Source organism: Pecten maximus, chromosome 6 (assembly GCF_902652985.1).
Source record: "Pecten maximus chromosome 6, xPecMax1.1, whole genome shotgun sequence".
NCBI classification, from domain to species: domain Eukaryota; kingdom Metazoa; phylum Mollusca; class Bivalvia; order Pectinida; family Pectinidae; genus Pecten; species Pecten maximus.
The window spans coordinates 27,410,005-27,656,628 of record NC_047020.1 but is presented as its reverse complement, the minus strand read 5'-3'; the positions used below and the strand labels follow the sequence as shown (position 1 = coordinate 27,656,628).

At 36.3% G+C, this 246,624-nt stretch overlaps 6 protein-coding genes, 4 long non-coding RNA genes and 1 other non-coding gene across 17 annotated transcripts; 3 read left to right on the top strand and 8 right to left on the bottom strand.

Annotated features, from left to right (window-relative positions):
• The first annotated feature begins 16,531 nt into the window (after positions 1-16,531).
• Positions 16,532-71,532, top strand: LOC117329431 (sodium- and chloride-dependent glycine transporter 1-like). The gene is made up of 14 exons (XM_033887372.1): positions 16,532-16,731; positions 30,075-30,258; positions 30,915-31,046; positions 32,050-32,401; positions 32,671-32,803; positions 41,102-41,236; positions 44,780-44,883; positions 46,625-46,749; positions 49,060-49,172; positions 57,289-57,420; positions 69,746-69,845; positions 70,212-70,312; positions 70,637-70,804; positions 71,258-71,532. The coding sequence occupies exons 1-14, from the start codon at positions 16,666-16,668 to the stop codon at positions 71,441-71,443; spliced, it is 2,031 nt and encodes a 676-aa protein (XP_033743263.1). The 5' UTR covers positions 16,532-16,665; the 3' UTR covers positions 71,444-71,532.
• A 5-nt stretch (positions 71,533-71,537) lies between these two features.
• LOC117329432 lies at positions 71,538-82,107 on the top strand. 5 transcript variants are annotated; one of them, XR_004533195.1, is made up of 3 exons: positions 71,538-74,043; positions 74,107-75,998; positions 76,114-82,107. It is a non-coding gene; the product is annotated as an uncharacterized LOC117329432 (long non-coding RNA). The 5 variants fall into 5 exon arrangements; XR_004533193.1 differs by having other exon boundaries at positions 71,538-75,998; positions 76,114-77,472; positions 77,513-82,107; XR_004533196.1 differs by having other exon boundaries at positions 71,538-75,998; positions 76,114-78,671; positions 78,712-82,107.
• Positions 79,521-84,510, bottom strand: LOC117329433. The gene is made up of 2 exons (XR_004533197.1): positions 82,438-84,510; positions 79,521-82,385 (listed from the first exon to the last, which is right to left on the bottom strand). It is a non-coding gene; the product is annotated as an uncharacterized LOC117329433 (long non-coding RNA).
• Positions 84,511-98,850: 14,340 nt separating this feature from the next.
• On the bottom strand, positions 98,851-150,966 carry LOC117329427 (sodium- and chloride-dependent GABA transporter 1-like). The gene is made up of 14 exons (XM_033887371.1): positions 150,767-150,966; positions 146,800-146,983; positions 146,513-146,644; positions 139,186-139,498; positions 135,338-135,470; positions 125,004-125,138; positions 119,517-119,620; positions 114,890-115,014; positions 114,282-114,394; positions 109,771-109,902; positions 108,311-108,410; positions 103,311-103,411; positions 101,532-101,699; positions 98,851-99,705 (listed from the first exon to the last, which is right to left on the bottom strand). The coding sequence occupies exons 1-14, from the start codon at positions 150,827-150,829 to the stop codon at positions 99,529-99,531; spliced, it is 1,980 nt and encodes a 659-aa protein (XP_033743262.1). The 5' UTR covers positions 150,830-150,966; the 3' UTR covers positions 98,851-99,528.
• On the bottom strand, positions 105,518-107,723 carry LOC117329430. Its single transcript, XR_004533190.1, has 2 exons — positions 107,498-107,723; positions 105,518-105,609 (listed from the first exon to the last, which is right to left on the bottom strand). It is a non-coding gene; the product is annotated as an uncharacterized LOC117329430 (long non-coding RNA).
• LOC117329428 lies at positions 115,293-119,501 on the bottom strand. 3 transcript variants are annotated; one of them, XR_004533188.1, is made up of 4 exons: positions 116,386-119,501; positions 116,289-116,326; positions 116,105-116,180; positions 115,293-115,952 (listed from the first exon to the last, which is right to left on the bottom strand). It is a non-coding gene; the product is annotated as an uncharacterized LOC117329428 (long non-coding RNA). The 3 variants fall into 3 exon arrangements; XR_004533189.1 differs by lacking the exon at positions 115,293-115,952 and having other exon boundaries at positions 116,028-116,180; positions 116,386-116,803; positions 116,842-119,501; XR_004533187.1 differs by lacking the exon at positions 115,293-115,952 and having other exon boundaries at positions 115,993-116,180.
• LOC117329426 (zinc finger BED domain-containing protein 1-like) lies at positions 129,249-132,667 on the bottom strand. Its single transcript, XM_033887370.1, has 3 exons — positions 131,610-132,667; positions 131,224-131,359; positions 129,249-130,910 (listed from the first exon to the last, which is right to left on the bottom strand). The coding sequence occupies exons 1-3, from the start codon at positions 132,186-132,188 to the stop codon at positions 129,577-129,579; spliced, it is 2,049 nt and encodes a 682-aa protein (XP_033743261.1). The 5' UTR covers positions 132,189-132,667; the 3' UTR covers positions 129,249-129,576.
• Positions 150,967-157,212: 6,246 nt separating the features above from the next.
• LOC117329425 (kelch-like protein 26) lies at positions 157,213-185,673 on the bottom strand. The gene is made up of 10 exons (XM_033887369.1): positions 185,567-185,673; positions 184,253-184,389; positions 182,826-183,885; positions 181,881-182,026; positions 181,094-181,193; positions 178,282-178,470; positions 176,264-176,392; positions 162,165-162,243; positions 161,049-161,155; positions 157,213-159,208 (listed from the first exon to the last, which is right to left on the bottom strand). Exons 1-9 carry the CDS (start codon positions 185,574-185,576, stop codon positions 161,068-161,070), a joined length of 1,938 nt encoding a protein of 645 aa, XP_033743260.1. The 5' UTR covers positions 185,577-185,673; the 3' UTR covers positions 157,213-159,208; positions 161,049-161,067.
• A 36-nt stretch (positions 185,674-185,709) lies between these two features.
• On the top strand, positions 185,710-200,519 carry LOC117329424. Its single transcript, XM_033887368.1, has 8 exons — positions 185,710-185,798; positions 188,060-188,590; positions 189,203-189,331; positions 192,350-192,494; positions 194,415-194,583; positions 195,258-195,411; positions 196,468-196,596; positions 197,599-200,519. The coding sequence occupies exons 2-8, from the start codon at positions 188,149-188,151 to the stop codon at positions 197,787-197,789; spliced, it is 1,359 nt and encodes a 452-aa protein (XP_033743259.1). The 5' UTR covers positions 185,710-185,798; positions 188,060-188,148; the 3' UTR covers positions 197,790-200,519.
• A 9,292-nt stretch (positions 200,520-209,811) lies between these two features.
• Positions 209,812-215,804, bottom strand: LOC117329423 (heat shock 70 kDa protein 12B-like). The gene is made up of 5 exons (XM_033887367.1): positions 215,720-215,804; positions 213,427-213,732; positions 212,829-213,050; positions 212,000-212,162; positions 209,812-211,260 (listed from the first exon to the last, which is right to left on the bottom strand). The coding sequence occupies exons 2-5, from the start codon at positions 213,724-213,726 to the stop codon at positions 210,209-210,211; spliced, it is 1,737 nt and encodes a 578-aa protein (XP_033743258.1). The 5' UTR covers positions 213,727-213,732; positions 215,720-215,804; the 3' UTR covers positions 209,812-210,208.
• Positions 215,805-239,959: 24,155 nt separating this feature from the next.
• Trnai-aau lies at positions 239,960-240,031 on the bottom strand. Its single transcript has one exon. It is a non-coding gene; the product is annotated as a tRNA-Ile (tRNA).
• Positions 240,032-246,624: the final 6,593 nt, after the last annotated feature.

Genomic DNA, 246,624 nt, shown 5'->3' with positions numbered 1-246,624 from the left:
CGCTTGGCGCACTGTCGCTCTCCGCATGCCGCATTGTCGTTCTGACACCTGTAAACTGTAGGTAACAACACATCACAGACACCTGTAAACTGTATGTAACAACACATCACAGACACCTGTAAACTGTAGGTAACAACACATTACAGACACCTGTAAACTGTAGGTAACAACACATCACAGACACCTGTAAACTGTATGTAACAACACATTACAGACACCTGTAAACTGTAGGTAACAACACATCACAGACACCTGTAAACTGTATGTAACAACACATCACAGACACCTGTAAACTGTATGTAACAACACATCACAGACACCTGTAAACTGTAGGTAACAACACATCACAGACACCTGTAAACTGTACGTAACAACACATCACAGACACCTGTAAACTGTACGTAACAACACATCACAGACACCTGTAAACTGTACGTAACAACACATCACAGACACCTGTAAACTGTACGTAACAACACATCACAGACACCTGTAAACTGTACGTAACAACATATCACAGACACCTGTAAACTGTACGTAACAACACATCACAGACACCTGTAAACTGTACGTAACAACACATCACAGACACCTGTAAACTGTATGTAACAACACATCACAGACACCTGTAAACTGTACGTAACAACACATCACAGACACCTGTAAACTGTAGGTAACAACACATCACAGACACCTGTAAACTGTACGTAACAACATATCACAGACACCTGTAAACTGTAGGTAACAACACATCACAGACACCTGTAAACTGTAGGTAACAACACATTACAGACACCTGTAAACTGTAGGTAACAACACATCACAGACACCTGTAAACTGTACGTAACAACACATCACAGACACCTGTAAACTGTAGGTAACAACACATTACAGACACCTGTTAACTGTACGTAACAACACATTACAGACACCTGTAAACTGTACGTAACAACACATTACAGACACCTGTTAACTGTACGTAACAACACATCACAGGCACCTGTAAACTGTACGTAACAACATATCACAGACACCTGTAAACTGTACGTAACAACACATCACAGACACCTGTAAACTGTACGTAACAACACATCACAGACACCTGTAAACTGTACGTAACAACACATCACAGACACCTGTAAACTGTCGGTAACAACACATTACAGACACCTGTAATCTGTAGGTAACAACACATCACAGACACCTGTAAACTGTACGTAACAACACATCACAGACACCTGTAAACTGTAGGTAACAACACATTACAGACACCTGTAAACTGTAGGTAACAACACATCACAGACACCTGTTAATTGTAGGTAACAACAAATTACAGACACCTGTAAACTGTACGTAACAACATATTACAGACACCTGTAAACTGTAGGTAACAACACATCACAGACACCTGTAAACTGTACGTAACAACACATCACAGACACCTGTAAACTGTAGGTAACAACATATTACAGACACCTGTAAACTGTAGGTAACAACACATCACAGACACCTGTAAACTGTACGTAACAACACATCACAGACACCTGTAAACTGTACGTAACAACACATCACAGACACCTGTAAACTGTACGTAACAACATATTACAGACACCTGTAAACTGTAGAGGTAACAACACATCACAGACACCTGTAAACTGTACGTAACAACACATTACAGACTGTAAACTGTACGTAACAACACATCACAGACACCTGTAAACTGTACGTAACAACATATCACAGACACCTGTAAACTGTATGTAACAACATATCACAGACACCTGTAAACTGTACGTAACAACATATCACAGACACCTGTAAACTGTACGTAACAACACATCACAGACACCTGTAAACTGTACGTAACAACACATTACAGACACCTGTAAACTGTACGTAACAACACATTACAGACACCTCTTAACTGTACGTAACAACACATCACAGACACCTGTAAACTGTAGGTAACAACACATCACAGACACCTGTAAACTGTAGGTAACAACACATCACAGACACCTGTAAACTGTAGGTAACAACACATTACAGACACCTGTAAACTGTACGTAACAACACATCACAGACACCTGTAAACTGTAGGTAACAACACATCACAAACGCCTGTAAACTGTAGGTAACAACACATCACAGACACCTGTAAACTGTAGGTAACAACACATCACAGACACCTGTAAACTGTAGGTAACAACACATCACAGACACCTGTAAACTGTACGTAACAACACATCACAGACACCTGTAAACTGTACGTAACAACACATCACAGACACCTGTAAACTGTACGTAACAACACTTCACAAACACCTGTAAACTATAGGTAACAACACATCACAGACACCTGTAAACTGTACGTAACAACACATCACAGACACCTGTAAACTGTCGGTAACAACACATTACAGACACCTGTAAACTGTAGGTAACAACACATCACAGACACCTGTAAACTGTACGTAACAACACATTACAGACACCTGTAAACTGTACGTAACAACACATCACAGACACATGTAAACTGTAGGTAACAACACATCACAGACACCTGTAAACTGTAGGTAACAACACATCACAGACACCTGTAAACTGTAGGTAACAACACATCACAGACACCTGTAAACTGTAGGTAACAACACATCACAGACACCTGCAAACTGTAGGTAACAACACATCACAGACACCTGTAAACTGTACGTAACAACACATCACAGACACCTGTAAACTGTATGTAACAACACATTACAGACACCTGTAAACTGTAGGTAACAACACATCACAGACACCTGCAAACTGTAGGTAACAACACATCACAGACACCTGTAAACTGTACGTAACAACATATTACAGACACCTGTAATCTGTACGTAACAACACATTACAGACACCTGTAAACTGTAAATAACAACACATCACAGACACCTGTAAACTGTAGGTAGCAACATATTACAGACACCTGTAAACTGTACGTAACAACACATCACAAACACCTGTAAACTGTACGTAACAACACATTACAGACACCTGTAATCTGTACGTAACAACACATTACAGACACCTGTAATCTGTACGTAACAACACATCACATACACCTGTAAACTGTAGGTAACAACACATCACAGACACCTGTAAACTGTCGGTAACAACACATTACAGACACCTGTAAACTGTACGTAACAACACATCACAGACTGTAAACTGTAGGTAACAACATATTACAGACACCTGTAAACTGTACGTAACAACACATCACAGACACCTGTAAACTGTACGTAACAACACATCACAGACACCTGTAAACTGTACGTAACAACATATTACAGACACCTGTAAACTGTACGTAACAACATATTACAGACACCTGTAAACTGTATGTAACAACACATCACAGACACCTGTAAACTGTACGTAACAACACATCACAGACACCTGTAAACTGTACGTAACAACACATTGCAGACACCTGTAAACTGTACGTAACAACACATTACAGACACCTGTAAACTGTACGTAACACTCCTAGAATGTACTGGACACCAAAGACAGATCCATACACATTTCGACCCTTGAATCAGTCTTACAGACATTTTGGGACCTTAATAATTAAGGCAAAACAAGTACAAGTGTATACATGTATCAAAAACTCGAAAATCAGACGGAAACCATGTCATCGTTCCTGATCCAAAAGGATGGGTCGTTCATTTCACATGATATATGTTGTATCTTAACGCCCACACTGACAGAGCAATCGATATGCTCTGTAACCGCTTAGAGTTCGATCCTGACAACACAGCCTCCGGATACAAGACGCCGTGGTTCGCCTACAATTCGTACTGACAATATCAGGAACGCTACGTCAGAGCTATGGGCAGCCCTGTCTTCGTGACTTATTATAGCAACTGCACTTTTATAGTAAAAGCCGAGATTGTGGGAAAGATACGTTGGTGACTTATTAGAAGTGGTTTAGTTAGTAATCAGATGGGGACTTGCCTTTCTATATCAACACCGTATGTATCGCAAATAGCGTAAAATTCAAGTGTGGCTAAGAATTGAATGGTCTTCCTTGGCATGTGAAGAAAGACGCTTTCAAAGTACATGGTTTCATTCTATAGAGAAAACTTTCAGTTTCACCTCGTCTTTAATTTTGGCGTAGTCATTGATTGATAGGTACGACCACATATAGCGGTTCAGTGTCCTCCATCCACAGTTAACAATATAGATATTAACTGGCACGTGAAGAATTAGAAGCTGTTTGATTGAAGACATGGCCAATTATGTTTGGATAAGAAAATGCGGATCGTAATGGGAAAAAAACTGTTAGGAATTCATGGCATTAAAATGTTACAAGGCCAGGACTAAGAGAAATACATTAAGATGTTCCCAGTGCGGACTGCCAAAAAGAAAAAAACGAACACATTATATATGTCATAAATGCATTACAGAATGTTGTGTGTTTTGTTCTTTAACCCCATAAGGCTTGCTATCATTGACTTTTTGAATTTTGTAATTTTCATTTACTATAGATACCTGGACAGGTGCGACCACATCGTCAACCACATCGTCGACCACATCATCGGATGGATACCTGGTTCGTCGTTTCGTTTGTGTGCTAAGTACCCGTCTTGCCTACCTGGGTATATGGTAATCATAAAAACGTATGTCTAATTTGATCTTTATACATGTATAAGACTCTAATTTATATACATTTGTTCAAAATCATGAATGCATCAGAAAGCGTTGAGTTTTGTTTTACTCTAACGGCTACAGAAGACAGCTTGTTATAACAGATTACACCATTCGTCCATAACAGTTACGTTTTCGATAAGTTTTCTTTCGAACGCAGTTCTTGGGATTTTGACGATACGAACTTCCTTGTTAGAAATGAAATGTGTATTCGGTACACAGTGTATAAATGAGGCGTGTTCTATATTGACATTTTAAATGTCTTTTTTTTAAAATCAATATATCTTAGTCAAAATGGTAGTTTGAAATGCAGTTGATTTAAACAGATAGTACCGCATAAATTATTTGGTTAAGGCCGGATCTCCTTGTAGCAGTTGGCGACCACCTCACTGGAGTGGACATCAAGCAGGAGACATGTCGCTTACCACCCAGAAAAAATAGGGTAACGTGTCCTACCCAAGGACACAACTTCCACAGCACAGACCGATTGAGCTATCACTGTCTTTTATATGTGATTTTAATAAATTAAATTAAATCTGATAAACGGATTTCTCATAAAACAACAAAGAATACCGAAGCAATTACCTCACCATAAGTCTACCTCAAAATCAATCACACATGCGCAAAACATGAATAGAAATATAGATTTTCATGGAGACATCTGAAAATGTACAAGAATAAGACCATGTGGTCTGGAAGGGTAAGCGTCTTCTGCTTCATCAACGACAACCGCCATACACATTCAGGTTATATCCTGGATAAGTCACATTTTCAAATTAGAGTTGGTGTTGAGAACGAAACCACGAGACATATCAACAATCAAATTTCTCCGTCACTATAAGTAGTCGCCATCTGTCATGGAAATCATGACAATAGGAACAATCCCTTCATACCCCAGGAACTAGGACATGTAAACACTATAGGGCCTTTGTACATGTAATGTAGTAGGCTTCCACATGTAAATTGCAAAGGTCCTGACAACCATGTAATTTCATGAATTGAGAATTAACATCATAATCTATAAGTAATGTGTATATTTGGTGGAAAATGATTTGGCATAACAACTGTATTTATTTGTTTTGTTGTTGTTGTTGTTGTTTGTTTTGTTTTTTGTTTCTATAATAACATTTCATAAGCGTAGAAAATATAAGACCACAATGCATACAAGTTTCATTTAGCCGATCAAGGTATTCGGTCAAATTGCTTTGTAATGCTATTGCCATGTCTAGCTCTATACAGCTCTATATAGAGCTATTATTCCGGAATTGAAAACTTCAAATAGAAGTTAGTTCATAGTGTATTTGGAGATTGAAATAAAATCGCTCCTAATCGCTCTTTCCGAACGGCAGCTATGAGAAAAGTTGTTCATAAATTAAAAAAAATCTATTGATGCATGATTTCAGAATACAATAATACATGCATACATATGTATGTCAAGCACTGTTTAAATTCCTACAATGTGTTCTGTACTGAAGACTTGAACAAAGAAACCAAAGACATTATCCCCTTTCTGTACAAAACGAGTGAGATTCTATACACTTCCCTACTTGTAGGACTCTCCCGTGTAGTCAAGGACCTAGGGGACGACAGATGTGACTCAAAATATGTCGGCGAAATGTTAAAATCTCAATGAGGAGGTACAAACGCCCAGTGCTTCAACAGACTGCATAATTTTTGATTGATTTATTGGATTTAAAAAAAAAAGTAAAGTTCATGTTATTATCTTAACCGTGTAACTATTCAAACCAATTGAAACGCGATATAATGCAGCAGGTTACCGTAGACTTATAGAATACTGATAATTGTGTGACCGACAAAACATAAACATAAGACATAATAACATCGTTCATTATCTGCTATTTTTATAAGATAATAAGCTACAATGCATTATCATTTCAATGTCCCAAGGACGCAAGTTTGAAATATTTCTTTGAATGCTTTGGGGGATTTTTTTAAATTGTGCTAGTGGCATTATTGTCGTCTTTGACATTAAGTAATTAAGTTCTTTCAGCAACGTTTACATTTAACAAGAATTCTGAACTGGTTTCAATAATCAAAACACGTCAGAGAATTATTGTCAGTGGGTGTGCAAAATACTGAAATGATTGATCTGTTGTCAAGGTCGGTAACCCTGTAATAGTCTGTCAACGACTTACACAATCTGAAATGCATTTACATCATCGATATATCTGCATTTAGAAATCACCGATTATTTTAACTGAGGTGAACGATGAAAATAGTCTGTAACAGTATACTTTGTTGATAGTTTTTAACACAAGGCCGTTATAATAAGACTTCGACCAAAGTTTAGCTACTCCAATTACATCACCAATTATGTAATTATTCGCAACAAAAACGGTATCCAACATCGGCGCTATTTTTGAACAACTATACTGGAGTAGATAATATGTCTTAACGACAAATTGACAACACTATATATATAAATATATATATATATTTCTCTCGGTACAACTACGACAGGAAATTCAAATCTATATCTTCGGATCACCAACACATAGTGTACTATGCACTCAAGTCGGAGTAGAACAAAATTAAGTACAGCCACAGGCACTGGCGGATTTAAAGGTGGGTGGGGGGTGGGGCGTGGGAGCGCTTCCCCCCCCCCCCCCCCCCCCCCCTCTTAAATTGTACGAATCTATTGTGAAATACACTAGAATGCAGGATTTTGCATTTACCTGCTAAACTTTTTCGGACTCAGACCCCCATAATTTGTCCCCCCCCCCCCCCCCCCCCCCTAGCCGACCTTGACAGGCGTCTGCGTCTGCTTAGTATTCATAGAAAAAATATTAGCCCCTGCTCTTGAGATGAGAAAATGGGCCAAACGCGGTTATGTTAGCCGACTACCGCCGGTATGTAGCGACTGTAAAACGGAAGTACGATATCTTTTAGACAGACAGTCTGAGTGGTCGAAAATTAAGGTTAGTAGCTATATCGACCAATCAGATTGCCCGTTGAGCTTACTTCCGTTCCACAGTCAATGCATAGTCGGCTAACACAACCGCGTCTTGGTCCATTTTCTCATCTTTAAATTTCTGTCACACGACAAAAAATAACAAGCGTTTTTATATCTAAGGATTCTTAACGAGGTACATTACTGAAGTTTGTACGCATTTGATATTTTAGTCGGATTGAACTTAGATTAATAGTGACTCGAAGTCCATCTCCCACTTCCGACTCTGTGTGTTACACGTTGATCTAGTAGGAGTAGGCCAATTATATTATTTTTTATATAGTATGAGTAGGGGCTAATATTTGTGTCTATAGGCCTAAATATTAACTAGATCCAGACGCATGTGATCTCACATACACAAATTTTGATAATAGAGAAGGAAAATGATACAATTTAAAGTTTAATTCTATTTTTTTCAGCACAGAAACCAAGATTTTTTTTTATATCTGAGGCGCTATCACTGTTATGAGTTTTTATGTCATAGATAAAGTATGTTTGTTTTCGAAAAGTTTTTTTTTTCCTCAGTGATTTCCTTATTAATCTCTATACGACTACTACCCAAGATAGATATGTAGTTTAATCATAGTATTGTAGATTTCCGTATCGAATTCCTACAGCACCTACCCTAGTCACCTGATTACTACCTGTAATTCCTACAGCACCCACCATAGTCACCTGATTACTACCTGTAATTCCTACAGCACACACCCTAGTCACCTGATTACTACCTGTAATTCCTAAAGCACACACCCTAGTCACCTGATTACTACCTGTAATTCCTACAGCACACGCCCTAGTCACCTGATTACTACCTGTAATTCCTACAGCACACACCCTAGTCACCTGATTACTACCTGTAATTCCTACAGCACACGCCCTAGTCACCTGATTACTACCTGTAATTCCTACAGCACCTACCCTAGTCACCTGATTACTACCTGTAATTCCTACAGCACACACCCTAGTCACCTGATTACTACCTGTAATTCCTACAGCACACACCCTAGTCACCTGATTACTACCTGTAATTCCTACAGCACACACCCTAGTCACCTGATTACTACCTGTAATTTCTACAGCACCTACCCTAGTCACCTGATTACTACCTGTAATTCCTACAGCACACACCCTAGTCACCTGATTACTACCTGTAATTCCTACAGCACACACCCTAGTCACCTGATTACTACCTGTAATTCCTACAGCACCTACCCTAGTCACCTGATTACTACCTGTAATTCCTACAGCACCCACCATAGTCACCTGATTACTACCTGTAATTCCTACAGCACCTACCCTAGTCACCTGATTACTACCTGTAATTCCTACAGCACACACCCTAGTCACCTGATTACTACCTGTAATTCCTACAGCACACACCCTAATCACCTGATTACTACCTGTAATTCCTACAGCACACACCATAGTCACCTGATTACTACCTGTATTCATACTTCTGTAGCGGAACTGGACAGGGCTGAACGCCCGTGGCCAGGTAGCTCAAATGGGTAAAGCGTCCGTCTAGAGTTGGGAGGTTCCGGGTTCGAGTCCCGGTCAGGTTGTTGCGGTGTTCCTCTCCTACATTTAACTCCTGGAGGAGAATAGGGTCTCGTGTGTGTGTTAGAAAACAATGTTAAAGGAGGGAGGAATACAGGCTAATGGAGATGACCGCAATGTATCGTTGGAGAGATTGATGGAGTTGGGGTACACATTAGTCGCGCGCTTTTTACGACGACCGCTGATGTACTCCGCAGGCACATCGACCCTGCACAGATTGAATCTAAGCCTGATAAACTTGACAACGGTCGGTGATTCGGACAGAAAATTGTTTTACTGAACGGTCATTGTGTTTAGTTTCAATTTTTGATTTGCATAATTGCTCAGAATATTATTTTCATGTTTCTCTATGACCTAAAGAGTCCATATTTTCATATGAATTTTCATGATATGGTCCAGTAATCTCTTACAATGTATACTGACCAAGTTCTATGATGACACGCCCCAATATTAAGTAAAATATCCCTTTTTGGTATAACAATTCGAATTATCATTTTCATTACATTTTCTTTTATCCAAATTGAAATGAAATGTTTATTTTCCAGTATTATTACTAGTGTATTAATTATACACGGTCATTGGCGTTAAAGCGATGTTGTTGTAACCTATAAGACTCACTGTAAGTGATACTCAGACTAAGATGTAGACTTCCACCAGATTCTAAACTTTGTTTGTTAAGAATTGCCAAGCTAAATTCTAATAATATATTATCAGACATATCCTAGGGACCAAAATCATTAAGGTCAATTTTATTTGTAGTTTTAATATTCTATAGACAGGGGGGGGGGGGTCTAACTAAGATGTCATGAATATAATTTGACATTGTCGCCTCTGGTACAGTATTTTGGACAAACATAACACATTTACCGTGTTAACGCATTCGTGGTATCTTTCCTCCATTCAATCTAGACAGATGTTCGTATTGTTGAATTTGCCCGCTCGGGATGACAATGGCTGTTTACGGGGCGATAAACACAGCTCGTCGTTGAAGGCATTTCTTTATTTCTCTTTAGTTTTTACTTCTGAATGTCACCTGTATGTTAAAGAGCTTCGCACGGTCGACTGCCGCCAGAAGCGATTCACAAACACGACTTTAAACCAGCTGAATCCATTAGTGGAAATCAGTACAATTATTATGTATTTAATGTGATCAAAACGACTGCTATATAGAAGACGACGATATTATCAAAGATTAGATGTGTAACACCTACAAACCAAACCGGATATTGTTACCCTCGAACATTCCATGTGTGAGACTTACACATCACACCGGATGTTATCCCTCTTTAACCATTTGGTTGGTGAGAATTACAAATCATAGCGAATGTTGCTATCCATTAGTATTTGGTTTGTGAGAATAACTATTCAAACCGGAAGTGGTTATCCATAAATATTTCATGTGTGAGAATTACGTAGTCATACCGGATGCTATCACAAAGCATTTGACGTGAGAATTAAAAGAAAAGCGAATGTTGATATCTCCATGTATTTTATGTATGATGATTACAAACCATACCGGATATTGTTACACTCGAACATTTTATGTGCGAGACTTACAAACTACACCAGGTGATATTTCTAATTACAAATCATACCGAAATTGAATGTTGCTATCCATAATTATATAAGTATTTGGTGTGTGAGTAACAATTCATACCGGAATTGGTTTTCCATAAATACGCAATGTGTGAGAATTACATTAACATACCAGATGTCAACGGTTATCATCAAACATGGTACGTAAGAAATACAAAGCAAATCATGTTGCTATTACAAAGCAAACCGGAAGTCGCTGTCCCCCTGCATTGTGTGTGAGAATTACAATCATAACGGATGTTGTTATTCCAAAACGTTTTGTGTGTTAAGAGTCGAATATGTTAGCGTGCGAGATGTACAAATTATACCGGAAGTGGTTATCCATAAATATTCTATGTGTGAGAAGAACAACTCATTTTTGATGTGAGAAGTACAAAAGTCACCTGGTGAGAGTGTATTCTCAAATACAGCGTGAAGGGAGATTGATTTGCTGTTAATTACAGCACAAATCATAGCGGGAATACTACTGTACAAATCACAACAGGGAATATTACCCTAAAATAGTTTAAGTGGGAGCACTTTGAACATTGATGTTGAAATTCCTCCCTTTAGTCATTAGATATTTATTCAGTAAGTAATGTGACCTGTCGTTTACATATATTGAACATGAAAATATTTATAAATCAAAACTAAATTTTGCGCAGATTTATTGATTAACTCACGATAAAAAAAAACCAGAAAACGCTATTGATGAAAAGGTTATCCTTTTTGATATTTGAATGTTTTGGTTTACATTCTTATTTCAATTTAAGTGGTACACAGACCAGATACATCTGCACGTGTATTTGGTATTGGGTGAACCCATTTCACTTAAATAACCATGCACGTGTAGTGCAGTGATTTATAATTGGCACTGCATGGTGCATGTTTACGTCATCGTTTGTGGTGTAGACTTAGTACGCCGAGTATGTCGCCGCGAGTCCTGGACGTTAGGTTTACGATGGATATAAACAAGTTTAATTATATCAGTCAGTATGTATAGTTCTTTGAAATTTAACCATGAACTATATGCCCTACTACATACTTTAATGCTATCATTACATATATATATCTAGTATGGTTGGGTTTGGTATTGTTTTACGTACTCAACAACTATGGTAATTTAGGACGGCTTTCCATGAGCGAGATGAGTGTGAATGTTTTAGAAGAATTTGGTATGCTCGTGCCTGTCTCCTTCTGATAGCGCGGAACTGATCCCAACTTTATGGTGTCCCCTCGATGAAGCAAACTGACGAAAACACCCAACAGGACATACCACCTGGTCACATTATACTGAACCAGTCATTCCTCCACAAAAATACTGAATGTTAGATAGGAGTGAAAAATTAACATTGTTATAGAATCTGGTGTATCTCGGGGGACGGGGCCAAATGCCTTCCTCACAGGAGCAAACCCGAATTAGTTACGGGAACATCGGGGTAGTGTCAAGGGGACATTAGGAAGAAGAAAGCTGTTCAGAAAGAAATATCCCCAACGTTGTCATTTACGACATCATACAAAGGGGGCAGCAGATTAAAGTCTTACATCTTTTTTCTCCACAAAAACCACAGAACACCAATTTCGAAGGTTTTTTTCTGTCTAGGGGGCCGCGGTGGCCGAGTGGTTAAGGTGTCCCGACACCTCGGGATACCTTATCACTAGTCCTCCACCTCTGGGTCGAGAGTTCGAAACCTACGTGGGGCTGATGCTAGGTACTTACCGTTAACCGGTGGTTTTTCTCCGGGTACTCCGGCTTTCCCCCACCTCCAAAACCTGGCACGTCCTTAAATGACCTTGTCTGTTAATAGGACGTTACACAAAAACAAACAAACAAACAAACAAACTGTCAAGAGAACACTATACTATATCTATCTTTGACAAAATATCGCAGACGCCACAAAAGCAAGAGGCACAGTGTAGTCAGGACAGGGAAGAGAGAGATATAATCCAAAATGCTGTAATGAGGGACAACGGATAAAGTATATTTTAGTCACTCTCATGTTCACAAAAACAAAGCTCCAATTCATGTGTTGAGTAACAGAAGGTAAACTTACTCATTTCCTGGGGGAGGGGTTATATCAAAATCAACGAAATACAATACTCTTAACTGTAAAATAAACCTATCTTTCAGTTAAGAGATATTACGTAACGATCATCATTCGATCTCCTCCGCTTTATCGATCAGACCTGGTGGGGACACTACAATCGGAACACCTCGCCTCCGTCTGCGAACGTAGCAATCGGAACACCTCGCTTCCGTCTGCGAACGTAAGCTAGTTCGGAGAAAATGACGAGGGGTTCCGATAGGGGGACACTAGTTTTACTACAAATCGAAGGTTCTATTGAATTAGTCGTAAGACATGTACAATGGACTGGTGAGCTCCTCTATACACGACACGTATATACATAGAAGAACAGTGGTAAAATGGTTACTAAGATCTTTTTATATTATCATTCCCGGGCCAATGATTCCACTAACCACAAGCCTTCATTTTTCTACCCCGGGTCAATGTGTTTCACTTTATACCGAAAACCGTGCATGGTTCCGAAGGTGTGGTAATGGCAGAGACCTATAATATAGTATATAGGTCTCTGGTAATGGAAAGCCGTCGGTAGACAAAACACAATACACATAGGTCTATCAAATAAAGGAAAGTTTGTGTAAATTGATTTCAAATGACAGCTTTCTTAGGTATTGGTTAAGATAGTTGTTTTGTTATGTTAATATTCTATCCGTTGACGCCTGTACGCGCGGACAAAAAATGTACCCGGCAGTAGTCGAGAGGCAAATTCAGGTAAAACAAGAACTATCTTTAAAAAAGATAAACGGCATAGTTTTAATGCTGGTGGTTAATGTAAAACTGCTGGTGAAATAAATTAACGAACTAATGCGTTTCATCACGGATAACAAAATCATATCAGTTTGAATCATTTTTGGTGAATCATTTTTGGTGATAATAAGACTGCATTTGAATCAGGATTATTATTTTATTAGTTTGTCATTTGAATAGATACATCCACTTTTGTTTCGTCTTTAACTGCATATCTGCATTTTGCATTTACCGCTACATTGACTAATCACATACTTCATCTTGACCGGTAACGCCACCTGTCGCGTCATATCCGGGGCCAAAAGAAAATTATACGGCTATGCCGAAAAAGATAAACGGCATAGCTTTAATACTGGTGGTTAATGTAAAACTGCTGGTGAAATAAATTAACGAACTAATGCGTTTCATCACGGATAACAAAATCATATCAGTTTGAATCATTTTTGGTGATAATAAGACTGCATTTGAATTGGGAAAATAATTATATTAAAGTGTCAATTGAAAAGATACATCCACTTATTCAGCTTGCATTCAATTTTAACATTGTTTCGTTTTTAACTGCATATCTGCATTTTGCATTTACCGCTACATTGACCAATCACATACTTCATTTTGACCAGTAACGCCACCTGTAGCGTCATATCCGGGGCCAAAAGAATATTATACGGCTATGCCGAAAAAGAGCACGTCAACCTGATATGTTATGGCATCTTACGTACTTAACATGGTTAGGAAGGAAAAAATTGGTGAATACAATAGAAACCTGACGGAAAACCAATTAAAGTTTGCCTTTGTGTTGGTGACAATAGTTGTTTTGTTATATTGTTAACGTGTGTATTTTTTACCGATGTCGATATGTTCCGTTATTGTTTTACATCCGTTTCCCCAATACAATATTTGAGTTTCTGTATTGTTTAACGTTGCATCCTGTCTCTTATTATATAAATCATATATTATTGATAAAAGGGACACTCACTCCGATCAATATCATTGTCGCTTTGTGATTGACGTAAAATGCCTTTCTGATCTAATAACCTGGTGGCATGTGCCCTCTCAGTGACTACATATAACAGAGGCGAACAAGTCCGGAACCCGTAGAATTACGCTAAAAGTGGGTTTTAAACTTCTACACGGCGATTTCTTGCAGGGGCCAAGCATGATCAAAGAAAAAGGAAAGTGATCAATTTGCTTTGTTTCTGCTTCAAAGCACCATTTAAGAGTAAAAATTCGACGTTTAACGGCATACCTGTATGTATGAAGGGCGTGATAATTGTACTTAAATCTCTATTGTATTTAATTCCTAAGAGGTGAGTAAATTTAGGTTCTTCTCTTTTTTGTTTCTTATTTCTCCTTTGACCTTTGACCCTGCCTTCAGCTGAGTATTCATTCCGTTGGGAAAGATTAATGTGGGGCTCTGGCAACCGGCAGAGACAAAAAAAAGTGTACATGTCAATGTGACAAGGCGACAAAACGAAATAGAAAAACTGCCCCATGGAGCTGAAATGCTCCATCGAAGCTTTGGTAAATGTCATCGACATTGTTCCTGTAAAACGTTTATTATTACAGTATCTTACCTGGCACGGAGGGAAAAGTGAGCCGATATCTTGGTCCGGCGTCCGTCGTCTGTTGTCTGTCAGGCGTCAACTTTTCCCTTTTTACGAAAGACCTTTTCTCACAACCCAAATGGCATATATAATCGCGGTGTTTCGTAGGTTTCCTGGACGGAGTCCCACAAAGCTTACCATAATAAATGACATTGACCCATATTCACGGTCAACTTAAAAAACCCACAAGACCGACTGGTATATATGTAGGCTCCTGAAGCGGAGCCCCACAATGTTTGCGAATAGAAACCTTGACCTCTTTTCAAGATTTTCTGGTGAGCGATCGATGCATGTCCACTGGAGCCCCTGTGCACTGGACCTCTTCTTTAAATGTCCTAATCATGGAAGTTCGAGCCGAAGTACATATTTAAGTAACTCCCAATCCTGGCCCATTAAAATGTGTTCAACACGCTCATATATAAGTATGATCGATTGTGACACAATATTTATATGTATAGAAATATTGTTTATGTATTAATCGATCTTTGACTAATGAGCGTGCTGTATATTTGACACATGACCTTGGTAAAGGAGTTGTCCGGATTTGCTCTCTTATTTGATTTGCTATAGTGACATCTTCATCAGTAAATGAGGATGTAGTTGTTCCGTCCGCTGTCTGGCCTCTTCACTGATTTCCATCCTCCAATCTATATATTGTCTGATTACAGGGGCATGCCTGGTCTTATATGATAAAATTAGCCAGAAATACCTATATATCTAGGTATGTCTGGCTAATTTTATCATCATAGACTAGACATATGTCCCGTCTGATCCTGGTTGACTGACAGCTACGGTATGAGAAATGGGCAATCTGGTTCTACGTAGAATAGGTTATTTTGATTTTAGGTTGAAGTCAACTTTGAATTATTAGAATTCCACGTTATTAAGATATTTCACTTCTGGACCACTATCGCCACGAGCTCCGCGTACCTGTAACAAAACATAAATAACGAAATAGCATGAAGGGTCTTGTTTCAATTAGATACATGTAAGTAAAATGTATTTGCTCATATATTGGTGCTAATTGTTTGTCTATATAGTCTCTGGTCAATATCACCTGTGGAATATAAATGATTCTTGCAGACCTGACAATGGACGGCTGAAGAAATATCATTAGATACACGATGCGTCAGACGAAGCATACATGTACGTGCTGTATACATAACGAAGACAAATTTCACTGTGACTGTGTTACTCGTCAGTTTAATACGTGTAGCGGCATATCCCTGATAGTGGTCACAGGCTTCACGACCACGTTTTGCTGCATGCGCATGCGTTGTTATATTTATCTCTTTTGGAGATTGGCGTTCTATACATTGAGCGCAGACGATCCTTGGCGAAAATCGATATAAATTAAATAGGGGACACCTTTATTCACAACAAAAGGAGACTTTGTTCATTTGTATATTTTAACCAGGTATTAAGAAGTATGAGTGCATCAATGGATTTAAACGACAAGAACACCGCAACATCAGCTTTTCTTTCCGAAAAAGAGGTACGTACAGAATCTATTTTGACGTGATGCTTTCTATTTCATGAGACCCCCATCCCCCATCTAAAGCCTTTGTCTGGTGTTGGCGACATGTAGCCATTGATGCCTGACGTTTTTGAAAGTCATTATATGAAAATGCCGACAATAATATAATAAATTTAATTTTAAGTGGATAATGTATGTATGATGAACGTACGCAAAATATTATTAACGAGTAAGGACCTATTAGTCTACAGTAGGCTTGAGTTTTAACATTTTATTTTTTTCATTAAAATCTGTATACTGGCTACATGAGTCTAACCAATGTTGGGATGTGTCGAATTTTGACAGAATCCACACCAATGGGGCTAGTAATGCTATGTCTGATTTTTTTAAAAACGGTTTTTCAATCTCCTCAAACGCTGGATGTAAATCAAAATCGGCAAAGTCCTTTTATTTTTTGTCCTGATAAAATGACATGCTTCCTGGTTTACAGCAGAAAATGAAAGTGATATTCAATTCTGTTTGTGTTAATTATGTGAAAAATTATGCAAGGTGACAAATGTTGAATCACCATATGTAGACTTACACAAGCCCGTGTGTATTTTAACATCAGTATTATAATTGTATGGTTGTCTCAGTACATCTATGACCAAATACCATGGCACCTGATCCTCATGTTTTACCTGGGTAATGTATACATGTTTATTATACATGTATTGATTGTGATTATGTAAACAGAATAAATGTAATCATACAGGTAAAACAGATCTGGTATGACTCAATCGTCATAGCAACTGATTGAGTAACCAGGGCACATGGATTTTTTTCTGGCATAAAACCCTGCTTAAATTTTCAGGTATAAAGTATATTATGGGAAAATGTACAGGGTTGAGTTGAGTATTGTATAAACAATTTCAGAATAATTGAGGTCCCCTTTGTTTAATTTAAATGGAATTTGAACATAAGCTGGGTCATTTTTATTTTCTATGCTATAAAAGGCTGAAGGGATAGCCTCAATGAAATTAAAACTTCCACATTTTGTTACCTTATCCCTGTTAAACATATTAATAGTCAAGGCATCATCTTTCATCTTCCTACAAGCAGATAAAAATGTGCACTTGTTTATGATTTTGAACTTGTTTGTTTAATTTTCTGTCTATATTTCTTTTCATCTGACACATCAGACATGATCAATTTTGGCTTTAAAGCGGAATTTTGCTTTTTGTAATATTTCTTTGTTCACTTCTGCCCTTGTGACCCCACTGGGAGAGGTCTCCCGGAGACCCCCTTTCATTCAGCTTTTTAAAAATTTTATTTTCATTGTGAAGTTTTAAATTATATAACCTGCAATACATTTATTTTCAAATAATAACAATTTTGTCATGACAAATGTGGTACATTCCACTTCAATTTTTTTTTAAATTTCACTTTTGAAACAATGGAAATTTAACCGCAACCACAAACACATGCACAGGAAAGATATGAGGGCCTCCAGATTTCTAGATTGTTACATACTCAGACGTGTGTCACACTGAGGAAGGTAGGTATCGGTGATGACAAAGGAAATAAGATGGACAAGATTGATGAATAAATACATACAAATACGTAATAGTAAATAGTATAGTTATATATAAATGGTGTTCATTATATAGCAGTACATAGATTTGAGTGCTGAAATGTAAAGACTTCAGAGAATGCATGGTGACGGCAGATATTTATTTATACATATATGTATATAGTTTAAATATGTAATGATAAATAACAACACAAAACGAAGGTTAGTCATGTATATTGATGTTTATTTAAGTGTCACCATGGAAATAAATTTGCGTGTTTATCACATTTCATTAAAACACTTTTTATTTATTGATCTATTTTTATATATATGTATGTTATGGCCCTGTCACACTGTTGCGTATCGTACTAGCGTATGCCAGCATATGAAAAATTATCACTCATACGCTGGTATATGCTGACATACGCTAGGGGTACGTTAGGCATAGGTTGTATAATACGTTTCAAACACGCTGGGATACGCTGGCATACGCTGAGGCAGAAATAAATTTTTGAGCATGTTCAAAATTTTGTGCGTATGCGGATGTATGGTTAATACACTAAGCATAGGCTAGGCATACGCTGAATACGCTAGAGGTACGATATAGGTAATTTACTCATAGGTTGAGTACGCTGGACATAAGTTGCCATAGGTTGGCGGAAGGTGTATCGTGCAACGTATATAGACATCTTGGTGTATGCCTGACGATTGAGTAACATATTTAACGTACAACTAGCATATTATTGGCGTATGGCCAGCGTATTCTCAGTGTATTGCCAGCGTTTTGATATATATAGGCTCCCATTTCTAGCTCATCTTCAGTTCTTCGTACGCTGGGCGTACACAGTTCATACACTGCTCATACGCTGGCCATACACTGTTCATACGCTGACATACGCTGGTCATATGCTGACATTCGCTGTCAATACGCTTTCAATACGCTGGCCATACGCTACTCATACGCTACTCATAGGTTCAATACGGTAAGTATACGCACAATACTGTATTTTCAAGGGCTTTTTGTGCGTATGAAAATTATATTATGAATTTTCATACGCAACTCATACGTTTCTCTCATATGCAAAAGTGTGACAGGGCCACTAGAAATTATGTATACATGTACATGTACTTATTCAAATGAAAATTAACAAGTCTCAGAAAAAAAAAAAAATAATAATATAAATATGTATACCTGGTATTCAGCAGCCCTTTCAATTCAAAACAATTAGAAGCTGACTTTGCAAAATGTATTGTAGGGGATTAAGGAGATTTCTATGTATTGAAAGAGGAATGTATACATACAAGTACAAGTCTCCGCTGTCAAACACACCGGTTGTATAGTATCATACATACATATATATTTACATGTAAACATGCATGTATATCGGTCATCATATGACTGTCAGTTACTAGTGCTGCATGGTTAGTGTAGTTACAATTTATTTTGAATATAAACAGGATGGAGAGGCATATCTATGTGGTATCTCCTAGTTAGGTAATACTTCCTTCTACAATTTATGATGTAGTTTATGATGATTTGATACAGTGGCAAAGGTTGTATTTCAGCAGTGTGGAAAGTTTTGAGAACATTTTCTACAATAACAAAGACCTATAAATAGAAACAATTTCTACTTATTATGTAACATGCACATGTCTACACAAGATTTTAAGCTAGGTACACTGTTAGCTGTTCAGTACTTTTACTAATAGTCTGCAGTGGCAGAATGTGAGGGGTTTCTGAAGATTAAATCAACCTTCTCTAATAAATAATTAAAGATGCATGCTGCTGAGTGAGTCAATTTATGTTCAAAACTTGCATTTCCTAAATCAACTTTCAATTTAAGCCTGAATGGCATATTCCATCCGCTAGGCTGGAGTTCTGTTATAAAAAAATATGGTTTATAAATTATGTATTTGGTATTTTAAAAAATGACTCAGATTGCACTCATGTGGCACCTTTAGATGATACAATTTAGCCACATGCAATATCCAAGATAATGTTCCCTTGGTGATTAAGATTTAACATCAATAATGGGTCAAGGTCACTGTTTGAAGTCAAATTTGAAATCTGGACAAACACCTTGTCTTATGCTTAAATTTCTTCATTGTTGCAGACATCAGAATGAAAATTTTCATTAGCATGTGTAATAACATCACTCCTTTATTTCGTGGCTGAAGATAAAGTTTGAAGGTCAAATGTATTTCATGGTCGAAGGTCAAGGTCAAAATCAGTCTGACTGAATAACATTTTGTTTCAAGTTTTTTTCTTATCCTCATTAGTAATAATATCTCTCTGAAACTTCACACATTTGTGTCGCCTCTGAGTGGCATATATTTCAAAATAATAGCCTAGAATGGATCCTTTCCTTGCTATTTAAAATGAGCAGAGGCATCTGTGATATTGCTTTGAAATATTCGAAAAGTTATGTTTTCAATTATCTAATGGATTAAATTCTTTTGTTCTTGTATTGCAGTTTAGAATGGATCAGCTATATACTGCAGGTGTCATATTGTACTGGCAACTTCAGAGGGAAAATGCTGCAACCATATGCCACAATGCACATTCATCTTCCTGAACTGGTTGCTACATTTTCCCTTTGTAACCAATACAATAAATCTTAATATCCATTTTAGCAGTACAATATATAACTTGTTAAACAGCACAGCCATGTTCTGACTTCAAAGGTTATCAACCTATAGAATGCAGACAAAGTTGTAGAGAAAATGGAAAGCAAAGCAGTTTGAGAAGAACTTAATTGTTAGCTCACCAAACATCAGGAGTTGGGCTGTTCTCTGTCTGGTCTGTTGTTAATCCATCCTTCAACAACTACAGTTCTGCAGCCTTGCAATTTACAGTAATTATACAGGATGCCAATTTGGGCCATTCTGTGGCCCTTCAGTGATAAGCATATTTTTCTGCAGGAAGATACTTCAAAGGTCAGTTGCATATGATATGCTATTCAAAACATAAGATTTTTTGAGGGCTCAGAATGTTGTGGGGGTCACATATCAGAGGATGAAAAAAAACATTTTCATTGTTTAAGTTCATTTTCATTCATTATTGGTGTGAAAATACTTGTTTGGCAATTTCTGCAAGGGAATTATCAGATTGAAAAAAAAAAAGAAGAAAGTAGGTCACAGTGACCTAGTTTTCCATCTGTCTATTTTCATATTAAAAACTTTGAAAAAAAAACCTACCAAAAACCTCCATTAATCAACCTGATGATGATAATTTGGAATTGGCACTAATCACTCTATGAGGATTGTGATCTAACCCCCTGGGCCCTTGTGGCTTATTACTGAGGGGTCCGAAGATCACTTAATGGCCAAAATTGCATGTTCCCCTTTGTCCCTATTGAAATGAGCCGATATCTAATTCACCCCTCCCCACACACACACACTTACTCAATTTTACGTTAACACATACCATCAAAACATCAGGTTCTATACCTGATACCTGATTAAATTTAGTGATCATCAATCAAGGCCAAAGGTCAAAAGTCAAACGATGCCATTGTGGTTGAGGGTAAGATGAGTGACAGACACTGGGTGTTTCAATATTATTTATAGGACAGACATTGGGTGTTTCAATATTATTTATAGGACAGACATAAAATGTTTCAATATTATTTAAAGGGCCGACATTGGATGTTTCAATATTATTTATAGGACAGACATAAAATGTTTCAATATTATTTAAAGGTCAGAAACTGGATGTTTCAATATTATTCATAAGACAGGTGACATCAGGTGTTTCAATATTATTTAAAGGACCGACATTGTGTGTTTCAATATTATTTATAGGACAGACATTGGATGTTTCAATATTATTTATAGGACAGACATTGGATGTTTCAGTATTATTTAAAGGACAGACATTAAATGTGTCAATATTATGTATAGGAAAGAAACTGAATGTTTCAATTTATAGGCAGGCAAGCAGGCACTGGATTTGAAATCTAGTCAGCCCAATGGCAGGCTGACCAAAAGACCATAATATCTTGGATGTGTTTACAAACATTACAACTGGCCAGCAGATGTTATCACCATACAGCTATTATGGCGTGGGTAGTACCACCACTAGGCTGTAGTGGGTTGGCCTCCTGTTGGGTCAATCTACAGCTCTGGAGAATATTGGTACTGACAGAAGATCTCTAGAGTATTAGCTTACAACAGACCCAGAACTTTGTGTGAAGGTCAAGGAAATATTGGGTTGTTTGTGCAAGATAAAGGTCAATGTTCTCCAGCTCCTTGGATGTTTTTATGCCGATACACTTCTGTGAGATATATGGCTCGATACACTTCTGTGAGATATATAGCTCGGACACTTGTCATGTCCCCTTTTTATATCCTCATGGTACCAGGATACACTATTCATTGGTACACAAAGTAAAATAACTAAACCCTCTTGTATACCCTGATATACTTACCAAAATATAAACTCAAAGGTATGAAAATCACACTTTTGGGAGCTGTTTACATAATATTATGGGTGAAGATATTGCATTAGTATGTATTTGTGCCAATGCTTTGTGGCTAAAAAAGCCATATTTGGTACAGATGACTCTTTAATTAACCTTAAATTGACCCTGGTAATCATTTAATGGGAGTTTTTATCTTGTAGAATATCTGTTATTCTCATTACAAGTATGGGGAAGCAGAGCAAGGAACTTAGTAGTTTCCAACTAAACCTCTAGATATTCCACTAGTTTCCAACTAAACCTCTAGATATTCCACTAGCTAACATATGCCTAGCAGTGCTCAATTTCTACATGTGAACATTAGGTTGATAGCTTCTGGTTACATTCGTACATAATACCGTTTGGTTCATGACCTGTATATGATATTGAAAAGTTTGTCCAGTTTGACTTTCTGAGCTAGGTTTTATGTGGACTGTGGGTGGGTGACGGATTAAGTCCCTGTGGTAAGTGGGGAGGGGTATTATTTGAGAATTATTGATTATTAGGAGTTAATGAATGTTCATTCTGCTATGTATCATTCTGATATATATTGAAAGTGACATTGATATATATCTGAGTATGAATGACATTTGATGTACATGTAGACATTTATCTTATAAGTAGTTTGCATTTTTAAGTGCTTATTTATAAAGTGCTTGCACTAGTTGCCACTTCGAGGGGTCATTACTGAAATTGGCAAGGACCAAATCATTTGGAACTCCTGGGGAAATCAATTAACTGTTGCTTATTTCTATGATAAATCTGGATAAGATCTGGTGGGACCAGTAATTTCTTCACAAAAAAAGAGAGCAAAATATCACAATCTCTCCTTCCGCGAAGTATTTGTAATTTTGTAAAATGTTTCATGCTTTGAAATATGTGGTTGAAGAGGCCAGTTTGAGATAAATGAGTCATAGAAAAACATAAAAAATTAAAAATCATAGACAATTCAGCCTGCTTTCATCATTGCATTGAGTACTCTGAACTATTTTCTACACAAACTATTAGGCTTACTGCCTGGTTTATTTCAGGGGATGTAACTTGTACATGCTCTTGTTAATGCACCGTTTATTGCGACATTGTAAAGTCATCTCATGGGTTGATAAAATGGCCACCTATTGGATACTGTTTTCAGACTTGCATTTTATAGTCCGCAATCAGGAAGCGAAATTTTTCATTATTTCTAAGCTTGATATATGTAAAATGAAAGTAGAATACTTGGCATCATTTCCAAGATGTACAAAAATGGCCGTGCTGGTTGAGCTTGCCAAAGTGATTATGAGGTGAGACCTAGCTAGTTTCTGTAAGAGAGATTCTGATAGCAACAAGGAGGTTGTTTAGTTTAAAGCAGTTGATAGTGAAATGCTGCATGTATATATGTAACATGAATGTACGATTCAATAAATCACATAACAGACAAGGTAGGTATAATTCATATAACAATCATTTTCTGAGATGAGTTTCTACTAACAAAAGTTACCAAAGGCCAGATATCTAATCATGATCAGGATCAATTGATATATTGAAAACAAGAAAATTAAGTCAATTGAATGAATGACTTTAAAAATGTAGAAACAAAAATATGTGGGAGAGTAATTTACGGGAATCTTGCTGGGAAATAATCATGATGTGGTTTATCAAGAAATGTGATGGACATTTGAAACATCAATATCAACCAATCGAAGAATTAATTAAGCTTGATCATAGTATGTCAATTCAAGTGAATTATTAAAAAAGGAATCCTGCATTCTTTAGCAGAACATATGCAACCAAAGCCTTTTCAAAGTCAATCAAATTCCTGAAAATGAAATGATCATAATCGGTAACTATCCAGATAATGTTGTGTTCATATGATAGTAAGCAATTGGAATATGTGAGGACAGTATGTTTTATAATCAGAGATATTCAAAGAAAGGAACAAACGGATTGATGTCAGATAATTAAAAGAGATAGAATGGAATAAGAACAGGGTGCTATTATGATATAATGTATGATGTTAAAGAAAGGCAGGAAGCTGAATGAAAGAAGAAGGGAGATTGGCATCATTAAGTATAACTGAGGGTATGGGTTAGCCTGGGAAACTCTGGACAGAGTAGTGGACAATGGACCACCTAATAGCTGTCCATCTCAGGAAGATAAACCCTCATATATCATGTAGTTGACCATTAGAAACCATTAGTTACCATGGGATGTAGGTCTGTGCTCTGGGAGAGACCAATCGGATGTAGGTCTGTGCTCTGGGAGAGATGAATCGGATGTAGGTCTGTGCTCTGAAAGAGAGATGCTGGAGATTGGAGGTGTGAGAAAATTTATTGTTGTCCAATATTAACAGAAGACCAAATAAAAGCTGGAACTGGAAAGGTGACTTGAGTTAAAATTCCCTTGACCGAACAGACACCCAACAAAAACGTAGATCGTCCATTCCGTCCAGTCATATTCCCATAATTTCCTGCTATTTTATATTAATTGCACAGCACCTATGGGTGGCCTATAGGCACATTGATTGTGTTCCATCACTGTTTCAATAGCTTGAAAAAGCTTTAATCAGTCTAGACAAATTAAAAATCCACTGTAGTATTAATGTTATTGAAAACTTTTAAATTTTGTGCTAAAAAGGGAACCTATTTTGGATTAATTTGCATGTATCTAAGTATTCCCAATAAATGCTCTCAGTTCCATTTCACTTCCCAAACTAATGACAAAATCTGATGCCATTGGTAGAACACGGACAAATGACCTTACCAGTAATCAATTAATAGACCTTACCAGTAATCAATTAATAGAGAAGAAAGGTCAAAATAAAATAGCTGGGTTTCGTTTTACATCATCAGAACCCTCCTATCAGGACCCCCAACACATACAAGATTATTAAAATCTGTTTTCCATTAAAAGTGATTAATGTTTTTGCATTTTGTTTTGGATCTAGTTTTTATTACTGTGGGTCATTTCTGGCCATGATGTCCAATGACATCATTACAGCTCTCATGAGGGATCCATATCATCTGTACTGTGTCAGTGGTGTAGACCTGCGCTCAAACCAGGGACCTCCGATTCGGATGCTCTACCGATTGAGCTACCTGGTCGCTGATGATCGACCCGGTCGCCGATGATCGACCCGGTCCAGTTCCGCTACACTGGTATAGAAAGTAGTGAAGCAGGTCAGCAGTGTATAGCTCTTTGAGTGAGATGAATGAGTGAGATCAACATTGGAATAGAGGATATCCCTTAATGAAGAAGTTATTTCCCTTAACGAAGAAGTGATATCCCTTAATGAATAAGTGATATCCCTTAATGAAGAAGTGATATCCCTTAATGAAGAAGTGATATCCCTTCATGAAGAAGTGATATCCCTTAACGAAGAAGTGATATAAAAAATATATCCCTCAATGGATAAGTGATATCCCTTATTGAATAAGTGATATCCCTTATTGAATAAATTATATTCCTAAATGAATAAGTGATATCACTTCATGAATAAGTGATATCCCTCAATGAATAAGTGATATCCCTTCATGAAGAAGTGATTTCCCTTAATGAATAAGTGATTTCCCATAATGAATAAGTGATTTCCCTTATTGAATAAATGATATTCCTAAATGAATAAGTGATATCACTTCATGAATAAGTGATATCCCTCAATGAATAAGTGATTTCCCTTAATGAATAAGTGATATCCCTTATTGAATAAATGGTATTCCTAAATGAATAAGTGATATCCCTTACTGAATAAGTGATATCCCTTACTGAATAAGTGATATCCCTTAATGAATAAATGATATCCCTTAATGAAGAAGTGACACCCCTTCATGAAGAAGTGATATCACCTGAAACTTATTCTTTGTATTGAATATACATAGTGTTAAATATGGTCTAGTGCTGCACACATCATTAAATATATTTAGAGCTGGAGGTTATCACGCTGGAGACCTGGGTTCGACTCCTATTGGAGCACCCACCTGAAAATATGCTTTTGTATTTTATTAATCAACAAATATTCCCATTATAACTTGGTTATTGGTAAAAGGTTGATCTTTCTATAAGCATATATTTACTCTTTTATAATCAATGTTGTACGGGGTAATTGTAGGCCAACATTGGGCTCCACACTATAGCCTCGCCGCTGCCAGGAATCTGCTCCGGCTGTCAGAATGTCCAGACTAGAACGAATATTCATACCTTGCCTACAATGCTCTCCGGCAGGGTATGAAGTCCCTCCCATTGCCGATAGTGTAGCAAGCCCCGATGTGATTCACAGTATTAATCTATGATTATAGTTTTCTCTGATGAAAAACACATGAAAATTGATTATTCTGGTATCTATTATCAATATTCAATCCACAAACCTGCACATCACGTCATTTCTTTGACAATAAATAGTAAAATCCAAAACGAGCACGACACACATAGAAATCAGTTCAAACATACCGCCATCTTTGATACAAGTGTAAAGGACATTTCCTTTTAAGGAAATCAAAACAAATTGATGCTTATCAGATTTCCCGCGAGATTTCAACAGATAAATCGATTAGGAGTTATATACCTTGATAAGCATGGTCAAACATTCTTAAATTGAATAATTACACAAAGAAAGGTGCGCTTTCTTCACAAGAGTTACAAAAAACTGGTTAAATATCTCTGATTATGTATTTAGTTTATCGTAGTAGCTTCATCCATATATGGACACGGGTACCATATTTGTGTCAGCATCCTCGCGAGAGTTCTTCGAGAAGTATCATGGCGGATCACGGAGACAACTCCGAGCAGTATAATATCAGAATAGGCGAATTAAAGATTTCTAGATTAGACGGTATGCTAATACATTGCAAAATTGTATTAGAAATGTTTAATCATACTAACTATTACTCCATAGTTACACGATATCGACTATTTGTAGCATTTTCGAGGTTCACTGTTTTGCAACACTACCGTCAATGGAAGAGAATCGTAGCTCTGACGACGACCATCTGTCAGAAATTGTCCGTCCCTCGTCCAGAGCTACGTTATCACAGCTATGTCCAGACCAGCAGCCCTGTGGGCTACCTAAGTCATTTCCAGCAAAATATAGAATGTTTACCTGAAGTTTACTTCAATAATTTTATTTTTTCCATAGCATTTTTAGAAGTCCTGTAAAACCCCATGGTGTAAGATCTAGTGTTTTGTGCTCAGAATGAACCAGAATGCAGGAAAGTGCATCTGGAAATCATTTTTTTTGCCCCAGGGTTGGGGTTGGGGTTTAGAGGGACATGCCCCCAGATCTAATTAGAGGGGCTTAAATTTTGTCTGGATACATATAAATAACGCAGCCCCCAGGCTGCCTCATTTCAAAATTTGGCAGCCCCATGGTCTGTCAAACGACAAAGTTAGTGTGAACCCCTGAACATTAACATTCCTATTATAACTTACAATGACTAGTATAAAATGTCAGCAACCAATTGTTAGAGTGAGAACATAAATATTTATTTAGGTATGCAAGTTTTTATACCACATTTGTACATACCGTACATGAATATGGGTGATCATCGCACCAATGGTATGACCTTTGTCCAATTTCAAGGCCATTGGTGCCAAATATTTCAATAATCTATGAGATTTGAAGAGTATACATGTACATGTTTTGTAAAATGATAATGATCATGTATTTTGGAAAGTGTCGCAATGTGCATAGCTTTGATGTGTATCAAACATAGCCCAGTTGATAGGCCATGCAGAGATGTCTGTATTTCTTGTCAGAGAAAATTATCTCTTACTACGAAGTGTATATCCAGCCTGCTCAGAACATTAGTGCTAGTGCATGCTGGTCCAAACGCTACACATGTAAACAACATGTCTCATTTGCTAATGTAGAATGTGAGAAGTCATAGGGTCACAAAAAAAAAACAATAACTTGTTTGATGTTGGAGATACAGTAACTCAGATCATGATGGGGACAACAAATTTGTTTTGACATTATTATTTCTGGCACTGGTAATGTTAAAAAAAATCATCTTTATCACTGATGGTGGCCATCAAGCACATGTGTTTGTCTGTTTATTTGGTTGATTAAAGCCTTATGGGGTTCACTAGACTTGGAGATCATAACAGTATCATGTTTAACTGTTAATTAAGAATCATCAAACTGTTAAGAATCATCAAAAGGGGCCAGCACTAGAATCTCAGATTATCACAGTATCACACTGAATCATATTTAACAGATTAGAATCAAAATTGGCCCACTAGACTTGGGTATTATTACAAAATTATGTTAAACTGTAAAGAATCAAAATTGACCTACTAAACTCGGGTATTATCACAAAATCATATTTGATAGTCAAAAATCAAAAAGGGCCCACTAGTCTCGGAGATTATTACAAAATCATATTTGATAGTTAAAAATAAAAAAGGGGCCCACTAGACTCGGGTATTATTACAAAATCATATTTGATAGTTAAGAATCAAAAGAGACCGCTAGACTCGGAGATTGTTACAAAATCATGTTTAACAGTTAGGAATCAAAAAGGGTCCACTAGACTGCAGTATTATTGCAAAATCATGTTTAAAAGGGCCCACTAGACTCAGGTATTATTACAAAATCATGTCTAAGTGTTAAAAATCTAGAAGGGCTCACTTGATTCAGAGATAATTACAGAATCATGTTTAACAGCTAAGTATCCTAAGGAACCCACTATAGATTGGAGATTATTAAAAAATCATATTTAACAGATTAGGATCTCCTGCTCAGGAAGATATTTCCCTTTCCTAATCTATAATTCTGCCAGGATTGTTCAGAGTTTGAAAACCAATTAAAAAACATAATAGATCTCACTTTCTATAGACCTAGCTAAGTTGCATGAATGGTTTAATGTTTCAATTACATGTAATTTCAGTGGCTTGTAGTTACATAGAAGATCATTATGTAGGGAAAACCAATCTGATAATGGAGGTGTTTTATTCTGATGGAATTAAAATTACACTTAATAAATTCTAGTGTTAATTCTTAGGTCATTCAATGAATTGATAGCAATTGCAGTGATCAAATATCTTTTTTTTGCTTTCAAAATCAGGGCTGAAACTAAAAGTCCAAGTGAAAAGGCATAATTATTTTCATGATTTGAATTATAATGTGTTTGGGTAGAAATTTGGTTTGACTAAGTACAAGTCTTTGATTTAACTTACAGAATGGATTTCTGCCCTAACACATTTTATATTACTTGTAGGCTTTTTGTTCTGTACTCAAATCTTTGATTTGACTTATAAAATTTATTCTTGCCCAGCTCACACTTTTGATTTGACCTATAGAATGTATTTACACCTTTGATTTGAATTATAGGATGCGTTCTGTACTCAGGCTTTTGGTCATTTTATTTTTACAGAAAGCGCTTGATGTTGCCTCGTCCAATGACACCAGCAGTTGTTCTGATTCCATGGAGACTGGGGATGAGACATCCCGTGGGAACTGGTCTGGACGATTGGATTTCTTCCTGTCCTGTGTTGGATATGCTGTTGGCCTGGGAAATATATGGAGGTTTCCGTATCTGTGCTACAAAAGTGGTGGAGGTTTGCAGATTTTTACTCCTAGTTTAAATAATTAGGCAAGATAAAGTAAAATTAAGCCAGGTTAAGATATTTCAATGAATGTGCCTGTTACAAAACAACTTGCTACCTAGTTACTTTTTAGCTGACATGACAAGTACCTTGCTAACGAGAACATTAATGGTCCACACAGCTGCGACATCCCTCTTCATACTCCTGCTTATCCACATCTGCTTGATTCTCTATGTGATGAAGCATGTTATCTATCTTAATTCCTTCAGCATCTGTCAACATTTGGCCATTTAGTTAATTGGATGGAGTGCTTTAAATGAATAACAATGTCTTTTTAACTTTCATGGTCAAAAGGCTCAAATACTTCACAAAAATTAAAATTATTTTAATATCTACTAAAGTTCTAGAAAGATGATACTTGGGTATGTTATGTAGACCAAGAGTATTTTTCTTGCATATTGTGTTTACTGTAAATATTCATATATAGTGTGCACTTATTTCAAAATTTGACAAGTGATAAAATCCATATCGCACTATATACACAGGTACAAGTCTTTGCTGGTCATATGCATGGATGTCATCGCAATACCAAGTTATTTAATTGACAGTGATTTGATTACCTGGATTGGGCTTGCATGACTTCAATACAACATTTGGTTTTTCAACAGGTGCTTTCATGATACCCTATGTAATATTCCTGATCCTGTGTGGAATTCCTATGGTCTTCTTAGAAGTCTCATTTGGCCAGTTCGCTAGTCTAAGTCCAGTGACAATATGGAGGATCTGCCCATTGTTTAAAGGTAAGGTGTAATGAACTGTTAGGGTGACACCAACTTACAATTACAGGTGTGTTTATAACACTTACAGGTGTGTTTATAACACTTACAGGTGTGTTTATAACACATGATATAAAGAAAGGGCTATAACACTCTCTAGTAATAATAGGGTAGTTATATGATAATGTGTGTTATGATATGGATAAAGGGATAGTTATATATGGGTGTTATGTCACTGATAACAGGTCAGTTATGTAATGGGTGTTATGGCACTGATAACATGGTAGTTATGTAATGGTTGTTATGTCACTGATAACAGTGTAGTTATGTAATGAGTGTTATGACACTGATAACAGGGTAGTTATATATGGTTGTTATGGCACTGATAACAGGTCAGTTATGTAATGGATGTTATGGCACTGATAACAGGGTAGTTATGTAATGGGTGACATGACACTGATAACAGTGTTGCTATGTAATGGGTGTTATGACACTGATAACAGTGTAGTTATGTAATGGTTGTTATGACACTGATAACAGTGTAGTTATGTAATGGTTGTTATGACACTGATAACAGTTATGTAATGGTTGTTATGGCACTGATAACAGTGTAGTTATGTAATGGTTGTTATGACACTGATAACAGCATTGCTATGTAATGGGTGTTATGTCACTGATAACAGGGTAGTTATGTAATGGTTGTTATGACACTGATAACAGTGTAGTTATGTAATGGGTGTTATGACACTGATAACATGTTAGTTATGTAATGGTTGTTATGACACTATATGGTAGTTATGTAATGGTTGTTATGACACTGATAACAGTGTAGTTATGTAATGGGTGTTATATCACTGATAACAGGGTAGTTATGTAATGGTTGTTATGACACTATATGGTAGTTATGTAATGGTTGTTATGACACTGATAACATTGTAGTTATGTAATGGTTGTTATGACACTGATAACAGGGTATTAATGTTATGATCATTATGTTGGGTTAGACTAATTCCTGACTTTGTTGTAGGTGTAGGCTATGGGATGGTGATTGTATCTGGTATTGTCTGTGTATACTACAACATCATCATTACCTGGACCCTATATTACCTGTACCACTCGCTCCGTTTGGTCCTGCCCTGGAGTTTATGCAATAACTGGTGGAATACAGAACATTGTTATCTACGAACGAATACCAACAACACCATCTCTGATGACAGACTTCTCAATGGTTCATCGATGTATAACTTCACTATGGCAACAGAACTTCTCAACGGTTCATCAACTTACAACCTAACTAATGTCGAAGAATCTTTATCAACAGCTCCCGCAGGAAACATGTCCAATGTATTGAAAAAAACTGCAAGTGAAGAATTTTGGCAGTAAGTTGTTTAATATCCCTTTCTCAAACTCATCAGATTATCTGTTACTATGAAAAGAAGTTTTATCGATTTGTGTTGGAATCACATTTTCGTTTGCATGTCAGTATTTTCTGTTGTTCTTATGTTTAGGGATTAGAGGGTAAACTATTTATAGCTATCTATTTTTGGGGAAATTTTTATTTTTTTTTGTCATAAACTGTATAGAAAGTATCTTATACCCAATTAAGGTATGGTTTACAATGATAATGCTAACTGTATTTTTGGTACAGGCGTGGAGTTCTACAGCTGTCTCCCGGTATAGAGGATATGGGAGATCTCCGATGGGATCTCCTCATCTGTCTCTTTATTGCCTGGGTTGTCGTCTTCCTTTGCTTATGTAAAGGCATCAAGACATCTGGAAAAGTAAGTAAACTTTCAGCCAATTAGTAGGTGTATATCGATAATTGTATGCTTTGGAAATCTTCAGTTGGAATACCAGATGTTTTATTTGTGCCTAATCTGAGATTTTCATCTGCCTCTGATCATTAGCTGTAAATGTGCCCAGTTTTGGAATTTTCATCTGTTGCACCAGTTGTACATTGGTCATCAGGGTTCCCCATGATGCTGTTTTCAAGAACCCTGATAGGGATTTAGGGTGACAGATTGTGGTGATTGACCTTTTGAATAGATAATTGGGTCAAGTGGGTGGGAGGTTTTAGGCATCCTATGGACAGGACTGTAAATGTGTCTATAATATTTATTTGTTCTACTGGCATATCAGAAGTTTAGAATACAGCTCAACAGTTTGTAGCTTTCATTTGTTTTCATGATATATTTTAGGTATATAGATATCGAAAGTGATAAAGCTGTTGGTGTTGACATGCAATTTATTAGTTATTCACTCTTAATTAAAAAGATATAAAGAGGAACTTAAACTTTTGTGAAAGTGTACTAGTGTAAAATTTATAAAATGTTAATTTTGGTATAATATAATGACCTGTACATAACACTTGATTGAATAAAATCAAGAAATCATGGCTGTAGCTGAAATGTTGGGATATAGACAATAGCGCTGTTTAATTCTAATGAACGTACTGCTTACATCTCATAGATCAAACCAAACCAGGCAGGGTATAGTTATTTTGTCAGTCTTTCGGCCCTACAATATATAGAAACATCATGAGACATGTCACCTTGAATTATACATTTTTTTCCCTTCTACTACAAAAAATCACAAAAATACCCTAAAATCAATTAAAATTTTTCGATTTTTTAATTTTTTTTATATGCATATAAGCAGGAGTCGGTGTTTTAGTCGATTCAAATACACGGGATTAAAATACAAAGATAAAGAAGAAGAAAATCGGGACCTGAGAATTTTATGCAAATAAGCGGGTTATTCAAATAAGCGATATGCAAATAAGTGGGCTCCTCTGTACTAGACAACCAGGGTATCACAGTAGAATTTGCAAACACACCATCTCATGTTGATATCACAGCGGTGGGCGAGTGGTTAAGGTGTCCTGACACATTAACACTAGCCCTTTACCTCTAGGTTGCGAGTTCGAAACCGATGTGAGGCAGTTGCCTGATACTGACCATAGGTCGGTGGTTTTTCTTCAGATACTCCGGCTTTCCTCCACCTCCAAAACCAGACTCGTCCATAAATGACCCTGGCTGTTAATAGGACGTTAAACAAAATAAACTATATAAACCAAAGTTGATATCCCAGTTAACGAAACAGCCAATAAATTAGCTATCAAATCCTTAGAACATATGGCATAACTGACATTGATGTTCAACTTACCAAAACATAAGCCTACTCAGGACAGAAAGACAAAGGCTCGCCCCATTTGTCTTTCTATATAGCTAACCCTTGCCAAGATACAACTAACATTTTAAAACACTGACCATGTATTCTCTACATTTTACCACTGTGATGATATTAGCAGTGATACCATAAGTTTTCATCAAGCTGATCATTTTAGATATTTCACTGGTAAAAAATATGTTTTAAAAGATAAACAACAGCCTATTTTTTTTAATTGATCAAAATTACTGGACAACCTTTTAGGACAAATGTATATAAAAAAATTGTAAATGTGTCCAACTTTTGAATTTCTTATTTTCTGTAGCTTCAGGGAACATTGTTATAAGGTGATTCCATTAATGTGATTTTCCTTACAATTTACATAGCATCAAATATTTTTGCATGTGATTTTGTGTTTCCATAATGAAAAGAAAATTGCTTTTTCTCTGTAATCTCCATATCATTGGCGGCAATGCAACTCTCAACACATGAAGTAGGGCGGTGCCTCTGTTGTGTGGTTTAGTGGTAATGAAATTGAAAGCCTTACTATCAACATGAATGATATATCTTGTTTATGTTGATTAGGGTGTTGGAAACATGCCTGGAAACTTTACCTGTTTATGACAGTGTATGTATGTAAACAGCACAATGATGCATCTCGGGTTATTGTTTAAGTAGATAGCATCCCATTTTGATTATTTTGTATATGTTGTATACTGGTTACTCTCCAATCTCCTTGAAAAGTAAAATACAAACACGTGATCAAAACAAAATTGTTTACTCTATCATAAAGACAACATCAGACTGATTTCTTATTAGCTCTCCTGGTTTGAAGGACCAATATGAGCCATACCTTGACCGTTGTCGGATACCCATGGTTGATTGCACTATGTTACACTACACTAATCACCTGCTGGTCAACTCAGTGAAAAATCCTTGTTTCAATGACGTCACCGTGCAAATAGAAACCAATCAACATTCATGATAAGAACTCTTCAGTTTAGAGTTTAAAAAGTACATGTAGCAATATGGCTGTGCCTATGAAGGCGTGCAGATTCTATGATGAACATATAGCGGGCAAGAAGTCCTACATGTTTTTAGTGTTTTAAACCAGGGATTTTCCTACTATTGAAACAGGGTCCGTTAAAAGGACCCAATATATCCCCTAAAAAAATCTTCCCTATTTGCCACTAAAATTACCCAATTTTGAAGTCACTTTTGAATGATTAAGTATGCTTTATATACAAAAACCTATACTAAGGCAATTTTGATAAATAAAAAACAGCTACAGATAGCAAAATGAAATCAAAAATAATATAAAGGCAATATTCATCAAAGAAAAACTGAAATTTGTAAGAATTTCACTATTTTTTGTTTTTCCCAATGTCACATTTTGTCATATAGAAATTCCCAATTCAATGGACCTTTTTTGTAGGGAAATCCCTGTAAACTAGTACAATCAATATGACAATGCTTTTGGGATTTTAGGAACAGCCCAGGTGTATGTACCATACAATTGGTGTGTCAAATTGAACAATGACTTGGCATTGTTTCACATAGGCTGAAATTCCTGATAACCAGCTTTTCTATTACCTAGATCTGCTTTAATTGATATTTCTTCATTTCAGACAAAATGGTATCAAAAATATTCTGCTAAAATGGTTTAAATCTGTTTATGTTAAATTTCTGAGACACGTTTTTGAGATTACTCGCTGCTACTGTTGTTGATTATAATGTAGCTTCTATAAAGCATATGTTACCATCAATCTGATTGGCTGAAATTCCAGTAAGAAAATGTGATCGAGCCAATCAAACAGCCTCTATTGAAATGAGGTAGTGTAGCATAGCATATTGCAATTAACCCTTGATACCCGAAAATGTACCTTGTTGTGTGTTGTCATCCGTACATCAACAATTTCTCCAAACAACTTCTTTTTAACCACAGATTGGAATTAATGTAATTTGATTGGAAGCATCTCTATGCGGTGAGAACTTGACATCCTCCCATGGGGGCTTCACCTTCGTTCAAATAGTGGAGCTGGCCCCCAGGGGACTGAGGGCAGGGCCAAAAGTGGGCAATTTGGCTTTATTAGGGCACCTGAGACGAAGTCTCAGTTGACCTATTGCGATTGCCTTTTGTCTGGTGTCGTGCATCGTAAACAATTTACATTTTCAACTTCTTCTCAATTACCAACAGGCCCAGAGACCTGATATTGGGTATGTAGCATGCTGGGATGAACGGCTACCAAGTTTGTTCAAATGGATGACCTTGACCTTCATTCAAGGTCACAGGGGTCAAATTTGCCAAAATCTTTAAACAACTTCTTCTTGATAACCAAAATGCACAGAGACCCAATATTAAGACTGTAGCATGCAAGGATGAAGGGCTACCAAGTTTGTTCAAATTGATGACCTTGACCTTCATTCAAGGTCACAGGGGTCAAATATGCTAAAATCTTTAAGCAACTTCTTGATAACCAAAAGGCCCAGAGATCCAATATTAGGTCTGTAGCAAGCTGTGATAAAGGGCTACAAAGTTTGTTCAAATGGATGACTTTGACCTTCATTCAAGGTCACAATATATATTAAAACTCAGGTGACCGTTAAGGCCCATGGGCCTCTTGTTGCTATAAATCACTTCATCTCAGGAGATTAGCAAAGAATATTGCTCATATTTGACTTGTATATCCTCCTTTGGTAGTGGAATTTCAAAATTGTAAAATGATGGGGTCCTAAGGTAGAGGGATTAAGGTCCAATTCTTTGAGATCCTTCTTCTATAGGAATAATAGGATTTGGTTCAAGCATCCTTGGGTGGAGGGAAACAAACTTTGTTTAAAGGATGGGTCTGACCCCTAGGGGGATGAGGGGCGAGGCCAAAATGAAATATTGGAGATACCCTGGGCCTAATGAAGAAAGACAAAATTGGTTATTAGGTCACCTAATACAAAGTTTCAAATGACCTTTTGCAATCGTCTTTTGTCTGCCTGTAAAGAGTTTGCATTTTTTACTTCTTCTCAATAACCAAGAGGTCCAGGTTTATGATATTTGTTCGATAGTATGCTGGGATGCAGGGCTGCCAAGTTTGTTATAATGAATGACCTTAACATACTGTCAAGGTCACAGGGGTCAAATGTCTTAACTATTGGTTGAAAAACAAAATATCATCTACCAGTGTACATATCTGAATTCAGATGACTGATAAGGCCCCTGAACCTCTTGTAAATGTTTAATATTTTTCAACTTAATTTGCTTTATTTAATCTTCTTTGTAACCAGAAAGCTAAATATCAATTAAAAAGGAAAGTATTGACTGCAATGCATGAATTGCAGATCACAAACTGGGAAAAGTATTTGTAAGATAACTTAAATGGGAGTGTTTTGACATAATTTAATCACTTATGATATAATCCAGTTGAGCGATCCAGGCCCTCTCGGCCTCTTGTTCAAATTTGGAAATATAAAAAAGATGCAATGAAACATATAACGTATATTATTGATTTATCAAGGCTACTATTATTTGATAATAACTTGTGCCAAGTGTATTATCAATAAGAGTGTTTTATATTATGGCATTCCCATGTAAATAGAGTTGATAATGTGATACACCAAAACTTGACATTTAAATGGAAAGCTATATTGTTTGAGAAAATATGTATTCAAGTCATGGTGAAATTATATTTAAAAATAACCAACATTTGCACCAGATTTGAGCTGGTGATTTATAGAGTAGTCGTAACTCAGGGGCCTGGGATTTGTAGTTCTAAGCCTTAATAGTCAGTTATCACTAAATTACATCAACTGTAATTTATTACAAATGTAAAGCGCATGTGCTATGATTGTTTATGCAATGCCAGACACCAAAACTAATATGCAAAACAAAAAAAATATTAAAAAGTAAATTAACTGTGTTGAGATTGCATGTGACTCACTGGGCAAACTTCCTCCTCGTGTGCAATCTCGGAGATCCGTAATGTGCATGATCTGCCACATTCACATGCAATTTATCAATAGACTCATGCACATGTAAATTGTTCAGGTAGGAGAATCCTTTGATAAAAATTTGAATCTTAGACAAATAGGATTGTGTCTAATCAATAAAACACAGATGGATTGGAACCTGGCTCGACATGAAAACCGAGTTACGTGAGTGAGTGTGTATTACGTACAGTCTGGTGGTGAACGTCATCACAGCAGCTAGGGTTATAAATGTAATGAGTGTATAAATTATATTACTGTAACATAACATTAATCAAACTATTAAACCATAGCTGTTACATATGACGCAACATGTCTGAACATTTTATTATGTATTACGTCCAATTTGATTAATGCATTGTTTGATATCATAACATGTCTGATATCCTTGACAATATTTCATGTTATATAATCAACACTGTTTATCAACACATGGTGTCTGTCAATATACATAAATAATAACTCGTACCATAACGTAAAGATGGCTGTCAAATATACTTGACTACAAGTAATTATAAGCCCCAACCCTGTAAAAATGATAGAGAAAAATCTCGGTGACGTAGGAGTCGACCATTAAGCTTGGGTAATTATGTCAATTAAACGTGCTGGGGTCAACTATTTAGCTTGGGTAACTATTGTCAAATGAATGTGATGGAGGTCAACTATATAGCTTGGGTAATTATGCCAGTTAAACATGATAGGGGTCAACCATTGAGCTTAGGTAATTATGCCAGTTAAACATGATAGGGGTCAACCATTGAGCTTGGGTAATATGTCAATTAAATGTGACAGGGGTCAACCATTTAGCTTGGGTAATATGTCAATTAAACATACCAGGGGTCAAGCATTTAGCTTGGGTAATATGGCATTTAAATGTGATAGGGGTCAACCATTGAGCTTGGGTAATTATGCCAGTTAAACATGATAGGGGTCAACCATTGAGCTTGGGTAATATGTCAATTAAACATACCAGGGGTCAAGCATTTAGCTTGGGTAATATGGCAATTAAATGTGATAGGGGTCAACCATTGAGCTTGGGTAATTATGCCAGTTAAACATGATAGGGGTCAACCATTGAGCTAGGGTACATGTAATATGTCAATTAAATGTGATAGGGGTCAGCCAATTAGCTTGGGTAATTATACTAGTTAAATGTGATTCGGGTCAATCATTGAGCTTGGGTAATATGTCAATTAAACATACCAGGGGTCAAGCATTTAGTTTGGGTAATTATGCTAGTTAAATGTGATAGGGGTCAACCATTTAGCTAGTATAAAGCTGTGTCTGTTCACTTCTGCTTGTCTGGACAATGACTTTGTAGATATTAAAAAAAAAATTGCCATTTGAAAGTACTGAATGGATCTCTCAATCTCACAGCTGATTTGTAGTTTCTTCTATGTATCTGGTTATGGCTGTTCAGTTTTGAGACTGATCTTGAAAAAAATAACCAATAGATGACCTTTTAGTTTGACAGTAAATAACAGTTTTTTTCACATTTCTTAAGTATGATGCTGGAAGGCTATAACTTAAACCTGATATGTAGATTCCCTTCAGTTCCTCATAATGCCTGTTCATTTTCAAAACAGCCAAACAAAATGGCCAGCAGGTTGCCATCTTGAGTTTGGACAGTTTCTGTGTTGTATGGATCATATGATTTCATAATTAGTAATAGGTTTTGCTGTACATTATCACGTTTTAAAATGACAGAATAAACAAATTTGCAGACAGGTAACCATCATGGATTTGAGAGTTGAATTTCGCTTTGGCCATTTCTCTAGGGATCCTCTTTGTCTCTTAATTGTCCTGACTGAAAATTTATTTGGTAGTCCTAATAGCTAGAATCTGGATGAGGGAGCGCTGCATAAGTAGATGGTGTCTCTCTAACCCTATGAGTTACTGCCCTTTTGTGTTTGAAACATTATACAATTATTGACTTTGTTTAGGTTGATACAAGAAATGGTTAACTGCATATTGATAATATCTCAAGTTCAAGTAGACTATAATCATGCTCAAACTACACTTTCCCGTATCTGTTTTAGATAGTATATGTGACGGCCACTTTCCCGTATCTGTTTTAGGTAGTATATGTGACGGCCACTTTCCCGTATCTGTTTTAGGTAGTATATGTGACGGCCACTTTCCCGTATCAGTTTTAGGTAGTATATGTGACGACCACTTTCCCGTATCTGTTTTAGGTAGTATAAGTGACGGCCACTTTCCTGTATCTGTTTTAGGTAGTATACGTGACGGCCACTTTCCCGTATCTGTTTTAGGTAGTATATGTGACGACCACTTTCCCGTATCTGTTTTAGGTAGTATAAGTGACGGCCACTTTCCTGTATCTGTTTTAGGTTGTATATGTGACGGCCACTTTCCTGTATCTGTTTTAGGTTGTATATGTGACGGCCACTTTCCCGTATCTGTTTTAGGTTGTATATGTGACGGCCACTTTCCCGTATCTGTTTTAGGTTGTATACGTGACGGCCACTTTCCCATATCTGTTTTAGGTAGTATACGTGATGGCCACTTTCCCATATCTGTTTTAGGTAGTATACGTGATGGCCACTTTCCCGTATCTGTTTTAGGTAGTATACGTGATGGCCACTTTCCCGTATCTGTTTTAGGTTGTATACGTGACGGCCACTTTCCCGTATCTGTTTTAGGTTGTATATGTGACGACCACTTTCCCGTATCTGTTTTAGGTAGTATACGTGATGGCCACTTTCCCGTATCTGTTTTAGGTTGTATACGTGACGGCCACTTTCCCGTATCTGTTTTAGGTTGTATATGTGACGGCCACTTTCCCGTATCTGTTTTAGGTAGTATATGTGACGGCCACTTTCCCGTATCTGTTTTAGGTAGTATATGTGACGGCCACTTTCCCGTATCTGTTTTAGGTTGTATATGTGACGGCCACTTTCCCGTATCTGTTTTAGGTTGTATATGTGACGGCCACTTTCCCGTATCTTGTGTTGCTGATTCTACTCATACGAGGAGTGACATTGCCAGGAGCAGGCGCTGGAATTGCATTTTACCTGGTACCAGACTGGAACAAGCTAACCACATTTCAGGTAAAGTCTTTGGAAATTGAATATAATTCAAAACCAGAAAATGTAACATGTGGTATCAACCAAGTCCAGTGTGTTTCTGCATGTAAACAAATTCTAACTACTGGGGCAGGTATTGGGGTGGTGGTAGGGTTGGGGGTGAGAGTGAGGGTGGGGTTACTATTGAAAGAGAGAAGACACACATTGATGAATAGTTTAGTATTGTTTAACGGTCTATCAACAGCTAAAGTCATTTAAAGAACTGCCTCCCCTGTGTGTGAAATGCATATTCTGGGAGGCTGCAGTTTGTTTGTGATTGTCTCCTTGTGATAGAACATTAACTGATGCTAGCTTAATAGTGCTACCTCACTGAAGCATACTACCTAAGACAACCAGCAGAACACCCCATTTGGTGGTCACATTATACTGACAACGGGAGAACCAGTCACCCCACTCCCAAAATGCTGAACACTAAGGATTAGCAACTACTTAATGCCATAATGACATAATTTCTACTCAGTAATCTCTCGGCAAGAGGCCAGAACCCAGAGCCTTGCTCAGAAGGGCGTCGACTCAGTTAAAGGCCAAAAGTGTTTCAGTGTCAAGGGAGACATTAAGAAGAATAAAGTTGCTAGGAGAAAAGAGAAAAGATAAGATCCCAATTAATTAGTCGCCTCTTAACATCATGCGATTGGGGTGGCATGTGCTATTCTTACGCTGTACCTGCAGGGCAGACTTATGAATAAGGTTGTATTAACTTTGTATTAAAGGTTTAGGATAACATGATCAGTAAGTTGTGATGTCTTAAAGGTTTAGGGTAACATGATCAGTAAGTTGTGATGTCTTAAAGGTTTGGGGTAGTAACATGATCAGTAAGTTGTGATGTCTTAAAGGTTTAGGGTAACATGATCAGTAAGTTGTGATGTATTAAAGGTTTGGGGTAGTAACATGATCAGTAAGTTGTGATGTATTAAAGGTTTGGGGTAGTAACATGATCAGTAAGTTGTGATGTATTAAAGGTTTGGGGTAGTAACATGGTCAGTAAGTTGTGATGTATTAAAGGTTTGGGGTAGTTCAGTAAGTTGTGATGTATTAAAGGTTTGGGGTAGTAAGATGATCAGTAAGTTGTGATGTATTAAAGGTTTGGGGTAGTAAGATGATCAGTAAGTTGTGATGTATTAAAGGTTTGGGGTAGTAAGATGATCAGTAAGTTGTGATGTATTAAAGGTTTGGGGTAGTAAGATGATCAGTAAGTTGTGATGTATTAAAGGTTTGGGGTAGTAACATGATCAGTAAGTTGTGATGTATTAAGAGTTTGGAGTAGTAACATGATCAGTAAGTTGTGATGTAACATGATCAGTAAGTTGTGATGTATTAAGAGTTTGGAGTAGTAACATGATCAGTAAGTTGTGATGTAACATGATCAGTAAGTTGTGATGTATTAAGAGTTTGGAGTAGTAACATGATCAGTAAGTTGTGATGTAACATGATCAGTAAGTTGTGATGTATTAAGAGTTTGGAGTAGTAACATGATCAGTAAGTTGTGATGTAACATGATCAGTAAGTTGTGATGTATTAAAGGTTTGGGGTAGTAACATGATCAGTAAGTTGTGATGTAACATGATCAGTAAGTTGTGATGTATTAAGAGTTTGGAGTAGTAACATGATCAGTAAGTTGTGATGTATTAAAGGTTTGGGGTAGTAACATGATCAGTAAGTTGTGATTTATTAAAGGTTTGGGGTAGTAACATGATCAGTAAGTTGTGATGTATTAAGAGTTTGGAGTAGTAACATGATCAATAAGTTGTGATGTATTAAAGGTTTGGGGTAGTAACATGATCAGTAAGTTGTGATGTATTAAAGGTTTGGGGTAGTAAGATGATCAGTAAGTTGTGATGTATTAAGAGTTTGGGGTAGTAACATGATCAGTAAGTTGTGATGTAACATGATCAGTAAGTTGTGATGTATTAAGAGTTTGGAGTAGTAACATGATCAGTAAGTTGTGATGTATTAAGAGTTTGGGGTAGTAACATGATCAGTAAGTTGTGATGTATTAAAGGTTTGGGGTAGTAAGATGATCAGTAAGTTGTGATGTATTAAGAGTTTGGGGTAGTAACATGATCAGTAAGTTGTGATGTATTAAAGGTTTGGGGTAGTAACATGATCAGTAAGTTGTGATGTATTAAAGGTTTGGGGTAGTAACATGATCAGTAAGTTGTGATGTATTAAAGGTTTGGGGTAGTAACATGATCAGTAAGTTGTGATGTTTTAAAGGTTTGGGGTAGTAACATGATCAGTAAGTTGTGATGTATTAAAGGTTTGGGGTAGTAACATGATCAGTAAGTTGTGATGTATTAAAGGTTTGGGGTAGTAACATGATCAGTAAGTTGTGATGTATTAAAGGTTTGGAGTAGTAAGATGATCAGTAAGTTGTGATGTATTAAGAGTTTGGAGTAGTAACATGACCAGTAAGTTGTGATTAAAGGTTTGGGGTAATAACATGATCAGTAAGTTGTGATGTATTAAGAGTTTGGAGTAGTAACATGATCAGTAAGTTGTGATGTATTAAGAGTTTGGAGTAGTAACATGATCAGTAAGTTGTGATGTATTAAGAGTTTGGAGTAGTAACATGACCAGTAAGTTGTGATTAAAGGTTTGGGGTAATAACATGATCAGTAAGTTGTGATGTATTAAGAGTTTGGAGTAGTAACATGGTCAGTAAGTTGTGATGTATTAAGAGTTTGGAGTAGTAACATGATCAGTAAGTTGTGATGTATTAAGAGTTTGGAGTAGTAACATGATCAGTAAGTTGTGATGTATTAAGAGTTTGGGGTAGTAACATGATCAGTAAGTTGTGATGTATTAAAGGTTTGGGGTAGTAAGATGATCAGTAAGTTGTGATGTATTAAAGGTTTGGGGTAGTTCAGTAAGTTGTGATGTATTAAAGGTTTGGAGTAGTAACATGATCAGTAAGTTGTGATGTATTAAAGGTTTGGGGTAGTAACATGATCAGTAAGTTGTGATGTATTAAGAGTTTGGGGTAGTAACATGGTCAGTAAGTTGTGATGTATTAAGAGTTTGGAGTAGTAACATGATCAGTAAGTTGTGATGTATTAAGAGTTTGGAGTAGTAACATGATCAGTAAGTTGTGATGTATTAAGAGTTTGGGGTAGTAAGATGATCAGTAAGTTGTGATGTATTAAAGGTTTGGAGTAGTAACATGATCAGTAAGTTGTGATGTATTAAGAGTTTGGGGTAGTAAGATGATCAGTAAGTTGTGATGTATTAAGAGTTTGGAGTAGTAACATGATCAGTAAGTTGTGATGTATTAAGAGTTTGGGGTAGTAAGATGATCAGTAAGTTGTGATGTATTAAGAGTTTGGGGTAGTAAGATGATCAGTAAGTTGTGATGTATTAAGAGTTTGGAGTAGTAACATGATCAGTAAGTTGTGATGTATTAAGAGTTTGGAGTAGTAACATGATCAGTAAGTTGTGATGTATTAAGAGTTTGGAGTAGTAACATGATCAGTAAGTTGTGATATCGTAACTTTAAACTTTGTATTTAAGGTTTGGGGAGACGCAGCTGTCCAGATATTTTACTCCGTGGGTATGGCATGGGGAGGTCTCATCACCATGGCGAGTTACAACAAGTTCCACAACAACGTGTACAGGTAACACCCCCTACTAGTGTATCACTGTTAAATCAATTATTCATTCTGACTGCCAATGGTCTAACAACGACAGTAAATTATGGGTCTTATTGTGGATTAACCAATACTTATTGTATTACGATGACAATGACATAATCAATGATAACAATGACACACTCAACCCGAAGTTCTCAACCATCGTACTCTACATAACCACAATAAGGCCCTAGTACTAGTTATTAAGTCCTGTTTAGTAATAATTCAATGACCGAGATTTTCACAGCGTTTATTTTCTGCTGAGTTTTGATCGTTTGTTGAAAATCAATTTCAATGCATGAAGAGAATTGATCTAGGGGTTTAATCCATCAACACAAACCTTTTCTCCTGCTGAGATAGATGTTCTGTCCAAACACATTTAATAGACCATATGACTTAGTTATGATTTGTGCAAAATTTGAAAGCATATCACTTGATTCTCTGCGCTGGGAATTTCAAATTTCTTAATTTACCCCATAATATTACGGACTCATTCAATGACTAGGAGTCCTATCTCTAAGAAATTTATTCTTTTATGGATTTATATGATGTGAATGTATGAGCTCAATTTTATCTAAAGTTGGTCAAGTGGTTTTTAGAAAAGGAAGATATTGTAAATATTCAACAAGTTGAAGAGGAATGATTTCCTTAATTGTTTTAAGACCAAGTAACAGGAACTGAATCATGTAGCAGGAAACAGGAAGGTTAGTGAAGTCTCTGTCATCCGATATATTGGTTATCTTTTAGATCTCTGGGTGTTGTGGTGTTACATGTAGTTACTTACCATTCAGGATGATTGACTCCTCTATTTTCATTTTACTTATACAAATAGAATTACCTGCTACTTGGCATTTTAAATCAAATTGTCTAATTATGATATATCTTTTGACTACTGGGTACTGTACCAAAACAGTGTCAATTATTGAGTCATATGTCAAACAGCCTTAAGAAGAGGGCACTTATCATTTTCTCATGATAGAGTTGGTAGAGTCGATATTTTAATACAATATTTACATGTGTGGGAGACAGCTACCGGAGTATTGTAATCTCTCATTTGTTTACTCTCCATGTTTACACAGTTGGGTAGAATGATTATTCAAGGAAGTTGAACCAGAAATATTTCCTTTTCCCTGGAGGGAATAGTGTTACTCGATGTCTGTCCCGTCCTGTCCCGTTTCGTCCCAATGCAATGTAACAAACTAATCTCAGGAACTGCTGATGTGATCCTCACCAAACTGTGTTTTGGGGTGTCAAGTGGCAGCGGGGTTCATGTCATACAGACATTTTCTAGTTATAATAAAATATCAAAAATTTACATATCAATTGTTACATGATTTTTGGACAATGTTATTTCTGTGTTTACCATCTCTTTCTACACTTAGTTGTAGGTTATAGGATCGTAATGGACCAAACTTTAAGGTTCAAGGGACGCTTGCTCGGTTATTATGATGCTAGTTGTTAAATTTCATGAGACTAATATTTCACAGTTAACACAGTCAGATCTAGTTTGCGGGTATTATCATTTCAGATAATCACACCTTATAAAAATTCACCAGTAATTATATGTACTGTACTTCTATTTATATACAATTGTTTGTATAAATTATTCTCGATGGGTATTTATTTTTGTGCTATATATTTGATAATCGCAAATATAGCAAACTTATTTTCCCTGCAAATATTGCCAACTAAACAGTACCTATAACAACAATTTTTTTTATTACAGAGATGCCATGGTTGTACCCCTGATCAACTGTGGTACAAGTGTATTTGCTGGTCTCGTTATTTTCTCGGTGTTGGGATTCATGGCGCACGAAACTGGAGTGGACATCAAAAATGTTGTTACTCAAGGTGGGTTTCTGTTCACCAAGCCTAAAAGGAGACTTGAGGCCTAGACAGACAGTTCTACAAATTGTATTATCAGCGTGCATCAAATTGAGACCAAACTCTAAACAGACAGTCCAACAAATTGTAATTTGAGGGTTTAATTTAAACTGAAATTTAAACTGCCGGTCATGGAATTAAACGTTTTGATACTTTAACACTAAAAAATACTTTTTTTTGCTATAGCAATCTGAGAGATATTCAAATGATGGTAATTTTCACCTCAGCTTTTTAGCCGACCATCATCAGATGTTGGCCATCTTATATATTGAGATTTTGTTATCGCTGTTTCTTGAAAAGTACTGGAAGGATATTCTTCAAACTTCATGCATAGATACCCCTTGGTACCTTGTTGTGCTAATTAAAGTTTGAGATTTTCACCAGGAAAAGAAAATGGCAGACAAGCGGCCATCTTGGATTTTGATAAAGATTGTTATCTATATTTCTTGAAAAGTTACTAGAGGGATGTTTCTCAGACTTCATGTGTAGGTTCCACTTGTTCTTGTAGACAGAAGATCAGTCTGACATAGACATTCAATGGTGGATACTAAGATCCCTCTGGAATCTCTTGTTATTTTTAGGTCACCTGAGACGAAGTCTCAAGTGACCTATTCTAATCGCCTTTTGTCCCTCGTCGTCCGTCGTCCGTCGTGCGTCGTGCGTCCGTAAACTTTTTACATTTTCGACTTCTTCTCCAAAACCACTGAACAAAATTCAATGAAATTTGGCAGAAAGTTACTATGGCTGAAGGTCAACCAAAATTGTGAATTATATGGTCCCCACCCCCCAGGGGCCTGAGGGGCGGGGCCAAAAAGGGTCAAATTTACTAAAACTTCAAAAATCTACTTCTCTACTCTCAGATATGGTGGAGTCAAACACTCTTTATAGATGAAAGGGTCTTGTGGTGCTTTACCAAAATTGTGAATTGCATGACCCTGGGGAGGGGGTAAACTTTACTATAGTTTATATAGAGAAATCACATTTTTGACTATTATTTATTGGATTTGTATTGGAATTTATTCAAACCTGGTTAATATTATCAGTGTTGGATAACTGTTTGATAGTATGCATATGTTGGCCCTGACTGACCCCCAGGAGCTGATGGGCGGTGCTAAAAAGGGTCAAATTGACTGAAATTTCAAAAATCTTCTTCTCTACTCTCATATTTGGTAGAATCAAAAACTCTCCATAGATGGAAGGGTCTTATGGTGCTTTACCAAAATTGTGAATTTAATGACACTGGGGTTTCACGTTTTGCCCATGGGGTGGGGGTAAACTTTACTATAGTTTATATAGGGAAATCACTTTTTTGGCTATTATTTATTGGATTTGTATTGGAATTTTTTCAAACCTGGTTAACATTATCAGCGTTGGATAACAGTTTGATAGTTCACATATGTTGGCCCTGACTGACCCCCAGGGGCTGATGGGCGGGGCTAAAAAGGGTCAAATTGACTGAAACTTCAAAAATCTTCTTCTCTACTCTCATATTTGGTAGAATCAAAAACTCTCCATAGATGGAAGGTTCTTATGGTGGTTTACCAAAATTGTGAATTTAATGACACTGGTGTCTTGCGTTTTGCCCCTGGGGAGGGGATAAACTTTACTATAGTTTATATAGGGAAATCACATTTTTGGCTATTATTTATTGGATTTGTATTGGAATTTATTCATACCTGGTAAACATTATCAGCGTTGGATAACAGTTTGATAGTACGCATATGTTGGCCCTGACTGACCCCCAGGGGCTGATGGGCGGGGCTAAAAGGGTCAAATTGACTGAAATTTCAAAATCTTATTCTCAATACCTATATAAAATAGGATCAAAAACTTTTCATAGAAGGAATGGTTTCATGGTGTTTTACATAAATTGTGACTTTCATGACCCTGGGGTTTCACATTTGCCCCTTGGAAGAGGGTAAACTTTGCAATAGTTTATATAGGGAATTCATATTTTTGATAATCATTTGTTTTATGTCTATTGGAATTCATTTTAACTTTCTTAAAATTATCAGCAAGGGATGACAGCTTAATATGCACATGTTGGCCCTGACTGACCTCATTAGGACTGATGGGTGGGGCCAAAAAGGGTCAATTAAATTAACTGAAATATTTCAAATCTCAGGTGACCGTTAAGGCCCTTTGGGCCTCTTGCTATCACTAGCTACACGCAAGAAAATAATATTTTCAATGTATTGGTATTTTTATTTCGTTGGCTATGATATGCGTTAAACAATCCATAATTGATAAATATCAAAATTCTCTGATTTTCCACAGGACCGGGACTTGCATTTGTAGCCTATCCAGAGGCGATAGCCAAGTTACCGATATCTCCGCTGTGGTCTGTCCTGTTCTTCTTGATGTTGTTCAGCGTGGGATTAGACACCCAGGTAAAGGTTGCCGGTAGAGTCTGGTGTTTGTGACGATTTTATCTGCCCAACTACTAAATACACTGTACTCTAGCCTTGATATTAACTTAAGCTTTGTCTACAAACAAAGAGGTATTAGTAAAAACTTGTCTTCATATAAAATATTATACAAAGTATGGGAATATACTACAGGGTTCCTAATTGTCAGTTTTTGGACTCGGAAGTTACTTATACCTTCTTAAGCAATTCTTATGAAACTTTTGGCACGAATAATCTCTACTTTATTTATAAGTTTGAGATTTATTTGACATTTTGCGGAATGTGTTCGAGCTTTTGTCCCTTTGGTAATACTTTCATGTAAGTTTTGTCTGAAATCATCCTTCCATTTCTACATTCTTTGGTAATAAATTTAAATACACTTTGTACATGTACACAATATCATCACCTTGGTAGTAGACCCTAAATTGGACAGCCCATGCATGTGGCACAGCTACAGACACCATGCATGTTAATCATTACCACCCCTAATATTCCTACTGTCATCGATGACCCGTTTCCATGCCAATAACCTACAGACCTATTGCCCTATTTGGCATGGTTCAGGTATTGTTTTGATATTAAGTTTTCTTAGAGGTTTGGGTACTGTTAACGTACATGTTTTAGCGATAATCTTAGAGGTTTGGGTACTGTTAACGTACATGTTTTAGCGATAATCTTAGAGGTTTGGGTACTGTTAACGTACATGTTTTAGCGATAATCTTAGAGGTTTGGGTACTGTTAACGTACATGTTTTAGCGATAATCTTATTTTAGTGCTTTTCGTACCAGAGGTATTACGCTAAATCATGATAGCGATAATTACACTTTCTATATACTGTTTCTGTATAAATGATTTTATTGGCCAATTGATTAATGTGCTTATTTGTTAAAATTTGGAATTGTGCTATAAGTTGAGTGATGTTTACAGTATGTTGCACGCTTGCGAAGATTGAGGTGAAATATGCTACTACCATTATTGTAGTATTTTACTAGGGTGACATATCTATGATGTCACTACAGATGTGTCAGCTGACCATTTGGCAGTGACACACTGAATTACCTTTCACCTTTAGGCATGCAAGGTTTATTCCCCCCTGAACAGAGGTATAATGTGGCCGACCATGTGGGTTTTATCCAGGTACTTTGGTTTGGTTTGGTTTATTTTGTTTAACGTCCTATTAACAGCTGAGGTAATTTAAGGACGGCCTCCCGTGCGTGTGACATGCATGCGTGTGGTGAGTGCGTAAGTGTGTTTTGGAAGGCTGCGGTATGTTCGTGTTAAGTCTCCTTGTGATAGGCCGGAACTTTTGCCAATTTACAGTGCTACCTCACTGAAGCATACTGCCGGAGACACCCAGCAGCACACCCCACCCGGTCACATTATACTGACAACGGGCGAACCAGTCGTTCCACTCCAAATATGCTGAGTGCTAAGCAGGAGTAGCAACTACCATTTTTTTAAAAGACTCCGGTATGTCTCGGCCAGGGGGCAGAACCCAAAGCCTTCCTCACAGGGGCGAACGCTCAACTAAACGCCAAAAGTGAGGCATTGTCAAGGGAGACATTAGGAAGAAGAAAGTTGTTCAGAAAGAAGAGAAAACATAAGATCCCAAATTTAGTCGCCTTTTACGATCATGCAATGGGGGCAGCAGGTACAATTCTTACGCCCTACCTGTAGGGCAGTTATCCAGGTACACTGGCTTCCTCCCACAGGAAGACCCCTGTACATTTCTATCCGGGCCAACAAGAATCCATTAATACAAGTTGGTATAACTCGTACAGACCCTGTTTTCTGATCATCTGCTGAATATGTACATGTGAAATCATTCAACAACAAGTCTGATTTTTCCAACACGTTGGTGACATAGCCTGGTCTCAATACTACAACAATAAAAAATGTTGACATTCAGTAAATTCACTGATTTCCTGCCAATGACTTGCAATATTTGCCAGAAAGAACATCTTCTACAAAGGTTGAGTATATAATAGTGACAATAAGTATCTTCATGTTTAAAAAAAAAACTCGCACAAGATCATCAAAGTTACATCATACATGGGCATGTCAATTCATAAAAAAAAAAAAAACACAAATATCCATTTGGCTACCATATTATTAGCAAAGATAAACCCTCATTTGATAATTTGATTGGTTATTTGATTAAATTCATATTTTGGTGTGGGTACATTTTTATGTTGGATTAGCCCTGTTTTTTTCTTTATCAGTAAATGCTTTGTGGGTATTCATAGTTTTTTCAATGGAAGTGAAAGTTATATACAATATCATAAAAATATAATGTATATTGTCATCACCATTTTATGTCCACGTAAGTAACAGTGAACAAGGTTACAGTACAGTGTATTTATAAAGGGGTAAGGATTCATAAGATTCTGGATGCAATATAAATGTTTATTTTAGACTTGGTTTTCATATTTTTTTATTGAAAATTTGTATGATTTAGTAGAGAAATGTATATCATCAGACTTAGCCTACCCTATAGATGATGACTTGGTTAGCAGTGTGACATGTTATGCAACCGTAAATAAATAATTCAGGCAAATTTATTTGTATCATTTAATAATGTTTTATTCTTTCAGTTAAAAAAAATACATCCAAAGAAATTCATTAAAAAGCATTGAAATCATGTAAAATTAGAGAGAAGGGAATCATTCAAATGGAAATGCCTGGTACTTCAAAATCATTGAAATTCAGATAAAGACAGGGAAATTATTAAAACAATTATTAAAAAAATCATATCCAAGGGAAGTAATTGAAGACCATGGAAGTTAACGTAAATTTATTGACGGTAATATTATTAAAACTAATGATGGAATTTAGACAAAATTTATATCCAAGGGAAGTAATTGAGAATATTTCATAGACAGATTTTTCAATTAAAAAAAACAACATTTTTACAAATTTATACCCAGGTGGAAGAAATTAAAAAATGTGAAAATCAAAACAGATTTATACACAGGGGAAATAATTAAGACAAGTTTTAGATGATACTTACTAGAAGTCAAAAAGGGATGAGAACATTTTGAATAACATGTCACTATGGTAACAGAAGTCTGCTGGGTTACCTTTTCTAACATGCATCCATAATACATATGATGATTCTACCTTTGTTTTAATGCTACATATATTAAGTCATCAGAAAATTGTCATCTTTTTAATTTGTTTTAAACTGAGTATTCATAATGTATTTGACCCAATAAGCGACCATACTCCTTATAATCTGCCTTTGTATGCTTCAACTGGGTCATTTCTCCAGCATAATGTTTATAGAACTAGTTGAAAAAGTGCATTTTATGGCATTTGTTCTAGTTTTGAAGGTTTTGCAATCTTTCTAGTTTCCCAAATTGCAAGGTGCAGGGCTACAATATGCTTATCAGGTTGAATACATAAAAAGGAAGTTCATAGTTCACATTTCCCCACCAAGATCTGCAAACTTATGTACAAAATACAGATGACATTTTTCTGATAACAGAAATAGCAAGTGCATTTAATTTACTTTGTATGATATTTCCTGTCAAAAGTGCTGACTGTCAGAATATTTCTTTCGTATTACTTTTTGGAAAATATTGATGTGGCGGCATTTTTTTATTATAAGTTTTGCAACAGATAATTATATATAAGCTTTCAGAAGTTTTACGTTTGAAAATAATGTACATGATTTTAAAGAATTTCTCAAAAGGTAAACATTAAAGTAATCAATTTTGAATCTTTTTTTTTTATTTCGCCTATTTTGTTTATTAGCTTTTAAAAACTAAATAACTGTGCCTTCTCGTTGACATAGACTTTTGACATTTAATGTGTATGGATTTATTGGATGCAAATGTTTTTATATAAAATTTATTAACGTGGAATGTATATTTTCTCTCCATAAATACAGCAGTGTGTACCTGGGTATGTGGCAGCTGGTCGCAGGTAAAATGTATTAGAAAGGGCGTGCAAGTTTGTGAGATTAACAAAACCTAATTACAAAAATGTCAACTCTTAAAGATACATTGTTTACTTTTTAGTGCTGACTTGAGCAGTTTGTTTATTTGAATATTGGTTTAAGATTGATCTCCTGTGAATGTTAATATGTTGTGATCAAGATTCACCGTGTTTGGCTACTTTCCTTTTGAAGGTAGCTCTGTGATGAGATTTTTGTGTTGGGTTTGGATTTAGATCATAACACATTACCATTCATTTGAGATGTTGTTTCTTCCATAAATTCAAAAAAAATCAGGAAAAAAATATTTAGATAAATCACTTTATTCGCTTATATTTATCAAGTTCAAGAAGCAAAAGTTATGGAAGAAACATTTGTCATTTTGGAAAGTTTATAATTTTTTACACACGTGTAAATTTATGTATGATATGAGTCTTGTGAGCGTACCACCCACACATATCCACTGGATTTGTTTTAACAAAGAATACATTCACACCTCAGTAATTAAGACATCAATAGATAAAGCTGTAGCTTGTATTTGACATTAACATGGTGCCAAAGTAAATTCTATAAGGTTTGAGATTTCAGCAAGGAAAAACTATGGCAAGTTTTATAAATGAATACAGATACATAAAAAGAGAAAATTAATGTTCTGGACACTTTCATCTGTGACCTTTTTTTGGAACCTCAAATGTAGATTTTATACCTGGTATCTATGTAGTCAGCTGTTTAATTGTAACGGTAGATTTAAGTTCCTTACTGTCGGACAAATGTTCCTATATAGGCACCTCAGTGGTAAGAAATGTATGTAGCCTTTACAGAATGGGCACCTCACTTCAAAAGTCTAAATACAGATTAGGTATGGTAGTTATTTACTTCAAAAATTTATCAGATGTGCAGGTTTAGGCTCCTCACCTTTAAAGTATAGATTCAGCAACCTGACTTCAATAATTGGCCAGAGGTGTAGATTTGATTGAATAGGCAGCTCATTTCAAAATTCAGTCCAACTTACACATTTTTGGGCACCTCAACGGATGACAAAAACATTAATCAATACAGTTATAAATTGTGGCTGTAACATCTTTGTCCAACATCTACCTACATTAGATATCTAAACCAGAATTTGATGACTAGAATCTCACAGAGACTTACGTACGATATCACTTGAGCTCTGAAGACAATTGCTGGCCATATATCTACATCTGGCTGATAAACATTAAAAATTTATACAACAGTACAAATTTAATCATGTTTGGGATGATTGAATTACAAGCCATGTCGTGAAATCGATTGAACATGTTCGTGTTATTGTCATACTCTTAGTAAACACCAAGATAATATGTTTTATTTTACATTTTTTTCCTCAAGGCCTGTGATTGCCGGAGTGATGAGTGCACCTTTCCCAGGGCCACCTGTGATTCCTCGACTGTATATAACAGTCAGCCATAAATAGATCTATAATTCTTGTTACCTAGGAAACCAAACACAAATACGTTCATTAACATCTGCCTAGCTCTCCTGGTATGTCAGCTTAGCATTCATTTTCAATGTTTCTAGGAATTAGTGTACATTATTTAGGAGAATTAAGAAAACAATTATAAGTTTATATCCAAAGGCTGATCTGGGGGATTTCCTTATAAAATTATAGAGGGATTGGAATTTCGGTGGTACCATCCAATATCTGGCAACAAATAACTGATGCACAATATATTGCAGTTTTAGAAAAAAAGTCTAAATACTAGTTGTTTTAGAAAAAAGAAATAAATGTTTCAAGTCTTAACAAAAAATCTTGCATATTTTACTTTGAGCTTGGTCTGACAGAAGAAAAAAACTAATTATTGGAAAAATCAGAATTTTTATGTTGTTATTTCTGACACATATACTGTACCATTAAAGTCAACAGGCCAGGAGACAACATCACTTTCAGGAACAATATCAAACACTGCAGTATGAAGTTTTGATCAAAAGTTAAAGCATATTGATTTACTGTCAATAAGATTATCTCTAAAATTGATCACTATATCCAGAAGAGAAAGATTAAACATGCTGAGGACTATTGAAAATATTATCATGGCTTCAAGATCTCTCTGAGACCATAATTAAAGTGTAGAGAAACCAGGGTTTTTTCTCACTGGTTTGGGAAAGGGCCTTTTTGTCTCATTTTGGGAAGAAAGTTGGTGAATTGGGAAAGATATTTTCAGGAGTAGAGTGCAAATTTTGGGAATTTGGCTTAAATATGAAATAATTTCAATTGGGAATGGGGCCCATTAATGGTCCCAAAAAGCCCCCAGAAAAAGCCCTGAAAACTGGACTTGGCTGAACACTGCATGGTGCCCAGGTAGCTCAAATGGTTAGATCGTCCATCTAGAGTTCAGAAGTCCTTGGATCAATATCCAGTCTGGTCATCGCAGTTTTCCTTCTTCCTTCCGGCGCATGACAAAACATACCCAAAGAATGTGGTTTAGGTTTTTTTTGTATCTTCTGGGTCAAAGACATTGTTGAAGGAAGGAAGAATGAGTGAAACTGTACTAGCATTCAGTCAGTGGCCAGGTAGCCAAAATATTTAGAGCGCCCATCTAGAGTTCAGGGGTTGTGGGTTCAAGGCCTGGTCAGGTCATTGCATTCTTTCCTGTTACAGTAGTATAGGATGTACCTAAGTCAGTGTAAAACAGGACAGCACCAATAATGTTTTATAATGAAAATTTGCTGAGATCAACATCCTTAATCAAAAGGACCAACAGGCCTTTATTGTTTAATTGTTTCTTTTATTATCTGAAATAGGCAAGACAAGAGGTTGAACAGTTTCTGCTAACTACATACATGATGAGCATCCCAAATTAAGAATACTTGGTAAGGTCAGAGACAGAACTTGTCATGAAATGGCTTTTGTGTAACTTTTAAATCCCCTTAAATAGGGATAATCCATCCCAAATCAGGGCAAATTCCATGCATCCATACCCTAATTCCCCGTTTGGGTCCTGCCCCTCCACTCCCTAGAAACCTCCTGAATCTGACTACATGGATTTCAGTAAGACCTGCATGTGACTGACATGTGAAGTGGGTAGGACTGGTTTTCAATATCTTGAAGGTTATCTTCTAAGTGAGAGTACTTTTTATCACAAAAGAATATTCACACAAAAGAAGTTGCATTTGGTTTAATGATAGCATTATTTTTTTTTCTTATACAGGAATTACATAAATGTTCACAAGTTTCATTACGATTGTCTATCATAGAATTACAAAATTGATCTCTTAATATAAATATTATACTAAAAGGAATAATTTGAAATTAATTTTCATACCAAATCTGAGGTTTTACTATGTAAGATTTTTTTTCATTTTCAAAACAGTCTTAATTTTCTTAAAACTTGTGAACAAACAATAATAGTCATTAAAACTTAACTTGCAATAACATTAAATTGTTAAAAAAAAATAATGAGTAAAAATACTAAATTTAAGATATGAACTATTTTAAAGGCAATTATGAAATTGATTTAATCCGTGATCAACTAGCCTTTGCTTCTATATTGCTTTATAGAAAATCAAAGCGTTTTATTGCAAGTTGATCAAGAAATATCAAGAAAACTCTGTATTTCGAAAAGAAAAAAAAATCATTCTTAACGATACAGTTTTCATGTGTAAAATCAGAGCCAGAGAGATGTAATCTGTATGATTCTAATTTGATATGTAAAATTTTAATTTCAATGGTTTTGACATTATTTTGTGTTGGGCTATGACAGATCAGCAGAAAAACTTACTTTGTTGCACTCTTACCAATACTTATCATTTTAAATATTTATTTCAGACTGGAGATAATTTGACCTGAATTAATTATCTCCCTTTATTTATTGTAAAATAGAATATACAAGTACTTGGTAAACCTTTCAGTATGACAAACTAATTGTTTATCATGCAAAGTCTTCATAACGCCAACAAAATCAAAAAGTTTAATGATTTACTTTCAATTATCTTTCTTTCTTTTATTGAGAAAAACTACAGATTATGTGTCTTTTGGTAATTAAAGCAAAATTCTCCATAATGGCATAAAAACATTCCTAGAGAGGTTTTCTTGGTATTTCATTATTTAATCTCACATTTTCCCATTAACAGCATTTGTGTCTTGATGAAGATTTTTACGAATTTACTTTTGTAATATTTTAGTTTGGAATGTTTGAAACCATGAGCAGTGCTTTCATAGACGAGTTTCCAGATCTGTTGAAAAATAAGAAGGCGCTCTTCACTGCATTCATGTGTTTTGTGGAGTTCTTGCTTGGGATCCCCTGTGTCATGCAGGTGGGTGTGTCCATAAAACTGTCTGATATCAGATTTGTTACACTTACCGTATTTGACCTAATAAGGGCACCGTATTTGACCTAATAAGGGCGCCTGCCCTAATAAGAAATAAATCATTGACTGAGAGTCAAAATGGTGTTCAAAAGTAATAATTCATGTGAAATGTTTTGCTACTTTATGTGTTCAATTTTCTTCAGCAAATTAAGTAACTGGAACACAGTTTTTGCCACATTTTGTCTATTCCTACAGATGACATGTGAGTGCAAAGAGCACCCGAAACTAAACACACATACAAATAATAACTTACCATCTTTATTTGATGATAAAGTAAAAGACTTCATTCTTGTTGATAAGTAACTTTTGTTCAGAACAGAAAGCTAGTAAAAAAACATTGTAAATCAATTATTAGGTCAAAGAAAACGACGTCTGATATGATCTGGGAAATCACCTGTGTCTATAAATAGAACACAAAAGAGTTCCATTTGAACATAAATGGTGGAACACACGTTCTCTGGTCTAAAGATCAGCTGGCATGGTTTACAGGAATATTTCAAGTGATGTTTAAGCTTAATATATGATAATGAATAGATATCTTCATCTGGAATATTTTTATGACTGAATATTTTACCGTTTCCACAGCCTTGGGTATTCTGCTATAAGGTATAGTCTGTTCATAAAACTTCAGAATAACTAATCTTAATAAGGGCGCCCCCACTGTCAATTACCCGTGCCCTGCACCCTTATTAGGTCAAATACGGTATATAGCAGTACCAATGATAATACTAAAAATGTGTATGTATTATAAAGACTTGTATGTACTATAAAGACTTGTATGTCGACTTGTATATACTATAAAGACTTGTATGTACTATAAAGACTTGTATGTACTATAAAGTCATATATGTACTATAACTATAAAGTCTTGTATGTACTATAAAGACTTGTATGTACTGTAAAGACTTGTATGTACTGTAAAGACTTGTATGTACTATAAAGAGTTGTATGTCGACTTGTATGTACTATAAAGACTTGTATGTACTGTAAAGACTTGTATGTACTATAAAGACTTGTATGTACTATAAAGACTTGTGTGTACTATAAAGACTTGTGTGTACTATAAAGACTTGTATGTACTATACAGTCTTGTATGTACTATAAAGACTTGTATGTACTATAAAGACTTGTTTGTATTTTAAAGACTTGTTAGCCCACCATCATCAGATGGTGGGCTATTCAAATCGCCCTGCGTCCGTGGTCCGTCGTCCGTCCGTCCGTCCGTCCGTCCCTCCGTCCGTCCGTCCCTCCGTCCGTAAACAATTCCTGTTATCGCTATTTCTCAGAAAGTACTGAAGGGATCTTTCTCAAGTTTCATATAAAGGTTCCCCTTGGTTCCTAGTTATGCATATTGCATTTTGAGAGCAATCGGAAAACAACATGGCCGACAGGCAGCCATCTTGGATTTTGACAATTGAAGTTTGTTATCGCTATTTCTCAGAAAGTGCTGAAGGGATCTTTCTCAAATTTCAGATGTAGGGTCCCCTTGGTATCTAGTTATGCATATTGCATTTTGAGACTAATCAGAAAACAACATGGCCGACAGGCAGCCATCTTGAATTTTGACAATTGAAGTTTGTTATCGCTATTTCTCAGAAAGTGCTGAAGGGATCTTTCTCAAATTTCATATGTAGGTTCCCCTTGGTGCCTAGTTATGCATATTGCATTTTGAGGCCAATCGGAAAACAACATGGCCGACAGGTAGCCATCTTGGATTTTGACAATTGAAGTTTGTTATTGCTATTTCTCAGAAAGTACTGAAAGGATCTTTTTCAAATTTCATATGTAGGTTCCCCTCAGTGCCTCGTTATGCATATTGCATTTTGGGACCTATCGGAAAACAACATGGCTGACCGGCAGCCATCTTGGATTTTGACAATTGAAGTTTGTTATCGCTATTTCTCAGAAAGTACTGAAGGGATCTTTCTCAAATTTCATATGTAGGTTCCCCTCGGTATCTAGTTATGCATATTGCATTTTGAGACTAATCAGAAAACAACATGGCCGATAGGCAGCCATCTTGAATTTTGACAATTGAAGTTTGTTATCATTATTTCTCCGAAAATGCTGAAGGTATCTTTCTCAAATTTCATAGATAGGTTCACCTCGGTGCCTAGTTATGCATATTGCATTTTGAGACCAATCGGAAAACAACATGGCCGAAAGGCAGCCATCTTGGATTTTGACAATTGAAGTTTGTTATTGCTATTTTACAGAAGGTACTGAAAGGATCTTTCTCAAATTTCATATGTAGGTTCCCCTTGGTCCCTGGTATTGCATTTTTGGGACCGATCCGAAAACAACATGGCCGACAGACAGCCATTATCGCTAAATCTTAAATTTTATATATAGGTTCCCCTTGTTTGAATAGTACTAGAGGGCTGTTTCTGAATTTACACAGATTAGTAACACTTAGAGGAAGAGAAAAGTAGAGAAAAGATCAATCTGACATAGAACCAATAAAGATCATTCAATGGTGGGCGCCAAGATCCCTCTGGGATCTCTTGTATGTACTGTAAAGACTTGTATGTACTAAGAATGGACTGTTATAAAACTGATATCAGATGTGTTACACTAACATAGCAATACCTATTATAATACTAAAGACTTGTTTGTATTAAGTTTAATTGTTGATTATATGTTAGACTCTATTGTCTACAAATAAGATCTGTTGAAAAGAAGTAGATAAATGTTTATGACCTGGTTTGTACATTGTATATCAACTTGACATTGTAGGGAGATATGACATCTGTGAGACCTTGACATTGTAGATAGGTGTTTATATCATTACCTATTCTTGACATTGTATTGAAACAAAGGGCCTCTGTATTGCCTATAATGACATTGTAGGGAGCTTTATAATCTTGACATTGTAGGGATGTGTATGACCTCTTTATAATCTTGACATTGTAGGGAGGTGTATGACCTCTTTATAATCTCGACATTGTAGGGAGGTGTATGACCTCTTTATAATCTTGACAGTATGTAGGGAGGTGTATGACCTCTTTATAATGTTGACATTGTAGGGGGTTGTATGACCTCTTTATAATCTTGACATATTGTAGGGAGGTGTATGACCTCTTTATAACCTTGACATATTGTAGGGAGGTGTATGACCTCTTTATAATATTGACATTGTAGGGAGGTGTATGACCTCTTTATAATCTTGACATTGTAGGGAGGTGTATGACCTCTTTATAATCTTGACATTGTAGGGAGGTGTATGACCTCTTTATAATCTTGACATTGTAGGGAGGTGTATGACCTCTTTATAATATTGACATTGTAGGGAGGTGTATGACCTCTTTATAATATTGACATTGTAGGGAGGTTATGACTTCTTTATAATGTTGACATTGTAGGGAGGTGTATGACCTCTTTATAATAATGACATTGTAGGGAGGTGTATGACCTCTTTATAACCTTGACATATTTTAGGGAGGTGTATGACCTCTTTATAATCTTGACATTGTAGGGAGGTGTAGGAACTCTTTATAATAATGACATTGTAGGGAGGTGTATGACCTCTTTATAACCTTGACATATTTTAGGGAGGTGTATGACCTCTTTATAATCTTGACATTGTAGGGAGGTGTAGGAACTCTTTATAATCTCGACATTGTAGTGAGGTGTATGACCTCTTTATAATCTTGACATAGTAGGGAGGTGTATGACTTTATAATATTGACATTGTAGGGAGGTGTATGACCTCTTTATAATCTTGACATTGTAGGGAGGTGTATGACCTCTTTATAATCTTGACATTGTAGGGGGTTGTATGACCTCTTTATAATCTTGACATTGTAGGGAGGTGTATGACCTCTTTATAATCTTGACATTGTAGGGTGGTGTATGACCTCTTTATAATCTTGACATTGTAGGGAGGTGTATGACCTCTTTATAATAATGACATTGTAGGGAGGTGTATGACCTCTTTATAATCTTGACATTGTAGGGGGTTGTATGACTTCTTTATAATCTTGACATTGTAGGGAGGTGTAAGACCTCTTTATAATATTGACATTGTAGGGAGGTGTATGACCTCTTTATAATCTTGACATTGTAGGGAGGTGTATGACCTCTTTATAATCTCGACATTGTAGCGAGGTGTATGACCTCTTTATAATATTGACATTGTAGGGAGGTGTATGACCTCTTTATAATATTGACATTGTAGGGAGGTGTATGACCTCTTTATAGTCTTGACATTGTAGGGAGGTGTATGACCTCTTTATAATATTGACATTGTAGGGAGGTGTATGACCTCTTTATAGTCTTGACATTGTAGGGAGGTGTATGACCTCTTTATAGTCTTGACATTGTAGGGAGGTGTATGACCTCTTTATAATCTTGACATTGTAGGGAGGAGCATGACCTCTTTATAGTCTTGACATTGTAGGGAGGTGTATGACCTCTTTATAATGTTGACATTGTAGGGAGGTGTATGACCTCTTTATAATGTTGACATTGTAGGGAGGTGTATGACTTTATAATATTGACATTGTAGGGAGGTGTATGACCTCTTTATAATCTTGACATTGTAGGGAGGTGTATGACCTCTTTATAATCTTGACATTGTAGGGAGGTGTATGACCTCTTTATAATCTTGACATTGTAGGGTGGTGTATGACCTCTTTATAATCTTGACATTGTAGGGAGGTGTATGACCTCTTTATAATAATGACATTGTAGGGAGGTGTATGACCTCTTTATAATCTTGACATTGTAGGGGGTTGTATGACTTCTTTATAATCTTGACATTGTAGGGAGGTGTATGACCTCTTTATAATATTGATATTGTAGGGAGGTGTATGACCTCTTTATAATATTGACATTGTAGGGAGGTGTATGACCTCTTTATAATCTTGACATTGTAGGGAGGTGTATGACTTCTTTATGATATTGACATTGTAGGGAGGTGTATGACCTCTTTATAATATTGACATTGTAGGGAGGTGTATGACCTCTTAATAATGTTGACATTGTAGGGAGGTGTATGACCTCTTTATAATGTTGACATTGTGGGGAAGTGCTTGACTTCTTTATGACCTCTTTATAATGTTGACATTGTGGGGAAGTGCTTGACTTCTTTATAATATTGACATTGTAGGGAGGTGTATGACCTCTTTATAATGTTGACATTGTAGAGAGGTGTATGACCTCTTTATAATGTTGACATTGTAGGGAGGTGTATGACTTCTTTATAATCTTGACATTGTAGAGAGGTGTATGACCTCTTTATAATGTTGACATTGTAGGGAGGTGTATGACTTCTTTATAATCTTGACAGTGTAGGGAGGTGTATGACCTCTTTATAATCTTGACATTGTAGGGAGGTGTATGACCTCTTTATAATCTTGACATTGTAGGGAGGTGTATGACCTCTTTATAATCTTGACATTGTAGGGAGGTGTATGACCTCTTTATAATCTTGACATTGTAGGGAGGTGTATGACCTCTTTATAACCTTGACATATTTTAGGGAGGTGTATGACCTCTTTATGATCTTGACATTGTAGGGAGGTGTATGACCTCTTTATAACCTTGACATATTTTAGGGAGGTGTATGACCTCTTTATGATCTTGACATTGTAGGGAGGTGTATGACCTCTTTATGATCTTGACATTTTAGGGAGGTGTATGATCTCTTTATAATCTTGACATTGTAGGGAGGTGTATGACCTCTTTATGATCTTGACATTTTAGGGAGGTGTATGACCTCTTTATGATCTTGACATTGTAGGGAGGTGTATGACCTCTTTATGATCTTGACATTTTAGGGAGGTGTATGATCTCTTTATAATCTTGACATTGTAGGGAGGTGTATGACCTCTTTATGATCTTGACATTTTAGGGAGGAGTATGACCTCTTTATAATATTGACATTGTAGGGAGGTGTATGACTTCTTTATAATATTGACAATGTAGGGAGGTGTATGACCTCTTTATAATGTTGACATTGTAGGGAGGTGTATGACCTCTTTATAATATTGACATTGTAGGGAGGAGTATGACCTCTTTATAATATTGACATTGTAGGGAGGTGTATGACCTCTTTATAATCTTGACATTGTAGGGAGGTGTATGACTTCTTTATAATATTGATATTGTAGGGAGGTGTATGACCTCTTTATAATATTGACATTGTAGGGAGGTGTATGACTTCTTTATAATATTGACATTGTAGGGAGGTGTATGACCTCTTTATAATATTGATATTGTAGGGAGGTGTATGACTTCTTTATAATATTGATATTGTAGGGAGGTGTATGACCTCTTTATAATATTGACATTGTAGGGAGGTGTATGACTTCTTTATAATATTGATATTGTAGGGAGGAGTATGACCTCTTTATAATATTGACATTGTAGGGAGGTGTAAGACCTCTTTATAATATTGACATTGTAGGGAGGTGTATGACCTCTTTATAATCTTGACATTGTAGGGAGGTGTATGACCTCTTTATAATCTCGACATTGTAGCGAGGTGTATGACCTCTTTATAATATTGACATTGTAGGGAGGTGTATGACCTCTTTATAATATTGACATTGTAGGGAGGTGTATGACCTCTTTATAGTCTTGACATTGTAGGGAGGTGTATGACCTCTTTATAATATTGACATTGTAGGGAGGTGTATGACCTCTTTATAGTCTTGACATTGTAGGGAGGTGTATGACCTCTTTATAGTCTTGACATTGTAGGGAGGTGTATGACCTCTTTATAATCTTGACATTGTAGGGAGGAGCATGACCTCTTTATAGTCTTGACATTGTAGGGAGGTGTATGACCTCTTTATAATGTTGACATTGTAGGGAGGTGTATGACCTCTTTATAATGTTGACATTGTAGGGAGGTGTATGACTTTATAATATTGACATTGTAGGGAGGTGTATGACCTCTTTATAATCTTGACATTGTAGGGAGGTGTATGACCTCTTTATAATCTTGACATTGTAGGGAGGTGTATGACCTCTTTATAATCTTGACATTGTAGGGTGGTGTATGACCTCTTTATAATCTTGACATTGTAGGGAGGTGTATGACCTCTTTATAATAATGACATTGTAGGGAGGTGTATGACCTCTTTATAATCTTGACATTGTAGGGGGTTGTATGACTTCTTTATAATCTTGACATTGTAGGGAGGTGTATGACCTCTTTATAATATTGATATTGTAGGGAGGTGTATGACCTCTTTATAATATTGACATTGTAGGGAGGTGTATGACCTCTTTATAATCTTGACATTGTAGGGAGGTGTATGACTTCTTTATGATATTGACATTGTAGGGAGGTGTATGACCTCTTTATAATATTGACATTGTAGGGAGGTGTATGACCTCTTAATAATGTTGACATTGTAGGGAGGTGTATGACCTCTTTATAATGTTGACATTGTGGGGAAGTGCTTGACTTCTTTATGACCTCTTTATAATGTTGACATTGTGGGGAAGTGCTTGACTTCTTTATAATATTGACATTGTAGGGAGGTGTATGACCTCTTTATAATGTTGACATTGTAGAGAGGTGTATGACCTCTTTATAATGTTGACATTGTAGGGAGGTGTATGACTTCTTTATAATCTTGACATTGTAGAGAGGTGTATGACCTCTTTATAATGTTGACATTGTAGGGAGGTGTATGACTTCTTTATAATCTTGACATTGTAGGGAGGTGTATGACCTCTTTATAATCTTGACATTGTAGGGAGGTGTATGACCTCTTTATAATCTTGACATTGTAGGGAGGTGTATGACCTCTTTATAATCTTGACATTGTAGGGAGGTGTATGACCTCTTTATAATCTTGACATTGTAGGGAGGTGTATGACCTCTTTATAACCTTGACATATTTTAGGGAGGTGTATGACCTCTTTATGATCTTGACATTGTAGGGAGGTGTATGACCTCTTTATAACCTTGACATATTTTAGGGAGGTGTATGACCTCTTTATGATCTTGACATTGTAGGGAGGTGTATGACCTCTTTATGATCTTGACATTTTAGGGAGGTGTATGATCTCTTTATAATCTTGACATTGTAGGGAGGTGTATGACCTCTTTATGATCTTGACATTTTAGGGAGGTGTATGACCTCTTTATGATCTTGACATTGTAGGGAGGTGTATGACCTCTTTATGATCTTGACATTTTAGGGAGGTGTATGATCTCTTTATAATCTTGACATTGTAGGGAGGTGTATGACCTCTTTATGATCTTGACATTTTAGGGAGGAGTATGACCTCTTTATAATATTGACATTGTAGGGAGGTGTATGACTTCTTTATAATATTGACAATGTAGGGAGGTGTATGACCTCTTTATAATGTTGACATTGTAGGGAGGTGTATGACCTCTTTATAATATTGACATTGTAGGGAGGAGTATGACCTCTTTATAATATTGACATTGTAGGGAGGTGTATGACCTCTTTATAATCTTGACATTGTAGGGAGGTGTATGACTTCTTTATAATATTGATATTGTAGGGAGGTGTATGACCTCTTTATAATATTGACATTGTAGGGAGGTGTATGACTTCTTTATAATATTGACATTGTAGGGAGGTGTATGACCTCTTTATAATATTGATATTGTAGGGAGGTGTATGACTTCTTTATAATATTGATATTGTAGGGAGGTGTATGACCTCTTTATAATATTGACATTGTAGGGAGGTGTATGACTTCTTTATAATATTGATATTGTAGGGAGGAGTATGACCTCTTTATAATATTGACATTGTAGGGAGGTGTATGACTTCTTTATAATGTTGACATTGTAGGGAGGTGTATGACCTCTTTATAATGTTGATATTGTAGGGAGGAGTATGACCTCTTTATAATATTGACATTGTAGGGAGGTGTATGACCTCTTTATAATATTGACATTGTAGGGAGGTGTATGACCTCTTTATAATATTGACATTGTAGGGAGGTGTATGACCTCTTTATAATATTGACATTGTAGGGAGGTGTATGACTTCTTTATAATATTGATATTGTAGGGAGGAGTATGACCTCTTTATAATATTGACATTGTAGGGATGTGTATGACCTCTTTATAGTCTTGACTGTAGGGAGGTGTATGACCTCTTTATAATGTTGATATTGTAGGGAGGAGAATGACCTCTTTATAATATTGACATTGTAGGGAGGTGTATGACCTCTTTATAATATTGACATTGTAGGGAGGTGTATGACCTCTTTATAATATTGATATTGTAGGGAGGTGTATGACCTCTTTATAATCTTGACATTGTAGGGTGGTGTATGACTTCTTTATAGTCTTGACATTGTAGGGAGGTGTATGACCTCTTTAAAATGTTGACATTGTAGGGAGGTGTATGACTTCTTTATGATATTGACATTGTAGGGAGGAGCATGACCTCTTTATAATCTTGACATCGTAGGGAGGAGCATGACCTCTTTATAGTCTTGACATTGTAGGGAGGTGTATGACCTCTTTATAATGTTGACATTGTAGGGAGGTGTATGACCTCTTTATAATCTTGACATTGGTGGGAGGTGTATGACTTCTTTATAATATTGACATTGTAGGGGGTTGTATGACCTCTTTATAATCTTGACATTGGTGGGAGGTGTATGACTTCTTTATAATATTGACATTGTAGGGGGTTGTATGACCTCTTTATAATGTTGACATTGTAGGGAGGAGCATGACCTCTTTATAGTCTTGACATTGTAGGGAGGTGTATGACCTCTTTATAATGTTGACATTGTAGGGAGGTGTATGACTTCTTTATAATCTTGACAGTGTAGGGAGGTGTATGACCTCTTTATAATCTTGACATTGTAGGGAGGTATAAGACCTCTTTATAATATTGACATTGTAGGGAGGTGTATGACCTCTTTATAATCTTGACATTGTAGAGAGGTGTATGACCTCTTTATAATCTTGACATTGTAGGGAGGTGTATGACTTCTTTATAATCTTGACATTGTAGGGAGGTATAAGACCTCTTTATAATGTTGACATTGTAGGGAGGTGTATGACTTCTTTATAATCTTGACAGTATAGGGAGGTGTATGACCTCTTTATAATCTTGACATTGTAGGGTGGTGTATGACCTCTTTATAATGTTGACATTGTAGGGAGGTGTATGACCTCTTTATAATCTTGACATTGTAGAGAGGTGTATGACCTCTTTATAATATTGACATTGTAGGGAGGTGTATGACCTCTTTATAATGTTGACATTGTAGGGAGGTGTATGACTTCTTTATAATCTTGACAGTGTAGGGAGGTGTATGACCTCTTTATAATCTTGACATTGTAGGGAGGTGTATGACCTCTTTATAATGTTGACATTGTAGGGAGGTGTATGACCTCATTATAATCTCGACATTGTAGGGAGGTGTATGACTTCTTTATAATGTTGACATTGTAGGAAGGTGTATGATCTCTTTATAATCTTGACATTGTAGGGAGGTGTATGACTTCTTTATTAACTTGACATTGTAGGGAGGTGTATGACCTCTTTATAATCTTGACATTGTAGGGAGGTGTATGACCTCTTTATAATCTTGGCATTGTAGGGAGGTGTATGACTTCTTTATAATCTTGACATAGTAGGGAGGTGTATGACTTCTTTATAATCTCGACATTGTAGGGAGGTGTACATGTATGACCTCTTTATAATCTTGACATTGGTGGGAGGTGTATGACTTCTTTATAATATTGACATTGTAGGGGGTTGTATGACCTCTTTATAATATTGACATTGTAGGGAGGTGTATGACCTCTTTATAATCTTGACATTGTAGAGAGGTGTATGACCTCTTTATAATCTTGACATTGTAGGGAGGTGTATGACTTCTTTATAATCTTGACATTGTAGGGAGGTATAAGACCTCTTTATAATGTTGACATTGTAGGGAGGTGTATGACTTCTTTATAATCTTGACAGTATAGGGAGGTGTATGACCTCTTTATAATCTTGACATTGTAGGGTGGTGTATGACCTCTTTATAATGTTGACATTGTAGGGAGGTGTATGACCTCTTTATAATCTTGACATTGTAGAGAGGTGTATGACCTCTTTATAATATTGACATTGTAGGGAGGTGTATGACCTCTTTATAATGTTGACATTGTAGGGAGGTGTATGACTTCTTTATAATCTTGACAGTGTAGGGAGGTGTATGACCTCTTTATAATCTTGACATTGTAGGGAGGTGTATGACCTCTTTATAATGTTGACATTGTAGGGAGGTGTATGACCTCATTATAATCTCGACATTGTAGGGAGGTGTATGACTTCTTTATAATGTTGACATTGTAGGAAGGTGTATGATCTCTTTATAATCTTGACATTGTAGGGAGGTGTATGACTTCTTTATTAACTTGACATTGTAGGGAGGTGTATGACCTCTTTATAATCTTGACATTGTAGGGAGGTGTATGACCTCTTTATAATCTTGGCATTGTAGGGAGGTGTATGACTTCTTTATAATCTTGACATAGTAGGGAGGTGTATGACTTCTTTATAATCTCGACATTGTAGGGAGGTGTACATGTATGACCTCTTTATAATCTTGACATTGGTGGGAGGTGTATGACTTCTTTATAATATTGACATTGTAGGGGGTTGTATGACCTCTTTATAATGTTGACATTGTAGGGAGGTGTATGACCTCTTTATAATGTTGACATTGGTGGGAGGTGTATGACTTCTTTATAATATTGACATTGTAGGGGGTTGTATGACTTCTTTATAATATTGACATTGTAGGGAGGTGTAAGACCTCTTTATAATCTTGACATTGTAGGGAGGTGTATGACCTCTTTATAATCTTGACATTGTAGGGAGGTGTATGACCTCTTTATAATATTGACATTGTAGGGGGTTGTATGACCTCTTTATAATCTTGACATTGTAGGGAGGTGTATGACTTTATTATCTTGACATTGTAGGGTGGTGTATGACCTCTTTATAATGTTGACATTGTAGGGAGGTGTATGACCTCATTATAACCTTGACAGTATATGGAGGTGTATGACTTCTTTATTATCTTGACATTATAGGGAGGTGTATGACCTCTTTATAATCTTGACATTGTAGGGTGTAGACCTATTTAGCCTTGACATTATAGGGAGGTGTATACAACAACATACTTTGACATTGCAAGGGAGTGGTCAACCTACCTTCTATATATTCTTGACATTGTGGGGAGTTGTATAACCTTATATAACGTTGACATTATAGGGAAGTGTTTGACCTTCATATAACCTTGACTTTTGTAGGGAGGTGTGTATGTACTACAGATCATGGATTGGTATTGCTCCACATTTTCCCTGATGATCCTCTCCCTCACAGAGTGTATAGTCATTGGCTGGATTTATGGTAATATTTTATGAAAATGAGATTATTATTTGGTTGCTATTAGTCAAGGTTAAAGGGTCAAAAATCACACCTAACCACTTACAAAATAAAAAAGCTTATGTACTATATATCTTATGAACAACTTGCCAGATAAATATCAAACTAGGACCATAGTATCATAACTACAAATTCTACACCAAATTAGATTTTGGTGGCCTTCAGTCAAGGTTAAAAGGTCAAAGATCATAATTTAGCACTTTTGAAATAAAGGTTTATGTCAAAGATATCTTATGAACCCCTTACCTGATTATAATTAATATTTACACCATAACATCTTAAAACATCTTAATATCAGCTTCTACTACAATTGTAATATGTTTCTTTCAGGTGTTGATCGTTTCTACAAAGACTTGGAAATGATGATTGGTTATCAGCCGTGCGTCTGGTGGAAGATCTGCTGGTGTTTTATCACCCCAACACTGATTCTGGTATATTTCTTGTGAACTAGGATGACTGTCAAATAAATGAAAGACTGCCAACGTGGAAATTTAAGCTTATTACATCGAGTTATTTCTATTGTGAGCACTGGCATGATTGATCTGTATGTTAATCTAACATTTGAGTCATTCAGTAATTTGGTATGGTTGCTGTTAAGGATTTCATTCAGTTCGTAATTGAAACCCAATGGCACAGTTCTTCCAATCAAAGTGGCACCTTCCTTTTACATAATGTCAATATTAAAGAGGAGAAATTTTGCCAACATTTTGTAAATGTTCAGTGCCTCACTAGTGTTACAATTGGTCTGGTTTCAGTTTATATGGCTGTTCAGCGTGACCCAGCTGAGCCCCGTGACGTACGGAGACTACCACTACCCCCAGTGGGCTATCATTCTTGGCTGGTTCCTTGGAATGATGTCCCTTGTTCCTATCCCGGTGTGTGCGATCATAGCAATTCTACAGGAGAAGGGACCGTTAATATTGGTAAGGAATGCTTTTTTGAACTGACCTGGTAAAGTTTGATTATCTGTTAAACAGTTATTAGTCCCCTACCAGTGAAACCGGGGAGACGATAGGTTTCATCAACGTCCGTCCGTTTATCAGTCCGTCTACTCAGTTTTCCACACTTTTCTCAGCCATGCTTTGAGATATGTTAGTGAAAAAAGTTATGTAATTTCAGTATGAGTATATCTACAGATCAAATTAGTTTCAGGGTTTTTGGGTCAAGGTCAAGGTCATTTAATTTTTTTGCGGGGGCTGGTAGGTGACATGTTATGCTTCAGCAATACTCAGTACACTTGTTTATCAAATCAATGACCTTGACCCATTTCTAATTTTATAAAGATAAAATATTTTATTCTGATATTGATTAAAATCAAATGTTAAGAGGTAGGCTATTTGTCTGTAAGTAAATATTTGATGTATTTCATTATCCAGAGACTGAAGAAGCTAATTAAACCTGCTGATAACTTTGGCCCTGCAATGCTGAAATACCAAGAAAAATATCTGGAATCACTGGAGAAGAGGGAGTCCATATTACCTACCCTTGATGTTAGGTGCAGGCTGAAGAAAAAATCAAAAGGAATTGAAGCCTCTTCAGAACCTTTAAATTATATCAGTTGATCAAAGATATTAGCAAACTGGAACATAAGATTTATAGCTTATATTCTGTTACAGAAAGTTTCATGTAAAGTATAATGGTTCTAGTATCAACAATATTCCCTGTTTCAGATAAGTAAATTGATTACCATTGACGAAAATTGAGGTTGTAGAATGACAAGATACAAATGTACAGATTGATCCTGTAAAAAGCTCATGCCTGGTAATAAGGATGTCATGTGTATTGCAGGACAGTAAAAATGCTATTTCAAGGTTTATTTTATTGTCCTGCAATAAGCCCATGTCAAAATTCATGTGTTAGTCCCCTATAGGCTTATTACATAATAAATTAGGTATGTGTACAGTATCCAGTTAAGATGGCTTTACTGTTTATTATTTAATTAATTAGTGCTTATTAAGTGAAGTACTTATAACTGGTATCCACAAACAACAGTTTCAATGAAAACAACATGTTTATTTTTGGTATCATGGATCATGACAATATTGTAACTGGTGTATCTATGTCAGATGATCCGTTCTAATACAGAATAGGATTACTACGTCCTATTTACATGTTTATGCATTCCAGTTCAGTAGAACTTGTTAAATTTGAATTTTCTGTTAATTTGGAAAACTCACAAGCCAGACCTTCAATTTTCTGATTTCCACAAAAGTAATTGGTTTCCTGGTAACATAAGATTTTTGTTCCAGGTCCAAATTCCAGTCACCAAATTTACAGCAGTGTAAATTTGTGATCACATATAGTCACATTATATATGACTCAAGTTTGTCTCCAGAAACTGCTGATCAATGCTTGTGTCTGACTTGATGGAACTGATATTTTCTCTAAAACTGAAGATATAAAAATTAAGCTTGTTAGTAGATTTTATTTTTCCAGAAAATTTCTCTTGAGCCAAAATATCTATTTTGATAAGGTTCAGCTGTCAAAATATTGTGTTGAAAATGAACAAAATTGAGATTCACTTCTGCACCTAAATGTATAAACTGGCCACAAAGTGTTACCGACTTGCAGTGGTCAAATTTCTGGCCATAGTTGGTCAGAATGATTAGAGAAAGGTCGTATTGAAGTGTAACAAACAAAACAGACATCTACAGGTATTATATGATATATTATGCTATCTTTTAACATAATTATTTAATTTTTGATGAATTTTGATCAAAATGAATGAAATATTACATGATTCCAGTATTGATCACAATTTGACCAGGTAATAACATAGCCAATATTAAGTCACCTGACAAGATCAGATAAATTGAACTAGCACTGCCATCAATCCAAACAGACTCCCGCTGCATGAAAACTGACTTTAAATCAAGATGGCTCACAAGCATTTCTAATCTAGTCAATAGTCATTATCAAATCCTTCAGAAAATCAAAAACATTGTTATTATTTTTATATGTATTTATAAACACTTATTCCACCCATACAAATATCTTATATATGTAGATTGTAAGACAAAATATTCTATACCTAACATTCATACTGGTCAAAGATTTTACTTTAAAGATGCTATGTCGGCGACTAGGAGAAGTTATGATTGATTTAAAGCAAGAAAGGGCTGTTGTATATATTTCTATACATTTCCAAAAGTAACATACTTAAATTACACTATTACCACCCTCCAAAAAATTAAGCTTTTCTTTTTATATCCTTTTATTTATAATTTAAGAATTAATCAATTTAATCCTGAAGAAATTCTATAATACTTTGCCTCAAAAACAGTCTTATAAACAAACCTTTTAGAACACTTAAAATTTTTCCTATGTTGATGTTAGATATATTTCTATACTGTGGGACTGTCATTTGACGACAGGCGGTGTACACTGTGGGTGTCATTTGACGACAGGCAGTGTACACTGTGGGTGTCATTTGACGACAGGCAGTGTACACTGTGGGTGTAATTTGATGACAGGCGGTGTACACTGTGGGTGTAATTTGACAACAGCCAGTGTACATTGTGGGTGTCATTTGATGACAGGCGGTGTACACTGTGGGTGTAATTTGACAACAGCCAGTGTACACTGTGGGTGTAATTCGACAACAGCCAGTGTACATTGTGGGTGTCATTTGATGACAGGCAGTGTACATTATGGTTGTAATTTGATGACAGGAGGTGTACACTGAATGTCATTTGACGACAGGCGATGTACACTGTGGGTGTAATTTGACAACAGCCAGTGTACACTGTGGGTGTCATTTGACGACAGGCGGTGTACACTGTGGGTGTCATTTGACGACAGGCGGTGTACACTGTGGGTGTCATTTGACGACAGGCGGTGTACACTGTGGGTGTCATTTGACGACAGGCGATGTACACTGTGGGTGTCATTTGACGACAGGCGATGTACACTGTGGGTGTCATTTGATGACAGGCGGTGTACCCTGTGGGTGTCATTTGACGACAGGCGGTGTACACTGTGGGTGTCATTTGACGACAGGCGGTGTACACTGTGGGAGTCATTTGACGACAGGCGGTGTACACTGTGGGTGTCATTTGACGACAGGCGGTGTACACTGTGGGTGTCATTTGATGACAGGCGGTGTACACTGTGGGTGTCATTTGACGACAGGTGGTGTACACTGGGTGTCATTTGACGACAGGTGTACCCTGTGGGTGTCATTTGATGACAGGTGGTGTACACTGTGGGTGTCATTTGACGACAGGCGGTGTACACTTGGGTGTCATTTGACAACAGGCGGTGTACACTGTGGGTGTCATTTGATGACAGGTGGTGTACACTAGGTGTCATTTGACGACAGGCGGTGTACACTTGGGTGTCATTTGACGACAGGCGGTGTACACTTGGGTGTCATTTGACGACAGGTGGTGTACACTGGGTGTCATTTGACGACAGGCGGTGTACACTGTGGGTGTCATTTGATGGCAGGTGGTGTACACTAGGTGTCATTTGACGACAGGCGGTGTACACTTGGGTGTCATTTGACAACAGGGGGTGTACACTGTGGGTGTCATTTGATGACAGGTGGTGTACACTTGGGTGTCATTTGACGACAGGCGGTGTACACTGTGGGTGTCATTTGATGACAGGCGGTGTACACTGTGGGTGTCATTTGATGACAGGCGGTGTACACTGTGGGTGTCATTTGATGACAGGCGGTGTACACTGTGGGTGTCATTTGACGACAGGCGGTGTACACTGTGCTTTAGAGTTACATACTGGTATACAATCATGCAATGATGATTTGTGAAATGTACTTCACAATTGTCTAGGTCAGGATGAAAATGCCAATTTTTTTTTTTTAAAATCATTATTTTTTCCAATTTATTTCACATGTATTGTTTCACATATGTTGCATAGAAATGTTAGCACTGTGATTTATTTTAAAATCTGCAGTGGTTATACAGCTAATCAGCCTGCAGTCACAAAACAAATTTAGACCTGTTAAGTCTAAACTTTAGAAATGTTGACAACAGAATCAATTCTTGCAGAAGTCAAAATGATAAAATAGTAGATAGTACATGTAATTCTTTATGTACAATTAAAAGATTTATTATGTGAATTCACATACTGGTATCAAATTCCAAAATTCTATAACGTCCAAATTCAGACCTAAGTCTGAATTCTTCCCCAACACTGAGATCAGTTACACTACCAAAAAGAGAGAGAAAAACAAAAAAACAAAAAGATCTGAAAGAAAGCATTTTGCAAACTTTTGGCACATGCATGACCTGAATTTGTACACCCGCCATTTGACATGGATCATGCCAGTAGGCTGTATTAAATATGTACATCCAATGTTATATTGATCAAGTGAAGTAGTGTATCATTACTTCTATATATACTTATATATTAGGATGACTGTATATTACTATTGTTGTGTGCCATTGTATTCTAATGATATATGTTGTGTAGCAACAATTCTATTTTTGATGTCTTTTTTTTTTCATTCTGAAGTATCAAAATACAACCTATCACCAAATTGCAGAGGTACTGGTATAGGTTAGATGTATGTAGGTCTCCATATTACAGAGGTATTTAGGTTGGATGTATGTAGGTCTCCATATTACAGAGGTATAGGTTGGATGTATGCAGGTCTCCATATTACAGAGGTACTTAGGTTGGATGTATGTAGGTCTCCATATTACAGAGGTATTTAGGTTGGATGTATGTAGGTCTCCATATTACAGAGGTATTTGGTTGGATGTATGTAGGTCTCCATATTACAGAGGTATTTGGTTGGATGTATGTAGGTCTCCATATTACAGAGGTATTTAGGTTGGATGTATGCAGGTCTCCATATTACAGAGGTATTAAGGTTGGATGTATGCAGGTCTCCATATTACAGAGGTATTTAGGTTGGATGTATGCAGGTCTCCATATTACAGAGGTATAGGTTGGATGTATGCAGGTCTCCATATTACAGAGGTATTTAGGTTGGATGTATGCAGGTCTCCATATTACAGAGGTATTTAGGTTGGATGTATGTAGGTCTCCATATTACAGAGGTACTTAGGTTTGATGTATGTAGGTCTCCATATTACAGAGGTACTTAGGTTGGATGTATGCAGGTCTCCATATTACAGAGGTACTTAGGTTGGATTATGTAGGTCTCCATATTACAGAGGTATAGGTTGGATGTATACAGGTCTCCATATTACAGAGGTACTTAGGTTGGATGTATACAGGTCTCCATATTACAGAGGTAAAGGTTGGATGTATGTAGGTCTCCATATTACAGAGGTACTTAGGTTGGATGTATGTACGTCTCCATATTACAGAGGTACTTATGTTAGATGTATGTAGGTCTCCATATTACAGAGGTATAGGTTGGATGTATGCAGGTCTCCATATTACAGAGGTACTTAGGTTGGATGTATGTAGGTCTCCATATTACAGAGGTACTTAGGTTGGATGTATGTAGGTCTCCATATTACAGAGGTACTTAGGTTGGATGTATGTAGGTCTCCATATTACAGAGGTACTTAGGTTGGATGTATGCAGGTCTCCATATTACAGAGGTATTTAGGTTGGATGTATGCAGGTCTCCATATTACAGAGGTATTTAGGTTGGATGTATGTAGGTCTCCATATTACAGAGGTATTTAGGTTGGATGTATGCAGGTCTCCATATTACAGAGGTACTTAGGTTGGATGTATGCAGGTCTCCATATTACAGAGGTAAAGGTTGGATGTATACAGGTCTCCATATTACAGAGGTACTTAGGTTGGATGTATGCAGGTCTCCATATTACAGAGGTATAGGTTGGATGTATGTAGGTCTCCATATTACAGAGGTACTTAGATTGGATGTATGTAGGTCTCCATATTACAGAGGTACTTAGGTTGGATGTATACAGGTCTCCATATTACAGAGGTACTTAGGTTGGATGTATGTAGGTCTCCATATTACAGAGGTATTTAGGTTGGATGTATGCAGGTCTCCATATTACAGAGGTATTTAGGTTGGATGTATGCAGGTCTCCATATTACAGAGGTAAAGGTTGGATGTATGTAGGTCTCCATATTACAGAGGTATTTAGGTTGGATGTACGCAGGTCTCCATATTACAGAGGTACTTAGGTTGGATGTATGTAGGTCTCCATATTACAGAGGTATAGGTTGGATGTATGCAGGTCTCCATATTACAGAGGTATTTAGGTTGGATGTATGTAGGTATCCATATTACAGAGGTACTTAGGTTGGATGTATGTAGGTCTCCATATTACAGAGGTATTAAGGTTGGATGTATGCAGGTCTCCATATTACAGAGGTATAGGTTGGATGTATGCAGGTCTCCATATTACAGAGGTATTTAGGTTGGATGTATGTAGGTCTCCATATTACAGAGGTACTTAGGTTGGATGTATGTAGGTCTCCATATTACAGAGGTACTTAGGTTGGATGTATGCAGGTCTCCATATTACAGAGGTACTTAGGTTGGATGTATGTAGGTCTCCATATTACACAGGTAAAGGTTGGATGTATGCAGGTCTCCATATTACAGAGGTACTTAGGTTGGATGTATGTAGGTCTCCATATTACAGAGGTATAGGTTGGATGTATGTAGGTATCCATATTACAGAGGTACTTTGGTTGGATGTATACAGGTCTCCATATTACAGAGGTACTTAGGTTGGATGTATGTAGGTCTCCATATTACAGAGGTACTTAGGTTGGATGTATGCAGGTCTCCATATTACAGAGGTATTTAGGTTGGATGTATGCAGGTCTCCATATTACAGAGGTACTTATGTTGGATGTATGCAGGTCTCCATATTACAGAGGTATAGGTTGGATGTATGTAGGTCTCCATATTACAGAGGTATTTAGGTTGGATGTATGCAGGTCTCCATATTACAGAGGTATAGGTTGGATGTATGTAGGTCTCCATATTACAGAGGTATAGGTTGGATGTATGCAGGTCTCCATATTACAGAGGTATAGGTTAGATGTATGTAGGTCTCCATATTACAGAGGTACTTAGGTTGGATGTATGCAGGTCTCCATATTACAGAGGAACTTAGGTTAGATGTATGTAGGTCTCCATATTACAGAGGTACTTAGGTTGGATGTATGCAGGTCTCCATATTACAGAGGTACTTAGGTTTGATGTATGTAGGTCTCCATATTACAGAGGTACTTAGGTTTGATGTATGCAGGGCTCCATATTACAGAGGTATAGGTTGGATGTATGTAGGTCTCCATATTACAGAGGTACTTAGGTTGGATGTATGCATGTCTCCATATTACAGAGGTATAGGTTGGATGTATGCAGGTCTCCATATTACAGAGGTATTTAGGTTGGATGTATGCAGGTCTCCATATTACAGAGGTACTTAGGTTGGATGTATGTAGGTCTCCATATTACAGAGGTATAGGTTGGATGTATGTAGGTCTCCATATTACAGAGGTACTTAGGTTGGATGTATGTAGGTCTCCATATTACAGAGGTATTTATGTTGGATGTATGTAGGTCTCCATATTACAGAGGTATAAGTTGGATGTATGTAGGTATCCATATTACAGAGGTATTTAGGTTGGATGTATGTAGGTCTCCATATTACAGAGGTATTTAGGTTGGATGTATGTAGGTCTCCATATTACAGAGGTATTTAGGTTGGATGTATGCAGGTCTCCATATTACAGAGGTAAAGGTTGGATGTATGCAGGTCTCCATATTACAGAGGTATTTAGGTTGGATGTATGTAGGTCTCCATATTACAGAGGTATTTAGGTTGGATGTATGCAGGTCTCCATATTACAGAGGTATTTAGGTTGGATGTATGTAGGTCTCCATATTACAGAGGTACTTAGGTTGACAAGCAAACTGATTAAAACTACCCTGTATACTCTGACATTTCTTGATTATGTTGTAATATATAAATTTAGAATAGCCAAAAGTGAAGTATTTCTTGTGTTTTAGCAAGAAGCATGGCATAAGTTTGGACGGAAGCATGGGTAATGAGTGTCTGTGGTACTATACCAAATAATGCTAAAAGATCTTAACAATGATTTTTTGGAGTTAAATTGAATGAAGCACTAAGTCGGACGATGGAGTATACGTCCCTAGTTAATACTTATCTAGTAGGTTGTTTTAACACCTGTACAGGAAAAACAGTTGAAACTCTAACGGTAACTATTCAAATTTTTTTCTGTAGGGGTTTGTTGGTGAGAATATTATCAACAACTTTTAGAATTACTAGAAGCTATTGAATGTAAATATAACTCTTAATGAAATTTCATTTCTATTGATATGTATTAAGTGTTTGTGTGAACTATTTTATGGAAATCATGGTACCGAAATCATTTCTTTATACCATATATGTCCTAATAAAATGACCAGTCAACTTATAAATGTATCATTTCTTTATACTGTATTGTCCTAATGAAATAACTACAACATTTGTTAACTTATAATATTTTTTTTAAATATCAAATTGTTAATATAATTTTCTTTTTCTTGTCAAAATATGTATTAGAGTATCCAGGAAAATCACTTTACCTACAGGTGTATATATGCTGCAAAGACTATTTTCTGATGGTTTTGATTTTTGTGGTCTTAACTAAAGTTCAAAGCATACATTGTAAAGATGTATTTTTTGCAGAAATTTTGAAACGTTACTTTGTACTGTCAATATGTCTATTTTTCCAGAATTTATTATATCCTCTAAAAAAAGAAGAAAAATAATTAACCCAAAATGGTCTTTACAGTTGCAGATGTTGTTTCTACCAAGATTGACATTTTTAATTATCAATAAATTTAACATTCATTACGCCATAAAAAGTCAAATTTATTTTTAAATACTTTACATCAGCCAAAATACTGACAATGTGATAACGTTTCTTGAAGGCTTGTTTGCATACATATCATGGAAAAGTGCCTTAGGACACTCCCTTGACCAATCAAATGCCTGTCTTATTTATTAGGACATATATTGGGATTTATGTAACAGCATTGTATTCATCTTGCATTTTTTTCAAAGGAAAATCTCAACGACTTGATTATACATGTATTAATAATTTGGATATTGAAAGGACAGTTAAAACTACCATGATACTAATATCCTACGTTTACATTGTAGTAGCGCTCCTTTAAGTCATCATGTTTATCATAATTTTATCAAAGTTTTTAGTCAATCAACCAACTTAATTAACCTAACAATATCAATTACTGTTATTAATGCATGTGTAAACAGAGGAAAAATTTTCAGCATGATCTATTATATGTCCAGTTTCACTTGATGTTGGTAAAGTTTTCAAAACTTATATTGTTATTATGGAATTATATTTGAATTTACATTACATTATAGGTACCTGGTATTTGTATTTTATTTGGATATAGTCTTATATACCAGTATTTAATTCCATTTTCCATATAAACAACGAAAGTTTATTATCGTAACTATTTTCTTGATCATTCAACAAGATTTTGTCATTAAAGTAGAACTTTTTGCAGTATAATATGTTATTATTAGTATTATGATGTGACTAACCTGTTCTCTTATACACATGTTTACCCATGCCATGAACATTGTACGGCAAACATGTAATAAAGCTATTGTCATAAATTTAATCAAATTAATGATGTAACACGATTGTCTTGATGGTGAAAATATACCACTCGCATCAAAATTTGCTTGTCTTATTAGAAAATGAATCAATGAATTGGTTTTCTCTTAATTTCTTGTGAGTTTTGTGATAAATAGAATCTTCCACTCCTATGTCCATATATTCACAGTGTACCACAATCATTTGATAATTTCTGTACCACATAGGCCCAAGTTTCATATTCTTTATATGTAAATTGTACATGTATATGTAATTTTAACATGTCCTTGTCAAAATCGGTGTCAAACACAACTTAATCTAGAAACTGTCTTTGTGTAATGTTAAAGCCAAACAAAGCCAGAGGACTTTCCACCCAAATAATAATTCTTCAGAGTGGATTTATCCACGGCACTTGATTTAATGATCTAGATTTGTGAAACCATGATAACATTCCTCGTCAATACAAAAAATTTGTCCAGATATCAAATGCATATTGTTACGCTGTTTGTCAAGTTTTGACACCAATATCATTTCTTTGCATGAAGGCTTTTTGTCATTCTTCATATTTTCAAAATCATTTATGAATGACCAGTTTTATTTCAATATGAATTTGTTAAGCAGAAAATCTCAAAGTTGGTTTTTGCAAGGAAATGCATAAGAAATAACACAAAAATACTTTAGTTTTAACTTGAAAAGTCTATATGAACATGGAATCAATCCATCAAGTCTACCTAGAAATGTTATTGAAATGTGCTGGCACATGTATATTGTTGTCAGAAGATTTTTATTTGCATTTTTTGTGAAAAGTTTTTCAAGATACTTAGGTACATACATGTCTAGTCTGGTTTACATACCATGGATATTTTTATTCATTTAATTTGATGAAATATTTTAGTCTTGTAAACATGAATTACAATGATCCCCCCCCCAGCAAATTGACTGCCAGGGTTGAGGAGCCCTGGGGTCAGCCCCAAGTGCAATAGGGGCTAAGAGGAGGGCTAGTGAGTCTCTCATTCAAAAACTGATGTTTTCGCTTGTCATTTAATCTTCAGTATTTTAATGGTATTTACAATGGTAAAATTGTCATGTACATGTACATGTATATTGTTTTGTCAAATTTTATTTATTGAAGTATTTTGATCATATTTACAGAAGTGAAGTTGTAATGATGATAACAGTCACATCTCCCAGTATTCCTACACCTGATATACTGGTGTAGTATGCCTGCCAAATTACGTCAGATCAGTATCGAAGCTGGAGTACATTTCTGTCTTCCTGGTGTTCTGGTGACTTGTCTGACATCCCAATCACATGTATATGTATGTAAGATTGGAGTCGGTCACCTACAACATGATACACTATACAGCTGTCAGCAATAGAAGTTAGAATTGTTTTGTCGATCAGATTAGAATATAGACTCGGTTATAAAATACCATTGGTGATGAAATACACATGATATATATGTAAAATGCAAACATACCGGTTATTATAGTTTTTCAGCCATCATGTCAAATCCTACCATCAAGTATTCTGGTTGGGGGGTATCTGATCTGCTAAATAACATTTCTGCTAAGCAAGATTAGTTCAACTTATTGAATGATATTCTGTTGTGATTATATGTGTTGGCAAGTGTGTAATAAAGATGTTGGCCTTTTTAAGTATTTACAGAGTTATTGCCCTTTGTTAGATGCAAACTTGTATATACAAAGTATAGTCAGTTGTTTTGCATCAGCAGTATGGTGTATTGTTGTCATACCTGTCAAGGATCAAATGTTGACAAACTGGAGATCTCCAGTTTGAGGACTTTCCTCAAACTGGAGATTGCGCGTGACAACATTTTTACTAAACATATTGTATTTATCAACAACAAAAAAACACAAACTAACAAACTAATTGATTAAAAGTATTCAAAACAGTTAATGACACAATAACCTACAAACAGTTAATGACACAATGACCTACAAACAGATAATGACACAATGACCTACAAACAGTTAATGACACAATGACCTACAAACAGTTAATGACACAATAACCTACAAACAGTTAATGACACAATAACCTACAAACAGTTAATGACACAAAAACCTACAAACAGATAAGGGATCAGAAATCTACAGAACAGTTAAGGAATCGGAAACCTACAGAACAGTTAAGGAATCGGAAACCTACAGAACAGTTAAGGAATCGGAAACCTACAGAAAGCTAGAAACTTGAAATTCTAGAGACAGTTAGTGACTCAGAAACTTTCAGACAGTTAGTGACTTGGAAAACCGACAGTTATTGACTCGAATAGTTAAAAAATTACGAATATGAGCGTCTTGGAAACCTACAGAAAGTTAGCAACATGTAAACATACAGACAGTAAGTATCTTGGAAACCTATAGACAGTTAGTGACTCAGAAACCTATAGACAGTTAGTGACTGGGAAACCTATAGACAGTTAGTGACTGGGAAACCTATAGACAGTTAGTGACTCTGAAATCTATAGACAGTTAGTGACTGGGAAACCTATAGACAGTTAGTGACTGGGAAACCTATAGACAGTTAGTGACTGGGAAACCTAAAGACAGTTAGTGACCCAGAAACCTATAGACAGTTAATGACTGGGAAACCTATAGACAGTTAATGACTGGGAAACCTATAGACAGTTAGTGACTGGGAAACCTATAGACAGTTAGTGACTGGGAAACCTATAGACAGTTAGTGACTGGGAAACCTATAGACAGTTAGTGACTCTGAAATCTATAGACAGTTAGTGACTGGGAAACCTATAGACAGTTACTGACTGGGAAACCTATAGACAGTTAGTGACTCGGAAACCTATAGACAGTTAGTGACTGGGAAACCTATAGACAGTTAGTGACTGGGAAACCTATAGACAGTTAGTGACTCGGAAACCTTTAGACAGTTAGTGACTCGGAAACCTATAGACAGTTAGTGACTCGGAAACCTATAGACAGTTAGTGACTCGGAAACCTATAGACAGTTAGTGACTGGGAAACCTATAGACAGTTAGTGACTCGGAAACCTATAGACAGTTAGTGACTCGGAAACCTATAGACAGTTAGTGACTCGGAAACCTATAGACAGTTAGTGACTGGGAAACCTATAGACAGTTAGTGACTGGGAAACCTATAGACAGTTAGTGACTCGGAAACCTATAGACAGTTAGTGACTCGGAAACCTATAGACAGTTAGTGACTGGGAAACCTATAGACAGTTAGTGACTCGGAAACCTATAGACAGTTAGTGACTGGGAAACCTATAGACAGTTAGTGACTGGGAAACCTATAGACAGTTAGTGACTGGGAAACCTATAGACAGTTAATGACTGGGAAACCTATAGACAGTTAGTGACTGGGAAACCTATAGACAGTTAGTGACTGGGAAACCTATAGACAGTTAGTGACTCGGAAACCTATAGACAGTTAGTGACTCGGAAACCTATAGACAGTTAGTGACTGGGAAACCTATAGACAGTTAGTGACTGGGAAACCTATAGACAGTTAGTGACTGGGAAACCTATAGACAGTTAGTGACTGGGAAACCTATAGACAGTTAGTCAGACTGGGAAACCTATAGACAGTTAGTGACTGGGAAACCTATAGACAGTTAGTGACTGGGAAACCTATAGACAGTTAGTGACTGGGAAACCTATAGACAGTTAGTGACTCGGAAACCTATAGACAGTTAGTGACTCGGAAACCTATAGACAGTTAGTGACTGGGAAACCTATAGACAGTTAGTGACTGGGAAACCTATAGACAGTTAGTGACTGGGAAACCTATAGACAGTTAGTGACAGGGAAACCTATAGACAGTTAGTCAGACTGGGAAACCTATAGACAGTTAGTGACTGGGAAACCTATAGACAGTTAGTGACTGGGAAACCTATAGACAGTTAGTGACTGGGAAACCTATAGACAGTTAGTGACTGAGAACCTATAGACAGTTAGTGACTGGGAAACCTATAGACAGTTAGTGACTGGGAAACCTATAGACAGTTAGTGACCCAGAAACCTATAGACAGTTAATGACTGGGAAACCTATAGACAGTTAGTCAGACTGGGAAACCTATAGACAGTTAGTGACTGGGAAACCTATAAACAGTTAGTGACCCAGAAACCTATAGACAGTTAGTGACTGGGAAACCTATAGACAGTTAGTGACTCGGAAACCTATAGACAGTTAGTGACTGGGAAACCTATAGACAGTTAGTCAGACTGGGAAACCTATAGACAGTTAGTGACTGGGAAACCTATAGACAGTTAGTGACTGGGAAACCTATAGACAGTTAGTGACTGGGAAACCTATAAACAGTTAGTGACTGGGAAACCTATAGACAGTTAGTGACTGGGAAACCTATAAACAGTTAGTGACCCAGAAACCTATAGACAGTTAATGACTGGGAAACCTATAAACAGTTAGTGACCCAGAAACCTATAGACAGTTAGTGACTGGGAAACCTATAGACAGTTAGTGACCCAGAAACCTATAAACAGTTAGTGACTGAGAACCTATAGACAGTTAGTGACTCAGAAACCTATAGACAGTTAGTGACCCAGAAACCTATAGACAGTTAGTCAGACTGGGAAACCTATAGACAGTTAGTGACCCAGAAACCTATAGACAGTTAATGACTGGGAAACCTATAGACAGTTAGTGACTGGGAAACCTATAGACAGTTAGTGACTGGGAAACCTATAGACAGTTAGTGACTCAGAAACCTATAGACAGTTAGTGACTGGGAAACCTATAGACAGTTAGTGACTCAGAAACCTATAGACAGTTAGTGACTTGGAAACCTATAGACAGTTGGTGACTTGGAAACCAATTTACAGTTCACGACTCGGAAATAAACCTATAGACAGTTAATGACTGGGAAACCTTACGCTAGTTGAGGACTCTTAACAGAGAGAGAGAGAAAGATTCAACATAACGGGGGAATGAATAAAATGAATCATTATTAGTCATTTATTGTTACATATGCAAAAGAAATGTCCTCATTCCTAAATTTTAAACATGTTTACAAGAGACATATATTGCCATGGTATAAAATTAGACTGGTTTAATCAATGCAAACAATTTGCCGTATTCACGTACCTGTTTAATCAGGCTTAAAAACCTGGTTTTTGTGTATATATAATTGTTATACAATTATTATTATCTTCTCGTACCTGTTTCACTTTATGATTAATAACATCATTGATGTTTGAGATTTTCTTGTTTATTTACAAGTTGCACTGTGGTTTTGATTTTGTTAAATCTTACTCTATGTTTGTGTTACTTAGTGTGTGTTTCATTTGAAATACAATTTACATCCAAACAACCAGTGTCTTGTTCTCTCTCCATAATCGAATAGTACATTCACTTCTGGGGATCCACAGGGCGTTTTTAACCATCTGAAATGTACTGGAATATCATCATAGCTACTTTTGACCAAGTTTCTACAGTCTTTGGAGGAGAAACAGTTTCTGTATTCTCGGAAGGAGAGAATGTTTATAAATCTCAGCTGGAGAAATTATTATACAATCTCAGCAGGAGAAAGACTTCATACAATCTCTAGTTGAGAAATAGTTTATTCAATATCTGGTGGCGAAATAGTTTATAAAATACCTGGTGGAGAAATAATTTGTGAAATAGCTGGTGGAGAAATAGTTTTTACAATCGCTGGAGAAATAGTTTACTCAATATCTGGTGGCGAAATAGTTTATAAAATAGCTGGTGGAGAAATAATTTATAAAATAGCTGGTTGAGAAATAATTGATAAAATATCTGGTGGCGAAATAGTTTATAAAATACCTGGTGGAGAAATAATTTGTGAAATAGCTGGTGGAGAAATAGTTTTTACAATCGCTGGAGAAATAGTTTACTCAATATTTGGTGGCGAAATAGTTTATAAAATAGCTGGTGGAGAAATAATTTGTGAAATAGCTGGTGGAGAAATAGTTTTTAGCTCACCTGGCCCGAAGGGCCGGTGAGCTTATGGCATGGCGCAGCGTCCGTCGTCCGTCGTCCGTCCGTCAACTTTTCCTTTAAATCGCTACTAGTCCTAAACTACTCAGTGGATTTTGACCAAATTTGGTCTGAAGCATCCTTGGGTGAAGGGGAACCAATTTTGTATAAACGGTGGGTCTGGCCCCCCAGGGGCCTTAGGGGCGGGGCCCAAAAAGGGAAATATAGCAAATTCTTTAAAATCATTCTTCTTCTGTAGAAATGAAGGGATTTGATTCATATTTGGTCTGAAGCATCCTTGGGTGAAGGGAAACCAATTTTGTATAAACAGTGGGTCTGGCCCCCCAGGGGCCTTAGGGGCGGGGCCCAATAGGGGAAATATAGCAAATTCTTCAAAATCCTTCTTCTTCTGTAGAAATGAAGGGATTTGATTCATATTTGGTCTGAAGCATCCTTGGGTGAAGGGGAACCAATTTTGTATAAACGGTGGGTCTGGCCCCCTAGGGGTCTTAGGGGCGGGGCCCAATAGGGGAAATATAGCATATTCTTTAAAATCCTTCTTCTTCTGTAGAAATGAAGGGATTTGATTCATATTTGGTCTGAAGCATCCTTGGGTGAAGGGGAACCAATTTTGTATAAACGGTAGGTCTGGCCCCCCAGGGGCCTTAGGGGCGGGGCCCAATAGGGGAAATATAGCAAATTCTTCAAAATCCTTCTTCTTCTGTAGAAATGAAGGGATTTGATTCATATTTGGTTTGAAGCATCCTTGGGTGAAGGGGAACCAATTTTGTATAAACGGTGGGTCTGGCCCCCCAGGGGCCTGGGGGGGGGGGTGGGGCCCAATAGGGGAATATTGCATATTCTTTAAAATCCTTCTTCTTCTGCAGGAATAAAGGGATTTGATCCATGTTTGGTCTGAAGCATCCTTGGGTGAAGGGGGAACCAATTTTGTATAAACGGTGGGTCTGGCCTCCTAGGGGCCTGAGGGGCGGGGCCCAATAGGGGAAATATAGCAAATTCTTTGAAATCCTTCTTCTTCTGTAGGAATGAAGGGATTTGATCCATATTTGGTCTGAAACATCCTTGGGTGAAGGGGAACCAATTTTGTATAAACGGTGGGTCTGGCCCCCCAGGGGCCGTAGGGGTGGGGCCAAATAGGGGAAATATAGCAAATTCTTTAAAATCCTTCTTCTTCTGTAGAAATGAAGGGATTTTATTCATATTTGGTCTGAAGCATCCTTGGGTGAAGGGGAACCAATTTTGTATAAACGGTGGGTCTGGCCTCCCAGGGGCCTGGGGGGTGGGGCCCAATAGGGGAATATTGCATATTCTTTAAAATCCTTCTTCTTCTGCAGGAATAAAGGGATTTGATCCATGTTTGGTCTGAAGCATCCTTGGGTGAAGGGGAACCAATTTTGTATAAACGGTGGGTCGGCCTCCCAGGGGCCTTAGGGGCGGGGCCCAATAGGGGAAATATAGCAAATTCTTTGAAATCCTTCTTTTTCTGTAGGAATAAAGGGATTTGATCCATATTTGGTCTGAAACATCCTTGGGTGAAGGGAAACCAATTTTGTATAAACGGTTGGTCTGGCCCCCAGGGGCCTGAGGGGCCGAGCCAAATAGGGGAAATAGGGTTAATCCTTTAAATCGCTACTAGTCATAAAGTTATAAATGAATTTGAACCAAATTTGGTCAGTAACATTCTTGGGAGAAGGGGAACAGAGTTTGTATACATTTTTACTCTGAACCCCCAGGGGCCTAAGGGGCGGAGCCAAATAGGGGAAATAGATATTAGTCTTTAAATCGCTACTAGTCATAAAGTTTTTAATGGATTTTAACTAGATTTGGTCAGGAACATCCTTGGGGGAAGGTGAACAGAGTTTGTATTAATTTTTACTCTGAACTCCCAGGGGCCTGAGGGGCCGGGCCAAATAGGGGAAATAGGGTTAATCTTATAAATCACTGCTAGTCATAAAGTTATGAATGAATTAGAACCAAATTTGGTCAGGAACATCCTTGGGAGAAGGGGAACAGAGTTTGTATACATTTTTACTCTGAACCCCCAGGGGCCTGAGGGGCGGAGCCAAATATGGGAAATAGAGATTAGTCTTTAAATCGCTACTGGTCATAAAAATTTTCATGGATTTTAATTAGATTTGGTCAGGAACATCCTTGGGGGAAAGGGAACCGAGTTTGTATAAATTTTTACTCTGAACCCTCAGGGGCCTGAGGGGCGGGGCCAAATAGGGGAAATAGGGTTAATCCTTTAAATCGCTACTAGTCATAAAGTTATGAATGAATTAGAACCAAATTTGGTCAGGAACATCCTTGGGAGAAGGGGAACAGAGTTTGTATACATTTTTACTCTGAACCCCCAGGGGCCTGAGGGGCGGAGCCAAATATGAGAAATAGAGATTAGTCTTTAAATCGCTACTGGTCATAAAAATTTTCATGGATTTTAATTAGATTTGGTCAGGAACATCCTTGGGGGAAAGGGAACCGAGTTTGTATAAATTTTTACTCTGAACCCTCAGGGGCCTGAGGGGCGGGGCCAAATAGGGGAAATAGGGTTAATCCTTTAAATCGCTACTAGTCATTAAGTTATGAATGAATTTGAACCAAATTTGGTCAGGAACATCATTGGGAGAAGGGGAACAGAGTTTGTATAAATTTTTACTCTGAATCCCCAGGGGCCTGAGGGGCGGGGCCAAATAGAGGAAATAGGGTTAATCATTTAAATCGCTACTAGTCATAAAGTTATGGATGAATTTGAACAGGAAAATCCTTGGGAGAAGGGGGAACAGAGTTTGTATAAATTTTTACTCTGAACCTCCAGGGGCCTGAGGGGCGGGGCCAAATAGGGGAATAGAGATTAGTCTTTAAATTGCTACAAGTCATAAAGTTATGAATGAATTAGAACCATATTTGGTCAGGAACATCCTTGGGGGGAGGGGAACAAAGTTTGTATAAATTTTACTCTGAACACCCAGGGGCCTGAGGGGCGGAGTCTAACAGGCCCAAGGGTCTTTCCCCACCCTAAGGGACTTAGTTTCTTCAAACACAATTAGGTTGTAAAAATAATCCATAGGGTCTTTCAGTCCCTTAGAGAGTAAGTATGAATAAATTGAACATGAACATTATTTTGACATTTGGTCAAATCCAACCAGGTGAGCGATACAGGCCCCATGGGCCTCTTGTTACAATCGCTGGAGAAATAGTTTACTCAATATCTGGTGGTGAAATAGTTTATAAAATAGCTGGTGGAGAAATAGTTTATAAATAGCTGGTGGGGAAATAGTTTATAAAATAGCTGGTGGAGAAATAATTTATAAAATAGCTGGTTGAGAAATAGTTTATAAAATAGCTGGTGGAGAAATAGTTTTTACAATCTCTAGAGAAATAATTAAGCCCCTGTATCTGTCTGTCTGTCCGTCTGTCCACAAAATCTGTTCCCAGCTTATAACTAGTAATTATTGACCGATTTACGTGAAATTTGGTCAAGATGTTCAGTTCATAAAAATACACACTGATCGAGTATAACAATCAATGTCAAAGGTCGAAGTCATTAGTACGAGGGCTGATTGATATGTTGTGAGCCTCATATTGAAGGATTTGAATTTTGCCGGACATTGTATTATTTTTCAGCATAATCCCCTTCAGTATCAATACACTTTTACCAGCGGGTGTTTAAGGGCCTCAATGCCACTTTTATAGAACTCCTTTTCTTGGATGTTCAGCAAGTCATCCACTGCATGTATGACGTTGTCATCGGACTGAAAGTGGGTACCTGAAATAGCTGTTTTCAGTTTTGAAAATAGATGAAAGTTTGATGGAGCGAGATGAGGTGAATAGGGTGGATGCTGAATCAATTTAAAGCCACAATCGTGAATGGCAGCCATGGTGGCAATGACAGGCTTGTGAACAGGAGCATTGTCCTCGTGGAATAATACACCTTTAGTGAGCTTTCCGCGGCAATATTTTTCTCGTAACTGCTTCAGAAGTGAAGCATAGTATGTGATATTGATTGTTTGTCCATTTTGGAGATAATCTATCAGCAGAATACAATATGCATCCCAGAAAACCAAAGCCATAACCTTCCCAGCTGATGGAAGTCTTTGCCTTCTTTGGCATGGGTGAGCCAGGGTGATTCCATTGTTTCAATTGTTGTTTGGCCTCTGGGGTAAAATGATGGACCCATGTTTCATCCATAGTGACAGGATCTTCCTAAAAAAGCTTAAGATTAACACCTGATAATGTGGGTCTGGTGTGGTGCTGATCAACTGTCAGAGGTCTTGGTACCCATTGGGCCGAAAGCTTTCTCATTGCAAGATCCTCGATCAAAATGGAATGTACTCTTTCTTGTAAAATGCCAACTCTACTGGCTATATATCTTTATGTGACTCGTGTGTCAGCTGTAACAATATCATAAACTTTTCTGGGGTTTCAACATTGACAGGCCTTCCAGGACGGGGGTTATCCTCAATGCTCTGTCGGCCATGCTTAACTTCTGCCACCCACCTTTTCACTGTAGCATATGAAGGGGAATCTTTCCCTAGTGTTGCTACCATATCATTATGGATATCCTTAGGCGTTGAACCTTTTTTATGCAAACATTGGATCACTGCTCTTTCACCGATTTTGTCCATTTTGCAAAAGCCACTCGTCTTCACTTGTTTATTTAGAGTGCTACCTCGTTGATTTATCTAACCAAATTAGACCAGTCCTTTGGTACACGGCCCTATATAGTCGGAGAATAGTAGGACTTAAAAAGAACATCCTTGAGTACCTCCTTCAATACCAGGCTCACAACATATCAATCATCCCTCGTAGGTTCAAAGGTCATTGTCAAATTTAGAATTTTTCAGTGATGAACATTTTTTTATGGGGTGATTAGCAGAGTAAGCCAGAATTGAACTAGTAGTCAACTGATCAAATGTCAAGGTCACTGGGTCACATGTGTTAGGACCCTTGGTCAAAGGTCAATGTCAAAATTTGTGTATCTTTACTGATGAACATTTGTAATGACATGATGAAGTAAAGTTGGTCAAAATTGATCAAGGAGTCAATTGATTAAATGTCAAGGTCAGATATAGTATATCTTTCTGCTGATTATTACTTTGTTCTTACCTGATGAAGCAAAGTTTGTCAGAATTGAGCAAGGAGCAAAGGTTAGATCATTGGATTAAAGGCCAAGATCAAATTGTATATCTTTGGTAAACTGACCAAATGTCAAGGTCACAAGTTCAGAGGTTAATGTGATAGGACCACTTGGTAAACTGACCAAATGTCAAGGTCACCAGTTCAGAGGTTAATGTGATAGGGTCAGTGGTCATGACCACGGATGAATATTTTGTTATGACCTGATCAATGAAAGTTGGTCAAGGTCACTGGATTGGAATTCTTGGTAAGTGAGTCAAAGATCAAATCCAAATTGTTTACACTGACAAAAATTTAGTGGTGACATTTTGAATCAAACGGAGTTAGCTGACGGAATATCAAGATCCCTGGGTCAAAGTTAAGGTTAGATTCCGTAACTTTTTACTGATGAATATTTTCTTGACATATTCTGAGTTGAACAAGGAGTCAACTAAACAAATGATAGTCACTGGGCCATAGGTCAAGGTCAAATTTTGTATCTTTTTCACAAATGAATGTTATTGCATGATGAATCAAAGATGGCCAGAATTAAACATGGAATCAACTGTCCAAAGTCAAGGTTGCTGGGTCAAATTTTGTATCTTTACTGATGAACATTTATATTGCACAGAGTTTGATATTTATAGAGGAGTTAGTTATAGACAGGTGGTAATTAAAGAGGAGGTAGTTATAGACAGGTGGTTATTATAGACAGATGGTGAATATAGAGGTAGTTATAGACAGGTGGTAATTATAGACAGATGGTAGTTATAGACAGGTGGTAATTAAAGAGGAGGTAGTTATAGACAGGTGGTAATTATAGACAGATGGTAGTTATAGACAGGTGGTAATTAAAGAGGAGGTAGTTATAGACAGGTGGTAATTAAAGAGGAGGTAGTTATAGACAGGTGGTAATTATAGACAGATGGTAGTTATAGACAGGTGGTAATTAAAGAGGAGGTAGTTATAGACAGGTGGTAATTATAGAGGAGGTAGTTATAGACAGGTGGTAATTATAGAGGAGGTAGTTATAGACAGGTGGTAATTAAAGAGGAGGTAGTTATAGACAGGTGGTAATTAAAGAGGAGGTAGTTATAGACAGGTGGTAATTATAGACAGATGGTAGTTATAGACAGGTGGTAATTAAAGAGGAGGTAGTTATAGACAGGTGGTAATTATAGAGGAGGTAGTTATAGACAGGTGGTAATTAAAGAGGAGGTAGTTATAGACAGGTGGTAATTATAGAGGAGGTAGTTATAGACAGGTGGTAATTATAGAGGAGGTAGTTATAGACAGGTGGTAATTATAGAGGAGGTAGTTATAGACAGGTGATAATTATAGAGGAGGTAGTTATAGACAGGTGGTAATTATAGAGGAGGTAGTTATAGACAGGTGGTAATTATAGAGGAGGTAGTTATAGACAGGTGATAATTATAGAGGAGGTAGTTACATAAACGTGGTAATTATAGAGGAGGTAGTTATAGACAGGTGGTAATTATAGAGGAGGTAGTTATAGACAGGTGGTAATTATAGAGGAGGTAGTTATAGACAGGTGGTAATTGAGAAATAGCAAATACAAAAGAGCTTTTTCTCAAAACAAGAGATGTCATTTTGTTGCCACAGTTGCAAATGATGGGTAGGAGGTGTATTAATTAGCGTTAGTCATTGGCTTACAGTTCTAGTCATAGAAATGTGGTATTTATAGACAAGTCAGTTATAAACATGGTCGTTCACTAGGTTTATCGCTCAATGAACAGTCTGGGCCATTTTGAGGTGTCCTTATAGAAGCTGGTGGCTACAACACAACATCAATATCACATCGGGCTTATTTTAACTATCCAGATAAAACAGAACACAGGACAAAACATCAACCAGCTCAAGTATTGATCTCCAATAGAATGGTGTACCTACTTAACATGGAGCTAGAAGCACTTCAAACATTACAAAAATCTTGAAAAAGTTTTGAGGTGGGCTGTGGAAACCTACACCAGATGAACAGCAGTAATGAAGATCAACAGTTATCAGTCAATAAAAACAAAAACAGTAGCTTTATCAAAGTCATTTATTGAACATAGAAATAAAAACAAAACCTAGACAAGCATTCACTGTTTGTGTAGAAATTCAATACTTTTTCTGTTACCTATAATGCAAACATATTTTGATGAACACAACTTTGAATGATTTTTTGTCTGCATTTTAAAATGTACAGATAAATCAGCTGAAGCAAATATATTCATATGTGAGTCACTCTCATACCAATTAGGGGGAATGCGAGTCACCCTCATACCAATTAGGGGGAACGTGAGTCACCCCCATACCAATTAAGGGGAACGTGATTCACCCTCATACCAATTAGGGGGAACGCCAGTCACTCTCATACCAATTAGGGGGAAGTGAGTCACCCTCATACCAATTAAGGGGAACATGAGTCACCCTCATACCAATTCGGGGGAACGCGAGTCACCCTGCTACCAATTAGGGGGAACGTGAGTCACCCTCATACCAATTAGGGGGAACGCGAGTCACTCTCATACCAATTAGGGGGAACGCGAGTCACCCTCATACCAATTAAGGGGAACATGAGTCACCCTCATACCAATTAAGGGGAACATGAGTCACCCTGCTACCAATTCGGGGGAACGCGAGTCACCCTGCTACCAATTAGGGGGAACGTGAGTCACCCTCATACCAATTAGGGGGAACGCGAGTCACCATCATACCTTTAGGGGAATGCGAGTCACCCCATACCAATTAGAGGGAACGCGAGTCACCCTCATACCAATTAGGGGGAACGTGAGTCACTCTCATACCAATTAGGAGGACGCGAGTCACTCTCATACCAATTAGGGGGACGTGAGTCACCCCCATACCAATTACGGGGAATGCGAGTCACCCTCATATCAATTAAGGGGAACGTGAGTCACTCTCATACCAATTAGGGGGACGTGAGTCACTCTCATACCAATTAGGGGGACGTGAGTCACGCTCATACCAATTAGGGGAACGCGAGTCACCATCATACCAATTAGGGGGACGTGAGTCACCATCATACCAATTAGGGGGACGCGAGTCACGCTCATACCAATTAGGGGAACGCGAGTCACCATCATACCAATTAGGGGGATGTGAGTCACGCTCATACCAATTAGGGGGACGTGAGTCACGCTCATACCAATTAGGGGGACGTGAGTCACTCTCATACCAATTAGGGGGAACATATTAGCATGAAGTTATTATACATTGTACATCAATATATCTGTCTGCTACTGGCTGAAAACTTAATTGATTTTTTTATCAAACGAAACAACTAGATTGTATTTAATTGCTTATGATTTTGGTATTTGGTATATATGGGGTTGTCCATTATGACATGGCCCCATGTATCTTCTATCTGATGTACTAGTTAAGTTAACAAGGCACCGCAGACGATACCAATCCCCCTACACAATGAATAGGCCCAATGAAAATCATTTTGATTAACAGAAATGTCCACCATATACAACATTAACAGAATATATCTATTATTTCATATCACATATCCTGCAATACCCGACTGAGGGAATGAATGAATTCTTATTGGAAATCAAGGATGATGAAATACGAATTTTGACAATGGATGATTTAAACGTGAATTGATAGAAGAGATGACGGTTATGAGTATATAAGTTACTTACATATTGGGACAATTGAATAATTAATGAATTTGGTAGATTAAAGACATCAAAGCCATATTTATAGTAACAGTGACGTCAGTTTTGACCCAAGGTGATTGAAGCACAAAGCCATACAATAGATGATCGATGGTTGGGAGTAAATGAAGTTTCAAGACAATAGAACATTCAATGAATGTGGTAGAGCAATAATGTTACATGCTGATCCAAGTATCACCCCTCTAATAATTTACATATACTCTAAACTCTATTTGTATAGTTTTATTGAAAGAATCAGTTCCCTGTAATTTTTAATCTATTTATTTATTCAATTTTTTGTTAAAGTGTTTTAATTCAAGTTAGCATACTTATTACAAAAAAAAAAAAAAAAAAAATCCTAATGTTAATGCTTGCATGTATATAATGATGTTGATGATGATTGATAAAAATAACTTCGTTTCATCATGAAATCATAACAGAAGTTGAATACCAAGAGTATATTCCCCAAATCATATCCTGAGAATATATGAACACAAGATATTTTAGACATATGCACATGACTTATCAACAAAATTGAACTGTACCATTTAATTAACATCAAATCCGTTTGACATTGACAACTTAAACTTGATATGACTTGAAAAAAGTTACTGACAAAGAAAAAGGCTATGCATCCCTTAATTTGTCTTTAAAACTAATATTCAAGAGTGTTAAGAAATTAATAAAAAAAATGTTACATGCATTTAAAACAGATTGTCAAAGGTTTTTAGAGTGTAAAAATACATAAACACTGATAAATACAACATTCTCAAAACAAATCTTTGGTTTCAGTAAAATACACTTCTGTAACAATTGATATGGATTTAACACTGGTAAACAATTACATATATGTGACTAATTAACACAGGACAGTGTGATTAATTATCACACGAAAACTGTGTTAAAATTGATAAAGGAACAAGTTGATTGGAAGGTTCATGTATAAATCAGTCATTTAATTTCTAATTTAATTCAAAATTTTAAAATGAACATGTGAATGGTTTTAATATTACTTAAATGCTGTGCTGTATCTGTTTTATAAGAGTACCATATATAATAATGACCGAACAATGACTAAACAATGACACACTACCAAACAAGGACTAATTCACTGTAAAAATGTGGCTACTAACTCATGATTCCGCAATAAAATAAGCTAGGTATTGCTAAAGCAATACATATCCCCTACCAGCCCCAAATATAAATAGTAAAGTGACTTTGAAGTTGATCAAAACTCCCTGAAACTAGAATTATCTGAGATGTTATGGTTTTTTATCATTGTGTGAAGTTTGATCAAAATTAAGAAATAAGCCGCTAAAGTGCCGACAAACTTTGGCATTATATACATATACATTTGTACATTGGCATCAGTGACTGATTGTCTCACTTCCAAGTAAGATGTGAGATGGTCATTGTCTCACTTCCAAGTAAGATGTGAGATGGTCATTGTCTCACTTCCAAGTAAGATGTGAGATGGTCATTGTCTCACTTCCAAGTAAGATGTGAGATGGTCATTGTCTCACTTCCAAGTAGGATGAGAGACGGCCATTGTCTCACTTCAAAGTAGGATGAGAGACGGCCATTGTCTCACTTCAAAGTAGGATGAGAGACGGTCATTGTCTCACTTCAAAGTAGGATGAGAGACGGCCATTGTCTCACTTCAAAGTAGGATGAGAGATGGCCATTGTCTCACTTCAAAGTAGGATGAGAGACGGTCATTGTCTCACTTCAAAGTAGGATGAGAGATGGCCATTGTCTCACTTCCAAGTAAGATGTGAGACGGCCATTGTCTCACTTCAAAGTAGGATGAGAGACGGTCATTGTCTCACTTCAAAGTAGGATGAGAGACGGTCATTGTCTCACTTCAAAGTAGGATGAGAGATGGCCATTGTCTCACTTCCAAGTAAGATGTGAGACGGCCATTGTCTCACTTCAAAGTAGGATGAGAGACGGTCATTGTCTCACTTCCAAGTAAGATGTGAGATGGTCATTGTCTCACTTTCACTTTAACTTTGTTTTTATTTCAATTAAAAAAAAAATGTATAGCAAACAGATGCATAATACACCCATCTGAGCCTATGCGATGATGTAGAATACACCTGAACATATCCAATGATATATAATTATAATACGCTTGTCTGAACCTATGTGATGATGGATAATACGCCTGTCTGAACCTTTCCGATGATTTTTTGTTTGCACCAAAACTTAAACTGAGACAAGGACCCAATGGGCCCGAATCGCTCACCTGCAATGCAGTGATCTTTTCATCTATGGATCCTGCAGTTATTTGAAAGCATGCTACAGGACCAATATAATGTCTCTCTGCACTTTGGCTTTTCACTAAAAGTCATTTAAAGATTTAAGCATACTTGATCGATGTGACCTTGAATGTGAGTCAAGGTCATTCATTTGAACAAACTTGGTAGCCCTTTACCGCAGCATGCTACAGACCCAATATCAACTCCCTGGGACTCTTGGTTATTGAGAAGAAGTCGTTTAAAGATTTTAGCCTTTTTGACTCCTGTGACCTTGAATGAAGGTCAAGGTCATTCATTTGAACAAACTTGGGAGCCCTTCACCCCAGCATGCTACAGGCCAAATATTAGGTCTCTGGGACTCTTGGTTATTGAGAAGAAGTCGTTTAAAGATTTTAGCCTTTTTGACTCCTGTGACCTTGAATGAAGGTCAAGGTCATTCATTTGAACAAACTTGGTAGCCCTTTACCCCAGCATGCTACAGACCCAATATCAACTCCCTGGGACTCTTGGTTATTGAGAAGAAGTCGTTTAAAGATTTAAGCCTTTTTGACCCCTGTGACCTTGAATGAAAGTCAAGGTCATTCATTTGAACAAACTTGGTAGCCCTTCACCCCAGCATGCTACAGACCCAATATCAACTCCCTGGGACTCTTGGTTATTGAGAAGAAGTCGTTTAAAGATTTAAGCCTTTTTGACTCCTGTGACCTTGAATGAAGGTCAAGGTCATTCATTTGAACAAACTTGGTAGCCCTTCACCCCAGCATGCTACAGACCCAATATAAAGTCCCTGGGACTCTTGGTTATTGAGAAGAAGTCGTTTAAAGATTTTAGCCTTTTTGACTCCTGTGACCTTGAATGAAGGTCAAGGTCATTCATTTGAACAAACTTGGTAGCCCTTCACCCCAGCATGCTACAGACCGAATATCAAGTCCCTGGGTCTTTTGGCTATTTAGAAGAAGTCGTCTATTTTTTTTTTAGCATATTTGACCCCTGTGACCTTGAATGAAAGTCAAGGTCATTCATTTGAACAAACTTGGTAGCCCTTTACCCCAGCATGCTACAGACCCAATATCAACTCCCTGGGACTCTTGGTTATTGAGAAGAAGTTGTTTAAAGATTTTAGCCTTTTTGACCCCTGTGACCTTGAATGAAGGTCAACGTTATTCATTTGAACAAACTTGGTAGCCCTTCACCCCAGCATGCTACAGGCCCAATATTAGGTCTCTGGGCCTTTTGGTTATTGAGAAGAAGTTGCTCGAATGGAAAGTTGACGCCGGACGGACGGCCGGACGGCCGACGGACGCCGCGCCACGGCATAAGCTCACTTGCCCTTCGGGCAGGTGAGCTAAAAATGCCAGAGAAATTTAAAGCCCCAAAATTAATTCCATATTGTCAATGTTAGACCCCACGAGAACATCCCCACCAAAAAATGAGGACCATAACACATGATCTGTCTGTTGACCACTGAAGAAACCTAAACATTTAACTAGACAGATGGCCAGACGGACGCGGAAGCTCTGCCTTAATTCCATGTATGCCTGCTGAAACTTGACGAGTGTATATTAATGTAAACAAAAGTGGTTTACACTGTTTATACACATAAGATACAAGTATGACATGATGCTTTTATGGTTTATAAATGAATTTTCAAAATTGAAAAAAAAAAAAATAATAAAAAAATAAGCACCATCACAAAGCCGGACACTGACATTGTCTGAAATAGCAACCGATTATATACTTAATTCAAAACATGCATTTTTTTTATTGCAATGAGGTTAAAATTATAAGGATTTTAAATCACTATGATTGTTTCTTTATCACATATTTCAAGTAAAAAATATCAAAACATTTAACTATCTAGTTTAAAATGGTAATCAATAAAGTTTATACATACACTAAAACCAAATGAAAGATTTGGAAAACAAGTACCGTTTCTTTTAAAAATGACTTTAAAAAAAGGTTATTTACTATACTTCTAAATTGTATTGACATCTATTAAAACACACCTATTGATAATTATCTAGATCTTCCATCAGCTGAGGAAGTTTTGAGCCTCTCGGGTCTCAGTAATTTCTGACGTATGTCGACACCTCAGATCGATAGTAGGGAAATATGACCGACGTTTTTCTACTGTCTCAAGATACTCTTCTCTATATTTAGGTACTGCAGGTCCAAAATTCTCGGAAGGCTTCAACAGTTTCTTCACTCTCTGAAAATTGGAGGAAAATTTGAATGAAATGAGGCGTTTTTGCTTCCTGTATCGTCTTTAGCAGAATAATTCTCATGGTAATATACCCATATCAAAAAGGTTTTTCAATAGTCAATCATTTATATCCATATCATCAAGGTCATTGAATGATTGGCATTTATACCCATATCAACAAAATCCTTCAATGGTCGACCATTTATACCCATACCAACAAAATCTTTCTATGGTTCACCATTTATACCCATACCAACAAAATCTTTCTATGGTCGACCATTTATACCCATATCAACAAAATCTTTCTATGGTCGACCATTTATACCCATACCAACAAAATCTTGCTATGGTCGACCATTTATACCCATATCAACAAAATCTTTTTATGGTCGACCATTTATACCCATACCAACAAAATCTTGCTATGGTCGACCATTTATACCCATACCAACAAAATCTTTCTATGGTCGACCATTTATACCCATACCAACAAAATCTTTCTATGGTCGACCATTTATACCCATATCAACAAAATCTTTCTATGGTCCACCATTTATACCCATACCAACAACATTTTTCTATGGTCGACCATTTATACCCATACCAACAAAATCTTTCTATGGTCGACCATTTATACCCATACCAACAAAATCTTTCTATGGTCGACCATTTATACCCATATCAACAAAATCTTTCTATGGTCGACCATTTATACCCATACCAACAAAATCTTTCTATGGTCGACCATTTATACCCATACCAACAAAATCTTTCTATGGTTCACCATTTATACCCATACCAACAAAATCTTTCTATGGTCGACCATTTATACCCATACCAACAAAATCTTTCTATGGTCGACCATTTATACCCATACCAACAAAATCTTTCTATGGTCGACCATTTATACCCATATCAACAAAATCCTTCAATGGTCGACCATTTATACCCATATCAACAAAATCCTTCAATGGTCGACCATTTATACCCATATCAACAAAATCTTTCTATGGTTGACCATTTATACCCATACCAACAAAATTTTTCTATGGTCGACCATTTATACCCATACCAACAAAATCTTTCTATGGTCGACCATTTATACCCATACCAACAAAATCTTTCTATGGTCGACCATTTATACCCATATCAACAAAATCTTTCTATGGTCGACCATTTATACCCATACCAACAAAATCTTTCTATGGTCGACCATTTATACCCATACCAACAAAATCTTTCTATGGTTGACCATTTATACCCATATCAACAAAATCTTTCTATGGTTGACCATTTATACCCATATCAACAAAATCCTTCAATGGTCGACCATTTATACCCATACCAACAAAATCTTTCTATGGTCGACCATTTATACCCATATCAACAAAATCTTTCAATGGTCGACCATTTATACCCATATCAACAAAATCTTTCTATGGTTGACCATTTATACCCATATCAACAAAATCTTTCAATGGTCCACCATTTATACCCATACCAACAAAATCCTTCTATGATTGACCATCTATACCCATATCAACAAAATCTTTCAATGGTCGACCATTTATACCCATTACCAACAAAATCTTTCTATGGTTGACCATTTATACCCATATCAACTAAATCCTTCTATGATTGACCATCTATACCCGTATCAACTAAATCTTTCAATGGTCCACCATTTATACCCATACCAACAAAATTTATCAATGGTTGCATGACCATAAACATCTGTTTTGCGTTCATTAATGGTATATCACTTACTTATCTACCACTGTTTCTGGTATAACATATTACATTGTATCATTAAGTTACAAAATTACTCTTACCAATACAATAGGTCCAGTCTCCTTATAAATAGCTATAATAGCGCATATAGGAACTGGTACAAGGGAGATAAGTCCGAGGAACCAACCAAGGTTAATGGCCCACTGGGGGTAGTGGTAGTCTCCGTAGGTCACAGGTCTCAGCTGGGTCACGCTGAACAGCCATATAAACTGGGGACAGAAAAGTTTAATCTCAAACATTATGTATTGTATCTCAAACATTATATATTGTTTTTATGTGTCCACTTTTCTACTGTTTAAAGGTCAACTGACCTCTCGTAAGGTTATTTTCCAGTTAAAAAATGATATCTTCTATAATTATGGCTAAGTTTCATTTAAAAGATAATCATATTAAATATATTTGTGTACATTATATATATCAAGAGGATAAAGATAAATCAAATTATCATTACAAACATATACAATATGTATGTCCACTAAACCTATTACAAACATATACAATATGTATGTCCACTAAACCTATTATAAACATATACAATATGTATGTCCACTAAACCTATTACAAACATATACAATATGTATGTCCACTAAACCTATTACAAACACATACAATATGTATGTCCACTAAACCTATTACAAACATATACAATATGTATGTCCACTAAACCTATTACAAACACATACAATATGTATGTCCACTAAACCTATTACAAACACATACAATATGTATGTCCACTAAACCTATTACAAACACATACAATATGTATGTCCACTAAACCTATTACAAACATATACAATATGTCCACTAAACCTATTACAAACATATACAATATGTATGTCCACTAAACCTATTCAAACATATACAATATGTATGTCCACTAAACCTATTACAAACATATACAATATGTATGTCCACTAAACCTATTATAAACATATACAATATGTATGTCCACTAAACCTATTACAAACATATACACTATGTATGTCCACTAAACCAGTGTCCAAGAGGCCCTTATATGTGTACAGTTTTATATGTACAGTACAGTGACTTGAGATAGAATTGAATAGATTTTGACTAAGTATGTTACTGAAATGACCATCAAGCTGTTACGTAAGGGACTACAGTGATCAAGGATTCTGTAGCTACAGCAGTAATTCACTCACAGGGACTTGTGACTAAGGTTTGTCACGTATGTATTTTACCAGTCGGTCATTGTCGCTATTGTCCATACTGTAGGTCAATTAGTATAACGGTAGTCACTCATATGTTTGTATACTATAGCAATACTGTCCTACTATGCTAAGCGTTTGTATGACCATGATCGACGTATAATAAAGTGACTTGTACCAGGAATACGGTGTGGTGGTATGATAAGGTTTCCATAGCTACAGAAGCAATCCACACACAGGAACATTACTAAAGGTTTCTATGACTAGAAAATAGCAATTACAAACAGGGGCAAGTCCCTAAGGTTTCCATAGCTACAGTATGAATTTATACACAGGGACCTGTGACTAATGTTTCCATAGCTACAGTATGAATTTATACACAGGGACCTGTGACTAATGTTTCCATACCTACAGTATGAATTTATACACAGGGACCTGTGACTAATTTGTCCATAGCCACAGTATGAAGTTATATACAGGGACCTGTGACTAATGTTTCCATAGCTACAGTAGCAGTTACACACAGTCTTATGACTAGTGTTTCCGTAGTTACAGTAGCAGTTACACAGTCTTATGACTAGTGTTTCCATAGTTACAGTAGGAGTTTTGTGATTAAGGACTTGAGATCCAATGACAGTAATGTCAGCTTACCAGAATGAGGACGGGAGTGATATAACACCAGCAGATTTTCCACCAGGCACTCGGCTGATACCCAATCATTAACTCAATGTCTCTGTAGAAACGGTCAGCACCTGTAATACACTCACATCTGTCAACATAGGCCTTTTATTTACGTTTTACATATTTTCATTTGTTTTTCCTCATTTCCCACAGTATTACTCTAAACAGAGACCTATATACTAGGGATTCGCAGCAACCGCTTTTCTCGCAGAGTCACGACCTCACCTATTGTTCTCATAACCGGAGGTATATTTAGCACGAGATCTAGCGAGACCAAGCGCTGCGGCTGCGCAATAGGTGGATATCGGAGTTGTTTATGTTAGTGACATGTGCCGTGCCAAGAGATGGCGACGACTGTCTGTGCACATGTGTCACCGCGTTTGGCCGAGATAACTTCACACTGGCGATAGTTATACCTATGCACTGTAATGTATATCGGCAGATGTGAACAACGATATTTAAGTAGTGTCTAACCGAAAAAAGCACCATTTTTCCGTTAAAGATTCATATAGAAACATATGGAAAATGTCGTCCGATTTTCTGCCATTAGACGATGATCTAAATTTAGATGTATAGAGAAATTTACTGACGACGATTCTTATATTTTCGATAGCGATACTGACTTCAGTCAGTGCTTCCCTAATTATACCGGACTCTTACAAGGGGAAATATAATCACCTGTGTTATTTTCTTTGTATCTAAATACACTTTATTAATGACAACTGTCCAAGTATTGAATTACAGATGCTTGATCTTTTCTTGCTAATGTATACCGACGACATGGCTTTATTTGTTAACTGCCCAGAAGATTTACAAATTATGTTGGATTCTTTATATGCATATACCATAAAATGGAATCTGGAGGTCAATGTTGATATAACTAAAATCATGGTGTTTAGAAATTGTGGACAAATAAGAAATAATGAGCCATGGAAATATAATAATGAATAATAATGACAATATAGAAATTGTTGACAGTTTTCAATACTTGGTTATGCTGTTCAACTACAATGGGAAGTTTTACAAAACACAAAAACTCTCTTAGAAATCATTGCTTGAATGTAGAAACTTATTGTTCTATTTTTGATTCGTATGTAAATAGTATTTTATGTTATGCATCAGAAATATGGGGATTTCATAAAGCACCGGATGTCGAAAGCGTACATTAGAAATTCTGTAAAAAAAAAAGTACTTAACTTAATAAGGTGCCTAAATCAACTTGCAATGACTTCGTTTACTGTGAATTGGGTAGATTACCATTAACTATTATGAGAAAATTAAGAGTGTTCAAATATTGGTGAAACAGTCGGATAATCTGGTATTGAAAACATGTCTTGATGAAATGGTAAATGAGAATGACGTGTGGATATGTGACATTAAGAATGAATTAGCCACTTTAGGTATTGAGTACATGTTTTTTTCTAATTCACCAGTAGACTATGCTTTTAAAAGCATTGAGCAGAGATTGACCGATGTTACAAAACAAAACATGTTAACAGATATCTAGTTCGTCGAAAGGTAGATTATATATCGATATCTGATAGATAGCCACTGTGTACAGTTTTAAACCTATAGAAACTAAATATAAATGTATGTGGAGCATCCTCACACAAATTAAATATAGAAATAGGTAGACATAATAATATTACCCAAAGAAATAGAACCTGTAACAATTGTGATTTGTGTGACATCGAGGATGAGTTTCATTTTATTTTGATATGTCCATTATATACAGGTCTGAGGGTAAAATGTATAAAACAATATTACTACAAAAGGCATTCTGTTTTTAAATTAATCCAACTATTATCTGTTAATAATGTTAGAGAGTTGTCAAATTTAGGTTAATATCTATACTTGGCTTGCAAAAGACAAAATTTATTAGTGTAGATAATTTTATATTGAACAGTTTTCATGTACATGTATGTAACACTCTCCTGTACACATCTGTAGTTGTTTAATGTTATATATCTTATATACCTATAGGCCTTAGAGCTCATCTGCACCCACCACTAGACCAGTGATTCGTTGATTTATTTCACCAGCAGTTTTACAGTATAAAAACCAGCATTAAAACTATGCCTTTATGTTTTTTTGGAGATATTTCTTGTTTATTAGACAAATGCTATAGCAAAAGTCTTAAGTAAAATGAAAAAAAAACAAAAAAAAACACTGTCATGTTTGATGATTGATAATATTTATTATTTAGTATTGAAAACTTTGATAGTGCGTAGGTCATGTACCAATGGTAGATCTTTTCTTCTTTGGCTTTCTGAAAAAAAAAATCAAGTTTAATAAGTATTGATACATTATGGTATAGAATAGGCAGAGAAGCTTCTATAAGATTTAAATTTGAAACATTCAAATTTCAAATACCCTGCAGTAAATTCATATACCCCAAATGTTGATTAAACAGATTCGTAAATTCAAAATTAACCTAAAAACATATATATCTAAATATGAATGGATCCATTTAAGTTTAATTAGGGAATGAGGACACACCTGAGGGATTTTTGTCTTCCAGAGTACAGGTAAATATTTAGATTGTATACTGCACAGCATGCCTTTAGTGAACTCTAGTATTTTGGGGAGATGGACATGGCCAGCCTCAGGACAGGTGTTGACAATGAGACACACCTGTTGATTCATGTATATCTCAAAGGTAATAAAGGTGTGGTCAATGTCCCTATGGTTTGGATGGAGTGGGGGAGCCCAGGTGATCACCATGACAATATTTTTTTTTCTGTAGACCCAGAAGTACAGGTACATACAGGTATATACTCTACATATATTCTGAATGGACCCCCCTTTGAGTGGGGAGGGGGGGGGGGGGGGGGGGGGGGGGGGGGGGGGTGTATATATATCGGTCATAATGGGGAAAAAATATATATACAACCTTTTGATTTTATTAATTTCCCACACAATACAATAAAATATATACCGCAGTATTTAATGTTTTGCTATGTGCAAAAGATATCATAGCTATTATATTCCAACACACTCATTCCTCGATCAATCCCTGCAATTCTGTATCAAATATCTGTTTTGAAACACTAAATAATTTACAAAAAGTATAATATTTAATTTAATTTACATTAGACTGATTAATGCTTTTTTCAATTAGTTTCAATTAATGCATTTCTTTCAATAATGGCTTTATTATTCATGAGATCAATGTTAACAGAAGTCATGCTTATACTATATAAAATTCTACAGATTATAGCTATCAAATCACTAATCTAATTATAAATATGATATTAAAGACAATGAATTACACAACAAATTTGACTAAACGCGATACGGTAACTATCGAGCAACAATTATTTGAAAACCATTTTGAAATTGGTCAATAAATAAAAAAAGGAGTTAAACTGAAACCATGTAGCACTGTCCCTAACACCAGCCATTCACAGTATAACCATAATTTGTTTTGTTTACTTATTTTCACTTGGCAATAACTAAATTTTCACAATGAATTACACAACAAATTTGACTAAACGTGATACAGTAACTATCGAGCAACAATTATTTGAAAACCATTTTGAAATTGGTCAAAAAATAAAAAAGGAGTTAATAATATAAACTGAAACCATGTAGCACTGTCCTTAACACCAGCCATTCACAGTATAACCATAATTTGTTTTGTTTACTTATTTTCACTGGGCAATAACTAAATATTCACAATGAATTACACAACAAATTTGACTAAACGCGATACAGTAACTACCGAGCAACAATTATTTGAAAACCATTTTGAAATTGGTCAATAAATAAAAAAGGAGTTAATAATATAAACTGAAACCATGTAGCACTGTCCTTAACACCAGCCATTCACAGTATAACCATAATTTGTTTTGTTTACTTATTTTCACTGGGCAATAACTAAATATTCACAATGAATTACACAACAAATTTGACTAAACGCGATACAGTAACTACCGAGCAACAATTATTTGAAAACCATTTTGAAATTGGTCAATAAATAAAAAAGGAGTTAATAATATAAACTGAAACCATGTAGCACTGTCCTTAACACCAGACATAAGCTAACCAGCGTGGTAATCGCCGTGAAAAGAACGGTCACATGTGCAGTCTTCCGAACATAAAGTACGACGGAATACGTTTGAAACACCAGTTTACATAAAAATAATTGCACTTACGTTTGATTCCCGTGATTTGTTATCGGACAATAGTCTTCTATGAGCTGTCATAAAGCTGACCGTGTTTCAGGCGTACCTTCAATATGGCGTCTAAACAGTAGGAGCAGCAATGCACTATGGGATAAATTACCCGAACTTCCGCTCGGCGGTGACGTTTGGTAAGCCAAAGAGCTTGTTGCGAATCCCTAGTATATAGGTCTCTGCTCTAAACCTGACCTAGACAATATCACCATAGGCTATCATCAAGAAAATGAACATCACTACATACAGCTGTTATACATTACTGTACAAACATTGATTTATAAAAATACGTATCAATCACATGTTATGATGACCTGGAATTAAACACAATTTAGGTCCAAGTTAGGAACAAAATTATGTCCATTAGCGACACAAATTCAGTAGATAGCATGATAAAATTCTGGTGTAACATTAACCACACAGCTCTGATATTCTCTCATCTATACATCTATGGCGCGGGAAGGATGTCATAATTAAATATTTTTGCCTAGGCAAAAATAAAATATTGCCTAGGCAAAAATTGAATATTGCTTAGGCAAAAATATTTCAGCCTAGGCAATATTCGATTATGCTTAGGCAAAATTATTTCTGCCTAGGCAAAAATCGAATTTTGCCTAGGCAGAAATCGAATTTTAAATTATTTTTGCTTAGGCAGAAATAGTTTTGCCTAGGCAAAAATCGATTTCTGCCTAGGCAAAAATATTTAATTATGACATCCTTCCCGCGCCATATACATCACTATATTGCAGCGTAACCCAATGAAAACAACACTAAAACATGTTAATATCTTACCATAAATCCAGCCAATCACTATACACTCTGTGAGGGAGAGGATCATCAGGGAAAATGTGGAGCAATACCAATCCATGATCTGTAGTACGTACATGCCTCCCTACAAAAGTCAAGGTTATATGAAGGTCATACACCTCCTGACAATGTCAAGGCTATACTTGAACATATAGGTCATATTATAAACTCTCTACAATGTTAACTCTTTCTGTACTTTGCATTTTTTCCAGATTCCGTACCAGAGGTAGTTATTAGGCTCGCCCCCAGAAGTTTAAACAAAATGGCAGACTGCATGTGCATTTTTGGTGTGTTGTTTTATCATATAGAAACACAAAGGTTAGTGTTATCTTTGTACATTATTGAGAAATATTTAACTTAATTAGATCTAGAAGTCGCATTGAACACTATGAAATGTCCTAATACAGATATCTAAAATGAAAACGTAGCAAGCCACTATACAGTAACAACTTATTGAGAAAATATCACCTATTACTCTAACGGGAAAAAAAATGTAACATTAAGGAAACAAGGATGGATATTGCAACAGCAATACAAAGTCCCCTGCCTGAGCTAGAAGTGCACCTATTCATTTCCCATTTTTTTTTTTTTTGAAGAATGGTTTTTCGAAAAAAACAAATGTGGGATGCACAACTACATGTTATACTGATCATGTATACCAAGTTTCGTTAAGATCAGAGTAGTACTTTCGAAGGAGTTGTCCAGACAACTGTTGCGTGACAGACAGACAGACGGACGTCCATGTAAAGTCCCCCCCGTTTTTCAAACGGCAGGGGACTAATAAACACAAATTTATCAACAAAGATGTTTGTTTCATAAGTCTTGAACACCTTTATTTGTCAATGTCTTGGACAATTGTGTGTGTCGGAAGCTGTATTCAACAAATCAACACTTACATAATGTCAGCGTAGCCTGTTGACTGTAGTAGACAGTGGGGAAAAGGGAGCTTGGAATTATGTCGTTATAGGGGTCATTTTGACAAAAGTGACTTTTTTCAAAGTATGATGTCATTCAATTTCATGATAATGCATGACTGATACAGCAGTTACTTCTATGACCATATATGGCTTGTATTACACTTAAAGTTCATGGCCATATATGGCCAATAAAAGTTACTTCCATGGCCAATATTGTCATCATAATTCACAATGACCCAATATTGTCATCATAATTCACAATGACCCGATATTGTCTTCATAATTCACAATGACCCAATATTTTCATGTAGGTTATGTACGTCCCTATAATGTCATGATTATATAGAGGTCACATACTTTCTCCATGGTCATACTGAGCTAAAATTTGTGCATCATTCTAAAATTTCAATGATGCACAGAAGACTCCCTTAAACACTATCAGGAGTATGTTTATGTTCAATGAATTGACCAAAGCATGTTTAAAAAAAAAAAATTATTCATCAAACCTAATTCTTTCAATATACTGACCTGCATAACACAGGGAATGCCTATTAAGAACTCCACAAAACACATAAAGGCAGTGAAAAGCTCCTTCCTGTTTTTCAGTAGGTCTGGAAACTCGTCTACGAATGCACTAGTCATGGTTTCAAACATTCCAAACTAAAAGAAAGGAAGGGACATATTAAAACAGCTGTTGTATCAAGGGGATGCTGTGTGGAGAGACGGGGGACAGAAATAACAGGCAAACATGGTGTCAGGAGAATACTTCAGCTTCTTATATTAAGGATATTACTGTATACACTTTGTGATGGATTTGATTACACCAAGACATTAGACTATAAATATGGTTTAATAAATTACTATTTCAATATGCAAAGTCCAGATTAAATTTACAATATCAAAATTAAACATTGTTGATTTTTTTTTTAGTATATATTACTTCATTTCAACCATTGCTTCCTGCTATTTCCACATTTTCACTTGCAATAATTTCAAAACATTCAAAATGAATTGAGCTTCAGGTTTTAAATCATTCAGCTCCTATTAATGTTTAATCATTAATTTGCTTTCTCAAACATAAAACTTTTGAATTAACTTTGGAAAAAATGTGTTCAACATGTTTTTCCTATTATTGCAAGCTTTAATGAAATGAAATTTGTTCACAAGTTCAAAAATATATTGAAAGGGCATATATATACATCTTGTATCAGAAATGGATTTCCTTATATCAGAGCAATAACACTAAGTTGAAAAGACTTTTATCCTATAATGATATTTCAGAAACCTTTCAGTGAGAACTTATTATAAATTAAAAAAAACAAAAAAAAAGGCTTAGAGAGAAAAACAATATAAGAGAACTTGTGAACGTGAATGTTTTTCCTGTGTATGAAAAATTAAAAGAAAATTAATGCTCTGAAAACAGTTAAGAATTTTTTACATTTTCTCCAAATACCAATGTTGTTATTTTATTGTACATTAGAAAAGAAAAAAAAAGTGACTTTTTTCAAAGTATGATGTCATTAAAAAATGGATGACTGATACAGCAGTTACTTCTATGACCATTACATTACATTGCATTACAATTAAAGTTCATGGCCATATATGGCCAATAAAAGTTACTTCCATGGCCAATATTGTCATCATACTTCACAATGACCCAATATTGTCATCATAATTTACAATAACCCAATATTGTCATCATAATTCACATTGACCCAACACTGCAATTAAATTAGTTACCTAATGCATGACTTATCACTTTCAATGAATGTGTATGGATAAGAAAGTGTGCTATTTCTTATGACAGCTTTGTTAACAATCAGACAGGGCCTTGGCTTTATAGAGGAAAATAAGATATATAGTTAAGAAATCTGTGTAACAGTAGTGTTAAGACCAAAGTATTAAATATCTGGTTCCACTAGAGCATGTATTGAACAAACCTACTAGGAAATGTGTTTATATAGTTTAGTAAAAAATATGATGACAATAAGCTGCATGTTCAAAGATGAAATAGGTCTTTAAGATTATAGTTATCAAATACTGAGCCCTTTTTTATCCATACAAGTCATTAAAAGTACCCGGAATCGGAAAGTTGAACAGATAAAATAACAGCTGGATATGTGGAGAAAATGTTTGGCCAATTGACCATGTTGCACCCTCCGCTGGACCACATGGTGCCCATTAAAGGAACGTATGGTGCTTCTGAGGAACCATTTGGTGCCAGCGGTGGGATTATTGTGTTGTAGACTTATGATATTTGTGAGGCATACTGTGTAGGTCAACCTGGCAAAGTCACACTGGGACTGATGGACATTCCCCGCTGGACACAGTACTGACCGAGGGCCTTGAGAGAAACAAAAGTCAAGAAAACAAAGTTACCTTACTAATCTCAGACAAAAATATCAACTCATACCCTCTCATACCCTTAGTGAATCCATCCCCATATTTCTTAGCTAAACAACAACACATGGTCTCCATGTAGCTTGACTCATCTAGCCTGATATGGTTCAAGTTTACAGAAGATGGTGTCTTATAATTACAATCATTTCAAATAAGATATGCAATGATAATGGAGGTTGTAAATAAAAAGTCCCATTTATCTAATAATTAGAGCTCTCTAGAGTTTGGAGGTTGAAATACAAATGTATATATATGTAGTATTGCCCATTAATGTAACCAAACATGATGAGCTCTCTTGATCATGTAGATATGTAAAAGAAACCCCTATGTGTACACTACTAAATCAGTGAACTCTCTAGAGTTTGGAGGTCATAATAGTGTTGCCTAAAACATCACCAAAATAGTGTGATCCTTCAAGAATGAAGATTTTAAAAGAAATCTCCATGTACATTACTGTAATTAATTACCAAATAAGTGAGCTGTGTAGAGCAATGCCCATGTTTATTCTATTACTTTAAGAAATGATTACAACCCAAAAACTGCAATTTCTTAAGATGATAATCTGCAAACATGTAGAACTCCAGAATTTCTGAGTGAAAATTATAATCCCTGTACACAACTCTTGCTCAAAAACTTACACACTATCTAAGATTACCTGGTTGTGGCTTCCATTAAGAGGAAAGATGCTGTACTCACAGAAAAGCAATATTTCATATTAACATGACAATAACATTCATCTTCAATGTGTCAAAAGTTCTTCCAGGATAAGACTATTCATTCAAAATTTTCAAAGAAAATAAAAATTAAAAAATTCTCCCAGAAAATAATCAAGACTTATCATTCGAAGATATTTGTTTTTGATAATGATGTTGTTATTTTCATAGCTTATGTAAAAATCATTTTTTAAATAATCAATACGAACATTTTGACACACAGCACCATAAAAATACTAGATTTTTGTCATCAGAAAATAGCTATACACTGGGCTGTACTAAGTATGTTATTCAGTGTGCTCAATACAGAAGGATAACTTTATCAACACACCAATTAAGATTTATTTATCTAAAACTGAAATTATCTTATCATTATTCAACAAACATTAAAAAATAGTACACTATTTGTTTGAGGTAATGGTTTCCAATATACTGACGATTAGAATAGTCTGGATTTTATGATGACAAATTTGAGTTAAGGATTAGTAAAACCATGAACAGAGGGCATGTATTGACATAAGTGTATCCTGGATGCAAGATGATTACTGTAGCATGTTGAAGTCTTATGAAAATATGTTATGTTTCTTCATTAAGACATTCTTTATATACAATATACATGTATATATATATATGGTAATGTTATTTTTCAAAATGGCGGTTAACAAACAAACAAAATATGAAAAAGGTGGTTAACAAACAAACAAAATATGAAAAGAAAATATTTCTAATAATTTTGTTTCAAATGTTCAGCAGTAAAATGTATACAGATACTTTAATCTAGGAAGACAATGTTATTTTAACAATTTAACAATGGCCAATAATCTTTATAAGGGTTTGGTTTGGTTTGGTTTATTTTGTTTAACGTCCTATTAACATCTAAGGTCATTTAAGGACGGCCTCCCGTGCGTACGACATGCATGCGTGTGGTGAGTGCGTATGTGTGTTTTGGGAGGCTGCGGTATGTTCATGTTAAGTCTCCTTGTGATAGGCCGGAACTTTTGCCGATTTATAGTGCTACCTCACTGAAGCATACTGCCGAAGACACCCAGCAGCACACCCCACCCGGTCACATTATACTGACAACGGGTGAACCTTTATAAGGGAAAACATCTGTTACTAGATATGTCCTTTGTAAATTTTGTCTATGAATTACAAGTTCCTCTGTACAGTACATGGAGCATCCAGGATATTATTGGAGACGGGACATAGCGATGCCATATTACATAGCAAACTGTATTGTAGCCTCATAGGTTTCTTCAACATGGCATCATTGTCATTAATTAAATATTGAAAAAAATTAACCTCAACACCTGAAATCCCCTCACTACTAATAAAGCTGACTTAATGATAGAAATACTGTTATGTAGGAAAATCTGGTGACAAGTATGACTAAAGTTACAGAAAATTTCCTAAGGCAGCTATAGTATTTAATTATTTTTAAAAAGCTTATTGGTAATATCCAAGACTTTTTCTGCAATGTTCTTTCACTCTCGTTACCTTGACATAAACAGGTTTTAATTTGTCTCAAATGTTTCGAGCCTTAAAAATATTTATCAATGTAGGTCTGAGTCCGATTATTATAGGATGAGATAGCACAATTAGGCAAAGTAGATATGTTTTATACTCAAAGTTTTAACATTCAAACGTTTGGAAACCGGGGTTTATATGGCTTGCTCTCGCTCCATAAAATACAGAGGGATGAAATGTTTCCTTGACAACATTATCTAAAATCATGTACATTTCTTGTCAGTTACTGAATAATGAAACAATTCCTCCATAACCATTCTACTTTACTACACATTTGAATCATTGGTATTTCTATAGAATGCATGTTACAGAATACCACATCGAAGGCTACAACACAGTGTCCTCATTAAAGGTAGAAAGTTCAGTGCAAAAACTGTTAATAAAGGCTGAAAACTTTACCTGGCTATCCAAACCAATCGTAAACAACATCAGGAAGAAAAGCACCGCCCACAATGGTGAGATCGGTAGCTTAGCGACAGCCTCTGGGTAAGCCACAAACGTTAGTCCTGGTCCTGTAAAATATCCATTCACTTATCAATATCAACATTGGTCCTGTAAAATATCCATACACTTATCAATATCAACATTTCAAAATTTTCAAAATCAAGTGGAGATAAGCTGCAGTTTTAACTGCATTTTTTTTTCCCATAAGAACGCGTTACAGAAATTACATGGAAATTTTCTAACAAAGTTTTTTTCTTTAAATCCAATTAAGCTTTCTCTAGAAAAATTTTAAGTTATGAAATTTCCCAAGTTACTTAAAGGTACATTGATGAAACCCTGGCAGGAACATCTGGGTTTATAAGCTACAAGACTTTTTTACTAATATATCAATTACTCAATTCCAAATCTATGATTACCATTTAAATATCTTTATATATATTTATACATATTATAATGTATTTTATTTGTCAATAATGATCATCCAATGGAGAGAACAAATACTCAATTCACAGGTGGCTTTAATAGACGATAGATAAAAATAGTCACTGAATTTGAATACAGACCTTGCGTAACAACTTTTTCAATGTCCACTCCAGTTTCGTGTGCCATAAATCCCAACACCGAGAAAATAACGAGACCAGCAAATACACTTGTACCACAGTTGATCAGGGGAACTATCATGGCATCTCTGTAGTAAACAATGCATTTTTATCATTTATGAACAATCCATCAACAGGGATACTTGTGACCACTCCATTAACTGGGATACTTGTGACCACTCGATTAACTGAGATACTTGTGACCACTCGATTAACTGGGAACCTACACACTGCAGCAGGCGGCCGTGTAGATGTGGGAACCTACACACTGTAACAGGCGGCCGTGTAGATGTGGGAACCTACACACTGTAACAGGTGGCCGTGTAGATGTGGGAACCTACACGCTGTAACAGGTGGCAGTGTAGATGTGGGAACCTACACACTGCAGCAGGCGGCCGTGTAGATGTGGGAACCTACACACTGTAACAGGCGGCCGTGTAGATGTGGAACCTACACACTGTAACAGGTGGCCGTGTAGATGTGGGAACCTACACACTGTAACAGGTGGCCGTGTAGATGTGGGAACCTACACACTGTAACAGGCGGCCGTGTAGATGTGCGAACCTTATATATACACACTGTAACAGGTGGCCGTGTAGATGTGGGAACCTACACACTGTAACAGGTGGCCATGTAGATGTGGGAACCTACACACTGTAACAGGTGGCCGTGTAGATGTGGGAACCTACACACTGTAACAGGTGGCCGTGTAGATGTGGGAACCTACACACTGTAACAGGCGGCCGTGTAGATGTGGGAACCTACACACTGTAACAGGTGGCCATGTAGATGTGGGAACCTACACACTGTAACAGGCGGCCGTGTAGATGTGGGAACCTACACACTGTAACAGGTGGCCGTGTAGATGTGGGAACCTACACACTGTAACAGGTGGCCGTGTAGATGTGGGAACCTACACACTGTAACAGGCGGCCATGTAGATGTGGGAACCTACACACTGTAACAGGTGGCCGTGTAGATGTGGGAACCTACACACTGTAACAGGTGGCCATGTAGATGTGGGAACCTACACGCTGTAACAGGTGGCCGTGTAGATGTGGGAACCTACACGCTGTAACAGGTGGCCGTGTAGATGTGGGAACCTACACACTGCAGCAGGCGGCCGTGTAGATGTGGGAACATACACACTGTAACAGGCGGCAGTGTAGATGTGGGAACCTACACACTGTAACAGGTGGCCGTGTAGATGTGGGAACCTACACACTGTAACAGGTGGCCGTGTAGATGTGGGAACCTACACACTGTAACAGGTGGCCGTATAGATGTGGGAACCTACACACAGGTGGCCGTGTAGATGTGGGAACCTACATACTGTAACAGGCGGCCGTGTAGATGTGGGAACCTACACACTGTAACAGGTGGCCGTGTAGATGTGGGAACCTACACACTGTAACAGGCGGCCGTGTAGATGTGGGAACCTACACACTAGATGTGGGAACCTACACACTGTAACAGGTGGCCGTGTAGATGTGGGAACCTACACACTGTAACAGGTGGCCGTGTAGATGTGGGAACCTACACACTGTAACAGGTGGCCGTGTAGATGTGGGAACCTACACACTGTAACAGATGGCCGTGTAGATGTGGGAACCTACACACTGTAACAGGTGGCCGTGTAGATGTGGGAACATACACACTGTAACAGATGGCCGTGTAGATGTGGGAACCTACACACTGTAACAGGTGGCCGTGTAGACGTTGTAACCTACACACTGTAACAGGTGGCCGTGTAGATGTGGGAACATACACACTGTAACAGGTGGCCATGTAGATGTGGGAACCTACACAGTGTAACACGTGGCCGTGTAGATGTGGGAACCTACACACTGTAACAGGTGGCCGTGTAGATGTGGGAACCTACACACTGTAACAGGTGGCCGTGTAGACGTTGTAACCTACACACTGTAACATAGGTAATGAGGAATCCCATGAGACTGGGGTGATTGCAAACATCCTTTATTGTTATTAATTATTTTCATTTTGTGAGTTTTGATAATTAAGTATAAAAAGTATATATCTAAATATATCTACATACAAACCAAGTGTTGCTATGTATTCCGTTTTGATAGGTGTCACATTGTATTTCCTATCAGTTTAAGATATAATTTTACACAGTATAGAACATTCTTTGCTTCACAGTTTTGGAGAAAAAATACAAAGGCATTCACAAGGACTTAAACATCTGGTAAAATTTTAGGGTAACAAGTCCTTTGAATTTTTATTCATGAATACTAGTGTGTGACATGAATTACCCCATATAAATTTTCTTTTTCCTCTATTTCTTTTGTCAATATGTATTTGTTCTGTTAACAATCCCCCTCTTTAATCCATTGCCTACAGTTGTGAAGTCAGTGATGTAAGGTAGGGCATCTTACAATGACGTAGAACATGAACACACCAGTACTGTATGGTATTCCCACCTATACACTAACACAAGCATTTTAAATATGATTGGTTAGCTTGCACCAAAACCAGATTACTAACAAGTGATACAAGGTCACTTTAGCCAATCAAGTGAAACCTAATTATGTATGCACACAAAATCATATGTGCATATAAAATGCTGATAAATTTGTCAACTACTTATTTACGTCAGTCAGTTCCAAACTTAAGTGTTAAGTACGTCACTGGCGAAGTCACTGATTAAGCATCTGTGAAGTTTTTATCAAGCTCAGTCTGGAGGTCACAAACACTTGAGATTTATTGTGAGAGCACTTGTTGTCCGGTCGAAAAATATTTAGATGCAGGACACAGCAAACGAAGAGGAACCACGATTTTAAATTGATCAGAATGTGACCAAACATCCTGTTCACTCTTTGTTTAGTTCTGTGTAACAACACTAGTATTTACTGCTGACTGTACAAATATTTACATATCAAACAAACTAGAGTACTACATTGACTGTACTAGCCATGTACGATTTTACTCTCTCACTTTTTGCAAAGAATTAACGAGAATACCTAACACCTGTATACTGTAAACTGGGATATTTTGGTGTTAGTAATTAAATTTTGGTGTTTTTGTCAAAAATTTTCATTTGTTGTGTCCAAACATAGCTTTTCAATGAACCCTTTATCAGATATTGTTGGTAGTTAAGGTTTTTTATTGCTGTTTATTAACATCGTTCAGATGCTTCATCATCAATTATTTCTTTTCCTTGAAAACTCTTTTCATTTATTTGGATTTAGAATTCCTCACAATCATGGCTTTAGCATTTATCGTTATTGTGAGTTATTGTTTTAACTGTAAATATTCATACATAGAATAGAATAGCACTGGCAGCTTTCAGATTAAAATATGGTAATTACATTGGAAGTCCTGGCAGTTCATAGCCCTCAAGATTTAATGAGACTCACAAAATGGCCAACAATCCTGTATACAATACAAACAAGTACAAATTAACGAATTACTACACGATACCATAATCAAGTACAAATGAATTAATGACCTTATTAGCAAACCTTTAATTTTGTTTCAGCTGTTGAACAAGCACGGAAAAAATTATGACCACCAATCTTATAAATAGTAACTTTACTGAAAAATAACACGACACATTTTATGCAAATATACTGATAGGACTGCCTGTTGTTTACAAAGCTAAGAAATAATGTTATTTTAATACCAGCTATATTATGATTTGGTGCGTTAAATATCGACGTTTTTATACCAGGCACCAAAACAATAAAATTATACACGGCAAAAATTTCCCAATTTACAGTACTGTGGGTCAATGGCAATGACAGCTCTAAAAAGCTTATGTATCATCTTCAAATGATTGTCAAACAAAAAAAATCTATATGCATAACAGATGTTATAAAATTTTGTGGGCAATTCCCCGAAACAGTGTGTAGTTCTTACGGCTGTGACTAAGTATACTTATTTGGTGGGGATACAATATATCGGGGGAAACAACGAAGTCAGAGGCCATATTTGGTTACAAAAACAGGAAGTAGTAAAGGACAGGCAATTAAATATGATAACTTCATGAACTCAGAAGGGATAGAATACTTCTAGTGACATTCCTAGAATAAGGAAAAACAAGAGGTCCAAAGGGCCTGAATCACTCCTATAGCCAGCTAGGGAATAATGGCAAAATGACTATTTCCAATGCATTGGTGAATCATAATGTAGGGTTCTGCATAGATACATCGTCCTAGTCAATTAATGGCGGGTACTGAAATCTGCTCAGAGAGTGCTTTTGTAGAATTAAACATAGCATGATGTCAAGCATAGTGTGCTCAGGAGTGTAGTATTATGCATTGCATACTAGCTTGGTCACATAGAGTACGTGTAATTCATATTTCCCCATAGTGACCTTGAAAATAGGCCAAGGTCACTTTTATGCTGAATCTTTATAAGACATTGTCCCTTGTTACCTGTTTAGCATTCCATAACAGGTACCTGCTGGCCAAAGATGAGCACCCTGCATCTTTTAGAGCATGTGAAAAAGATTCAAAAACTTTTAACTAGTTGGGCCCTGTGATACAATCAGTATATATAATTCTAACATGAATCCAAATTTTTAAGCCTTGGAATCCATCAAACAATACTCCATTGTGTGAGCTCTTACCTGTACACGTTGTTGTGGAACTTGTTGTAACTCGCCATGGTGATGAGACCTCCCCATGCCATACCCACGGAGTAAAATATCTGGACAGCTGCGTCTCCCCAAACCTTAAATACAAAGTTTAAAGTTACGATATCACAACTTACTGATCATGTTACTACCCCAAACTCTTAATACATCACAACTTACTGATCATGTTACTACCCCAAACCTTTAATACATCACAACTTACTGATCATGTTACTACTCCAAACTCTTAATACATCACAACTTACTGATCATGTTACTACTCCAAACTCTTAATACATCACAACTTACTGATCATGTTACTACTCCAAACTCTTAATACATCACAACTTACTGATCATGTTACTACCCCAAACCTTTAATACATCACAACTTACTGATCATGTTACTACTCCAAACTCTTAATACATCACAACTTACTGATCATGTTACTACTCCAAACTCTTAATACATCACAACTTACTGATCATGTTACTACTCCAAACTCTTAATACATCACAACTTACTGACCATGTTACTACCCCAAACTCTTAATACATCACAACTTACTGATCATGTTACTACCCCAAACCTTTAATACATCACAACTTACTGAACTACCCCAAACCTTTAATACATCACAACTTACTGATCATGTTACTACTCCAAACCTTTAATACATCACAACTTACTGATCATGTTACTACCCCAAACTCTTAATACATCACAACTTACTGATCATGTTACTACTCCAAACCTTTAATACATCACAACTTACTGATCATGTTACTACTCCAAACTCTTAATACATCACAACTTACTGATCATGTTACTACTCCAAACTCTTAATACATCACAACTTACTGATCATGTTACTACTCCAAACCTTTAATACATCACAACTTACTGAACTACCCCAAACCTTTAATACATCACAACTTACTGAACTACCCCAAACCTTTGATACATCACAACTTACTGAACTACCCCAAACCTTTAATACATCACAACTTACTGAACTACCCCAAACCTTTAATACATCACAACTTACTGAACTACCCCAAACCTTTAATACATCACAACTTACTGAACTACCCCAAACTCTTAATACATCACAACTTACTGATCATGTTACTACTCCAAACCTTTAATACATCACAACTTACTGATCATGTTACATCACAACTTACTGATCATGTTACTACTCCAAACTCTTAATACATCACAACTTACTGATCATGTTACTACTCCAAACCTTTAATACATCACAACTTACTGAACTACCCCAAACCTTTAATACATCACAACTTACTGATCATCTTACTACTCCAAACTCTTAATACATCACAACTTACTGATCATCTTACTACCCCAAACCTTTAATACATCACAACTTACTGATCATGTTACTACCCCAAACCTTTAATACATCACAACTTACTGATCATGTTACTACCCCAAACCTTTAATACATCACAACTTACTGAACTACCCCAAACCTTTAATACATCACAACTTACTGACCATGTTACTACCCCAAACCTTTAATACATCACAACTTACTGAACTACCCCAAACCTTTAATACATCACAACTTACTGATCATGTTACTACCCCAAACCTTTAATACATCACAACTTACTGATCATGTTACTACCCCAAACCTTTAATACATCACAACTTACTGATCATATTACTACCCCAAACCTTTAATACATCACAACTTACTGATCATGTTACATCACAACTTACTGATCATGTTACTACCCCAAACCTTTAATACATCACAACTTACTGATCATGTTACATCACAACTTACTGATCATGTTACATCACAACTTACTGATCATGTTACTACTCCAAACCTTTAATACATCACAACTTACTGATCATGTTACATCACAACTTACTGATCATGTTACTACCCCAAACCTTTAATACATCACAACTTACTGATCATGTTACTACCCCAAACCTTTAATACATCACAACTTACTGATCATGTTACTATCCCAAACCTTTAATACATCACAACTTACTGAACTACCCCAAACCTTTAATACATCACAACTTACTGATCATGTTACTACCCCAAACCTTTAATACATCACAACTTACTGATCATGTTACTACCCCAAACCTTTAATACATCACAACTTACTGATCATGTTACTACCCCAAACCATTAATACATCACAACTTACTGAACTACCCCAAACCTTTAATACATCACAACTTACTGAACTACCCCAAACCTTTAATACATCACAACTTACTGACCATGTCACTACCCCAAACCTTTAATACATCACAACTTACTGACCATGTTACTACCCCAAACCTTTAATACATCACAACTTACTGACCATGTTACTACCCCAAACCTTTAATACATCACAACTTACTGATCATGTTACCCTAAACCTTTAAGACATCACAACTTACTGATCATGTCACTACCCCAAACCTTTAATACATCACAACTTACTGATCATGTTACCCCAAACCTTTAATACATCACAACTTACTGACCATGTTACTACCCCAAACCATTAATACATCACAACTTACTGATCATGTTACTACCCCAAACCTTTAATACATCGCAACCAGGGTTGCCAACTCACTCACGTGAGACAAAAAACTCACGTAAAAACGTCCCTAAAATGTCCCTTCTCACGTTGAAGCAATCCTCACGTAACGTGAGGTACAAATCTCACACATCGATTAAGTTTTCTCAAGTCGCCTCACGCGAAGCCATGAAATCGACAACTTTAGCTTGGGACTGTTCAAAGGGGAATAACTCTTACAGTTTTTGTAAAGATTACACCAGGCGTCGCGCTTCACATCCGGTCGGTAGCGACGGAAGCACGTTCGGAGAGCTGACTTCTAAACGCGATAACTAAGCTTAGGCCTACAAAAATAGTGAGTAATATTCACATTCTCAGTTTATAACTAAACAATCCCTTTGATATTTCGTGAAATATGCCGTCGCCTAAAAGGAAAAAGATCGATATCTGGTCCACTAAGGCTAAGCTCGCCAAGTTCAAAGAATCGCCATGGGGAAAAAATCACGATTGGTTTTCTAAACGTGTTTTCGTAAAGTAAAGTAGCATGCCTATTGCAAGTTGTTAAAAGCCAAGTTTTCGATCAGATCAAGCGCAGTATGTGATATAAAATTCCACATTTTGTCACTTGGCATTGAGTTTGTTTTCAGGTAAAGGTTTATATAATTACCACAGCTAAAAATTAAACTCTAAAAAGATGATAATTTATAAGTAATCGCATTTTATTTTTACTTTTGCAAGACAGTCGGGGAATTCTATATGGCAGTGACGGACAAGATGATTGCAAAGTTCCCCCTGCATGATCCTTCTTTGACATGGATTTTTTGGTACCTAGCCATAGAGCTATATACTTTATATTATCTACTAGAAATTAAATCCAAAAATCTCAAACGCCTACATGATATAAATAGAACAGTTATCCATTGCTTCAAAACATTTTATAATCTTAACCCTAAAACTATTGAATAAAACTGTTAATAATCAACTTACAAAAACTATTGGAAACTTAAGTTCTTTAAGTTCTATAACTGGCAGCTAGATTACATATAATGTCACCAAGGATAGAAGGATTCACTTGAGGAGGAAATTATTGACTATCAGCTTGCTCCAAAGGAGGAGATTTCAAAGCAAGAAGATATATTAAATAAATGGCTTAAATATCTGTTAATGTCTGATATTTTTTCTACAACATTTAATCAAATAATAAAACGCTGTGATGCCGTGACGTCGTAAAAAAGTCTCACACATTGCAAGAGCCCAATGTGGGAGATCTCCCACATTGGGCTACTTACAGGTTGGCAACCCTGCACAACTTACTGAACTACCCGAAACCTTTAATACATCACAACTTACTGACCATGTTACTACCCCAAACCTTTAATACATCACAACTTACTGATCATGTTACCCTAAACCTTTAAGACATCACAACTTACTGACCATGTTACCCTAAACCTTTAAGACATCACAACTTACTGATCATGTTACCCTAAACCTTTAAGACATCACAACTTACTGATCATCTTACTACCCCAAACCTTTAATACATCACAACTTACTGATCATGTTACCCTAAACCTTTAAGACATCACAACTTACTGATCATGTTACCCTAAACCTTTAAGACATCACAACTTACTGATCATCTTACTACCCCAAACCTTTAATACATTACAACTTACTGAACTACCCCAAACCTTTAATACATCACAACTTACTGACCATGTTACTACCCCAAACCTTTAATACATTACAACTTACTGATCATGTTACTACCCCAAACCTTTAATACATCACAACTTACTGAACTACCCCAAACCTTTAATACATCACAACTTACTGAACTACCCCAAACCTTTAATACATCACAATTTACTGATCATGTTACTACCCCAAACCTTTAATACATCACAACTTACTGAACTACCCCAAACCTTTAATACATCACAACTTACTGAACTACCCCAAACCTTTAATACATCACAACTTACTGATCTTGTTACTACCCCAAACCTTTAATACATCACAACTTACTGATCATGTTACCCTAAACCTTTAATACATCACAACTTACTGAACTACCCCAAACCTTTAATACATCACAACTTACTGATCTTGTTACTACCCCAAACCTTTAATACATCACAACTTACTGAACTACCCCAAACCTTTAATACATCACAACTTACTGGTCTACCCCAAACCTTTAATACATCACAACTTACTGAACTACCCCAAACCTTTAATACATCACAACTTACTGGTCATGTTACTACCCCAAACCTTTAATACATCACAACTTACTGATCATGTTACTACCCTAAACCTTTAATACATCACAACTTACTGACCATGTTACTACCCCAAACCTTTAATACATCACAACTTACTGAACTACCCCAAACTTTTAATACATCACAACTTACTGAACTACCCCAAACCTTTAATACATCATAACTTACTGATCATGTTACTACCACAAACCTTTAATACATCACAACTTACTGGCCATGTTACTACCCCAAACCTTTAATACATCACAACTTACTGAACTACCCCAAACCTTTAATACATCACAACTTACTGATCATGTTACTACCCCAAACCTTTAATACATCACAACTTACTGAACTACCCCAAACCTTTAATACATCACAACTTACTGATCATGTTACTACCCCCAACCTTTAATACAAAGTTATCACAACTTAACTTAATTATCATAATTTTACCCATACAAAGCTAGGGTATCATGTCAAACTTTGGTCATGTCTTTTCTAATCTTCAATGCTAAGTTTATGTTACAATATAACACCCAGATTTATGGTCTTGTTACACAATTCTTCATGTAAACAAAATATTTACAGGTAACTAAAATCAAGGGAAATGTTGAAATCCATTTTGGCATTAACTTTACCTGAAATGTAGCTAGTTTATTCCAGTCAGGTACAAGGTAGAAACGGATTCCATCTCCTGCTCCTGGCAATGTCACTCCTCGTATAAGTAGAATCAGCAACACAAGATACGGGAAAGTGGGCGTCACATATACAACCTAAAACAGATACGGGAAAGTGGCCGTCACATATACTACCTAAAACAGATACGGAAAAGTGGCCGTCACATATACAACCTAAAACAGATACGGAAAAGTGGTCGTCACATATACAACCTAAAACAGATACGGAAAAGTGGCCGTCACATATACTACCTAAAACAGATACGGGAAAGTGGCCGTCACATATACAACCTAAAACAGATACGGAAAAGTGGTCGTCACATATACAACCTAAAACAGATACGGGAAAGTGGCCGTCACGTATACAACCTGAAACAGATACGGGAAAGTGGCCGTCACATATACTACCTAAAACAGATACGGGAAAGTGGCCGTCACATATACAACCTAAAACAGATACGGGAAAGTGGTCTTCACATATACAACCTAAAACAGATACGGGAAAGTGGTCTTCACATATACAACCTAAAACAGATACGGGAAAGTGGCCGTCATGTATACAACCTAAAACAGATACAGGAAAGTGGTCGTCACATATACAACCTAAAACAGATACGGGAAAGTGGCCGTCACATATACTACCTAAAACAGATACGGGAAAGTGGTCGTCACATATACAACCTAAAACAGATACGGGAAAGTGGCCGTCACGTATACTACCTAAAACAGATACGGGAAAGTGGTCGTCACATATACAACCTAAAACAGATACCGGAAAGTGGTCGTCACATATACAACCTAAAACGGATACGGGAAAGTGGCTGTCACTTATACAACCTAAAACAGATACGGGAAAGTGGCCGTCACATATACAACCTAAAACAGATATGGGACAGTGGCCGTCACATATACTACCTAAAACAGATACGGGAAAGTGGTCGTCACATATACAACCTAAAACAGATATGGGACAGTGGCCGTCACATATACTACCTAAAACAGATACGGGAAAGTGGTCGTCACATATACTACCTAAAACAGATACCGGAAAGTGGTCGTCACATATACTACCTAAAACTGATACGGGTAAGTGGCTGTCACTTATACAACCTAAAACAGATACGGGAAAGTGGCCGTCACATATACAACCCAAAACGGATACGGGAAAGTGGCTGTCACTTATACAACCTAAAACAGATACGGGAAAGTGGCCGTCACATATACAACCTAAAACGGATACGGGAAAGTGGCTGTCACTTATACAACCTAAAACAGATACGGGAAAGTGGCCGTCACATGTACAACCTAACACAGAAATTATTTATCATTGTCTACTGAAAATGCCCAGACACCAAGTTGTTTTTATAGTATAATGTAATAATTAAAAGGAGTGAAAATTAAAGAGCTGCACTTTATCTAAAATTTGATTTTCAATTAAAAGATACTGGATACAGGAAATTAGCAATCCGATATCACAACCTCTATGGCTTAAAATTGATTATGTGCAACATATTGGAGTGTAGCTGCCATAAAGTTCAGAAGATTACAAGTGATATTTGGAGCTGTACAACAGCCGCTGGGATGTACAGCTGTCCCTACAGATCGATCTGGTTACTAGTCACTGACAATGTGATTAAACCATTGTTTATTATCCATCTACTCCAGCCAAAATCATTACTATCATGTTCACAGTGGCAATAAATCTACTTCCACAGAATAGGTGTAGACTTTCTACAAAAATTTGAAGAAAAGCAGGATGTTGACAGCTAGGCCACATCACTACCATTTGAATATCAAGCTGACATGGGGGATTGACTTGAAACTTGCCAGGAATGATCACGGTCTTAACCAATTATGGGGGTTTTTTTCCGGTCAATTTGAATATCGAAAATCTTCAGTTCCATCTGTAGCACTTAAGACGAAATTTAGAGAGGCCCAAAGCTGGTTTTTTTTTTGGAACACCATACAGGATACAACACTGTCCCACTACTTTACTGCTGCCAAGTATTCTACATTAGTTAATCTTTACATTGTATACAGTGTATACATCAAAACCTTATTAATATTTACATTGTATACTGTATACATCAGAACCTTGTTAATCTTTACATTGTATACTGTATACATCATAACCTTGTTAATCTTTACATTGTATACTGTATACATCAGAACCTTGTTAATATTTACATTGTATATTCTATACATTGTATACTCTATACATTGTATATCATATACATTGTATACTGTATACATCATAACCTTGTTAATCTTTACATTGTATACTGTATACATCATAACCTTGTTAATCTTTACATTGTATACTGTATACATCCTAACCTTGTTAATATTTACATTGTATACATCCTAACCTTGTTAATCTTTACATTGTATACTGTATACATCATAACCTTATTAATCTTTACATTGTATACTGTATACATCAGAACCTTGTTAATATTTACATTGTATACTGTATACATCCTAACCTTGTTAATCTTTACATTGTATACAGTATACATCATAACCTTGTTAATCTTTACATTGAATTGAATTGAATTGAATTGAATATCTTTATTTCCTCCAACGTGTGAAGATCAATTCGACAATATTGAAAATATGAAAATGAGAACGTATGTACATTGATTAAATAGACATTAATTTGATATTATGTATGTATTAAATTAATATTGAAACTCAGTACATGGACTGAAATTCGTCGAAGTCATATGAGCTGATTATTGTTCAACACAGTTCGTCAATCTTATGATAGAACACTACAGGCGGGATAGCCAATGTACAAGAGCTGATTTCATTAGAAAGAATGTCTTTGCGGACTCGATCATCAACAGTTTCCAATTCTCAGGACTGATATCAAGCGTATCATTATCTCCTCCAAGAAGAAAATTTACAAGTTTTTCATCATCATTTAAAATACTGACACTCTGAATAACCGGAAGTACATTCACTATAGAAGTTTGTAGGATGTCTCTTTCCTCAAAATATACACGGCAGTCTATTAATAAATGTTTAACAATGTCGTCGACATTTTGTTTACACGAGTCACAAATACAGTTTGTTAAAGGTAGACTTCCAAGTTTGACGAGGAATCCAAATTCCCGACACATGTTGCTTATATCGAGGCACAAGAACCACAGTCTGTGTGGAGCGATACGTTGGTGAATATTTCTGAATCGCGTCAGTTCTGATCGTCTCGCTACTCGTTCTTTCCATTTAAGCTCAGACGTCTCTAAAATCGCTTTATTTACTGTATATTTCCAGGCGGTTTTTGTAGGGAAACATCCGTATCTTATGAAACTATCCAAGAAGTCTTCAAGACCATATTCGTAGATAGTGGAGATTAATGTCCGAAAAATATCGGTACATTCTGATAATCCGAACATGAGGTATATTCCTATGTTAAAATTAAATAAAATTGTTAATCTTTACATTGTATACTGTATACATCAGAACCTTGTTAACTTAATCTTTACATTGTATACTGTATACATCATAACCTTGTTAATATTTACATTGTATACAGTATACATCATAACCTTGTTAATATTTACATTGTATACTGTATACATCATAACCTTGTTAATCTTTACATTGTATACTGTATACATCATAACCTTGTTAATATTTACATTGTTTACTGTATACATCATAACCTTGTCAATCCTTACATTGTATACATCATAACCTTGTTAATATTTACATTGTATACTGTATACATCATAACCTTGTTAATCTTTACATTGTATACTGTATACATCATAACCTTGTTAATATTTACATTGTATACAGTATACATCATAACCTTGTTAATATTTACATTGTTTACTGTATACATCATAACCTTGTCAATCCTTACATTGTATACATCATAACCTTGTTAATATTTACATTGTATACTGTATACATCAGAACCTTGTTAATATTTACATTGTATACTGTATACATCATAACCTTGTTAATATTTACATTGTTTACTGTATACATCATAACCTTGTCAATCCTTACATTGTATACATCATAACCTTGTTAATCTTTACATTGTATACTGTATACATCAGAACTAGGGATGGGTATTGCCACCTTTTTCAATATTGCGATATATTGCAATATTTGACCTGATATTGCAATATATTGCGATATATTGCAGAAATTATTTGCTAGTCTGAATATAAAAACAGAAGACAAGGGTATGTAGCAATAACTTTAATAGACTTCCACAAGTCATTAAACAAAACAAAACAAGGGTAAACATAGCATATTATGCTTTGAAAAAAATAAATTTTGAGATCACAGGTAAGTACAAAATGGACTAGATTCTAAAAAAAAACTAACAAATCTCGGTTTGTTTATAAATCACAACTGACCAATGTCCATAGAACCATACCTTTGTAGTATCACACAAGTATGTATACATATTTATTTACTTATGGCCTACATCATCATAAGTAAGTCCACTGATGTATATTGTTTATTTTAAAATGAGTAAAGTGACTAACTGTGCCAACACAAGTAGAATTTACAACTGGCAGTTTTTTTTAAGAAATATCAGCATGTCAACAGTGCTTGCTTTTAGATTTGCCCTTTGGCTTGAAACTATATCCCCAGCAGTACTAAATACCCTTTCTGAGGGAACACTTGTACTTGGGATACATAGTAGTTGTTTTGCAGCACAAGAGAGAAGAGGAAACAGATTCTGATTTTCCTTCCACCATTGCAGTGGGCTACTTTCAAGGGTTGGAGAAGGCAGATCTTTATATTTCTGCACTTCAATTTCAGCCCTTTGTAATGGACTTTTTACATTTTCCACTTTGGTGACAAACACATCTCCAAGTAAATCATTTAAAAATGATTCTTGTTTTGCCTTTTTGGGGGTTGATGGTATATCGATGGTGGAAGGAACAGATTCAACTGCTGACTGATTTTCCTGTTTAGGTAAAGAGGGTAAAGGGGGAAGAGTGTCTACATGTCTTTCACCTTGAATTTCAACATTAGGGACTATAGACTCTGAAAGTGCCCCTGGCTCTTTTTTTATCATCATATTCAGACACTGAGGGTTCAGGGAAGCAAGATCTTTCACAAGATCATTGTAAACAGTGAATCTTCTTTCTTCCTCAAGATAAGGCAGTGCCTTAAACCTGGGATCAAGCACAGTGGCTTTCATTAACAAGCTGTTTGCAGATGGATGAGCTTTCTCATCATACCTATTTTCTAGGTCACCAACTATAGCTGCCTTTAAAGAGACAATGGCAGTAGTTTCCCCAGTCACTGATGTTTTATAGACACTTACAAGTTTGTGGTGAAGGGGCAGAATTATTGAAATTGTTGGACTTTTTTCATTGCACAGCATGGTGGTAGCCTGTTTTAGTGGTTTCATTGCCTCCATTACTTTTTCAGCAAGGCTTATTTCTTCATCAGACAGAAACTTTAAGTCTTTGTCTTTGTTTGCCAGAGACATGAGAGTTGCTACAACTGCAACCTGCATTTCGAGATAACGTTCTAGCATGTCAAATGCACTGTTCCATCTGGTTGGAACATCAATGACCAATTTGTGATTTGGCAGATTTAGATTTGTAGCTTGAGTTTGCAAGCGAGCAGCTGCCACTGTGCTGCGATGAAAAAAGCCAACAATTTTCCTAATTTTTGCTAACAGGTTTGAAACAGCTTTAACTCTAAGCCCTTTTTGGGCTGCTAAGTTCAGTGTGTGAGCAAAGCATCCAAGGTGAAGATCACAACCAAGCACTTCAGCTGCCTTCTTCATATTACTGGCATTGTCAGACACTAGGTACAATGGCTCTTCTTTGATACCCCATTCTGCAATAGCTTCCTTCAAAAATTCTGCAATGTTTACTCCTACAACAAAAAGGTCAACAAACAGTTAAGACCTACATTATTTGTAAGTCAACATTCAAATAACATCTGAGCAATAGCTTTTATTTTAATTTTTAATAATAAATATGGAAATGTGCAATGCCTCCTTTTAGCTTTATCTGACCATCACATGTTTTACAGTATATTATATTTATATTTTTGATAATTTTTACTTTTTTACATTTTAGACTTAAATTATCAAAGTTTCAATTTTAGAAGATTCACATTTTTAAATTTATTAATTTCTAATATGATGTATTCTAAATTTCTACTGAAATGTTTTTATTCAACTTACCTGTGTGGCTTTCTGGCATACATCTTGTCATCAACACATAGTTCACCATCTGCCATTCATTGTTTATATGGGTTGAGGTTATGGTAATGTAACTTTCTGTGGCTCTTGATGTCCACCCATCAGTTGTGATGGCAACCTAAAATTTTGTTAATTTCTTTTTGAAAATCAAGTAATTTGATTAGTTTCTTCTTTAATTTGAATGAAATAAAAACAATTTAAAATAATATAAATTTAACACTAGATCACATTTTATTTTGATACAATATACATTATTAATTTATTATATTCCATAATTCATCAAATACTTTTAATTTTATTTTCAAAAATTAAAATCTGGAATTAAATATTTATGATCATGTAATTTCCATTTTAAAAAATAATTTCACCTGATCAGCCCTTTGGAGTTCTCCTTTCACAACACCCTTTACTTGTTCGTATTTTTTTGGAATTGCAATTTGTGAAAAATGCTTCCGACCTGGAACTTTGTACCTTGGATCTAATGTGTGTAGCATCTTCCTGAAACAGTCTGTGTCAACTGTTTTAAATGGCCTCATGTCATTAATAAGGAAATTGGTAATGGTTTCCGTTATTTCTGTTGCACGTCTTGAGCCTGGAGGATATGGCGTTTTATTTGCTATTACTGTTGGCAAGGTACACTGAGACGTCTTTCTGTCGTGAACTTGAGTTTCCTTTGTAGTAGAAGCTAAGCCACTGGAACCAGATTGTTGTGTATTTTTACTGTCAGTGTCGTCATTACTACGCTCACGTAGATTTGGATGACGGGCTCTGATATGGGACGACAGATTTGTCGTTCCACCTGAGTATTTAACAGATGCCATGCACATCCTACAAACGGCAACATTTTCAACAAGCTTGCCTTCAATTTTTTTCAGTCCAAAATGTTCCCAAACCGTTGATTTTGCTTTTCGGTTGGTCACAATATCAAACTTGTTTTTCTCCGCCATGCTTGACGGATGTTTGAAAGCATATAATAAAGGTAGAAAAAATGGCGGACAAAATTCCGGATTTCGTAAAATTGTGCTATAGATGAATATTTCTCTCACGAACAGTTCATGGCCGGATCATTATTTTTTACAAACCGTGAAACGATCTTTAAGAAGAAGAAATAATTAGATTTTAAACTACATTTATTAAATAATTTTCGGGGAGATAATATCTTTTTTAATCCTACCGGAACGTAGCATTATAGTCTTCAGCTGGTTTTAAATTTAGTATAGGTTAAGATACTTCCTGTTATGTTTTTTCCCGGTTGACGCGAACATGCCAAGTGAAAAAAACGATGTCCTTTTACGATGTACTTTCGTTATGTAAGTGTTTAAAAATAAAGTGAAAATACCGGTATTTAAAAAAAATATCGCGATATATCATCGCCGACAATAATACCGCAATAACCGGTATTGCCGGTAATATTGCACACCACTAATCAGAACCTTGTTAATCTTTACATTGTATACATCAGAACCTTGTTAATCTTTACATTGTATACATCAAAACCTTGTTAATATTTACATTGTATACTGTATACATCATAACCTTGTTAATATTTACATTGTATACAGTGTATACATCATAACCTTGTCAATCCTTACATTGTATACATCCTAACCTTGTTAATATTTACATTGTATACTGTATACATCAGAACCTTGTTAATATTTACATTGTATACATCCTAACCTTGTTAATCTTTACATTGTATACTGTATACATCAGAACCTTGTTAATCTTTACATTGTATACTGTATACATCATAACCTTGTTAATCTTTACATTGTATACATCAAAACCTTGTTAATATTTACATTGTATACTGTATACATCAGAACCTTGGTAATCTTTACATTGTATACATCAAAACCTTGTTAATATTTACATTGTATACATCAAAACCTTGTTAATATTTACATTGTATACTGTATACATCATAACCTTGTTAATCTTTACATTGTATACATCAAAACCTTGTTAATATTTACATTGTATACTGTATACATCATAACCTTGTTAATCTTTACATTGTATACGGTATACATCAGAACCTTGTTAACTTAATCTTTACATTGTATACTGTATACATCCTAACCTTGTTCATATTTACATTGTATACTGTATACATCAGAACCTTGTTAATCTTTACATTGTATACTGTATACATCAGAACCTTGTTAATCTTTACATTGTATACTGTATACATCATAACCTTGTTAATCTTTACATTGTATACTGTATACATCAGAACCTTGTTAATCTTTACATTGTATACTGTATACATCATAACCTTGTTAATATTTACATTGTATACTGTATACATCATAACCTTGTTAATCTTTACATTGTATACTGTATACATCAGAACCTTGTTAATATTTACATTGTATACTGTATACATCAAAACCTTGTTAATCTTTACATTGTATACTGTATACATCAGAACCTTCTTAATATTTACATTGTATACTGTATACATCATAACCTTGTTAATCTTTACATTGTATACTGTATACATCCTAACCTGGTTAATATTTACATTGTATACTGTATACATCATAACCTTGTTAATCTTTACACTGTATAAAACCTAACCTTGTTAATCTTTACATTGTATACATCATAACCTTGTTAATCTTTACATTGTATACATCAGAACCTTGTTAAACTGGACACTGTAATTTATATATGATAGGAACATTAACATAGACACCGTTTACACTAGATTGTGAATATGGACAGTGCTTTCTGTATCATTTATAATAATGTGTGATATCAGTTAAGAATATCGAGTTGCAGATTTTAGGTCATCAAAGTTATAATTAATCACTTATTTGTAGAATAAATAACTTATTTTTATGTTGATAAGTTTTGAATTAATGACTAAACTAAATGTATTTGTACCCCTTACCTAATTAATGACTAAACTAAATGTATTTATACCCTTACCTAATTAATGACTAAACTAAATGTATTTGTACCCCTTACTTAATTAATGACTAAACTAAATGTATTTGTACCCCTTACCTAATTAGTGACTAAACTAAATGTATTTGTACCCCTTACCTAATTAATGACTAAACTAAATCTATTTATACCCCCTTACCTAATTAATGACTAAACTACATGTATTTGTACCCCCTTACCTAAATGTATTTGTATCCCCTGACCTAATTAATGACTAAACTAAATGTATTTGTACCCCCTTACCTAATTAACGACTAAACTAAATGTATCTGTACCCCTTACCTAATTAATGACTAAACTAAATGCATTTACACCCCTTACCTAATTAGTGACTAATCTTAATGTATTTGTACCCCTTACCTAATTAATGACTAAACTAAATGTATTTGCACCCCCTTACCTAATTAATGACTAAACTAAATGTATTTGTACCCCCTTACCTAAATGTATTTGTATCCCCTTACCTAATTAATGACTAAACTAAATGCATTTGTACCCCTTACCTAATTAATGACTAAACTAAATGTATTTGTATCCCCTTACCTAATTAATGACTAAACTAAATGTATTTGTACCCCTTACCTAATTAATGACTAAACTAAATGTATTTGTATCCCCTTACCTAATTAATGACTAAACTAAATGTATTTGTACCCCTTACCTAATTAATGACTAAACTAAATGTATTTGTATCCCCTTACCTAATTAATGACTAAACTAAATGTATTTGTACCCCCTTACCTAATTAATGACTAAACTAAATGTATTTGTACCCCCTTACCTAATTAATGACTAAACTAAATGTATTTGTACCCCTAACCTAATTAATGACTAAACTAAATGTATTTGTACCCCCTTACCTAATTAATGACTAAACTAAATGTATTTGTACCCCCTTACCTAATTAATGACTAAACTAAATGTATTTGTACCCCTAACCTAATTAATGACTAAACTAAATGTATTTGTATCCCCTTACCTAATTAATGACTAAACTAAATGTATTTGTACCCCTAACCTAATTAATGACTAAACTAAATGTATTTGTATCCCCTTACCTAATTAATGACTAAACTAAATGTATTTGTACCCCCTTACCTAATTAATGACTAAACTAAATGTATTTGTACCCCCTTACCTTTCCAGAAGACTTGACACCTTTAAACAGACAGAGAAACACAATGACCCAGGCAACAAACAGACAGATGAGGAGATCCCATCGGAGTTCACCCATATCCTCTATACCGGGAGACAGCTGTAGAACTCCACGCCTAAACAAAGGATAAAAAAAATCACCACAACGCAATGTAACCAGAAAGTCAACCAGTACACACATAATGGTATATCATTTAAATACATCACACACATTTATCTACCATTTCAATGTGGATGTCTCATCATTTTTATGTACTGTATAACTTAAACAAGAGGCCTAATGGGTCTGGTCAGCTCACCTATACTTTATCCATTCATTTCAGAATAATGTCAATACTGAGTATATATACATGTGTGTAGGTCACAAGGTGAAAACATGACCACACAAAATTATAGAAATGTGCATATTTCTGTAATTCTAAGCAGACAGGTAACAGATGATATCTCTTCATTCTATACATTAATGTTACCGGGTAATCATGTTTTGTTTTTTCCTGCACATACGATACTAATACACAGACATCATTCTCAATACGATATTACTGTAGACATCATCATTCTCAATACGATATTACTGTACAGACATTATCATTCTCAATACGATATTACTGTACAGACGTTATCATTCTCAATACGATATTACTGTACAGACATTATCATTCTCAATACGATATTACTGTAGACATCATCATTCTCAATACGATATTACTGTAGACATTATCATTCTCAATACGATATTACTGTACATGTACAGACATTATCATTCTCAATACGATATTACTGTAGACATCATCATTCTCAATATGATATTACTGTAGACATTATCATTCTCAATACGATATTAGTGTAGACATTATCATTCTCAATACGATATTACTGTACAGACATTATCATTCTCAATACGATATTACTGTACAGACATTATCATTCTCAATACGATATTACTGTACAGACATTATCATTCTCAATACGATACTAATACACAGACATCATCATTCTCAATACAATATTACTGTACAGACATTATCATTCTCAATACGATATTACTGTACAGACATTATCATTCTCAATACGATATTACTGTACAGACATTACCATTCTAAAAATGATATTACTGTAGACATCATCATTCTCAATACGATATTACTGTACAGACATTATCATTCTAAATACGATATTACTGTACAGACATTATCATTCTCAATACGATATTACTGTAGACATCATCATTCTCAATACGATATTACTGTACAGACATTATCATTCTCAATACGATATTACTGTACAGACATTATCATTCTAAATACGATATTACTGTACAGACATTATCATTCTCAATACGATATTACTGTAGACATCATCATTCTCAATACGATATTACTGTACAGACATCATTCTCAATACGATATTACTGTACAGACATTATCATTCTAAATACGATATTACTGTACAGACATTATCATTCTCAATACGATATTACTGTAGACATTATCATTCTAAATACGATATTACTGTATACATTATCATTCTCAATACGATATTACTGTAGACATTATCATTCTCAATACGATATTACTGTACAGACATTATCATTCTCAATACGATATTACTGTACAGACATTATCATTCTCAATACGATATTACTGTACAGACATTATCATTCTCAATACGATATTACTGTAGACATCATTATTCTCAATACGATATTACTGTAGACATTATCATTCTCAATACGATATTACTGTACAGACATTATCATTCTCAATACGATATTACTGTACAGACATTATCATTCTCAATACGATATTACTGTACAGACATCATCATTCTCAATACGATATTACTGTACAGACATTATCATTCTCAATACGATATTACTGTACATGTACAGACATCATTCTCAATACGATATTACTGTACATGTACAGACATCATCATTCTCAATACGATATTACTGTACAGACATTATCATTCTCAATACGATATTACTGTAGACATTATCATTCTCAATACGATATTACTGTAGACATTATCATTCTCAATACGATATTACTGTACAGACATTATCATTCTAAATACGATATTACTGTAGACATTATCATTCTAAATACGATATTACTGTAGACATCATCATTCTCAATAAGATATTACTGTACAGACATTATCATTCTAAATACGATATTACTGTACAGACATTATCAATCTCAATACGATATTACTGTAGACATCATCATTCTCAATACGATATTACTGTACAGACGTCATCATTCTCAATACGATATTACTGTAGACATCATCATTCTCAATACGATATTACTGTACAGACATTATCATTCTCAATACGATATTACTGTACAGACATTATCATTCTCAATACGATATTACTGTAGACATCATCATTCTCAATACGATATTACTGTACAGACATTATCATTCTCAATACGATATTACTGTAGACATCATCATTCTCAATACGATATTACTGTACAGACATTATCATTCTCAATACGATATTACTGTACAGACATTATCATTCTCAATACGATATTACTGTACAGACATCATCATTCTCAATACGATATTACTGTAGACATCATCATTCTCAATACGATATTACTGTACAGACATTATCATTCTCAATACGATATTACTGTAGACATGATCATTCTCAATACGATATTACTGTAGACATCATCATTCTCAATACGATATTACTGTACAGACATTATCATTCTCAATACGATATTACTGTACAGACATTATCATTCTCAATACGATATTACTGTAGACATTATCATTCTCAATACGATATTACTGTAGACATCATCATTCTCAATACGATATTACTGTAGACATTATCATTCTCAATACGATATTACTGTACAGACATTATCATTCTCAATACGATATTACTGTACAGATATTATCATTCTCAATACGATATTACTGTAGACATCATCATTCTCAATACGATAGTACTGTAGACATTATCATTCTCAATACGATATTACTGTACAGACATTATCATTCTCAATACGATATTACTGTACAGACATTATCATTCTCAATAAGATATTACTGTAGACATCATCATTCTCAATACGATATTACTGTACAGACGTTATCATTCTCAATACGATATTACTGTAGACATTATCATTCTCAATACGATATTACTGTACAGACGTTATCATTCTCAATACGATATTACTGTAGACATCATCATTCTCAATACGATATTACTGTACAGACATCATCATTCTCAATACGATATTACTGTACAGACAATATCATTCTCAATACGATATTACTGTACAGACATTATCATTCTCAATACGATATTACTGTAGACATCATCATTCTCAATACGATAGTACTGTAGACATTATCATTCTCAATACGATATTACTGTACAGACATTATCATTCTCAATACGATATTACTGTACAGACATTATCATTCTCAATACGATATTACTGTACAGACATTATCATTCTCAATACGATATTACTGTACAGACATTATCATTCTCAATACGATATTACTGTACAGACATTATCATTCTCAATACGATATTACTGTACAGACAATATCATTCTCAATACGATATTACTGTACAGACATTACCATTCTCAATACGATATTACTGTAGACATCATCATTCTCAATACGATATTACTGTACAGACAATATCATTCTCAATACGATATTACTGTACAGACATTATCATTTCTAAGTGGATAAAAAAATGCTAACACAAAAGAGTTAGGTCATGCCCACTTCATGAAAGCACAAAATTAAGAAAAGAATTAATTTACTAAAACAACTTACTGCCAGAATTCCTCACTTGCTGTTTTGAGGTCTGTTCCGTTATCTGCTGGTGACATAGTTGTCATTGAAATGTTGTACAACAGGGAAACACTACCATTGACGGTTTGGTTTGATAACATGGTAGCCATGGTAACATTGTCCCTCGAATCCTTTGTTCTCAAAAAACATTGTTCTGTGTTCCACCAATTGTCACAGGTACTCCAGGGTAGGACGGCCCGGAAGGAGTAGTACAGGTAGTATATCGTCCAGGTGATGATGATGTTGTAATATATACATACGATACCGGAGATGATCACCATACCGTACCCAATACCTACAACAATCATACGTCAGCCATTATAATCATCACTCAAAACATATAATATTGTTATTACTGTATGTTAGACATAGCAGATGGCACCCTGCAGTATAATATAAATTCAATATAGGCTATACTGTATATTCTTTACTGTTTTACTTCTCAGAATTAAGAACAAAAGGAACTAAATACTCCAGTATTGGTTTTTTTAATTTTTTAATTTTTCTTGTCAGATGTGGCCCTTGTTTGACGAATACTACTAATATAAAGAGAAGGGGAGTAATATTAGTTCAAGGAATGATTAATAGGATTGATGAACAGCAGTTGGAGTCATCCAAATTTATTTTTAAGTAAGTATAGGGTTTTAATTAAATAAATTTAAATTTAATTATTTACTAAGCTCTAATCAACTTGAGGTAAATGACCAACTGGGATTTATAAGTATGAAGCTGGATACCATCCAGTGGTCAAGGTTGATAATGATCTGGCTAGACAATAAAATACACCCTGTATTGATTTACTGAGACCAGTGTCCAGGACTCTATATATAGACATGCATTGGCCACTGACCGGGATCATGTGCTATGGAAAATTACCAATACCAGAGTGACAGTTGGTTGTGGGTCTGAGTTCACAGGTAGCAGAAACAGATTGCAGATTTAAAAAGATATCATTTTAGTTCATTGACCTTGCAGGCTCATAAAGATTAAAGAAATTATTCTATTTCATTGACATAAAGCCATAAGGAACAAAACTAAAATGATTGATTTTCATAATTGGACATTATTAAGACACATTCTTCAAAAATCAAGTAGTTTATCATATCTCAAGAGGGTTCTTACATTATTATACTTTTATGTAAGTTGAACTTTATTAGTAGAGTATTGATTAGAATTGGAGTACAACTAACACTGATATCCTACAACTCTACAGTACAACTGACCCTACAACTATCCTGTACAACTGACCCTACAACTCTCCAGTACAACTGACCCTACAACTCTCCTATACAACTGACCCTTCAACTCTCCAGTACAACTGACCCTATAACTCTCCAGTACAACTGACCCTACAACTCTCCTGTACAACTGACCCTACAACTCTCCTGTACAACTGACCCTACAACTCTCCAGTACAACTGACCCTACAACTCTCCTGTACAACTGACCCTACAACTCTCCTGTACAACTGACCCTACAGCTCTCCTGTACAACTGAACCTACAACCCTCCAGTACAACTGACCCTACAGCTCTCCTGTACAACTGACCCTACAACTCTCCTGTACAACTGACCCTACAGCTCTCCTGTACAACTGAACCTACAACTATCCTGTACAACTGACCCTACAACTCTCCTGTACAACTGACCTTACAACTCTCCTGTACAACTGACCCTACAACTCTCCTGTACAACTGACCCTACAACTCTCCTGTACAACTGACCCTACAACTCTCCTGTACAACTGACCCTTCAACTCTCCAGTACAACTGACCCTATAACTCTCCAGTACAACTGACCCTACAACTCTCCTGTACAACTGACCCTACAACTCTCCTGTACAACTGACCCTACAACTCTCCAGTACAACTGACCCTACAACTCTCCTGTACAACTGACCCTACAACTCTCCTGTACAACTGACCCTACAGCTCTCCTGTACAACTGAACCTACAACCCTCCAGTACAACTGACCCTACAACTATTCTGTACAAATGACCCTACAACTCTCCTGTACAACTGACCATACAACTCTCCTGTACAACTGACCCTACAACTCTCCTGTACAACTGACCCTACAACTCTCCTGTACAACTGACCCTACAACTCTCCTGTACAACTGACCCTACAGCTCTCCTGTACAACTGACCCTACAACTCTCCAGTACAACTGACCCTACAACTCTCCAATACAACTGACCCCAACAACCCTCCTGTACAACTGACCCTACAGCTCTACAGTACAACTGACCCTACAACTCTACAGTACAACTGACCCTACAACTCTCCTGTACAACTGACCCTACAAATCTCCTTTACAACTGACCCTACAACTCTCCAGTACAACTGACCCTACAACTCTCCTGTACAACTGACCCTACAACTCTCTAGTACAACTGACCCTAAAACTCTCCAGTACAACTGACCCTACAACTCTCCTGTACAACTGACCCTACAACTCTCCTATACAACTGACCCTTCAACTCTCCAGCACAACTGACCCTATAACTCTCCAGTACAACTGACCCTACAACTCTCCTGTACAACTGACCCTACAACTCTACAGTACAACTGACCCTACAACTCTCCTATACAACTGACCCTACAACTCTCCTATACAACTGACCCTTCAACTCTCCAGTACAACTGACCCTACAACTCTCCTGTACAACTGACCCAACAACTCTCCTGTACAACTGACCCTACAACTCTCCTATACAACTGACCCTTCAACTCTCCAGTACAACTGACCCTACAGCTCTCCTGTACAACTGACCCTACAACTCTCCTGTACAACTGACCCTACAACTCTCCTGTACAACTGACCCAACAACTCTCCTGTACAACTGACCCTACAACTCTCCTGTACAACTGACCCAACAACTCTCCTATACAACTGACCCTTCAACTCTCCAGTACAACTGACCCAACAACTCTCCGGTACAACTGACCCTACAACTCTCCTGTACAACTGACCCTACAACTCTCCTGTACAACTGACCCTACAACTCTACAGTACAACTGACACTACAACTATCCTGTACAACTGACCCAACAACTCTCCAGTACAACTGACCCTACAACTATCCTGTACAACTGACCCTACAACTCTCCTGTACAACTGACCATACAACCCTCCTGTACAACTGACCCTACAACTCTACAGTACAACTGACCCTACAACTCTCCAGTACAACTCTCCTGTGCAACTGACCCTACAACTCTCCGGTACAACTGACCCTACAACTCTCCTGTACAACTGACCCTATAACTCTCCTGTACAACTGACCCTACAACTCTCCAGTACAACTGACCCTACAACCCTCCTGTACAACTGACCCTACAACTCTCCTGTACAAGTGACCCTACAACCCTCCTGTACAACTGACCCTACAACTCTCCTGTACAACTGACCCTACAACTCTCCAGTACAACTGACCCTACAACTCTCCTGTACAACTGACCCTACAACTCTCCAGTACAACTGACCCTACAACTCTCCTGTACAACTGACCCTACAACCCTCCTGTACAACTGACCCTACAACTCTCCTGTACAACTGACCCTACAACTCTCCTGTACAACTGACCCTACAACTCTCCAGTACAACTGACCCTACAACTATCCTGTACAACTGACCCAACAACTCTCCGGTACAACTGACCCTACAGCTCTACAGTACAACTGACCCTACAACTCTCCAGTACAACTGACCCTACAACTCTCCAGTACAACTCTCCTGTGCAACTGACCCTACAACTCTCCGGTACAACTGACCCTACAACTCTCCTGTACAACTGACCCTTCAACTCTCTAGTACAACTGACCCTACAACTCTCCAGTACAACTGACCCTACAACTCTCCAGTACAACTGACCCTACAACTCTCCTGTACAACTGACCCTACAACTCTCCAGTACAACTGACCCTACAACTCTCCAGTACAACTGACCCTACAACCCTCCTGTACAACTGACCCTACAACTCCCTGTACAACTGACCCTACAACCCTCCTGTACAACTGACCCTACAACTCTCCTGTACAACTGACCCTACAACTCTCCAGTACAACTGACCCTACAACTCTCCTGTACAACTGACCCTACAACTCTCCTGTACAACTGACCCTACAACCCTCCTGTACAACTGACCCTACAACTCTCCTGTACAACTGACCCTACAACCCTCCTGTACAACTGACCCTACAACTCTCCTGTACAACTGACCCTACAACTCTCTAGTACAACTGACCCTACAACTCTCCAGTACAACTGACCCTACAACTCTCTTGTACAACTGACCCTACAACTCTCCTGTACAACTGACCCTACAACTCTCCTGTACAACTGACCCTACAACTATCCCGTACAACTGACCCTACAACTCTACTGTACAACTGACCCTACAGCTCTCCCCAATACAACTGACCCTACAGCTCTCCCCAATACAACAACAAGCTTGTTAGCCTTGTTATAACCTGCTTGTTTTATATATCATATCAGTTACCAAAGTGATGGAAAACAATTGATTTCTAGTTCAAGCTTAAAAGATATGGCATATAGAACCCACATTAACATTGTACTTTGGTTATAATGGACCAACAACATTGATCCAACCGACAATATTCAACCCTGGGGTAAAACATGGTATGACTGATTTCATATTAACATTAACTTGGTATACTGTACATATCAGTGCTACACAGATGAACGTGGGTGAAAATCGATCACTCTCATGTGATGTAGACAGAAAAATCTTAAACCTACAGGATCAGATCTTTTAAAGTTGACACTTGTTACAACCTTCAGTTAAACTTTTAAAAAAATGATCTGAGGTCGAAGTACTATTGACAGTAGGCCAGTGACTTGGTAGACCTAATGATATAACACACGACATCACAATAGGCCAGTGACTTGGTAGGCCTAATGATATAACACACGACATCACAGTAGGCCAGTGACTTGGTAGGCCTAATGATATAACACACACCACAATAGGCCAGTGACTAGGTAGACCTAATGATATAACACACGACACCACAGTAGGCCAGTGACTAGGTAGGCCTAATGATATAACACACGACATCACAATAGGCCAGTGACTATGTAGACCCTAATGATATAACACACAACATCACAAAAGGCCAGTGACTTGGTAGACCTATAATGATATAACACACGACATCACAGTAGGCCAGTGACTTGGTAGGCCTAATGATATAACACACGACATCACAATAGACTAGTGACTTGGTAGGCCTAATGATATAACACACATCACAATAGGCCAGTGACTTGGTAGGCCTAATGATATAACACACGACATCACAGTAGGCCAGTGACTTGGTAGACCTAATGATATAACACACGACACCACAATAGGCCAGTGACTAGGTAGACCTAATGATATAACACATGACATCACAATAGGCCAGTGACTTGGTAGACCTAATGATATAACACACAACATCACAGTTAGGCCAGTGACTTGGTAGGCCTAATGATATAACACACAACATCACAGTAGGCCAGTGACTTGGTAGACCTAATGATATAACACACGACACCACAATAGGCCAGTGACTTGGTAGGCCTAATGATATAACACACAACATCACAGTAGGCCAGTGACTTGGTAGGCCTAATGATATAACACACGACATCACAATAGGCCAGTGACTAGGTAGACCTAATGATATAACACACAACATCACAATAGACCAGTGACTTGGTAGGCCTAATGATATAACACACAACATCACAATAGGCCAGTGACTAGGTAGACCTAATGATATAACACACGACACCACAAGAGGCCAGTGACTTGGTAGACCTAATGATGGCCAGTGACTAGGTAGACCTAATGATATAACACACAACATCACAATAGGCCAGTGACTTGGTAGACCTAATGATATAACACACGACATCACAATAGGCTAGTGACTTGGTAGGCCTAATGATATAACACACGACATCACAATAGGCCAGTGACTTGGTAGACCTAATGATATAACACACGACACCACAGTAGACCAGTGAATTGGTAGGCCTAATGATATAACACACGACATCACAATAGGCCAGTGACTAGGTAGACCTAATGATATAACACACATCACAGTAGGCCCGGTGACTTGGTAGGCCTAATGATATAACACACGACATCACAATAGGCCAGTGACTTGGTAGACCTAATGATATAACACACGACATCACAGTAGACCAGTGACTTGGTAGGCCTAATGATATAACACACGACACCACAGTAGCCAGTGACTTGGTAGACCTAATGATATAACACACGACATCACAGTAGCCAGTGACTTGGTAGGCCTAATGATATAACTCACGACATCACAAGAGGCCAGTGACTTGGTAGGCCTAATGATATAACACACGACATCACAATAGGCCAGTGACTTGGTAGACCTAATGATATAACACACATCACAATAGGCCAGTGACTTGGTAGGCCTAATGATATAACACACACCGCAGTAGGCCAGTGACTTGGTAGACCTAATGATATAACACACAACATCACAGTAGGCTAGTGACTAGGTAGGCCTAATGATATAACACACATCACAATAGGCCAGTGACTTGGTAGACTTAATGATATAACACACGACACCACAGTAGACTAGCGACTAGGTAGACCTAATGATATAACACACACCGCAGTAGGCCAGTGACTTGGTAGACCTAATGATATAACACACGACACCACAGTAGACTAGTGACTAGGTAGACCTAATGATATAACACACAACATCACAGTAGGCCAGTGACTTGGTAGACCTAATGATATAACACACGACATCACACTAGACCAGTCCAGTGACTTGGTAGGCCTAATGATATAACACAAGACATCAACCGAGGACAAAGACAGTGAAAAGTCAAACACACAGCAAAGCTCATCAGTTAGATTTAAGAATGACATTTACGGTATTCAGCATACGTGATACACATGTCATGGTGAGTATAAGGATTAACGAGGATACCTCAGTAACCAATCAAAACAGTGCATAATATTTAACTCACAAAGGTTAATTATGTGAGCTAATCTGATTAGCTGGCTATGAAATTTCATCATCAGGTGTATAAGTCCAGAGGTACTTCTGAAATAATAGAGCTCATGATAGTTGACAGTACAAACTCTGCTAAAGTTACATACAGGTTTATATTTCATGTCAAATTGGTAGCAATAAAAACTGTCAAACATCATACACCAGCACTCTGACGTCATAAGCTAGGCCTGACCACTGACCAGTACTGACCACATCAGTGATTCTCATTCACTTACCTTTGAACAAAGGACAAATCCTCCATACTGTGATAGGACTGAGACTGGCAAATTGTCCATAGGAGACCTCTAGGAAGAACAGAGGAATTCCACAAAGGGCCAGGAATATTACATAGGGGATCAGGAAGGCACCTGTAGGATAACTAAACATTGCCTTAGACAAACAAGGACAGAATAAACTAACGAAAGTGAAAGAGGCACACAATATCGGTGGTCCGCTGCTGGACTTTTCCCCAGTGATTATACTGGTACATGAATGAAGTGAAACAAAAAACTTGTGTACAAACCTCCTCCACTCTTATAGCATAAGTAAGGAAATCTCCAGATATTTCCAAGTCCGACAGCAAAGCCGACACAGGACAGCAGAAAGTCCATACGGCCAGACCAGTTCCCACGGGAAGTCTCATCTCCACTGTACACAGTGGAACAGCTACTCACCACAGAAGAGTCAGTGGGGGTTTCTAATGCTTTCTGAAATATTACAGAAATATGTTTCATAAAGATCAGTTTAAAAAAGTCAGAGATCTGACAGTGACAAGATTAAAACATTGAAAGATCATGAATAGATGTTTGAAATACAGAAATAAACAATATTTTAAAACAAAAGTTGGCAAATCAAAATGCTGCTAAGGAAATCAAGACCTCATATCATGATTACACAGCTGTCCAAATTTCATGGAGATTAGAGAAAAACTGAACTAGGCAAGTTCTCTGAAAACATTTTGTAACTGAATTAAAGGGCAATAACTCTTTCAAAAATAGTCAATTCAATATGCTGCTCCGAAAACATAACAGACGAGTAAAAATAATTCAAAACCATAATACTCTGATCAAATTTGATGGTTACAGGATTTTAAAAATTGAACTGCATTAGAATTGGACACAAAGCCAAATTCAGTATCCTGATTGTTATTTAGTAATCTGGTTTAAGTATCATGTACATCACGCCTGCATTGAATATTGTAGTCCCTGCCAAAATTCAATACCCTATACATATACTATCAAGGCCTTTTTTTAAGTTTAAATTTTCAGTTTTTGCAAAAAATTTAGAGCTCAAAACAGGGATTCTTATCTATTTGTAGTAAACAGTAACCTTGTTCAAAGTATCTCCCTTTACAAAGAATATTAGTTACTTATCTCTTTTTCACCACAATGGTATTTCTTAAAGTAATCAATTGCATAATACCTTTCAAAGTTATTACTCACAACAAATTCAATGCATTAATATTTCATATCATGATAATTTGGTGCAGCTTTTCTACATTAGAATGCTAATTATATTCACTTTTAGGTTTGAACCACCTTTTATTTTTATATTTTTTTCTCTGATTTTTGTATCTTTCCAAAGTAGAATGGGATGTTATGCTAATGAAACATTTGATAATTTTTGTGTAGGTCGAAATATATGTCACAGAAATATACTGTTAGCATGATGCATGTACATGTCAGAAACTGAGAACACCTGTCCTTAAAAGACATACAAGTACAATTGAAATATATTGTACTCCTCAGATTTGCCTTCTGAAGATAAAATGTCATAAAATGACCTATTTCTGGTATGCAACAAACCATCACTCGAAGATGCAGAAACAAAGTTTTTATTTTTTTCTGCAAGTGAGACTGTCTGTATGATATACCAAAACACACAAATCATGAAAATCCTTTATGAAAATACTCTTTATAGTACAATAGATTATATGATATACTTACTACCATTTCTACCTTATGAAGATCAAAATATGGGTCACATTGACCTACTGTACCTAATCTAACTTCTGAAACACAGCCCTACTTTAACTTTGATGACCTTGTATGAAATAATGCGTATCTCAGGAAGTGAATTAATTGATGAACGCACACACATGTACTATATATGAAAGAATCAAAAGGATATATTTTTTGCTGAAATAGTGATTCTTTTTTCTATTTTGATTTTAATATCTATTATGCTACTTTTATTCTATCCTTGAAAATAGTTTTAAAATCTTGAATACAATGTTAACACTTTACAGTAAGTTTTACTTAAAGTACAAGTACAAATTGAAAAATTCACAAATATAACAAGGCATCGCAAACGATACAAATCCCCTCGCGTGCTAACACATGAACTCTGTCGCAAAATGGGGGGTGGGGTTATTGCAGGACATTGAAATAACATCAGTTATCATTTGCACTGAACTGCAATAGACATGGATGGGCTTATTATCAGGCATGGGCTCATTGCCAGATAAATATGGTCTATATTGTTATGCATTCAACAGTATCTGGTTACGCATCACACTAGCAACTTCATTTCCTGATAGTTATTATAATTATGGTCAGGATCCATTCAAAAATGACAAAGATTTTCTACAAATAGTAACGGTGACCTTAACCTTGACACCCTGAAACACGAACTCGTTCGAGGTATTCCCATGCTGGACCCATATATGAAGTTTGGTCAGGATCCGTTCAGAAATGAAGTTGCAAGTGTGCTGACAAAGATTTTCTATAAATAGTAACGGTGACCTTGACCTTGGCACCCTGAAACACAAACTTGTTCAAAGTTTCCCATGCTGGACGCATATATGAAGTTTGTTCAGAATCCGTTCAAAAAATCAAGTCGCAAGAGCGCTGACAAAAAGTGAACATACGTACTTCCGTACGAACGGAACGCTATATCCCCTCCCCGACTTTCGTTGCGAGGGGATAATAACCTTGATTTTAAATGAAGGTTTCGAATCAAGTCAACATCAAACAGTCATCAACAGGGCTTTTTCTGGGAGCCTTTTTGTGGCCATTAATGGGCCCCATTAATATTCCCAATTGAAATTATTTCATATTTATGCCAAATTCCCAAATTTGCAGTTTACTGCTGAAAAAATCTTTCCCTATTCACCAATTTTCTTCCCAAAATGAGACAAAAAGGCCCTTTCCCAAACGAGTGAGAAAAAGCCCTACATCAGTATTAAATACTTTAAATCTAAGTTTATAAATCTCTATTTCCTCCATGGGCCCTTCCGACTACACACATGAACAATTATAGGGTATAGTGCTGGTACTTGTAGACCACTCCCCAGTAAGGGGATTATACAGAGCTGTGTTCACATGTGTCAGTGTTCTGATAAACAGATATGGGGATTATATAGATACCTGTAGATAATGTAGGCATGAGGAGTGGTGTCTGTGTGTTGGGAGGGAGGGGGGGGGGGGTGTCATGACTACCTGGTAGGGGAGGGGTGTCAAGACGATAAGAATTTATCCATCTTTTCACAGATATTTTGTATAGGAATGTAATAGATGTGATTCACGAGTTAGCTTCTTTCCATGACATGTTTCAAAACATACTCTTTGACCTAAATCTGCACTCAGTCTATACAAACATCAAGATTTTGTTATACGATATACCATGTAATCTAAAACAGTTATTTTTTTAATTGTATAATATCATTAACATCCATTTGTATACCTTTACATGTGAAGTTAAATACAAATTACATTGTCCTCAAAACTCTAACCAATATCATTATCTAACATTAATTACTTTCTTCGGTGCAAAAAAAGTCTTTAAATAGCTGATTTAACTAATTGTGTCTTAATACAGAGTTAAAGAGCGTTACACTTTTATAAAACTGATCTATGTTCATATCACTTTGTCAAACACAGACAATGAATTAAAAGAAAATTACAGCATTGAAGAAAATGAATAAATATTTTAAAATCTGATACATAGAATTAACTAACCAAAGCCACATTTATCTTTTTGAAATACATATATGTGTGTGTACCAACATATTTTTACATGTTTCGTTTGTTTGATGGTTGCTCTGTTTGATATATCTTTTGCTTACCATTTATGACCCTATATTGACCTGTTAAAGTGTTGATGGGCTGTTAAAGCAAGTTACCCTCTGTTAAAACCCATAGAATCATCTCACAACCATATGGCCATTGATGAGTATCACAAACAAATATGTTCTTTTTGATTAATTCTGTGATTTTCAATTTACATTTTGTATATCTTTATGAATTTCGCCACTCCTATTATCGTATTATAACATGTTAATAGCCACATAAAAATTAGTATGATATTCACAATCTGTCAAACCAATATACTAGTATATAGGTCTCTGGTCAAACCGATACCTTGAAAATCTGATAAAGCCATTTCATGATGTATTTTTCTGAAAGGTGAAAACGTAACAATTCAATTACGTCACTGATAATACACGTACAAACCATATAATTTTAGATTAGATGATTTGTAAATCTTACCTCCTTTTCGGATATAAACTTAGTCATCACCACTTGGTTTTCCTCTGACATTTTGCTCATCATGAACGTGCGTCTTTGTTAACGAGTTCCCGGAGAATGATGAGATTTGATCGATCGGCGCGAACCGACCACGTGGTGAGCGGGTATTTTCCACAGAGCCGCCGGCCGTTCACAATAGGGGGAGTGTCATTAGATTAATTATATACAATGTGTGTATGTCCAGTACTGGGGCAAATAACAATACAAACACGTACTGAGACAAGTTTTTGTTCAAAACAACCACATTACAGTCCAATCCCTTTTGTTGGAACGTGTAAACAGCAAATCCATTTAATTCGCGATATATAAGTAGGAACTAGATCTACATCACTGTACGTCTTATCTGTCTGAGTTTGCGTGTTGTTATTTACGGTGTTATTTCCAATTTTCCTAGTATTGGTATACAAACATGGAATTTTAGACTATATCTATAGCGACTAGTACAATACATTTTAAATACGAACAAACGGAAGAAGTGATACTCGACTATTCACAATCTGACTCCCCATATGTCCATTAAAACTTCCCGCTCGAATCAGAGACATTCTAATAGTATAAACTTCCTCCTGTATTTCAATGTTACTATATCTATACGGAAATAATGTGTTTTATTTGCTTCTGTCGTTTAAACATATTTTATCTGGGCTTTTGTTTTATACGAGCGGATCGAATCCGGACATATAAATTTGGATTTTACGTCTTTTGCAATGAAACTGGCATCAGAGACATTTATGTGTCTCTGCTGGCATAGATTGATAAATCTATATCCGAAACATAACCAATCATATTATAACCTACTACGGGTTTCCGTTGGACGAGATTTTATCAAGTTCAATGGTAGCCCATGGTCCTTGCTCAAATACTACTGTGTCCGATACCTTATATAGTTTAGTAAGTTAATACAATGTACGTCCTTACAGGTCTAACAGGTTAATTATTCCAGGGACGTATAATAGATGTCCCTGATTATACCCATCAACGTGCGAACGGAGTATAGTATTGGTGAGTTATACATGTCACCAGAGACATATATATATATACGTCTTTAATGTCACTCCCCAAAATGTAACAGATATCATCCAAATTTTTGAAGTAAACAAACTTCAGGCCCAGACAGAATAAGCCACGAAATGTTAAAACTTGCTGGAAATAAGATTGCTGTACCCCTGTCGATTTTATTTAACGGGTCTCTTAATTTATGTCGATTTCATGCATATTGGAAACTTGCTCATGTTATACTCTGAGCTTCCTGAAAACTACAGACCAAATCCCTTATTGACCTGTATCGGAAAGTTTTTGAAGGTAATATATATAATTAAATTGAAGTCTGGTTCTCTACCGAACCACTCATCAGCAGCTATTAGAGGTTTATCACAAAAACTAAGCTTAATAAAACAAAGAACACACTGCGATTATATTTTGCGATTTTTCATAAGCTTTCGATCGTGTTTGATACAGAGAATTAATTTTTAAAATGGGAAAAAATACGAATTTAGGAAAATTTATTTAAATGGTTTAAAAAATACCTCTCTGGAAAAAAAACCCCAGTTGTTATGAAAAAGTGTACTTCTTCTGGAAGAGTTCTTAAAGCTGTGGTTCCTCAGGGTTCAGTTTTAGGGCCAGCTGTTATTTCTCACGTGTATAAATAAAATTTCTGATTTTTGACTATCAGTTGCTAGACTATTTGCTAATAATAATGCATTAGGACATTCAACAGAAAGTTTGACAGAATTAGAGCCATTTATGAAATTAATTTTGATTTAGAATAGCTAAAACAAATGGCCCCGGTCAATGTATTTAAATCCATCTAAAACTGAATCATTATTAATCTCGTATCTGACCTTATGAACCCGAATTTGATTTATAGAATGTCGATTCCGACAGTCAATTATCACAAGCATTAAGGACCTACTAAGTTATATTAGCGAGGATGCAAAATGGAGTGTCCATATTAACAGCATTGTAAGTAAGCCTTAGAAATATTTATCAATTCTTAGAAAACTAAGAGATATTCTAAATAGGAAAAATCTACAGATTTTTGTTTGTTTGTTTTTTGAGTATGTACGGATGAGGAGAAGACAGAGACACTATTGAAAACATACAGGTATGGAGCCACCAGAATTATTACAGGTTTACCCATTTTTACAATTGATTACGACTACATCAGGAGTTGAAATAGCAATCATTAAACGAATGTAGAAAGATTAGAAAACTCAAGTCTTTTTATAGCATGTAATTCACCAAACTATCTTGTGTCTCTTCTTCCTCCGAATGTGTGTGATCTGTATGCTTATAATTTCAACTATCAAATCCCGTGCCTGTGTAGTATAACGTGCACCCTAAGGCCTGGGGGTAGGAGTAGTCGTCACGCTTTTGTCTGTGTATTACGGGTGCCCTAAGGCCCGGGAGTTGTCACGCTTGTCACTGTGTAGTACACCTGCCGAGGTGTCATATGCCATGCCGAGTATCCCCCCCCACCCCCCTTGGTGATTCAAGTTGACATGGTCAGTTCATTTTGAGATCATACTATCGGGTTAAACACTTCAAAACAAAATATTACGGCCACGGACGAACCAACATGCATGTCGTTCATTATATTTTTTTATTGTCCGAGATATGCCATAGTAACAGTATTACAATTTAGACACTGAAAAATAGTCCATAAAAACTTCTTCTCGAGTCCTCATTTTAGCAAAAACCGTCTCATGTACTTTAAAATGTGTTTTATCTTGAAGTGTTGTTTTCCTTATACATGTATTTGTTTTATACTTATATTAAAACACTGAACATTGAAATAATAAACACATTTTCTATCATGATCTTTAATGTCTACATTTTGATTTTATTAAATTCCTCAAGTTAAACGCTTTCTAGGCAGTCTTCTATGCCAAGGAGGTCTGATGAACTGTAAAGAAGAAGAAGAAAAAGAGGTTGTGTAAAAGTTTATAAGAAAATATAGTTACAAGTATGTTTGTCAAGCTCACTGGGTTATATTCTCTTTTCTTTCTATTTTTGTTTGTTTGTTTGTTTTTGCATTTTTTCACTTATGAACATTTTGTTATGACATGAATGAAGCAAAGTTGGTCGGAATTAAACAGTCCACTGGTCAAAGGTCTAGGTCAGAAGTAAAAATCTAACAATAAAAAACAATGAAAACAAATTAGTTTTATAGGGTATTTCATTTCCATATGCTCAGCAAATATGGATGTGGATGGACACAATAGTCACATCATAGTACATGTACAGTATGTATAATATATACATATATATGTGTGTGTGTGTGTGTGTGTGCGTGTGTGTGTGTGGGTGTGTGTGTGTGTGTGTTTTGCAACCTTGCGATTATCTTTAAAAAGTCCAATTTATGTCAAACGCCAACCAAAACGATACTGGCATATGAATTCTTGATGATATTTATTTTTGCATACCTGTCAGTGCCCTGGTTACAAGTTAAGTAAAAAGATTATATCACAGGAATTATAGCTTATTGAGAATCACTTTTGGAGGTAATCATATGATGATTGTAACTTTGATATTGTATAAAAAATGATAACAGCATTTTCTTGTTTTGATCGATCATAATTAGTTGTCGTCGGCTACGAAGCTTTTTAAAATTTTTTACATTAGCTAATGCCGTGTAATGATAATAAAAAGGGATATTCAGTCCAAATATTGTTTGGGTAACTAGATGTTGAAGAATTTTTCGTCATCAGAAACCACGCTCAAAGTACAAGCTAGAAGCTAGAGTTAAAATGAATTAAGATTTTTTTTTTTTGAAATCTGTGCCTTGACCCATCAAGTCCCTGATCCGCTCCATGATGCTCATTAAAACAATCATAGCTTCCCCGCTACCGTTGTCTTCTCAGGGACTGAAATATCTTTCCAATATCCTCTGCAGAAGATCTAGCTATGACCAAGAAACTATATAATAGAGAGCACAGGGACCTGATACGAATCCCCAACCCACGGTCCATGAAAAAAAAGTTTCATATGGCGCAGTGATGGTCGGCCCGATACCCTGACATAAACATCTAATATGGATGCAATATTACACATATTACGTACATCAACAGCACAAAGTGTATATCATACCGTGAGTGTTTTTTTACCAGGTCCCTGTTATACAGAGTGTCTACTTCTACAACGGAACACTAATACCACATTGTCAGTCATAGCTTCAGATTTATCAGGCTGATTCAATAAGATGTTGCGTAAATATGTTAATCACCAAAAACTTTGGACACCAATTCTACATTTCGACTTCTCATCTCTCTCAGAAAAGGCGTTGGTGATGCACCTCTAAATCATCTCACTGAGGACAAGTTGAGATAACTTCTTTTTGGAATTTTAAAAATAGCATCCAATCACAGCAGCCTGGCTAGTATGGTATGTATCATGACTCAAGGACTTCCAGTTCTTCAGGGGAAGTTGTTTAGCTGTATTTTTGCAAATCTGACCACTCTAACTACACAGCCTCAAAAGTCTTTTAAACTTTAAGTGTTCATGGAGACTTTCTTAAGGGACCGCAGTGGGTTCCCTGGACGTTACCCCGAGGAGCTAAAAATGGCTGCATTGTGTGTACATTTGTGTGTGGAAATTAGGTGTACTTGTGAAAAAGAGGGATGCAACATGATGAAGTAATGATTATGATATACCTTGGCACCATTCTCAGTTGTAATTGTTTTGAAATCAATAAAACAAACTGGAAACTTTGATTTCGTTTGTTCTACCATTACACCATGCATGCTGTCTTTCCTGTCTGACGATGGTAACTAGATTGAGGTTGTTACCTGGCGATAGGTCTCCCCTATTTATATCAGGCACTACATGTCCCCTATTTATGTCAGGCACTACATGGTCTCTAATCTGAAGGTATGTTTTATCAGCCTTTTAAAAAAATGATATGGGCCGACTAACCCCTTATCAGATTTTTGAAATCTTTATTTATTTTGCAACAATTGTGAAACAAGTTATATCAACTTATATTAATCACCCTTGTTGGCCCAGATGGATGCATGCGAGGGGTGGGAGGAAAACCCAGATGTATATGGTTAAAGTAGCATATTTTTAAGGATAAAATGATTAATTCTGAAAACTTCATTTGCAGTTTTGACAACTGAAATTAAAAAAAAAAAAAAATTATATGTGCTCTTTTCCTCTTTTCTAAAAGTCTTAATTCAAATTAGGAATATTTTAACTTGGATATCAAAGTTTATTTCTAATTTCCAAGGGATTCTTAAGAGAATGAAGTAATTTTCAGAAGCTCAATCGATCAAAGTTTAGCAGGAATAGCATTTGCTCTTTTAGAAACACAAATGGAGATGTTTAAGACATAGATGGACAATAAAGTCGTGGCCATTTCATGTCCTAAAGAATACCCAATATAGCTTGTACTCCCTCCTTTGTTTGCCATGCAGTCCTATCTCTGGAGAAAAACAGCTATGAATTGTAAACTACCCTTTAAACATTATTTCAATGTTTTATGAAAAACCAAGTCGACATCAATAGAAAATTAATGTACATTTGTATTTATTTAAAATTCCAGATTTGTACACTAACTACAATGCTGACTACAATGTTCTGAATCACAAGTCAGGGTACAAATAACTGTACAGTTAAAATTATAGTAAAACAAAACTTAAAATTTCTGTTAAAACTACATAAACAATGTACATCTAAAACCTAAAATTTACCAATGAAAATAAATGTTTTCACAATATAACAAGATTCTTACTTTCAAAAAGACAACAATTCATTTCATATACACATGATTTCATCCAAAGCAAATAATACAGGAACTTGGCACAAATTCAGTAAATATACACATACAAGTAAATACTAAGTATACATCTTTTTTAAGTCTTTTATACTATCAAATTTTAATTATTGTCTGCACTTTTGTACTCTTACAAACACTAGGAAAATGGAGAAAGTACAAGAGCATGCTCTTCGTTTTATTGAAAATGACTATGTTTCCCCAGTTTCTGATATTTTAAGAAGATTCAAACTTGATTTTTTACATGTGACGTGTATCAAATATATGGCCTCTGAGGTTTTTAAGATTTTAAATGGTATGTCACCATCTATTTTACAAGGTCTTATTAAGAGGAGAGAAGTTTTTAACAATCTTAGACAGGATAATCTGGTAAGGATTCCTAAGGTGGACACCTCCACTTATGGGAAGAGATCTTTTCGGTTTGCAGCCTCCCAGGTGTGGAACAGCTTGCCAAATCAGCTAAGATTAGTTGAGTCTTTTCGGAGACTGCTCCGCACCTGGGATACCGATGTCTGTTCGTGTGCCATCTGTACTCACGGTGCAGTGTGAGTCGATCCCCCTCTGGAGTCCTTAGTCATTTTTTCACAGTGCAATAAGATAATATACTTTAAGTTAATTTTATGTAATAAACTTCCTGTGTCAATTAGTAGCATGTGCACTATATCATATCTCTCATAAACACATTATTACACTGATATACAGAAAGAGTTAGCCCTGAAGCCAACACAGTCAGAGTTTGATTCTGATTGGACGTTAAAAGGTACGGTGTCTGGGTACTCCAGTTTCCTCCCACATTACGACAACAAGAGTGATGAACGGAAGATGATAAAACATAGTTTATAATTGCTATAAAATAAATATGATTTTAAAATACAATGTAAGGTAATCATTGTGTATAGAACATCTTTTATTAGGGATTTTACACTATAGATCTTCCTATAGTATATTACAGATAATTATGTGAGTCAACTCATTAATCTCTTGGGTAATAGAAGGCTTGTGGGTATTACAATAATCATATTTAGTGTGTACGACATTGATAATATGATTTCAACACATACAGCGAAAACTTTACACAGCATTAGATGAATCGATAAGAATCCTTATTCATAAACTTTGATGTGTATGTAGCATTACCAACTATAAAACGCTCCACACTATATCTACTTTATAGTTCTGTGTATAACCATTCAATGGACTATCTTCACCATCTTATCAAGGGCTGTTTATGTTTATCGTGGTACAAATGGTTGGACCGGCTGGAGCAGAGTTGGGCATTTATGAAATATTATGTTCCTTTTGGACGGGCTTTGACAAAGACTTTCAAGGCCTATATTAATGTCTACAGGTCTGTCAAGATTTATGTCTGAAATGTTACAATTGAAAATTGACCAAGCAACCGCAAAAATGAACAGGCCCCAGGGTATCAACACACTGACAACAAATGAGATCTCAAAAGAAATTATCAATAATTTTTACACTTCTTGAGAAACTGAACTGATTTACCTGTACATGTACCTGATTTCATTATTATGCTTCATTTTGATATACTGGCTCATTTTTAAAAAAGAACACATCGGATGGACCTTGAGAGTATAATAATTAATATCACCGCCAATATCAACAAAACTCTAGTTTGCATACAGTAAAAATTTGTAGCTCAACAATAGGGTTATTTGTCAACAAGAACAAATTCCTAGTCAAGAGGAATTTCATTTTAGTTAAAAACAACATTGTTATCAATATGGTCATGCCTCTAGCTGGCTATTAGCAGCTTCAACCTAAGACAACATAGAGTCAGATTCAATGGTGTTTATGTCAGAATACCCTTGAATTAAAAAAAAAAATTCAAATTAGGGGAGGTAATCAGTACAAACCTATCTGATAGTATCAGTAAATGTAAGCCTTGTCTTTATATTCAAGATACACAGTCAGACCACTTATTCTTCCACAAACAAACAAATCTAGGCCATCTGGTAACAATATTAGAGCTGTGATGAATAAAAGTGATGAATACAAGTGGCATATTTATATAATTACCTCCCCTTTGTGTCATGTTTTTGTTACAATGTCGAAAATAAAATGCAGACAAGAAATATTGTTTACACCACATTAACATTCCGATTCCCTTTTCAAAATTTTGTTTGCTTCTAAAATTAATCAGTCTTTTTACCTGTTACATTATATAATCAGAAATACCTTTTACATTTAAAATGAACATAGGTTTACATAATCGAATTCACTCAATGAATAAATTGTGGTAATAATATTAACTACAAAAACTCCATACATTATTTAGCAATTACACCATTTCATCATTTTCAATGTGATTGACATTCATAATAAATTCAGAAATAACTATGAGTTAATCTCTCCAGTTTACACAGCCTTTGTACTGATGTTAACAAGACACAACACACATACACAATCAAATATCTGTAACACTCATTATTTTTCATCTTCATCATCCTGTTTTTATTTACCCATTTAACACAAGTCTTTTCTTGTAATGACTTTCTTATAAGCTCCTCTTAAGCCTAACAAGTTGCCGGTCCACTCTTCAGATTCAGAAGCTTCCAGCTCATGTAAAATTCCGGCTTTCATTCCAGTGGAGATAGAGCGTTGGAGGTCTTAAACAAATAGAATTCAATATTAAGGACCTTACGATACAGTTAATTATAACCATAAGATTGCATTTTAAAGGAACAAAATCTTACTTTCTTCTACAAAGCAGTTTTCTTTAAATTCACAGGGGGGTGGGTGGTGTCTACAATGCTCATATAAAAAATACATTGTTTATTTCAAGTTTTCAGGGAAACGACTCAAGCTGAATAAATTAATTTTAGAATATTACTTTTTGTTTTCAGTGTCAGAATTATACTTAAGAAGATATTGACAACTGTTTCTGCCAAATAATTATAATGTAATACAGTCTACCCTCGTTATACCGCCACCTTTTGTTCTTGTTGTAATTGGCGGTATAAAGAGGGTGGCGGTAGTATCGAATTTGACAAAAACAAAAATGTAGGAATCCAATGTCTTTTATTGTGATCAAATCAGAAAACACAAACATTTCAATTTCAGGTACTGAACAGTAAAAGTGTCTAAACATGGTTATTGTTTTTGTAGTTTGTTTAAAACATCACTGATATGCTTTTGTCGCATATTGTCTGTGATAATTTCCGATATTTTATTTGAAATCATTCTGCAAGAGTCTATTTCTAATTCTGTTGTTTTGTCCGACGTTTCTAGAAATCGCATTGTCGTTTCTATAGCTGCCGAAACTCAGAAACAAAGAACACATACACAATGCGATTAGAATTCATAACTTGTTTTATTACAAAACAAACATTCCTCTTGTCAATACTGATGACGATTCGATCAGCGAATAGAATCACTGAAGCATAACTTCACCTGTGCTTGAATGGGGAAGTATCAGTATCTAAAAATAGAACACTAAAGAGTTCCACGGCGATAAAAACATGGCGGTGAAATCGAGGGAAATATACAGTGATTCGGCACATTTGTTCTTGAAAGAATATGGCGGATGGCGGTATGCGAGGGTGGCAGACTTAACGGGGGAATTAAAGAGTGCAAAAATCCTTCTAGGGGACAAGGTGGCGGTATGCGAGGGTGGCGGTATTATCGAGTGGCGATAGGTCGAGGGATTACTGCAGTTTTTTAAGATAAAAAAAGTTTCATACCATTTTTATTCTCCTACACTTTACAGGGCTCAAAGTAGATATTTTTACCAGATGGCCTATTTGACTACCAAGTCATAAAATCTAGGCAAATTGGAAAAGTTAGACACCTGGCTTAGTTGTCATAAATTTGGAAAAAAACTCTCTTTTAATTCTTTAGATGAGTATAACATCTCTGTAACTATTTTAATTGTGAACATCTTTTTAGCATTGACTGCAACCTTTGAAAGATTAACCAAATCGCAAATTTACACAATTTTTTTAGTGGCAATCCTGGCACCTTATAGGTCAATAACTGGTCACCAATGGTGATTTTAAGGTGTCATGGCCACTAAAATAGGTGCCACTTTGAGCCCTGCTTTATACAGCTATATTGATTAAATCAAATTAAGTTTTCCTGAGGCAACATCGTAGACTCTGCATTTAATAAAACATACACAAGTTTATTTACGCTATATCTACTACCATAACAAACTTTTACATAACACAGCAGAATCTGAATGTGAAAATTGTAAAGGCTGGATACAGTACAGAAAAGAATTATAGGCTAACATCTGTAACAGGAGAGGAGAAAATGTAGCGGTTAGACCAGGGTTCGAACCCGGGACCTCCGAACACTAGCTGGATGCTCTACCAATTGAGCTACCTGGTCACCGATGATTGACCCAGTCTAGTTCTGCTACACATCAAACAATAATTTGAGGGATCCTAAGTCAATACTTAAAATTTCCTTCACGTTGTCGGCAACATCAATATCACCACTACTTACATGTAAGTATTGCATGTAATCATAGGAGAAAGAATTCGGAGTCGTCAGTGTCGTCAGAGTCCTCTGTATGGCCTGCGTCTACCATACATACATTGGATGCCGCTTCCCTGTACACATACAGACAGAAAAATTAATAGGAATAGTTTTTTCTCTAGTATGCTACCTAAAACCTTCAAAACACATTCCCCATACATATGTATAATTTTGCTTAGAATGATACAACATAGGTTTAATATCATGTTTTAGCATGTTATTGAGAATGACTAAAAACATTACTGTAATGATGTTCTTATTTTTGTTATTCCTTTAATTTCCTCAAATATTGAACTGAGTATCTCCCTTCTTTAGGAAGATATTGATGATGTTCATATGTATACTTGAGATGGATTATTTTATTGATGGAAAATATGGCAAATAAAAAATCCAAATAGCAATGATAAGACAACTAAAACATATACTGTTTTGACGAGTTATAGTGAACAGTGAAATTATTAACTTTGTTAATTTGTTTATCTAATTAAAAAAAAAATTTAAAAAATTAAAATTTCAACATAGACAAACATAAATTGAAAACATAAACAATGCATTTCAAAAATCAATTTTACCAAAGATATCTTACAGACTTGATGAGATAAATTGTTGAAAGTTCTGGCAGTACATTAATAAATGGATGACTGGACTGATGAAGGACCCATTTTTATACATTGTATCTAAAACAACATTGTTTGGCCACCCCGTCTGTGTAAAATAAATGCTGTTCAAAAAATAAATAATCAAAAATCAGTGAAGGAAATGAAATATACTCTTTCTGAAAGGTATCTCAATTGTTATAATTACTTTTTATTTTACCAGGTATTTTTGTTTTCTGTTGTTACTTCCCCTTGCTCAAAGGGATATTATCAGGGGCCCGTTTGTTTATGTAGACGAACTGGTTCGTCTGTTTTCAAATGTAATATTTCATGCATAAATCTTGACAGGCCCTCAGATGTTTATGCAGGCCTGGAAATTCTTTGTTATGGCTTGTCTGAAAATAACAATTTAATTAATTTCATGAACGAACGACTCTGACCCAACCACGATAAATGAAAAAGGCCCCGGTGATGTACGTGGACTTACGTCTCAGTGAAGGCCTTTACATAGTCATCACCTGGTCCCTTCTTGGCAAACTTGACCGTCACTGCACAGAGGCCTAGCCCTGGAAAATCCACGAACATAACACATAATAAACAAGATAAATAGGACAAACAAACACTACATTAAACTTGTTGTGGACTCTTGTAGGACAATCAACCTTAAAGCGTCTATATATACCTTCCTGATCAGAAGTGGAAAATATTTTTACAACAGATTTTTCTTTTATTCCTTTCTTTTTATGAAATACACAAGAACTACCCCATTCAACTGTTTAACTCAAATAGAACCTTTACAGTGGCAAAATCTGGTAATGACAGGTTTAAGCTGAAGTCAAATCTAGAATCATTGAAACTTTTCCAGAATTCAATTAGATATAAAATTGCTGATTTTAATTTTTTCTCTAAGAATAATCTGAAGACAGCAATCTATATGTTTTTCCCACAGAAACATTTTCTTTTTTAAATACATCATCAGAGACCCTCATTTCACTGTGTAAGTCAGAATTAGCCCCACAATGATGAAAGTCTGATGATGGAGGTTTTCAGCTTGCCTGAAAATCACATCTAGAAGTTTAAACTGGTATAGAATCCTATCATTACTGAATATTATTTGCTCTCTCAGAATAATGCTGAGAGTGACCTTTATTTTTTTTCCACACACAAAAAAGATTTTAGCTCTAATGCGAGTCAAATCTAGAATAGAATCAACTGGTCCAGAACTCTATTGGACATATTACTAACTGTACTCTCGTCCAGAACTCTACCAGACATATTACTAACTGTACTCTCGTCCAGAACTCTACCAGACATATTACTAACTGTACTCTCGTCCAGTACTCTACCGGACATATTTCTAACTGTAATCTCGTCCAGAACTCTATCGGACATATTACTAACTGTGCTCTCGTCAAGAACTCTATCGGACATATTACTAACTGTACTCTCGTCCAGAACTCTATCAGACATATTACTAACTGTACTCTCATCCAGAACTCTATTAGACATATCACTAACTGTACTCTCGTCCAGAACACTATCGGACATATTACTAACTGTACTCCCGTCCAGAACTCTACCAGACATATTACTAACTGTACTCTCGTCCAGTACTCTACCGGACATATTTCTAACTGTAATCTCGTCCAGAACTCTATCGGACATATTACTAACTGTGCTCTCGTCAAGAACTCTATCGGACATATTACTAACTGTACTCTCGTCCAGAACTCTATCAGACATATTACTAACTGTACTCTCATCCAGAACTCTATTAGACATATCACTAACTGTACTCTCGTCCAGAACACTATCGGACATATTACTAACTGTACTCCCGTCCAGAACTCTATCGGACATATTACTAACTGTACTCTCATCCAGAACTCTATTAGACATATCACTAACTGTACTCTCGTCCAGAACTCTATCGGACATATTACTAACTGTACTCCCGTCCAGAACTCTATTGGACATATTACTAACTGTACTCTTGTCCAGAACTCTATCAGACATATTACTAACTGTACTCTCGTCCAGAACTCTATCGGACATATTACTAAGTGTAATCTCGTCCAGAACTCTATCGGACATATCACTAACTGTACTCTCGTCCAGAACTCTATCGGACATATTACTAACTGTACTCTCGTCCAGAACTCTACCAGACATATTACTAAGTGTAATCTCGTCCAGAAGTCTATCGGACATATTACTAACTGTACTCCCGTCCAGAAAATTAATCAGACATATTACTAACTGTACTCCCGTCCAGAACTCTATCGGACATATTACTAACTGTACTCTCGTCCAGAACACTATCGGACATATTACTAACTGTACTCTCGTCCAGAACTCTATCGGACATATCACTAACTGTACTCTCGTCCAGAACTCTATCAGACATATTACTAACTGTACTCTGGTCCAGAACTCTATCAGACATATTACTAACTGTACTCTGGTCCAGAACTCTGTCAGACATATTACTAACTGTACTCTGGTCCAGAACTCTGTCAGACATATTACTAACTGTACTCTCGTCCAGAACTCTATCGGATATATCACTAACTGTACTCTCGTCCAGAACTCTACCAGACATATTACTAAGTGTAATCTCGTCCAGAACTCTATCGGACATATCACTAACTGTACTCTCGTCCAGAACACTATCGGACATATTACTAACTGTACTCCCGTCCAGAACTCTATTGGACATATTACTAACTGTACTCCCGTCCAGAACTCTATTGGACATATTACTAACTGTACTCCCGTCCAGAACTCTATTAGACATATCACTAACTGTACTCTTGTCCAGAACACTATCGGACATATTACTAACTGTACTCTGGTCCAGAACTCTACCAGACATATTACTAACTGTACTCTCGTCCAGAACTCTACCAGACATATTACTAACTGTACTCTCGTCCAGAACTCTACCAGACATATTACTAACTGTACTCTCGTCCAGTACTCTACCGGACATATTTCTAACTGTAATCTCGTCCAGAACTCTATCGGACATATTACTAACTGTGCTCTCGTCAAGAACTCTATCGGACATATTACTAACTGTATCCCGTCCAGAACTCTATCAGACATATTACTAACTGTACTCTCATCCAGAACTCTATTAGACATATCACTAACTGTACTCTCGTCCAGAACACTATCGGACATATTACTAACTGTACTCCCGTCCAGAACTCTACCAGACATATTACTAACTGTACTCTCGTCCAGTACTCTACCGGACATATTTCTAACTGTAATCTCGTCCAGAACTCTATCGGACATATTACTAACTGTGCTCTCGTCAAGAACTCTATCGGACATATTACTAACTGTACTCTCGTCCAGAACTCTATCAGACATATTACTAACTGTACTCTCATCCAGAACTCTATTAGACATATCACTAACTGTACTCTCGTCCAGAACACTATCGGACATATTACTAACTGTACTCCCGTCCAGAACTCTATCAGACATATTACTAACTGTACTCTCATCCAGAACTCTATTAGACATATCACTAACTGTACTCTCGTCCAGAACACTATCGGACATATTACTAACTGTACTCCCGTCCAGAACTCTATTGGACATATTACTAACTGTACTCCCGTCCAGAACTCTATCAGACATATTACTAACTGTACTCTCGTCCAGAACTCTATCGGACATATTACTAAGTGTAATCTCGTCCAGAACTCTATCGGACAAATCACTAACTGTACTCTCGTCCAGAACTCTATCGGACATATTACTAACTGTACTCTCGTCCAGAACTCTACCAGACATATTACTAAGTGTAATCTCGTCCAGAAGTCTATCGGACATATTACTAACTGTACTCCCGTCCAGAAAATTAATCAGACATATTACTAACTGTACTCCCGTCCAGAACTCTATCGGACATATTACTAACTGTACTCTCGTCCAGAACACTATCGGACATATTACTAACTGTACTCTCATCCAGAACTCTATCAGACATATCACTAACTGTACTCTCGTCCAGAACTCTATCAGACATATTACTAACTGTACTCTGGTCCAGAACTCTATCAGACATATTACTAACTGTACTCTGGTCCAGAACTCTGTCAGACATATTACTAACTGTACTCTGGTCCAGAACTCTGTCAGACATATTACTAACTGTACTCTCGTCCAGAACTCTATCGGATATATCACTAACTGTACTCTCGTCCAGAACTCTACCAGACATATTACTAAGTGTAATCTCGTCCAGAACTCTATCGGACAAATCACTAACTGTACTCTCGTCCAGAACTCTATCGTGAATATTACTAACTGTACTCTCGTCCAGAACTCTACCAGACATATTACTAACTGTACTCTCGTCCAGAACTCTACCAGACATATTACTAACTGTACTCTCGTCCAGAACTCTACCAGACATATTACTAACTGTACTCTCGTCCAGAACTCTACCGGACATATTTCTAACTGTAATCTCGTCCAGAACTCTATCGGACATATTACTAACTGTGCTCTCGTCAAGAACTCTATCGGACATATTACTAACTGTACTCTCGTCCAGAACTCTATCAGACATATTACTAACTGTACTCTCATCCAGAACTCTATTAGACATATCACTAACTGTACTCTCGTCCAGAACACTATCGGACATATTACTAACTGTACTCCCGTCCAGAACTCTACCAGACATATTACTAACTGTACTCTCGTCCAGTACTCTACCGGACATATTTCTAACTGTAATCTCGTCCAGAACTCTATCGGACATATTACTAACTGTGCTCTCGTCAAGAACTCTATCGGACATATTACTAACTGTACTCTCGTCCAGAACTCTATCAGACATATTACTAACTGTACTCTCATCCAGAACTCTATCGGACATATCACTAACTGTACTCTCGTCCAGAACTCTATCGGACATATTACTAACTGTACTCCCGTCCAGAACTCTATCGGACATATTACTAACTGTACTCTCATCCAGAACTCTATTAGACATATCACTAACTGTACTCTCGTCCAGAACACTATCGGACATATTACTAACTGTACTCCCGTCCAGAACTCTATTGGACATATTACTAACTGTACTCCCGTCCAGAACTCTATCAGACATATTACTAACTGTACTCTCGTCCAGAACTCTATCGGACATATTACTAAGTGTAATCTCGTCCAGAACTCTATCGGACAAATCACTAACTGTACTCTCGTCCAGAACTCTATCGGACATATTACTAACTGTACTCTCGTCCAGAACTCTACCAGACATATTACTAAGTGTAATCTCGTCCAGAAGTCTATCGGACATATTACTAACTGTACTCCCGTCCAGAAAATTAATCAGACATATTACTAACTGTACTCCCGTCCAGAACTCTATCGGACATATTACTAACTGTACTCTCGTCCAGAACTCTATCGGACATATTACTAACTGTACTCTCGTCCAGAACTCTATCAGACATATCACTAACTGTACTCTCGTCCAGAACTCTATCAGACATATTACTAACTGTACTCTGGTCCAGAACTCTATCAGACATATTACTAACTGTACTCTGGTCCAGAACTCTGTCAGACATATTACTAACTGTACTCTGGTCCAGAACTCTGTCAGACATATTACTAACTGTACTCTCGTCCAGAACTCTATCGGATATATCACTAACTGTACTCTCGTCCAGAACTCTACCAGACATATTACTAAGTGTAATCTCGTCCAGAACTCTATCGGACATATCACTAACTGTACTCTCGTCCAGAACACTATCGGACATATTACTAACTGTACTCCCGTCCAGAACTCTATTGGACATATTACTAACTGTACTCCCGTCCAGAACTCTATTGGACATATTACTAACTGTACTCCCGTCCAGAACTCTATTAGACATATCACTAACTGTACTCTTGTCCAGAACACTATCGGACATATTACTAACTGTACTCTGGTCCAGAACTCTACCAGACATATTACTAACTGTACTCTCGTCCAGAACTCTACCAGACATATTACTAACTGTACTCTCGTCCAGAACTCTACCAGACATATTACTAACTGTACTCTCGTCCAGTACTCTACCGGACATATTTCTAACTGTAATCTCGTCCAGAACTCTATCGGACATATTACTAACTGTGCTCTCGTCAAGAACTCTATCGGACATATTACTAACTGTATCCCGTCCAGAACTCTATCAGACATATTACTAACTGTACTCTCATCCAGAACTCTATTAGACATATCACTAACTGTACTCTCGTCCAGAACACTATCGGACATATTACTAACTGTACTCCCGTCCAGAACTCTACCAGACATATTACTAACTGTACTCTCGTCCAGTACTCTACCGGACATATTTCTAACTGTAATCTCGTCCAGAACTCTATCGGACATATTACTAACTGTGCTCTCGTCAAGAACTCTATCGGACATATTACTAACTGTACTCTCGTCCAGAACTCTATCAGACATATTACTAACTGTACTCTCGTCCAGAACTCTATTAGACATATCACTAACTGTACTCTCGTCCAGAACACTATCGGACATATTACTAACTGTACTCCCGTCCAGAACTCTATCGGACATATTACTAACTGTACTCTCATCCAGAACTCTATTAGACATATCACTAACTGTACTCTCGTCCAGAACACTATCGGACATATTACTAACTGTACTCCCGTCCAGAACTCTATCGGACATATTACTAACTGTACTCCCGTCCAGAACTCTATCAGACATATTACTAACTGTACTCTCGTCCAGAACTCTATCGGACATATTACTAACTGTAATCTCGTCCAGAACTCTATCGGACAAATCACTAACTGTACTCTCGTCCAGAACTCTATCGGACATATTACTAACTGTACTCTCGTCCAGAACTCTACCAGACATATTACTAAGTGTAATCTCGTCCAGAAGTCTATCGGACATATTACTAACTGTACTCCCGTCCAGAAAATTAATCAGACATATTACTAACTGTACTCCCGTCCAGAACTCTATCGGACATATTACTAACTGTACTCTCGTCCAGAACTCTATCGGACATATTACTAACTGTACTCTCATCCAGAACTCTATCAGACATATCACTAACTGTACTCTCGTCCAGAACTCTATCAGACATATTACTAACTGTACTCTCGTCCAGAACTCTATCAGACATATTACTAACTGTACTCTGGTCCAGAACTCTGTCAGACATATTACTAACTGTACTCTGGTCCAGAACTCTGTCAGACATATTACTAACTGTACTCTCGTCCAGAACTCTATCGGATATATCACTAACTGTACTCTCGTCCAGAACTCTACCAGACATATTACTAAGTGTAATCTCGTCCAGAACTCTATCGGACAAATCACTAACTGTACTCTCGTCCAGAACTCTATCGTGAATATTACTAACTGTACTCTCGTCCAGAACTCTACCAGACATATTACTAACTGTACTCTCGTCCAGAACTCTACCAGACATATTACTAACTGTACTCTCGTCCAGAACTCTACCAGACATATTACTAACTGTACTCTCGTCCAGTACTCTACCGGACATATTTCTAACTGTAATCTCGTCCAGAACTCTATCGGACATATTACTAACTGTGCTCTCGTCAAGAACTCTATCGGACATATTACTAACTGTATCCCGTCCAGAACTCTATCAGACATATTACTAACTGTACTCTCATCCAGAACTCTATTAGACATATCACTAACTGTACTCTCGTCCAGAACACTATCGGACATATTACTAACTGTACTCCCGTCCAGAACTCTACCAGACATATTACTAACTGTACTCTCGTCCAGTACTCTACCGGACATATTTCTAACTGTAATCTCGTCCAGAACTCTATCGGACATATTACTAACTGTGCTCTCGTCCAGAACTCTATCGGACATATTACTAACTGTACTCTCGTCCAGAACTCTATCAGACATATTACTAACTGTACTCTCATCCAGAACTCTATTAGACATATCACTAACTGTACTCTCGTCCAGAACACTATCGGACATATTACTAACTGTACTCCCGTCCAGAACTCTATCGGACATATTACTAACTGTACTCTCATCCAGAACTCTATTAGACATATCACTAACTGTACTCTCGTCCAGAACACTATCGGACATATTACTAACTGTACTCCCGTCCAGAACTCTATTAGACATATTACTAACTGTACTCTCGTCCAGAACTCTATCAGACATATTACTAACTGTACTCTCGTCCAGAACTCTATCGGACATATTACTAAGTGTAATCTCGTCCAGAACTCTATCGGACAAATCACTAACTGTACTCTCGTCCAGAACTCTATCGGACATATTACTAACTGTACTCTCGTCCAGAACTCTACCAGACATATTACTAAGTGTAATCTCGTCCAGAAGTCTATCGGACATATTACTAACTGTACTCCCGTCCAGAAAATTAATCAGACATATTACTAACTGTACTCCCGTCCAGAACTCTATCGGACATATTACTAACTGTACTCTCGTCCAGAACACTATCGGACATATTACTAACTGTACTCTCATCCAGAACTCTATCAGACATATCACTAACTGTACTCTCGTCCAGAACTCTATCAGACATATTACTAACTGTACTCTGGTCCAGAACTCTATCAGACATATTACTAACTGTACTCTGGTCCAGAACTCTGTCAGACATATTACTAACTGTACTCTGGTCCAGAACTCTGTCAGACATATTACTAACTGTACTCTCGTCCAGAACTCTATCGGATATATCACTAACTGTACTCTCGTCCAGAACTCTACCAGACATATTACTAAGTGTAATCTCGTCCAGAACTCTATCGGACAAATCACTAACTGTACTCTCGTCCAGAACTCTATCGTGAATATTACTAGCTGTACTCTCGTCCAGAACTCTACCAGACATATTACTAAGTGTAATCTCGTCCAGAACTCAATCGGACATATCACTAACTGTACTCTCGTCCAGAACACTATCGGACATATTACTAACTGTACTCCCGTCCAGAACTCTATTGGACATATTACTAACTGTACTCCCGTCCAGAACTCTATTGGACATATTACTAACTGTACTCCCGTCCAGAACTCTATTAGACATATCACTAACTGTACTCTTGTCCAGAACACTATCGGACATATTACTAACTGTACTCTGGTCCAGAACTCTGTCAGACATATTACTAACTGTACTCTCGTCCAGAACTCTATCAGACATATTACTAACTGTACTCTCGTCCAGAACTCTATCGGACATATTACTAAGTGTAATCTCGTCCAGAACTCTATCGGACAAATCACTAACTGTACTCTCGTCCAGAACTCTATCGGACATATTACTAACTGTACTCTCGTCCAGAACTCTACCAGACATATTACTAAGTGTAATCTCGTCCAGAACTCTGTCAGACATATTACTAACTGTACTCTGGTCCAGAACTCTGTCAGACATATTACTAACTGTACTCTCGTCCAGAACTCTATCGTGAATATTACTAACTGTACTCTCGTCCAGAACTCTACCAGACATATTACTAAGTGTAATCTCGTCCAGAACTCAATCGGACATATCACTAACTGTACTCTCGTCCAGAACACTATCGGACATATTACTAACTGTACTCCCGTCCAGAACTCTATTGGACATATTACTAACTGTACTCCCGTCCAGAACTCTATTGGACATATTACTAACTGTACTCCCGTCCAGAACTCTATTAGACATATCACTAACTGTACTCTTGTCCAGAACACTATCGGACATATTACTAACTGTACTCTGGTCCAGAACTCTGTCAGACATATTACTAACTGTACTCTCGTCCAGAACTCTATCAGACATATTACTAACTGTACTCTCGTCCAGAACTCTATCGGACATATTACTAAGTGTAATCTCGTCCAGAACTCTATCGGACAAATCACTAACTGTACTCTCGTCCAGAACTCTATCGGACATATTACTAACTGTACTCTCGTCCAGAACTCTACCAGACATATTACTAAGTGTAATCTCGTCCAGAACTCTGTCAGAAATATTACTAACTGTACTCTGGTCCAGAACTCTGTCAGACATATTACTAACTGTATTCTCGTCCAGAACTCTATCGGATATATCACTAACTGTACTCTCATCCAGAACTCTACCAGACATATTACTAAGTGTAATCTCGTCCAGAACTCTATCGGATATATCACTAACTGTACTCTCATCCAGAACTCTACCAGACATATTACTAACTGTACTCTCATCCAGAACTCTATCAGACATATCACTAACTGTACTCTCGTCCAGAACTCTATCAGACATATTACTAACTGTACTCTGGTCCAGAACTCTATCAGACATATTACTAACTGTACTCTGGTCCAGAACTCTGTCAGACATATTACTAACTGTACTCTGGTCCAGAACTCTGTCAGACATATTACTAACTGTACTCTCGTCCAGAACTCTATCAGACATATTACTAACTGTACTCTCGTCCAGAACTCTATCGGACATATTACTAAGTGTAATCTCGTCCAGAACTCTATCGGACAAATCACTAACTGTACTCTCGTCCAGAACTCTATCGGACATATTACTAACTGTACTCTCGTCCAGAACTCTACCAGACATATTACTAAGTGTAATCTCGTCCAGAACTCTATCGGACATATTACTAACTGTACTCCCGTCCAGAAAATTAATCAGACATATTACTAACTGTACTCCCGTCCAGAACTCTATCGGACATATTACTAACTGTACTCTCGTCCAGAACACTATCGGACATATTACTAACTGTACTCTCATCCAGAACTCTATCAGACATATCACTAACTGTACTCTCGTCCAGAACTCTATCAGACATATTACTAACTGTACTCTGGTCCAGAACTCTATCAGACATATTACTAACTGTACTCTGGTCCAGAACTCTGTCAGACATATTACTAACTGTACTCTGGTCCAGAACTCTGTCAGACATATTACTAACTGTACTCTCGTCCAGAACTCTATCGGATATATCACTAACTGTACTCTCATCCAGAACTCTACCAGACATATTACTAAGTGTAATCTCGTCCAGAACTCTATCGGACAAATCACTAACTGTACTCTCGTCCAGAACTCTATCGTGAATATTACTAAACAAAAAAGAAACGCAACTTCAAATTGTAGGTTTAATAAAATAATACTTGTGAGCATTATGTTTAAATTTCATATGTAATAGTTAATATTGAATATTGATGTAACATCCTTTAAATGTTTAGAGATTTTTAAGAACAGGTCACTTTGCTAGAAGGTCATGATTGGTAGTTCCCTACGTGAATCCAAGTTGAAATGGCAGCAGTTTTGAAACCGTGCCCTAATATCGTGTGTGTCCTCCTCGAACAGTTATCACATCTCTAATTCTTTGTTGCATTGAGTTCATCAGGGCATTGACTTTCCGTATTGGAATGTTATTCCATTCTTGGACGAGTGCATTTGCTAACTGAGGGAGGGTATTTGGGGGGTTACGGCAATTTCGAATTCTTCTGTCTAATTCATCCCACAAATGCTCGATTGGGGACAGGTCGGGGCTATATGGAGGCCAATCTATAGGAACAATGTTCTGTGTCGCAAGAAAGTCTCTACAGACTCTTGCAACGTGTGGTCTCGCGTTATCTTGCTGAAAGGTTAGATGATGCTGCCTAACAAACGGCACAACATGGGGCCTAAGGATCTCATCCCGATAGCGTACGGCCGTTAAATTCCCATTGACTATCACCAAAGGCGTCTTCAAACCATGGGAGATTCCCGCCCAAACCATAACTGATCCACCCCCAAATTGGTCGTGTTCCAAAACACAGGCGTCAGCAAAACGTTCGCCTCGACGCCGGTACACACGTTGACGGCCATCTGCTCGAAATAACGTGAATCGAGATTCATCGGTGAAGAGCATAGACCTCCAACGTCTCATAGGAAAACGTCTGGGCATATGTGCCGTTGCCCATTGCATACGACGTGCTCGACGTTGCGGTGTTAGTGGTAAACCAACGTACTGTCGCCTTGCACGCAAATTAGCCTCACGCAGTCTGTTGATCACTGTTTGGGGATGAATTCGACGGTTATGATTACCAATCGTATTCCTTGCCGTTTCAGCGGCCGTTAATCTCCTGTTACGCAGGTGTGCCAACCTAAGAACCCGGTCTTGACGTCGCGACGTTACGCGTGGACGTCCTGATCTCGGCTGGTCATCGACTCTTCCTGTTGCGTTAAGACGTGAAACTAATCGACTAATAGTCGATTTGTGAACTCTGAATTGTCGAGCGACGTGAAGTTGCGTGTTCCCTGCCAGAAGCATCGCTATAGCACGTCCTCTATCAACCTTTGATAACCGTGGCATAATTGTAAAAGGAATTATTGTTTGCAAAAGTATTGGCGATGATGTGGCTCAATGTTAGTGATGAATTGATACTGGTTTGAATGAAAAAAGAACGCATATGTTTGTACAGGCACGGTTTTTGATGTTTTTACCGCGCCGGAAGTGCATAGGTCTCTAGTCACACTTGGGTGATTTTGAAGATTGGTATGGGTGTTAGGCAGGGTGCATGTTTATTTCCGCGATTTTTATACAGATATGTATATTTAATACAAAATTAATCACAATTTTCCATGTTGCGTTTCTTTTTCGTTTCAGTATATTACTAACTGTACTTTCGTCCAGAACTATACAAGACATATCACTAACTGTACTCTCGTCCAGAACTCTATCAGACATATTATTAACTGTACTCTCGTCCAGAACTCTACCAGACATATCACTAACTGTACTCTCGTCCAGAACTCTATCAGACATATCACTAACTGTACTCTCGTCCAGAACTCTACCAGACATATTACGAACTGTACTCTCGTCCAGAACTATACAAGACATATCACTAACTGTGCTCTCGTCCAGAACTCTACCAGACATATTACTAACTGTACTCTCGTCCAGAACTCTATCGGACATATCACTAACTGTACTCTGGTCCAGAACTCTACCAGACATATTACTAACTGTACTCTCGTCCAGAACTCTACCAGACATATTACTAACTGTACTCTCATCCAGAACTCTATCAGACATATCACTAACTGTACTCTCGTCCAGAACACTATCAGTCATATTACTAACTGTACTCTCGTCCAGAACTCTATTGGACATATTACTAACTGTACTCTCGTCCAGAACTCTATCAGACATATTACTAACTGTACTCCCGTCCAGAACTCTATCGGACATATTACTAACTGTACTCTCGTCCAGAACTCTACCAGACATATTACTAACTGTACTCTCGTCCAGAACTCTACCAGACATATTACTAACTGTACTCTCGTCCAGAATCTACCAGACATATTACTAACTGTACTCTCGTCCAGAACTATACAAGACGTATCACTAACTGTGCTCTCGTCCAGAACTCTATCAGACATATTACTAACTGTACTCTCGTCCAGAACTCTACCAGACATATTACTAACTGTACTCTCGTCCAGAACTCTACCAGACATATTACTAACTGTACTCTCGTCCAGAATCTACCAGACATATTACTAACTGTACTCTCGTCCAGAACTATACAAGACGTATCACTAACTGTGCTCTCGTCCAGAACTCTATCAGACATATTACTAACTGTACTCTCGTCCAGAACTCTACCAGACATATTACTAACTGTACTCTCGTCCAGAACTCTATCGCACATATTACTAACTGTACTCTTGTGCAGAACTCTACCAGATATATTACTAACTGTACTCCCGTCCAGAACTCTATCGGACATATTACTAACTGTACTCTGGTCCAGAACTCTGTCAGACATATCACTAACTGTACTCTCGTCTACAACTCTATCGGACATATTGCTAACTGTACTCTGGTCCAGAACTCTACCAGACATATTACTAACTGTAATCTCGTCCAGAACTCATCGGACTTATCACTAACTGTACTCTCGTCCAGAACTCTATCGACATATCACTAACTGTACTCTCGTCCAGAACTCTACCAGACATATTACTAACTGTACTCTGGTCCAGAACTCTATCGCACATATTACTAACTGTACTCTCGTCTACAACTCTATCAGACATATTGCTAACTGTACTCTGGTCCAGAACTCTATCGCACATATTACTAACTGTACTCTCGTCCAGAACTCTACCAGACATATTACTAACTGTAATCTCGTCCAGAACTCTATCAGACATATTACTAACTGTACTCTCGTCCAGAACTCTATCGGATATATCACTAACTGTACTCTGGTCCAGAACTCTATCGGACATATTACTAACTGTACTCTCGTCCAGAACTCTACCAGACATATTACTAACTGTACTCTCGTCCAGAACTCTATCAGACATATCACTAACTGTACTCTCGTCCAGAACTCTACCAGACATATTACTAAGTGTACTCTCGTCCAGAACTCTATTGGACATATTACTAAGTGTACTCTCGCCAGAACTCTACCAGACATATTACTAACTGTACTCTCCGAATAAGAATCACCTTTTAGTTGTCTCTCCAGTCGCCCATACTGTGTCCAGTGGTTCTGCTGGGGGTCATACTGCTGAATGTTAGATATCAAGTCCCCTCCTAACGTCTCACCTCCAGCCACCAGGATCTTTTCATTTAACACTTAAAACAATCATTGTAGTTTCAAATCATTTACTGCAGAAAATAATCATGAAATTAACACTTAAAACAACAAGAAGATGTAGTTATCAATATACCTAGCCTGCTAAAGAAATGGAAACCACCGATTTATATTTGTGTAAGTTATTAACTCTCTTTTTCCATGGTTACAGGAATATGAAAGCCAAATATATACCAAATGGCACAACTAGGCCATTACAGCTATGCATGTTCCAGGTTTTATGAAGTTATCTCAAATGGTTTTGGAAACAGAAGTTGGATAGAGAAAGGACACACAGACAGACAGATGGAGTTCGATTTCAAGTTTCAATAGTAACAAGATGTAGTCATCAATATCCTAAGTACCCCATTAAAGAAACGGAAACTAACCGTACATTTATTAACTTGATTGTTTACATAGTGCTTATGTAGAAACTAAAGGAATACAAGAAAGTAAATAAAAACAAGAGGAACAAGGGGCCTAAATAGCTACCTGACTAAATTTTTTTCTTTCTTTTTTTTTCTTTTACTTTTGACATTTTTATTAAGATTTTTCAGATAAAGTATTCACATGATACAGTAAGAAACAAAGACAACTTTCACACACACTCATGTACACAAACTGTATATATATTTATATCTCTTGAATACAATGTAAGTAGCTTAGCCATAGCTAGTGAGGATTTGTTTGATCTGATCATGAACACACATGGCAAAAGTAACTTCATATTTTCATTTTGCAAGTAGACAGAATGGATCATATGACATGTCTGTTGGAAAAATAATAATAACTCATTTGACAAGGTATTTCACTGGATAAAGTTAGCTATATTTATCACAAGGCAGCATTTATAAATCCCCAAGTTTAAATCATTTCTGAACTAAATGTGAAAACCTCTCCATAACAAAACGCATTAATTGGCCATAAGACAAATGTGTGGAACTGTTGTTAAACACTTTTAGTGTTGGTAGTATTTCATATTTTGACTATTTGTTTCAATGATTGCAATACAGTACATAACATGAAAAACCCCTTGATAGCAAAAGACATCACGTGTATGACTTGACAACTATGCTAATTGTGTTGTGTATCAGGTTTCATGAAGTTACATAAAATGGTTTTGTAGCAAACGGAAATACATGTATATTCAATTTTGATGATTTGTTTCCATGGTTACAAAGACATTATCTAAAATGAAAAAAAAACATCTTGCTAGCAAAAAGCACCACTAAACCAATCCCTGTTACCAGGTACACGCAGTTATGTTTAGTGAGTGATTTTAAATGGCTTGGAGTTACACTTCAGGAAAACAGTAATATTTAAGTTTTTAACCAATTTTTCCCATGATAACAAGAAAATTATGAAAAATTCAAACCCCTCCATACCAAAAGGCACTACCAGACCGCAAGAGAAAAGCATGAACCATATTCCGTGAAGTTACATAAATGCTTTTGAATTTACTTCAGAAACGGTAATATTTGAGCTTTTAGCAATTTGTTTCCACAGTGATAGGTAAATAATCAAAAATGCAAACCACTACATACCAAGACACCACTAGACCACCAGAGTAATGTGTGTAACAGGTATCGTGAAGTTTTTGGTGTTATAAATCGAAAACTGTAACTGGAGAGATACATGGCTGGACTGACGGATGGACAGATGGACAAAATCCAATTTAATACCCCACGCAAAGGCGTTCCATAGGAGATAATTATCTATAATTAAGTTTATCAGTATAAAAAAAAGTCACAACCTTTTTGAAATTTAGACAACTTTCCGGTGAACTACAAAATATGAAACAAACCAAACCTATCTCAAAGACAATAGGTTTGGGTATACATGTGGCCTTTCACTGTCCTAAAACAAAAGGTTAGAAAAGATATTGGATTACCAACTATGCCGACATGAAATGCACTAATTGGCATCGGAGCGAGACTGGTCCACTGTCTTGTCTGTAGGCTGTACGACTCCATCGTGTCCAGGCATGAAACAGTGATGGGAGTGTCATACCCTACCTCTTTGTACCCTCCACATACATACAGGACACCATTTAGACTGACCATACCATGTCCGGCACGTGCTGTAAAATATCACATAGAAATAATCACTATAAGTATTCATAGTCCTTAACATCTAAAGTATACCGTAAAAATACATATTTCAGCAGTAATCTTATTTTAGGCCTTTTTGCTGGAAGTATTCCTCTAAATTATGATTGTGCTAATTGCACTTTCTATACATGGTTTCTATATAAAACAATTTAGACCCGCCAATTCATCAATGCGCTAATCTGTTAAAATTTGGAAATGTGTTAGAATTGGAGTGTGCCAAATCAAGTACAGTTACAGCACTTTAAAATTGGGGCAGTATTTTAAGGTAGAAATTTAGAAAATCATTGTAGCAACAAAAACAACAAGAGGCCCATGGGCCTTAACGGTCACCTGAGATTTGAAGTATTTCAGTTAATCTAATTGACCCTTTTGAGCCCACCCATCAGCCCCTAGGGGTCAGTCAGGGCCAACATGTGTATACCATTAAGCTGTCATCCAATGCTGATAATGTTAACAAAGTTAGAATGAATTCCAATAGAAATAAAACAAATAATAGTCAAAAATGTGATTTCCCTATATAAACTATAGTAAAATTTACCCCCTCCCCAGGGGCAAACTTGTGACCCCAGGGTCATGAAATTCATAACATTAGTAAAGCACCATAAGACCCTTCCACCGATGAAGAGTATTTGATTCTATCTTAATTGGGTCTTGAAAAGAAGATTTTTAAATTTCAGTCAATTTGACCCTTTTTAGCCCCGCCCATCAGCCCCTGGGGGTCAGTCAGGGCCAACATGTGCATACCATTAAACTGCCATCCACAAACCCAAGCTGAAAATGCTAACCAAATTAGAATGAATTCCAATAGAAATCCAACAAACAATAGTCAAAAATGAGATTTCCCTGTATAAACTATAGTAAAGTTTACCCCCTCCCCAGGGCAAACGTGAGACCCCAGGGTCAGGAAATTCACAATTTTGGCAAAGCACCTTAAGACTCTTCCATCTATGAAGAATGTTTGATTCCACCATATCTGAGAGTAGAGAAGAAGATCTTTGAAGTTTAGTCAATTTGACCCTTTTTAGCCCCACCCATCAGCCCCTGGGGGTCAGTCAGTGCCAACATGTGTATACCATTAAACTGCAATCACAAGCTGATAATGTTAACCAAGTTAGAATGAATTCCAATAGAAATCCAACAAACAATAGTCAAAAATGTGATTTCCCTATATAAACTATAGTAAAGTTTACCCCCTCCCCAGGGGCTAACATGAGACCCCTGGGTCATGAAATTCACAATTTTGGTAAAGCACCTTAAGACTCTTCCATCTATGAAGAATGTTTGATTCCACCATATCTGAGAGTAGAGAAGAAGATTTTTGAAGCTTAGTCAATTTGACCCTTTTTAGCCCACCCATCAGCCCCTGGGGGTCAGTCAAGGCCAACATGTGCATACTATCAATCTGTTTTCCCATGCTGATAATGTTAACCAAGTTTGAATGAATTCCAATAGAAATCCAACAAATTATAGTCAAAAATGTGATTTCCCTATATAAACTATAGTAAAGTTTACCCCCTCCCCAGGGGCTAACATGAGACCCCTGGGTCATGAAATTCACAATTTTGGTAAAGCACCTTAAGACTCTTCCATCTATGAAGAATGTTTGATTCCACCATATCTGAGAGTAGAGAAGAAGATTTTTGAAGCTTAGTCAATTTGACCCTTTTTAGCCCACCCATCAGCCCCTGGGGGTCAGTCAAGGCCAACATGTGCATACTATCAATCTGTTTTCCCATGCTGATAATGTTAACCAAGTTTGAATGAATTCCAATAGAAATCCAACAAATTATAGTCAAAAATGTGATTTCCCTATATAAACTATAGTAAAGTTTACCCCCTCCCCAGGGGCAAATGTGAGACCCCTAGGTCATGAAATTCACAATTTTGGTAAAGTACCTTAAGACCCTTCCATCTATGAAGAGTGTTTGATTCCACCATATCTGAGAGTAGAGAAGAAGATTTTTGAAGTTTTAGTCAATTTGACCCTTTTTAGCCCCGCCCCTCAGGCCCCTTGGGGGTGGGGACCATATAATTCACAATTTTGGTTGACCTTTTGCCATAAAAGCTTCCTGCCAAATTTCATTGAATTTGGTTTAGGGGTTCTGGAGAAGAAGTCGAAAATGTAAATTAATTACGGACGTACGACGCACGACGCACGACGCACGACGGACGACGCACGACGACGGACAAAAGGCAATTAGAATAGGTCACTTGAGACTTTGTCTCAGGTGACCTAAAAATCCATCCATCTATTGAACTTTCATCAGATACTGTAATCATACCTAGATAATAACTTTGGCGCACTGAAATATTGACACATAAATAAATCTAAAAAAATTAGTTCAATGATGAATTAATGTACCCAAAATACTTTCGGTAGAAGACACCATATTAAAAGAAAGTGTAATTAGTGCAATCTTATAAAAGCAGAATAGAAGACACCATATTAAAAGAAAGTGTAATTAGTGCAATCTTATAAAAGCAGAATCCTTTCAGCATGAAAATATGCTAAAATAAGATTACCACTAAAATATGCCAGTTTACAGAAAGTCATTAATTATATACAATAAAAATAGTTAACATTGTTCTTACCTTGCAACAAAGAAGCCTTTTTGTGCCACTTATTGAGTGAAGGATCAAAACACCACATCTTATTGGTGGGCGTGACCTCTACACCTCCCGTCACATAGATCTGTAAACAGAGGTACATCCAGGATCATAAATCTTAAAGATCAACCTACCGGAGCTACTCATGATATTATAACTATTAAGAACCCTACTCGATCCATCTGCATTTAATAAACTTTGTTTTTACATACACAATTTATCCAGCTTACTGACCACAAGACAAACAAGAAGACCAATGGGCCTGTATCACTCACCTGCTGCTAATGCAACTAAAAGTTGATATAGATCATTATGAGAGTTGGCAGAGTTTATACATTTTAACAGATTTTGTAGCCTTTCAGCTCAGCAGACAACTAGCTCAATATCCCTCTGTGACAATGAATGTACATCAAGGTCATTCATTCAAAATAGCGGAGTAGCCCTTCACCCCTGCGTGTTATAGGCCTAATATCAGGTTTCTGAGCATCTTGACAAAGAACCTGTACAGTACATGTATTTGACTCCTGTGACCTTGAACAAACTTGGTAGTCATTCACCCACCATGCTAAAGGGCCAATATCTGGTCTCTAGTCTCCCCGGCTAACTGCTATTTAGAAAAATGGTTTAAAGGGAAAAGTTGATGCCAACCAGTCAGACGCTGGACACCACACCACAGCATAAGCTCACTTCAGGTAGGCGAGCTAAAAACTGTCCAATGGCTAACAAGACATGACTCCACATTATCAATAAAGGATAATATTTATCTTACTACCTTTCCATCAGCTACAGCCGCGGCGTGGTCATACAGCGGTTTAGGGAGAGGCTTTACGTAGTACCATACTTCTTCCTCACATTCATGCTTCTCCACAGAGGCCAGTGGCTGCTTGTTATCTTTGCCTCCTATCACATAGATGTTCCCTGTAATAATGGTATATACAGTCAACCCTTGGGTGACACTGTGGTAACACACTTGCCTTTCACCTAGGCTATATCCCTAATCGGACGTGAAAAAGTATGGAATCACCTGCCTGACCACTTGGGTTTTCCCTGGGTACTCCAGTTTATTTCCACAGAAAGGAGTAAGACCCCTCGCGTGCATTATCCGGACCAACAAACATAATTAATGTAAATTGATATAACTTGTTTAGCAATTTTTAAAAATATAAACCAAGTTATATCTATAACAAACCTGTGTTATCTCAAACTCTGATAACTTGAACATTCAACTTAACTCAAAGTAAAAAAATAGTTCCGACAGTAAACAGGATAGATATTTTGATGTAATTAAATAGCTTGAAGTTAGAATACTTCACAAAGACATAAAAGTAGGATGCATTTTGCAAATGAAAGGAAATTTTTATACGAATCTAAATATATACCTGACATATTCATATAGTCATGTACCAATGATAATGGTGAAATCAACCAACATTATATATACATGTATGTATATTACATCTAGATATTTCAGGGATTTTTGCAGACCAACTCCCCCACCCCCAAGCCTATATTCTGATTTCTGACTGTCAAAACTGAGTTTAGACTCTTGGAAAATTTACTTTTTTGTACTGTCTGATTTAGGTAAATAGTAGTTTAACTTTTGAATATACAAGGTATGTACAATTTCTACTAAAATCTCTGTGTATTCAAACATATCTTAGTATTAAACATACATAATCAGGAAAGGACATTTATCTTGAAGTAACTAGAAACCTACCCGGAAGATAGACAGCAGCATGCTGTGCTCTTTCATGCTTCATGCTTTCCATGTCCCAGATGCTGAGGTGACTAGGTGTGAACATACGTACTTGTCGTGTGGCACTTCGGGAGACTAAATCCTCATCTGTGTCGTACACATACCCCCCACAAAGGATGCTGCAGTCATTGACCTCGGTGACAGTGAGATGGGACATGGCTTCCATCACACGTACACATCCCAGTGGGAACCAGTGTTTTAAGTCAGTGTGATAAAAGTGGTTTCTCTCCCAGCCCAACCGATCACCGAAATCATCTGGCTGCATATCATTATCCTCGTACAAATCAAATATAGTCACTCCTCCAAACTGCACCAGTGTTTTTGTTTCAAATCTTACACGTGTCCGGTGGTCATAGTATGTATATCTCTTGGTAGCATTCACCATATATTCAGTACAGAATTTTACAATATCTCTACATTTTTTATTTGACCTGAAGGGCTCATTCTTCATTGCATATTCTATTGCTGGCCAACCATCCACTACATACCGAATTTTGTCTAAAACATCGAAGGCTTTACTTTCCCGAGCTTTAGGATCATGCTCGTACCACCGGAGGGCAGCTTTCAATAGCTGCAGCTCGGTAGTGGTCCGTAGGTGGTCGTCAAGGAGATAGTCAACCAGTGTATCAGGGTCCAATTTCAAAAAAGAATCAGTTTCTGAAAACTGAAGGAAATTTTCTAAGATGTATTCTCTATAATAAACTTTCAATGTAGGTATAGAAAGTATTTCACCTATACCCAGTAGCTCTTCTGCATTGTCAAATGTCATCTTCTTTTTTAGATATTCTATACAAAGGTCCACAGCAGTTGTCATCTGTAGAAATGTGGCAGCACATATAACATCCTGGATGTTGTCTAGCGTGAGAACTACAGAACCAGTGTAAGCGTATTTAATGAGTGGTTTCACCCCTTTCTCTGTCAGTCCCTTTAACTCCACATATTCCTGCCGACTCTCCAGCATGTCATGAGAAAACACAGCCTTGAAATAATCACTGCAACTGGCCAGTACTATCTTATGAATCTGGAAAAAAATGGCTGATGAGTATTGCAATTCATTGTTTAGTTCTCTCCTTGTATGTGAATATGGAAATTTCGATACTTCCAAGGAACAATTTAATACTTGCAACAGACTTATGACAGACAAAAAATGTTTTCTTTCACTATTTCAATTCCAAGTATAAAATAATCATTCTAAAATATTTATTTTAGTAAGTGCATATTACAAAAAGAATTTCATACTTGCCGATATTCTATTTGATTCAAGATTGTCAAAAGCATGGATGTCATTGTTTAATCAAAATTACCTTAAATTGAAATTTATTGGACTTTTTATTTCTTTTAAAAAGAGAAGTGTATGTATATTACTATTACGTGTATGTTATACTTACTTTGTAGGTCTTGCCTTCAACCTTCACTGAGAAGTCACATAAATGGCCAGTCATGTATGATTCATACATGTCCTCCATGATAATGCGGCCAAACTCAGGTGTGGAGCATTCCTCCATGGCCAGATTGGAGATGTCACCTATAAATTACAACAATATTTGTTAAGTGACTGGATGCAGACTAGTGTCAGCAAACTCATAGGATACACTGTATTATACATACATTTAAAATTCCCAACAATTGGTAGAGCATCTGGCTATAGTGTTCAGAGGTCCCAGGTTCGAACCCCGTCTGGCCATGCATTTTTCCACTCCTACTACATTTGGTGCCTGTGACCAAATCTTGTTGCAAGTGAGGCAAAAACTTGACAAGGGGATACCCAAACCTGGGTTGTGAGTTGTTTGTGAGTTGTTAAGTCTTTGGGGTTGAAGACTTTAAAAGGGAGGGAAGAGTGTAGCGGAACTGGACCGGGTTGATCACCTACCAGGTAGCTGAATTAGTAGAGCATCTGGCTAGCTAGTGTTCGGAGGTCCTAGGTTCGAACCCCGATCTGGCCGTGCATTTTCCCACTCCTACTACAGTACAAGGGAGATACATATATGTATAACCCATCTCATATACCATATTATTTGTAACAAACATCTGTGCACCAAATAAGATACCTACTGTATTTGAACCTTTGTTTGAAATTTCTGTTTCTTGACAATTTTCTTGGTTTTTACACCTGTCAAAAAAAATAACGACTTCGGACGCTTCAGAATTGTTGGAGAGAAAAAAAAAAGAAAATTGTTCAAACAAAAGTTGTTTATAATAACTAAATAAGCAAACAATGTGTGGTTTTCATCAGATATACCAAAAACAAATTTTGGATGTTTTACTCGCACTCGACCGTAAAATACGGAAAGTTCTTGCAAAACTGAGACTGTCTCAACCTTCGGAGGGGGTTCCAAACCAGTAGAAGACTTAGGTCAGGCGCTATGTATTTTGTTTTGCATGTTCAATCCTTAATTCTACTGATCTCTTGTTATTGTTTCCAGATATTGGACTCAAATATTAATATGACTGACCAATAGATAAAGATCCTGTGTTGTGATTATGAAGACACATTACATAGGCATAAGACCCCGAGTTAAAATCCATTATCCACGATATTTCATATAACGATACATGGTATATTTACAATCAGCTGACAAGTGCCTGTCCAAAACAGTCTGCAGGGTACAGTAAGGTGGATATTTGAGTGTGCTGTTTTAGACACAATTTTACCATAACGAACCAATTTCGATTTTGATTTAAAACTCTTAATAACTACTCACCTGTCGCCATAATGCTAGAGATTACAAAATAGTAGCATAGTCAATTGTTGTTAATGATGTTATGTTTGCGTGTTCGGTCCAGCGTTTACCGGAAATGCATATCAATCAGAATTACCTCCCCTGTGATCGCTCTCTATTTCGCGGGAACATATGTCGTACTGATCATGAACACATACTAAACAGACGATCTGGATAGACAGGAGAAAACAAAGAAGTATAGGTTATTGGCTATGTAAGTACAACAATATATGATACATAATGTTTTGATATGTTGCTAAGAACGTGTTCTCATTAGGATATACAATGACATGTACAATGTCCTGCAACTGCAGGAGTGCAAAAAAAAGATATTTATTAGCTCGTCTCTTCGAAGAAGAGTGAGAGCTTATGTCGTCACTCCGGCGTCGGCGTCGGCATCGGCGTTGGTTTTCCAAATGTTAAATTTTTGGTGCAGGTGTTGAAAGGCATAGTAATTTATGATAATATGGTCCCTGTGGGGTCAAACTATCCCCTGCCGGAGTTAGATTAAAAGATTTTTTAGGGAAAAAAAACAGATTTTTGAAAATTTTTGGACTTGGAAAGTTTTTGCGTTAAGTTTTTGGTGCAAGTGTTGAAAGGTATTAATACATCACTTCATAATTGTACTAGGGTGCTGATAATTGGCAATAGAGTCCCTCTGGGGTTAGACTATCCCCTGCCAGAGTTAAACTAAAAGATTTTTTTTGGAAAAAACCAGAATATTCAAATTTTTGACTTAGAATATTTCTGCGTTAAGTTTTTGGTGCAAGTGTTGAAAGGTATTAATACATCACTTTATAATTGTACTAGGGTGCTGATAGTTGGTAATAGACTCCCTCTTGGGTTAAACTATCCCCTGCAATAGAGTCCCTATGGAGTAAGACAATCCCTTTCTGTAGTAAAACTTAAAAAAAAATGGATTTTTTCTTTTTAAATCTGTGTTTTTTGTTTTTAAATCTTTGGACTTTGTTTTAAGTTTATATTGTGAGTGTTTAAAGGCATAGTAATACATGGTATTAGGTTCCCTGTGGGGGTTAAACTATCCCTTGCCGGAGTTAAACTGACATATTTTTTTGGGGAAAAAACACATTTTTTTTTTTTCAATTTGTGCAAATGTTGAAAGCTATTTAATACATCACTTTATGATTGTACTAGGGTGCTGATATTTGGTTAAAGAGTCCATATGGAGTTACACTATCCCTTCTTGGGGTGAAACTGAAAATAAAACAATGTGAAAATGCTCACAATAGACAATTTATACTGGTCCACATTTTTCAAGGGAGACAACTCTCATTAGGATAATATTTTGTCAAAAAATTGAAGAAATATGTCCAAAAGCAATTACATTTGTATTTAATATATTCATTTAATCTACAACAGCATAGCTTGTCTCCCGAATGTTTGTCAATAAATAATTTATATATATATAAATTGGTATGGTTTTGAAAATTGCATAAATTCACAAAACATAATCTGATCATGTAAACAATATAAATATTATTAATGCAATTTGCAAAACCATTCCAATTAATATATTTTAATTATTTATTGACAAACATTTGCGAGACGAGCTATGCTGTTCTCCAACAGCTCTTGTTTTACTCTGTAACAGGAGCGTATCGGGGCCCAGTTTGTACGTCAAACTGCACCCTGACTCGCCCCTGTGGACCAACAACCCAGGTTCGATGGGTAACTTGTATCTGTCGTTTAGAGAGAGAACAAATGTCTTGAACTACAATTAACCATTTATTAATGATGACATAAACATTTACAACATGAAATTACATAAAAACAGACAACAGCATAGGCCTAGCTATATCTAACATCCTAACCTGAAACCAACCCCCATACCTGTACGACCTAACTAAACCCAACATCCCGACCAATACTACCCACCCAAGACCTTACATACCCTAACGCTACATTAGTACTGGCGAGGAAGACGTGACAGCACACAGGAAACTAATCCATCAGACTGCCCAGTATACGATACACCACCCTGAATTTATCCCACTTTTTAACAATACAAAACTATAAGGACCAATCTCGACAGAGGATACACAGGCATGACAGACACTGACGAAAAAGCAAGCGACTACGAACAATGCACGACAAAAACATCGACCAGATACAGCACACGTGAACAGAGGACTAGCAAAAGGTCAAGGTGACACAGGTACACATAGTACAGACACAACATATAGGAATAGCATATAGTTAGCGTTAAGCTTAACCCTGTCAGCTTAACCTGTCAGTACATATACGATAACATCCCCCGCTACAACTCATTATGTAAAGTGACTTTTAAATGTTAATTGTCAAGTTAAAACATATTGAAATTGCTGCTATGATACAGGTTTAGTCTAACAAAGATATTGATGAAAGGTTATTTTCAAGGGTATGATCATTAAATGTTATTGGAGGAATATTGTCAGATGACCCCCAGAATTAATCTTTTACTGATTACCTTTGTAGATATATAGCTGTGCTGTTGTCCAATGTAACAGCAGTGTAGGCAACGCTGGATTACCGTCTGCGATTACTGTAGCCGGAACATTGTCAGTATGGATAATACTTCATTACTGTATGGATTTACAGCAAAATCAAACACCAAAGATGAATCAAATATCATGATTTTAGCAAAGGAGATTCATGTTTTAATTCTCAGCAAACTTGACGGATTATCATTAGCTAGGGTGCAGAAAGTGTGTAGACTTTGGTATGATATTGTGGATGATTTTGAAAAGTACTTTCATGTCTGGCTTCGATGTTGCCTGACAGAAATTTCTACCTGTGATATCGTAGAAATATCTGGACTGCTAGAAATTGATGAGAGTGATGATTTATTAGCTACAGCGGACAATTTGAAGAAATTACCCACAATATTTTGGAGAGAAGTCTACGCTGAATATCATAGAAATAACTTTATCAAGAACAAGAGGAAAAAAGTGAAAAAGATAGAATACCCAAAATGCTATGGAATGATCACAGCTTTGAAGTTGAAAGGTAAATATATTCATGAACTAACTTTTTGAAGTTGAAAGGTAAATATATTCATGTACAGTGTACTAACTTTTCATATTTTTAGAAAATAAAACTTACTAGGTTTAAGTGTGTAATGCAGTTGTACAAATGTTCATAAATTGGTATTTTATAAATTGAACAGACAAAAATATTTTAGGATGTACTGACTGCATGCTTTGTTATAAAACTTGTTTGAAACAAATATAAATATATGAGTTTAAGGTAAAAATATACACTACAAAGGATTTTCACTCTTCGGAATTGTGTCTGTGAATTTGTTTAAAGTTATGTCCAGTATTCCAGGTACATTATACATTAATATTTATTTATACAATGTACTCAAAATTGATTGTTTTGAAAAATGTACCCTGTAAGAGACTTTACAGTACATGTTTACAATAGATTTTTGTTGAGCTAATACATATTGCATTGTCAATTGAATACAAGGTGAAGAAAACAATTTATGAGGAAGTTTTAAAAGTAGAAACAATACTATTTGTCATCGGGTAGTGGGAATAAGACCAAAAATGTCCCACCCCACCTCTTCACCCTAAATTACTCTAATAAAGTCACATTGATTTATATCTGTTAAAGATAATGTCCTTTTAAGTGGACATGAGGATGGCAGGGTAATATCCTGGGAAAACATTGATGTGTGCATCAAGAATACTACACTCCACCAGCATCAGAGGATGGTTACAGATCTGGCTGTCACTCGGGCTGGTTAGTTGTTAAGGTTTTAGATGTAATGAGACTTATCTATAATGTAATGAGTATTATTAATGTAATGAGAGCTTTATAAATGTAATAGGAGTTATAAATGTAATGAGAGTCATAAATGTAATGAGTGTTGTCAATGTAATGAGAGTTATAAATGTAATGAGAGTCATAAATGTAATGAGTGTTGTCAATGTAATGAGAGTTATAAATGTAATGAGAGTCATAAATGTAATGAGTCATAAATGTAATGAGTGTTATAAATGTAAAGAGAGTTATAAATGTAATGGGAGTCATAAATGTAATGGGAGTCATAAATGTAATGGGAGTTATAAATGTAATGAGAGAGCTTTATAAATGTAATGAAGTCATAAATGTAATGAAGTATAAATGTTAATGCGGAGGTTATAAATGTAATGGGATTAAGTTATAAATGTAATGGGAGTCATAAGTAATGAGAGGTTATAAATGTAAATGGGAGATTATAAATGTATGGGAGTTTAAATGTAATGAGAGTTATAAATGTAATGAGAGTTATAAATGTAATGGGAGTTATAAATGTAATGAGAGTTATAAATGTAATGGGAGTTATAAATGTAATGAGAGTTATAAATGTAATGGGAGTTATAAATGTAATGGGAGCTATAAATGTAATGAGAGTTATAAATGTAATGTGAGTTATAAATGTAATGAGTGTTGTCCATGTAATGGGAGTTATAAATGTAATGAGAGTTATAAATGTAATGAGAGTTATAAATGTAATGGGAGTTATAAATGTAATGAGAGTTATAAATGTAATGAGAGTTATACATGTAATGGGAGTTATAAATGTAATGGGAGTTATAAATGTAATGTGAGTTATAAATGTAATGTGAGTTATAAATGTAATGAGAGAGCTTTATAAATGTAATGGGAGTTATAAATGTAATGGGAGTTATAAATGTAATGGGAGTTATAAATGTAATGAGAGAGCTTTATAAATGTAATGGGAGTTATAAATGTAATGGGAGAGAGCTTTATAAATGTAATGGGAGCTATAAATGTAATGGAAGTTATAAATGTAATGGGAGTTATAAATTTAATGGGAGCTATAAATGTAATGGGAGTTATAAATGTAATGAGAGTTATAAATGTAATGAGAGAGCTTTATAAATGTAATGGGAGTTATAAATGTAATGGGAGTTATAAATGTAATGAGAGTTATAAATGTAATGGGAGCTATAAATGTAATGGGAGCTATAAATGTAATGGGAGTTATAAATGTAGTGAGAGTTATAAATGTAATGAGAGAGCTTTATAAATGTAATGTGTTACAAATGTAATGGGAGCTATAAATGTAATGGGAGTTATAAATGTAATGGTAGTTATAAATGTAATGAGAGAGCTTTATGAATGTAATGGGAGTTATAAATGTAATGGGAGTTATATGTAATGGGAGCTATAAATGTAATGGGAGCTATAAATGTAATGGGAGTTATAAATGTAATGCGAGTTATAAATGTAATGAGAGTCATAAATGTAATGAGTCATAAATGTAATGAGTGTTATAAATGTAATGAGAGCTATAAATGTAATGAGAGTTATAAATGTAATGGGAGTCATAAATGTAATGAGAGTCATAAATGTAATGAGAGCTTTATAAATGTAATGGGAGTTATAAATGTAATGGGAGTTATAAATGTAATGAGAGTGATAAATGTAATGAGAGTCATAAATGTAATGGGAGTTATAAATGTAATGAGAGTCATAAATGTAATGAGAGTCATAAATGTAATGAGTGTAATGAGTGTTGTCAATGTAATGAGAGCATTTATAAATGTAATGGGAGTTATAAATGTAATGAGAGTCATAAATGTAATGAGTCATAAATGTAATGAGTCATAAATGTAATGGGAGCTATAAATGTAATGGGAGCTATAAATGTAATGAGAGTTATAAATGTAATGGGAGTTGTAAATGTAATGAGAGAGCTTTATAAATGTAATGAGAGTTATAAATGTAATGGGAGTTATAAATGTAATGCGAGTTATAAATGTAATGAGAGTCATAAATGTAATGAGTCATAAATGTAATGAGTGCTATAAATGTAATGAGAGCTATAAATGTAATGGGAGTTATAAATGTAATGGTAGTTATAAATGTAAGGGGAGTTATAAATGTAATGGGAGTTATAAATGTAATGAGAGAGCTTTATAAATGTAATGAGTGTTACAAATGTAATGAGAGAGCTTTATAAATGTAATGGGAGCTATAAATGTAATGGGAGTTATAAATGTAATGAGAGAGCTTTATAAATGTAATGAGTGTTACAAATGTAATGGGAGCTATAAATGTAATGGGAGCTATAAATGTAATGGGAGTTATAAATGTAATGAGAGAGCTTTATAAATGTAATGAGTGTTACAAATGTAATGGGAGCTATAAATGTAATGAGTGTTATAAATGTAATGGGAGTTATAAATTTAATGGGAGCTATAAATGTAATGGGAGTTATAAATGTAATGGGAGTTATAAATGTAATGGGAGTTATAAATGTAATGGGAGTTATAAATGTAATGAGAGTTATAAATGTAATGAGAGTTATAAATGTAATGGGAGTCATAAATGTAATGAGTGTTGTCCATGTAATGGGAGTTATAAATGTAATGAGAGTTATAAATGTAATGGGAGTTATAAATGTAATGAGTGTTGTCCATGTAATGAGAGTCATAAATGTAATGGGAGTTATAAATGTAATGGGAGTTATAAATGTAATGAGAGTTATAAATGTAATGAGTGTTGTCAATGTAATGAGAGCATTTATAAATATAATGAGAGTTATATGAATGTGATAAGACATCTTGCAGACATCAGCAACTAACAGAAAAATCTTGAATGGTTTAAGCTTTTCTTCTTCTTTTAGCATAATTTTGGAAAGGGATATATATCAATTCTAAATTTAAACAACATATTTTTACTGATAATAAGGTTTTGTCAATTTAAATTATTTTAAAGGACAAGTCTTGTGATATTGATTGTTTTTAGGTTTGACAGTAAATCACCTCCTATTGGGCATTAATGACATGTTTGTCATCTCAACTTCCAAGGATTCCTCTCTCATCCTCAATGACATGACAACAGAGCAGTCCACCAAAATCTCTTACTTCAGCAAACAAGTGAACTCTGTCAGGTAAGTACTGTACACATATAGGTCAATCAAATCAGATTACCTCAGGTAAACTAGTAGGTAATTATACAGGTAAACTGGTAGGTAAATATACAGGTAAACTGGTAGGTTTATATACAGGTAAACTGGTAGGTTTATATACAGATTAACTGATAGGTAAATATACAGGTAAACTGGTAGGGTAAATATACAGGTTAAATGGTGTGGTAACTATACAGGTAAACTGGTAAGTAAATATAAATGTAAACTGGTGTGGTAACTATACATGTATTTAAATGGGTTTGGTAACTATACATGTGTGTAAACTGGTGTGGTAACTATACAGGTAAGCTGTTGTGGTAACTATACAGGTAAACTGGTTTGGTAACTATACAGGTAAACTGGTGTGGTAACTATAGAGGTAAACTGGTTTGGTAACTATACAGGTAAACTGGTGTGGTAACTATACAGGTAAGCTGGTGTGGTAACTATACAGGTAAACTGGTTTGGTAACTATACAGGTAAACTGGTAAGTAAATATAAATGTAAACTGGTGTGGTAACTATACATGTATTTAAACGGGTTTGGTAACTATACATGTGTGTAAACTGGTGTGGTAACTATACAGGTAAACTGGTGTGGTAACTTTACAGGTAAACTGATGTGGTAACTATACAGGTAAACTGGTGTGGTAACTATACAGGTAAACTGGTGTGGTAACTATACAGGTAAACTGGTGTGGTAACTATACAGGTAAACTGGTGTGGTAACTATACAGGTAAACTGGTGTGGTAACTATACAGGTAAACTGATGTGGTAACTATACAGGTAATCTGGTTTGGTAACTATACAGGTAAACTGATGTGGTAACTATACAGGTAAACTGGTTTGGTAACTATACAGGTAAACTGGTTTGGTAACTATACAGGTTAACTGGTGTGGTAACTATACAGGTAAACTGGTGTGGTAACTATACAGGTAAACTGGTGTGGTAACTATACAGGTAAACTGATGTGGTAACTATACAGGTAAACTGGTTTGGTAACTATACAGGTAAACTGGTGTGGTAACTATACAGGTAAACTGATGTGGTAACTATACAGGTAAACTGATGCGGTAACTATACAGGTAAACTGGTGTGGTAACTATACAGGTATACTGATGTGGTAACTATACAGGTAAACTGATGTGGTAACTATACAGGTAAACTGGTGTGGTAACTATACAGGTATACTGATGTGGTAACTATACAGGTAAACTGGTGTGGTAACTATACAGGTAAACTGATGTGGTAACTATACAGGTAAACTGGTGTGGTAACTATACAGGTATACTGGTGTGGTAACTATACAGGTAAACTGGTGTGGTAACTATACAGGTAAACTGGTGTGGTAACTATACAGGTAAACTGGTGTGGTAACTATACAGGTAAACTGGTGTGGTAACTATACAGGTAAACTGATGTGGTAACTATACAGGTAAACTGGTGTGGTAACTATACAGGTATACTGGTGTGGTAACTATACAGGTAAACTGGTGTGGTAACTATACAGGTAAACTGGTGTGGTAACTATACAGGTAAACTGATGTGGTAACTATACAGGTAAACTGATGTGGTTACTATACAGGTAAACTGGTGTGGTAACTATACAGGTAAACTGGTGTGGTAACTATACAGGTAAACTGATGTGGTAACTATACAGGTAAACTGGTAAGTAACTTTAAAGGTAAACCATTAGGTAACTACTGGTAAGCTGTTACAGGTGATTACAGGTTAACTACAGGTCTGCATGGTAATTGCAAGTCAACAATAATATAGGTCAGCTATGTCCAGTAACTATGGTCAATGTATAATAATACTATTAACTTGATTTCAGGTAAATATAGTACAAGCAATCTTAATCTAACTATTAAACTAAAAGATTTATGGGATTCATTTTGTAGTTGTAGTGGCCTAACATTTGTGGCAGCAGCCAACTGTAGCTTCCTTCAGGGACATCCTGTGTGGGATATAGACTATCGCCGGGAGCTAAAGGCTAAACTCCGGTGTCGACAGGACTTGGCTGGCCAGGAGTCAACCAACATACTCGCAGTCGCTCTACATCGAAACAAGGTTCAATCACCACTGATCTTGTCTGCAATACTCTTCACTAAATTTCACAAATGATTATGTATGTTACAACCATAAATTTGATATATTTAAGAGGTTTAAAAATGTTAGTTAAGCAAAAAATGATAATTCTTTTATTGATAATTCAGTACTTCTTTTCACGAAGTGAATTTAGTAAATCATAGTATTATGTATCCAGTCAGCTCATACATCTTCATTGAAGTAAATGTTTGTCAGATTATGAACCCTAATTTACTTTGATAGATGTAAGGTTGTTGGCATGACAACTTGTCAGACTATTGTGTTTACTTAAGTCAAGAAAGAATGGAGTGTTTTAGTTAAAACATTATCATGTTATAAGACTCAATTTGCTCCTATGCCCACCCAGGGCTTTTTCTGTGGGCTTTTTAGGGCCATTAATGGACCCCATTCCCAATTGAAATTATTTCATATTTAAGCCAAATTCCCCAAAATTTGTAGTTAATGCCTGAAAAAATCTTTCCCAATTCACCAATTTTCTTCCCAAAATGAGACAAAAACTAATATATTTGTTTGTATGCATGGTAAAATATTTGTTTTGATTGACTCATCTGTAACAGGAACAAAATAAGATCAAGACATGAAAAGGTTGTGAATACACATACATGGTTTTAAAGGTTTTTTTGTGTTCGATACAGGTGCTGGCAAGTGATGATATTGGTAACTTATTTCTGTACAAAGGGACCGATCAAAACAGAAATTGTAAACAGGACCGACCTGTTATCTTGTGTGTATTTGGAGCAGCAGTCAAAACTATCCTTTTCCGTGATGATAAAGCAGTATGTCTGACAGGTGAGAAGATCCTCTATATGAACCAGGTATACTGGTAATGATGTAAAGATCAGGCCTTTCTTTCTTCATAGTCTACTATCGTATTTTACTGAGTATAAGCCCAGCCCATGCTCGGGGATAAGCCCCCCCTCCCCCTGTTTTTCACTTTTCCTGCATAGGCTCATATTCGGGAATAAGCCCACCCCCAACTTTTGAATGTCTAATCCACAATGGAAAATAATAATAATAAAATAAAACAAAATATATTGATCTGAATATGTTTGCCTTCTTTCTCCATCGATGAATCTATCTCATAATTTACGGTTTCACATGAGACAGTCATGAAGCCTGATGTATCAGTTACTTTTCCGACATCAGTGTCAACAATTGTGTTTAACTCTACATTGATTAATAATTACAAGTATAATACTTCATGTTTGCTTAATCCTGGTGATATGCAGAAGCATGTATTTTTGTGGATTTGTTATGTTCTTATCTCAAAAAGTTATGAATGAACTATTTCCAGCTTATTATGATTGACCATCATGCTGGTAGAAATACATGAGTAGGCTTTGAATATTGAGGATCATAGATGGTTGGCCTGTTCAGGTTGTCCTTTGTCTATACTAGTTGTGACCCAGCACTCCTTAATTCTTTTATCGCTATTCCTAGTGAAGTACTGGAAAGAGATTTCTAATTTAGGTTCTCTTGGTTCCTAAAATGATATGTTCGATTTTGAGACTGATTTTGGTTTCATTTTGGAAGTTTTCTAAGGAATCATTGCATAGATCTTTCCGTTCATCTGTATGTTCCCCTTAATCTCTTTTTCTGTAGGTTGAATTTTAAGACTGATCAGAAGAAATTGCCAAAAGCAGCCATTTTGGATTCTGATTTGAATATTGTTGTATTTGATGGATCAAATCTAGGTTAATTTTTGTTCCATGATGTGGCTGGATGTATTATTTTTGAGACAGATTGGGACAACAAGATGGACGGCAAGTGGTCATCTTGAATGTTGACATGTAAAGATTTGATGTAGAAATAAACATATTTAGCTGGTATTACTGTGTATTACAGATGATGGCATGCTTTGTGTTTCCCTGGATCTGAAGGAATTCAAACAACACAATGTGTACGAAGCCATAAATGTCATTCCAGAGTGTATTGCCTGGAGAGTCAACATCTTAGTAATCGGGGCCAAGTCTGGTATGTATGAATGTCTCTAGGTTGATTTAAAACGTATCCATTACTTAGTACTTTGCTTTAGTACTTCCTTTACTGGGGTATCTTAAGTATTAAGAGATTGATGCATCAGTATATAATTTTTCAACTGTAGAACTTCGTCATGTCAAGGAGATATTATGTAACAATGGAAACATATACATAACTTTAGGACACTATATACCCTGAACTGCTCAAAGGGCATTTGTTTGGTTATGCATTTGTTCGGATATGTGATAAAAAAAATGGTACACTGTTGTGTACAAGGTAAAGATTATACCTGGGACTATTACTTGCCTGTAATCAAGATGGCATTTCATGCATGCCAAAGAAGCATAGAAGCACCAGGGTCACTCCTAACATGGTGATATTAGGAAGTGAGGTACTGCAACCATGGCCATTGGATCTTCTGGTAGGCCTTTCCTAGTCTCCAGTGCTGCGATAGCAGAGTCAGTTAGAACACTAGCCACGTAACCTCAGGTGAAGATACCCGGTACATGGTTCAACACTCCTTACCCATGTCGGTTTGTGTTTCTCGAGAAGCTCAGAAATAGACTGGTCTGTGCTGTTGGGTTTGTGCCCATGGGCAAGATACTTCACCCTAATTGCTCTGGATGGCATGTGACAGGCCTCCCATATATTGTTCAAGGAGGTAGTCACCAACTACTACAAGGGGAGCCCGCTTAAAAATGACATTGGCTGTTCACAGGGCAATAAAACCAGCTGACAAACAAATATGTAGTCTCCATTGGAGGAGGAACTTCTTGAGTGGGTTAAAAACCCTCCTAAGTCCTTGGTGGAGAAAAAAAGTTGTTATTTATAGAAAAGTGTTAGGAGCTTGAATAATTGAAAATTCAGATTTCTGGTGTTTCTGTCTTAGATATATTGTCAAATTTTGTTGGTATGATGTAGAAAATCAATTTTAAATTTTAAACATTTGATTAATATTCCATGTAAATTACTTGACATTATATTTCCAAACTCCAGGTAAAGTTTTCCTGTACCTAGTGAAGGAGGACAAAGACCTGTTCAACATAGACTTATCCAGGCCTGTAGCTGTTTATGATACAGATTCAGAACATGTTAACTCTGTCGCCATTGGAGACGATGGCAATGGACCGGTGCTAGCTATTGCTACAGAACATAACTTCATCACTTTAGTCAGGTGGACAAGATGAAATTATAACTCGGGTGAGATGGACATTTAAGCGCATTCCAGTCTGACAGACACACTGCATTTTATTATTCCTAGTGAGATGGACACTAAAGCTGACTCTAGACTGACAGACACAGTGCATTTTATCATTCCTAGTGAGATGGACACTAAACATCACTCCAGTCTGACAGACACACTGCATTTTATTATTCCTAGTGAGATGAACACTAAAGCTCATTCCAGTCTGACAGACACAGCACATTTTATCCTTCCTAGTGAGATAGACACATAAACTGCTACTCCACTCAGTCAGACGCAGCAGAATTAATTACTCTTCCAGTTAGAGACTGTGAATTTATCATTCTTGTTAGATGCAAAGTGAAGCTTCTAGATGGACATTTAAGCTACTGGTCCAGATAGAAAGTGAATTATAATATTCTAGTAAAATAGACACTGAAGCTATTATCCTAGTCAGACAGACAGCGACTTTTATCACATCCTGTTAGATGGAAACTGAAGCTTTTAGTGAACACTGAAGCTATCACTTGGTCAGATGGATATGTTTAGCTGATTATTCTAGTCATATGGTATTAGTAAGCATTGCTTTGGCCAAACAGCATAGTTACTGGGAGTATAGGCATAGTTTTTGAATTGATATTCGTTTTAGAAACATCTGAAAATTGGCAAAATAATCATCAAACCGGTAATATTGATCATTTTTAATCTACATGTAAAGTTTTATTTTTTAATTTTTTAATATTTTTGAAAATATACTAGATGTATATAAACTATTTGACTTACTTTTTTCCGTGCAATTTGATCTGGATTTGAAGAACAGATCTCATGTTTCGTCAGTTTATCCCAGTACCAAGTAACTTGTTGGACAATATATGTGCAATACAAAGCAGGCAAAACCTTCAGAGTTTAGAGATCAAGGACTGCTTCATATTTGTTAATGGAGTCATATGTTTGTGAACATATCACATTACATTTCCTCTAAGAAAAGGAACAGTGGATATTTAATTATTTATGTGTTTATATGTTGCCAGAAAAATAAGTGATTTGAGAAAGTGTGAGATTTAGTGTTTTTACTTTTAAAAACAAGATGTTTATTTGTAGACTCTTAGATTTTAAAGGATTTTTAATATTTTTTTTTTCAAGTGCCTGAAAATGTAATGCCACTATATATTTATCCTGTAACAAGCCCAGGGGACCTACACATAAACTTTGACACAATGTAAGTGATGGGCCCAACACATAAACTTTGACACAATGTAGGGGATGGGCCCAACACATAAACTCTGACACAATGTAAGGGATAGGCCCAACACATAAACTTTGGCACAATGTAAGTGATGGGCCCAACACATAAACTTTGGCACAATGTAAGGGATGGCCCAACACATAAACTTTGGCACAATGTAGGGGATGGGCCCAACACATAAACTTTGGTACAATGTAAGGGATGGGTCCAACACATAAACTTTGGCACAATGTAGGGGATGGGCCCTACACATAAACTCTGACACAATGTAAGGGATGGGCCCAACACATAAACTTTGGTACAATGTAAGGGATGGGTCCAACACATAAACTTTGGCACAATGTAGGGGATGGGCCCTACACATAAACTCTGACACAATATAAGGGATGGCCCCTACACATAAACTCTGACACAATGTAAGGGATGGGCCCAACACATAAACTTTGGTACAATGTAAGGGATGGCCCAACACATAACCTTTGGCACAATGTAGGGGATGGGCCCAACACATAAACTTTGACACAATGTAGGGGATGGGCCCAACACATAAACTTTGGTACAATGTAAGGGATGGGTCCAACACATAAACTTTGGTACAATGTAAGGGATGGGTCCAACACATAAACTCTGACACAATGTAAGGGATGGCCCCTACACATAAACTTTGGCACAATGTAAGGGATGGCCCAACACATAAACTTTGGTACAATGTAAGGGATGGGTCCAACACATAAACTCTGACACAATGTAGGGGATGGGCCCAACACATAACCTTTGGTACAATGTAGGGGATGGGCCCAACACATAACCTTTGGCACAATGTAGGGGATGGCCCCTACACATAAATTCTGACACAATGCAGAGGATGGGCCCAACACATAAACTTTGGCACAATGTAGGGGATGGGCCCAACACATAAACTTTGGTACAATGTAAGGGATGGCCCAACACATAAATTCTGACACAATGCAGGGGATGGCCCCTACACATAAACTTTGGCACAATGTAGGGGATGGGCCCAACACATAAATTCTGACACAATGCAGGGGATGGGCCCAACACATAAACTTTGGCACAATATAAGGGATGGGCCCAACACATAAATTCTGACACAATGCAGGGGATGGGCCTAACAAATAAACTTTGACATAATGTAGGGGATGGGCCCAACACGTAAACTTTGGATTAATATGATTTTAGACACTTTTAATTAGAATTTCAAATTTGCTGAACTTACTTGTGCTTGCTGTCTGACGTCATAATGTTATGACATTTGATGTACTGTGACAACATTGACAAGCAAAAAATACCAAACCTATGGATAGTTTTTGTTACACATTACTTCATACCAGTAGGCATTCCTAAATCTGATAATACTTTGTAGTTTGTGATATGAAACTGACCAGTTGCCAATGGTGATCAATGGAAATACATCTTGTCCATCCTTTTGGTATCACATCACCATGAAAAGATGCCATTATAGTGCAATACAATGATACAATATAGTTGTTGATGTAGAGAACCACCTGTTTTGTGTTAATTACATTTTTGTACATTTTGTTTGGATGTTAGGTTTTTGATTCATTTACCTTAAGCTTTCTATTGAAATATTTGAAGATTTCATGGTTAAGTCATTATAAATATGCATACAGTATAACATGGAATGTTTGTTATGTATAAACTTTTATTGTTTTGGTGGTTGCTTTGGAACCACAAATATAAGAATAACAGATATTTCTGTATGCATTATTGTTGCATGTACTACCAATGAAAGTTTGTACCTATGAAAAAATTTGAAAGCTCCAAACCACGAAAGGAAGTACACACAAATATTTCATGCCATACAGGCATATTTAATACATGTGGTGTATACAAATTTTTTTTTCACTCCTTGCTGTTCTTTTTAAATGGAAACATCATACTCTTTACAATATCTCTTCGCACTCTAGAACTTTCATTGGAAATACCATGATGCCCTGTTTACCTATGGTATATTGTATTTGGTTGGTTGGATCCTTATGTACTGAATCCATTACATATATTTTTTACTGTTAAGAGCTCTGGTTGTCTGTGGCTGCCTTCTCCTTTTGCTAATTTATATTTGTTACATATGGTTATATTGTGTATATACATGTAGAAATTAGCAGTGTAAATGTTAAAAAAATATGGTGCTCAGTATTAGTCACTCATATTCATCATCCTCACATTTGACCAGTAGATTTTAAGCCCACCATCTTCAGAATCGCCCTGCATCCGTGGTCCGTCAGTTGCTCGTCTGTTGTCCGTCCCTCCATAAACAATCCCTGTTATCTCTATTTTAGTACTAGAGAGGGTCATTTCTCAAACTTCATGTGTAGATTCCCCTTGGTGCTTAGTTGTGCAATTTCAATTTAGATTTTTTACTCGGAAAAACAAAATGGCCGACATGAGGCCATCTTGGATTTTGAGAATTGAAGTTTGTTTTCGCTATTTCTTGATAAGTACTGGAAGGATATTCCTAAAACTTCATGTGTAGGTTTTCCATGGTTCCTAGTTGTATTCTCCACGCTATTGCTACAATAACACAACACAGAGGCACTTACAGGAAATTTTAAGTATTCTATTTTCAAGAATGTATATGTACACAAGTACATATTGTCCACGCATTTTTAGAAAAGGATACATATTGTTCCATGAAAGTTTGAAATTCATTCAATTATTTTTTTCTATTTTAATATATTGCCATCACCTTGTTGCATTTTCAGCTTTTCAAAACTGTAAAATGGCTATTAATTTGAAACTCATATGAGTTAGGGTTATGTTCTAGTCCTCAGGAATGTTGGATTAAACAAATACTAGTGTAGTAGTGGTCACTAGATTTGCTAGAAAGATAAACATATAGGTTCGTGTTAAAGTTTGTAATAATGCAAGTGATGTAAATTTTACTGTAATATTGTTTTATAACAGATTAAGTTATGCTGACAACAAAATGTTTTTACTTGTATCATTGTCCGAGTTGTTTATTCTAGGGTTGATATTTTAAAGACGAATTAGCTCACATAAGTCATGAGAAGGCATGTTTTCAATTGTACATGCAAGACAGTGTGTCCACAACAGGACAAAGTTTCAAGGCTAACTAGGTTATAGTGAGACACAAATCTGTTCAGATTAACTAGGTTATAGTGAAACACAAATCTGTGTTCAGATTAACTAGGTTAAAGGGAAACACAAATCTGTGTTCAGATTAACTAGGTTTGAGTGAAACAAATCATTATTCAGGCTAACTATAGCTATATATAGGTTATAGGGAAACAAATCAGAACTAGGTTATAATGAAAAAAAATCAGTGTTTGGACAAACTAGGTTATAGTGAAACATAAATCAGTGTTTGGACTAACTAGGTTATATTGAAACATAAATCAGTGTTTGGACTAACTAGGTTATAGTGAAACATAAATCAGTATTTGGACTAACTAGGTTACAGTGAAATATAAATCAGTGTTTGGACTAACTAGGTTATATTGAAATATAAATCAGTGTTTGGACAAACTAGGTTATAGTGAAACATAAATCAGTGTTTGGACTAACTAGGCTATATTGAAACATAAATCAGTGTTTGGACTAACTAGGTTATAGTGAAACATAAATCAGTGTTTGGACAAACTAGGTTATAGTGAAACATAAATCAGTGTTTGGACTAACTAGGTTATATTGAAATATAAATCAGTGTTTGGACAAACTAGGTTATAGTGAAACATAAATCAGTGTTTGGACAAACTAGGTTATAGTGAAACATAAATCAGTATTTGGACTAACTAGGTTGTAGTGAAACATAAATCAGTGTTTGGACTAACTAGGTTATATTGAAATATAAATCAGTGTTTGGACTAACTAGGTTATAGTGAAACATAAATCAGTGTTTGGACTAACTAGGTTACAGTGAAATATAAATCAGTATTTGGACTAACTAGGTTACAGTGAAATATAAATCAGTGTTTGGACTAACTAGGTTATATTGAAACATAAATCAGTGTTTGGACTAACTAGGTTATAGTGAAACACAAATCAGTGTTTGGACTAACTAGGTTATATTGAAATATAAATCAGTGTTTGGACAAACTAGGTTATAGTGAAACATAAATCAGTGTTTGGACTAACTAGGTTATAGTGAAACATAAATCAGTATTTGGACTAACTAGGTTATAGTGAAATATAAATCAGTGTTTGGATTAACTATAGGTGTCACAGAAATGAAAGTGTCCAGGCCAAAAAAAAATTCCTGACATTTTGTTGATAAAACCCTAAGTGGTGACACTTAAGATGGTTACACTGAAAATCAAACGACAACAGGGACTAGCCCAGTTCTACTGACTATCACAGTATTGTCCAGACTAGCATGGCACAGTAGATAATTTTGACTATACAATGTATAATTATATCTGTACATGAAAACCAACAACTATGAACAGAAGATACTATAATGCCTATACAATATCATAGTCATTGAAACCACTTAGATTGGAATGTGAATTGAGGTTTGGAGTGTAGGTACATAAAAATCATTCTCGTACTGACAAAATGTCAAAAAGGGAAGTAACTCTGATAAATCGGAATGATGCATGATCTGCTTTTACAAATTTGAAGTAGACAACACCATGATGGTGTTCAGCAACTGAGTAATGCATGTTCACATGCTGATACGTTGTTAGAAGGGATTATTTCCACCCGATCTAAAATGGCGAAACAGTTGAATGATGCAGTTTCCTCATTATTTTTCATATACTTTTAATATGTATTACCACAGGCGTCACCATTTGGTTACTATTCTACTAGGAGTGAGGGGTAATATTTTTCTATAAATACTTACCGGATGCAAACGACTTTGGTATTATTGTTTGATCTTTTCCCTTATTTAAAGGAGCCCCTTCTGTTATTTATCCTCACTAGGTTGCTATATAAAGGAGCTCCTTCCGTTATTTATCCTTACTAGGTTGCTATATAAAGGAGCTCCTTCCGTTATTTATCCTCACTAGGTTGCTATATAAAGGAGCCCCTTCTGTTATTTATCCTTACTAGTTTGCTATATAAAGGAGCCCCTTCCGTTATTTGTCCTTACTAGGTTGCTATTTAAAGGAGCCCCTTCTGTTATTTATCCTTACTAGGTTGCTATATAAAGGAGCTCCTTCTGTTATTTATCCTTACTAGGTTGCTATATAAAGGAGCTCCTTCTCTTATTTATCCTTACTAGGTTGCTATATAAAGGAGCCCCTTCCGTTATTTGTCCTTACTAGGTTGCTATATAAAGGAGCCCCTTCTGTTATTTATCCTTACTAGGTTGCTATATAAAGGAGCTCCTTCTGTTATTTATCCTTACTAGGTTGCTATATAAAGGAGCCCCTTCTGTTATTTATCCTTACTAAGTTGCTATATAAAGGAGCTCCTGTTATTTATCCTTACTAGGTTGCTATATAAAGGAGCTCCTTCTGTTATTTATCCTGACTAGGTTGCTATATAAAGGAGCTCCTTCCGTTATTTATCCTTACTAGGTTGCTATATAAAGGAGCCCCTTCCGTTATTTATCCTTACTAGGTTGCTATATAAAGGAGCTCCTTCCGTTATTTGTCCTTACTAGGTTGCTTTATAAATGCGCTATGTTCCCTTGTTTATCCTTACTAGATGCTATTTAAAGGCGCTCTCCTCCCTTATTTATCCTTACCAAATTGCATTTTAAATGCTCTCTGTTCCATTATTTGTCCTGACTAGATATCTATTTAAATGCTCTCATTTTCATTATTTGTCCTTACTAGATTGCTATTTAGAGGCGCTCTCCTCTCTTACTTATCCTTGCAAGAAGTATATTTGCTTAATGTAAAGGTGCTCTCCTCCCTTATTTGTCCTTACTAGACTGCTATTGAAAGTTGCCCTCCTCCCTTATTTGTCCTTACTAGACTGCTATTGAAAGGTGCCCTCCTCCCTTATTTGTCCTTACTAGACTGCTATTGAAAGTTGCCCTCCTCCCTTATTTGTCCTTACTAGATTGCTATTTAAATGCGCTCTCTTCCCTTATTTGTCCTTACTAGACTGCTATTGAAAGGTGCTCTCCTCCCTTATTTGTCCTTACTAGACTGCTATTGAAAGGTGCTCTCCTCCCTTATTTGTCCTTAATAGATTGCTATTTAATGCTCTCTCTTCCCTTATTTGTCCTTTCTAGATTGTTATTTAGAGGCGCTCTCCTCCCTTATTTGTCCTTACTAGATTGCTATTTAAATGCGCTCTCCTCCCTTATTTGTCCTTAATAGATTGCTATTTAATGCTCTCTCTTCCCTTATTTGTCCTTTCTAGATTGTTATTTAGAGGCGCTCTCCTCCCTTATTTGTCCTTACTAGATTGTTATTTAGAGGCGCTCTCCTCCCTTATTTGTCCTTACTAGATTGCTATTTAATGCTCTCTCTTCCCTTATTTGTCCTTAATAGATTGTTATTTAGAGGTGCTCTCCTCCCTTATTTGTCCTTAATAGATTGTTATTTAGAGGTGCTCTCCTCCCTTATTTGTCCTTACTAGATTGCTATTTAAATGCTCTCTCTTCCCTTATTTGTCCTTACTAGATTGCTATTTAATGCTCTCTCCTCCCTTATTTGTCCTTACTAGATTGCTATTTAAATGCGCTCTCCTCCCTTATTTGTCCTTACTAGATTGTTATTTAAATGCGCTCTCCTCCCTTATTTGTCCTTACTAGATTGCTATTTAAATGCGCTCTCTTCCCTTATTTGTCCTTACTAGATTGCTATTTAAATGCGCTCTCCTCCCTTATTTGTCCTTAATAGATTGCTATTTAAATGCGCTCTCTTCCCTTATTTGTCCTTACTAGACTGCTATTTAATGCTCTCTCTTCCCTTATTTGTCCTTACTAGACTGCTATTGAAAGGTGCTCTCCTCCCTTATTTGTCCTTAATATATTGCTATTTAATGCTCTCTCTTCCCTTATTTGTCTTTTCTAGATTGTTATTTAGAGGCGCTCTCCTCCCTTATTTGTCCTTTCTAGATTGCTATTGAAAGTTGCTCTCCTCCCTTATTTGTCCTTAATAGGTTGCTATTTAATGCTCTCTCTTCCCTTATTTGTCCTTACTAGATTGCTATTGAAAGGTGCTCTCCTCCCTTATTTGTCCTTACTAGATTGCTATTTAAATGCGCTGTCTTCCCTTATTTGTCCTTACTAGATTGCTATTTAAATGCGCTGTCTTCCCTTATTTGTCCTTACTAGACTGCTATTGAAAGGTGCTCTCCTCCCTTATTTGTCCTTACTAGACTGCTATTGAAAGGTGTTCTCCTCCCTTATTTGTCCTTACTAGATTGCTATTTAATGTAATGTCACTCTCTTACCTTATTGGTTCTTAATAGACTGCTATTTAAAGGTGCTCTCTTCCCTTGTTTGTTCTTTTTCACGCCTTTAAGATCATAATGAGAGACACAGACATAACGGTAAAAAGACAATATTAAGTACTCGTGACATTAAATCAATGTACAGTGCGTTTACTACACGACACTCTACAGTACACCATAAAATAAGTAAAGTATCAGTAAAATCTACATTCAGCTACATATAAACAATGGTGTTTTATGAACCAGTATCCATGTATTTATTCTTGGCGTAATCGACCGTTTTTAAACATATTAGCAAAATGATGATTTGGTGCACTTATAATACTTGTCATATAATCCAATATATATCATTTAATTACAGATACATAATTGAACGGAAGGCGCGAAAAGCACTAAAATCATATTACCGCTAAAATATGTACTTTTACAGTATTACTATAGTCCGACCAGAATTACCTGTTGTGTTGAACTTTGATTAGCATATTGATTACAGACAAGTCTATAGTCATTTAGGGGAAATAGGTGCTTTATATATATACATGTACATGTATATCTGTTAGTTGTTAATAATGTAACAAACCTCATCATCAGCTGCATCATTTGTATTTATACTGGTCTAGATTTAGCGACATAACATGTGAACAATTGATCACATAGTTACTTGAATATGTGTAAACCATGCATCAAAAATAAATGATACAATCCATGTGTTGTCAATATAAAATTGTAACAAAAACGAAGGGTCCAAAACAGCACCCTGCTGGACACAGTAGTATTCCTAATCACTATGTTTTGTTAACACACCTGTGCACAAATGGAACTACCCACTTTGAATATTACAACGTTAGAGTGCATTGTAAATAATTGCTACGATTCGCTAACCTAATGCATAAGTAATTTAAATCAAATTATTTTAAAATCCATATTTCGTTTCTATTATAATCCTAAAATTTGTAACACAAGATCATTTAGAAGCTTTGCAGTACTGACTCTTTCAAACGCACAGATGTTTTGATATGAGCAAAGATGGCGACCCGAAGCTGTGAGGCGGTTTGGATTGGAATTAAAATGCGTATATTTCGGCAAGTAAACATCGTACAATGTCCCCGTGTGGTCAGATCATCTAATTTTGTCAATATGTATTCAGAACAGTTGTTGTTTGGTCGCTACGGTCATTAACATAAAAATTCGGATTATTATATAAATACTTATTTAATTAATTATTATTCTTAACACTTCTTGATAACACTTTCGTTCGAAAACGGAAACGGACAAAACGTTCATATTTTAGTACATGATAGAGAACTACGAGCCGAACATTACACTAACATTTTGTTGATCGTACGTTCAAAGGTCAAGGTCACAGATCTAAAAATAGATTTTTTAAAAACGATTTTAGAACGACCATAACTTCATGAAAAATCGTTCGATTCCATACGCACCTAGTGCGTCTTGTAGATCATGGTCGGGGCTAACTTTTACCCATGCCATGTTATCAGAGAATATGTCAAGGTCACGACCTCGCTATGGGGTAAACAAAATGTCGGAAAAAAATTTCTGAAACTAAATATTTTTTCATCTCGCTTGAAAGAACATGAACCACTGAGACGGAGTGTGCAAATTTTTTGATAATCGGATAAAAAATGACGGAGATATGGCACTTTGAAAATTTCAAAGTTTTTCCCGCCAAAATTCAAAAATCAGGCAAAAATGCACTTAAAATGCTTCTTCTCCGTCATCTATACACCTACAGACTTGAATTTTGGCACAACAATAGCATATAAGAATGGCTACAAAAATTATCACTTATCATTTACCTTGACCTTCATTCAAGGTTAAATAATCCCAAAAACTAAAATTTAAAAAAAATCTTTTAACTGGAGCTCTTTGTTAGTTCGTTTTTTTTCTTGCACAATCGGTTCATCTTGTAGGTTATGGTCAGGGCTGACTTTTCTCTGTAACATGTTATCAGAAAACATGTCAAGGTCAAGGTCTAAGCCTGAGGTCAAATCAAGGTCAAAAATTCAAAAACAAAATTATATAATATATAATATATATTTTAAAGTGCATGTTTAATTAAGAGGAACTGTGCAAGTTTTATGGTCCTGCGATAAAAAATGACGTAGATATGGCACTTTAAAAAATGTTCGTTTTCCCGCCAAAATTCAAATTTGTCCCAAAAATGCACTTAATTACCCTCTGCTGCAATATCTTTACATACACAGATATGATATTTGGCACAGTAATAGCATATAAGGATGCCTACAAATTCTTTTACTTTTCATTGACCTTGACCTTCGTTCAAGGTCACCGAGGTCAAATGACAAAAAATCAAAAAATTCAAATTCTTTTACAATCTGTTTATTTTGATCATCTATAGAAGAAAATGCTCTTATGAAGATATATGCAACGTTTCAAGGTCAAATTGCAAAAAAAAACAACAACAAAAAACCAAAGATAACGGTATGGTATACACGATACACGGTACAGGATTAGCAATATTTTTACGGGATACACGACGTACGATACAGTAAACACGATACATGGTGTGGGCTACACTATATACGGTACAGTACATACGAAACACGGAACGGTATACACAATACTTGGTACGAGATACAAGGTACTTGGTACGAGATACACGGTACGGTATGCATGATACATGTTACTAGATACATGCTACACTGTACGTTATACACGATACTTGGTACGAGATACATGGTACAGTTTACACAATACACGTTAAGGATTCACGATACGTTGTACGGGATACACGATATACGGTTCAGTAAACACGATACACGGTATGACAAACACGATCACGATACAAGGTACGAGATACACGATTCACGGTTCAGTAAACACGATACAAGGTACGAGATACAGGGTACAGTAAACACGATACAAGGTACCAGATACGCTATACACGCTATGGAATACACGATACGGGATAGACGATAAATGTTACTGGATACATGATACAATACGGGATACACGATACATGGAACAGGATTCATAATACAGTAAACACGGTACGAGATACACAATTCACAGTACAGTTAACACGATACAAGGTACGGGATACACGATTCACAGTTCAGTAAACACGATACAAGGTACGAGATACACAATTCACAGTACAGTTAACACGATACAAGGTACGGGATACACAATTCACAGTACAGTAAACAGGACAAGGTACGAGATACACGATTCACTGTTCAGTAAACACGATACAAGGTACGAGATACACAATTCACAGTACAGTTAACACGATACAAGGTACGAGATACACTATTAACAGTACAGTAAACACGATACAAGGTACGAGATACAGGTACACTTTACACGATACAAGGTACGAGATACACGATTCACGGAGGTCAAATGATACAAAATCGAAAAATTCAAATTCTTTTAAAACGGTTTATTTTCATCGTATGTGAAAGAAAACCTTATTTTAAAGATTGGTTAAAGAAGGGAAGCGAAGAGAAAACGAAGAGAAATCGTAGGTAAAACGTAGAAAGCGTTCGTCAGAACGAGAACATGTCTGCGATCATTTTCTTGTTGGAAATCCCGTGTTTTGATCTTGATCAAATCTAGTTGTGTATGGCCTTGACTAGCGAATACTCGGTCCTCCAATTGGCCAAAGTATGGCAGTATACGCACATTAGGTTTGGTTTTATTTGTTTGGGCTTTTTGCGTTCTAGCAATAGCTGAGGACATATGCAACCGGAAGTCACTAGAAGTACAGCACTAAGCATTTCACATTAAGCAGCATCAAACTCACATAAAGAATATAAAATTGTTTTACAAAGTCATGACCGCAAGAAGTCGAATTTGTTTATATACGATGAACCTTGGCAAGTATCTGACACCTTCACAGTGAACTCTGTGCCTCCAAAAAGTATATCTACCTGGAGCATAGCTTGTGGATTCCAACCTTGGGGTGGGCGTTGCACTTTGATCTTGCCGATTTGGAAACAGGACGGTTCGTTGATGTAAGTTGGTATCTGGTTGGAGGCATACACAGTGAATTCCACTTCATTTTGTTTGTTTCCAGGACTGTAGAACTTTGTCACGACGCTTCCATCCTTCACCTCTTCTTCTGCCGTGACAAACGCATCAAAGCATTTGGAACAATACCATTGGTTGTCTCTTGGGCTCCAGAATCTGTATTCAGGTGAATGCATTTTTGGTTCAAAAACATTGTTCACCTCTATACCATAAGTATACTTCATAACTCTGGACTGGATGAGACTGGGATCAAACCCATACATTACAGCGCCTTTTAGAACAGCCAGTCCAGGATCCTGTGGGCAGATGATGGACTTGTTTGGGAACATCTCTTGGAAGTTTGCCTGTATGAGAGACGATTCTGAGAACCCACCCACTAACACTACCATAGTGATATCGTCTGTCATGATATCTAGCACGTGACTCAATGTTCCTGATACTGCCTCGCCGAAGAACTCCGTACACACCTCGAAACCAATATGCATTTTGTCTCTTTTCATAGAAACACATTTGGAAAGCTTAGTAGACTTTTCGATACTGTCCGCAAGCTTAGTGCCAGTCATAGAGTGATACAGATCTACTAGTGCTACTGGAATGTGAAACACGATTTTCCTACCACACTCGGATTTAAATGCCCTTTTCTTCACCTCAAAATCTCTAAACAACTCGATATAGTCTGTCATAGAATCCTTCTTAAGTGCCTCCAGGACCTCGTTGCCGAAAACTTGCTGTAAGAACGTTCGGAAAGCATTGTCCACTGTGGTGCCACCACATGCTCCGCCCGACGCTCGTCGGATCTCTCGGATGCGTTGACCGTCTGTTATTTGGTGTACTGTCATATCAATTGTTCCTCCTGTAGAGCAAAAGTCTTGTGTTTTGTATATATAAACAAAACCTACAAAAGGGGTAGACATTGTAATATAATACGAATCTGTACTTAACTGCAATTTTATAATCTTATTTAAAAAAAATGTAATGTATTTACTGAACTACACAGATTTATAATAATATTAATCAATATTCAGATCTTGGCATAAACAGTATATATTTTATGTTGTCAATAAGACAAGACTCTTTGTTTACGGTTGATGTTATGTAATGAGCGATTTAAAACGGTTTTTAGATAATAGGTGGTAGACACTTCTGGTGATCATTGATCCCGAGATTTGCTATACATTGTTATAGGTATTTCACGTTTTTAAAAATTAAAACTTATTTGAACAGTGACACGGTTCAGATTATACGGTTCAGAATAGTATATGTTCTTTTGGAATCTAATATTGATATTCATATTAATGCGGCTATTACACCTCCTCGTTTAGACTTTAACATTTCCTTCGACTTGTTTCAATTCCCTTAGTCGCCTCTTATGTAACAACTCTGTATGTCCTTAGCATCAATGAAGAGCCCTAGAAGTATGACTCAACTCAATTTGCATTAAAATGTTCTTATATCTTATATTTCTTTTGTACAATCCTTGTAGACTTGTATCAAATAATCATAAACATCAACATTTTGTACCTGGCCTTAAATATAGAGATAAATAACACACGCGTAACATTACTAATTGATAAAACTGGATGTGTACTAACCTCCCATGTCTACCACAATAAACTTGGAACCCTCCTCGAACAATGGAGTTGGTGTTCGTCCCGTGCTTTCTTCACACACACGAATGGCATGCTCTTTCATACAGTACAGGGAGGCAGCCTCAGGCTCCAACGCCAATTTGAGATAGTCAGTACATATACCGGCCTTTGGGAGACAAAACAGTAAACTTAATATATGTATTATCATACAGTGCATTTCTGCTTGTCAAAATTTGCAGAAGCAAAGTGATATCATGTTTTTCTCTAAATATATGTACAGCAACATTCATACTAAGCCTTGTGCGTGGGAGATTTTGATAGGAGGGAGTTGAGGTTTCTCTTTAATATGAAGTGATTTACTGATTATGATGGATTTGTATTTACACTCAAAAAAGGTGGATCTTAACAAATGTAATCCATAACTGTTAAAGATGATAAAGTCAAAAGAAGAACTCAATTATCGTTTGTGTTGTTTGCAAAGCCTTGAATGATTAAGACAACAGTCTGACTGAAATTTGATTTCCCTTGATTACACGTTACGATAAATTATAATCTACAGAAGTATCTTAAGCCAAACACACAATCGTAACTTCCTTATTAAGTAAAATTATCAGAGCATTACTTGTATAAAGTTGAATGAGAGTAAAATACATTAAAACAAATGGTTGTTATCACCGGATCGCGGAATAGCATCTCATTCGTGGTGAGTTTGCACCTAAACCTAGAATTATGCTTGATAGCATTCTGTTGTTGAGAAAAAGAACTACGATATTTTTGGAATGGATCCTAGTTCCACTACAAAGAAAATATATTAAGATATAAAAGCACGTACAACTTGCGCCGCTTCCCTCATGAACTGTTTGGCACCTTCGTCCCAGATGGCCGGTACTGTGATCACCCAGCCGATCATACCCTCATCCAAATCGCTTACTACCTGCTTCTGGGCCATGCCTAAGAGGTGTTCCCTCAGATACCGTATCGCCATGGAAAAGATGGTCTTGGCCGGCATCATCTCCCCATTGATATCCTTTATTAGTGTAGACCGACCAAGTGTCTGGTTGGACACAAATCGAACATGCAGGTAATTAAATTGTATGAGTAATTATATTTCATTTAGAATAATAAATGTAGTTGTTAGGGATGTAACGCATTGTATGATTGGAGGATTGTTATGGACTATTAGTATAATCTTGTTAGACTTGTGCTTGTGAGATACCTTATCAATTTGTTATCCGCTTATTCTTACATTTTGGTTAGATTTACCTTATGAAGTTGAATGCGTAACAAAAAACAGTAACAATACTGGCTGCTTACTGTTGGTAAAATGGTATATAAAACAAAACAATTGTTCAATATTCTTAAACAATCATATTGTTATGTATGCTAAAATTCAATAACATTATTTCAATGGAGCATTACAAACAGCTTGCCTTGTTGTTATGTAGAAGCATTTTGAAGTGTCTGAAGTAAAGCCAGCCTTTGTGATTGTTCTCCTCTGACAATTCAGAATATTTGGTTTCGGCATCATATCCAAACGAATCGAATTTTTTGTCCGGAGAGAGAAGTACGGAAGAAGGGGCTTTCTGTGACATCAGTTTCCCACTACCAATCCATGAATTTGTGTTTATTTTTAGTGGGTCCCGTTCGTAGTCATGTCGCATCTGAAAGGCGTACCCAGAATAGGTGGTGCCGAAGTCAAGGGCGGCAACTATGATGGGGTTAAACTCCATCGTATCCTGCAAGATGATAATGGTATGAGTAAAATCGTTATATAATATTTACCATGTAATACTCACGTTAAAAGTTCTCTCAGATATAAGTTAATGGTCTGTTATAAATAACTAGCTTGTATCGACATTTTAATTTAAAATCGATAGAACAATGGCAAAATATGAATAAAACAGATTTGTATGGAGACCCATGAAGTAGTACAGTGATAAGACTAGGTGTTTCGGGAGGAGAAGCGCCTTCTGTTTCACCGACGACACCAGCCATTCCAATCTATTCTAAACACGTGTTAAGTCACGTCCTCAAAATTAAAACGAGGACGGTCAAAACGGAGCCAACAGGCATATATATACAAGCTTCCTATGCCTTCATGTCGCACAAGGAAATATAATTGTCTTTTAACATGATAACATTGTACAAGCCTGATCAAAAAGCAATGATTGATAATTTATTATTAATATGACTTTGTTGATGTTAAAAATTAATTATCATACTTTTTGGACAATGCAGGAACAAATACTTCATAATCTATTTTCAGAAAAAACAACTATTTTTAGCCAGGCTTTATTTGGGCTATCATTATGATTTTTAGGAGGAATAACGCGACATTGATTTGTTGAATGTGAAAAATATAATTTTATAAAAATATAAAACAACTAAGAAGCTTTATATTATTAGTGAGCAAATACTATTTGTTATTATCCCTAACACGAGGTACATTACCTGTACAACAGCCATAGTGTGTGCCAATATGCACTTAAAGTGACACTTTACACCTGTTAGAATGCACACCAGATATGATAAAGCTGTATTTGCTTCTTAAGGGTTAACCGTTGCTAGGTGCCCGCCAAAATGAGCAGTGGGGGATCTAGAGAGCTAGAAATATAAAGATCGTGAGTATTGAAATGGTGCCATCAACGGTTTCCCCAGTGTCCCCGAAATAGAGACTAAGATTTATATATCCTATTTTAATTATTGCCTTTCAAGACGTCCAATTTACTTTATCACATATAAACTGTAGTGTATTAACCGGAGGAGGTCCTATCTCTGTACATACCCACGTATATATTATCATTTATATATCAGAATACATTTAATCTATTATACAACAATTGATTGTAATCACATTGTATATGTATGTGGGCTGTCGCACTTCCTTGTCGGTATTTTGACATTGTTTGGTCGACTTTTGTATTATCCTCCGTCGCCTTCTATGTAATAACATTTCAGGTCCATATAGTCATCAAGTAATCGAAACTGGGTGTTGAAGCGGGATCGTACAACATAAATATGAGACAGTGGGGATAATAAAGACGCATATCAAATACAGTGTTCGCTCAACATCCAATACATCTATATTGTGTGCGTTTTTTTGTTTTTGCATTTTTGTTGTTGTTGTTGGGTTTTTTTTTGTTGTTTTTTTAATTGTTTTAAATTTGTGATTGTTCATCAAACATGGATAACTGTTACAGAATACCAGCATCAAATGAAGTCAGCCAGGTGGAAATTAGTTTTCTTCTCTTCTTAACATATCCATTTCCATATCGTATCTTTCGTGTGCTGTTCACAATAGGCATCATTTTACTCTTCATGAAAGCATGACGAGTATTGACATGTACTTTTCTCGGAATCGTCTAACCTATCAATACCGGGTAGTATGGATAACAATAGGACTAAGGGAAGTAATCGTGTTAGCCTAGACAGGGGTTATTATGTTCCATTGTCCTTCGACAATGACATGGCGACATTTACTCATTATTAAGCTAATATTATAAGACTTTGTCCCATTAAACATAACCTTCACATGGTAAACCGTAACAACTGTAGTCACCTTGGAAATGGGTAGAGTTAAACCACCACGTATCTTGTAACCATATCAGTATATAAGTGAGTTTACCATCATACCTGCACATGCAGAAGACAGCAACAATACTGTACAGGTATAACCAAACTATATGTATAAAACTTCAGATAAGATTTGGAGGATGACCTTACCTGTGTATAACACACCTGCAGATATAATATATCACATCTTCCGTGATTAATGTCGATATACAGACGCACACGTTTACCTGGGGACTTCCTGTTACAAAGCAAAAGTAGATATTACTTCCTCATTACTCATTGGACTAGTAAGTACGGCTGTGGCCTAATACTCAGTAGACCAAGACGGATATGGTTTGACTTCAGATGCATCCTTATTGTAAAAAGGTCGTGGTTTTTCTTAAAATTGAGTAAATGACCAAAAGAATTTCTAATTCACCATGGGACTAAAAAGACAAAAGTTGTCCATTGTGATACGTGACATTAACTTAAACTTTAATTTTATATTTTAATCTTTCGCTCTATCAGCATATGTCTCCCTAAATATAGTCCGATCAGAATGGCATGCCCTGTTGAAATTTTATTAGCATATTTATTACAGACGACTATAAACATATCAGTCAACGTTCAACGAGATACCCCAACGACCAAGAAACTGTTGTTCGATTTTACTACTATCTCTTTTTTTCATGAGGCTATTTGAAAGATATTTTAACATAATGTAATGTTGGCTTTTTTAAAAATTTATTTTTCATTCATTTTGATTTTTTTTTACAAGACATACAATAACATACATATATACAAATGGGAAAGCATTACATACAATATATACTTTACATCAACATAGCATTCTCCCTGGTGGTATAAAAATATATTATGATATACAAAATGTATTAGATTAACTGAATGAGGTAGTTGGATTTATTATTAAAGTATACTGACTTTATCTTTGATTGAAACGTTATAGAATAGCAAAGAATGTAATAGACTGGAATAAGGGTGGAGATTTGGAGGGAGGGGGAACAACAACAACAAAGACAAGATGAGCAAATAACAAAAACAAAATGGATTTCTGTATACACATAAAGACATGGACATATGGACAAGGACATTGTAGACTGGTCTAACAAATATCAGTGAATTAGTATTTCGGTTACAGTTATTTGTTTATAAGTTGCTCACTCTACTGACTTCCTATATGGTTTGTTGTACTCTGAAAGATCTAGAAATATTGATGTGTTGGAACCAAGCTTAAATTTGTAACCAATCGTTTATTTGAGTAATATGATGTTCTTATTTGTATAGTTCATAGTTGAAATGAGAATTTTATGTGCTCTTAACTCAAATTTAATGTGATTTTTTAGATTGTCAAGATTTAGATCTATTTCCAGGCATTTGTTTTTGTATATGAATTGTTTTATAATTAAAATGATAAGGTTGTCTAAATTAAACTTTTGTTGCTTATTGATGAATGTGCCAAAAATGAATTTTTGTTTATTAAATCTTAAACCAAGATTCTTACTGATAATGTTTATTCTAAGTCTTTCAATAAGATTGGATACATGGTCACATTCCCATAATATGTGTGTTATTGTTTCAGGATGAGTTTTACAGAAGGAACATCAATTGTTATTCGACTTACCAATTTTAAAAAGAAAAGACTTTGTAGTGAGTGTTCTGTGATTTATTCTATACTGAAGCCAATGAAGTTTCGAACTAATGGTTGTTTTGAAAGGGGAGATGTATATTTCTTTCCATGTTTCTTCATTAAAATTAAAAATCTGGTACCATTTTCTTTGAGCTGTGGGTTTTGAATTATTTTTACAAAGGGTTCTGTAAAATTCGTGTGCACCTTTTTTGTTTACTAGAATATGTTTAAGATTTAGGGGTATAGCTGGTAATAAAATAATTTGTTCGTGATTAAATGTTTGTTGATTTTTTCTAATAAATTCCTGAACAGAGTTCAATGGATATTTTACTATACGCCCTTAAAGTTGCCTCAGCGGGCTATTTGAATCTTTTAAGAGGCATTTCCCATATTCAAATCATTTTTGAGCGTAAGGGAGGACAAATTTTTACAGTGCCTTTTTTTTTTATTCTATGTACCATATTACAACTAAAATCCGATTTTAAATTGATAAAAAGAACGTAGTTGATAAAATATTTGGATTTAATATTCAATTTTTCTACTATCTCTTTTTTCATGATGCTATTTGAAAGATATTTTAACATAATGTAATGTATTTTAATATTCTGAGTCTATCGAAGCTAGCAATCTGTTGGAATATTTATTTATATTATCTGTAATTGCATACATGCATACATATGAATATGTCAATCAATAATATAGTCATTAACTCTGATAATTGAAGTTTATTTGGAATACACGCAGCACGTTTTGTGTATATGTGCAGCATTCACTATTGTTGATCCTAATAACAATGAATACTATTTGAAAATTCTATTAGAGCAAGCAATTTAATTAAATGCACTTAAATAATAATAATAATAAAATGTATCTCCATAGTTATACATTGTAAGTTAACTCTTATTCAATCCAGCCATGCGGGTACAAGTGACTTCATAATATGACATATGTATATGGTAAATTTTATCTTATATCTATTTTTGACATGTCCACATCATCATCAATTGTCCTTATTATTTTCGGTCATGCATATTCATTTCATCATTTATGCTTATAAGTTTTATATTTGTGTCTAATTTCATTTGTGTTTTGACAAATAAAATACGTTTAAATATAAAAGAAACGATTCCTTGTTATAGGCAAATGGAATAAGTAATACTAATATGTTTGAAACATTTTGATGGCGAATAAAATGCATGATTTCTGACATATTCCTGCACCTATGGCTATATATGTGAAGCATTTCGAAGGTGTTCGGATTGGGGCTAGCGCTGTCATATAGATAGCCAGGTGACGATTTTGATTTACTATTATATATTGTGAATTCAATATACGTCTATCACATGCCATACAACATCATGTTGAGGTTCATTGTAAAATAACTGTCTAGCAATCATGATTTTATTTCTTCAGGTGATGGATTCTTTTAGAGTATTTCATTACACTAAGGGAAGAATGCCAATGCATGGGTATTTGATAATATATACTGTGTGAAACAACAGTCATACTCGGAACTTATCTGGTTCTTTATGTAAATACATAGTTCTACTGGGGTGTAATCAGGCGAAAAGGTGTGTGTTTCAAATTCCGTCTGTACATTTGGCTAGACGTTGTTAAAGTGGCATATACATGTGTATTATGTATACACTGGTGTCGTTCGAAGTCATTATTCAAGTTCTGATTTAGTGGCGACAGTCCAAATCTCCCGACAATGCTTTAACATCATATGAAGAAAAAGATGCATTCGATTACATCTGACATGCTTCAAATGGGAAGGGCCATTGGCTTTTGATTTTGGTTGACTGCACGACCCGGGTGACTTCTCGGTGAGATATTTGTGTTTAACTGATTGGCCGTGAGGCCAACGGTAATAAAAGAATTGGATTGAATTGAATATTGATCAATATATTGGCGTAACCCTACATAACCTGGCTATGTATATACCTATATACATATTTGAACCCACTATAAAAATGGGCTAGTCATGTCATCCATTTAACGATTTCTCGATAAAAATACAAAACAAAACAGTGCTGGGTGCGAAAATGTGTAATGTACCTATTATTACGGTTCGTTTATTTCTTCAGTATTTCATTACACCAAAGAAATAAGAATGTCAAGGCATGGGTATTTTATCATACATACCGTGTTAAACAAAAAAGTCATACTCAGAACTTCTCTGTTTCTGTATGTGAATACATAGTTTTACTGGGGTGTAAACAGGCGAAAAGGTGTGAACTTCAAATTCCGTCTGTATATATGGCTTGATTGTTGAAAAGGTTGGTCTACCTCAGCGGGTCGCCTTGGCCAATGTGCTCCCTGAAGTACACCGGTGTGGGTTGATATCATTATTTAAGTTATGGTCTAGTTATGACGAGATAATTATGATCCAAAAAGAGTCATTCGATAACATTTGATTTGCTAGAAATGAAAAGAGTCATTGGCTTTTGTTTTTGGTTGACAGCACGACATGGGTGACCTCTCCGCCTGGTATATCCATGTTGTATTTTGTATAATGTTTGTATTTAACTGATTGGCCTACGGCCAAATGAAATAAAAGAATTGAATTGATGTGGATACTGATCAATACATAACCCTCCTTGACATAGCTTGTACCTATATATACCTGAACCCACTCTAAAAATAGAATAGAATATAAATATATACATTGTATATGACCCATATAACGATTTCTCGATCAAATACAATAACAAAAATGGTGTTTGGTGCCACAATGTGTATTGTACTGTACGTGTTATTACAGTTCAGTCGAGGAATTGAACTATGGCCACCTTGTGGAATCAACATGTCTGTTACGTGCCAACCATTATAATTCAAAATGTGTTTAAAAACGGATAAATATTCGCAATATATCAATAAATTGTAATTACAATAATAAGTCAATGGGGCATAATCCCCCCTTGTTGTCTAACTACAGATAACCGGAATGTCACTGTAGAGTTAAATAGATAAGTTGCACAGTTATTCATCAAAATTTCACCCCCCAAAAATCTTTCTTTATATTTATAAAGTCCGAAATTGTTTTCGCGCTTTTTGTACGAAAAAGTGCACGCGATAAAACGCGCAGTTAAAGCTTTTTCGCCTGCTGATTGACATGCGTAGTATTTTAAACGGGACAATGCCACCGTTTACTTTTCCACATCGGGAAATAAAATTGTGGAATGTATCGATAAATAAATTCACATACCTCATGAGTTGACGATACCGTGCTTTTAATTTATTTGTAAATATCATTTATTTCACTCACTTGATGATTAAGATTTAATGAATTGCCTCAAACAGAAAATGATTTGATACGTGACTATGTTTTCGCTGGGTATACGTACTCTGAAATCTCAATCATTCTATTCCAGTTACAGAATAACTGTTAAGTATACAACATTACGGAACTTGACAAGTTGTCGAGTGTCGATTAGAAGCAAGGCGAATTCCTCGTTCGACTCAACGAGGCGGCCTACTTTGCTCTCCTCCATCTTTCCATCTGGTTGCCAATTTTTATGATATTCACTGTCATTGACATCCTTTTCCTTGCCCATTCCGTTTTCAATGTACCTTTCCGCCATCAGTCATTTTGTTTTGTTCATTAGCTATGGCGATCAATTTTCCTACTTCAGGTCGAAGTTAAAACATTTTCAAGTGGTTTACTTTTTAAGAACTTTGAGTTATCTTCGGACTTTTAAGTGTCTCATTAAGATAAACGTTATAACATTTACCAGTTCAGAAAAATAAAAGATTGCCGTTTACTTTTATTTTCGTAGCATAAGATCATTTCACCGACGTGATGTCACTTTAAATTCAATTCAATTAAACTTTATTAGCACTTTTGTAATAAAAAATGTAACTTAATGGTAAAACATGGACAGAATGGGACTATCAATAAAATGTATACAATATACTAAATCAAACTGGATGGGGATCTGTGTTCCTTAGCTCTAATGACTGTTTAGTAAATTAACAGGTCTGAAGTATGCTCTTTATATTTGACGACGACATGGTATTAGTAAAATTCGCGGATTCACTTAGAGCAGGATAAAAGATATCCGAAATCTGTAGATAGAACTTGGACCTAACTGATTGGTTAATTGGGCAATGGGAAAAGAAATGCAATTCATCATAAATGTACCACAGGCGTCTGCATCTATTTAGTATCTATAGAAAAAAAATTAGCCCCTACTCTAACTATGTGCTTTTTATATCAATACTAACCTGATGCAAACGACTGTGATTGTACCTAGTGATCCTTTATTGACTGAATACTAACTCACCTGAATACCTATAGTACAATGTACTAGTAACTATTGTGGTATATCGTTCATATCTGATGTATAAGTGTATATTTTATTTATGAATACATACGGCAGTCCACTTCCACTAAAATGGTGTAATAACCGCTCGCACATAGGGTCAGTACAATGGATATATGTATATGTACTTTCAAATAGTGATGACGTCATTATTCGTATCTTTGTGTTAATTAACAATAGTCGTCAGATTATGCCTTAAACAGTGTATTTTGTTTACAGCTACTGCGATGTAATGTCACTCCATAACATTTTATTGTTCTCATGAAATCATGGCATTGATTCAAGATAACATACCTCCTGGGGTGAGAGAAATGTAGAACAGATATAATTGCCGATTTGTTATCCTCTCGAGCTTGTTTGTCAAGGTACCAACGTTAAGATCAATGACACATGTACAGTCATTTTAAAAAAAAATGTCATCGATCTGGCGAATTCATTTTATGACAGATTTTGATAAATCGTCAGCAAGTGCGAGAATACCTCGAAACGTTTTGCTAATAAAGTGTAAGTCCAACCTTATCCAAACTTGGTATGAAGTTAGATCACATAATGGACATATCAACACAGTCTTCATTTACGGAATATCATACATAATTTCTGGCCCATTGACTCTCGAAATTAGGATGCTGTCAATATGGACAGCTTCCCAAAAAGTATCAATGTTATTCCAAACAGACCTGGTATTTAGTTGCATTTTTTGCAGTATTTTCGGGTCAAAAACATTAGATTTAGGGAAATTGATATAGGCCTAACAATCTTTATTGCTTCTCCAACCGATTAACAAATTAGTTTATAGCCAAATTGGAATTGAGTCTATAATATACCAGATATATTTTCTGATCATTTGGTAGAAAGAGTGTTTCTTGGGCTATCTAGGTGAATTTGAGACTAGCGAAATTTAATCATTTGTTTTGCAATGCATTAATACTTACACATGTCTGTATTGTACTGTATGTATACAGAGTGTTCCAATACTATCAAGACGCGTTTTTTTTGTTTGTTTTTGTTTTCTTGTATTTTGTTTTGTTTTTTGTTTTTCTTTTGTTTTGTTTTTGTTTTTGTTTTGTTTTGTTTTGTTTTTGTTTTGCTTTGGGAGAAAATACTTAAATTTTAATTTTTTGTTAATTTTGACTTTAACCTTACAAAGTGGGACAATCGAGGCATACAATGACGTATAATTCCTGTTTATTAGTCAGGTACGAGCTACCTGGAACGAGTTGCTGTTGGCAAGCGAGGAGATTTGTGTCGTTTGCGATGCCTTAGTGTGTCTTTGTAGCAGTTAGGGTCATATGGAGGACTTGTTTCTAGGGGCGCTAAAATAAGAACACATAGTACAGAACGGAGGGGTAGGAAGGATAGAAATGGGAGATTAAAGATCTTGGCATTGTTTCAAATTAATGTTAAATACTGTTTCATTCAGCGTCCCTTAAATAGGAGAAATGTTAGTGATACATTAATTCTACAGGGGCCCTCTTTTCGTCGCTTTTCTTTTAGATGTCTTCCACGATCAAATTTATGTCGATACAGGAAGATCACGGTTTTTTTCTGGATATATTTTCTCTTCTCCCTGCTGATTTACCGTCAGATATGTTCGCTATGAATTGTTATGCAATAAATGGAATAGTTGCTCAGTATTTACAGGGATGTGTCACCTTCTACCAGCCGTCATGATCACTACGACCGAAAAAAGAATCCCTGTGTTGTATTCCAAACTCTCGTACTATGACTTGTTGTTAAATGTGCTTCGGAAAGGTGGAAACCATTTTGTGGAACTGCTAACTATCTGCTACCAGGTAGTCGAAAACCAAATTCAAGAATGGATTAAAACTCACGTGTTTAGTCTGTGATTAGATATTTATACACGCGTAGAAATATATTATAATCTATATACACGGGTAGATATATATTATAATCAATATACACAGGTAGATATATGTTATAATCTATATACACGGGTAGAAATATGTTATAATCTATATACACGGGTAGATATATATTATAATCTATATACACGGGTAGATATATGTTATAATCTATATACACGGGTAGATATATGTTATAATCTATATACACGGGTAGATATATATTATAATCTATATACACGGGTAGATATATGTTATAATCTATATACACGGGTAGATATATGTTATAATCTATATACACGGGTAGATACATATTATAATCTATATACACGGGTAGATATATATTATAATCTATATTCACGGGTAGATATATGTTATAATCTATATACACGGGTAGATACATATTATAATCTATATACACGGGTAGATATATGTAATAATCTATATACACGGGAAGATATATGTTATTATCTATATACACGGGTAGATATACTGTATGTTATAATATATATACAAGGGTAGATATATATTATAATCTATATACACGGGTAGAAATATATTATAATCTATAAACACGGGTAGATATTTGTTATAATCTATATACACGGGTAGATATATATTATAATCTATATACACAGGTAGATATATATTATAATCTATATACACGGGTAGATATATATTATAATTTACATACTAGCGTAGATATATGTTATAATCTATATACACGGATAGATATATGTTATAATCTATATACACGGGTAGATATATATTATAATCTATATACACGGGTAGATATATGTTATAATCTATATACACGGATAGATATATGTTATAATCTATATACACAGGTAGATATATATTATAATCTATATACACGGGTAGATATATGTTATAATCTATATACACGGGTAGATATATGTTATAATCTATATACACGGGTAGATATATGTTATAATCTATATACACGGTATATATGTTATAATCTATATACACGGGTAGATATATGTTATAATCTATATACACGGTTAGATATATGTTATAATCTATATACACGGGTAGAAATATATTATAATCTATATCCACGGTTATATATATATTATAATCTATATACACGGGTAGATATATGTTATAATCTATATACACGGGTAGATATATGTTATAATCTATATACACGGGTAGAAATATATTATAATCTATATCCACGGTTATATATATATTATAATCTATATACACGGGTAGATATATGTTATAATCTATATACACGGGTAGATATATATTATAATCTATATACACGGTTAGATATGTTATAATATATATACACGGGTAGATATATGTTATAATCTATATACACGGGTAGATATATATTATAATCTATATACACGGGTAGATATATGTTATAATCTATATACACGGGTAGAAATGTATTATAATCTATATACACGGGTAGATATATATTATAATCTATATACACGGGTAGATATATGTTATAATCTATATACACGGGTAGATACATATTATAATCTATATACACGGGTAGATATATATTATAATCTATATACACGGGTAGATATATATTATAATCTATATACACGGGTAGATATATATTATAATCTATATACACGGGTAGATATATGTTATAATCTATATACACGGGTAGATATATGTTATAATCTATATACACGGATGAATATATGTTATAATCTATATACACGGATAGCTATATATTATAATCTATATACACGGTTAGATATGTTATAATCTATATACACCGGTAGAAATATGTTATAATCTATATACACGGGTAGATATATGTTATAATCTATATACACAGGTAGATATATATTATAATCTATATACACGGGTAGAAATCTATTATAATCTATATACACGGGTAGATATATGTTATAATCTATTTATTGTATACTTAGTAATAAACACAGGTTTTTTTGCATATGCATTATGGCGCTAAATCTCCCGATCCGTAATCCTTACCCATGCATTATTGATTCAGTAATGCACCCCAAACCCTGTATTGGCCCTCTTCGCGGAACACCTCTAAATTTTGCGTCTCATCAAACTATTCGGGTCTCTCGGGTTTTGACGTAGGTGCTGTGTTGTCAGCGAAACCAAAACAAACAACATGGCGTCGAGTAGACGAAGGAATGAGGACATGGGAGAGAAGATTTTAAATTCGCTTGCAGCACGAATTGCAGAGCTAGAATATCTCGCCGAGATGGAACACATGGTAACCGAGGATATTGATAACTTAAACTTTACAATAGGAGAGGTCGTACAAGCCGATGTTAACCAATTGTTGTATTGGGGTCTCGGGGTACATGTAGCAAGTACATGTAGGGGCAGGAAAAGAGCAAGGATGATAATTGACAGTGATTCTGACTGATTCAAATCAATGTTTATTCTTGATCCTTGATCAGTGACATGGTAGAAACACCTTTGGAAAGGAACTTATTTAGAAATCATTATAAATTTGACAGATATGAACTTCATAAAGACTTAAAAAACTTCAATATTATAAAGTGTTTATAATTCAATACATTAAAAATTTGAATCTGATTTTTCTTGTCAAGTTATAATTGTTGTTTTGATTAATGTTCTGTGATTTATTACCAAGAATACAATAAATTGAATAAAACATACCTTTTTCCATGGAAAAAGGTATGTATTATTCTCTATATACACGGGTAGATATATATTATAATCTATATACACGGGTAGATATATATTATAATCTATATACACGGGTAGATATATATTATAATCTATATACACGGGTAGATATATATTATAATCTATATTCACGGGTAGATATATGTTATAATCTATATACACGGGTAGATATATATTATAATCTATATACACGGGTAGATCTATATTATAGTCTATATACACGGGTAGATATATATTATAATCTATATACACGGGTAGATATATATTATAATCTATATACACGGGTAGATATATGTTATAATCTATATACACGGGTAGATACATATTATAATCTATATACACGGGTAGATAAATGTTATAATCTATATACACGGGTAGATATATATTATAATCTATATTCACGGGTAGATATATGTTATAATCTATATACACGGGTAGATACATATTATAATCTATATACACGGGTAGATATATGTTATAATCTATATACACGGGTAGATATATGTTATAATCTATATACACGGGAAGATATATGTTATTATCTATATACACGGGTAGATATACTGTATGTTATAATATATATACACGGGTAGATATATGTTATAATCTATATACACAGGTAGATATATATAATAATCTATATACACGGGTAGAAATCTATTATAATCTATATACACGGGTAGATATATATTATAATATATATACACGGGTAGAAATATATTATAATCTATATACACGGGTAAATATATGTTATAATCTATATACACGCGTAGATATATGTTATAATCTATATACACGGGTAGATATATATTATAATTTACATACTAGCGTAGATATATGTTATAATCTATATACACGGATGAATATATGTTATAATCTATATACACGGATAGCTATATATTATAATCTATATACACGGTTAGATATGTTATAATCTATATACACGGGTAGAAATATATTATAATCTATATACACGGGTAGATATATGTTATAATCTATATACACAGGTAGATATATATTATAATCTATATACATGGGTAGAAATCTATTATAATCTATATACACGGGTAGATATATATTATAATCTATATACACAGGTAGATATATATTATAATCTATATACATGGGTAGAAATCTATTATAATCTATATACACGGGTAGATATATATTATAATCCATATACACGGGTAGAAATATATTATAATCTATATACACGGGTAGATATATGTGATAATCTATATACACGCGTAGATATATGTTATAATCTATATACACGGGTAGATATATATTATAATTTACATACTAGCGTAGATATATGTTATAATCTATATACACGGATGGATATATGTTATAATCTATATACACGGATAGCTATATATTATAATCTATATACACGGTTAGATATGTTATAATCTATATACACGGGTAGAAATATATTATAATCTATATACACGGGTAGATATATATTATAATCTATATACACGGGTAGATATATATTATAATCTATATACACGGTATATATGTTATAATCTATATACACGGGTAGATATATGTTATAATCTATATACACGGGTAGATATATGTTATAATCTATATACACGGGTAGATATATATTATAATCTATATACACGGGTAGATATATGTTATAATCTATATACACGGGTAGATACATATTATAATCTATATACACGGGTAGATATATGTTATAATCTATATACACGGGTAGATATATGTTATAATCTATATACACGGGTAGAAATGTATTATAATCTATATTCACGGGTAGATATATGTTATAATCTATATACACGGGTAGATATATGTTATAATCTATATACACGGGTAGATATATATTATAATCTATATACACGGGTAGATATATGTTATAATCTATATACTCACGTAGATATATATTATAATCTATATACACGGGTAGAAATGTATTATAATCTATATACACGGGTAGATATATGTTATAATATATATACACGGTTAGATATATGTTATAATCTATATACACGGGTAGAAATATATTATAATCTATATACACGGGTATATATATGTTATAATCTATATACACGGATAGAAATGTGTTATAATCTATATACACGCGTAGATATTTGTTATTATCTATATAATCTCGTAGATATATGTATGTTGTTATCTTTATACTCGCGTAGATATATGTTATGATACTTATAATCATTTAGATATGTAAGATATGTTCTGTACCAATACCTGGAAAACAAAGGACAAAACCTTTAATGATTAGTTAAATCTTCTAAATCATTTATATCAATTGGAAATTAAAATCGGGATGAATGTTTGCCTTGTTTCGAACCTTTAAAAAATGTTCAACACCAAATTGTCGTTTTATCATACCTAGACATAATATGGTTGCATGTATTAAACAAGTGCAATCAATGATTGCGAAAGCTCACCGGCGGCAGCAATCACACTATGCATTCATTTTTTATGGATGTATAAGCATGTCATTTTGAAATTGTATGTCACATAATATCGCTCCTAGACCTCTAATGGATGTATAAACCAAATAAGAAGGGTGTGGACTTACAAGCTTTCTAAAACTAACCCCCAAAATCTTTAAAGTGAGTTTTGGTGCCGAAAAAGTTAAGTCCACAAAATGGTAAAATGCGAAAAAAAAATGTCTGCATGATTTTCCCATAACATCACTCCTAGACCTCTAATAAATGTACAAACCAATTTAGAAGGGCATGAGGTGTATACTTTTGGACTTACAATCTTTCCAAAAACTGACCCTAAAAACTTTAAAGTGAGTTTTGGTGCCAAAAAAGTTAAGTCTACAAAATGGTAAAATGCGAAAAAAACAAATTTTGTCTGCATGATTTTGCCATAACATCACTCCTAGACCTCTAATAAATGTATAAACCAAATAAGAAGGGCATGAGGTGTATACTTTTAGACTTGCAAGCTTTCCAAAAACTTACCCCAAAAACTTTAAAGTTTTGGGGTGGGACGCCAACTCCGACGCCGACGCCGACGCCGGGGTGACAGCATTAGCTCTCGGTTACTCGTAACGATGCGATGAGGGGTTTATGATCATGCACTTGGAACCCTTTGACAAACTTTATCGTGTGTTTAAATGCAAAATTCCAAAACACGGTGAAATTATACATACTTATATATATATATATATAAATCTTTATAATTTTGCCGTTACCTCATAAGTAACATCTGATCAATGTAATAATGTAAAAACGTGAATACAATTAGATCCAAAATACTTAAAAGTAAAAACAAAAACAAAAACAAAAAACAAAACAAAACCAAAAACAAAAACAAAAAACAATGGTAAAAATTTGATCAAATATCTCAATATTTCCACATTATTTTGTCAAAAAAGGGGAGTGTGTATACTAATGGACTTTATATGAATCTTTAAAAAAAAACTTACACCAAAAACTTTAAAATAAAACAGGCGAGATATATAACTAGGTAATTAATAAAGAGTCATGTTATCATCATTATTATTTTAGTTAACTCTGTAGATATTACATTATAAGTATTAATGTAACATATCAATAGGAGATTATTATATATATATTTTTCATAAAACAAGAACACACTATTTTACTCCGTTTTATAACAATGGGTAATTAAACAGGACACATAAGTAAAAAAATATTAGGTAAAATTAACAAAGGTCACTGTGAACTGAATGGTAAGTGCGAAACATTCTGTAATTGTTTTTTCCCTTTGTCTTACAAACCCAACACAATGTTTTGTTCTCCAAAGATTGAGGACACGGGAACAGCACTTAAGGTCGCTCTATTATACATTAAAATGGGGACGAGGTCATAAAAGTTGTTTTTAATTATAGTCTATTACATTGATAATACGTTTTAATTATGTATATAAAAGGTGTTGTTTTTAATCAGCTCGTGACAGAAAGCATTCATAAGAACAATTGTAGACAAAGAAAAAAGTAAATAGAGCATAAAAACCGGTTTGTTCTAGTCATGGCCGAACAACCAGTTTAAAATGGAACATTGTCGAAAAGTGTATAGCACGCCAAATTGGCAAAGCTATCGGGTTCAACATCTCATTTAAACTGGCCTGATATTTTGCCATTAACACAATAAGGGTACATACTCATGCCCTACAAAGGGCGAGTCTACCATGTAGGGCGTGATGCATAAGTGTCGATTTTACGGCATAAGTTCAAGTTCAAGGTCAAGACATTTAACAATACAGTTGAGGTATTTTGGTATTATGCCAATGTGGGTGTATATGTACAATACATATCAAATTATCTTAATTCACCATTAAACCATGATTTCAAAATATCTATAATAGAGACGTTCAGGGCTAGAAATTAGCACTTGTCAGCAATAAATTAGTATGTCCTTATTTTTGAAGACCAAATACGCGGTGCACACGTTGAAAAATCCATGTTCCCTGTAATACGACGAAACTTTCAATACATGAAGGACGTGCTTTCCCGCATTTCTATAAAACTCTTGTTAGAGTTCATTTACAGCACGTGAATTCGGGTTGGTACCCACATACGGTTTAACATATTGATATGTTAGAAGGGATTCAAAGGAGGGCAGCTAAACAGATACCATGGTTCAGGGATCTGACATATTCGGAACGATTGAAAGAAATTAAAATGACCTATAATGATAGACAAAGGAGATGTCATAGAGGTATACAAAGTAACAAGTTATGTATAAGACAGAAAGACCTCCGATTTCTTTAAAATGTGATAGGATCATTCTGAAAGACATTGTACCAGAGGTCATTAAAAACTGTATCCATAGCTCTCAAATATTCAATAAAAACACATTTCTTTTCTCTATGGAAAGTACGATTATGGAACAGTCTTCCAGAAGATGTGGTATCAGCGCAATCTGTCAACGCCTGTCATAGATACAAAACTTTATCAAGCTATACTTCATAATCCCCTAGAGATTTATCTCCATTTAGATACCCTCGAATCTGCTCACATACGTCAATAATTCATAAGTAAAGTAGGTAACAAGCAATTGAAAACAGAACGCGAACCCATGGATGATAAACCGAAAAACATGGTTTTGTTTATCAAATGCCGAGAAGTTTCACTGCGTGGTGGCTTGTCACGTTTAACTCATCTTTTATTTTTGTTTAACTGACGTGACTCTGTAAGTCGTAAATGATGTCGTAATTTTGCCCACTCCTATTCTTTGCCTTCGCGGCAGCAATACATGTAAGTACATCTGATCGACACTGGGCTGCACCGCCATTCTTGGGGGGAAAACCGCATTAGAGATTCCCCGAAGTCGTTCAGTTTTCCGATTGTAATTGCATTTATCAAAAACTGTTTTGTAATTGTGTCGTAATTTAAATGTTACGAAAACATAGAGAGCCCTCAATATATAAAAAAGCAGACTTGATCAACATTGAATTACGTGTATATTTTATGAAATCATGTTCAAGCCCGGTGTAGAGGATTTTCCTGTATCACAAAATGAAATCAAGCTGTATCAAACTAAGTATAACCAGGCCGTATTTGGCCATTTAAAACATAAATATACCACTAATCATGACTAAAATGTGATTAACTGTTCAATAAAACAATTACGTGTACAGTAGCTGGCAATAGTGATATAGGCGGTATTTTCTCTCACAGACTCTCAAATCGTAGTGTACACATCAGAACAAATAAGAAGTGACTGTATGCGCGAGATTTCCCAGCTGATAGGGGAAAATGGTCGCTTTGGATTTAGGAATGTTATATGCCTTATTACATTATAAGTCTCTTGAAATAGAGAAGGATACCATCATAGTGTGTTAAAATGTAATGTTGGTGATTATGACGAAAGGTTTATGATGTCAAATGATACTTTGCTTGAGCTGCAGTGTTGGATGACACTGTAGAGTCAAGAAGTAGACATATTTCGATTCCCCAAGCACACTTGTAGCTTGAAACTGAAAGTTCTTTACCACAACATCGCCAGACTTCTGTCATGCTAACACAACCAAGTCGACATTATCCACTGAGAAAGTTGAGTCTTAGCTGTTTCCGTTTATCGGTATACTGCTTGAAAACAGAGGAATATCGCAGGACGCTATCTAGATCATCGAAGCATCTTGACATCAGTCCACAAAAAGACAGTATATGGACTTATATTAATATTGGTGGCTATTTTGTGAGCAGCGGTTGGGGGCTATTTTGTGAGCTGTAGTAGAGTGATTCATTTGATCCACCTTTCAATGAAGTGCTACATTGAAAGATGGATCAAATGCTGAACGGGCTGTGTTTATGGCACCATAACCAAGATGTCTATCACTGTTTTGATAGGCATCTTGGTTATATTGCTTTAAACACAGCCCGTCCATCTAGTTCCTCACTATGTGGACTAACAGGAAAAACTCGTAAGATAGGAGACAATTTATTAGTGCAACGGTATGTAAAGGACGTGCTTGTAAAAAATACCTGTACTCCCAAAGACCTATGAAACATGGGATGTGTCTGTAGTATTAAAATTTATGAAAACGTTGTATGCATTTGAAGGTTTAACTTTGAAGCAGCTAACTTGGAAAATAGTTACCTTATTAGTATTACTTAGTAGTCGAAGAGAACAATCTTTACATTTATAAGATTTAGATGATATAAGTATCGTAGGTCTAAAGTAGTTATTAGATACTTTTCTTTGTTAAAAACCAGTAAACCTGGTCGACATTTACATGGTTTATCTTTGCCAGCTTGTTCAGATCCTGCTCTTTGTATTATGAAACATTAGAAGCATACGTATAAGCTGATATACGGGTAGGGTCAAGACTTTTTATGAGTACGATGAAACCGCACAAGGTCGTTAGCAGGGATACGGTCAGTAGATGGATTAAACATTTTGAGCTAGAATGAATACATTAAAAAAATTCTCAGCCGATTTATCTAGGACTGCTGCAGCTAGTGCGGCTCGTCGATGGACACAATTCTTACGACAGCTGGATGGTCCAACGCCACTTCATTCCCAAAAATTTATAGGAAGGATGTGATACATTCACAGGATCATATCGTACATTTTTCAGGGAGAGCCTGTTGAACAATGTTAAATGTTTTTTACAGTATGTGATAGCTGACAGTTAAAAGTATATATATTTAAGGACTATGCTATTATGTATCAAACATATATGATGAGTACGAGGGTTGATTGATATGTTGTGAGCCTCGTATTTCATAGTTAACAAAAAAGTTATTAATGGTATCCCATATTGATTTCATGGTCCGCTACAAATATATGTATATAATAATAGGAATGTTATAATTTTGGGAAAAATAGTGTTTGCTCCATTTTTCTGTATGTTACACTCTAAAATCTCATGAAATCTCTTATTATGGTGATTTGATAGAATTAACAAATTAAACGAGAATCACAAAGTAATTAGAAGATTGATGGTAAAAAAAAAAACAAAAAAAAAAAACAACTTAATTCTGAGGGATGCCCTCCCTTTCATCCCAACCCTAGTGGCTTTGAAAAAGTCAGAATATATATCTAATAATACAATTACATGAGCGTAATATATTTCATTAATGTATGCATCGATACATTCAAAACTGACCACGTGACCACCTACGTCATCTCATCCCTCAGTTGATTTCATAGAATGCTAATCAAACTTCTTATAGCTATGTTATACTCGTTTGATTTATAGATTAAGCGTTGCATCTTGGTCAGTGGCGAAATAAAAATGCCCGCAAGGAAAATTTTGATGTAACCCTGAGGTCTCCGTTGGAATTATTGATTAAAAACATCCCGGTCTAGCTTAATCACATCACGTCATTTGGGAATAAAAAAAACGAGGTTACAAGGTCATTTGTGTTCTTAATAGGAATCTTTATGTGTTAATTTTGTCGAGTATTTTTATACTAGTGTCACTATGTAAGATATAGAGGATCGAATGTTGATGAATTCTATAGCTATTATGTTTTAGATTTAAATTGCTGTATAGCCTATTCAGCTCGCCACAAAACAAATCCACATGAACGTTTGTGTAAAAATCTAAATAAACAGGTCATAAAACATTCCAGTATTCAATCGGAACATTTTTCGTCGAGTAGGGTATATAGCACGCCAAAACGGCCAATGTTATCGGGTTCAACATCTGGTTAAAACCGGTTGACATTGTGTGGACAGCATTGTACACGTAATGTAACATTGACCCACAACTGGGCATGCCCTATATAGGACGAACCCAACCGTATGTAGGGTACACCACAAGTACACATCATGTCCTAAATATAACTGTAGGTATATATTTTATATACGCGTACATTGTTGTGTATACATCTCTATGAAATAATGTTCGATCCCGGTGTAGAGGATCTTGAGATCCTGTATCGGAAAATTAAACTAAGATTCATTTTATTTAAATGTCACTTGTCAATGAACATATTCATAAAATTATTACACAATGGCATTGGTTTGGTTTGGTTTATTTGTTTAACGTCCTATTAACAGCTAAGGTCACTTAAGGACGGCCTCCCGTGCGTGCGACATGCATGCGTGTGGTGAGTGCGTATGTGTGTTTTGGGAGACTGCGGTATGTTCGTGTTAAGTCTCCTTGTGATAGGCCGGAACTTTTGCTGATTTATAGTGCTACCTCACTGAAGCATACTGCCGAAGACACCCAGCAGGACACCCCAACTGGTCACATTATACTGACAACGGGCCAACCAGTCGTCCCACTCCCAAAATGCTGAGCGCTAAGCAGGAGTAGCAGCTACCATTTTTAATGACTCTGGTATGTCTCGGCCAGGGGACAGAACCCAAAGTCTTCCTCACAGGGGCGAACGCTCAACTGAAGACCAAAAGTGAGGCATTGTCAAGGAAGACATTAGGAAGAAGAAAGTTGTTCAGAAAGAAGAGAAAAGATAAGATCCCAAATTTAGTCGCCTCTTACGATCATGCAATGGGGGCAGCATGTACAATTCTTACGCCCTACCTACAGGGCAGAATGGCATGGCTGTGATATAGTTAAATAGAAGAGTAATCTGCAATACCTGTTACAATCTGCAACAATTTTTAATCTCAAAACTAAAAATAACGAACTTCCGATGATGGACACACGTTACGTGTATATAAAAGAGTACACCTATATACAAAATGGCGAATTCCAGATTTTCACTTGCAGGTTCCTAATGACATATAGAAATATATGTACATAAATATACGCAAAACAAAACTTGGTCCCGATACTTTTCTCAAAAAGTGAAAGTCCAACTTTAACCAAGCTTGGCTTAATTAGATAATATAACGGACATCTCAACATACCTGTCACTTACGGATTATCATCCGCAGTTTTAGGGATGCTCGGAATCTGGGTGTTTTTGTGTGTGTTTATTTCAGATTCTCAAAATAAGTATCAACTTTATTCCGACCAAAACATGGAATAAAGTTGCATTATAGAATGGACCTAAATATTATGCGTATAAATGAGGGTCTATGCGTATGAAAGGGTATGTGAGTGAGGATTTTTGCGTAAGGAAGGGTGTGTGAGGGTATGTGCGTAAGGAAGGGTGCGTGAGTGTTTGGGCGTAAGGAAGGGTGTGTGAGGGTTTGGGCGTAAGGAAGGGTGTGTGAGTGACGGTCTGTGCGTAAGGAAGGGTGTGTGAGTGATTGGGCGTAAGGAAGGGTATGTGAGTGAGGGTTTGGGCGTAAGGAAGGGTGTGTGAGGGTATGTGCGTAAGGAAGGGTGTGTGAGTGACGGTCTGTGCGTAAGGAAGAGTGTGTGAGTGACGGTCTGTGCGTAAGGAAGGGTATGTGAGTGAGGATTTTTGCGTAAGGAAGGGTGTGTGAGGGTATGTGCGTAAGGAAGGGTGCGTGAGTGTTTGGCGTAAGGAAGGGTATGTGAGTGAGGGTTTGGGCGTAAGGAAGGGTGTGTGTGTGAGGGTTTGGGCGTAAGGAAGGGTATGTGAGGGTTTGGGCGTAAGGAAGGGTGTGTGAGGGTTTGGGCGTAAGGAAGGGTGTGTGAGTGAGGGTTTGGGCGCAAGGAAGGGTATGTGAGTGAGGGTTTGGGCGTCAGGAAGGGTGTGTGAGGGTATGTGCGTAAGGAAGGGTGTGTGAGGGTATGGGCGTAAGGAAGGGTATGTGAGGGTTTGGGCGTAAGGAAGGGTGTGTGAGGGTATGGGCGTAAGGAAGGGTGTGTGAGTGAGGGTTTGGGCGTAAGGAAGGGTGTGTGAGGGTGTGGGCGTAAGGAAGGGTGTGTGAGTGAGGGTTTTGGCGTAAGGAAGGGTGTGTGAGGGTTTGGGCGTAAGGGAGGGTGTGTGATGGTATGGGCGTAAGGAAGGGTGTGTGAGTGACGGTCTGTGCATAAGGAAGGGTATGTGAGTGTTTGGGCGTAAGGAAGGTTGTGTGAGTGAGGGTTTAGGCGTAAGGAAGGATGTGTGAGGGTTTGGGCGTAAGGAAGGTTGTGTGAGTGAGGGTTTAGGCGTAAGGAAGGGTGTGTGACGGTCTGTGCGTAAGGAAGGGTGTGTGAGTGTTTGGGCGTAAGGAAGGGTGTGTGAGTGACGGTCTGTGCGTAAGGAAGAGTGTGTGAGTGACGGTCTGTGCGTAAGGAAGGGTATGTGAGTGTTTGGGCGTAAGGAAGGTTGTGTGAGTGAGGGTTTAGGCGTAAGGAAGGGTGTGTGAGTGTTTGGGCGTAAGGAAGGTTGTGTGTGTGAGGGTTTAGGCGTAAGGAAGGGTGTGTGAGAGTTTGGGCGTAAGGAAGGTTGTGTGAGTGAGGGTTTGGGCGTAAGGAAGGGTGTGTGAGTGAGCTTACAAGCAAATTTGCGTTAATCGAGTATGACTTAAAAACCCGTCCGGACCATGAATTTAGAGATAACAGTGTCCATTTTCCCTTCAAAGTCCACTTGGGAATCTACGCACAAGATTAGTTACCACCCAACGCCCACCAGCAAAAACGTACGGCACGACATGGAGAAAAGAACTAAACTTAGGACTCGAGCAGGGCTGACGCCCTCATAACATTTAAAACATCTCCCGCAGTTGTCTTAAGCAGAATTGAAAACTTAATGGATGATAACGATGATAAGGCAGGTGGGAAGCTAGATGTGCGATTCTGTGGGTTGAATCATTAGATTGGTGGTGGAATAACATATCCTGAGTTACACTGTGTCTCTGTCAAGGTATCTTGAATTGATAGCGAAGGAAGATTCGATGAAAACAGATAGAATGTCGGCCCTGACAATATTACATATACCCAGAGATAAGGATTTTGATTTTTGAAAAGCTGCGGACACGTTCGCCAATGCGAAATTGGACAAGAGGCTGGCGAACTTCATCTGAAGCAAGGATTCATAAAGTGTTGAGGCCTGAGTATGACATACAATGTATGTTTACACATATAGCCACCGAGGCTTCGCCCACAGACTCCACAAAGGCTTCGCCCACAGACTCCACTAAGGTTTCGCCCACAGACTCCACTAAGGCTTCGCCCACAGACTCCACTAAGGCTTCGCCCACAGACTCCACTAAGGTTTCGCCCACAGTCTCCACCAAGGCTTCGCCCACAGACTCCACCAAGGCTTCGCCCACAGACTCCACTAAGGCTTCGCCCACAGACTCCACCAAGGCTTCGCCCACAGACTCCACTAAGGCTTCGCCCACAGACCCCACCAAGGTTTCGCCCACAGACTCCACTAAGGCTTCGCCCACAGACCCCACCAAGGTTTCGCCAACAGACACCACTAAGGCTTCGCCCACAGACTCCACTAAGGTTTCGCCCACAGTCTCCACCAAGGCTTCGCCCACAGACTCCACCAAGGCTTCGCCCACAGACTCCACTAAGGCTTCGCCTACAGACTCCACTAAGGCTTCGCCCACAGACTCCACTAAGGCTTCGCCTACAGATTCCACAAAGGCTTCGCCCACAGACTCCACTAAGGCTTCGCCCACAGACTCCACCAAGGCTTCGCCAACAGACTCCACTAAGGCTTCGCCTACAGACTCCACTAAGGCTTCGCCCACAGACTCCACTAAGGCTTCGCCTACAGAGTGACAGACTCCACCAAGGCTTCGCCCACAGTCTCCACTAAGGCTTCGCCCACAGTCTCCACTAAGGCTTTGCCCACAGACTCCACTAAGGCTTCGCCCACAGACTCCACCAAGGCTTCGCCCACAGACTCCACCAAGGCTTCGCCAACAGACTCCACTAAGGCTTCGCCCACAGTCTCCACCAAGGCTTCGCCCACAGACTCCACTAAGGCTTCGCCTACAGACTCCACTAAGGCTTCGCCCACAGACTCCACTAAGGCTTCGCCTACAGACTCCACCAAGGCTTCGCCCACAGACTCCACCAAGGCTTCGCCCACAGTCTCCACCAAGGCTTCGCCTACAGACTCCACCAAGGCTTCGCCCACAGTCTCCACCAAGGCTTCGCCCACAGTCTCCACCAAGGCTTCGCCCACAGACTCCACTAAGGCTTCGCCCACAGTCTCCACCAAGGCTTCGCCCACAGACTCCACTAAGGCTTCGCCTACAGACTCCACCAAGGCTTCGCCCACAGACTCCACTAAGGCTTCGCCCACAGTCTCCACCAAGGCTTCGCCCACAGACTCCACTAAGGCTTCGCCCACAGACTCCACTAAGGCTTCGCCTACAGACTCCACCAAGGCTTCGCCAACAGACTCCACTAAGGCTTCGCCCACAGTCTCCACCAAGGCTTCGCCCACAGACTCCACTAAGGCTTCGCCTACAGACTCCACTAAGGCTTCGCCCACAGACTCCACTAAGGCTTCGCCTACAGACTCCACCAAGGCTTCGCCCACAGACTCCACCAAGGCTTCGCCCACAGTCTCCACCAAGGCTTCGCCTACAGACTCCACCAAGGCTTCGCCCACAGTCTCCACCAAGGCTTCGCCCACAGACTCCACTAAGGCTTCGCCCACAGACTCCACCAAGGCTTCGCCAACAGACTCCACTAAGGCTTCGCCCACAGACTCCACTAAGGCTTCGCCCACATACTCTGTAACGTAAGACAAGCGTCAGATTTAGGTATTTGAAAATGAAATAATTACACTAGAACTAGTACAAGAAATATTTACATTTATTATATACAAATGCATATAAACACCAAAGCACAATCATGCTCACTCTCAGAACCTCTAACAAACCCATAAAGTTCCACATATAAAAGTTCAGTACAGCACGTCACAGTACGTCACAGCTCACAGTATAAGTTCTCCTCACGAACAAGAATCAATGCATTGAAGCTGAACCGGACCACAGCGTTCTCCCGCGCGCGTCTCATCTAGGGTGATTGACACAAAGATCCTCCTCACTATATACTAATCCCGCAGGTTACGTATATATGGTTACCAGCCAAGGTTTGTAGCTAGTTAACCAAAGACAATCCAACTAGAATGTCTGCTGTGTCGATCCCTAAGCCTTTGGATACCATGACCCGCCTGTGATTACCAACAAACTTCCTGTGGCTGATCTTGGTCCATAACCGGTCCTGTTGCCGAAGCCGTAGTGGTTTGCAGTGTCCTGATTGGTACAAGGATCGATCTCACTCCAACATGGAAAGCTTCAAAACACACACAACAAAACACTTGACAATTCCTCACTTTATATATTGTTAATATATGCACTCATATTACTAAGTATTTATATAAAACAGTATTGCTAACACTACTAGCACTATGGACAATAGTTCAAATATGGCGCATCAAAGCTTCCGTACTGACCTAGTTTACCGGTATATGGACATTCATACACATATTTACTACTAATGCAATATAGGTACCATATATGTTATAATACAGATTGGAATATAACTTTACCAAATTAAATATGAAAATACCACCATACACACAATACATAAACATGCATTCTATGTGTAATAGGAGTGGGAAAATGCACGGCCAGACCGGGGTTCGAACCCGGGACCTCCGAACATTAGCCAGATGCTCTACCAATTGAGCTACCTGGTCGCCGACGATCGACCCGGTCCAGTTCCGCTACACTATGTCTATTCAATGCTACGCAGATTGGACCGCACGTTCAAACATATACTAGAAATACATTTACCCGGAATACGAGACACTAAAAGAACTGAATTAGTGAAGTAAATATAATCTTATAACATTAGTTACTCATCACAGTCTGAATTTCGTGCCTGTATCCACGTTAATAATGTCACCCGACTACAGGTAAGCAAAACACGGCCATTTCTCACGGCATACCTTACCTGTAGTGACGCTTCCAAAACTTCCGCACGTGCACTTCCGCTCTATCCATACTTACATTCGTGCCATACAAATACGCGCACATGATTCACAAACAAAACAGCCACAACACATACATATACATATATATAAATACATGCCATCGTGACAGACTCCACCAAGGCTTCGCCCACAGTCTCCACTAAGGCTTTGCCCACAGACTCCACTAAGGCTTCGCCAACAGACTCCACTAAGGCTTTACCCACAGACTCCACTATGGCTTTGCCCACAGACTCCACTAAGGCTTCGCCCACAGACTCCACTAAGGCTTCGCCAACAGACTCCACAAAGGCTTCGCCCACAGACCCCACTAAGGCTTCGCCCACAGACTCCACTAAGGCTTCGCCAACAGACTCCACTAAGGCTTCGCCAACAGACTCCACAAAGGCTTCGCCCACAGACTCCACTAAGGCTTCGCCAACAGACTCAACTAAGGCTTCGCCCACAGACTCCACTAAGGCTTCGCCCACAGACTCCACTAAGGCTTCGCGAACAGACTCCACAAAGGCTTCGCCCACAGACTCCACTAAGGCTTCGCCCACAGACTCCACTAAGGCTTCACCCACAGACTCCACTAAGGCTTCGCCCACAGACTCCACAAAGGCTTCGCCCACAGACTCCACAAAAGCTTCGCCCACAGACTCCACAAAGGCTTCGCCCACAGACTCCACTGAGGCTTCGCCCACAGACTCCACTAAGGCTTCGCCCACAGACTCCACTAAGGCTTCGCGAACAGACTCCACTAAGGCTTCGCCAACAGACTCCACAAAGGCTTCGCCCACAGACTCCACTAAGGCTTCGCCCACAGACTCCACTAAGGCTTCGCCCACAGACTCCACCAAGGCTTCGCCAACAGACACCTCTAAGGCTTCGCCCACAGACCCCACCAAGGTTTCGCCTACAGACTCCACAAAGGCTTCGCCAAAAGACTTCACTAAGGCTTCGCGAACAGACTTCACTAAGGCTTCGCCCACAAACTCCACTAAGGCTTCGCGAACAGACTTCACTAAGGCTTCGCCCACAGACTCCACCAAGGCTTCGCCCACAGACTCCACCAAGGCTTCGCCCACAGACTCCACCAAGGCTTCGCCAACAGACACCACTAAGGCTTCGCCCACAGACCCCAACCAGGGCTGGCAACCAAAAACATATACTTAAAAAAAAAAAAAAAAAAAAAATGTTTTCGCCTCATGATACGACATACCATCTTGCTATCTGGGGAAAAATAATATTACTCGTACCCTCTTTGGAAAATGTAGTCTACCAGCCATACATGCATGTATTCGGCTTTCATTAAACTAATTCAAGCAACAGCCTTTTCTGCAATTTTAACAAACTGGACGCAGAGATAATTTCCGTGACGACCTTACTACTTACTTTTCAAATTCAGTGGACATGCTTCCGCAATGTGACGTAATAAACATACAATATCATATATGTAAATATATGATAATGACATGGACAATAAACATTGAAAAGGTTTGAAACCGATTCACGATACAAACACTTTCTACGATAGCAATTTCCCTCTTATCTCCAAGAAAAAGAGTGGGAAAACTTTCTGCGGCTAGAAGTCGGGCACGTGCTATGGACGTTTCCACTTATTTTATTTTAATTTTTTGTCGTAATCAATTTTTCGTGTATGGTAAGGGACGGAAATTTGATACAAGTATTAGTCTGCATTTGGCAGTATAATGTGACTGGGTGTCGTCGGCAGATGCTTCAGGGAGGTAGCACTATAAATCGGCAATATATATATATATCACAAGGAGACATAACACAAACATACCACAGCCCGCGTCCTTAAATGACCTTAGCTGTTGAAATCAAACCAAACCAAACCAAACCAAATAGTCTGCATTCCGTTTCCGGTTATGTTATATGAATGCCCACTGCATTAAGAGGAAATAAATATGAACGTCTATTTTTTTTTTATTTATTTCTGTAATAAGAAATTGAATGAATTTGAAAAAAAAAACCTTTCAGTATTGAGAAAAATGACTTCCAATGAATGGACTCATACTGTATTAGTAATGTTTCCAGTAATTCCTTGTTGATAGTGTTCTAATACAAGAAGGATATCTCGCTTAAGCTCAAAACATATGTCACAGGCAATGTATATGGTGAAATGTTTTGGTGATTGCGCTCCAGCATATTGCATTTTCTAGCATAACACTTGGCTTTTCTTTTACAAAGTGTTTGCATGTTCTGTACAACATCTAGACTGTATTTACTGTAGTCCGTCAGCGGCTACCAGATAAAAATGTAAACAATCGGTTTTTAACAGACTGAAAGTTCTGTAAAGAAATTTTACACTGCCTATGTTCTGAAAAGTCAGGTAAAATGGATTGTGCATCTGTTTACATCTTATCATTATCATTTCAAATATCATATCTTACTTAACAAACTTGAGCCTGTACAAAATTCATTATTGTGAATATAACCTATTGACAAGGGCATAAGCAAAAAAATGACACAATCACAGATTACATTTTTTCATTAATTGTATAGCAATCATTTCTCGTAAGTTACTGATAGAATGAAAATCCAAGTTCTCATATATTATGATCCTCGAAAAAAGCTATTGACTTAGAACGCACTCCACTGTAACCACATCGGTACACTTGTTGCACTCTCATTTAAAACAAAGTACATAGTGATACGCTTTGGTAAAATAGTGATAAGGAAACTGTTTTTATAATTCTTTTATCAATATCCACGTGTACTTGCCCTCTGAAGTTTTCTATCACAAGCATGACAAATATTGTTTGTATATGTTTTACAATACATATGTTCACGTATTTTACTAGGAAAACCATGTATTGCTTATTAGAGTAGGTTTTAAAAAAATCATTATTATCATCATCATCATTACTTTTACACGATGAGTTAAATAATAAATTCCGTTAAATCTATACAGTTTGTTAGCTGAGGTCACGGTCGAATGTCCCGGTTTTTAACGCCCCCTGTTTTTTTTTTTTTTTATACTTTTATACATTGGCCCTTTACATGTGTATACACACCCTCACATAAAAAATCACACGCAAGGGTACACTGGTTTTTAGGACAATGTTTAAGTTGTTCTGTCTGTTGGATCATCAACTAGCAAGTTAATCAATACGTTCCAACAGGTATGCCAAGTGAGCACAGGATTGGACGGTTTATATAACTTGGTTAATATATAGTGATCTGCATACCTAGATTTAGCCGTACCTGTCAGGTGAGAGGAATGACAGTGACTTGTGATACGACCTTGACATTACGTATCTAAGTGAGCTGTCCCAGCTATCTAACTACCATTGTACTGTCAGTACTAATGACAGGATTTAACTACCATTACGCATTCTCAAATTAAATGTATATGAAGTCAGTTTAGAAGTATCCTGTCTCTCCATTGCTAGTTAATTCAAGGAGTTTGGCGGTATGCCTTCTGTAAAGAATGTACAGGTGGCAGCGTTTAATCCGCAACCTGGATTAAAAGTAAATGAAAGAAAGAAGAAGAAACCTGCACCATCAGGAAAACGCGTGACGTCGATTTCCCTCCCAGAATATACAAAAAAGGATGGACAACTTTCATCCCGTCCAGGTTCCGAAGAGCTAAAGTGGCCCTCAGAATGGCAGAAATTGAAGTTGGAAGGCTTTGATGAGGACGACGATTTAGCCTCTGTGCCAGATGTTCCTACCTGGGTGCCTGGATCATCGTTTTTTACAGAACATCCAGTGTGCGGTTGGTCTGCTCCACCTTTAAGTTTTCAATCTCATTCATTGATGCAAAATGGAAAGGAAAAAACTTTTGAATTGTCGTTCAGTCCTCCGCCTGATGAACAAATATATGAAAAGAGGAACATTTGGACCCCACCTCCTGAACCTTCTTTCCCTGTGTATAAGGATGATAATCTTGTTATTCCTGGCTCTCCTTCAGGTCAGTAAAACTTGTCAATTATTTTGTTTCATTCTCCAAACGTTTTCTTGATTAAGAATGTACATTCTCTAATAGGTCACATGATACTAAGTATAAAGTCATATGGTGGTTGAACTATGTAAATTCAAAAAATGTATTTGATACTATTGAGTCATACATCGGAAGAGTAATGACATTATGACGATCTTAATATTAGTCAACACTTAAACAACATTCCGTTTTGAGTTATAGGCATTTGAACGCCCACTACATTCAGGAAATAGCATGAACAGAGTTAGGTATAACCCGAAACGGGATGCAGGTCAATACATATATTTACCTTTTCGCCCCTAACCATCTATGAAAATAATAATTACGATTGGAAATCAAATGAAAAATAAGAGCCTCTGGAATATGTCCAAATTGCGAAAAAGCCAATAACGCGCACTCCCTTTTCCGCGATTGAAAATTTTCAGGCGCTTTCTCCTAGAACGGAGACGTTGAAATAAAGCTGCAAAATAGCTGGCGTTAACACAATTGTATCATGAATCAGTTCAAACCTTCCCTTCTTTTGCGCTGTTATTGCCTAAAAGTGATATAAAACCACACAGGGAATAACTGTCGTTATCATAAATGACATCGTGTGTTTATTACGTCTTGCTGCATAGCCATGTTCGTTGTTTGAAAACTGAGTGATGGGGTCGCCATGGAAAGATATGTTCATAAGGGTAAAAATCATCTTTCTCCAGATAAAGGTAGGTCGTGTTTCCATGGTTACGTCGGCGACAATAGCTTATTTATTTCAGACGATATGCCAACTTATTCCGAAAATCAAGGAGGACAGTGGGTCATTACTAATTAAAGCATATACATGTACTTGTATCCAGGACACTTACATGTTCCAACGATTTTATTCGGTTCTGTCCAGAAAGTAATACAATATGGTAATTCAATGAGAATAAATAAAGCACCAACATTTCTATAACTTCTCGTCTGTAAGGAGTTAGGTGTGACATACATTTATATTGTTTGTTTATATCAATTTCATTTTCGTATTCATACTCATTTCGGTTCATAGTCCTATAAACCCAAACGGAACATACCAGGCTGATTTAATGATGCTGCATCGTAAATGAATTATGGCCTTGCATTTATTATTGATAAGATTAATATCCTCAGGAAACGCTCCCAGTTAATAGATTCACGGTGAATAGTCCATATAAATTGTTGACTTATTGATTTTGGCGCAAATTTTCAAATTTTTGCTCATATCCAAATCATAACATTGGCACAATAAAGAATAGGCGCATTCTCCTGTTTTCTGTAGTATAAGCACATACATAATATAATAAGCACACTGCTTCAAGAGGGAAAAGCGCTGAAATATGTACGTTTGCAGTATTTATAAAATCAGTAATAAAAGTAGAGAAACTATAAATTTAACATAGACTCATTGAATGGTGCGCGCGGAGACCCCTCTTATATTTTGTCTTGAGCATAATTAGGGGAAGATACTTAATATTGTTCACAGAGGGTCTGACTGGCGTGCAGCCAAATAGATAAAATAGTGGAAACCTTCTGAAGTTCTATTTCTTTTCTTTGATTTGGTTCAAGTGATGTTGATCTTTAGGTCTGAAACATAATAAGGTGAAGATGATTAAGACTGAATATGTAAGATGAATTCAGTATAAATACGAGTGTATGAAGAACTTTTATTACACAAAAGAAAATAAAAAAAACAACATATCTAACTGCCAAAGTCCCACATCGCCAATCAAATGACATATTCCATATGAGTCTTTTAAACATTGATAAATCGATGTTTAATGATACTTAGGAATGCATGTATTACTATGCCAAAAAGTTAAATTATTTATTTATCTTATTATAATCATTAACATACACTTTTGGCAATGTTGCTAAAACATTTAAGGGGAGGTAACTCAAGTTATTTTAAAGGCTTAAAGTTAAATCATAAGGCAAATATTAATTACTGTATACACGTTTTATAGAATGTCCTCGTAATAACAAAATAAATAGATAAATAAATGAATAAATAAATAAATAAATACATTCGTAAATAAATAGCCTTTCTTTGAGGAAGTTTTTTTTTTTTTTTTTTTATCAAATTTTAAGTCAAAACACGTTCTTAAATTCTTACAAGTAGACTTATTTTTATTAATCAATCCAGAATAGCTGTGCTATATTTCTTCATACAAAGATGTGTGGTTGATATTGCGTAGCAGCTAAGTAAAACATTTTCAAAGTTGATTTCGTGTGTATATATAGCATGTAAATGGTAAAGGTATTTAAGTTGAAAATATTGTCTACATCGCCCATTGATTTTATTGGCTATTCCCTTCTAATTCGATGTTCACCTTCGATCACGTAACCATTC

Coding starts and splice junctions, on each gene's coding strand:
- LOC117329431 (XM_033887372.1), top strand. CDS start 16,666: ATGAGTGCATCAATGGATTTAAACGACAAGAACACCGCAACATCAGCT. Junction 16,732..30,074: donor CTTTTCTTTCCGAAAAAGAG/GTACGTACAGAA, acceptor TTATTTTTACAG/AAAGCGCTTGATGTTGCCTC. Junction 69,846..70,211: donor AGTCATTGGCTGGATTTATG/GTAATATTTTAT, acceptor TGTTTCTTTCAG/GTGTTGATCGTTTCTACAAA.
- LOC117329426 (XM_033887370.1), bottom strand. CDS start 132,188: ATGGCGGAGAAAAACAAGTTTGATATTGTGACCAACCGAAAAGCAAAA. Junction 131,360..131,609: donor AACTCCAAAGGGCTGATCAG/GTGAAATTATTT, acceptor ACAAAATTTTAG/GTTGCCATCACAACTGATGG. Junction 130,911..131,223: donor TATGCCAGAAAGCCACACAG/GTAAGTTGAATA, acceptor TTTTTGTTGTAG/GAGTAAACATTGCAGAATTT.
- LOC117329427 (XM_033887371.1), bottom strand. CDS start 150,829: ATGATGAGCAAAATGTCAGAGGAAAACCAAGTGGTGATGACTAAGTTT. Junction 108,411..109,770: donor GCATTCCCTGTGTTATGCAG/GTCAGTATATTG, acceptor TGACTTTTGTAG/GGAGGCATGTACGTACTACA. Junction 101,700..103,310: donor TCACTCCCGTCCTCATTCTG/GTAAGCTGACAT, acceptor TTCTGTCCCCAG/TTTATATGGCTGTTCAGCGT.
- LOC117329425 (XM_033887369.1), bottom strand. Junction 178,471..181,093: donor AAAGGCTTCTTTGTTGCAAG/GTAAGAACAATG, acceptor GATATTTTACAG/CACGTGCCGGACATGGTATG. Junction 161,156..162,164: donor GTAAAGGCCTTCACTGAGAC/GTAAGTCCACGT, acceptor GTATGTGTACAG/GGAAGCGGCATCCAATGTAT.
- LOC117329424 (XM_033887368.1), top strand. CDS start 188,149: ATGGATAATACTTCATTACTGTATGGATTTACAGCAAAATCAAACACC. Junction 192,495..194,414: donor AAACAAGTGAACTCTGTCAG/GTAAGTACTGTA, acceptor TTCATTTTGTAG/TTGTAGTGGCCTAACATTTG. Junction 195,412..196,467: donor TAAAGCAGTATGTCTGACAG/GTGAGAAGATCC, acceptor TGTGTATTACAG/ATGATGGCATGCTTTGTGTT.
- LOC117329423 (XM_033887367.1), bottom strand. CDS start 213,726: ATGGAGTTTAACCCCATCATAGTTGCCGCCCTTGACTTCGGCACCACC. Junction 212,163..212,828: donor TGAGGGAAGCGGCGCAAGTT/GTACGTGCTTTT, acceptor TGTCTCCCAAAG/GCCGGTATATGTACTGACTA. Junction 211,261..211,999: donor TATTGTGGTAGACATGGGAG/GTTAGTACACAT, acceptor TTTGCTCTACAG/GAGGAACAATTGATATGACA.